A 267,449-nucleotide genomic window follows, 5' to 3' on the forward strand; every position below is an offset into this window, starting at 1 on the left:
TATTTCTAATAAAATAAACATTTCGAGTATTTTCCATTAACAAAAAATCGTAAAGTCGAATCCTTTTAAGATAATCTTCAACCAATAACTCTTGAACCGTGCAGCTGATCCTTCAAATGCCTCCAAACCCTTACGTAAGGAACATTTAGTACAGCAGCTATTGCCCTTGTACTTATTTCAGGGGCTTCTTCAATGATTTCTAAAATGTCTTCATCAGTTGCATCCATTATTGGACGACCACTATTGTCAGCAACTTGCGGTTGGAACGTACCAGTTTCCCGTAAACGACGATTAATGGTCAGAAATAATCGTCTATCAGGTGTATTTCGATTGGGGTATTTTACTGCATAACGCCTTGCGGCTGCTGCACTATTTCCTTGATATTCACCTACGATATTCCCGATAGTTTATTGAAATCATAATTTAATCTGATCCAACTTACCCAAAGTTAAATACATATCTGCCATTTTCTGAAATGTCTAGGCCATTGTAATATCAAAATTTTTAATATTAATCATATTTACACAATAAATGATAGCTTCAAATTATTTACTATTATTGATGGAACTGTTTGTAATTCTTGTATCCGTAGAAACTTATTGCAATTTTATGGCCAACTAGGGAAAACTAGTTTTTCGAAAAAGTGATAAGTGGCAAAAAAGTTTTAAAAATAATGTGTTAAACTAATGATGCCACAAAATTCATTTGATTTGAACGTACTCAAAAGTTGGGGGGGATTTAGGGCTGCAAACATCCCTTAAAATTTTTCTGTGCGCTTAGATTTTGTTGTTTCTGTTGTATGAAAAATGATTTCAGAACAAGAACGTAACGTGTCCATTTTTATAACAAAATGTCAAGTAGTTTATGAGATAATGCAAAAAAACAATTTTTATTTTGTAACTTCAAAGGGGTGTAACTTTTTTGTGTACACGTTTGTTCTAAGGTAAGTTGGATTCAATCAATTTATTTTTGTCCCCGGAATCCGTGATTTAATTTATGACATACCTTTTTGAAACACCCTGTACATAAAGGTAAGTCAAATAGTTTGTTGGCATTATTAGAAATTACCTTAATTTAAAAAATATATATCTGTTGTTTTATTCTAACCTCTATAGCGTTGAGTTGATAAATTTCGGATATATGGTATGCTCCCAAAATCGGATATCCCAAATTAGGAAACTTGGTAGAATAAAATATTTACAATAATTTTTCGTTTCGGAAATGACTGAAAGGGATAGATCTTAATCTTAATACTTAAGTGTAATTAGAATCCCAACCTCTGTTTTATCCCATTTGTCGTTACCTTGTACCCGTGACCTAGTTTAGTTTGTCTTAAAAAATGTCTTGATGGGATCCTAGATGAGAAACGAGTGTCCATGTTAATACTTAACAATTATTTTAGTGCTTAAAATTTCATTCCTAATTAGATAGCCAACGAGTAAACATCGTTTTATCGTTTGTCTGGATAGATAGTTCAGGTATCTACGAGATTTTTCTTATCACTAGTTTTACTAATTAGTGTGGAAATAAAAAGCATAATGTGATATTTACGAACAATTTAGTGTTATATATTTTTTTCTGTGAATCGTAAACTATAGAAATTGAACAATTTGATTATCAAGTACCAATATACCAGGTAACTGTTATTTTTCAATTATTTTCAATCACTTTATCCACAGAGTTCTATTGGAACATCTGTAGCATGAATTAAATCTACGTGTAGTGGTTTTGGTATTACATACCTCACTTTACCTAAACTTACTACATTACCTTACTTTACCTAAACATACATGTTTTTTAGACGTTCATTTTCGTATTCAATTGCTTGCAATATAAACAGTTTGTCCAACAATATTAGAAATTTGTCTAGTGTCAAGTTTAAGAGATTAATTTATGAGCAGTTGTTAGCTGAACAGTAATTTAAAAATTTAAGAATTTATAAAAATAAATAGTTTATAATTTATAAATTTAATATGTAATACTTTTATGTTTCATTGTAAAGTACAATTTCATTATTTAAATATAGTCTTCTTCTTCTTCTCGTGCCACTCCTATCGGAGATTGGAAATCATCATGGCCACTGCGACTTTGTTAGCAGCGCGCCTAAAAAGTTCAATCGAACTACACCCGAACCATTCACGTAGATTACGAAGCCACGATATTTTTCTTCTTCCCACACTTCTTTTGCCCTTAATTTTGCCCTGCATGATATTTCTTAAAAGTTCGTACTTTTCACCTCTCACAATGTGCCCCAAGTATTCCATCTTTCTAGTTTTTATCTCATTTAGAATTTCGCATCTTTTGTCTAAAGTTTGGAGTACTTGCGTGTTAGTGACACGGTCCATCCATGATATTCTGAGAATGCGCCTATAGCACCACATCTCGAAAGCTTCGATGTTTTTTGTGGTCAACTGTTTTAGTGTCCAAGCCTCTACTCCATACAACAGGGTAGAAAAGACATAACACCGCAGCATTCGTATTCGTAACTTTATATTGATATCACGATTGCAAAAGAGTTTGCGCATTCTATTAAAGACTGATCTAGCGATTTCTATTCTACATCTAATCTCTTTTGTTTGATCAGTATCGTCTGTGATCCAAGCACCTAGATATTTATAACAGGACACACGCTCAATCGTTGTATTGTCTATTACAAGATTAGCTCTGATGTTCTTTGATTTCGTGATTACCATAAATTTAGTTTTTTTCAAATTAATTTTCAAGCCGTAACTGTTACAGTATATATTGAGACTTTGAACGAGATGTTGTAGTTCTACTAGCGTTCCCGTTAGGAGAACCGTATCGTCAGCATACCTTATATTGTTGATCGTCTCACCATTTATTATCAGACCAAGATCTTCTTCCTCGAGTGCTTGTTCACAAATAGCTTCACTATACAGATTAAATAAAAGTGGCGACAAGATGCATCCCTGCCGGACTCCTCGACGGATTTGAATTTCTTCTGTTAGCCTACCCTCAACCTTCACATTTGCTGTTTGATTCCAATATAGGTTGCATATAATTCGAATATCTCGGCTGTCTATATTTTTCTTTATTAGAATTTGTCTTAGTGGTTCATGTTGTACTTTGTCAAAGGCCTTTTCGAAATCAATAAAGCAGGTGTAAATTTCTTGGTTCATGTCTAAGCATCTCTGTGAGAGAACGTTCATTGCAAACAGAGCCTCCCTTGTACCCAGCCCTTTTCTGAATCCCATCTGAGTGTTACTAATGTCTGCGTCTAATTTCCTATAGATCCTATTATGGATTATTTTCAGGAACAGTTTTAGAGCATGACTCATCAAAGCTATCGTACGATATTCGCTGCATTCCCTTGTATTTGCCTTTTTTGGCAGTAGTATAAAGGTCGAACGGAGCCATTCCCTAGGTATTATTCCAGTTCTATATATTGTGTTAAATAGATCTAGGAGTATTTTAATAGATTCATCGTCCATAAGTTTGAGCAGTTCTACGGGAATTTCATCAGGACCGGGGGCCTTACCACTTTTCGCTTGTTTGATTGCATAATCTATTTCTTCTCTGATTATATCAGGTCCTGTATCATCTGTATATTCGTTTGAGATTTCTTGTCTATCTTTGTCATCAAAAAGTTGTGATATGTATTCTGTCCATCGATTCATTTTTTGTTGTAAATCTGTTATGAGTATACCATCTGTATCTTTGATCTGTCCTATCTGTGTTGTTCTTCTCCTTCCTGTCATTTCTTTAATCTTTTTGTGTACATTAAAAAAGTCATATTTTCGCTCCAGTTGTTCCAACTCCTGGCATTGCTCACTTAGCCATCTTTCTCTAGCTTCTCTTATTTTCTTTTTTATCAGTTTATCTGTTTCTTTGTATCTTATCGGGTTATTTGTTTTGTGTACCCTTCTTTCACACATCAACTGTAGTATTTCCTCATTCATCCATTCTTTATGTTTCCTTTCTTTCGGTGTTAAGTTTTCTCTCCCTGCCAGCATTACGGCATGTTTAATATTCTCCCATTTTTGGTCAATGTTATCAGTATTTCTATTCAGTTTCTCTATATTTTGTAAATTTTCTTTGATGTTCACTATTGTTTTCTCTTTTATATGTTGTTCACTCAGTCTTCTCACGTCAATTTGTTTCTGTATGTGTTTTTGAATTATCTTTAGTTTTATTCTTAATGTGACTACTACAGGATTGTGATCCGAGCCTATATCTGCTCCTGGGTAGGTTTTAGCTGAGAGTATAGAGTTGCGGAATCTTTGTCTAACAAGGACAAAGTCAATTTGATTTCTGACTACTCTACCTTTGGTGTCACTCGGAGATTTCCATGTGTACAGTCGTCTGTTAGGTAACTTGAAAAGAGTGTTAGCAACTACTAACTCCTCCGCTTGACAAAATTGTATCATACGGTCTCCTCGTTCGTTTCGTTCTCCTAATCCATAGTCACCCACATAGCCGTCCACACATCCATGTCCAATTTTGGCATTAAAATCGCCCATTACTACTGTAGTGTGATGTTTCTTCATTGATTTTAGAATTTGTTCCAGATCGTAGTAGAAACTTTCAATTTCATCATCATCTTTATCAGCCGTAGGAGCATATACTTGTATAATATTTATAATTTGTTTATTTGACTGAAGTTGTAGTGCCATTATTCTATCAGAGAAGGGAGTAAAGCTTGTTACACAGTTACTGATTTTCTTTGATACCAAGACAGCGACACCGTAACGATGAGTTGAACTGATGGTGCCTGAATAATAAAGTGTTCCACTATTATTCGTGCATTTTCCTGATCCTGGCCACTGTACATCACTTATATATAGTCTAGGTAGGTCTAATTTAGGTGGAAGAGCAGTGCCGCTGTTAAACAGTGGTATACAAACTGAATCTCCCCTTACGGATATAATATTTTACTGCAAAGGAAAATTAATTTGTTCCGTGTTATCGAGCTCTAGGTGACTTGGTTTGCTGGAGTATCTCCTAAAAATCTGGACGTCGCGAGGAGTACAGCTTTCTGCATGGCCTTATAAAGATGTTCATTTAGACCCAGCTGTTTTATGTGCGCTAGGAGGTTTTTGGAAATAACACCAGTAGTAGATAGAATAATAGGTACTTTGTATTCTTCATTGTCTCCTGATTTGAATTTCTAGATCTCTATACTTGGCGATCTTTTCGTTGTATTTAACACGCAAATTATTGGTGTTAGGTATCGCCACATCAATAACTGTTGTTTGCCTGGTAAGTTTATTAACTTGTATGAGATCAGGTTTATTATGTGCCACTGGTTGGTCTGTGAGCACAGTGCGGTCCCAGTATAGTTTGTAGTTGTGATTTTAAAGCATTCTGTCAGGGATATATTGATAATAAGGAATATGGTCAGTTTGGAGAAGTCCCAGTTTGTCAGTTAGTTCTTGGTGGATAATTTTTCCTATTGTGTCATGGCGTTCTTTATAATCAGTTCCGACAAACGCCTGGCAACCCCCGATAAGATGTTGGATGGTTTCTTGGGCTTGGCATCCATATCGGCATTTGTCATTTTGGACTTGAGGATCTTTAACAATATATTTCAGGTAATTTTTAGTTGAAATAACCTAATCCTGAATGGCAAGTAGAAAGCCCTCAGTCTCAGAAAATATCTTTCCTGATGTCAACCAATAGTTCGACGCTGTATTGTCAACATATTCTTGGCTGATCTCATTAAGATGTCGCCCATTCAGAAGTTTACTCATCCAGGTGCGCATTTTTTCTTGCTTAGTTAGATGGTTTATGCGCATTTCTTGTTCCCTCAGTTTTGGCGGCGTTGTTTCATCTACTGCGCAAATTGCTCGATGTAAGTTAGATGTCTCAGCCTGCACCTGAAAATAAGTTCTTAAATTAGCAACCTGTTTATACAATTGCTCACCTATGTCCGTTAGTCCTCTTCCCCCTTGATATCGCGGTATTGTTGTTCTCTCTACTGCACTGCGTTTTGCGCCTTTGTGAGAAGTGTTCTTACTTTCCGCTGAAGATTCTCTATATCCGTTTTTGATCACTTTATAATACCAAATGAGTAGCTAAACGCGGAACAGGCGTATATATTTAATGCCTTTAACAAATTTTTACTATTAAGATATGACCGATTTAGTTGTCTTACTCTTCGTACGAACTCAGAAGTTAGTTCGGTTTTCATTAGTTTCTGATCTAGATGGTTTCGACTGGAAGCCATAAATTTAAAATCATCCATATACAACAGATAATTAACCTTCGCCACAACAGTGTTGTTATTTTTGATGCTAAAACCTGAGTCAGTGGAGTTCAGTAGCTGAGATAGTGGGTTCATCGCTACGCAGAACCAAAGTGGACTCGACGAGTCTCCCTAGAAAAGGGCCCGGTGAATAGGGATATCTTCAGTTTCGATATTGATTTCATCAGGTATTTGCAGGTGAATTTTAGTCTTCCACTTTGCCATTATATGTATGCTTTAAAAAGGTCACGAGATTAATATCGACTTTATATATTTTCAATATATCTATAAGCCATTCATGCGGCACTGAATCAAAAGCCTTCTTGTACTTAATGAAAGCAGTAAAAAGGTTTCTTTTTTTGTGTATGCCTGGTTAGAAATAACTGAGTCGATAATAAGTTGTTCTTTGCAGTCCATGGAGCCCTTAGCGCATTCTTTCTGTTGAAGCTCTATGATATTGTTCAGAGCACAGTGTTGGTAGATACGCCGGGCCACACAGGATGTGAACAATAGGTACAAAGTTGGAAGACAACTAATTGGGCGGTACTTGGCTGGATTTTGGGTGTTATTTTGATCCTTCGGTATTAGATAAGTGGTTCCCTGAGTAAGAAATGATGGTATTTGCTGTGAATTAGAAATAATATTATTCAAAAATACTGTTAAAAGCTCATGACCACTACAAACCTTCTTTAGCCAGAAGTTTTGTACTCCGTCTGGTCCAGGAGATTTCCAGTTATAAAGCTCTTTGATAATGTTCGAGACTTCTTCAGTGGTGAAAGGATCATAAGGAATATTCCTGTAGTATTGACAGTTGTCCGTCGTGTCTTCAATCCATCTAGCATTATTGTTATGAGTAGCTGGCGTTGAAAGTTGGTTTCCCCAAAACTCATGAATTTCTTCTTGGCTTGGGTAGGATTTACACTTTCTACAGTGGAATTCAGTTTCCTATAAAAAGCCTTATCTGCATGCTCAAAAAGTATATTGTCGCATTTACGGTTGTTACTAACTTTGTATCTCCTTAGGCAACCTGAATAAACGGAGATTTTTTGTTTTATTGTGTCTAGGCAGTATTGAGCTGTGTTGTTTTCTGGATCATGTTGTGAGTGTCTTGGAGTGTTCAGAATTATTTCTTCAGATCTTTTAATTACTTTTCGACTTCTTACTCCTCGAATGTATTCCGTAATTTGTCCAATATCCCTGCGCAATAATTCAATCTTCCTCAGTAGTCTTTTTTCCCAGGGTGCAATTCTGTCCTTCAGTCCTTCCGATATTAGTTCCCCGTCGTATTATGATCTTAATGCCCATAACATTAGCAATTGTTGTTGCTGCACAGTAAATCAACACATGCAAATATTCTAATATATGTGTTTCCACGATATAATTGGGTAGGACTTCAGTGTTCATAGTATGTAACAGCGCACCTAGTTTCTTAAAAGAGTTTATTTTTGGTAGCGGTGATCTGCTAAGTGGCTTTGTACCAATAAACTCTTGTAGAACAGTCAATTTCATGCGCTGAGTGAGCGCTGGCTGATGTTCCAGCGCAGCACCTTCAGCGAGTGGAGCTCTTGTTTTTGTTTGGCTCACTTGTGATTGTTGTTGTTGTTGGGCTGTAGCTGATTGTATGACAGGGGTCCGCCCCCTTTAACACCCTACCAACGAAGTCCCGCATGCCGTCACGTCCAGCGCCGGCTCCAGACGTGCCCTTGCGATCCCCAGACAGTGACCCTAAACATAAATCTTTAATCTCCATTTTCATGGGTGTGCATTTTATACCTACTGTCAGGTGTCAGTTTTTGTTCCACGGCAGGTAACCCTGCTACCCTTTAATGGATTTTAAAATCCATTAAAACGCAAGATGTAACAATTATAATGGGATACTTTAACGCAAAGGTTGGGGAAGAAAAAGTAGAAGAATGTACAGGAGGATATGGTCTGGGCAACAGAAACGAAAGGGGTGACAGGCTTATCGAATTTTGTCAAAAGAATAATTTTGTTATAGCTAATACATTATTCAAAATGCCCAAGAGAAGAATATATACCTGAAAGTTACCAGCAGATCAAGAAGAGAGAATTATAAGAAACCAAATAGACTATGTATTAGACAAAGATACAGGAACGCTATTATATCCACAAAAACCTATCCAAGTGCCGACATAGGATCAGACCACAACCCAGTAGTGACCAATGTTAGGCTCAAAATGAAAATAATAAAACGAAGAAAAACAAATGCAAAAATCGATACAAGTAAATTAAAGAACCCACACATAAGGCAACGTCTGGCAGATGAAATCAATAAGTGATTAATGAATGTGAAAGAACAAATTCTACAAAATACTGAGACGAATAAAAAATGGTTATTAATAAAGACAGAAATAGATAAAAGTCAAAAAGAAATTCTAATACCAACCAGATATAAAAAGAAGCAATGGATGCCGGAAGAAATTTTATTTGATGGAAGAAAGACGTCAATATAAAAACAAAGATAATCAGATGTACAAAAAAGTGGATAAACAAATAAAATACAAAATTAAAAAAGCGAAAGAACAATGGGTAAAAGAACAATGCGCAGATATAGAAGAATACCAGAAAAGACATGATAGTTTTAACACACATAAAAAAAAATTAAAGAATTAACTCACAACAACAGAACAAAAAAACTGGGAATACTGAAAACTTGTGTTGAATACTAACGACAAATTAAAGAGATGGACAGAATACATCAATGAACTGTTCAAAGACAACAGAACAGAACAGATGGAGATAGAAGTAGAAGAGGATATGGTTTTAAATATATTAAAAGAGGAAATTAAAAATGGTAAAGCAGTAGGTCCAGACCAAATTCCTATAGAGACCTTAAAATGCATAAATGATGAAACCTTAGACATCATAGTAGACTTATTTAACTTAGTATACAAAACAGGACACATACCGAAACAATGGTTACTCTCCACCTTTTGTGCTATCCCTAAAAATACAAACGCTAAATATTGCAGTGAATACAGAACAATATCACTAATAAGTCACATTGTCATATTATTCCTGAAAATAATACATGGTCGTTTAAATAAAAAACTGGAAGAAGGAATAGATGATAGTCAGTATGGGTTCAGAAACGGACTAGGAACCAGAGAAGCGTTATTTGCTTTTAATGTGTTAGCTGCACAAATAGCTTAATGCATTGATATGAATGTTGACGTGCATGTTTGCTACGTTGATTTTGAAAAAGCACTTGACAAAGTAAGACATGAAAAATTAGTCCAAACTCTAAAGACAAAAAACATAGACCATAGGGACTTACGAATTATAACAAACCTCTACTGGAATCAAAGAGCACAAATCGTAATAGATAACGGACCCAGTCCAGAAATTGAAATCAGGAGAAGAGTTAGGCAGGTATGTATTATGTCCCCATTACTATTTAATGTATATAGTGAAGCCATTTTTTAAGAGGCATTACTATCTTAAAGTGAAGGAATAATAATTAACAAAAGATCTATTAACAACATAAGATATGCAGATGACACCGTGATTATGGCAAGCTCTGCCGAACAACTCCAATTACTGCTATACAAAACAAACAGTTTCTGTGAAAAATATGGACTAAAAATGAATATAAAAAAGACCAAATACATGATAATAACAAAGAAAACAATTATACCAAGAAACATACATTTGGGAAATGTACCGATAGAAAGGGTTGATAAATACAAATACCTAGGAACCTGGATTTTAGACAATAATGATCAAACAACCGAAATAAGAGCCAGGATAAAAAAACCAAGAAATGCGTTTGTAAAAATGAAAACACTTCTCTGCAACAAAGACCTTAGATTAGAACTGAGAGTAAGAGCACTGAGATGCTACGTGTTTTCGATACTGCAATATGGACTTGAAAGCTGGACATTAAAGCAAGAACACATAAATAAGTTACAGTCCTTTAAAATGTGGTGTTACAGGAGGATGCTTAGAATAGCATGGACACAGAAGAAAATTAACACGGAAGTATTGCGAGAAATGGGCAAAGAATGCGAAATAATAAACACAATAAAAATAAGAAATTTACAATTTCTAGGACACGTAGTAAGGGTACAGCTATATGAACTGCTGAGGCTGATAAGACAGGGAAATATAAGAGGAGGAAGGAGTATAGAAAGAAGGAGAGTGCCATGGTTGAAGAGTTTAACGGACTGGTTTAAACGCAGTTCTATAGAACTCTTCAGAGCAGTAGATAGAGTAAAGATAGTGATGATGATATCCAACCTCAGATCGGGAGATGGCACTTAAAAAGAAGACTCGTATTTCTTGCCGTAGACTATGAAAAGGCATTTGATAGTATCAAGATGTGTATGAAAACGCAACTATGATAGTACAACTAGATGAAAATACAAATCCCATCTCTATTATGAGAGAAGTGAGATAAGGCGACGTAATATCTCCAAAACTTTTTAATCTAGCCCTAGAAGACGTCTTTAAAACTAAAAATTGGTCAAAAAATGGTCAACAACAATATGTCGGCCTTAAAATGAATATGACCAAAAAACAATTACCAACGCAGACGATCACAGACGTATAAATCTAAATGGCAGCAAGATAGAACAAGTCCAGGAATATATCTACTTAGGCCAAATAGTTGGATACTGCAGAACCGCAAAATACCTTAATACTTGAGGACCAAAGTATTCAACCAATGCATCCTTCCTATTATAACATATGGATGTCAAACCTGGACCCCAACCAAGGCAAATGTGAATAAACTAACCATAACAGAAAGGGCAATAAAAAAAGCTATCTGTCAGATAAAAAGAGGAACGACTGGGTAATATGAGAAGTTAAGGATATCACTACAAAAATTGCCAAATACAAATGGAGCTTCGTAGGTCGCACTGCTAGACAAAAAGACCAACGTTGGAACCCCATAATACAACATTGGAGACAAAGGTAGACGACCAAGAGAAAGACCACAGATAAAATGGGTAGACAGCCAGAACAAATTGGAATTATGTTGCTAAGGATAAAGATCGGTGGAAGGAGTTGGGAGAGGCCTATATCCAAAAATGGACAAGAGAAAGCTAAGAAGAAAATCAATTTTATACTATTATGGCATAAAATAAAAGTATTTACGATATCCACTAGTAGTAGGTACCTACCTTGCCATAAAGTATTTTAATAGGTTAACAATTGAACTAAAATGTTTGAATATGAACAACAATGTGAAAATGGATTACGAGAGAAATGAGATGATATGAATATAGGAGAAAGAAAAATAGTGTTTAAAAAATTAATTTATAAGTTATATACTAGATAATATTAGATATAAAAAGTATTTGGTTATTTTAATAAGTTATATACTATAAAATATATTTATGTGAGGGCATTCTTAAGAAATTGACATATAATAAGTGTAAAAAGTTTTTTTTTTTAATAATTATAATATTGTAAATATATTTAAGTGAGCCATTTGCATAGGCAACCAAATATACTCTAAAAGTGTGGTTTAAGTAATGGTTGCGAATGTAGAAGTGGGGTTATTTATTGGTTTGAGATGTTTAATTTACATATAATGACGGATTTGAAGTAGTGTAATTTATTAATTTAGGTTGTTTAAATTACACATAAGTTTATATTCTGATCTGAAAAGCCTAAATGTCAACAAAATTCTCTATAGAAAAGAAAAGAATTCTATATAACACGAGAGTTAACGCTGTTTGCGAGATAGACTATTCCAGAAAATTCATATATTTAGAAAATAGAACAATTCGAATATGATTTCTTGCCAGATGATTCTGGAACATGGAAAAAGATATAAATACTCGGAGATTTGGATTCAAATTAGTCGGTAAGTCAGTAGGAAGTCAGTATGAGGCCAGTCAGTCAGTAAGGGGGTCAGGACAGTTACTATGAAGTCAGTATAAGGTCAGACAGTTAGTTATAGAAAAGACAGACACAGTTAGTTACAGTTAGTGAAGTCAGTTGTTCAGTAAGTTCAAGATTAGTCAGTCTGAATTAGGAAGAAAGTATAAAGTATGCAATAATCAGTGATTTCGTATTAAAATTTGATAGTATTGGAAAGTATAATAAAGAGAATATTATTGAAGATTAAAAATTATGTTATGTATAAATGGTGATTGGATAATGGAAGAAAGTATTAATTTAAAATTAAAATTATATAATATATTTGGTGATTGGATATTGGTATATTAAAAAGAAGAATAAATATAAATGCTATTAAGAAGAAAAATATTTTAAATTATTGGAAGCTGATAATTGGAAAAAGGAATTTCACAAAAACCGAGGATGAGAACGAAGACATTGAGTGGTGATTAAAATCTATATAGTGGAGAACAGTTCATTTAGGCATTCAGTGACAGAAAGGTACAAAATTTTGTTAATATTATTTAGTTAGTTTCATAACAATTTCAATTTTAAAGATAGTTTGTTTAAAATTTACATTGTCTATATAATTTAATTAGTTTCATAACAATTTCAATTTAAAGATGGTTTATTTTAAATTTACATTGGCTATGTTAAATATATATGTGTGTTTCATAATAGATATAATAAAGATAATTTAAAAAAGTGCTTACAAACTAATTCTTTGAGAACCGCGATAAAAACCCTATACATATATATTATTAAAAACACTCATTGCTCATTTAAACATCATTCACAAATAATACATCACCTCTTGTAATATGTCCCAAGTATTGCAGTTTTCGTTTTTTGATCGTAAGTATGACTTCCTTTTCTTTATTCATTCTTCTCAAGACCTCGACATTTGTGACTCTCTCGGTCCATGATATTCTCAGGATTCTGCGATACATCCACAGTTCAAATGCCTCACATTTTCATTTAGGCATTCAGTGAAAGAAAAGTACAAAATTTTGTTAATATAATTTAGTTAGTGTCATAATTATTTCAATTTTAAAGATAGTTTGTTTAAATTTTACATTGTCTATATAATTTAATTAGTTTCATAAGAATTTCAATTTAAAGATAGTTTATTTTAAATTTTGCATTGGTTATGTTAGATATATATATGTGTGTTTCATAATAGATACAATAAAGATAATTTCAAAAAGGGCTTACAAACTAATTCTTTGAGAAACGCGATAAAAACCCTATTATTAAAAAACACTCATTGCTCATCATTCACAAATAATACATCATCACAATATATATATATATATATATATATATATATATATATATATATATATATATATATATATATATATATATATATATATATATATATATATATATATATATATATATATATATATGAATTAAAAATTTTGTTCTGCGGCTATTTTCTTGTGGCATTTTAATGCAATTTACTATTTTTAAAGCGAAGAAACCAGTTTTACTTTAAAATTAAGTTTATTTCACGTTTCGATTTCCACTTCGGAAATCGTTCTCAAAATATAATATATTAATAAATTAAACAATATAATATGATTTTATCTGACGCATACTGACAATTCAGATGTTTTTTATACATTATAAAGTACATGACTTTAAAATGATATTATAGATAATTATATAGGAGAGTTCATTTAATTGCATGAAAATTTCATCATCATCATTCTGGCTCTACAACCCTGTGTGGGTCCTAGCCTTCTCAAGAATTTCTCTCCAGTCGTCTCTATCTATCTTCTTCTTCCGCTAAGCACGTATTTTCATATTTCTCATGTCTTCATCGATGTTATCAAAGTACCTTGTTCTGGGTCTTCCTCTTATTCTTTGACCAATGGGTCTATAAAGGAACGTTTTTAGCAGGGACATTTTATTCCATCCTCATTACATGCCATATCCACCTCAGACGCCCTATCTTAATATGTTTTACGATATCTGGTTTCTGATATATTCTATAAAGTTCGAAGTTATATCCTCTTCTCCACACTCCATTGTCATTTACTGCTCCATAGATTCGCCTTAGTACTTTTCTTTCGAAACAACTTAACATGAATGTCTTCATTACTTTTTGTAAGAGTTCATACCGGACTGGGCGTATTATTGTTTTGTAGAGTTTTGTTTTTGTATTTCTCCATATAATTGTGGATTTAAGGAGATTGAGCCCAAAATAGCGTCTGTTGGTCTTGCAAATTCTGCGGTTTATCCCTGCGGTAGTATTATTTTCAGTGTAAAGGAGCGCTCCCAGGTATACAAATTCGTTCACTGCTTCGATGACGTCTTTTTTTATAACAAGTGGACGTAGGATTTGTGGTTGTGTGCATATTTCCGTGTACTTCGTTTTGTTGGTGGTTATTATTAAAACCATTTTTGTAGCTGATTCTTTTATTGCTACAGCCTTTTTCATTCTCCCAACAATATTGATATCATGTGCATAGGCAAGGATTTGCACTGATTTATTATATATTGAACCAATGGTTATGATACGTATTACGTATGTCACAAAACGTTATTTGTTTTAAAAGGTTCAGACGGTTCTCCCTGAATTCGTACTCTACATTCAATTTTTTCAAGAGTTAGTTTTGTTAAACTTACTAACTGATTTGGTATTCCTAGCTTCATTGCTTTGAACATTTACCTTCTATTTACATAGTCGTTGGCTGCATTGTAGTCTATAAATATGTGATAAGTATCCATGCCATATTCCAGTATTTTTCCTAAAATTTGTCTCAGGGTTGCAATCTGAAGAATTATCGATTTAACACCTCTGAAACCAGCCTGGTATTTTTCTATTATTTATTCTGCATTTGGTGTCATACGATGACGTCGTATAGTGGAGAATATTTTAGACGCTGCATTTAGAAACTTAATTCCTTTGTGGTTAGAGCATTCAAAGATATCTCTTTTTTTGTGTATCGTGTAAGGTATCCCAATATTGAAATCATTGGTGAGGGATTTCTGTGTCCATATTTCTTTTATGAGCTGCTGTAGTGCCATTATAGCATAGTGAACATCTTTATATAGTTTAGCTGGGGGATTATCTATTCCAGGTGATTTATTTCTGACTAGTTTTTTAAATGCATCTTTAACTTTAAGAATCGTTGGTGGTTTCTCTTCCCTTTCGTCTGTTCCTCTTACTTCATTTCTTTCGTCTTTCAGGTTTTCTTCTTTGTCCTCTATATTAAATCTCTGGTTAAAGTATTTCACCCATCGATTCAATACATCTTTCCTTGTTGTTAATAGATCGCCATTCTGACTTCTACATTAACTTGTGGTTGCCTTGAATTGTTTTCTGTTGATGTTACACATAAAACTTTAACTTAATAATATCCATCATAAAAATCATAGCATGTGATTTGTCTTGAAAAAGACAACAACATGCAATGATGGGAGTAAAATAATCCTGTTAATGATTTCATAGTAAATTATGAGGAAAAATCAGGCAAAAACCTCACAATACTATCCCGACATAGTAAGCATTTGGTCTTACCTTTATTTTATTCTCAATATTAACACCAAACTCTGATTTTATATGTATGTTATTTTAAAACATTAATGATATATATCCAAGATGGTATCAACTTACCAATAGTAGCATTTCTTTTCAATTAATTTCTTCCTGTAATATGGGTAACCAGATCCTAAGGTATAGTAATGATACCTCTCCAATACTATATGGTTCAACCAAAACATTATGTGTTTTTATGGTGTATACACTGTGGCTATAATATAAACAGAGAACGGTTTCCGAAGTCTAAATTCTCTTCTTCTTCGCGTAAATCCTTATTCCTTTCAGCAATGAATTGTGTTTTTAATGCTTATTGCTTATCCAATTTTTCAAGGTTTCGGATCTAAATTCATTACTCGTATTTCTTCAATAATTTTTTTTTCCTCTTTTTTCCAAATTCGTTTATCTTATCTATCCATGTTTTTTGGTATTAATTTGTTCTTTTCTTTGTTCTCTTTACTTTTATTATCCTCTTAATAAAACTGTTTTGATTTTCACCATTAGATGTCTGTAGCAGTCGAACTGTTTCCTATTCATTTTTTCCAGTAAACGTCATTGATTTATCGGTTGTCTAATTTATTTATTTCTGTATGTATACTTTGTTGTTTCCAGCAATTTTTCTAAGATATTTTATTTTCAGAGCTGGTATATTTTTCGTGTTTTTCTGCAATAGCCATGCTTTACTGGGATATGTAATAGATAAGAATACGTTTACCGTAAAAATTCTAAGTTTAACTATTGTATCTATTTCTTTCATTCCCAATTGCTTTATTTTGTCTTTTTGCTATATCTAAGTCTAATGTTTCCAATTATTGAAGCGAAGCTTCTACACTGGCGTTGTATTACTTTTTCTCTATAGTCAAATGCTGAGACGAGCATTACGAAATTAGCGCTACGGCGAGCAGGCGTCACGGGTAGCATCACAAAATAATGGTTCTTCTCATCGATTCACTAGTCTCGATCAATTCGTTTCTACTCATCATATATTTATTCTAACTAGGTTTAAATTAAATACTGCATTAAAAATAACGAACAAAATACAGACATTGAATGAGAAGTAAAAAATTAAAAGAATATCCCTTAATGAAAGATTCGATTCGTAACGATTGTTATAATTTAAAAGTCATAAATGCTATCCAATGAATAACAATATTGAAATATTTGAATATACTATAATTTGTTTAAAACAAAAAAAAAAGAAAAATAAATAATAAAGTCACTTTATACGCTTAGATTTGCGCTAACCTTTATACTATGTTTCTGTATTTTTAAATTTTATAAAAATTATGAAACATTTCAAAAATCAATATAATAAATTATGGTCAGTTTTAATATTTTGTATACCTAACGGCCACCCCCTCGTTAGGCACACAAATGGACTCTTCCACTGTGACTGTATAAATATGAAAAATGTTTTACTAGTAACTCTTTTTATAGCACTTTAATACAATAATCGAACTAATAATTGCAAAAATCCAACATTGTATTTATATAAAATCATATGTATATGAAATATACACTAAAAGAAAGAATTGATTTGGCAGTGTCACCGAAGACTAAAGAATACTAGAACATTTAGGTGGAAAAATTCAATACCGACATTTAATAAGAGGCCTGGGAAAATACCCCTAAACTACTAATAAGATTGAATGGAAAAAACTGCCCTAAGGAAATCTGGGAATTAATCTATAAAAACAGAAGCACAAGAAAAAAATGGCAACTAACCAGAGCGCCACAAGACAGAACAAAAGTAAACCAACTTGCCTCACAGCTAAAGAGATTAGGCAACTTAAGAATAAATCCATTAGCGAAATCCTGATACATTTGACAAATAATTGTAGTATTGAATACTCGACATGGAAAATCACCAAGAATTTAAAGAGACCAATTATGCAATCACCTCCTATAAGAAATAAACAAGGAGGTTGGCTGAAAAACAACGAACAAAAAGCATTTGTATTTGCAAACTATCTCAAAAGTGTTTTCCGAAAGTATAGTAGATATAACAGTAGATATGACAACGTGGTCATTCCTTTAACGACACCAAAAGAGGTTAAAAATTAAATCAACACGAACGATATACCCAAAATGGCCCCCGGCTACGATCTGATAACTAGGCAGGTCCTTAAGGAGCTGCCCTAAAAAGGCCAAGGTTAAACTTACTAATCTAATTAAAGATTCGTTTTGTTTATGTTCCATAACTATGGAAGGTAGCTGAGATCATCATGATTCCAAAACCAAACAAACGACACATGAAATCACGTCGTATCGTCCAATATCGTTCCCAATTATGTCAAAACTATTCGAAAAGCTCTTATAATATATTTAAATATAAATAAATGTTCTATAATATGTTTAAAATAATAATTGTATTTATATAAAATTATTTTAAAACAAGAATTATTATAAAAATTTTAACAAATGAGTCAATGTTAAATATTGACAATCGTTACGAATCGAATGTTTTAGTGACAGATATTCTTTTAATTTTTTACTTCTCATTTATTGTCTATATTTTGTAGGTATTTTTCATGCAGTTTTTAATTTAAACCTGCTTAGAGTAACTATATTATGACTAGAAACGAATTGATCGAGAGTAGTGAATCGATGTCAAGCACTGCTATTCTGTGACGCTACTCGTCACGATGCCACCTTGTGGTGCTAGTTCCGTGACGCTCCACTCAGCATTTTCCTGTAGAGAAAAACAGTAATATAATGCCAGTATAGAAGCTTCCCTTCAATACTATAACTTTAAAAATACAGAAAACATAGTATGAACCTTAGAGCTAGTCAACTATACTACATACTGTATGATCTGTTTTTTTTCTTTGATATGCTTTGGTTTTATTATTTGTAATCATTATTTCGCTTCTTCTTTTCCTTGTTTATTTTTATCTTTACATTTTTGATTCCTTTCGTCCAAATCTCTGCCAGTCTCTCAATTTTTTTTAACTGTCTACTAAAAGACTAAATACATTAGTTTACTTGTATTAGTTTCAATCTATTATATTACCTACGTTTGTTTTTAATTTTTTGTCCATTTTCTGGTGCTCTTTAATATTCTATCGATTATAACCAAAAATATTAGTATACTTAAGCTATCTCCCCAAATCCTTTACCTACTCTTAAGTCTATGCAATTTAGATATAGCTTTTTTGCCTTTTCCTCAAAATTTTGATATTCCCTTTTATGATGTTTTTAATTATGAGTATTATGGTCATTTATAAAAGCAGCTTGTTTTTCTCCTATTTTATTTTGTATTATCTGCCAAAGTCCTTGCTCCACTATCTTTGTACTTGTGTACGCTTTGAATGTCCCCACAGATAAACATATGACTAAGTAATTTTGACATTAACATTGATCACCATTTTAATGTACGTATGTAATCAGGTTACTTTTCCATTCCACTGAAATCGGCCTAGTTTGCAAAATCTCGAGGAATTTGGTAGATAGTTTAAATATAAGTTGGGACCAGGATTATTGGCTGTAACGTGAATGTGCACCATCAGGTATTGAAAAATTTCACAAGGCGTTTAAGATATTTTTATTTTAAAATTTTAGTGGAGTTCCAAACTCATTTTTCTTTTGCATTCTTCTTAACACCTCGACAATTGTTTCTCGGTTTCATTTACTTGATACAATTGTTTGGAAATTAAATAACTTTTTGACACATACGAGTAAGCTAAAAAATTATTACATGTCTTTTATTGTGGAATATAGTTTCGGATCTCTGGTAACCCCGCCCTGTGAAAATTGTCCCACTAATTTAACCTTGTAGTTCTAGACTTAAGAAGACATTAGGAGAAGGACACCCAAATTATTGACATAGAACATAATTGGAAATGTTACAGTACAAAGAATTTCCGGCAATAAAACAAGAGCAGAGATCACGTATTTGGAAAAAGTGATGGGAAAGTGGGAAAGAGAAAGATAAAGAGAGAACAAAATAGTTTACAATCTGGTTCTAGTTGTATTTTTTTTTTCAAATATCACTCATCTTTCTATATTTAAAATTAAAAGTGAAACTGGAACAAACCATGAAGTGGAGATATCCAGGACTGGCTAGTATACCTGTTGTATCTTTACATTCATTCCCACTTCTTTTTCTTTCTTTTTCTTTTTCCTCGATTCATCTTCCACAAATTTCAAACCAAATTTTATCTATATCTACTTCATACAAGGAAACAATTAGGTAATAACATTCTTTTTACCGCCTTCAAAATGATTTATTAATTTCAACTACCTAACTTAAATTTTGCCTTACCCTGGTATACCAAATTTATTTTACATCACAGTCACTCATTGTTTTACATTCCACCACCTTTTTAAAATACCAAAAATTGCTATTGATCTTACTACACACAAAACACAATTCTTCACTAAAAACTGCCTATTCACAAACTTAAGCACAATTACTTTTGCTCCTACTACATCATTCCACTTGACATTGATGGGTACTAACTGATTTTTCATACCATCTTTATATCAGTTAGCCCAAGACTCCAGAACAGATCAAAGGTAATGTAAGTCGAAAAAACTTCACCAGCTACAGGGGGTCATGTAAGATGCCCCCATTTTCAGTTTTTTAATAATCAATAAGTTAAGTCTATTGCATTTACCTTGATAAAACCATGAGGATTATATTTTAATACGGATGTCCTTTGAAAGTTTTTTTTAAGTGGCCATACAATGTTTTTTAACAACTTTTTATGTAAGTAGTAAAAAACCAACGTGTTATTTCTATATATTTAAATTTTAACTTGTGTTTTTTAATATTGGTATTTTTACTCTCTCTTTTAGTTAACTGATGATGGAATGATTTAATTCCGAAAAGATCTTCTTAAAATAAAAATTTAAGCTTGTAATAAGCAATTTTTTTATACCTTAATACACACGAACACCACGTGCTTTCTATATTTAATTTTTGTGTTAATTAATAATATAAGTCCATGTATCTTAGTTTTTAAGAGGTGAGACATCTGCTTACGCGAGGGCTTGGTTTGTATTTTCGTAGATTATCTGTTGTAATTTTAGTAAAGTTTTTCTAAATATTTTCTCTAGTAAGAAATTAAAAAGAACTTTTCAAATTATTTCATCTTTTTTTTAAGGCTATAATAAACCCAAACGTTTTATTACAACCAGTTTAGGTTGCTCGTTACGATAATTTTTAGTTATAATACACAATTTATTTAACAAAATATTCATGATCTAGTATTATATCTATTATCTAAGAAAAGTATTAATATTTTCTGTATTGTTTTATTTACGTACACTTAATATAAACGTCTACAAGAACACAAACATCGTAACGAAAACATCATAACAGTAACAAATCGTAAGAATAAACTAAAGATATATTAGTTGGTATAATGGTCTGACTGTAAACCAAATTGATGAACATAATTACGTTCTTTCTTAAATTATTTATTCCTTTTTCAGTTTTTTAGTGTTTTTGCAGAGACAATATTTTATTAATCTCAAACACTTTAGCAACAACCATAAAATGACAATAATAACACTCGTTAAAAATAAATATATATCGAGAGAAGATGTTATAAAATAAGACATATGTCTAGAGGCTGGATCCAAAATGTGAGTTCCGTTATTCCTGATTGCAAACTCCAACCAAAATACTGCTCGTTCTAGTGGAGTTTGTGGTTGATCTTTTATAATTTGTGATAGTTTCTTCGCATTCTGAAGATATCTAAAATTGTATAATAATATTTATAAATATGTATAAATAAGAATTAAAATTGCTGTCTTATGAGTTTGATAAAATGCATTTTAAATTAATGTAATTTAGACCATCTCTCGCTTGTCGCATTGTACCATATTTTTATATTGTAGATATTCTGGTTATAGAATTTTTTAACCATTTTGCGGTTCCTTTAGAAATCAATTAGACTAATCAAGAAATTTCTAATCGGCACTTTTTTAAAACGTCTTTCAATTGATTGGTGTCAATAAGACCAAAACCACGCCCTTGCATCCTTAGTCACAAAGAATTATCGAGACAATGAATCGAGCTATTGGCAAACATCTTTCCAAATTTATATATGAACATCAAAGAGATTAAGACCAGTACATTCAGTTGATATTGATGAGCTATCGATCGGATTTAAATGAAACAAATGGCTAGGCTCCCTCTTTCAATAAAATTTCAATATAATACTCGATTTACGAATTAAAGCTTCGAAGTAGATGTTCTTGTCTTACTATATAATTCACAATGACGTTAGGTTCTTTTTTTAAATTCAAAGATAATGAGAAAGTTAGTATGAAATTAAAAAGATATTCTTCTTTTTTATTCTCTAGTGCTACAACACACTGTGGGTTTTGGCATGTTCAACAATTGCACTCTCTATATTCTTTACATACTACCAAACTCTCTAATCAACGCTTTCTAGTGCGGCCTTGTTTTCAACTGGCCCCCAAGTTTTAACAAACTTTATTATATCGGTGTACTTAATTTACTCCATCAATAAAAAGAGAATCGAAAACGAGGATCGATGATGTAAACCAAATTTTTTCTCTCAAATCGTCTTGTTTAATTTATCGGTTTGAATGATATAGAATAATATAGAAAAGGAAAGACCTCTGAAACATTAAAACCTGTGTAGTTGCTGATCGATTTTTAATAAATTTATCTTAAAATATGCAGATAGAAGAAGAAATGAAGCAGATTTGGTATGTCTATCCAAGTATCATTGAGAAGATCGTTTTACGGTTCCAGAAGGTACCTTCACAACTCATTATGTCACAGAAGACCTCAGCATAACCGAGAGAATCTCTTCAGTATCTAACATAAAGTTTGGAAGTTTGGACTCGTTGACTAATTAATTTGCATTCAGAAGAGGGCCGCCAATCATTGTTTTACCTGGAGACTAAGAGATCTACTACCGAAAAAGCAAACTACAAAACATATGGCGCACATTTTACATTTTTAGATAAATAATGTGCTAATATAACATAAGTGAATTATCCCGATTAAGGACAGGGAATGTGTTAGAAAACAGATTGAAAGATTGTGTGAAGCATGGATAAGGTAATTTTTCGAGAGATTGATCTACAAATTATCAAGTGTTGCTTTAACCTGAAGCCATCTTGCTCCTTAAGAATAGTGGATTTATACTTTTTTCTCCGAGGATTCCACAGAGCTAGGTGGATGGATTCTGATTAATACGTAATCATCGAGATTGCTGAGTATTTTGCTATATGAGTCAGTTTTAGAGTTACGTTAAGTATTATTGCCACTCTGTATTTGATTTCTTTGGATTAGCCTTCTGTTTTTGAATCAGGGATTCGAAGTAGTTAAATATATCGATCACTTGAAAATTAGCAATATTTCTGATATTATGCGGACTGCGACCTATTCTTGTAATTCAGGTCTTTTTCGTTTAGTACAAGACCATACTTCTTCTTCTCATCGTGTTCAGCTTGTTCATTATTTGGCTCCTTTGCTTAATTTTGTAGGTTAGTTCTGCTTATGCAGTACCATAATACATTTGGAATTTTATTTACGGAACATAGGATTTTAAATACAATTACTAAGATTCCCTGATTTGCAATTAACCACTGTAAATTTCTATATAACGTCGCGATGTTTTATAACTAATTTATTTGTTCCACTGGATTGCCTCTCCTCTGCGGTTTGTAGAAGCGTATGTGGCACGCCGACAGTGTTGCTCCGTCTACCGAATTTTCCCGAAATTCCGGTTTTGTGTAGATAATAAATAATGTTTTACTAACATCAATTTTGTTTGTGTTCATTAGGTATTATTTGAATTATTAAATGTATACTTAAATACATTTGTTATTTCAAACATTGTTTATAATTTCAAATTAAAAAGAGTGTATTATTATTATTTTATTTTTGAAATTCCTTTTTATTTTTATTTTTAGATTTCTACTTTTTTTTCAAGACGTTTTGGCAATAAAACATAACCATTTTTTTTTTGTTAAATAACATTTTTAATTCCATATCTACATTTATAAATACGTACGTTTTCGGCGAATTGGCATGTACTCTAGCTGTGTTCCGTTTTTACACTTACACTGTAATTAGATTATTATAAAACATCGCGACGTTGTATTGAAATTTACACTGGTTAATTGCAAATCGAGGATCTGAGTTATTGTATTAAAAATCCTATGTTCCGTAAATTTTTTTCCAAATCTGTATACATTTATTCATAATACTTTTACCATTCACCATATTATTGTAAAATCATGACACATAGCATTGGGATTGTGTGAATACCTATTTATCCCACTGCTTTAATTCTTTTGGCAGTTATAACATCGTCAATTGGTGATTTATTGGTTTTTAGTAATCACACCATTTTCACATACGCCATTAGAATTTAAGGTTCCATTTAATCTGAATAAAATCTGAATAGTCATTAATGGTTCAATCAGTGTTTGTCAGTTGTAGTCCTTGTAGTAGAGACTTGACATTAGTCCAAAAATAGTAACGATTCTGAAGATATGTGGAAAATGAACAAAGTATTAAGAATAGCAAGGAAAAAGTAGAAAGGACAGTAAAAGAAAAAAAATTGCAATATTTCAGACATACATATAATGTGTTGGGAAAATACGGCACTATGCGGCACATAATTTAAGGCAAAACAGAGAACAGAAAGAAAAAAGAAAAGAAAAATATAGTATGGTTGCAACTAAAAACCACTCTTTAAAGCCGATGCTTCGAAAGTCGCTATGAAGATTGTCAGTATCAGTAATGGAAATGAAACTTTCAGAAGAAGTGGTCTTATTATTAGCGTGACAATTTTTATTTATTCTGAAAATTATTTTAAATAATAGAGTCTTGGATAATTGAAGACATGAGTTGATAAAGGTGCTATGTCTATTTTTTTTCAAAAAATGACTTATTTGTATATTTGGTTACCTAAAGTCGTAATACAACCCCTGAATAACTCAAGATTCTTAAATTGTTAATAATAAGGATTATTTTAATTGATAAAGGTACTATGTCCTATGACTAAGTACCCTTTTTTATTAGATAAAGGTGCTATGTCCATATTTAAGGACATAGCACATTTATCCACTAGATAGTGGGAAAGTTTTATTTACATGGTAGGTGCCATGTGACATTTTAAGGTTATGTTTGTTGTTTATCACATCTTTCAACATGGGTTCGAGAAGTAAAAGAATGTTAGAATTAGTAAAAAACAAGAAAATATGTGTTTCAAATAAAGGTAAGTCCGAATAGAGAATTTTTTTGTAGATAGAAACTGTATTTTGTACTTCTCTAGAGGTCAATACCAATGCGGTGATTATAGAGCAGCCAAGCACTAGTGGACTTTAAAAGAAGGTCAACTCTAAAGCAGGTAGGCATATTAAAAAATTTTTTACTACCTTTATTAATTAATCATCTCTTTTTAATAACAATTTACCCCCTCTGCAATTCAATTTTTTATTTAAAAAAATATAGATATAATATACATTACTTGAGTTATTATTACATACATACCTACCTATGTACATAAATTAAATTTTTAGCCTACATGGATAATTGTACTGATGAAAGTGTTAAATCAGGCAACGAATATTCCCCTTCCAGTGAAGAAGATTCGGAAGAGGATTCTGATAACTCAAATATTTCTTATTCGACGAGTCTCATAAACAAATATCCGGATGTTGATAGAGTCAAACGTAAAATGTTTTCTGATAACCAAGAAATTAAAAAGGTAAAGCTAAAAAAAGTTAATATTAAGAAATAATAATAGAAATTAGAAATAAGTATAAATTTAATAAACAACTAAGATATTTTTGAGGTTCCGAGAAACAGCAGGGAAACCCCGGATAGGATTGACGAAGTGCAGGAGGAAATACCTCGGGAAATACGTATAGAAGACCATAATCAGCAATTCCATGTTACTGCCGATGAAATAAGTAGAAGAGAAATTGTTAAACCAGTTTTAAAAATAACTAAAAAAGAGTCCGGAAAACTGATAATTGGAAACGAAATAAAGCTGCAAGATTAAGACAACAAGGTAAAGAATATATTTCTCAAAAGACTGGTAAAGTGATGGAAGAAAAAACAATTAAAAGAGATTTACTGTGTAAAGAAAAATGTAGACTAAACTGTACTGAGAAGTTTAGTATTGCAAGCAGAGAAGAAATTCTAAGAAAATTTTATAAGCTAGATACAAATTCCAAAAATATTTTAATTTTTAAAAGTATTAAGATGCAGGAAGTTAATCGTCACCGCCCTCGTAAAAATATAAAAACGAAAGCTTACAGCTTTAAATATTTTATTACGTGTGATAAAGAAAATACACTAGTGTGTAAAGATGCTTTCTGCTCTTTATACCGAATTGGACGAAAAAAAGTCTTTAAAGCTCAAAATGACTTAAAATCTGACCAGATAATGCCCTCACCCCATAAGCAAGAGCATCACAAAAATCCAAAAAAAATATCCGATGAAGTAATAAACTGCATTGAAAATCATATCAAGCAGTTTCTTTCAGAAGAATCACATTATTCTAGGACTAAAAACCCACATAAAAAATACCTTTCCCCTTTACTAAATATTAACCGACTTCATCAACTGTATATAGATGATTCTCAAACAAAAAAGCTCGAAACTAAATATTTCGTAAAGGCCTCTTTTTACAGACATATATTTGAAACAAAGTTTAACTTATCTTTTGGTGTACCAAAAAGTGATACTTGCAGTTTATGCGATGCTGGAGAGAACTCTTAAGAGCACTCGAATAATTTTCAACTTGCTTTTGCGCAGCAGAAAGTTGACCGCAAAGCAGTAAAAATTTCCAAATAAAAATGTTACATAACAATGGATCTTCAACAAACGATGCCTTTGCCAAAGCTATCAACGTCAAAATCTTTTACTTAAGACAAATGTGGCTATACAACTTTGGAGTCCACTGTTTAACCAGTTCTGGTCACAAGTCCTATTTTTTTACATGGACTGAGGATATTGCCAATAGGGGGAGTAATGAAATAGCAAGTTGTTTGCTACGATTTTGTCTGCTTCTTAAAGAAGAAAATCCCCAAATTGATCATTTAATAATTTGGTCAGATCAATGTGGGGGACAAAAAAAAACTTCTCCATTATTAACCTTTTTCAATACCTAATATTAAATAAAATATTTAAGATCATTGACCTAAAATTTCCCGAAGTTGGTCATAGTTACCTTGACTCTGACAGAGACTTTGGAAGAATAGAAAAGGTTCTTAGAAAACATCAGAATATTTATATACCAGACCAATATCGGGAAATTATTAGATCTGCGAGTACCAAACAAAGTGTATGCCTTAACATGGAACATTTTTTTATTGCTTTGAAACTCTACCTGCAAAACTTCATTTAAACAAAAGACTCACAGTCTTGACCAAAAAATAAATTTTCGAGATAAAGTGAAGTGGCTAAGAGTAAGTTGTTTTGGAAAATACTTTTACAAAACTAGTTTAGATCGGTTTACTCCATTTATGGAAGTTGACTTACAAAAAAAAGAGAACTTATAGTACAAAGTAATCAAGTTGTTTTACAAAAGTTACCTAAATGCGGTGGTTTGACTTCTGAAAAAATTTCAAATCTACAAGATCAACTTACGTTTATTCCAGCAGAGTATAAATGGTATTATGATATTGTTTTAGAAGAATGTTTGAAAACCCTAAGAAAAAACGTAATTCATGTTAAATTTAAATGGTTCTGTGTCTTTATTTATAAATTTTTAATGTATCTTACTTTGCTTTTGTTAATCTGCAAATAAAATTTACTTTCCAGATTATTTAATAGTTTTTTTTATTATTTTTTTAAAATTTAAATACAACATACGTGACATAACACCTTTCTCTACTCAAGTTTATACCAACATCTGCATAAAATGTTGGTTGATTAAGGTGCTATGTCCATTAAAATTAAAATTACTAAAAAAGTTTAAATTCTAGAAAAACAAAAAATATTATATAAAAAAGTACAAAACGATTCTAATCTAATAAGATATTGGTAAATTTTATAAAATTTATTAAAAAAAATATATAAGTGAAAACGCGTTTCCTTCAATTACTCAATATCTGAAAAAGTGGACATGGCACCTTTATCATCTCATGTCTTCAATTTAGAATAGAAATAAAGTTAATAACATATCGTGAGAAGACAATTGAAATATTTAGATACTTCTTCTTTTTTTAATTTTTACTTACTTAGGATTGTGAAGGATTTCGTTTACTTTATCCAATAAGGTGTTTGCAGTCATTGTCACAAAATCTACTCGAACAGCAATTCCCTTGCTTTCCATTATGTTAATATTTAGATGTTGGTCAGCAAAAAATGGTATTCCTACTACTGGGACGCCATGATACGCTGCTTCTGATGTACTCAAAGCCCCACCGTGACTAATAAATAACTTTAAATTGGGATGCGCTAAAATTAACAATATATATATATATATATATATATATATATATATATATATATATATATATATATATATATATATATATATATATAGATACATATGTCCAAAAGTTTGGAATATTGGAATATTTCATCTTTTTATTGATTTTTATATATAAACTCTTCTGAATAGTTAAACATCATTTTGTTTCAATTCTCAACAATACTAAATAAATCTCAAAACCAGATAGACGATATGCAGAAAAATTATTTATTCTCTTGGAGTGAAAAACTTACAATTTACAACTTACATTTAACGATAAATTAGTATAGAAAAAAATAATTTTTAATAAAACTAATAATTAGTATTTCCTCCATTGGCCTGTATGCATGCATGTAGGCGATTTGATATGCTGCCGATTAACTGGTTGAACTGGGCTTGCTGAATTCTTTCCCATTCTTCACGAGCAGCATCTTTTAGTTCTCGAAGTGTAATAGGGGGATTGTTTCGCTTCTTGATACGCGTTTTGAGAATGTCCCAAGCATGTTTAATAACGTTCATTTCGGGGGAAGTCGAGGGCCACTGTAATGTAGATATTCCTTCTTCTTCCAGAAAATTTTGTTCTGCTGCTATTCGATAAGGAGGTGCGTTGTCATACATAAATACAAATTCATCACCTACTGCCCCTCGGAATAGACGTACGACAGGATTTAAAACTTCCTCGATGTACACAGCACCAGTGACTCTTCTCTCCAGAACCAGCAGTGGCGTCCATGTACCACTCATAATACCACCCCGAACCATAATACTGCCACCTTGAAATGGGACACCCGGTTGAGCTGTTTTTAATCGGACTTGTCGTCCTGGGGCCCTCCAAACCAGTGTTCTTCGCGAATCAGATACCAAGTCAAGTTTTGACTCATCAGAGAACATCACGTTATTCCAGTTAGGACCATTATGCACCATTTCTCTAGCCCATTGCAACCTTACTATTTTGTATTGGTAGGTTAGTTTAGGATCATGTAGCGGTCTTCTACGATACAAATTTACCGCATTTAGTCTGCGTGTTATTGTTTGCCGTGAAATATTCAGTCCTTGAAGCCTAGAAATTTCTCTGGTAATACCACTTGTAGATTCCAGACGATTTTTACGAGCTATCAATGTTATTTGCCGGTCTTGTGCTGCTGTTGTACATCGACTTCTACCACTTCTGGAACGATGCTTGACGTCATTTGTATCTTGGATTTTTTTTTTAATTTTCGATACAGCATTCTGAGGAACATCAACAATATTCGCGATATAACTTTAAATAAAGCCCTGTTGTAATAAAGTAACTACTCTAGATCTGTTAAAATGAGATATCACGTTTCTAGGCATTTTTAAACGGTTCAATTCAAATTTCAACGATGACTGAAAAAATGTGTAAATATGCTAATCAGTTGAATATGACCAAAATCATACAAAAACGATTCAAATTTTTTATCATTTTCATTTAAAAACGTTCTAGAATGAATATCAACAACATTTTTAAAATCACCATAGGCGTAGATATATATATATATATATATATATATATATATATATATATATATATATATATATATATATTAAAGATTTTAAAATTAATTTTTTATCGCTTACTACTGTTAATTACAGACTAAATCCAGAGAAATAGCAAATATGCTACATGACTCCTGATTATTGTTTGGGTTTAAGCCACTGTAACAACAGTATAACGAACCTATTACAGGTAAGTAAAAAAATTACAAGTCAGGGTATAACTAAGAAACTTATTTATTCCCCAATTTAAACATGAACATGGATACCTTTAGGTTCTAAGAATTTATGATTTTTCTATCAACATCAATCTCAATATTACGAGGTAGAACGTAAACAATGACATAATCAGCTGCAAAATGATCTTTTGTAACTTACCGAAGACAATTTTAAAAAAAAAGTACGAAATTAGAAACTAAACTAACTTTCTAAAAAATATATTGCAACGAACCAATTTAATTTCACTTTCAAACAAATTTTTTCACAGTTTCACAAATTATCTGCTATGGAATTTTAAATAAATTGATGGTATTATTCCTTTCGTAACCATATTTAGGTTACATTTTTCTTTTTTTCATCGATGGTAAGTCTTTTAGAGTAAGCTAGAACTACGCTCTTTTTGATACGATTGTTTCTTTTCTTCACCTCCTCCCAAACGTGCAATCAGTACGATGTTTTGATGTAAAATTCATCAAGATGTCAAATGAGCTGCATCTTACTCGTTTTGCGTAATCAGATATACCTATATGCGTAATTATTTTTTTTTGCCAATATTGTAACCGCATATTGATACATGGCCAGCATGTAGTTGTTCTTTTTGCTACACTCAACAGTTGTCACTATAAAAGATTATGTGAATGGTACCGCCAGCTTTATCATTTAAGCAACGTAAATTTATTGAGCACACAGATTGCAATTTCTGTCACCCATCATTTTTCTTTTGTTTCATCCCAGGTGTGGCATTGCACATTTTTGTCACCTTTTAGTTCCGAAATAATATAATGTAATAAAAGTTTAGATATGTAATAATCTCGAAGCTTGTGCTACTCCCAAAAGGCGAAGACAAGTATCGATGTGTTTGCCTTTTGTCGTGTATGGGTAAATTATGCCAGAGGCTTTTAAGAGTCGAGTCGACACAGTCATTGGAGAGTTAGGCGGGCTATAAACCAAGAAGTACGGTTTCAGAAAGAACAGATGCACGGTAGATGCGGAGATGAAAGTCTTCTGGGAATTGCGTGGGGTTAAGGTTGACCAAAAGTGGGCGATACTACAACCGCTTGATGAATTTGGTCTCAGACTGACTGAGAGGAAAATTGCTGTAAAAAAGGAGTGATAGTCAAAAAGACAGTTTGACTGTCGCATGAGTCAATCTTAGGATCCACGCTGTAGAACCTGGAATATGACGGGTTTGTAAGCCAACAATATGGAGAGGTTGTAACCCCTTTCACATTTGCGGATGATCTTGCTACGCTGGTAGTGGCGCGGGATAAGAGTGACTTTATATTCGGTGAGTAGCGTATACCTGGCCAAGCCGAGGAATAGATGAAATTGCATTGACTAGAACTGACTGTGGGTAAGACCGATGCTATAGTTGTCAAGAGACCAAGGAAAAGTGACGGAATAACATTCGACGGTGCAGGAAAGAGTGGTTCCAAAGAAATGCATACGATATTTAGGTGTAACTCTGAGTCAAAACAGAAGGCGAAGGAAGCACGTGAAGGCGGTGATAACGAGCTGTGGTGAGTTCCGCCGCGCTGGAGAGATCATGTCCAACATAGGAAAGCCCAAATCTGAGAGAAATAGATCGATCATCCTCTGTTTTACACAGTTTCTGTCGAGGCGCTACAAGTTAATTCCGATGCACGTACTAGTAAAAAAAAAGAGAAAGAGTATACGAGAGAAGAAATGAAGACATAGCAAAAGAACGTCTAAAAAAAAAGAAGAAAGGGAGAGTAATCTGAGAAAATGGATAGACTGCGGACATCGGCGTGTGTGTTATGGATCTAAACTGTATGAGAAAAAGTATTTTCGATTATTGCTCAAATAATTCCGCCAGACTTAAGGATAATCCGTCCATTCGAAATTTCATTTGTGAATTTTCCGTTTCCGAGTTATAAGAACATCAAAATTTTCATCGCAGCGTTAAGAATATATATCATTTTCTGGGTATCAAAAGTCTAAACTGTATGAGAAAAAGTATTTTCAATTATAACTAAAATAATTTCTTCATACTTGAGGATACTTCCTCCATTCAAAATTTCGTTTGCGGATTTTCCGTTCTTGAGTTTGAAGAACCTGATGAGTTCTATGCGAAATAATTAGTTTGTGTAGCACCACACGGAATAATCACATTTGTTAGCAAAGCTTATCCAGGGTCAACATTTGATCAAAAGATTGTTGATAAGAGTAAGGTGTTGGATCAGATGGTTGCCAAAGATCTAATAATAGCAGCTTTTCATTGGGGATCTTCTTCCTCAGGGGTATCATTGAATATTCCTCTCTTTTTAACCTCATATATACATTTAATACCTCAGTTGGACCGAGTCCTAAGTTTACAAAACCAAAAAATTGCAAAAGCAAGAATTCATGTAGAAAGGGCAATAAGGCAAATAAAATGTTGGACTATCAAAAAAGTAACAAAAATATTATTACTGAGATTTTTTAAATAGATATTTACTAAGCAGGTTTAGAATATTGAGTTTTATTATATCACCTGTAATGAGATTTTAAAACCTAGAGAACTTTCGAAATACACATGAAATACGCATACTTGATAAATAGACTCAGATTTGCACGTAGTAGAAAATACAGCTTACATGGAGTATTTACAATAAACACGTATTATGTTTATCTATAATAAGCTTGAAGATTCCGTAGTCAGCGCTACGCATTTACCTTAAATGTCTCAGACCGAAAGATATAATACAATTTTACAACTTCCTGTCTTCGATGTCGAAAAAAATTGATTATGTAAAATATTAACAATTTTTAACAAATAACAAATCAACGCATGATAGAAATAATAGAATAGGATTTTTATTTGAAATTCAGCAAAATATGTTTAGACAAAGTGAAAAACTCTGATTCGTTTGAAAAAATATTTTCATAAGATTTTTTTTACATAATCACTTTTATGAAATACCCCATGATAAGGTTCAAGAGGTAGCCTATACGAAAAATGACCTAATTTATTTAAACAATTTTTTTAAACAAATTGCATAAATCAATTTTTCGACCCGGACAATTTTTTTCTTGGATCATTCTGATCTGATCTGAAAAAAGGTTTCTTGTAATTTTCCTCTTTGATCGTCTTTGTCATGTGCTTCATCCGTAATAAATTCTCGGCTAAAACTCTCCTTAAATTTTTTCAACATGCTTGCAAGTATTTGCCCATACCTCTGGTGTGATTTCGTTTAGCCTAATTTCTGCTATCTCTTGAACTTCTGCTAATGTTGTTTCTTACCGCCACTTCATTTTTTAAAACTGCCCATATCTTTTTAATCGGGTTAAGTTCCGGATAATAAGGTGGTAAAAGTAAAACCGAGTGGCCCTACTGTACTAATATTAATTGGTCTATAGCATATACATGATTTTTAGGTTTAGCACAGACTACCTATCTTGTGCAGCTCCGGCTTTGTTTCACTTTCCTTGAAAAATATATTCTTTTCTGTCAATCATTTTTTCATGACGTCTTTTTTCGAAGCTATTGTAGGACATTTTTCACGTCACATTGTGGTATGAAGCGTTATCTATTACTAAAACTGAATGGGAAGGTAAATTGGGAAGAAGTTTGTCTTTCAACTATTTCATATAGTTCTGCTAATTCATGTCGTCATGATAATTGCCACTTTTTAGTCCGGATTTGAAAAGGAAAGCAGCTTTTTCAACAAATCCATTTTTACCACCACAATGTAAAATAATCAGTCGTTGACTTTTAGATACAGGAGATTTTAAGCACATGTTTCGTCCATTATCCCAAGTATTTGGAACTGTGTGGGAACGATGTATTTAAGTGTCATTATTATATACAATATTTATATCTGCGAAAAATTGTGAAATACTTTAAAATTACTTATAATATTATTAAAAAATTATCTTACATTCAGATTTGTAATTTTTGAGTTTTCTTAGATATTTGGTTCTTTTGGCCCGTATGTCAGTTTTTTCCTCTAACATTTTTCTACTGTATTTCACTTTTTTCATCTAAATCCTGAGTTCTTCATAATTTTTCTAAAAAAAAGATAGTTTACCAGTTACAGTTCCTGCTTTCTAACCGATTCGTAAACAGCATTCATGGTAGGTCTTTTTTGTGGATATTAGCAAATTTATAGATGTTATTGCTTATAACGTGATCCTCAAGTAGATTAACTGATGACTTGGGACTAGGATTGCAAATGCTTCGTCTGGGTGAACCAAATTTTGAAGTTAATGGTTTGTTTTTACCTTCCTTAATTACCCTCTACACCGTACATTCTGAGGCACCAGTTGCTTGAGCTACTCGCTCTATTAGAGATAAATAAGTTGTGCAACATCCCAATTCTTCTTCCCATTTCATAAATAAATAAACGTTTAAGATAATTTGCCTCCCTTGGCTATGTACCACTTTTCTATTGTTACTTTCCCTATAAAACCACTTGATTTTAGATAATAGATAAGATATTAAATCTGAGTTATGTTTAAGAAAAAAAATTCCCAAAAATATTAAATGAATGAATTGAAAAGAAAAGTACAAAGTATTTAATTTAAAAGCTTTAAACACCTTTAAAGAACTTTTCTTATCAATTCATTTATTTATCATAAGTGTGTACAAAACATATAAGGGAAAATCCTTTTTCTTCGAAAAATTTTCAATTTCCATTTTTTTTTAATTAAAACCAATTAATTGGAATTATTAATTAAATGGTATGGTTATTTATCAATTTTACAGATTTTGATACCCAGATAATGGATATATATTCTTAGCGCTTTGTCGAAAATTTTTATTTTCTTATAACACGAAATCGGAAAATCCGCAAATGAAATTTCGAATGGTGGGATTATCCTCAAGTATGGAGAAATTGTTTTAGCTATAATGGAAAATACTTTTTCTCATACAGTTTAGACCCATAAGGGAAAATCCTTTTCCTTCGGAAAATTTTCAATTTTATTTATTTTTAATTAAAAACAGTTTATTTATAATCCGCAAACGAGTAGGAATTAAGTGATATGTTATTTATTCGTTTTACAGCTTTTCATACCCAGAAAATGGATATATATATATATATATATATATATATATATATATATATATATATATATATATATATATAAGGTTCTTGAACTTCTAAGTGGAGCATAGAGCTTCAGTGAAATAGAGCCCCATCGGGTTCTATTTTGCGCTAAGGCATTCACCCCATTCCAAGACTTTCCTTGGCCTCTTATCTCGTCCATGATGGATCTTCTCCAAGTTTGTACTGGGCGACCTCTTTTTCTTTTCCCTTGGGGATTCCACTCTAGGGCAGTCTTTGCGATACTGGAACTATTTTTTCGGAGTTTGTGACCGATCCAACCCCACTTTCTGAACTTAATTTCATTTTGTACCCCCTTTTGTTCGGTCAGGTGTAGCAGATCTTCGTTTCTGATGGTGTTAGGCCAGAATATACGAACAATTCTTCGTAGACATTTGTTAACAAAGACCTGCAGTTTGTCTGTGAGGGTGTTTGTCACTTTCCAGTTTTCACATCCGTAGAGTAGAACAAATATGACATTTGATCGGAATATTCGGATCTTTGTCCTTGTAGTATACTCGCCAGATCTCCAAACAGGGTTGAGCGTGCTGAAAGCTTGTTGGGCTTTTCGTATCCTCATACGAATATCGTCTTCTGTACCTCCGTTTTCTGTTATGACACTTCCAAGATACGTAAAGTTTTCCACATTTTCAATCTGTATATTGCCGATAGTAAATAGCGTGTTGTTCCTTGCATTTATTCTCATGGATTTGGTTTTACTAATATTGATTTTTAAACCTATTTTATTGGCTTCAGTGGAAAGTGTTTCCAATTGGTAAGCCAGATCTTGGAACCTTTGACCTAATAGGCAGATATCGTCCGCGTATTCTAGATCGCTTAGGCGTGTGGGTAACGTCCATTGTATCCCTCTTGTGTCGGAGTCTAGTTTGGAGAGAACATAGTCTATAGCTATGTTAAAAAGAAACGGAGAAAGCACGCATCCCTGTCTAACTCCAGTAAGTACGTCGAATTCGTCACTGTTGATCCCATTGTGTGTCACGCTGTATTTCGCATCAGTATATAGTGACTTTATAATAGAAATTATTTTTTGCGGGATATTTCTTAGCTCTAAAATTTTCCATACAGCAGCGTGAGACAAGCTATCAAAGGGACGTTCAAAATCAACAAAAACCATGTATAGGGGTGTGTTCCATTCGACCGATCGTTCCATTATTACCCTCACAGTATTAATGTGGTCTATGCAAAAGGATTCTGGTCTAAAGCCTGCTTGATTAGCTGGAAGCTCAACCTTGTTTGTTGTTCTTTTCAGTATGATGGTCGAGAAAATTTTATTTATAGCAGTAAGCAAGGTTATTCCTCTCCAATTTTTGCACAGTGTGAGGTTGCCTTTTTTTGGAAGCTTGATAATGTTACCTTTTTTCCAGCCCGCTGGAATGTGGTTTGTTTCCTACACCTCTCGGATTATGGGGAGCAAAAGTTCAGCAGTTAGATGCGGATCAGCTTTAAGTATTTCAGCAGCAATGTTATCGATTCCCGGTGACTTGTTGTTTCTCAGAGATTTGATAGCTGCTATTATCTTCATTTTGGAAGGGGCCTCGCAAGAAATATGCAAGTCTATATTCTGCGGGTTTTCGACAATTTCGTCTGCTATATCTCTGGGAATACCTAGCATCTCCTGAAAATGCTCTTTCCATCTCTCTACTTGGTCATCTGTTGTAGAAAGTAATTTGCCTGTCTTGGATCTTACAATGTTCGAACAGTTGGACCCTTTTTGTGTTAGTCGTCTAGTAATTTGGTAAAGCTCCCTAGTTGTGTTGTGTTGTGCAGCTGTTTCTGCTTGTTTTGCCAGTTCTTCGGCCCACCTTCTTTTGTCTCTTCTTGCTTTTCTTTTAACTGATTTATTTATTGTTTGATATTCCTGTTGTCGGTGTGCTCTTCTTTCTACAGTTCTTGCTTGCAGGATATCTTTTTTTCGTTGTTTTCTTTCCTCGATAAGATTCCATGTTTCATCTGGTATCCATTCCTTTCTATCTTTCTCCTTTTTACCCAGTTTGTCTTCAGCTATTTCTGTCAAAACATCTGCGAAATCTTCCCAGCTAAAAATATAATGGATATATCTACAGATTTTGATACCCAGATAATGGATATATATTCTTAGCGCTTTGTCGAAAATTTTTATTTTCTTATAACACGAAAACGGAAAATCCGCAAATGAAATTTCGAATGGAGGGATTATCCTCAAGTATGGAGAAATTGTTTTAGCTATAATGGAACATACTTTTTCTCATACAGTTTAGACCCATAAGGGAAAATCCTTTTCCTTCGAAAAATTTTCAATTTTATTTATTTTTAATTAAAAACAGTTTATTTATAATCCGCAAACGACGAGGAATTAAGTGATATGGTTATTTATTCGTTTTACAGCTTTTCATACCCAGAAAATGGATATATACCTATATTATATATTTAGCACTGCGCTGAAAACTCAATTTTTTATTTTCTTATAACTCCGCAATCCGAAAATCCGCAAATAAAATTTCGACTGGAGGGATTATCCTCAAGTTTGTAAGAATTGTTTAGGCTATGGTAGATGTAAAAAATATATTATAAAAAAAATTCATTTCGGTAACTTTATCAACGCTGGAAAATACAAAACATTTTAATACCTAAATGTTAAAAAACAGTATATTATAACATTTGACAATATTCACAATGGAACAAGAAAATCGTAAGATTTATAAAATGTTGTTTATTTAAATGTATTTGTGTGTATTTATAATATTGTGTATTTTTAAATACCTCTGATCTCGTTAAAAATATACTGCAGTATTTTAATACATTTACCTAGTAAATCCCGTTGTGGCAACCACTTTTTGATGATAACATTTTTGGGAATATTTTTTAAATCTGCTTCAAATTTCCATAATACTGTTTCTTTTAACTTTCCTAATGCATCAAGGATTGCCTTGCGTTTATCTTCACTCAATGAAGACGATTTAACGTTTGTTCCAAGTGCAAATAAGATGACACCTTCTTTGGTATTATCCATGATACGTTGAAGATCCTTAAATATTTTTCAGAATAAATAAACAATAAACCAATTTGTTTTTATTATATTAAAAGCACAATAGCATGGAGTGTACGCTTTCAAGACAAGTATTTGGTAACGGAACTTTGATTTCGGGATTTGAAGATGTAGGTCGGTAATTATTTTGTCTACAACTGTGGCAGTTATTATAAAATGCCATCTAAACCAACGTAACTGTTTTCTGTTCACTGATAAAGTTACTTGAAAATCTTAGCCAGTTATAGCTGGCTTGCTATAGGGTAAATGCACCAGTTGTTGGCCGTGAGTGAGTTATTGAGCTTTAATATGTTTTGATTAAAATTAGGAAAATGTTGGTTATTTTGTTAAATCTGACTACTTTTTTAAGTTTGGCATCACGTCTTCTAGAGTAATACACATCTAATAGTTTCAGGGTAATCACCATGTTTTAGTCAGTATTCGACGTTGATTGAGACACTATTCTGTGCTGTTAGTTTGCAAGCGAATTTTTGTTATTTATCTAGAGAAACTTGTGTTAGCCGGTAAGTACTATATACTGAAATTCTCTTTCTACTTAATGTTTTATGTTATTGTGAGAATATAGTGTATGTCCTGTCTGAAATTGCATAACGAATCTAACGATATTTATTCAAATAACGTAAATTTTAAGGTGGCCAACTGCATGCATGAAATTATCAATATATCAATTATTGGCCATCTATGCCAATAACTGAGACAATAGTTTTTTGTAAGAATCTAGTGATTGACATATGTTAATGACTAGTGTTTTATGTGTGGTAATAACTAATTATTATATTTTTTAGCAACTATGCCAAAACGATCTAAAACTGAAAACAATTATAAAAAAAAGTATTCTGAAAACGATGTACAAAAACCGTTGGAGTTAATTCAAAATGGTATGAGTGACCGAAAAGCTTCAAGAATTTTCAGTATTCTTAGAGTCACCATAAGTTACCGTGAAAGCGAAAAATTTCATAACAAGATAACGAATGGACCAGATCCATTTCTTTCGAAGAATGAAGAGGAACAACTTAAACTCTGCATTTTTCATTGTCAAAATAGACTATATCCTGTTCGTGTTGACGACATTAAAGACTCCGTTAAAACATTTTTAGAGAGTAACCCTAGAGTGAATCCATTTGTTGAAAATAGACCAGGTAAAACATGGCGATCTGCATTTTTGAAGCGCAATCCCAACATTTCCCTAAGAACTTAAGAGGGTTCAAACAAACAAAATATCAGCAAGTTCAAACATTAACCAAAGAAATATTACCAAATGGTTTGACAACATAAAATCTTATCTAGATAAAAAAGGAATTTAAGGTGTTCTTCAAAACCCGACAAGGATCTTTAATAGAAAATAAAAAGGTTTTGGCTATGAAGGGTTCCAGAAATGTCTATGAAATTGAACATAACCCAAAGGTTAACTTAACAGTTATGTTCACATTTTCTGCAATAGGAAATATTTTACCCCCGATGAAAATTTATTCCTATCAGAGATTGCCTAATGATATATTAAGTGCTGTGCCGAATTCGAAGGGTATTGGTTTAACAGAAAATGGTTGGATAGATAACAAAAACTTTTACGAATATATTGGAAATATATTTTTTTAACCCTTATTTAGATCAAAATAATATTACAAGTCCGGTGATATTTTTGTTGATGTTGATGTTAAATCCAAATGTTATCTGAAGTGGGTTTAGTGCATGCGGTATATTCCCTTGGAATTCGTCTGCACTTGACAATTCAAAATGTCTTAGGAAAGAATTTGAAACTGAAGGTCTGGATGAGCCAACACTTATTGATCCAAATACAACAATTTCTAATAAACAATGTTGTGAAATAGTGGGCAATGACAAAACTAAACAGCTATGTCGAAATAATTGTAAAACTCAATGTGATGATTACCAAATTTTAAAAAAAATCTTTTCAGCATTTGCAGAAAAGTCGTCGGTAGAAATTTCTTCAAACCACGAACAAGAAAATATTTTAGACAAAGTAGCAAAAGTTTTAGAAACAAGTGAAGTAATTTTCGAGATAAATGATATACCTGTAATAATAGATGATACTGAAATTGTAAACATACCTTAAATCGAGAACGCAACCTTGATAGCACGCGAGAATTTCAACATGCAAGGAATACAAGACAATACAAATCAAGTTGAATCAAGTGTGATGAAAACGGTTAAAGAAGATCTATTCAAAAAATCCGAAACAACTCTAAACATTTCTGAAAATATACCTGTAAATACTACAAATAAATCTATTGCGACTTAGTATGGCCAGATACTCAAGCACAAAAGGCAAGAAGCAAACTCAAAAGCTTCCATTTATTCTAACTTCATCAGATAGAAAAAATATAGAAAAAGAAAAAACGGAAAAAAATAGACAAGGAGCGTAAAAAAGGACAGAAAAAACTCGAAAGAAAAAAAAACAAATTAAGAAAGATAACCAAAGGAAAATAAAAAGCTGGGATAATAAATAAATAAAAAAATTAAATAAGTCTGAAGAGGAAAGTAGAGAACCCATAGAAATGACCTCAACAAAACTAAAAATAGGTGAAAAGTTCACTTTTCGATTGCAAAATATCAAGAAAATTCAAAAAAACATTAAAAGTGTTAACATTTCTACACCAGGAAAGTAGAAGTAAGAATATTGAGGTTTTTGAGCTTCAACTACCTGAATTTGTTCAAGTTTCTACACCAGAATTTCATTCTCACACAAAATCATCAAGCCCTGTAAATAACCAAAATAATATTGATATTTTCAAGCATTAACCTACACCAGCAGAAGCGAATTTAAGATTATCTCCAAAAATATTTCTCGCCCTCACTATATCTCCAAGTTCTGTACTTACTGCAATTGTACCCAAACGAAAATTATTTGATGACAATACAAAACAGTCCTCAACAAAAATTACAATTCTGTCTGATAATTTATTATCAAATGTTAGTTCACACTTCTAAAAATACAAACTGGGTATGATTCTAAGGGGACATAGATCAAGTATGTGTTTGTGAATCTTGTCAGAACAAAAAATAAAAGTTTACATTGACATAATGTTTTTTTTTGTCCACACTCATTACAAAATCCTTACTTACCCAAATAGGTACCTACCTCTCTTAAATTACGAGTTAAGTGGTAAAATATCACTTTAAAAAATGATGGCCAATCACTAATACATATCGCGTCAATAACTGGAATAGTGTGGCCAATATCTGGTTCATTGGCACATTTACAAAAGAACACATGTAAAATACTTTCAGATATGAAAGATTAACATAATAAAATTGTCCAATATGTATAAAAAATAATAAAAGTCGAAACATTTCATATATATATCGACGTGCTCTCCTTAAGAGGCCAATAACTGGTGCTTTTACCCTTTCTCTGCTTGCTATATCAAAATACTATTAAAGCTGCAAAATAGCTCTTAATAATCACAGGTATTTACTCTGAATAGCGAGATGTTTTCTCTATAAAATGTGCAAAGTGGACGTGGTAGCTTAAAAACCTAAAATACTGCTATGTCTAAACAACCTAATCTCCAAGTTATAGTCAATATAATAAGGATTATCAATATGATACATAACGTCCGTCTGCTAAGCGAATACAGTACTCAAGGAAGATACTAAACATTTCTACGAAATTCAGAAGTTCAAATCACACAAAACGTTAAAACGTTACAAGTTCTAAAGTAAACGTACAAGAGAAGAACACTTTAAGATACACACAGCATGATCGAACAAAATGTATAACTGAACAATGCCAACATGCATTAAAACAAAAACCTACGGAGATACAAAGTATCATCTGAAAATGCGACAATATACTTTTTGAGCATTCAGAGACGACGTTTTACAGGGAACTCAATTCCACTGCAGAAAATTAAAACAAATGCTACCAAGCCAAGAGGAAATTCATAAGTTTTTGGGAAATTAACTTTCAACTAGCTACTCTTAACAGCAATGCTGGATATATTGAAGACACGACGAACAACTGTCCACACTACAGTAATATTCCTGACTAACCCTAACGAATATTATAAAAGAGCTTCATAACTGGAAATCTCCTGGACCAGATGGAGTTCAAAACTTCTGGCTAAAGAAGTTTTGGAGTGTTCATGAGTTTTTATTAATAATATTTATTCATGTTATTTCAAATCCGCAGAAAATTCAATTGGAAGGTAAAGTGCAGGAGAAAAGATCAGTTGGAAGACACTGGAACTAGCTGAAAGACCTGAGAGATAATTTGACCGCTCATGAACAGAAATCTTTCATACAGCAGTTTCCAAAGCTACAATTGACATTTGGATCGCTAATCTTCGAAAGGAGACGCGCAATAAGAAAAAGAAAATTCAATCATTCCAGGGAACTACTTATTTAATATCCAAAGATCAAAACAACACTAAAGATCCAGCCAAGTACCGCTCAATTACTTGTCTTCCAACTTTGTACAAATTGGTCACATCTTGTGTCGCTCAGCGTATCTACCAACATTGTGTTCTAATTAATATCATAGAGCCACAACAGAAAAGATATGCTAAGGGTTTAATGAGTTGGAAAGAAAAACTTATAAACCACTGAGCCATTTCTAACCAGGCATATCCAAAAAAGAAACCTTTTTGTTGCCTTTCTTGACTACAAGATGGCCTTTGATTCGGTGCCGCATGAATAGCTTATAAATATTTTAGGAATATATAAAGTCAATGATAATAATAGTCACCTTTTTAAAGCATACACTGACAAAGTGGAATATTAAAATTTACCTTCGAATATCTGGCAAAAACAATATCGAAACTAAAAATATCCCAATTAAACGGGACGTTTTCCAAGGGCACTCATTGAGTCCACTGTCTATTGTCCACTTCAATCTAGCGATGAACTCACTATCTCAGCTACTGAACTCCACTGACTGTTTTAGCATAAAAAATAATTGTACTGTAAAAACTTTTTCAAATGATATCAGTATGCACCAGGGACTAGAAAAGTGCCGTGTTCTAAATACAGTGCGAGGAATGTATGCCTTCTATTTGTTTATCTTATTAGATAATCGATTTCAACTGGCTAAATAACTAATGTCTATGCCATTAAAAAAATAATTATATTTTCAGACTGTTCCTTATTTCATAATTATTTCCCAATTAACTACTGCGGACGAACTAACCGCATTCCTAACATCATTCAATTTGTGGCGGCATGTAAAGACGTTCCAATTGACAAATGACTGTGTGACTGTTTTTTCAGCAAGATCAAAGTACAATTGTGTTTTCGAAGGAGTTTTTAGATATTAGAAATGGTAAAGTCGCTATTGACACCTCGACCGGATTCATTTCATTACCCAGAGAGTTTTATTACTTAACAGACTCTAAAGATGAGCTTATTGAACTTTAATACATTATCTTATATACTAAAACGCTAAGCCCTTTTCTTGTCCACCACTTTACTCAAAAACCATATTAGATAATTAAAATATTTTTTTGGAATATTATTAGTATTACGTATGAGATTGTCAAGATATACTTTTGGTACAAAATTTACTTTAAGTTTTAGACCCCACAATGTATATATGGATTGAAAGGTCTCGTCGGGACGAATCTAAATATGTACTTCCGGTTGCGATCCGACACCGGAACTGACCCGAAACGCACATAAAACGTTAAGATAGAGCAAATCTGACACCGGATTCGTGATCAGCATGCAAAATTAACTGCTAAATGATACAGCCATGTCGACATTTGATGAACTAAAAATTGCATTCCGGTTTTGAGGTCGACTTCCATAATCACTTTTTTTTTACTTGCATTATTATTGATGAATGTTATGTATATTCTTGCTTATATTGTTTGTATTGATCTCTTAATTTTTCTCGCAAAATAAAAATTTCATTTAAAAAACTCGATGTCGATTTGGTCCGCTAGTTTAAATTAAGTCTATACGAAGTTCGGCGGGTCAGCTAGTTTTATAGCACTAGATTTATTAATGTGTCGTTTTTAAAATTAAATTAATTTAGAAGGCATGTAGTTCAAAATTAGGTACCACTAATATATTGTACTAACCATTTTTTTTCTCTATTTGTTAATTTTCAAATTATTTAGGCTCATTTGTTAGTTTTTATAGCATACCTAAATTACTTCGGCCGATTAGCTAGAAAAAATTGGGCCATGGAACTATTGGTAGTAGAAGGAAAGGTAGAAGACCAAGAGGAAGATCTCCAACACAGTGGGCAGACCAAATGAAGACTTTACTGGGAAAATCCCTACATGAAGCCATCCATATGGCACAGGATCGTAGCCAATAATGTAGACAGCAAGCCAATAATATTTAGAGTATCATCATGCCCTGACGAGGGCTGAAGGAATGAGGAGGGAGGAGGGAGGAGTTAGTTTTTAATCAAATAAAATTTTTATATTAAATAATTATCTTATTTTTGTCACATTTTTTTAATTGAAAAAAGCTCATTAGTTTACCATAGAAAACCAACACAAGATTGCTTACCTCTGGCAATGTTTTTGCTGGTTTGATGTGTAAGCCACCTACTGGAATTATGTTTGGAGTTATAGGTTGTGGAAGGTTAAAACCTTGCATTAAATTACAAAAAAGTAGAGAAATGTGATTTTCAAGAGAATCTAAAGAGTCCATTTGTTCTCCAAATATTTCTTTTGCTGCACCTAGAAGAAAACATAAATCAAAAATGTGAAGAATAAGCTAACTGTTGGCTAGATGCCTTAGTCCACTAGCAGACATATTTCCTACTATGTAGTTTACTAAATTATTGTTTTAAATAATGACACGTTTACCAGAGAAATTTTTTTTACGAAATAGTATTAAATTTTTTTTATTGAAATTAACGTGTCTTGATATCTATGGCCAAAAACGTCTTGAGTATTAAATTATACATATAAGATTATTACAAGATAAATACAGTAAGTTACATTAGATCTGTAAAAATATAGTGTTACAAACTTTCTTTTTTTTTTATTTTAAAAAAATTATACACTTACCTTCGACAACGTTGTTAAAATAATATTTTCTTACTAGGTCCTCAGCTCTTATCCAATAGAAAGTTTTTAGTCGCTGAAGAAAAGTAGTCTCTTTATTGTATTCTGCTAAATGATATGGAATATAGGATGGCACTGCATTGTTTCCAAAATTTTCCGACATAAAATGAGGTAACATGAAAGCTGTTACTGCCACTGCAGGGGGATAGTGGAATCTTTGAATTAAGGGCAACGTACAAGGGCCGCAGGTGTTGTCAAATATAATTAAATCAAATCTATATTCCTTTGGATAGTTTAGAATTGTCTTTAGAGCATCTGAGTGCAGGATATAGTTACAACTAATAAGGCTGTAGTCGACAAATCCCATGAAAGTCTCATAAACCGTCATTTTAAAAAATGCTAGAAAATCCATTTCGGAATCTACCTCTTTAACGAGACCTGCAAAAATATTTTGATGTTATCACTTATTTTAAAATGTCATGCTATCCTACAATAATAATTGTTTTATTAACAACTAAATTATTTTTCCAATGAAAATTTTTTTTGATAGAATAAATTAAAAACTAGTTAGTTTGAACTTTAAAATATAGTAAATTGTTTAATCTTTTATTACAGTTGTCAAAGATTCTCAACCTTATTTACGTTTCGAAAGTTGTTTATTTAAGATGAGATGCCTCTGATTTTAAACAAATTTCACTGTTTCTTAACAAATTAGTTGGAGGTTATAGAAATATAATTAAGCAGTACGAGCAAATTTGACTCGAACTACCTCGACAAAGACGAATATAATGTATTGTGTAACGGCTGGACAGAAAGACTTGTAGTGCCATCTAGTAGTCTACATGAAAAACATGTAAGTATAAAGTTTAATGTAATGAAAGATAGTGGTTTGCAGCTTAGTGTTACTCACTCCACATCCCATCTAAGTGTTTACGCTTAAAAAACCAGAATATAAACCTATTTTCTAGTCTACTTATTTTCATTTCATAAAATAGATGTCTCAAATAAATTCAAATTTTAATACAAGACAATAATACTTTTAAGATGTTACTGACACCGATAAAGAGTAAATAATTACGAATTCGCATAAATTGTGCTGACCAAATATTAATTTGCTAAAACGTATGGTGAGTTCGTCTGTTGTTACAACTGGCTCACTGAAAAAGACCACACATTACCCATTCAAATTTACGGAAAGCTATCAAAATGTCGTGAAGCGATATTATTTTAATTTTCTTATTAGTAAACAATGTATTTGATTTACACCTCGTACAATTCGAATATCGTATTACATTTATTAGTCACCTTTTTTAATTCCTTGTCAGAGCGCTTAGTGTCGTGGAATATTGGCATAGATTGGAGAGCGCGCAGTTGCCACACGTACCTAAATGAATATTACCTAGGTCCAGCTGAAATATTTACGTACTAGGTATACAATATGTCCCACTATGTTGGAACCTTTTTGAAAACTTTTTTATTATTAAGTTTACGAAAAAATTATTCTTTATAAAAAGTTCTGCATGTTCTAAAATCTAAAATACAATCATTAGATATATCAAATTTTATTAATAGTATACAAGGTATGTCAAAAAATACGAATTTTGCTCAAAAGTAAAGCACCTTTATATTTCACATTATTAAGTCAAGTTGATCAAAACTAAAAACTACGTTCAAATATACAATTACATGCATTTATATTGAAAAAAAGTTTTTTTACTATTTTTTTATGTTGAATGAACATTCTTATCTCTTGTGATTAGGAAACACATGATAACCGTATCGTTTCTAAATGTTTTATAACAATTTTGCATTTTAAACAAGTAGTTAATGCATGTGCATTTATTTTGTCAATAGGAACATAGGTCCTCTTCTAACTAGCCTTGGATGAGATAGCAAAAATCAAAGCTCATATCAAAAACCCTTTCTTTCAATGTGTGAATGATTTTTGGTCTAAATGGCTTGTATTTATTTAGTTTCAAAATTCTTGCTATTGTATTTTTACCTACAGTTTATTGCATCAACGATTTCCTCTTGCGCAAAATGATAGTTTTGGATTTTCTATCTCAGACAACATTACTTCAAACTGTGTATTCTCATCGGCAACCAGGTTTTTGCATTTTCCTTTAAAAAATTTTTTATACTTTCAGTACTCTTAAATTTATTTACTATTTTCGTAATGGTGGAATGATTTATATTTTTATTGGGATCTCTATTATTAAAAATAATAGCTGCTTCTCTATTATTTCATATTATTATCTCACAATCAAAACAATTTCAATTTTATCTTCTGTACTTAATGTTGCAGGCATTTCTACTAAATTTTATAAATACTTTCCAACAAATTTGTTTAAATACACATGATGTTTTAAAAGTAAATGTCATACATATCTTGCTATAAATGGTTTATCGCTGTATCCTAGATTTCACGTAACTAAATACAACTGATGTTTTGAAAGTACATGTTAAATATATCTTGCTATAAACAAGTTTATCAGTGCATTCTAGATTTCACTTAACTAAATATAACTGATGTTTTGAAAGTAAATATCAAGCATATCTTGCTACACGCACACACACACACACACACAAACACACACAACAATTTTTGTAGAACCCCATCTCCGAGTGACATGTGTGTTCCAATGGAACAGTGCGACCCACATATCAGAAGATCAAACCGGCCACACTCCGTAATGGAGTGGTACTTATCTGACCCCCAGGCTATAACCAACCGCCCCTCCCCATCGCAGGACATAACGAATGAGGAGGCTTTGTACTGAAAGTTACTTTGGATGCCCTGGGTAATAAGACATCCTCTGTTTTTCTTTATGTGGTTAAGCCACCTGATTTTAGTGGTAGTTAGAAAAGCTTTTTTCCCTAAGAATGACTGAAGTTAATTTTTACACGACTTTGGACTTGTGTCTCAAAATGTGTGTTCCGGACAGCGAGTCACCAACCTAAGTCGGTGACTCCCCGACTGGATTGTGTGTGCTCGGTCACTTTAATGCCGAATTGGCAAAATAATTTTTGTTCTCCTCATCGGCTGAGCACCTGAAGGGTTCCGCGAACTTGGTCGTTTTGACCAACTTAAAGGGCCTTTTAGCTGAACAGCTTTTCTGCCTGTGCTGCTGATCAGCATTCATTTTATTTTTTTGTATTGTATTGGCGCTACATGGCTGCTGTAATAGAAGGTTATAGGTACTAAAAATAAAAATAACTAAATAAAAGAAATAAAATATAAGGATAGGGTATATTTGTGGGGCCTTCTGTTACTGCGATTATTCGACTATTGCATGGCTTTCATTTCTTCACTGTTCTTCTGGGTCTTGTGCTTTTTCGTCTATTGTTCTCAGGATTCTCGTTTGGTCTGAGTCCCTAAATACGTACGTTAGTGGAACGTACTTAGGTATATTGAGAGCCTCTCTGGTCATATGGTTCCGGACTATTTGTATTTTGTTTCTGTTATATTTGTAAGTGGGTCTCCATGTTGCCGAGGTGTATATTAGTGTTGGTAAAATTATACAGTTTGCCATCTTAATTTTGTTTTAAATCATAGTTTACTCTTCCAACCTATTAATGATAAGAGTTGACGTCTAATTATTTTAGCTTTCTGGATCGTTTGTTTTACATGTTCTGTGAAGGTCAGCTTTTTGTCCAATGTTACGCCTAGATATTTGGCTTGATTTGACCATTCGATTTGAGTATCGAATATGGATAAAAACCCATTTGGTTCGCCTCTTCTTTTTTGATACATGACGGCCTGTTTTGTCAGGATTGACAACTATTTTCCACTGTATACACCAATCTTGTAGTTCGTTAAGTGCCCTTTGTAGGTATCTTGTTGCTAGATCTGGTTTGGTACTGCTAACAGCTATCGCTGTATATTATAATACAACGTATATGGTGTATATATACGGTGACAAAACCGCTCCCTGTGGTATACCGGTCTCCATGGCTCCAGCTTCGGACAAGGTTGGCCCTATCCGAACTCTGAACCTTTTGTCGGCTAGGTATGGCGAGAGAAGACATGTCATCGCCTCACTAGAACCGTATTGGTTAATTTTATATAGCAGGCATTCATGCCAGACTCTGTATCGCAGTATCTGAAGTTCACATGAGTGTTCGGATCTAAATCCGAACTGTGCTTCAGGTATTATTCCGATTTCTTCTGATTCTTGTTTTAGTCTAGCTAATATTACCTGATCTGTAATTTTGCTTACTGCTGGCAATAAGCTTATCGGCCTATAATTCTGTGGAAATGTAACATTTTCCCCTGGTTTTTCGATCATTATTACGTGAGCTCCTTTCCACCTGTCATGAAAATGTCTTAAACTTAGAATGTGGTTGATTAAATTTGTTATGTATACTATTGCTTTTGCTGACAGATTTTTCCAGCTCTATTTGTAATATGGTCCTGTCCTGGAGCTTTTTTGGGGTTAGTACGCTTGATCAACTGTCTGACTTGTTCAGGGGAGGTATAGGTAATATCTATGTTGCTCCTTCTTCTTTTTATTTCCCTGTATCTTCTTTCCACTTCTTTTGTGAAGTCGAGATATTCATCGGGATGATTATTTTTCCTACGTCCTCTTTCTAGCGTGTTTTTCATAACTTCCGCTTTGTCTTCTTCTGCGTACACAATTCCATTTTCTTCATGTAAGGGTGGAATTGGTTTTTTATCATTTCTTAATATTTTAGATACCTTTCAGAATGCAGATTTATTTGGTTTTAGTTGCTGAATATAGTCGACCCAATTTTTGTTTCGATGTTCTTCTAATTTTTTTTGACATCCCTATTTAGCTCATTAGCAATTCTTTTGTCCTCTTGGTTTTTTGTTCTGTTGGCCCTTCTTCTTTTCCTTTTTTTCTTTTACTAGTTCTTTCAGTTTGTTGCTGATTTCTCTGAATCTTCCCCTAACTGTTGGTGTTTCTTCTTCTGTAGTACTGACCTCTATAGCATTTTGTATCGTTTTTTCTAGGTTTAAAACACATTTTTCTAGTTCTTGTTTTTTGTGTTTATATATTTATTTATTTGTTGTTATTGCACCGATAGTTTCGCTTACTATTCTTTTGGAGTTTGGTCAACTTGTCCGTTTTTTCTTCTAGGTTTCCAAACAGTTTCACCGCTCCCAGGGTCAATACAATTGGGTTGTGATTTGATTCACCCTCGTTCATTGAGTGTATTTTATGTTGTTTACCCACGTTTTGTAGAATTGCTATGTCCAGGAATGTAGGGAGTCTGTCTCCACCATGAAAGTAAAGTATGTAGGTTCTGTGAGTCCTACCACCATAGTGTTTTGTCTGTGTGGTGGAGCCACACAATAGCCCCCCGTTACGGTTTGTGGTTCTGTCGTTCATTGAAGATCGGATCATTCGGTATAATATATGCTGAAACCATCTTCAGCATAGCATTTCCCGTTTTGATCCTTAATAAGGTTGCTCTTATAGTGACCAGACCATCTGGTATAGGAATTACTTGGTGTTCGATTCCTTTTTTCACCAGAATGGCCGTGCTTCCTGAAGTGGCCCTGTAGTCAATTCGGTATACATCATAGCCCGGAATTTTTTTTTTTTGTTTTTTTCGTTATTTGAGGTTCTTGTAAAGCTACGATGTCTAGTTCAAGTCTGTTGGTAAACTCGTCCAGAGAGTTGTTTTGTTTTAGCCCATTTGAATTCCATGATCCTATTCGTAGATTGTCCAACCGGTTAGACAGTTCTGCTACATAATACTGCCCATTGCGCTTACTACATTAGTCATCTTCTCGAATATAAACATGAAGTTCTTTAACTATTCGTTGAAGCTGGCTATAAGGATTGCTGTTTCAGAATTGACCATGGATTTTGGTTCTTTCGGCTGTTGTGTCTTTCTGGTTGCTTGTGCGAAGCTGACAGATTCTGTTACTGGTGCACTTTGTATGCTTCTGCTTCTTGGTTGTGTAGCATAATTTTTCTTTTTGAGTGCCTTTGAACAACCCCTGTAATTTGCTGTATGGGCTTCACCACAGTTTGCACATTTTGGGTCAGTGTTTCTGTCTTTTTGGCATTCTTTGCTTAAGTGATTTTCTCCGCACTTGACATATCTTGAGCCGGAGTATCAGGCCTTTGATACGTGGAAGAAACCCTGACAGTTGTAGCACTGCATTACTTCCTTATTATTTTTGATTTCATCTTCTACATATATCCTCATGTAGCAGAGATCGGTGACTTTTTTCATTTTTTGGTCGTCTTACTTATTAATGGTGACTAGGAAAAGTGGTAGTCGCTTTTTGTCCTCTTTTTCTGATATCAGGTTTGATACCTTGATGGTGTCAATGACTTTGTCGTCAGTTCTTTTTGGATGAATTTTATGTCTGTCGTTTCAGACAGTCCTGTTATCACCACTCGTTTGGTTTTTTCAACATCAATTGTATGGGCAATAGGTAGCCGTCTCTGTCATTTGTTTGGCTGCGAGATTTGGCAAATTTGTTTGTCGAGCCTATTCCTTTCTCTGCTGCTTTTTGGAAAATATCTTGTTTTTTCCTACCGTCTTGAGAATGATCGCCAGTGGTTTGATCGCAGCATTCTTTGGTTGTTTTTCTTCTGAAAACACAGTGTTTTCTTTTTGTGCCGTTGATTTGGGCGCAATTTTCTTCATTTTTTCTTTTACTGTCTCAGTTTTCATTTTTCATTTTCATCCACTACAGTGTTGTGATTATTCTCTTTTTCTTGTTCTTTTCTTAGCATGCCTTTGGATATGCATGCTTCTTGGTTTCTTTTTTGTATTAAAAGTGTCTGCCTTTCAGCATTACTCACTTTGTTTGTTTGTTTTTTCTTTTGTTGGACTGTCCACTCCGTTTCGTTTTCTTTTGATATATTTGCTTGGCCAGTATTAGTACTGAGTCTTTTTTGTTCTAAAATTTTTGCCTGCTTTTTAATCGTTTTTTGGAATGGTTTTGGTTTTTGTGCAAGTTTTTCAGCATGAGTCGATTTATCTATCAGTTTTTCTTTTTCTGTCATTTTTTCCATCGTTTCAAATAACTTTTGTGTTAGTTTTTAAGTTTCTAAGTCCTTGACGGTTACTTTTTCCTCAAGTTTGGCCAGTTGTTTTCTACTTTCCTCCTGGATATTTTTATTTTCCTCCTGCATCTGACGGATTTGATTTTATAGACATTTATTCTCTTCTTTTATTCTCTTCATTTGCGCAACCAATATTTGTATTGGGTTGGCTAATTTGGATTACATCTCAATTCTTCTGTTTTCTTTAGTTATTTTAATAAGATGAGTGTCAAAACTACTATCCAAGTCTCCTCCCTGAGAGAATTGTCTTTTTCGGTTCGTTGATATTTTGTATGTATCGCGATCACTTTAACTATCACTATCGTTATGCGTAATATTGTGTCGCCAATGGTAAGCTTCGGAATTTGAGATTGGTCAAATGGAAACAGTAATTGCAGCCAATCGTAATTCCCAAGTTTGCTGCTCGATTTCGAATTTACCATTGGTCAAATGGCAACGTAATTGCAGCCAATGGTAATATCTGAAATTGAGCATTGGCTATCGTGCAGGTCCAACCAATAAACGGTCAAAAAGACCGTTAATGGCGCTTGGAACTTAACCTAGATTTTTATGAATAAATACAGGTGCACGATGGCCAACAAGCTAGATCTGGTCAGGATATGTCTGCAGATCCAGCCTCCTTGGCAAGTCGAGACCCTCTGGTTGATTAAGTTCCTAGAGACTTAAATAAAAAAACCTCTTTTATTTTTACCTTACTACCTATTCTCTTACAGGAATTTTTGACAAAGTTTCAGAGCGAAACTTTGTCGGTTTGTACTAAACCGCCGCCATTTTTGTTTTATTTTACAGATCTTTTTAAGGTAGTTAAATTTCTGATTTTATTTCAGCATTTAATTCGTCGCTACTGACTTAGACGAATTATTGCTATTATTTTATATTTAATGTTTTTTATTTCTTTCAGGGACTTTAGTTCATGAAAGAAGTTATTTTCTCTTTTAGGTTTGCTAAGTCTCTTGACGAGACTTAGTTGTTTTTTTATATCCTTTTATAACACTTGTAAAATTTACGGACATTAATATTTCTCTATATTTACTATTTGAACTTTAATATTTTCCATATTTATTTTCGTATTTTGGACTCTGAAGAAATTCAGATCCAAAAATAACTTAGACGATTTTTTCTTTCTTTTCAGATATATAAAATAACTTGTAATATTTTCGATACTTTTTTCAGGATAAAAATAACTTGTGATTTTTTTTACTTTTTATAGGTCTCAGCGACTTTGATATTTTTTTTGTTTAAATTGTTTATAACTATTTTGTTTATGTACTTTTACCACATGTTTTGATTGATTCGTCCAAAAGTCACTATACCTGACGTCCCACACCTATTTCAAGGTCCTGTCATTACTCCTTCATACTTGCGACTTTTGGACTTTTGGACTTTTCAAATTAGTCTTAGGTGTTTTAAATAATCAAATTCTATTACAGATTCTTAGATTAAGACTAATTTGCATAATTATCTTACAGATTCTTAATCTAAAGATAATTATTATTTTCTTACAGATTGTTAGTATAGTACTTTGCATATTGTTTTATTTTCTTTTAATAAACTTTATTTGCGTTTTAATAAGGCATTATTCCCTCTATCTAGTGTCCATAGACAGTATCTATGGCCACTGACCGAGAACCCTATCCTCTCAGGTCCCAAACAGCTATGGAAAGAGCGATTGACCAGCCCTCCCTCAATCCCGAGGGTTCAGGTCAGCGACAATTGGTAGTCACTTCTAAGTCTACGTCATGCACATGCACACTATTGTCTACTTTATTAATGTTTAACTCTAAATTTGTGTCTGATAGACCTAAATTTATATTTTGGTTTCAACCATTTAACCAACCGTAAACATTTGGTTCAATAATGTCAGAGTTATGTACAGTATTTTTTGTCTGATGGACGTGAATTTATGTTTATGCCAGCATTTAATTTATCAGTATTCGAATTAAAATTTATATTTGCGTCTGATGGACCTGGATTATTTATGTCAGACTCTGTACAATCTGAATTTGAGTTTAAATCACCATTATCATTAATCTCTGGTAAGTCCTCGTAAATATTATAGTCTACTGTATTGTCAAATTTACTTACATTTTTGGTTATCTGGAGATTCTGCGCTTTTCTGGGCCAACAGGCCCTGTTTGTGTCGTTTTTGGACACTGTACACTATAATTTTATTAATTGTTCGGCACACATAAACAAAATTAAAATTTTATTTTAATTCAAATTTAATATGACGTTTACTGCACTAAAATTCGTTAAAAAAATCGTTTATTAATTCTTTAACAAATTGGCGCCAGCCTTCAGTCAATAAGCTGCTGTTTTTATCACTATTTGCTATTTAAACATTTAAATCTGTAGAAATAATTGTCTAAGTATTTAAATTTTCAAGGTTACATATCTTGCTATAAAGAAATCATATGTTTATCAGTGTATCCTAGATTTCACCGAACTACAGTGCATTGATATTGTAGACAAAAATGTGGATATGTTTTTTTCCACCTATTTTTTCCAGTAATAATGTTATCATCGAGTTAGAATCTATGGAGAAGCTATGAGCATATTAACGTATGTACTAAAAACGGCGTAGGTAGGCGTGGCTAACTGTGATATCAATATGGCGGTGGGATCATGGCCGGACTCAATAATATTAAAACTACTTTAAAAATATGACTAGTTATTCCGAAGATTTAATCATAATCTAAAAAAGTGCAATACATTTTTAATAAACTATGATTTATTTATCCCGCGGTAAACACTAAAAACCCGATATATTATACATAAAGATAAATTAATACAGTCAAATACTCTTAATTTATTCTCTGAAGTACGGGCCATTACTTTGTTTACATATTTGTATACTAACCTGTAGAACGTTATTCCTGAAGATTTTTTATTAACATTGCTTCTGCCACTGCAACTACGTTGAGAACAAGAAACCATTATTATGCACTATCACAATATATTATTACAGTTTCTATAACAGTATTATAAAACTAAAAATATTCGAAAAACAAAAACGTAAATAAACATATACGATCTGTCAAAAGTGGCAAAACAATATGGCCGAAGTGAGGTCGTTTTTAGTCACGTGATGCCCTCTCCATAGATTCTAACTCGATGAATGTTATATTAGTTACATTAGTTATGCATGTTCCTATTTGCAAAATAAATGCCCATGTATTAATTACATGTTTAAATTCCAAAATTATTAGAAAACATTTAGAAACGATGAGGTTATCATGTGTTTCTTAACCACAAGAGAGAAAAATTTTCATTCAAAATAAAAAAATTAGTAAAACATAACAAAACTTATTTTTTCAATGTAAATGCATGTAATTGTATATATGAACGTAGTTTTTAGTTTTGATCAACTTTTCTTAACAACAATTTTCGACATTGTGAAATATAAAGGTATTTTACTTCAAATTCATATTTTGTGATTTAATTTAATATCTGATGATTGTATTTTAGATTTTAGAACATGCAGAACTTTTTATTAAGAATAGTTTTCTTTTTCGTAAAATTAATAATAAAAAAGTTTTTCAGTAATCCAAAAAAAGTAATAAACTGGACACCACAGAGAAGACGACAGGAGGGCTGACCGAGATTAAAAGTGAAAGGAATAGAAGATAAGTATACAGAGTTCATACTGTGGAGATGACTTACATAAGTATAAGATGACAGACAAGTTCAACAAATTAGTTTCTATAATTAGTAACAATGAAACTTGCAAAAATGAGGTTTGATGGTAATTAATATGACCAAAAACGCGCTCCTTATCTCCTTATTTGTAACTCTGTCAGTCCACGGTATCTTAGCATAGCCACATTTAAAATTCTCCCAATCTTCTGCACATATTATCGTTCAAGATCTACGATTTACCAACATATAAAAGCAGAGACAGGAAGCAACGTATCATTATTACTTTTATACCAAAAGAGAGGTTGTATCTTTTGAAGAAGGAAGTTGTACGCGGATCTAGCTTTTCTGATGCGTACTATTATCTCCGGGTTAACGGCGGGTAGTACGAATTAAATTAGAAGAATGCACCACTTGCAACTACTAAGTTGCATATTTTACCACTTTCGCCTATATTTCCGGCGCTGAGTCGCCCCCCACCCGTATTTTCGGGCCGTTTCCAAAGAAAGCTACTTAACTCAAGACAGACTTGTGCCTGATCGTCCGAATGGCATAATAGTGTCCTACCTAAGGGGTTAGGCCAAGGGGTGCGCCATCTCCAACCCACGTGGAGATTCACGGTTAGTTAATGTTTTACATTGTTTGTTCCTGATTTATGGTAAGTACCGTTTACTTGTTAGATGCATTTGATGATAGTTCATATTTTTCGTACTAGATAATCCATGTCTATTATAATTAAACTTTTTTGTTTAGACTTTCACAACATTTTACTTGGTATTAATACGACTATTTCACTATTGTTTTTACCATAATTGAATGTGTAGCTTTGTTCCCCATTATTACCTTTTTATTACGTTATGTATTTCTTTACATCATTAGATAAGATAAGTAACAATCAGCAGTGAGTCATTACGCATATAAAATATTTTGGTGCCTTATGGTAACATAATCCTCTTGTGATCCTCAGACAAGCGGTTTTATTTGATAGAAGATATCTATTCATTGTATTGGTTTATTATCTGTTTTCGGTTATAATAGGTTTGTTTTGGTTGTTTTAACTTTGTCGCTTTGTTTAAGCTACAATTATTATTCCGCTTTATACAATTTTACTTTTGTAATCTTATTCTCGGCCATAGAAATATTGCTTTTTTGTATAGTTTCGTATTAAATAAGATTTTTTGTAGATATTCATGTTTTACTATAATTGAATGTAGGTATGTTTATTTGTCTTTTAATTTTACTTTAAAAATAGAGTTTCATATAGTCCTCTTTCTTAAATTTTTCTATGGTAATATACATACTCAAAGCGAAAGGATGAAACCAGCGAGTTCTAGATTGAACATACAAATTGTACAAATTCCCCACTTTCTGATGATCTAAATTGTTATATAGGGGTCATCGTATGTGCAGAACGCACCAAGTAGTTCTAAAATCTTTTATTTAGTTAAATCTTTTCTTTTAATTATAGTTTAAGCTTAATTTAAATATAAGACAGGTTCAGTCAGTGATTGAAGTGATTCATTCAACGAATTCGATCGTCCTCGCCTGATACGGGAAAGGATCCATAAGTTTTCCTCCGAAGAACAGAATCATAGGGAAACAGCTTCAGAGGTTTTAAGTAATGATAATATATATAAAAATATTCCAAATGTAAATATAAATCGGATTAATGTAAGAGCGTTTTTCTGAAGTTTCAAGTTTCATAAAAAAATAACGAAAAAGAATCAATAAGTATAGTTCACCTGAAAAAGACAATTATCCATGGCAAACAAAATCTCTTTAGATTTAAACTCTATCAATACTAGATTTAACTATAAATATTAACAAACCTACAGAGGTCATTTTGAGGTCATCATTGAAAATAAAAATAATTCACGATTAAATGCGATTAAGGTTGATAATATGTATATTAAAAAATTGGCCGGAACTAGACAATAAAATAGAGAGAATTTTTTTGGCACCAAAATATCGAGTAAAAGAAGTTATATTTTCTATCGTTACGGACATGTTGGTAGACAATGTCACGGTAAATCTAGGTGCTTTAAATGTTACGGTATACTGTCCCAATTATTGTTCAATCTATATGCAGAGCACATTATGAACGTAGCACTGACTGCTATAGAGGAGCAGATACTTATAAGTGGAGAACAACTGAACAACATAAGATACGTTGATGACACTGTCATTTTTGCAGTCAAAAGGAGTCTGAAATATCTGCAGACCTTTGTCTTCCAGGTAGCAGAAGTAAGAGCAGATTTGGACTTGATTTTGACATAAAAAATCAAACACATGATAATAAGCAAAAATCGAATAACACCGGGTCAATTATTAGTTAACCAACGACCGCTATCACAAATCACCAACTTTTGCTATTTAAGTGTAAATTTAAACGAACAGTGTGAAAAATCGACGAAAATTAATATAAAGATCGAAAATTCAAGATAAACTTTCGTCAAAATGAAAAAAAAAACATTCGAGTCACTCTGTAAAATTAAAATAAAAGTTCGTTTAATAAAATGCTACGTAATCTTCGTTCTTCTATGAATAGTTTAGTCATGGACCGTTCCTGATGCATTACTGAAGAGACTTGGAAGTATTTGAAATGTAATGCTAGAGACGTATGTTTAGAATTTCCTGGATAGACAAAGTTACCAACGAAGAAGTTCTACACAGAAGTGAACAGAACAAATGGTGTGCAGGCATTCATATATTGACTACAAGACTTTGAAATAGAGCGAGCTCTCTGCATCTTTCCAATGATCTATTATGTCGAAAGTGAGAAAGTCCTAGAAAGTGAGAAAAGAGAGAAATGATAGAATACGTTCAGTTTAACAAATGGTAGTTCCAAAAAACTGTGCTGCAAGAAATTTCTATCAGCTTGTCTGGAGGACATTTTGGAGTTTAAAGAACACTTGCCAGAGTTCGATACAGATTTTACTCGATCAATTGTCGCCCAGATACGAAAGATTGGTGTAAGTAATGCGATTTATGGTAGAAAAGGCCCTAGAACAAGAAGTAATAATAAAATGGCACAATATACTTCCGGAGAGGCTTTTAAAAACTTGAAGTTGATATTTTCGGTCCACTTTCGATGACCCGAAGAGCAAACTGCTAGAAATGGATTATTTTTAAAAATGACCTGAAATTGCACCCCTTCTTAATTAAGAAGCAACTACAGTAGCAGAATCATTTAAAACATACGTCATATGAATACATAGAGTTCCGCTAGAATTAAATTTTAATCAAGGACTAGGTTTTTAATCAGAATTATGTCAAGAATAGTTAAAAATCTTGAGTTTTAAGAAAATAATACCCAATTAAAATACTTACTTTTTTTATATTTTTTTTTCTGATGTACCACCAATAACAACAAAATATATCATATTCTTAGATGTTGTTCCATTTTTAAATAAAATAGTATCCAAAACAAAAAAAACCTTGTCCAGTATTTAAAATATCGAAAATTTTAAACTGTCGAGATGTATGTGCTAATTTCAAAAGTAGTTGTAGAAACAGATGAAAATGTAGATACAGAAGTATCCATAAAACATGAATAATAGTTATAATATCTACTATCATAATCTGTAACTGGATAATTATATACTCATAGCAGAATTTCGTAACGTCAGAAGTATTTTTATTAAATTTACCTTTGATATCGATCGGATGATAATTTTTGTAAGATTTGTTCTCTACTGGTGATGCAGCCAACATGGTAATATTGTGTCCTTTTTTTAGAAGTCCTTCCGCTAGTTCGTAGTTCCATATTTGATGACTTGGACTCGGAACATTACTAACGTAGAGAATATTTGATCCAAAAACTGAATTTAAACTAAAATATAGTAAAGAGATAAACTGTTTGTACTGCATACTTTAAACTGCACGAGCTAGTAAGTCATGATTTAAAAGTGTTTATATCATTTATATAAAGGATATTATTCAATTGGGAACCAGGGACGTACGTGCAATATGAATATTAATTTATAAAATAAGAAAAGAGCGTGGCACTGGGAGTGCAAAAAGTAGTGAATACTACTTATAGCGTGTTAGGTATTACTATATGTAGGTTAAATAAATGTTTATGTCTGCTTATTACTGAGTTGTTAATATTTTTTATAATAACACTACACGTTTAACTTCTTTAAGAAATCTTTAATTTCTTCTTTAAAAATTTTGTTTGTTACATTTTTATTATTATCTTGTATTTATACTTAATTATTTAATTTTGATTATCATTATATTCTAAAAATATTTTTTTTGAAGCTATTTTCGTGTGGGATCTTAAAGCAATCACTATTTTAATGGAATATATATATATATATATATATATATATATATATATATATATACACTCGCGATCATAAAATCCGGATCATCTTGAAAATTTCAAGTTTCTTAAATATTTTTGCCTCTGGTGCAGTAATAACCTTTTTTTTTTGGCTAATGTATTTTTTATTTGTCATCAATGTTTGTTTTGAACGAAAAAAAAAATGGTTTTTTATTGTTTTTATTCAAAAAAAAAACAGAAAACAAATCAAATTGTTGATAAAACAGACATACGAAAAAAAATGGAAAATACAGAACGTGGCAAAAAATCAGTGAAATTTCAATGACCAATATCGTGTATTGCCTCCCCTTGCTCTAATAACCTCTTGCAGACGACGGGGCATACTCTCAATTGTTCTCCGGATTACATGTTGTGGTATGTTATTCCACTCTCTCACTAACAGATCCTTAAGCTCCTGTGCGTTATTAGGAGGAGGTGTATGGGTTTGAATACGTTTTTTTAAATCGTCCCAGAGATGTTCGATGGGATTCAGATCCGGAGACCTAGCTGGCCAGGGTACCCTCGTAATTCCAACTTCGTCCAAGTATTACATACTGATCTTGGCAACGTGCTGTCGCACGTTTTCCTGCATAAAAACGGCGTGTTCTCCAAGCCCTGCCATGTGGGGCATAACATGTTCTTCCGGAATCTAGGTAATGTACCTTCGTGCAGTTACGGACCCCTTTTCGATGAAGAGTAATTCTATGTGGAAGTCGGAAGATATACCTCCCCAAGCCATTAGCGAGCCTCCACCAAATGGCATTCTTAGAGCAATGCAAGCTTGTGAAAATCGTTCACCGGTTCTACTCCAAACTCTTACACGTCCATCGAATCCAGTTAGGCAGAAACGGGATTCATATGAGAATATCACTTTGCTACAATCGTTAATTCCCCAATGCGCGTATTGTCGTGCAACTCGAGGCACCCGGCGAAGTGGCGGTCCTCTAGCCATTACCCGAGAAGATAGTCAAGAAGAACGAAGTCTTCTTCTGACTGTTGCAACACTAAAATTACGATTTCGTACTTCCTCTAGACGATTTTTATGCATAACCGCAGTTGAGGTCCGGTTTCGTAAAGCCTGAAACACAAGGAAACGGTCATCTAGTGCCTTGGTCGTTCTTCTTCGTCCAGAGCCTGGTTAGCAAACTTGCCTCCTGAAAGTGTTGAAGCACTCGTTGAACCGTAGAAAGGCTTACGCCAACAGTTCTTGCGACTTACCGTTGAGTGTGACCGTCTTCCACAAGTGCAACAATTTGTGCCGTTTCAACAACAGTCAAAGGCATTTTTGTCAAAAAAAAAAAACACTAATAATGGCACTAATAAACACTAATGGTGGCAATAATAAACGTTTGTCCGTTACATTTGAACAGAAAGTCGAAGTACACACGAGACATTTAAAACAAGCGGAGTTACAGGTAGCGTTCACTTTGGGAAGTGTGCACTTTACCGCGAAATCGGCACTATTGGAATTCTTTGTAATAAAGGAAACCGCAACAATTCTCAGAAACATGCATTAGTTTGTATTTGTGTTGTTGTTATTTACGATAAAGCTCGTTAAAAATGAAATATCGGTGATTTTCAAGGTGACCCGGATTTTATGATCACGAGTGTATATATATATATATATATATATATATATATATATATATATATATATATATATATATATATATATATATATATATATATATATCCTGGATAAAATTAACGCACCACTTTAAATAATCTAAATATTTACAATATGAACACAAAATAAACATTGAAAAAATAATAAACACCTACAAATAAGTCGAACATGACTTTATCATGTCATTTGCCTTATCCCATTATCACCTTAATTTGCCTTATTGTTTCTTTAAAAATTTGTTTTTGCCGGAAATGCGTAAATAAGCTAGCATAACTCCAAATTGCAAAAAGGAAAAAAATCAGTAAAGTAACACAATAAAATGTATCTGGGTCAACACTAATACCGTGTAGTACCTCTACTTCCTCTACTTCTTAGGACTGCATTTATGAGTCGAGGCATGTTTGATATCAAATGTTCAACAACAACTTGCGGAATATTCTCCCATTCTTCAATAACGGCACCAATGAGTTGGTTGTGGTTGGCAATAGGGGGTCTACGACTTCGAATCTTTTTTTTTGAGATAGTCCCATAGATGCTCTATAGGATTCATGTCCGGACTGCTAGGTGGCCACTCTAATAATGGAATATCAACATCATTTAGGTAGCCAATAACCTGTCGATAAACACAAGGATAAGTGTTGCATGAATAAAAAATTAGGTCCAAGAAACGGAGCAAAAGGCACTACATGTTCGACAATAATGTTGTCTAAGTAATAATGGGCATTCATAGACCTCGTACGTATGGGGACCAACTCCGTACGAGCTTCAAAACAAATTCCCCCCAAAACATTTTAGAGCCACCACCAAAAGGTACTTTAGGAGAGATATTGCAGCTGGTAAACCTTTCTCCTCGCCTTCGCCAGACACGCTCACGGTCATCTGGAGCTTTTAGTCTCATCGGAGAAAAGAACTCGTTTCCAATCATCGATGGTCTAATTTTGATGCAATCTTGCAAAATTAAATCTCTGAACCCTGTATTCTCTGGTAAGCAAGGGTTTTTTGGCCGGTTTCCTGTTGCTCAATTCTGCTTCATGTAAATGTCTTATAACTGTTCGAGACGATATCGCGACATTTCGAACCTCTGCTAGTTCATTTTTTAGCAAATTGCTGGTGACTCTCCTATCTCTGAGAGCACGTTGTCTCAAAAAACGATCATCACTTTGATTAATGCAACGTTTTTGCCCTTGACCTGGTCTTCGGTGGTACGACCCTGTTTCATTATATCACCTCACCTTGCGACTGATGCTGGAATGATGTCTTCCTAACAAACCTGCAACGTATCTCATTGAATATCCTTCATCTAGGAGAGTCGATGCTCGCACTGCTTCCTCCATTGACAAATTTCTTTGTCGGTTCATTTTTTTATTTGATTTTTATGCAAATGAACTTCCAAACATGCATGTGATAAAAAATATCACAATAAAAAGCTTGTTTCTCACAAGCACTTTGCTTTAATAGGCACTTTTAAGCATCTTTTAAGCAACAAACACTTTTATCGGCAGTTTAACTCACTTTTAGTCTAAAACGAAGTTTAATACAAATTATTATTAAATCAAGACTATTATTAGCTTACGTTTTAACTGTCATTGTCAAACAAGGTCCATAGGCAAATTTTTGCACAGTAAATTATCAATAAATAAAGATTATTGAGAAAAATATGAGGGGTGCATAAAAGCATCAGTCTTAAGATTCACGAAACTATTATTTCAATCTATTTCTTTTATTTTATTCTCCTCAGAACTCAGAGATATTTCGAGATCATCATCTGTATCTTGATATGGAATCTTCGTCTGAAGATTCTTCATCTTTCCTCGGACGAAGACTCTTACTAGATAGATAGCAGATGGCTACAGACAATTTACCAGACTTCTTCATTTCTCTCTCGAGAGCTAATCTTTCGGCGTCTGCTTTCTCTGGTGTACTAGTTAAAATACGACCTCTGCCTCTCTTCCTTCCTCTTTGAGCTTCTTTGCGTTGTTCAGCTTTAGAAAATGGTCGGATTTGCTCAGGTGTAATAAGGATTAATAATATGTATATGTATGTGTAATAATTTTTATTGTCATTAAAAGTTCTTGAGTGCCGTTAGAGTCTTCAGAAGTTGATGGTTTTTCAAAAGATGTAGAAGGATCTTGTGAGAAATTATGTGAACTGGCTGTATGGTCAATTTCAAGATATTCTTGTTAAGGAAGAAGTACCATTAGCTTGTGCAGATGGAGAAGACCGGTCAGTTACTGAAGACATTAGAAATTCTGATTCGGTGAATGGCTCACTGTTAAAAGGGTAGATGCCAGTCTTTCGAAAACCAGCAATAATGTTCTTCTGCGTAACAGTCAAAAGGTAAGCTTGCCCCACAAGATCACCTATGCAGTAGATAGATATGGTTTTGCCTGCGTGATTCAGTAGCCAATCATTACAAACTCTGTTATATTGACTTTTAAATGGGGCAAAACAGACACATCGAGGGGCTGCAATCTGTGACTAGAATGTGGTGGAAACGTTAAAAGTATATCTCCCTTTTCTTTTGCTGTCATTATCACTTCTAAACCTACATGACTCTCGTGGTTGTCTAAAATTAACAATATTGGTTGTTCCTTAGTGCGTAACCTTAGTGTGTTAAGAACTATGTGTTCTAGACACTGTTTAAAAAGATCACTTGACATCCAACCTGTCTTGCTAGTTAGTGCAATGCTCCCTGGAGGTGCACTATTTAAGAAAAACTCCTTATATCTGATTCTGGGAAACACAAGTAGAGGTGGTAAAGGGTTTCCTATTGCATTTACTATAAAAAGACTAGTGATTTGCTACCCCTTTCAGCCGATGTCACTTGTCTTACTTGCTTTTCACCACGCTTAGCCACAACCTTGGGTGGATTATTGACTGTACTTATTCCTGTTTCGTCACAGTTGAATATACGATCTGGGGTGAGATTATAATTTTCATAGATAGTTTTTAAGTTATTTAGGAGCATATCAACATTGGTTTTGCTGAAGCTTGTTGCCCTTCCCAGACTTGTAGTTTCTGGAGACCTTAGTAGAAGTTCTTTGTGGCGTTCCATGAAACCTTTGAACTAGGCATATCCTGTCATTTGGTTAACTTTCCATGAATTGCCTACTTTACATTTCAGGGCACTTGCATATTGCCAAGCTAGAATTCTGACCTGAACTGATGTTAAACCATGTTGCATTCTACTTGCAGCCAGGATGTATTCTACTAGAGCCAATTCTTGCTCTTCGGAGAGTACCATACGACATATCAAATTAGAATAAAAAACAACGCATTCCTTGTTGGGAGCTTCATCATATTTCTTTAAATGGCGTTGAAGAGCCGATTTTAAAATACTATAAGTCTTTGCTACCTGCCTTATGCTCTTCCCTTCTTTAATCTGCTGAATGGCCTCCACAATGCGAGACTCTAATGGAGAGGTCCTCTCATGATTTTTCTTCTTTTACTTATGAAGCATCTTACACTATAACAAAGCAAAAACATACTATTAAAAGAATTTAAATAATATCAAATTAGAAATAATACAGGGGAGGTCTGGAACAATCTCCCAGACCTCCTACGCATGTTATATCCCAGTCCTCCCAGTGGAGCATTTTGCAATAAATCAGTGAACAAACATAACATCAAGGTGCCCCAGCATTTTGTATTATTAATTTACGAACTTAATAAAAGTTTATCATTATATTGGTTTCTATATTGCCTTGAAATATTATAATAATCAGAAAAAATAATTTACAAACAGGAGAGACCGGCCCTGGTAAGGTACGGTTAAGTAGTACTGATAGCGTACTTCTAGTTTTTAATAAAAACAAGTGGTTTTATTAAATAGTTTTTTAAAATTAAAGTGTTTATCTACTAGATACTACTACGTAAGTCATCTATACGTAATTATTATTTTATTATTGTGAAAAGAAAACGTCAAATAATAAATATACACTACCATACAAACATTTTGTGAGGTTAGCTGCTATAAGTAGCTCATGGTAGCATGCGACTGGTTTTTCATTTACCAGAGTCGGAGTAAGGCCTTCGCCACCGCAGCTTAAAATGACTTCACACAATGTAAACACACCTTCCGATCTAACCAGTCCAGTAAATCAACGTTCGAATATCACAAACAGTTATGCTTCAGCCGCTTCACATTCTTTTCCGAGTAAGAACCAAGCAATTGTTTTTAGTTGTATCGATAATGCTAAACTGCAGGATTATCTCATTCCTTTGGGTACAATCATCAACCCAAAAAATATTATTTTTTCATCTAGATTATCTCATAATAGAATCTGCATGTATTTGGCAAACAAAACCGTAGTAGATAACTTCATGACACAACATGGCTCTATAGAAGTACTCGGCGAAGTTGTAACAGCACGAAGACTGTCTCTCCAGCAGAAAGACTAGTCTTGTCTGGAGTCTGCCCGTCAATTCCTTATCAAGTATTAGTTGAAGAATTACAGAATATCGGTTTAAAGCTTATTTTCCCAATAACATTTCTGAAAATTAGCTCGACTCTTCCCGCATATAGTCACATATTGAGCTTTCGAAGGCAAGTTTATATAAGCCCTATAACGTCTCCAATTCCAGATTCTATTCTAATAAATTTCGACCAAACACCTTACCGCATATTTTTGTCACAAGGTACACTCACCTGCTTTATTTGCAAAAATACAGGACACATATCATCCCAATGCAAAACCAGTTCAGTAACGGAATCAACTCATATTGAGTCAAACAATGAAGTACCAAATCAAACAGCTTCAACAAGTATACTACACAAGGTACCAAACACCCAGCAGTCATCAAGTTATCCATTATCATATCCGAGCATATCACCTACACCTACAAATCTCCACGATAAAGAAACTACTAATACTCCTACTCATAGCAACAATTTTAATCAACCTCATTCAGCGGCAACACCGTTTTCACAAACTTCGGAAGCAATATTTTCCAATCTACCAGCTCCTTTTCCATTAGATACAACTGCAGAAAATTCTAATAAAACTGATACATCACCACAATTTTTTGAAACTACCAATTCAACCAATCTTACAAATAAAACTACAAGCTCGACTTCTGTCACTACCAATGAGTTTGCTCCAGTACTTCCAAATTTAATAAAGCCACATCATCTAAGTGAAAACTCTAATAGCAATTGCGAAAACGCAAGTTCTTCCATAAAACGCAGTATTGGTGAGATCGACACGCCTCCTTCGGATTCAGCAATCTCATCAGAAAATCTGTTTGCAAAACCCAAACTCTCCAAATCAAAAAACCGCGCTTATCTAAAGTTCAATCTACACGGGAAACTCTTGAAAATTTCATTGATAATCATACCCCACTATTCGTTTTAAATTTCCACCAATTGTCCTTATTGATTGATAATGTTCAAGGCTCCCCCGACAATATTAGCGTCGTTAAAAAATTTACAACTGATATGGCTGGTTTACTCCATCTTTTACAAAGCAGCTATCAATATGCAAATGAACGATCTACAAAAAGCAAGTTTACAAAACTTCAAAAGAAACTACACAACCACTTAGGGAAAGAGATTTCTGACTTAGATAGTGACTCTTCTGTAGACAATCGTTCAGTATCATCTAACTCCGAATCTGTTAACAACATTCAACTCGATACTTCAATGGAACATTGATGGATTTTTCCATCGTCTCCCTATGCTACAGCTTCTTTTATCTGAATATTCTCCAGATATTATTTGTCTACAGGAGACAAACTTAAAGACCAATCAGTTGTACAATTCAAAAAATTTCACTTGTTTCCGCAAAGACCGTACAGATGCAAGTCGTACAAGCGGTGGTGTAGCAATACTAGTAAACAAATCCATCGAGGCGATACAAATTCCAATAGTCAGTGATTTGGAGGCCGTTGCTATCAGAATCATATCTACCAGTTTAGTATCTATTTGTAATGTTTACCTTCCTTCTGACAAACAAGTCAGTTCTGATAGCCTTTGCAGGTTATTAGAGCAACTGCCACGTCCTCGTATAATTCTAGGCGACTTTAATGCTCACAACATAATATGGGGTTCAGATCATACGTCTGTCAGAGGTTCAAGTATTGCCGATATCTTAGATCAACTTAATATAAATTTTCTTAATGATGGTAGCCCTACAAGATTCAATATTTTAACAGGATATTCCTCATGCATCGATTTAACTCTCTGCGACCCAAATTTAGCTCATTGTCTCAGTTGGGACGCTCAAACCTATACATATGGTAGTGACCATTTTCCAAACCTAATTAGAAACCATAATTATCCCTCATCAGGACCCATATTCATGACCCATACGACAAAGAACAGGAGTGGCTGATGCAGTAGAGAGAGTAGCAACACTAAAATGGAACTGGGCAGGTCACGTGGCTCGAATGACAGACAATAGATGGACAAAGCAGATACTGGAATGGAGACCAAGAGATGATGCCTACCGAAGTAGAGGTCGTCCACCAACACGTTGGACTGACGATCTAAAACGTTGTCATAGGAATTGGATGCAAGAGGCACAAGATCGAAATAGATGGAAAATTATGAGGGAGATCTATGTCCAGCAGTGGATAAGCGAAGATTGAATGATGAAAATTTCCAGTTTGGATATAACAGACGATGTTAACTCGAATGTAGAACAGTTTAATCAACTTATCTTAAGCGCCGCCCACAAATTTATTGGTAAATCTAAAACTGTTAAAGGCCGATGTCCTGTACCATGGTGGAATGACCGTTGTGCTACAGCAATCAGTGAAAGTAAATCAGCCCTAAACCGATACAAAAAACATAAAACATCCGAAAATAAATTAAAATTCAAAATGCTAAAAGCAAGGGCACAGCTAACTGTCAAAACGGCTAAACAATTTTCATGGAACAAATACGTATCGGAAATTAATAGCAATAGTCCCCTGTCTGATGTCTGGAACAAAGTCAGGAAAATTTCTGGTTTGCATACTTCATATAATTTTACGGGGCTAAAAGAAAATAATAATTTCATAACATCGAGCAGCGATATTGCAAACATTTTTGGAAGAATCTATCAAGGCCACTCATCGAATCAACAGTATACCGCCAATTTTCTCAAAGCCAAAGAATTCGCCGAACAAAATCCCATTTATCTGTTTAAAGCACAAAACAATTCATTAAACCATCCCATCACTTTTCAAGAGATAAACTCATCTATTCTTAACTTGAAGGACTCTAGTCCGGGGCCTGATGATATTCCTTCAGCATTTCTGAAACATCTCCCTGTTTCAGCCATAACGTATCTCTTAAACATATTCAACAGAATTTGGCTTCACCACCTATTTGGTCAAATGCAATAGTCATTCCTTTCCTAAAACCTAATAAACCTAAATATGACCCAGAATCATATCGACCCATATCTCTGACATCGACAACCTGCAAATTACTAGAAAATATTGTTAACTCCAGAATCTCATGTGTTTTAGAAAATTCTAATTTCTTAATCTCTGAGCAAAATGGCTTTAGAAAAGATCGGTCATCCACAGACAACATTTTAGATTTGGAAAGTGAAATACGTGAAGCTCTTGCTACAAACCAAAAATGTGTTGCTATATTTTTTTGACTTAGAACGTGCATTTAATAAAGCTTGGAAATACAACATTTTAAGACAACTTCATAAATGGAATATTCAAGGTCACTGCCTTGCTTTCATCCAAAACTTTTTAAATAACAGATCTTTTCAAGTAAAAATAAATAATATCTTTTCAAATATTTATAGTTTGGAAAATGGTACACCCCAAGGATCCATACTCAGTCCAACACTATTTCTGGTAGCAATAAACGACATCATCAAAAACATTCAAGCACCCTTACAGGCTCGTTTATACGCTGATGACCTAGTGGTATCTATTAAAGGTAAAAATATTTCCTCAATGTCATCAATCCTTCAAAACTTTTTAGATACTCTCGAAAATTGGTCCAACTTTACAGGTTTTCAATTTTCAGTAGAAAAATCAATAGGAGTCGTATTCTCTTCAAGTTCCTTGCCACAACCTCCTAACCTAAGAATGTATGAGAAACAGCTGGAGTTTAGAGATCACCACAAATTCTTGGGTTTAATCTTCGATTCAAAGTTAACATGGAAAAATCACATCTCAGAACTAATCCTTTCCTGCAATAAAAGATTAAATGTTTTAAGATCTCTCTGTAATAAAAACTGGGGCTCAGACCAATCCACTCTACTCCTCCTGTATAAATCTTTAATACGTTCTAAGCTAGATTATGGAGCAATTGCCTATTTCACTGCTAATAAATCTCTACTGAAATCATTAAAAATTATTCATAACAAAAGTCTTAGATTAATCTTAGGGGCTTTCCCAACTACATCTGTATCCAGCATTTATGCTCTTTTAGGAGAACCATCGCTACATCACCGCCGCATGTACCTCGCTCTATCACATGCAGCCTCAGTCGCGAGCAATACTTCAAAGCCAATACATCAAAACACTTTTACAAATAAATATTTAAACTTATTCCTAGATATTCGCTATACTAAAAAACCATATTACGAAAGAATTAAATCCATTCTTCAAAACCTAAACATTAATTTTACGGGGATTTTCTCCTCGGATATTAAATACCCCGAGCCTTGGCTGATCGATATACCAACTTGCGATGCATCTCTAGAGTATTTAGATAAATCTAATACACATCATTCTCTAATTCGGTCCAAGTTTGAGGCCCTCATAAATAAGTACCCTGACTACCATAAAATCTACACAGATGCATCTAAATCCGAAGACGGAGTGGGGGCATCAATCGTTTCTTCAGAGAACAATCTTCTTTTCCGTTTACCCCCAGCATGCAGCACATATTCAGCTGAACTCTATGCCATATACCGTGCTGTGAAACTTCTTAACGAGCTTACACTCACAAAAGCCCTGATTATAACAGATTCCCTTAGTTCTTTAAATTCATTAAAACACATTTTTTCCAAACATCCTTTTGAAAAGTTGCTAAAATACCAGCTTTCCCAAGCTCATGAACATGGAAGAAGCGTCCAATTTTTATGGGTTCCCTCACACGTCGGAATAACAGGAAATGAAGAAGCTGACAGGATTGCACGAGAGGCAATTTTAAGTGATTTGTCGGAGCCGATAGACAAGTGTGTTTCCACTGACTTAAAAGCTTATTTTAAAAATAAAGTGTTGTGTTTGTGGCGAAATGAGTGGTCTCAAACTAATTCCAATTTAAATAAAATAAAAAATAATGTGTCTCAGTGGTTTCCATCGTCGCGCAATAGACGAGAACAAATTGCGGTTGCGCGTCTACGTCTAGGACATACCAGATTAACGCACTCCTACCTTTTCACAAAGAAAAATCCACCTATATGTGATCAGTGTAACGTCCGATTAACAGTCGAACACTTTTTAACAATTTGTAGTAAATATGACCAAGAAAGACAGCGCTACAAGATCCCAAACGCTCTACCACAGGCTCTAGGTCAAAACTGTTCCTGTGACAATATAGTGAATTATCTCAGATCCATAAACATTTTGTATAATCTGTAGGTGTTTAACTATGTTATTTATATTTTGTTCCGTCGCTAATAACCTTTTGGTGGATGCGACATCTTTTTCTAATAAAAAAAAAATTTACAAACAAGTTAAATTCTTACCTTTCAAAAATGAAAATCAATAATGTTCTCTCTTTATCACAATACATGTGCTTCTCCAACACTAAACGAATAGGAAATGCTACAGCCAGTAATGCATCGTTTGAGAAAGTACAGAACTGATATATATATATATATATATATATATATATATATATATATATATATATATATATATATATATATATATATACAGTAAAACCTCCCTTAACCGAAACCTTTTTAACCGAAACCTTTTTAACCGAAACGGCTGACAGTTTCAATAATTTTGTCAATAAAAAGTAAATGTTTGTCGCAAAACGTAAACAATTCCGTTAATTTCACTCACCAATTGATGTCTATGTGTGTTGAGAAATCACAAAAACCAAGAGCTCTAAAAGATATTTCCGAAAAGGCATTTTAAGGCATAGAAGCGAAAAAAGTTCATGGATGTCGACCACTTTATTTTTAGAATGGTTTGAAAATGAATTCGTCTCAAGTGTAAAATCCTTTTTAAAATCAAAAAACCTTTCCATCAAAGCATTGTTGCTTGTTGACAATGCGCCCTCACCCTCAAAATCTACAAAATGGTGACAATTGTCAGATTTTTGCCACCGAATGTCACAAGCTTAATCCAGCCATTAGACCAGGGAGTCATAGAGACATTCAAGAGACATTATAGAGAAGCATTCTTAAGACATCTGTTATTACAGGAGACGAATTAATCCAAAAGTGTTCCCGAAATTCTCAAATCTTTAACAATAAAACATTTTTATTGGTGAGCTGAGTCGTGGGTCAAGATCAAATCTTCAACTTTGGAAAAATGCTGGAACAAACTTTATGATAAGATTTTGATTAACGATCCTGAAGAAGAAAATGGTAAGAAAACGACAGAAGAAATTAAACCTTTCATTAAAAATTTGCCGAGACATGACGAAATTAACTAAGAAGGGATACGTGACTGGTTAGCAGCTGATGACTCAGAACGTGAATTCATCGACCAGGACATCATTGATATGGTTCTTTATCAAGTCAACCTGAGCATATCAGATGACGAAGATGACGACCCAAGAGGCAACAGGCAGCACAAGACCGTCGACAAGATTTTCAATGCTTTAGAGGAAAGAATTTTATACAGTAGGCCTAATTAGTTAGGGACACGACTAGATTCTTAATTTTTGTTTTCATTACATAAAGTCTTGTCCTTTTCAGATTGCTTTACGTTTCGTCAAACAATCGAATGAGGCAAACTCATGACGTTCTGCAAATTAACGATGGAGGGAGAGAGAAACATCATTGTCAAACGAAAACGCAAAAAAATAGCAGATTTCTTTAAAAAAGCATGTTAAACTTGTTCATTTTCCTTAATTTTATTACTTTATTTTGGATTTACTTATTAGAAAACATTACGAAATCAACTCAAAACTAAAAAGAGCCAATCACTTATTTTAAAGCCTGGACGACCTCTACGATGTCAACTCTGACAAGACAATATGGCTACTATTATTAGCCCAGGAAAATAAGCTTTTTTTCGTGACACTCGTCCGGCTAGGCAACCGAAATGTTTGCTGCAGTCGATCTTTTGGACTTAATTAATTATTAACCAATTAAGGTCAAAAAACGTTAAATTTTCGTTTTTTTCGTCTATCAGCAAAAAGTAAAGCATTTGAAACGAATTTAAGAGGAGAAGAGACTTATAATACATATAAAAACCTTTAAAATGGCGTTTTCTAAACGTTCCCATCCTTATTTGTTGCTTAAGTCAAAAATTTCGGTTTTTTATAAATGTTAATAATTTTTTTTTAAATAAACTTGTAACCCTAATATTACCCACAATGTTGGGTCTTGTGGTGCTTAAAACAAGATAAAAATTTGAATTAGATCTGTCAAAGAGTTTAAAAGTAATTTAATTTGTTTATCCCAAATTAAATTTTTTTCCAAAGGTATAAGTCAGAAAATTAAATAGGTACATTAAATATACGGATAGATTCTAAAAGAAGAAGATTTATTCTATTAATATTATTAAAAAAAAAAAATGAATAAAAATAATTTTAAATATTGCAAAATAATTTGGCAAAAACATGTCAATTTTTTGCTTTTAAACAATTAGAATATCTTTTTAACAATTGACTGCAAAAAACTGATTTTTTCATATTTTGACAGCCTAATTTACAAATTTAAAAGGAAAAAAGTTGACCTAGGATACTTTGGGGCGAAGTTGGTGTCTTTTTTTTATAAATTGATAGCAGCTTTTTTTATAACAATTAAGAGACCTTATTAGGTTCATCTGAAAGAACCTACTTTAAAGTCTTAACGTGAAAAATTCGAAAAAGATTGCATTTGAACGAAATCGTTCACATAGCTTCAAAATTGTGGTCCTAAAAATTGGTCGGCTTTAAAACTAGTGAGAGCGCAGGAGGGGAAAGAAGCTGTTAACTTTATCTCTGTTTCTTGTTTATAGATTTCTTCGTTTCTTTTTTTAATTTGTATATCCTTTTTGCGTAAATTACGAATATGTATTATTTAAATAACTAGGTTGTTAAATAAACCATCTAATTTGTTAAAAAAATTTTTTTTCAGTTTTTTTGGTTTGAGGTAATTTTTATTGTAATAATAAATATTTATGTTTCTACTATACTGTACTATTATTTTTTTAAAAATAAAAAATCTCAAAGAAAAATTTATGATTTTTCTCAATGAAAAAATCATCTCAATAAAAAAGTTTTTATGGCAACCTATATTATTAATTTATTTAACACTTTTTAAGAAAATATATTTTTTGCTTCATAAAGTTAATTTCTTTTAATAATTTAAATTATTCTAAGACCATATTCTTCTATTTTTTTCGTAAAATACTTACTTTACACTTAAACTTAAAACACATTGTTTATTTTTTACCCATAAGCTAAATCTTATTTTAATCGAAAGAATAAATATTATTATTTAAATGGGAATAAGCCACAATTAAAGGTTAAAGTACGTTTATTGACGTTTCAATTTCCACTTCGGAAATCGTTCTCAAAATACAAACATTAGTAAATTAAACAAATTTTGTTAAAAAAAAAAAATTGTTACACTTATATTGTTGCAAAAAAATTTAATTTGGGATAAACAAATTAAATTACTTTTAAACTCTTGGACCGATCGACTTGAAATTTTAATATTATTTTAACTACCACAAGACCCAACATTGTGTGTAGTATAAAGGTTATAAGTTTATTTTAAAAAAGTTAATAACATTTATAAAAAACCGTAATTTTTGACTTATTTTGAAACTTTCTAAGCAACAAATAAGGATAGGAACGTTTAAAAAATGCCATTTTGAAGGTTTTTATATGTAATATAAGTTTCTTCTCTTCTCAAATTTGTTTTAAATGCTTCACTTTGCTGATAGACGAAAAAAGCGATAATTTACCGTTAAGTCCAAAAAATCGACTACAGGAAGAATATAGATTTTTGTTACAGAGGTCCATACTACTAAAAACAAATGTCGTTTGCCTGGCCGGCTCAGTGTCACAAACAGGGTACTTTTTTTGCTTATTTCAATGGTCTATAATATATTGATATGAATAACACCTTCAACTCTGCTAACGCAAAGAAAAGAGGCAGCAATATTGTTATTTAGGTACCATAAATCGGTATTCTAGAATATAAAATAATAAGTATTTACATATAATGGGTGATAAAATGTTTTTTAACATAAATGTTTTACCTATAATAGACTTAATTTAAACCAGAGTGTTTAATTTACATGTAAAAGTCGATAGAGTAAATGTTACTGAATCTCTTACCTGCAATAGCAAGTTATGCAGTAACTATAATATGTTTCTTGGCTTCAACTATAAGATTATATCTTTCATATCCGCCAAAATCACTTTTTTCACACTACTCTGATACCTAGCTATTGCAAAGTCTTAGAAACGGATATATTTTGCTTGTTTTTCTGGAAAACTTACCGTGAATAGCATCTCAGGGCGCACCAAGAAGAAATGGTTAATGGTACTCATGGTACAATGAACGCAAGGCATGATACATAATGTTCCAAAATCGGTTCGCGTCGCACATGACGTAGTCAAGACCGCTTCTTCACGCAACATTTGAATGTAGTTGTATAGGAAAGACTTTTAATTTTAAGTGGTTTTATATAATTAGGCTAATTTAATTATAGTAATTATAAAGAGCTGATAAAATTATGTTATTACATATAATATTTAATCATAAATAAAATTTTTAAGTTAATTTAAATTTATGGATTTTTGGTACAGTTATTTTGTTAACATAGATATCCTTTATAAAACAAGTTTTAATTATCTTTTATTACACGTAGGTACAGGTTAATCAACTTCAGAATTTGGTATTTCAGATGTTTAAACAGAGACAAAAAAGTGGTAATGAAGGTATACAAAATTTGTACGTATATACTGAACTAAGCACAAAATCAAAATAAATAATGATAAAGTCAAGTTTATTTAGATCGGATGAGCTAGCTGGTCATCGAATATAAGTGTAGTAGTGAGGTCACACAATATTGCACAATATTTTAAATGAAATCTTTTGTAATTTTCACACATACAATTATCTTGGTATTGTTTAATATTGATAACATTGTATATTTTAATAATGATAACATGATTAAACAAAGAAAAATATATTCGGATATATTTATATGAATTCTGGGTGTTGGTTAATCTACAAAATGAAAGATATTATAATGGAATTTTTTCTAGTTGCATAACTATGCACACCACTCAGTTTATCCAAATGTTTTTAAAAGCACCTATCTTTAACACATAACAAACATTCAAAAATAGCGATGGTTCATGAAGAATAAAAATAAATTAATGCAGAGCTGGATGAATTACTGCAGAGCTGTACAAGTAATCCAGAGATTAGAACCCCAAGCAAATAGGACAAGAGGTATTCCCAATAAAAGGTGGATAGCGGATATAGAGGAAGATCTTCAAACCATGAACATCAGGCAATGGTGAATCAAAGTATTTAACATTATATTTAACATTATACCCATCAAATTTTTTAAGCCCTTGCGAAGTGGATATTTGTATAAAGAGACATATTTAAGCATATATCTAAATTATTTTTACAAAATTCACAAGGAAAATAAATTCCTGCAGCTGGCTGTATACCATGTATCACAAAAAGGGGTTTAAATCTTTGTATGTAGGTACATTTAAAGAGCCCTTAGAAGGGCTACATCAAAAAACACAAACCTTTTTATAATAATAATTCCATCATTAGGTTAAAAGCAGGTTAACATGCCTGAACCACCAAAATATTAGGGTAAAAGTAAAAAAGTACAAAAAGTAAGTTTACCAAAAAATGTACATGTTGTTAAAAATGAATGATGTTTCACATACAACATATAACCATGCCTCACGTGAGTACCAGCGTCCGGAGGGTAGACCTCTTCAAACGGACTTCAGCTGGTAACTCCAGTTACCAGCTAGACCAAAAGTTAAAAGAGTGTTTCTGTAACATCCCGGCCAAACTTTCTGACTGCAGCCCTAATAAACTGTGTTGTTTGTATATATATATATATATATATATATATATATATATATATATATATATATATATATATATATATATATATATATATATATATATATATATATATATATATATATATATATATCTTTCTCTTCTTTTTTCCAAATTAGATTTCTTGGTGTTACTTTGTTATTTTCTTAGTTCTCTTTACTTTTCTCTCTGTTTGGGAAAGTATGTACTATTTCTTTTCATATTTTTACTATTAATATTTTTCTTTTAGTGTACTATAATGTGATCTAATTCAATCCTGTATTCTAATGACCCTCTTAAAATATATTGCTTTCAGTTATTTCGTAAAATTGTTAAACTGGCTATCTCATTTATTATGTTTTAAGTACGGAGAATTTGACTTCTTTTGTTATTTTGTGTCGCCAATATACACAAAACATGTTAAGTATCATATTACTGTTACCATTGAATTGGATTATCGCTATTCAGAAGTGCCCTACAATAGGGTTGATTTATGAGATGTAGGTACTTGTCCATAAACCACTTAACGGTTAGAGGGTTCTTTTCTGACCGTCTTAAGTCTCAACTCAAATTACTTCATACCAAGACAGCGAACCAAACAGACCTAGTATGATAGGTTCTCGTCCTATCGAGCGTCGGCGGGCGTCCCGACGTACCAACGAGATTTTCCTGGCTAAGAATACGACTTCAATATTTCAAAGGGTAAGTCTATATTATTTGTACAGACAACAATAATGAGTAAGACCAGTTAATTACTTAATTTATTTACAGTTGTATTTGCTATTTTTCGCTTATTTATTTATAAACAAAATATTGCATTTTTTCTTCATTATTATTTAACTAATATCATTTAACCAGCGACCTCTTAAGTTTTATAATAAACACTCTCTACTTTTATTATCCTCTAGTAAATCTGTGTTGGTTTTCCCTCACTAGATGTCTGTAGCAGGCTAACTGTTTTTTAATAATTTTTTTCATTGGACGTCCTTGATTTATCTGTTGTCTAATTTATTTATTTCTGTATGCCGCATGTGGTCTTTCCAGCAATTCTCCAGCAAAGATATTTCATTTTTATAGCTGGTATTTTTTCGTGTTGTTCTGTAATATCCATGGTTTATTGGGGGTATATAGCTAAGAACACGTTTATTGTAAAAATTTTAAGTTTAATCATTGTATTTATTTCTTCATTTCCGAATACTGTTTTACCTAATGCATAGTATAGGTATGTTAATTACTTTACTTTATCTTTTTGCTATATTTTCCAATTAGTTTTCTTTTATATTGTTTTATTTTGTGATTTACTTTTAATATTGATTAACATTATTTTGCTTCTTATTTTTCTTGTTTATTTCTATCTTCACATTTTTTATCCATTCCGTCCAAATCTCTGCCAGTCTCCCAAATTTTTCTTAACTGTCTACTAAATGGACCAAGCAGGTTAGTGCATCTACTTGTATTAGTTCCAATCTATTATATATATGTTATGTTTTTTTAAATATTTTGTTTATTTTCTAATGCTCTTTAATTTCTGTCCATTATTATTAAAAATAGCCATGTCCTATAAATATTTTAACGGCTCTTTTAAAGTCTATAAAATTTAGAAATAGCTCTTTTGCATTTCCCTAAAATTTTTTTAGATATTCCTTTTTGTAATGTTTTTAATTATGGGTATATTGTCATTTGTTTTTCTTTTCTTTTATAAAACCCGCTTGTTTTTCTCTTATTTTATTTTGTATCATCTGCCTTAGTCGTTGTTCCACTATTTTTGTACTTGTGTACACTTTGAATGTTTCCGCAGATAAACATATGACTAAGTAATTTTGACATTGACATTGGTCTCCCTTTTAATGTATGTATGTAAACCTAGTTTGCAAAGTCTCGAAGACTTTGGCAGATCGGTTAACCATAAGTTGGGGTCAAGATCATTAGCTGTGAAGCGAATGTGTACCACCTGACCTGAGGCAGCACAAAGACTAATAGAAGTCTGAAAAAATTTCTATTGAAGACTTTTATAACACGTTTAAGATATTTTGATTTTAAAATTTTAGTGGTGTTCCAAACTTATTCTCCTTTTATATTCTTCTCAATTCCTCGACACTTGTTACTCGGTTTCGTTTACTTGGTACATTTATTTGGAAATTAAATAACTTTTGACAAATAAGCTTTTAACGAGTGTTTTGTGTAAAACTTAAAGGTCGCTGGTTAAATGAAATTAAAAGAATAATCGAAGAAAAATGCAATATTTGGCTGTAAATAAATTAGCGAGAGTAGCAAATATTAATTTATTATAAAGACTTACCTTTGAAATATGTTGACATAATGAGAAAATTTGAAGCTTTTAAGATGTGACATTTTAGGAGAATTTTGAAGATACCATGGGCCGATCATATTACGAACGAAATGGTGTTGCACGGAATGGGAAGAGACAGAGAACTTTTGGCCACCATTAAAAGGTAAAAGACAGCATATTTGGTGCACATACTTAGAAATGATAAGTACGAGTTTTTGCAGCTAATTATGAAGGGTAAAATCGAAGGAAAAAACGGTCCTGGTAGACGACAAATATCCTGGCTGAAAAACATTCGCGACTGGACCGGGTTAAACACACAGACGCTCTTAAGAAAAGCAGAAGATAAAGACGAATTTGCAATGGTTATAGCCAATCTTCATTAGTGTAGACGGCACTAGAAGAAGAAGAAGAAGTACATTCGTCGCTCCGAATGAGGTGAAATCAGGCAGCGTACTTAAGAATTATGCGGATTAACCAACGAAAAAAGTTCTTGAAGCCGTTTAGTTATAAAAAATACGAACATTTATATTAAGGGTGAAAACCAGAACACAAGACACATTTAACACCTTGATTAGTTACCTTAAGGTGCCCTGTGGCACTGACGAAACTATAGGTAAAGGATATTTGACTCAAAATTTTGAAATAAGACACCCATGATCGATAGAGATAGAGAGAGTAACGGAAGACAATGAATTAAATTGACACGAGATTGTGAGATGTATGAGACTCTCGGTAAATGGCTTCTATTTTCATCTGCCCTGGCTACGAATAATAATTAATCTAGAGCTAGTCTAGGGCTTAAATTGGCTTTGTTTATTTTGTTGGATATTGTAAGAAACGAAAAAGAGAACAATACAAACCTAAATTAACAAATCAACACGAAGAGAATATCTATATATAAAGAAGCGAATGCGCAATTTTTTTTTAAACAAAATCAATTGCAAACAAGTGAGAATATCGATAACGAAAGGTAAGTAAAGATAGATATAAAATAAATGTAGTTAAATTAACACGCAAGACGTACAGGATGAGTTGGAAAGTAAGAAAAAATAGAACAAAAATAATTCAAAAAAAATCAGTTAGCACAAAATGTAAGTAAACATGTAATACAATAAATGATAAATGTAATATATATGTATAATCAATATGTATAAAAGTACCTACTGATATTATGAATTAAAAAAGTAGAAATACACTTAAAAATTGTTGTTTACATATGAACCAATTTAATTATGTTAAGTTAAATTAAAAATATTGCAAAAGCCAAAGGACCGATCAAAGATAAATTGAAAAGAAACAAAACTTTTAAAAACAAATTAATGAAACAAAATAAAATTAATTGAATCAAAATTATAATAATTTATTATGCGGCTCAAAGGACCAAATGTTTTATGTAAAACTTAGAGGTCGCTGGTTAAATGGAATTAAAATAATATTCTTAAAAAATGCAATATTTTAACTGTAAATAAATTAGCGAAAATATCAAATATTAATTGTAAATAAATTACGAAATTTAGCTGGCTTTACTTATTACCGTTATCTGTACAAGGAAAAAAACTTACCTATGAAATATTGGTGTATTAATCGTAGCCAGTGGAGTAGAGTTGTATTTGTCCGTCGCGACGCCATCCGAGGCACAAAAAAAGGGACGTGCCGATAAACTCAAGATGATTAAATCCGTAAAATAGTTTCGAAACACAATTCAGATTTCTGCCTTAATCTGAGCCTTCTTAAAATTGCAAGGCATAGCAGACGTTGATAAAGATGTTAATAGAGACATGGGGAATCTAAAATTTGCATTCCACGACATGTCTCCTCAACTAAGCAGAAATCTTTAGCGAATTGGTTTCTTGTACTCATACAGAGTAGATTCGAATAAAATGGCTTCGAAACGGACGCAATTTATTGTTGCTTCTTAAAGACAGGAAAGATTTATTTTTCACGTTGAGAACGCCTATGAATAGCTGTTCTGATGAGCTTTATTAAAGCGAAATACGTATAAACAGATACATAGACGCTTTGCACGTGAAATCAAATCTTGACTGTCTTCTTCATTTTATTCGGATCTACTCTGTATGAGTACAAGAAACCAATTCGCTAAAGATTTCTGCTTAGTTGAGGAGACATGTCGTGGAATGCAAATTTTAGATTCCCCATGTATCTATTAACATCTTTACCAACGTCTGCTATGCCTTGCAATTTTTAGAAGGCTCAGATTAAGGCAGAAATCTGAATTGTGTTTCGAAACTATTTTACGGATTTAATATCAGATGTCGCTATTGCGTCCGTTTCGAAGCCATTTTATTGTTGCTTCTTAAAGACAGGAAAGATTTATTTTTCACGTTGAGAACGCCTATGAATATCTGTTCTGATGAGCTTTATTAAAGCGAAATACGTATAAACAGATACATAGATGCTTTGTACGTGAAATCAAATCTTGACTGTCTTTTTCATTTTATTCAAGATGATTACTTTATGCTGTCTTGATGAGAAGTGTGTATTTCTTGGTATAAAATAGTCAGAAACTCTCTGGCTATATTTCTAGGTGGTCCGTAGGGTAAGAGAGTCAAGTGCACACCCATAAATCACTCTATTGTATTGTGATTTTGAATGGCAATAATTTTAACTAAATGGTCACAGAAATATGATATTTTACAGCAGTTTCTGTGTTTGCGAAGTAATTTCCAAAATAACAAAGAGAAATCAGATTCTTTGCACTTAAAAACAGACACATGTGCTAGCTAGTTTGACAATGAGATTTTACTGAATAGCAGAAAATAATATCTTTTAAATCAAATAAGTAGTTTGAATATACCATTAAATAATATCATATTATAGTACAGAAAAAGAAAAATATTAAATGTAAAATATGAAAATAAAGACTAAATACGTTCCCAAACAACGAGTAAGTTTAAAAAATAATTATATAATTTTTATTTTAGAACATTGTTACGGATCGCCAGTAACCCCTCCTAGTGAAAATTATCCCACTAATTCAACCTTGTGGTTCTAGGGTTAAGCAGATATTAGAAATAGTACATCCAAATCATACAACAATGGGAAATATTATAGTATAAGGAATTTCCGAAAATAAAACAAACCAGAGATATCGTTTTTGTAACATCTGATAAGAAAGAGAAAGAAAAAGGAAGAACAAAATGCTTCACAATCTCGTGTTTCCCTTTCAAAGTATCTCTCGTCTTTCAATATTGTAATTTTCTCTTTATTAATAATCAGTCCACGTATTTTAGCTTTTCAGAACTAAGACATCTGCTTATGCGAGGGGTTGCTTTGTGTTTTCTTAGATTGTCAGTTAATTGTAATTTTAGGAATTTTTTTCTAAATATTGTCTCCAGTAAGAAATTAAAAAGAACTTTGAAATAATACCATCGTTCTGTTGAGGTTATAGAACCTAAACGTTTTCTTACAACCACTTTAGGTTGCTCGTTACAATAATTTTTAATTACAAATTATTTAACAAAATATTCGTGAACTAGTAGTATATCTATTATCTAAAAAAAATATCAATATTATCTTTATTTTTTTTATTTACATATACATATTATCATGCATAAGAACACAAAAATCGAAAACTTCATAACAGTAACAACTTGTAAGAATAAATTAAATATATACTTATTAGTATAAATGCTCAGACTGTAAACCCAACTGTGAACTTAATTTGGCTTACGTTCTTTCTTAGATTCTTTATTCATCTTTTAGTTTTTTAGTGTTTTTACAAAGACAGTATTTTATCAAACTCAAACACTTTAGCATCAAGCATAAAATAACAATAATAACACTCGCTAAAAATAAATAGATATCTAGAGAGGATGTTATAAAATAAGACATATGTCTAGAGGCTGGATCCAAAATGTGAGTTCCATTATTCCTGATTGCAAACTCCACCCAAAACACTGCCCGTTCTAGTGGAGTTTGTGGTTGATCTTTTATAATTTGTGATAGTTTCTTCGCATTCTGAAGATATCTAAAATAGTATAATAATATTTATAAATGTGTTTAATGAATTAAAAAATTGATGTCTTATAAATTAGATAAAATGCATTTCAAATTAATACAATTTGGGGCATGAGATTACGAAGACGTTACAAAAGATTCAAGAACGGTTATATTGGGTAAACTGCAAAGAACATGAAAAAGATGCCAAAATTGTAAATTCTGTGCAGCAAGCCATATTTCAGTTAGAAAAAATAGAGCACTTTTGAAACAATATAATGTTGGCAGTCCAATGAAAAGAGTAGCCATTGATATTGCAAAGCCGTTCTAAAACGGATTCTGGAAATAAGTGTAACCTAGTGGTAAAGAATTAATTTTATAAAACGGACTGAGGTATATGCAATCTCAAATCAGGAGGCTTGTACGATATTCTGATATTGTTGATATTATGGTTATAATTTTTTTTAACCATTTTGTCGTTCCTTTAGAAATCAACTAGACCAAGGCAGACATTTTTAATCGACCCTTTTAAAAAACTTCTTTCAATTAATTGATGTCAATAAGATCAGAACGACGTCTCTGCATCCTTAGTCAGAAGGAATTATCGAGAGAATGAATCGAGCAAACATCTTTCCAAAGTTGTATATGAAAATCTAAGAGATTGGGACCAGTGCATTCATTTGTTCCTGATGACCTATCGATAGTATTTAAATGAAACCAATGTCTAGACCTACGCTTTCAATAAAATATCAATATAATTATCGATTCACGAATGAAACCTTCAAAGTAGATGATCTGGTCTGGCTATATAATCCACAACGACGTTGGGGTCGTTTCCCTAAACTTCATATAATAAAAAAGTTGATATGAAATTAAAAAGAAGATTTTATTTTCCTTCCTCTAGTGCTACAACCCCCTGTGGGTTTTCGGCCTGTTCAATAATTGCACTCCATTCCGTCTGTTATTGGCGAGTGTTCTCCAATTATAAACTTTCATAAACCTTAGCATATTCTCGACACTTCCTAATCAACGCTTTCTAGTACGGTCTCGTGGCCTATTTTCAACTGGCCTTATTTCAGTGATATTTTTTGTATTTCTTTCATTGCTCAAGTGACCAAGCCAATCAATTCTATGAGATTTAACAAATTTTATTATATCGGTGTACTTAATTCACTCGATCAATGAAAAGAGAATCGAAAAAGAGGATTAATGATGTAATTTACCTAATTAAAAAACTGCCAACAGGCAAACCAAATTTGTCCACATAAATAGTCTTGTTTCATTTATCGGTTCAAATGATATAGAATTATATAGAAAAGGCAAGAACTCTGCAGCATCAAAACCCGTATAATTGCTGATCGATTTTTAATAAATTTATCTTAAATTATGTAGACAGAAGAAAAAATATGCAGTTTCGGTATGACCATCTAAGTATCAATAAAAAGATCGTTTAACGGTTCTGTAAGATGTCTTCACAACTCATTATGTCACTCAAGGCCTCAACATAACCAAAGGAATTTCTTCAGTATCTAACAAAAAGTCCTTTCGTTTGGACGTGTTGGTAAAGAGCTGCATTTAGAAGAGGTCCGCTGATCAATGCTTCACCTGGTGACTAAAAGAACATATCGCGCACATTTGCAGCTTTGAGACAAATTGTGTGTCCATATAACGTAAGTAAATTAGTTTTAGTAAAGCTAGGCAATGGTTTAGAAAACCTAGATTGGAAGATTGGAAGAACTTATCAATTGTTGCTTTAATCCGAAGATATCCTGTCCTTTAAGAATAATTCATTTAAAATTCTTTGTCCGACGATTGTACAGAGCTTTTGGTTTCACCTTCGAGAAAATGTGCACTGAAATTGTAATCAGGACGGTCAGAGTTAAGAAGGGGCAGTATGACGAAATATGCTGACTATGTGGATGAATTCTGACTAATCCGTAAACATCGAGATTGTTGAGTAGTTTTCTATCTGAGTCAGTTTTATAGTTAAGGTATGTCTTATTGCCACTCTGTGATTGATTTCTTCGGCTCAGCCTCCTGTTATTAAATGAGAGATGATCTATTGACCACTTAAAAATAAGCAATATTTCTGTTATACGAACTGCGGCCTATTTTTAAATTAGGGTTTTTTTGTTTAGTACAAAACCATATGCCTGTTCATTGTGTCCAGCTTATTCATGGTTTGGACCAATTCCTTTGCTTAATAGGAGGTTAGGATATCGTCCGTATTTCTAAGGTTAGTGATTCTTAGTGCACCTATTATAATAAAATAGAATAATAATTATTATTACATGTTTTATCCATCCATCCAATACGTTTTTTATAGTATATTCTCCATATGTTTTTTATAATAAATTAAATTGAATGAGTAGTAAAATCCAGCCTTGTCTTATACCACTTATACCAGATTCTGGTTTAGATGGTTTTGGAAGAACGTTGTTCAAGTTTTTAACAACGGTTCAAAACTGTTTTTAAAAACAGTTTCCAAACAGTCCAAAAAGTTTTTAAGTAAAAGAATTAGATGTTTTTAAATCAACGTATTTTCCTAGATTTTAACATTAAATGTCAAAAATGTTAGTTTTAATTTTCTGCATTATTTATCGGACATTTAAAATTTACCTATTCGTTTCTTTTTCAGGTTGATCTCGGTTTGGTCATCAGATATCAAGGCCAGCAAGAAAGGTTTTAATTGGTCGCATACAATATGAAATCAACTAATATCCAGATCATCTAGAGATTCCAGAATAAAGTGTTCAGGAACATAAATGATGCTCCTTGGTACATCAGAATTGTCGACCTCCACAAGGACGCTGAGAATGAAGATGTAGATAATGTTATGAAGAAGATGGCAGGCAGTCACGAACAACGGCTCCATAGTCATGTAAACATCGAGGCCATCCAGCTACTCGATAATACTGGGTTAAAAAGAATACGCAAACGAAGAAAATCATTTGAGTTAGTGTAAAGTGTGATTTAGTGTAAAAGCAGAGCATAGGGCTGTGTTGTGTGTTAGCATAGTCGTTAGATAAAATAAGAGAACACCGTAGGATTATGCTCTTAGAATTTATGTATGATATAGTAATTGAAGTCAAAGAATAGATAATTGGTCACCAAATTTCAGTGGTATTAACACAGTTCAGGTGTTTATTAATAATAAAAAATTACCATTTACCATATTACAAAATCATGACACCTAACATATAGATTTAATGAGTTTTAAGTAATAAAGCCTTAGATATTTTAGGATAGAAACAAAGTTAATAATATATTGTAAAAAAATTTAACGTCAGTCATTCAATTTAAATATTTACGTACTTCTTATTTTAAACTTTTTTAATTTTTACTTACTTAGGATTATGAAGGATTTCGTTAAATTTATCCAATAAGCTGTTTGCAGTCATTGTCACAAAATCTACTCGAACAGCAATTCCCTTGCTTTCCATTACGTTAATATTTAGGTATTGGTCAGCAAGAAATGGTATTCCTACTACTGGGACGCCATGATACGCTGCTTCTGCTGTACTTAAAGCCCCACCGTGACTAACAAATAACTTTAAATTGGGGTGTGCTAAAACAAACATATATATGTATATACATATACATATACATATACATATACATATACATATACATATACATATACATATACATATACATATACATATACATATACATATACATATACATATACATATACATATACATATACATATACATATACATATACATATACATATACATATACATATACATATACATATACATATACATATACATATACATATACATATACATATACATATACATATACATATACATATAATATACATATACATATACATATACATATACATATACATATACATATACATATACATATACATATACATATACATATACATATACATATACATATACATATACATATACATATACATATACATATACATATACATATACATATACATTTACATATACATATACATATACATATACATATACATATACATATACATATACATATACATATACATATACATATACATATACATATACATATACATATACATATACATATACATATACATATACATATACATATACATATACATATACATATACATATACATATACATATACATATACATATACATATACATATACATATACATATACATATACATATACATATACATATACATATACATATACATATACATATACATATACATATACACTTGAGTGCAAAAAAATCGACTCAAAATTATTTTGCGAAAGTACATCTCCTGTTTCAATCTAAAAGGTGTTAATTTAATAATATTTATTGTACAATTATTATCTTCATTATTGAGTTTGAAAAAAATTTTGGTTTTTGGTAAATCGGGTGACGTATTAGAAATAAATAATGCAACACGTAGAGAGGAGGTCAGAATTTGACTCATTGAAATCGACACGCACCGACTTAACGCGTTCGGTTAACATCGTAGGCATCAATTTCCATAGCGATGCACTAAAACATAAGTCAATTAAGTTCGCAACTGCATAACGAATGGATACCACATCTGTCAAAGTAGCTCAAGCAGTAGCATTATTCAGAGAAGACCTGAGCCAAAGGGCCGTGGTAAATCGATTAAATTTAAGCCAATCTGCTGTGTTCCGAGTATATCGTCGGTACCAAGATACTGTTGATTATGTCCGCCGACAAGGAGGAGGTCGTAAACGAACAACAACGGAGATAGATGATCGATTTCTTGTATCTAAATCTCTGAGAAATCGACATTTGATTGGTGCTAATCTCAAAGAAGAGCTTAGAGAGGTTCGAGGTGTGGTTACCAGCGTTTGGACAGTCAGAAGGAGACTGAAAGCAGCCAACCTGACACCAAAAAGGGCAGCTATGAGTTCCAAGCTAACTGCAGCCCAGAAGTAAAGGCGACTAGAATTTGCTCGCGAACATCTAGATTGGGACGACTATCAATGGAGTCAGGTATTATTCTCCGACGAAAGCAGGATCTGCCTACATGGCAACGAAAAGAGGCGTCGAGTCTATAGAAGGCCAGGAGAACGATTTGCTCAATGTTGTATACGAGAAATTGTATCATATGGAGGCCGTTCTTGTATATTTTGGGCAGGCATTTCCATGGATGGGAAAACTGAGTTGGTTTTCGTGCCTAGGGAGGTCGTGGTGAAGGTTTAACGGCGGATCGTTACATCAGAGATATTTTGGAGGAAATGTGGTTCCATACGTGGGATTTATTGGTGATGCCTTTATTTCATTGCATGATAATGCACAATGTCATACCGCACGAGTCACCACCACCTATCTGACTGAGATCGGTAAATTGGAAGCAATGCCTCAAGAATTTATTAGAAAAGTCATCCGATCCATGGGAAATCGACTGGAAAGTGTAATTATTAATAGGGGTGGTAATATCAGATATTAAAAAATAAAAAAATTCATTTCGTAATTGATGATTTCTCTGTTCATTACGTCTTTCTTGGGATAGTTCCACTGATGAATATTTGAGAAACTCTGTTCGTATAGCATATTGTTTTTATAATGCGTCTTCCAAATAATGAAGTAGCGGTTTTTGTAAGTTCAATAATAAAGTTACTGTTTGCACATTACATCTTGTTATTTTCATACTTCTTACATTAAAATAGAAGGTGTAATCTAAAATATCGCTTTTGAGTCGATTGTTTTGCACTCAAGTGTATAAATATATATATATATATATATATATATATATATATATATATATATATACATATATATATATATATATATATATATATATATGATATATATATATACATATATATATATATATATATATATAATATATATATATACATATATATATATATATATATCTTTTACATATATATATATATATATATATATATATATATATATATATATATATATTGTTATGATATGTAAAATCAAGAAAATATTGGTTTGGTTAAAATATTTCAAAGTTCAAAAACATTAAAATAATTCAGATAAGTAGGATAATATCCAACAAACATTTCGGAGAAGGAAAGTTATTAAATCTTTGAATTACCTGTACCAAACAAAATGTAAGCTTTGCATCAATCATTTCTTTGTTATACTTCAGTTGACCCGCATAAGTTTAAGTGAAACAAAAGACAAATTGAAACGGGTTTTTACAAATACATTAGTGTAGTGATTAAAGACAATAGAGGATTATAGAAAGAGGTTTTTGTTAGTTTTTAAGATTTATAGAAAAATAGTATTTGTAAATAAGTTTTAGGAAATTTATAATTATAGGTAAAAATTTGTTTGTTATCGAAATGAAGAAATGGGGGAATTGTGACGAGTTGTGATTGGCGGAGATTGAAAAAGGTGGGATAAGTGTGTGGGAGAAAGTTTAGCGAGATTGAGGAGAGAAAAAAGATATAGTTAGTTGGTTTCCAAGTCTTCAAGAAAAGAACAGTGTTTGTTCTCCGTCGGTTCCCGAAATGTAGCAAGCAGTAGTGTTGAATGTTAGTGAGTTTTTGTGGAGTTAGTGTATCTGACAGAAGCGGAAACAACAAAATATTGTAAGTCATATTTCTCTACTTATATTCCAAGAGTCACTGTTCAGGCCAACGAGAGATTCAGTTTATCGTAAAGAGAAGATATTCCAAGAGTCAATTTTTCACTCGGGCCAACGAGAGATTCAGTTTATCGAGAGGAGAAAGGCTATCATAATTTGAATGATTTGTGCTTTTGAAGGAGATCATTAAAGACGATATACTTGCAACAATCTGTTGTACGATTGCTGATTACATAGGGAGCGGTTGAGAGGAGATAATATAGTCTACAAGGAACAAGGATTTGGACCACTCATCATCAGAGAGAGATATTTTGTTTCTGCAGTTTTTTTCTTTTATTGATAACACAATTTTTACACGTAATTTAGAAAGGATATAAATATTTTGATTAGGAGAGTTAGAATAGTTTGGATTTTGAGTTTTCAATTAATATTGTTTGTACCATTAATTTTGATTGTTCACGTACGGAGAACAAAATTTTGAGAATCCTTATATGAGATTTGTTTATTGAAAACTTTTGAGTGTGAATTATTTCATTATTTTTATTTCAATATATAGTGTTAGATCATATGTGTTTTTTATTATTCCGGTATTCTCTGGACCTTACCTTTCACATGTAATAGCATAGATATTGAAGCACGAATTTAACCCTGAGATAAAAGAATTAAAAATTGTGATAGAGTCATAATCATATCATTTAAATAATTTTAATTAATCAAAAATTAATTAGCTAATTATAGCTTGGCGCACCAAGACTTTAAATATCACAATAACTGGCTTCCAAAACGTGGGGCTTGAAAATATCGCAGCTTTACATTTGAAGGAAGGGAAAGAGATCTGGAATAAGTACAGGTGATCCAGAGATAAAAACATATAACATTGAGGGAATTTGAATTTGAAAGTATTTTGACAATTTTTCCAGGGAATATAAATTTGATTTATTGTTTGATCGTAGTTAGTGGATATTTACTGCTATTGAATTATTTGATTTTATTTTCTTTACCAATCGTACATTTGATATTTATTTTGAATTATTTGAATTTTACTGATTGCATATTTGATATTTGTCGTGAAAATTTAATACATTTGGGGAGAAATACTGTCGTGTTCTGAAACATATAGAGTGTTGTAAAATTTCACATTTGGCGGGGACAAAAACAATAACAAAAAGTAACAACATGTCTGTCACAAGGAGACAAAGTAAAATGCAGGAAAGGAAGGAGGACAACAGAGAAGATGAAACAATTTTGGAAGAAGTATCGGATAATGAAGGAAATGTGACAATAGTTGAGGAGAGAAAAGAACTATCAGGAATAGATAAAATATTACAACTAATGCAACTCCAGTCACAAACAATGGCAGAAACAAAACAAACAATAGAACAAAAATTAGAAGAAAATGATAGAAAAATGGAAAAGCGTTTTGACAAATATGAAAATGAGGTAAAAGTCTGTTTAGAAAAAGTCAGAGAAGAAACAGAGAGGAAACTAGAGATGCAGAGAGAAGAAATAGAAACTAAAATGAAAGATATTAAGACTGTACAGAAAAAAGAATTAGAACAGTTAGAAGAAAAATTTGAAATGGCGCTACAAGAAGACAGGAAGGAAATAGAAAGAAGATTAAAGCAAAATGAAAAACAAATGGCAGAAATTGAACTAAGAGGGGTAGAGAGAAAAGAAGTTATCATCCATGGAACAAGCGAGTCGAAAATACAATTTGGCGGGGATATTCGGAAAACACACCCAGTACCGTTTGTTAAAAATTTGAAAACCAAATTACAACATATTAGATATTTTGACGATTGCAAAGAAACAATTAGAAACCATTTGAAAGAAGGAGCAGCGTTATGGTACGAAAGCAAGGAAGATGAGTTTGAAAATTGGACAGATTTTGAAAATAAATTTCTCAACTATTTCTGGGGGAAAAATAAACAGAGAGAAATCAACCAAGAGCTACAGAATGGAAAATATCACGAAAAAATGGGAATATCTGAAGAAAGATATGCTTTGCAGATATATAACAATTCAAAATATCTAGAATACAAATATTCTACCGAACAGCTGGTAGAAATGATCAGCAGACATTTTGAGGAAACGTTGGAAGATCACGTGATTTTGAGAAACTATCAAGATATTGATAGTTTGTGCCAATTCCTTCAATTAAAAGAAGCGAAAAGAAAAGAAATGAGAAATAGAAGACAACATGACCAATATAATGGAGCGGAAAGAAGATATTCATCAAATTATGACCAGAGAAACCGACATACCAGATCAACAAACGAATATAGGCCGAGAAATTACAATAATTACAATAGACAACAAAATTACGATAACAGGAATGACACACAACAGAGAACATATGAAAATCACAACAGGAATAGAGATGCACAAAATCCTCCGAATAGGAATACTAACGAACAAAGGGACGATAGAAATAACCAGAGCTTCCAACAACAAAATAGAAGGGAGATGAATCATGTAGCAACAGGAAACGACAGACAAATTTCTAATTCTAATCTAATATTTTTAGATGCATTTATAAAACATAAAGCGATTAAAATTGTGATTGATTCTGGATCGGAGATATCGCTAATCAATAAAAAAACTAGTAAAAGAATTAAATTTGGACAGATTTGTGTATAAGATTCCTAGGGTTGATTTAGTGGGTGCAAACAATAAAAATTTGACGACAGTAAACGAAGGCTTGGGAGTACAGATAAGAGTGGGAAACAAATTCCATATTATGAAATGTGTGGTGATTGAAGATTTAAATCATGATATGATAGCGGGAATTGATGAATTGAGGAAAAAAGATATCACCATCAATTTTTCGGAAAATAAACTGGAAATCAGAGCAGAACCAGACAACACAGGAGAAGAAAAGCAAACAGATAGGAAAACAAATTCTGGAAGGATCAATGCACAGGAAAAACGCGAAGAAATCGATATGACTGTAGAGGATAAACCGAAAGTACAAGAACAAGATCTAACAGAAAAGAAAAAGAGAAGGAAGAAAAAGAAGAAGAGTTCGAAAAGAAAGCAGGAAAATAAGATGGAGACCAGAGAAAAACAGGAAATAGAAGGTACAGAAGAATTGTTGGCAACCGACGATAAAACAGAATGGAAGCAGGAAGAAAAAAAAGGTATCATCAGAGAAGTGAAAGGAATAGAAACATGGTGCTCGGAATACCAAAGGGAATTAGAGGATAAAAAGAAAACAGAAGAAAAAATGGCACTGATGGACGAGAATCCAGAATTTTGTGAAGAAGTATTATGGACAGTGAACACATGTGAACAAAAGGTGGATGAAAGAAAAATAAATTGTGAAAAAAACATGGAGAAGGAAATAGAGAAGATTTTAGGAAACCATGGAGATTTTGTTAATAAAGTAAATCAAGTGGTTAAAAATTATGAACTTTCTTTTAAGGGAAAATACTTGGAAAAATTTAAAACGAAAATATATCCAATCCCGTATAAAGACAGGAAATATACGGGGTATTTGAACATTCACGACATTTGTCAGTATCATAAGTAGATTTTAATAACATAGTGAAATAATTTGATCCTAGAAAACTTTTGTCATTTTAAAATTTAACAAAGAGTTTTCGGCAGATCAAATGGCGGGGATTTGTTATGATATGTAAAATCAAGAAAATATTGGTTTGGTTAAAATATTTCAAAGTTCAAAAACATTAAAATAATTCAGATAAGTAGGATAATATCCAACAAACATTTCGGAGAAGAAAAGTTATTAAATCTTTGAATTACCTGTACCAAACAAAATGTAAGCTTTGCATCAATCATTTCTTTGTTATACTTCAGTTGACCCGCATAAGTTTAAGTGAAACAAAAGACAAATTGAAACGGGTTTTTACAAATACATTAGTGTAGTGATTAAAGACAATAGAGGATTATAGAAAGAGGTTTTTGTTAGTTTTTAAGATTTATAGAAAAATAGTATTTGTAAATAAGTTTTAGGAAATTTATAATTATAGGTAAAAATTTGTTTGTTATCGAAATGAAGAAATGGGGGAATTGTGACGAGTTGTGATTGGCGGAGATTGAAAAAGGTGGGATAAGTGTGTGGGAGAAAGTTTAGCGAGATTGAGGAGAGAAAAAAGATATAGTTAGTTGGTTTCCAAGTCTTCAAGAAAAGAACAGTGTTTGTTCTCCGTCGGTTCCCGAAATGTAGCAAGCAGTAGTGTTGAATGTTAGTGAGTTTTTGTGGAGTTAGTGTATCTGACAGAAGCGGAAACAACAAAATATTGTAAGTCATATTTCTCTACTTATATTCCAAGAGTCACTGTTCAGGCCAACGAGAGATTCAGTTTATCGTAAAGAGAAGATATTCCAAGAGTCAATTTTTCACTCGGGCCAACGAGAGATTCAGTTTATCGAGAGGAGAAAGGCTATCATAATTTGAATGATTTGTGCTTTTGAAGGAGATCATTAAAGACGATATACTTGCAACAATCTGTTGTACGATTGCTGATTACATAGGGAGCGGTTGAGAGGAGATAATATAGTCTACAAGAAACAAGGATTTGGACCACTCATCATCAGAGAGAGATATTTTGTTTCTGCAGTTTTTTTCTTTTATTGATAACACAATTTTTACACGTAATTTAGAAAGGATATAAATATTTTGATTAGGAGAGTTAGAATAGTTTGGATTTTGAGTTTTCAATTAATATTGTTTGTACCATTAATTTTGATTGTTCACGTACGGAGAACAAAATTTTGAGAATCCTTATATGAGATTTGTTTATTGAAAACTTTTGAGTGTGAATTATTTCATTATTTTTGTTTCAATATATAGTGTTAGATCATATGTGTTTTTTATTATTCCGGTATTCTCTGGACCTTACCTTTCACATGTAATAGCATAGATATTGAAGCACGAATTTAACCCTGAGATAAAAGAATTAAAAATTGTGATAGAGTCATAATCATATCATTTAAATAATTTTAATTAATCAAAAATTAATTAGCTAATTATAGCTTGGCGCACCAAGACTTTAAATATCACAATAATATATATATATATATATATATATATATATATATATATATATATATATATATATATATATATATATATATATATATTATACTGAGGTGCAACAAATTCGATCCACGCCTATTTTATAAAGAAGAAGACGCATTTTTGTAGATGCCACTTAGATATTGGGCATAGAATTAAGGAGGAACAGTAAATGTAAATAAGTAACAAAATTTATGCAAAAAAATTTTTTATTTATAAAAACATATGGCTTTATTCGAAAATTGAAAAAATGAAAAGTAGCTTTGTTGATAAAAAAAAAGTTGATAATAAAATAATGTTACCGTCATTTTTTATGAATACTTGGTATTTTCTCCTCGGACCCTTACAACAGACTGCATAAGTCTTGGCACTGTGGTAACTATTGAACATATTGAACATGAAGTTGGTCAACTTCATGCCATATTGTCTGAAGCCCCCACTAAGCTCAGGTAAGTTGTTTGGGCAGGGTAGCGGAACCTTATTTCGTCTTTCCAGTCTGTCCCATAGCTGTTAGATTGGACTGAGGTCGGGGTTAAACGCTGACCAGTTCATACGGACAATGCTGACTTCTTGTAGGTATTTATTGACAATTCTAGCACGGTGAGGATGCGCGTTATCGTCCATAAAAATAAAATTAGGCAAAAGGTACCACATGCTCATCTAAAATAGTTATTATATACCTTGTTCCTATTATAGAACCCCTAACCACAAGAACTAAATCAGTACGGGCATCGGAACTAATACCAGCCTAAACCATAACTCGTCCTCTTTTATAGGTTATTCTGTCGACAATAATAAATTGGGCAAATCGTTCTCCATGCCTAGTTTAGATTCTTTTGCAACCATCTGGCGACCTCATGTAAAAACTGGACTCATCTGAGAACGAAACATTACTCCATTCTGCCTAATTCCATAATTCGTGTTCAATTGCAAAAGCAAGTCAAGCTCACTTCATAAAGTTGTCGACAAACTATCCACCTACTTACATTCATATTTCTGCTAGCGTTTAGGCGAGTTGCCAGCCCAATGAACGTAAGATGTCTCTTTCTTCAACAAAAAGAAACCAAGAATCGGTTATCGCGTATAAATGTCTTGATCATCTAGTGTTGTTGCCATTTTGATTAAACCACTGAATAACTCTTTAAAAACACAACGAGTTACACCTAGCACCTGGGCGGCATATTATTGGTTATAGTATTTTCATATAAAAATGCGTGCATGTCACAATTTATATGAAGTGACGTCACTTATATTTAAAATTTCCAGAACGTCAACGTTAGAGTTCAAATTTTCCTAACACAGCTAATAATACGAAACCCATAAGGAGCTGCTCGATCTTTCATAGGCGTCAACATGGTATAATAATCAGAAAAATGTAATCATCATTATATTGGTAATTTTAGAATTATATTGATTAAATAACCTTAATATAACCTAATAACCTAATAAATTAATTTTAATTAAATATATTAGACAATTGTATGCAACTGATATGGGAATACTTAAAAATTTTTGACAGTTCAGCGTGTGGTAAAATTGTTTAATGCGTTGCCGCTTTTTAGTAAGTTTGTTTATGTTTTGATTTCTTACACAATTTGATCATAATATATTATATATTAATAAATCCTATTTTTAAATACATATTAAATTTAAATTAATAGCGTTAAAAACTAATTATTTTTGTGTATTGTGATTGTGCTATGCCAAAACAACTAAATAATCTGTAAAAAGCTGATAAGCTTTCATATAACATAGATTATTTTGAACAAGAAATAATTGCAAGACGTTTTTATTATTAATGCTCTAAAAATGGTAAGTTTAAAATTTAGAATATATAATTTTGTATTAAAATGTTTTCTTATGTATTTTAGTGTGCAGTAATGTTAAAACTAAGTGTATTTACTGTTAATATAATACATAATTTGACAAATAGTTGACATTTAAAAATTCCTCACTTACTAACTATTCTGATGTTTTGGCAACACTGTGGGGTTCTGACGTCGTAAATCTTGAATGACGTGCACGCATTTTTATACGAAAAATACTATATAGCCATCTTGGCTTTTGAAGCGTTTTAATCCCCATATTGTTCTGGTTGTTAAAATCAGTACGATAACCTAATGATTTCTTGTCGATCTAGACCGACCTAGAATATATCTAGAATAAGTCTAGTATACAGAAAAGTTTACATTAAAAGTTCTTTAGATGTGTTCTAGGTCGGTTACATCTACTAGAATTCGTCTAACGTAATTAAAATCTTTTGTTTTTTTTTAGTCTTTAGTTTATACACCGTCCTTTCGCCCTCCCTGGTATCAAAATTTATCGTATAGGTTTTTAAAGGCTTCTTCTTTAGCTTACGGTACCCTTTCCACTTAAATTGGATTTCATTTTATCTTTATTAATGTTAGTCATATTTCCTTAAGTTCTATTTGAACTTGGTTTCATGATCCTATCAATTTTTTATCTGATCCAACTAATTTTATTTAAATAACCAAAATTAACATATAGTTTTAGATTGTTTTGTTGATTCAATCAATTGTCATCTACAGTCAGTCATTAAATTTTTAAAATAATAAACTTTTTGGATATAATCCAAATAAATATAAAAGTATGATCTAGTGCACTTCTGACCTAACATCATGTTTTTTTACTTATATATATATATATATATATATATATATATATATATATATATATATATATATGTATATATATATATATATATATATGTATATATATATATATATATATATATATATATATATATATATATATATATATTGTTATGATGTGTTTTTTGATTGAATGATGAGCAATGAGTATTTTTAATAATATAATATATAGGGTTTTTATCGCGGTTCTCAAAGAATTAGCTTGTAAGTACTTTTTTAAATTATCTTTATTATAACTATTATGAAACACACATATATATCTAACCTAGTCAATGTAAATTTAAAATAAACTATCTTTAAATTGATATTCTTATAAAACTAATTAAATTCTATAGACAATCTAAAATTTAAACAAAACTATCTTCAAAATCGAAATTGTTATGACACTAACTAAATTATATTAACAAAATTTTGTACCTTTCTTTCACTGAATGCCTAAATGAACTATTTTCCACTAAGTATATAGATTCTAATCACCACTGAATGTCTTCGTACTTCAGTTATCCTTGTTTTTTTGTGAAATTACTTTTTTCAATTATCAGCTTCTACCAATTTAAGATATATTTTTCTTCACCAGCATCTATACACCACCAACCAAACCAGCAAACAGCATTTATATTTATTCTTCTTTTCAATATACCAATATCCAATTATTATAAGTTGATTTATACTAATCTCCAACCATAATATAATTTAATTTCTTCCAATATACCTTTTTTTTATTTTCAATAATTATTTGTGTATAATTATAAATGTGCATTAAATTATATGCATAATTTTTAATCTTCATTTAACTCACTATATTAAACTATTGGACTATTTGTACTTGATTCACTGACTCTAACTAACTTTCATAATAAACTGCTTGACTTCTGACTAAAAAACTTAAAAACTGCCATCTTGAATCCAAATCACGGGTATTTATATGTTTTTGGATTTCTAGAACCATCTCGTAAGATATCATGTTCTATTCAGTTCTATTTAATACATGTCTGAATTTTCTGGAACAAACCATTTCGCAAACATGGCCATCTCCGGAGATCCAGAGAATTCCATTCTTTTCTATTAATAATTTTGTTTACATTTAGGCTTTTCAGATCAGAATATATAATTAAATTAGTAACTAACACTCTAATTTAATAAAATACACATTTCAAACAATATATTATATAACCCCACTTTTATTCGTAATTATGATTCTTAATTTGACACTTGGAGTATGTATAGTTGGTTGCCTAGGCACATGGCTCACTTAAATCTATTTACAACATTAAAATTACTAAATACAACTTTTTACAATTATTATATGCTAATTTATTAAAAATGCCCTCACATAAATATATTTTTATTAAATTCTCTAGTATATAACTTATTTAAAACAACCAAATATCTAATATTATGTAGTATATAACTTATAAATTATTTTCTATAAACCCTAATTGTCACAATACCCCAAAAATAATATTTAAAATAAATAATTTACTTATTATTTTTTTAAATATTAATTTTCTCATACCTTATTAAATTTAATAAATCAAAATTTTTTTTATTTAAAATGTGTTAAATACATCCCTGTTCGCTGTCTATGTCAAATCACAACAGAGAACAACGGATCACAGTTCGGCTATTCTATGGTCAAACTGTCATGTCAAATAAAGTTTGTGTGTTGTTTTATTATGTTTACATTTTACAATGGATGTTAAGATACAAATCTAGGAATTATTTCCATTCAACAGGCTTTCATCCATATAAATTGGTAAGTTTTATACTTTATTATATTAGAAAGACATTTATAAAATCAATTTTGTATCTAACCCCAAATTATGATTTTTAGGGTACAAAATAATTTCCATATATACAAAATTCAACAAGTATGATGTCAAATTGATTCAAAATAATGAAATCTACCATCTACCATTTAACAAATCAAGTCTATTGAATAAAATGGATATATCAGTAAGTTATTAGTGTTATTATATTTGTGTTAAAGGTATAGAGATCATTATTCAATCTCTTCATGATATTGAAAAATGTCGTTGATATGAAATATGCCTCTTAGTCTGTTCTCTGCATCTATTAACACATAACTATTTAGTCCATTCTGATTTTCAATTGTATATGGACCTTCAAACATTGGTTGTAATTTCTTACAACGGTTTTCTTTAACATTACTTTTTCTAAGTGAACGAATTAACACTAGGTCTCCTTTTTGAAATGTGATTGGTTTTTTTATATTTCGATTTTGTCTTCTGATATATTTTTCAGCTTTCCTCCTAATTCGGTTATTCACTTTCTGCATTACTTATTCTAACATATCCTGATTATATTCACTAATCCACTTTCTGTTTCCTATATGGCCAAACATTAAATATTCTGGTACTTCCTCTGTATTCAAATTATGTGTATTATTTAAAAAATACTCTACTTGTGGTATATGTTGCTGCCAAGTTTCGTGTTGATTTTGACACAGTATCCTTAAATATTTTATAACTTCTTTAATATATCTTTCTGCAGGATTTGCCTGAGGATGTCTGATACTTGTAAAATGAATGTTGATTCCCTTTTTCTCACAAAATGTCCGAAATTTTTGGTTGTTAAAATATGTAGCATTATCTATTATGCAATTTCTAAATGGTCCTATTTCTTCGAAAAATTGATTAATATATAATTTTAATGTTTTAACATTTGTTCTAGAGCAGGGATATAGTTTAATAAATTTTGTATATAAATCAACTATCACTAGTATATGCTTTTTTCCTGTTGGACTGAGAACTAAATTTGAAATAAAATCCATGGAAACTGTATTTAGTTTTTCATATACAACATTAGATTTATATGTGTTCTGGTTTTTGAAATTCTTTTCTTTGTTTAGTTGACATATTGGGCATTGGTTAGTAATTTCCTTTGCTATACTTATGTCATTCTTTGCAAAATAATTGTTCCTAAATAGCATCCATAGCTTTCTTGAACCAATATGCATATAATTGTTATGTAAATTTTTCAATATTTTCTTTGCTAAAGTTCTAGTTATTACATATACTTCTATGCCATTTATTATTTTATAATATACCCCATCTTTCCTAAGGACTTTTTGTTTTTCACTCAAATTGATCTGATCTCTTATAATTTCTTCTTTAGAATATAATCCAGTACTTTCTACTAATTGATTTAATCCAATTTTTATTGTTCGCTGCCCTTTTTGTGATGTATTTTCTAACCTTGATAAAGCATCTGCCACTATATTGGATTTTCCAGAAATGTATTTGATTTCAAAGCAGTATTCACTAAGTATTAGACTCCACCGATGTATTCTACTGTTTCCATATTTGTTATTTAATATAGACGTTAAAGCTTGGTGATCTGTTTCTATTGTAAATTCATTACCCAACAAATAAAATCTTAATTTTGTGACACAGTGTATTATACTTGCTAGTTCTAATTCTGAAACTGAGTAACCCTTTTCATGTGGCTTTGTAATTCTTGAAATGAATTGTATTGGGTATTCGACCCCATCATGTATTTGTAATAATACCCCTGATAATCTCTCTATTGATGCATCTGTTCTTAATATGAATGGCTGTGTGTAGTCAGGATAGTATATTTTCAAATTTGACAGAAAAATGTTTTTAATTTCTTGGAATGCTAGTTCTCTTCTCTGATCCCATCTCCATTTTACACCTTTTCTCAGTAGTTCAAGTAATGGAATTTCTTTTATACTTAGATCTGGTATCATCCTTTTATAATAATTAATTATTCCAATAAATCCTCTTAAAGTTCTTTAATTGTGTGGTGTTTTATATTCCTGAATGACTTGTGTCCGTTCTGGATCCATTTCGATTCCCTTAGTGTTAAGTTTATAACCTAGATATATGACTTCTTTTTGAAAAAATGTACATTTTTCTTGATTTATTTTTAGTCCCACTTTGTCTAATCTATTTATTATAATTTTTAGGCGTTTCTCATGATCTTCAGCCGTTTTAGAAAAAATTAAGATATCATCAATGTAGTGAATTACAAAATGTTCATATTGATCCAAAATATCATGAAGACATCTACATAGAGCACTGCAAGATGATTGAAGTCCAAATGGTACTACTTTGAATTGATATACTACTCCATCTATCTGAAATCCTGTATACTGTCTACTTTTTCTTTCTAGAGGTATTAACCAGAAACTATGCTGTAAATCAATTTTAGTGAAAAATGACATTCCTGTAATTCTTCCTAATATTCCATCTATACTCATTGGTGCTTCAAATTGCTTTTCAGTAATCTTGTTAATATTCCTTGCATCCAAACATAACCTGATTTCACCTGATCTTTTTCGTACTACTACTATGGGGTTAATAAAACGTGTGTCTGCCTTCTCAATGATCCCATCTTCTAACATATTATTAATTGTTTTGTTTACTTCTTCTCTGTATTTATATGGTATTGGGTATGATTTTGTTTTAAAATCTTTTTCTTCTTTAACTTTTATACTATGGATATAATTTTGTGCAATTCTATTTTCTTTATTGACAAGTCCCTTGTGTTGCTGCAATATGGAAATGACTATTGATTTATATTCTTCAGGGCAATTTAAAACTTTCATCATATCTTCTTCTTTACAAATAACATTATTCTTCATTATGTACTCATTATTCCTTGCTTCCAATTTTACGCACTCCGCCTCGTAGGCATCCGTCTGCTTAAAATTTCCATTCCTTAAATATTCACTACAATAATTATTCTTTACATTCTTTTGGGACATTTCCCTATCATCAAAATACATTTCTTCTTCATAAACATCATTATTTTCTTTTAATAATATCCTATCAACTCTTATTCCTTCTTCCACCTCATCTTTCTGCATAAATTTAATTATTTGCCCTTCCAAAGTTACCATTTTTTCTTCAAAATCTATCTTTACTTTCTTCTTTTCCAATTCATCATTTCCCATTAATATATCAACACATAAATCCTTGACAATAAATCCTTGCATATTAATTTCTTTATTAAGAATATTAATTTTAAAGTTGGCTAGTTTATCAATTTCACCCAACTTCTTATTATTTGCACCAATAATTTTAATTTTTGGAATCTTTATTATATCTGATAGTTTTAATGTATTAAAAATAAAATTCTCCGAGACTAAAGTACTTTCTGAACCAGTATCTATCATAATCTTAATCATTTTATTTTTGGCCAAAGCATTTATATAAATTAAATTAATAGATTCAATAATTTTATCTTCATCTAGAGAAATAAATTCAGAAGGTTTTTCATAATAGCAATGGCCTAACTTGTAATTCAGAAAGTTTACTGCACAAAATTTTGATTATTAGAATTGTCAGATTGTATCTGACCACTTGGATCTGATGTCCTATGTCTTTCCCTACTATGACTTCTACTCACATTTTCCTGACTTGTACTACTTCGTTCCCTGTCTTCGCAGCTTCTATTCCTTCGAACACAATTTACCTGTCTGTTATAGTTAGGTCGCTCTGTATTTTTTCTATTGTTAAAATCTTGTCTATTATTATTAGTACTGTTATTAAAATGTTGTCTATTATAACTAGTATTGTTATTACAATTTTGTCTAATTTGATTACTGTTATTATTATTAAAATTTTGTAAATTATCACCATACCTAGTGTTATTGTTATATGATTGTCTATATTGTTGAAAGTTATTATTGTTTTTTTTGTTGTTATTATTACTTGTCATATTGCCTCTTTGTATTCTTTGAATAAAATTAATAAAACTATCTATTGTTTGAATATTTTGTACAGTTACGGTTTGCACAACATCAGCATCAAAATGTCTAGATACATTTAAGACTGTTTCATCCTCTCTAAGTGGTGGTTCTAAATATTTTGCAACTGTTATCAATTTCAATGCATAATCTACCATATTTGATTTTAAATTTTGATTATACTTTCCAAAATATAGAATTTCTCTAAACTTGGCTTGCTCTAGTTCACCCCAATAATAATTTAAAAATTTATTTTCAAATGTTTGAAAATTATCTAAATCATTCTCAATACTAGCAAACCAAGTTGCTGCATTGTCATTTAATGTCATTCTAATATAATCTTTAATATCATTAATATTATTCACAAATCTTAATTTATGTTTTAAACTATTTATGTATACTCTAGGATGCAAATTTTTTATATTACCAGAGAATTTAATCCCAGTCTCATTTGTTAAATTTAAGTAAGGTCTCCCTATGTCTCTCATTTGTGAAATATCATCTATTCTCTGTTCCACATTTCTTATTTGATTACTATTTATTTGGATATTTTGTTGTATATCGTCTAATTTTTCTTCTGTGTTTCTCCTGTCTTCGTTAATTTTTACTTCTAAGTTACATTTCTGTAACTCTATTTTCTGTTCTATATCTATCTTATTATCTTGAATAATCCTCTTTACTTCTGTCCTCTCATTTTCTATCCTTTTCTTGTAGTCCTTCCGTATAATTTTTATTTCATTTGCTACTTTTTTCTCTGCAGCTTCAAGTTTTTTATCCATTTGTTTTTCCATTTGTTTTACAATTTTATTATTATTATCTTCTATTTTCTTTTCTAATTTTCTATAATTCTCTTCCAATTTTTGTTCCATTTTTTTCATGTCTTCTTTGACTTCTTTTGAATTCTCTTCCAATTTTTTTATGTCTTCTTTGATTTCTTTTGAATTCTCTTCTATTGTCTTGTTCATCTGCATCATTAATGACATCAAAGCTGCCATATTGACATTTTCCTCTCTTTCTGGATTCATTTCTGCAGTATCTTGTGGAACTTGAACTAAACTCTCCTCTTGTATAGGTTGTGTTTCTACTTCCACATCTTCTTCATTCTTTTTTTTTCTTGTACCTTTCTTTCCTTGAGACATTTTGAGACTTTACTTGTTCAAATATAATTAAAAATAAATTCTATAATTTTGCCTTTCTACTGATAATTAATTTAATTATATGAGAGCACTTATCTTCCCAAACTAATTCTTTTAAATAGAGAGCCCCACGTTGGGCGCCAAAATTGTTATGATGTGTTTTTTGATTGAATGATGAGCAATGAGTATTTTTAATAATATAATATATAGGGTTTTTATCGCGGTTCTCAAAGAATTAGCTTGTAAGTACTTTTTTAAATTATCTTTATTATAACTATTATGAAACACACATATATATCTAACCTAGTCAATGTAAATTTAAAATAAACTATCTTTAAATTGATATTCTTATAAAACTAATTAAATTCTATAGACAATCTAAAATTTAAACAAAACTATCTTCAAAATTGAAATTGTTATGACACTAACTAAATTATATTAACAAAATTTTGTACCTTTCTTTCACTGAATGCCTAAATGAACTATTTTCCACTAAGTATATAGATTCTAATCACCACTGAATGTCTTCGTACTTCAGTTATCCTTGTTTTTTTGTGAAATTACTTTTTTCAATTATCAGCTTCTACCAATTTAAGATATATTTTTCTTCACCAGCATCTATACACCACCAACCAAACCAGCAAACAGCATTTATATTTATTCTTCTTTTCAATATACCAATATCCAATTATTATAAGTTGATTTATACTAATCTCCAACCATAATATAATTTAATTTCTTCCAATATACCTTTTTTTTATTTTCAATAATTATTTGTGTATAATTATAAATGTGCATTAAATTATATGCATAATTTTTAATCTTCATTTAACTCACTATATTAAACTATTGGACTATTTGTACTTGATTCACTGACTCTAACTAACTTTCATAATAAACTGCTTGACTTCTGACTAAAAAACTTAAAAACTGCCATCTTGAATCCAAATCACGGGTATTTATATGTTTTTGGATTTCTAGAACCATCTCGTAAGATATCATGTTCTATTCAGTTCTATTTAATACATGTCTGAATTTTCTGGAACAAACCATTTCGCAAACATGGCCATCTCCGGAGATCCAGAGAATTCCATTCTTTTCTATTAATAATTTTGTTTACATTTAGGCTTTTCAGATCAGAATATATAATTAAATTAGTAACTAACACTCTAATTTAATAAAATACACATTTCAAACAATATATTATATAACCCCACTTTTATTCGTAATTATGATTCTTAATTTGACACTTGGAGTATGTATAGTTGGTTGCCTAGGCACATGGCTCACTTAAATCTATTTACAACATTAAAATTACTAAATACAACTTTTTACAATTATTATATGCTAATTTATTAAAAATGCCCTCACATAAATATATTTTTATTAAATTCTCTAGTATATAACTTATTTAAAACAACCAAATATCTAATATTATGTAGTATATAACTTATAAATTATTTTCTATAAACCCTAATTGTCACAATATATATATATATATATATATATATATATATATATATATATATATATATATATATATATATATATATATAGGTATATACATAGTCCGTCTAGAAAGTATCCGGAAAAAAGAAAGCAGAATTATAAGTTTACGGTATTTATTTCTATCACTTAAAATATAAAATTTCAACAAATATCTAATTCATCTTATTTATTTATACAACCTCCATTTAAATCTAAATACTTAACTAAACGTCCAGGTACCACCGAAACTAGATAAAGGTCATAATTTTCGGTAATGGTGTTCCAGGTCTGTAAAACTGACCGAATCAAACCTTCTTTATCTCGTGGCGATGCTCATTCCACTTCAACTTTATCAGTCCCCATATGTTTTCAATGGGGCTAAGAGCTGGAGATGCTGCTGGCAACGGAATTGATGCCAATTGGTGTTTTCGCATCCAAGCTTGAATATAAGCAGCAGTATGGCATTATCTTGCTGAAAACGCCACCTCTCTGGATACGAAACATAAGCCGTTACAAAAAAAACCATTTAGGATGTCACAATATTTCGTACTATCAACAGTACCATTAACTATACCGAGAGGTGTAACACTACGCTAAGATATTGCTTCCCAAACCATTATTTTAGTGGGAAATTTGGAAACTTGAACGGTAAGATTTTCTCTTGATAGGACTTTTAGATGATTTGCACCAAGCTGGAAACAACTTTCATCAGATATAAAGACATTATTAAAATTATCTTCTCGAAAACGTTGACAAAAATCTATTCTTCGTTGCCTTTGTCAAGGTGTCATTGTAGTAATTTTTTTTTTTGGTTTCTATGCCATTTTTTATTCTTTTTATGGTTTCATACACTGCACTTTTTCCGAGTTCAGTAAATTGCACTAATTTTTTAACGTTTTTGACACCCTTTCTATACAAATATTCCACCACTTTTCTGTTTTATACTTGCGACATTATTTCACAAATCTTAAATCTGTTAACAAACAACAATATTTGACAGATGGTGTTGTCATGCAATTTTGTCCATAACCTACTATCGGCACAGCCTACTTGATGCATTACTTTTGTCTTAAAATGTTACAAAAAGAAAATCTATTAAAATTAGGAAAAATAACTTGCTTTAATAAAATAAAGATACAGGATAATAAAGATACAGGATTTATTTTTCGCTATAACTTTTATGTTTCTAAACAGTTTTGTCTATAAAAACTTACAACTGGGTGCTGAGTATGAGAAATTATAATTTGATGCACACTTTAATGTAGGTGATAGAGGGCACCACATATGCCACATATGTGGCATAAATTTGCGCTTAACTTTTTTGCCCTTTAACTTAGCGCTATTTATGTCAAAAAAATTTAAGAAACATTATTTTAACAAAAAAAGGTATACGTGTTAATAACCTTAGAACTTATCAGTTTTCGAGATAATCGAATTTTATAAATCAGCTGCATAATAATTCTTAGTTTTGATATTTGTGCGGAGAAGCACTGAATGCCTGTGGATAAGAATAATAATTATTAGTTTATTCTTATAAAATAGCTCAAAGATGGTAACGTAACACCACAAAATGCTTTTTTATGCATTTTGCTAAAGAAGAAGATAAAAGGTTCGCTTCGCTTCTTTAGGTGCCGTGTCCGTAATCAGACGTTGGTCGTCATCATCTTTACAATTACCTGAAACCTTTTTATATCGCTTCTATAAGTTTCTATACTTTCTAGGGATCGCAAATTAACATCGATGTTTAGAAAACATCGATGGTACAATTTGAAACATCGATGTTTTAACATCGAATTTCTACTTAGCGCCAAAAGAAGGCAACATTGTCTGAATACGAGTATAAAAACAAGCTCAGCCATTAAAGGGTAAGGAAAGAAGTGTTGTGTGTTGTCGACTGTCGACAATATTTATGTCAACTTCGACCTTGAGCTTTGAGCTTGGCTTGAGTTTCGTAGTATTGTTATTGTATTGTGTATTGTTCATTTCTTTGTTTTCGGTTTTCGGCTGTTATATTCTTATATTGTTGATTATTATTACTTGTCGTTGAAAGATGCCACCAAAAAGTGAATTATGGAGATATTTTGACAAACTTAAAGATGGTAAAGCTTCTTCTAGGATTTGCAAGAAAATTCTGAAAACATGTGGCAATACATCTAATCTACGTTGTTATAAAAATAGTGTCCACAAAATGGTCTTGGGTAAGAAATATTAATGTGATAGTATTTTATCTTAAAATGTTTAATATACATGTTTTTTTAGAAGATGAAACAAGAAACATTAAAACAGCTAGTTCATTTGAAGAAGTGGAACCCAGTTTTAAAAAACGAAAAATTGAAGATGGTGATAAAGTTGAAGTTAAAATTACTGACTCTGAAATTACACAGATTCCTAGATGTTCAAGTTCAGATAATTCTTATCAAACAAAACAATTAACGATTGATACAAGTATGAAACGAATAGTACCTTACGGGAAAGTTGGTAGTAAACATAGCCAAATAACTAACACTATTTACTATATGATAGCTAAAGATTGTCAACCATTTAATATAGTGGAAAATAAAGGTTTTAAAAAACTAATGAAGTTAACTTCGCCCCTATACAAAATGCCAACTGCAAATACATTTAAAAAACAAACTGAATAAAAATATAACTTTGAAAAGAGAAAATTAGAACTTTTAAAAGCATATTGTATAACATCAGATATTTCGACAGAAAACATTATTTAGGATTTACAATTCAATATGTTGATATGGAAGATCATTAATTAAAATCTATAATGTTAGGGGTGTATGAATTAAATGAAAGGCATACTGCTGAGTATATAGCAGAAAAACTGGAAAATTTATGCATAGAATGGAACTTAAAGAAAGATTATATAACAACCATAGCAACAGATGGAGGACCAAATATGGTCAAAGCTAGTGAAATCTTTGTAACAAAAAAAAAACACTTAGTTTGTTTTGCTCATACACTAAATTTAGTAGTTAAACGGTCAATTCGAAACACACAAGATTTGAAAGAACTTATTAATAAAGTAAAACAAATAGTTACGTGGTTCAAACATAGTGTGAGAGCTAGCGATGAGTTACGTACTTTAACAAGTTACAAATTAATTCAAGAGGTATGTACATATTTTATTCCAAAGTGTAGGATATAAGTTTCATAACATTTATTTTCATATTAGCACACGTTGGAACTCATATTACATGTTGGAAAGATTTCTGAATTTAAGAGGTTCAATAAGTAATATAATAAATAAAAATATTAGTGCACCATTAATGCTAACAGCGCTTGAATGTGACTATATTGAATATGCAAATTTCTTAAATATAACCACAATATTCCATTAGTGAAAATCTAAAAAAAATATATTAGCTGAATGCCAAAAACGGTTTTCAAATGCTGCACATAATACCACTATGGCAGTATCTACATTACTTGATCCTAGGTTCAAGAAGCTACATTTTCAAGATGCTCAAGTACTGGCAAAAGCGATTATTGCTTTAAAAGAAGAATATAAATCAATATCAAATATAGTGAATCTCGATGATGAAACTGATGAATCATCAGATTCAGATTACAGATACATCAGGTAAATAATTAAATTAGATTTTCTATTATAACACTAATATTTATTCATAAACCAAGAATATGCTTAAATGAAATGTTTGTTACAGAATTCAATTCATGGCAAGATCACCATAAATTGTTAAAAGAAAACTGGATTAAATCCAAACAGAAAAAAAGTGATGCTGATGGTAAATTACCAGAAATCTCCATGTATTTTCAAACTCCACCAACAGGTCGGATTGGAGACAATCCTTTACATATATGGAAAGAATTGGCAAGTTCTCATCCAAACATGGCCCAGTTAATTACCAAGTATTTTTGTAATGTTGGGACATCTGTCCCTTCAGAACGTTTATTTTCTAAACCTGGAATAATAATTAACCAACAGAGGAATCGGTTAAAACCCAAAACTTTAAATCAACTGTTGTTTCTACAATGTGTTGAGGACAAATATTGGGGGTTGGACTAGCTTTTGAAGTATAATTTATTGTATTATTAAGTTTTGGTAACATTTAGTTAACCATTTTAGGTTTAAATAAATTTGACTGATCTTGATTATATTTACTAATATAATTAGCTGTTTCTTTTTTACACCAGGATTCAATTTTTAACTGTGGAGTGTCCAGGCAAAAGCGAAAAAATTGATTTTCTCACTGACCTTGACAACATGCAAACTATCCTTTACATGTTGCATTTTTTCAAGGCTAGTGAATTTTAAAAAGCTTTCCAAACATTTCTAATTTAAGTGTATTTGTTCCGTATGAAGTTAAAAATATTGTTTTTTTTTTGTTTGAAGAATAAATAAGGACTTTAGGTTATAAACATTCATTTTGTGGGATTGGTATTATTTGTTGTTTGTGAATATGTGAGGATGGTTCAGAAACCTGGACTTCAACAAAAAGCAATGAAAACATGTTAGGATGTTTCGAAAGAAAAATACTAAGGCGCATCTATGGAGCGGTAAATGAAAATGGTGTCTGGAGAAGACGATACAACTTCGAACTCTATAGGATATACCAGGAACCAGATATCGTAAAACAGATAAAGATAGGACGTCTGAGGTGGGTAGGCCATGTAATGCGGATGGAGCAAACCGACCCAGCTAGAAAAACGCTCCTTGATAGACCTATTGGTCAAAGAAGAAGAGGAAGACCCAGAACAAGATTCCTAGATAACATCGATGAAGACATGAGAAATATGGAAATACGTGCTTGGCGGAGGAAGGCGATAAATAGGGACGACTGGAGAAAAATTCTTGGAGAGGCTAGGACCCACACAGGGTTGTAAAGCCAAAATAATGATGATGAATATGTGAGGTAAGAATATCAAAGTATTAAGATATTTACTATTAATGTTGAATCCTGAAAAAGACTAAAGATATTTGTTTTCTCGTACTTTAAGTTGTAATATAACATTATGTGGAAACCTTTAAATAGTACAAATCGCACAAAATGAATGTTCATAACGAAAAGTTCTTATTTATGTTTCAAACAAACAATATTTCCAACTTCTTATAAGACACACACAAATTAGAAATATTTGTAAAGGTTTTTAAAATTCCCTCCCATTGTGACGTCAGAGCATAGGTAGTCCATTGGCTTTAAAATGTATTAAATTAGTGAATAAAACATCGATGTTTTTTTGACGATGTATCGTTTACATCGATGGCATGTTTCGATGTTAACATCGATGGCAAACATCGACGTTCATATTTTTTTGCAATCCCTAATACTTTCGTTGTATTTCGTTGTTTTTTCCTACAGTAAAATACTGAGAAGAGTTTCATGGAAGACGCGCCACGAGTAGCTTCACGAAATAACGGTCTTCACATCGATTTACTACTCTAATTCGTTTATAGTCATCATCTATTTTTTAACGTTAGTTTTTAATTAATTCCTTTCAAACTATAATCAAATTTTATTTTTAAACATCTTATTTATTTTGTATACTATTTAAATTTATCATCAAATTATTGATCAAATATCAAATTTATATTTTATTAGTAATTTAATATTTAGTCTGATTTTGACGGGTCTGTCAGAAGTAAACAACGTATGCTTTGTTGATACGTTAGGAAGTAACGCTCCTAGCAAACATAATTATTTTAATATAACATAGTTTGTTTAAAATTACTTTATTATATTTTAAAAATATTATTTAAATTTTAAAATATCGAAAACATAGTATGAAGCTTCGCGCTAGTCTACAGCAGTGGTTCCCAACCTTTTTCCCATGATCGCCCCATTAGACAGGTTTCACCAGTTATGAATACTACAATCGCCCCCCCCCCCCCACCCAATTAAATTGAAACAAATAATGAATCTATACAAAATATAAGTATCCATATTTATTTATTTTTACATTTCGTAAAATGATAAATGGTTATATGTGTGTAAAAAAATTGTTAATGGCTTCCTTGGGCGTGGTGTCCCTCACATAATTTCTTTATTTCTGGCTCAATGTTGGTTAATAACAACCTTAAATCCCGTCTTTCTATTATGTCGAGCCTATTTCTTTGTCTGTTTTTTAATATACACACAGAACTAAAACCTTTCTCCACTAGATATGTTGTGGGGAATGCCAATAATAATAATTTGATTGCATTCCACAAGATTGGATACACTTCTTTTATCCGCGGTCAAAATTTTTCGTACCCACACTCCCGAAACAAACTTTCAAATCAATCAAGTTTTCTTGAAGAGAAGAACATACCGTTGAAACTTCCACGCTGAAAGGATTGATAAACCAAGTTGGCACTTTCAGACTAGTCAAATCTTGGAATCGGGACTGCAGATCTTCTTTCAGTGTTTGAAGGTGTAGGCAGTATGTTTGAAGATCCTCCATCACAAGAAGATTTCAATTTGGGGAATTTGGCGCATATTTTCTTCTCTCTCTTATCTGCATATTTTCTTCAAAAATAGATAGTTTGTCAATGAATGCTCCGACTACTCCCTTCGCTTTGGCCATATTTATGTTCTTCCCTTGTAGTTGCAGGTTCATTTAATTTAATTTTTGAAAAATATCTGATAAGTAAGCGATGTCATTTTGCTTCTCTTGTAGTTCTGTACTCAGTGTGGGGTCAGTAGTATTAAGAAATTCAATAACAGTATCCATGAGACTGAAGAACCGCCTTAAGTAATTGCCTTTAGAAAGCCAGCGGACTTCCATATGTAGTACCAATGTATTAAATATCTCATCATTTTCTTCACAAAGTGTACGAAATATTCGATTATTCTTTGGTTTTGCTTTAATTTTATTTACCGCATCTATGACAAGTCGGAGAGAATCGTGCAACCTCCCACTCAAATTCTTGGCAGCCAAATGCTCTCTGTGAATGACGCAGTGAACACACAAAATTCCAGGTACTGCTTGTTTCAGATGTGCAATAAATCCCCAATGACGTCCTGTCATTGCTGCTGCACCGTCAGTAGCACATGCGATCATATTTAATAATGGAATCTCTTTTTCCTTAAAAAATCTCTTAATGACCTCAAATATGGAAGATCCTTTTGTATCAGTAATCAGACTTCTAACAAATAGCATTTCCTCGACCATTTCTCCATTGTCGTCAATGAATCGGACATACGACAGCAGCAAAGCTGTGCTGTCACTCAGGGTACTCTCGTCAAGTTAAACAGTAAACTCTCTGCTTTTCAATTTGTTGCAGAGAACATCTTCGACATTCGCTCCCATTTCATCAATCCTTCTGAAGACAGTATTATTGCTGAGAGGAACTGCATCTGTTACTTGGCTGGCCCGACTGGGTCCCAACATAGCCTCAACTATCTCTTTGACAGCTGGGAGGATGAGTTCTTCTCCAATTGTGTGCGGCTTTCCACTTTTTGCTATGAAGAATGATACCTTGTAGGAAGCCCTTGTTGTTTTTCTTGGTAGCTTTTGCAATCAATGACCCAACAGTAACTCGCCTTTCATACTTTGCCTTGAGCTCCTGTAAACCAAAGAAATACACATTCACTTTAATTATTATAAGTAATGGTAATAAAGTATAAAAAAGGTTTTCGTTCAGTCTGACTTTTGGTAATAGAAAGTAAAAATAATTATAATATGTTGATACCTAGGTACAGTTACGATCACTAAATAGTTTACACTTTAATTTTTTCATTGTAATACTTTTGACGTAAAAGGTGCGATTAAACGGGGTAAAAATTTAAAAAATAGGCTCCTAGATACGTAAGTTTGTAAACTATTCAATTATTGTAACTGTACATGGAAAAATTACATCCTACAAACAAAAGACTTTTACTCACCGCAAAATATTGAACAAGTCTGTCTGACTTCTCTGGATGAATCCTCTTCAAGTGATCCATAAGACGAGGCGGCTTCATGGATTCGTTTGACAAAAATTTTGCACAAATGAGACACAATGGTAGATTCTTATTTCCTGGCAATTCAATGAATCCACATTTCAAATACTCCGTTGAGTACTGCTGGCACTTTTTTTTAGGTGCTGACATTTTGAGAGCAAAACAAAAGAGTAATTAATTACACCTTATTGAGAAGGCAAAGAATAAAAACACTATCTCACAATTCTCAATAAATAATTATATTGCCACTCGTCGACGTCTCTGTCCGAATTCTAACATTGTGACTAATAATGATTCTAATATTGTGACGCCTCGTGTTCAATAAGATCTGTGACTAGACGAGATGTTTGTGTTATTATTAGCTGCATTGATATACATATATTTACTTTTTATTACCCTATGGATATCCGATCGAAAGTATTGTATTTCTTTTCTTTTCTTATTTTTCTCAATTACCAATTTCTCGTTTTCCGGATGCTAAACGCCCCCTTTATCGCCCCCTTTTCTCTGTCGCTCCCCATATCGCCCCCTTCGGTCTATCGCCCCCTGAATATCTCAAATCGCCCCCCGGGGGGCGATCGCCCCCAGGTTGGGAATCACTGGTCTACAGTACCAGCTGCTGTACCTACTACCTTTTTTTGAAGCCAGTTTTAATGTCATCATTAGACAACCCCAATGCATTACGGGAAATTTTAACATATTAGTTTAATTTCACAAATGCTTTTGATAACTAAAAATAAGTCTTGTTTTGATTAATCTAATATGAATTTTTAAAATATTAAAAAATATATTTTTTTAAGGATATTTAAAAAGATACCCAAACAGGCTGCAACTTAATCACCAACATTAAACAACTTAAACATCTATTTCGGTACTTAGGCGAAAGTGGTTCATTTCGTGTTCGTCCTAAACGTGACAACTTCAGCGTTGAGAATCGAAGGCGTCTTAGTAAAGGCGAAACTTTAATAAGAAATAAATACTGCAGATCTTTTATGGAACGTATTAAAAAATGCAGTGAAGAAAATGGTGGGCATATCAAAGACTGACTTTGACAAAAAGTTTAATGTTATTTAGTTTAACCTTTTTTAAATTTGGTTTTTAAATAAAATGTTTTGATCATGACTTTAATTTAATATGGAACATAATTAATTATCCTATTATTTTTTCAAATCCTATTATTAATTATCCTACTGATATATTTATTTTTTTAATATTTCGGTAACTATTAAAGGTATTTCATACCAAAATTCAGAAGTATTGATGTTTTTGTGTATTTTTCCTTCGTTTCCTGGACTAATTGCGTTAAGTCATAATTTGTAACATGCAATTATCTCGAAAACTGTTGAGTTTTAAAACAGCGGTTAAAATAGCAAACTTAAAGAGCAAAAAATTTAGCGCACATGTATGCAAGATATATGGCATATGTGGCGCCCTTTATCAGCTACATCAAAGTGTGCATCAAATTAAAATGTCTCATACTCAAAAGCAACTAGATATAAATTTTTATACATAAATGTTCACAAACATGAAAGATATAGTAGTTATGGACATAGAGTTATCAGCTCAGGCTGATGGCTCTATGGTCGGAACACACGCTCTTTTTTCTTTTTTTTTGGAACTCAAGTCCCGACGTAAAGTAGAGTAAAATCAATAGAGTCAGTAAAGTAAATAGGGAGAAAAGCCTAGATGTGGCTACCCCTACAGTTAGGTGGCATAACCACATTCACTAAAAACCTAGGATGTCCTATTACCCAGGGCATCTTAAGTAAATTTCAGATCATAAGCCTCCTCACGTAAGTCACACGATGAGGAGGGGTGGTGAAAAAACCTGGGGGTCAGATAGGTACCACTTCGACTAGCGAAGTGTGACCGGTTTGATCTTCGGACATGTGGATCCCATTCTTACATTGGTATACACATGTTCCTCGGGGCAGGGTTGATCACTGCGTGTGTGTGTGTGTGTGTCTCAACCTATATGCAATTTAGAAAATGAATTAAGAAAACTTATTTCTAATAATTTAGAAGAAACAGGTAATAACACAGAAACGGATAATTTAGCGACGAGTGACAATGAAAGCATTCAATCGTATTATTAATTTCCAAATGCACAGTCAACTTACTCAATCTTCCTTAAATATTTTACAATGGAATTGTAGATCGTTAGTAAGTAATAGGGATAATCTCATAAATTATATTAATAATTCTCATGTAGATATTATTATTTTATCCGAAACTTGGTTGAAAAACCAAATGGACTTTAAATTAAAAGGGTATAATTTTGTTAAAAAATGCCGTGAAAGTGGCTATGGCGGTGTAGGCATTTTCATACTAAAGGGCATTGATTATCAAATAATTAACATTAACTATACTTTTAATACCGGAATAGAAGTGTGTGCAGTCTTACTTAACAAAATTAATATATCTTTTGTGTCTATATATAAACCATCTGACATCAGAGTAGAAAAGACCGATTGGATACATTTATTTGAACAATTCGATTATAATAAAACATTTTTTTGTGGTGATTTTAATAATAATAATAATAATGTTTATTAATTTTTCATATACATTGTATAAAAAGAACAATAATTTAAGTATGTTATTTACACATCAAAAAATAAACATCTGGTACTACCCGTTAAAACCAAAATGGTCGAGCACGGGCGTCGTGTGTGCATTGTGTATTTGATACATTAACAATCCAATAATTACATATAAATAATTAAATAAATCTAATTATACAATAATTCTGTATTTCAGTTATTTCAGTTTGTATAACGCATTTTTATGATTTTGATGATGAAAATTATATTTATTTTGATTTTATAACTTTCAGTAATCAAAAACTATTACTAAACACTTTAGTTACTATTACTATGACTGAATTATTATTTGCTTAATCCATTAAATTTTGTATATAGCTGCGATCCAAATTAAGAATATATTTTTTAAATATTGATTTTATCATTATTAGTGAGTTGAGAGTAATTAGGTATATTTTATATTTATCAGGTAAGGCATTAAATATTCTTGGAGCTTGATAAAGGAGGTATCTTTGACCTAATCTTTTTTTGCTAATTCCAGTTTTTACATGTTTATTTGTTTTATTGCGGGTTTCATACGGGTGGCATAGTTTATGAAGTATATGTTTTCTATTATATATGTAAACTAACATGGAATACATATATAGTTGTCTTGTGTCCATTACTTTGGCTTCAATAAATAGAAGATGACTTGAGTAAGTACGTTGTTTATATAATATTATTTTTAGTATTCTCTTTTGTAAAATATTAACTTTTTTTTAAGTATGTTTTTAAAACACCACCCCAGCCAAGTATTCCGTATCTAATTCTAGACTCAACAAGAGAGTGATATAATATTTTTAAATATTTTACGTCAATTATTGATTTTATACAGGGTGGTCCTTAAGTAATTGTACAAACGAAAACCGTAAATTCTACACTTTAAAATATTACGATTTAAGCCAAATTGCTTTAATAAAATGTTGATATTAAGAAAGATACAGGGTGTTAAAGTGCAAATTTAAAATTCTATTTTTCGCTATAACTTTCATGTTTGTAAAGATTTATGCATAAAAATTTACAACTGTATACTTTTAATTATGAGAAATTATAATTTGATACACACTTTGATGTAGCTGATAGAGGGCGCCACATATGCTACATATGTGGCATAAATTTGCACTTAACTTTTTTGCTGTTTGAGTTACCTGTATTTTTGATAAAAAATCTTAAAGATACATTATTTTAACAAAGAAAAAGTATACTTCTTAATAACTTCAAAACTTAACAGTTTTCGTGATAATCGCATTTTACAAATCAGCTGCATAATTCTGATTTAAGGCAATTACTCCAGGCAACGAAGGAAAAATAGACAAAAACATTAATAAATCTAAATTTTGGTATAAAATACCTTTAACTAAAGTTAATAGTTAACGAAATATTAAATAAAATAAATATATCAGCAGGATAATTAATAATAGGATCTGAAAAAAACAGAATAACAGGATTTTACATCAAACATTTTACGTTTTATGTTAAATTAAAGTCATAATCAAAACATTTTGTTTACAAACCAAATTAAGAAATAGTTAAACTAAATAACATAACTTTTTGTCAAAGTAAGTGTTCGATATGTCCACCATTTTCTTTAATTCATTTGTCAATATATTACATAAAAGATCGTCTCATGTTAAATAGCATCATTGGTTCTAAAAAACTGCTGCAGTATTTATTTTTTCCCATAGTTGGTTGAGAATGTTTATGGGATTCTTATAGATACGTTGTTTTAATACGTCCCATACACCAAAATCAAGCGGATTAAATTCTGGGCTACGTGGTGGCTATAATCTATAATGGATGAATATATTCTTTTGGATACATATCCAAACCTTATGGTATATTATGGAACTACATCTTATTTGTGTCAGAGGTTAAATAATGTGTTAAACTGTGATGTATTTGATTCATGGGTTACTTATATAAACACGGAATAACCTATCGATGTCATTACTTATTTATATGATTACGTTACAGCTTACGAGTAACCATAATTACATCTCGAAAAAATGGTCTGTTATGATTAACTAACGAACTAATATTATGCCGAACTAAATTACCTGTGTGTTTACTATATTTATAACAATATCGGTTATTAGGCCAACGATGATGTTTTTGTAAAAATGCTGAGTCTTTAAGGTTAGATTGGTAGAAAAAGTATTATGAAACAAGACACATATGTGTTATTAAATCCCTGGCTTTAGTTTCTAATTGTCCTAATAAAAATGGTTAAATAATTTACGTAATGAATGATAAGTATTCTTTTGGAATTTTTTATAAATTAAATAATTATATCAATATCTCACTTCATTGCAAAGGAATATGAGTGCCACGATCATTCCAACGGTCAGAACAGTTATATTTAAGTATGTTGTCACTGCCTCTCTAGAATGTGGTGGTGTCACCATCTTACATAAACCACATATTTTGTGTTTTAAGCATTTTACAATAGGGAAAAAGTAACACAACTCCAGTAGGTATAGAAACTTAAGAAGCGATAGAAAAGGCACATTGTAAACTTGATGACGGCCAACGTCTGAATAGGAACACGGCACCTAAAGAAGAAGATGAAGAATATTTTCTTCAATAAGACATTTAGCAGTCATAACAAAAATTTTGTAATGTTACATTATCATCTTTGAGTTGTTATAATAAGAATAAACTGTGAATTATGCTTATCTACAGGTATTCAGAGCTTCACCGCACAAATATTACAACTAAGAATTATTGTGCAGCTGACTTATAAAATGCGAATATCTCGAAAACGGTTAAATTTTGAGGTTATTAACAAGTATACCTTTTCCTTGTAAAAATAATGTATCTTTAATATTTTTTAACACAAATAGAGCTAACTTTAAGAGCAAAAAAGTTAAGTGCAAATCTATGTCACACATGTGGCATATGTGGCGCCCTCTATCAGGTACATTAAAGTTTGTATGAAGTTATAATTTATCCTACTTTAAAGCATCCAATTATAAATTTTTGTTCAAAAATATTTACAAACGTAAAAGTTATAGCGAAAAATAAAATTTTAAATTTCCACTTTAACACCCTGTATCTTTCTTAATATCAACATTTTATTAAAGCAAGTTGGCTTAAATCGTAATATTTTAAAGTGTAGAATTTACGGTTTTCGTTTGTACAATTACTTAAGGACCACCCTGTATATTTGAATTTTGGAACTAAAGCTCTCAAGCATTTTGCTAGTTCATTCATATGCTTATCCCATCTTAGATGTGAGTCTATAGTTAGTAGAATAACAAATGTTTTTTCAAAGTTAATTGTCAATCCTTTATGATTGAACCATTGAACTATCTTAAACATATCAACTTCAATTTTATTTTTTAAATCTTTCCAAGTGTCTGCACTATACATAATAGCAGTGTCATCGGCGAAACTGATTATTTTTCCTTCGGTGTTTACGTTATATAAGTCATTTACATGTACGTTAAATAATAGTGGACCTAAAACTGTTCCTTGGGGTACACCACATTGTAGAATAAGCTGATCACTGTAAGTGTTATTTACCTTCACAATTTGTTGTCTTTTGTATAAATAACTTTGAATTAACTTATGTGAAATTCCGCGTACTCCGCACGCTTCCAATGCTTCTAGCAATTGCGGATGGCTGACCGTATCAAATGCTTTCGCTAAGTCTAAAAATACACAGGCAGTAGGTTAATTTTTGTCAACTCTATCATATATGTTATTAACAAGTTCTGTAATTGCATCACTTGTAGAAATACTTTCACGAAACCCAAATTGTGAAGATGATATAATGTTATGTTTGTTGAAAAAAGTAGTTAGTCAGGTTTTAAGTGACTTTTCAAATATTTTTGCTAATGTTGTGATTAGTGAAATAGGTCTATAGTTAGATAAACTACGCTTATCACCCTTTTTAAAGATAGGAGTTATAATAGTTTGTTTAAACTTATCCGGACACTCCCCTGTTTCAAATATTAGATTTATTAATTCAACTAATGGTTTTTTGATTTGTCCATTTATATTTATTATTGTTTGAGAGGTGATTTTGTCAATTCCCGGAGACTTCTTATTCTTTAAGTTGTTTATAATGCTTTCTATTTCACTTTCAGAGACCGGTGTCAAATATATTGAATGGCTTGAATATTTATATGTAGGAGTATATGATTGAGGTGGTATTATTTTTTTAGCATATGTTTCTCCAATTTCTGTAAAGTAACGAACAAAAGTATTTGAGATAGTTGTATTGTCTTTAATACTAGTTTCATTTTCTGTAATTATTTCTGGAATATTTCTTTCTTCTTTTGTAGTTTTCAAATGTTTTATTATATTCCATAAATTTTTAGATACATTTTTGTTTTTCAAAATCTGATTTCTGAAATAATCTCTTTTGTCGCTTTTTAATAATTTATTGAGCTGATTTCTGTAATTAAGATAGTTAATTTTTTTATCTATATTATCTAGATCTTTGACGTATTTGTGATAGAGTAAGTTTTTAGTATTTATAGATTTCACCAATCCAGCTGTTATCCAAGATTGACGCTTTAATTCGCGTTTTTTGCGTTTTCTAATATAGCTGTTCTTCTTTATAAGTTCACTAAGAATTTTACACAATAAGTTACATTTGGCGTTCACATTTTTCAAATCATTATATTCTTTCCAGTGATAGTTTTTTAGGTCATTATTTAATTTTTTGTAGTTTATAACTTGATATTCTTTAGTTACATTATTTAAATTTTGCTTTAGATCGAGCGGCATGCATATAACGGTTGCTTTATGATCGGTTATACAAGTTTCTACAACGGCTGCTCTAGATTCGTGATTACACTGTTTTATTACTTTAACAAATATATGATCCAGACAGGTTTTGGAATTACCTTGTATTCTAGTGTATTTGTTGATCATAGATTCAAAATTGTAGTCGTAAATCAAATTAAGATATGCAAAGACGTTCTCATCAGAGTTGTCTTTAATATTAATATTAATATCTCCAAGTACTATATGGTAGTCGATCTGTTCAGTTTTTGCTTGTTCTAGATATTGTTCTAAATGCTGAAGAAACTCTTCTACATTAGTAGAAGGCCCACCATTACATGTGGGGTCCGATCCCGGATGACCGTAATGGTAGAATATTAGTCGAAAGCATGGATTTTTTCGAATTAGTTCATCTAAATGACGGAACACCCACTAGAATCGCCGCGAGTGGTAATCATTCTGACGTTGATTTGACTATCAACTCAGCCTCATTAACAAATCGTATAAACTGGTCAGTATATCCCGACACATTGGAATCCGATCATTTTCGTATTAAAATAGAGCTTAAAATTTATCCTACTTCTTTCCTAATTAATCCATCAACAAAATGAAACGATTGCCGCGCTGACTGGAAGCTATTTCAGATAGATTTAGAAAAACAATTATCCACATTTTTATCATCTAATAACCTTTCTAACGATGAGAAGACAGTACTCTTTCAGACTATCTCTCTAGCTGCTTCCAAATCTATGCCCATAAAAAAACCTTTTACTCCTTCAATCCCAAGGCCTTATTGGTGGGATGAGGAATGTACATTCATAATAAAAAAACGATCAGAAGCATTGAAAGCGTATCTAACCCAAAGTAACCATAATAATTACATAAACTATAAAAATATAGCAGCCCAAACCAGACGATTATTTAAAACAAAGAAAAAAAGTAGTTGGATAAATTTTTTAAATAGTCTAAACAAAAGCACACCTCTCTCAAAAATATGGTCAACCCTCAGATCAATTTCCAATAACTATCAGTACAACAAAAAACCTCAACTTTCTGAAAATCTCATTAAACACATGTTAGACCAACTTGCACCTTCATCTGCCTCTGGTAATGTTGGTAGGATTAAAGAATTTTTTCGTTTTAATACTAGTATAGAATCCATGTCAAAACCTTTTACTCCTTCAGAACTTGATTTCGCACTAAAAAAAAGCAGAAATACAGCCCACGGTTTGGACGGTTTTACTTATAAGATATTGGACAAATTGCCGTCAAATGCCAAAGATGTTGTCTTACAAATCTTTAATAGTTGGTGGTTAAAACAAGAATATTGCCATACCTTAAAAAATATTATCATATGCCCTTTACTCAAATTTAACTTAAACCCAGAACTTCCATCATCTTATAGACCCATTTCTTTATTATCATGTGTGACAAAATCCTTTGAAAGGCTTATAAAATTTAGATTAGAACATTTTATTGAAAGTAGTTCAGTTTTTCCCTACTCACAGTATGGATTTCGTAGAGGTCGAGGTACCATTGATGCTCTCATACATTTAGTTACGGATATTCAACTCTGTTTTTCAAAAAACGAATTTATGCTATGTTTGTTTCTAGATTTAAAGGGTGCATATGACGTGGTTGATTTGGATATATTATATTCAAAAATGGTGGGGTGTGGTATTGATAAAAGATTATCTGTAAATATAATAAATTTGTATGTGAATAGAAAAATATACTTACGGGACCATAGAAATATTACACCGTATTACACGGTCCAAGAATATTATATAACGGTCTCCCACAAGGCTCTATTCTAAGTCCTTTATTATTTAATGTTTATACTGCAGATCTGCATGGTTTGATGGATGAAAAATGCAAAATAATTCAATATGCAGACGATATATGTTTATATACCAGCCATAAATCCTATGAAGTTTGTATGTTGAATCTAAAACTTAGCTTTAGTAACATAGATAAGTGGGTAAAACAAATGGGTTTTAGTATATCATAAGAAAAATCTTCGATTGTATGTTTCACTAGACGTAGACAAAAAGTCACAGGCAAATGCCAGATAGGTGATTATAATTTCCCCTTAGCAGAAGAGTATAAGTATCTAGGCATGATCCTATATAAAAAAACTCTTGTGGTCCAGCCATATAAAGTACGTAAAACAAAAGTGCGAGCGTGGAATTAACCTTCTGCGTTTCGTTTCTAAAAAAAGATGGGGTGCAGATCAAAATATCTCTTTAATGTTTTATAGATCCTACATACGATCCATTCTGGATTACGGTTGTGTTCTTTACGGTTCAACATGCAAAACAAATCTATTAACTCTTGACATAATACAATTTAAATCAATAAAAATTTGTCTAGGAGCTATGATGTCTTCACCAAACCAAGCAGTTCTAGCAGAAGTCCAGGAACCACCTTTACACATACGTAGGCAAATGTTAGCCAACAGACGTCTAATAACATACAGATCGTTTAATACAACTATGGTTTACAAAATAGGTTTACTTTTGACAGAAAATTTAACAAATTCTTATTGAAGAATAAAAAATTCTCCTCCTCTTGCAGAATCTTTTATCGATACGAATTCATTTCAATCTTATATTACAGCTACCAAAATTTCCTTTTTATATACAAGACTTTGAAGTTCTGTTAGACAAACCAACCATTATAATGCCCTCTTGTTCAGACTTGCCAATTTTAACTAATATGATATTCAAATTCATACTAAGCAAATTAGGGGAAGATTTAACAATAATTTATACAGATGGTTCAAAAACTGTTGAAAGTACTGGTTTTGCTTTGTTTGTTTCAAACAGCAATTATGTTGAGAAATATCGAATTCCTGAATGTTGTTCTATTTTTACAGCCGAGGCTGCTGCTATACAGAAAGCACTAACTTGGTGTGTCACTAATTATTGTGAGAACATCGTAATAGTATCGGATTCTCAGGCAGTATTACAAGCTATTCGTAGCCATCCATTGGATAGTTTTCAAAACTCCGTTATACTTGATATCAAAAAATTATTACATGATCTAAAATTCACAAAAAAAAAACAGTTGCTTAACTCTGGGTTAAAGGACATAATGGAGTAATTGGAAACGAATTAGTGGATGGTATGGCAAAAAATACATCTGAGATATCCGAAATTACAAATTTTTACTACTTTAAAGATCTTTTTTCTATTATCAGGAGTATTGGCAGGGAAAGATGGACGTCAAAATATAAAGAGGTTCAGAAGACTTCAAGAAACCATTACTTTTCTATTCATCCATGTTTACCAAAAAATATTCCCCATTTTAATTTTAACTATAATAAAGTACATTCTTCGTTAATAACCCGGTTAAAACTTAACCATGGCCTCTTTCCAGAGCATCTGCATAGGATTGGAATCTATGAAACCCCTTTCTTGTGATGGTAAATCTGTCGGAGATTTGAACCACTTATTTTTCGGTTGTCCTAATCATAGGGAACAGACTCGAAGCCTATATCTAGATTTAATTGATCTCAATATTAGCCTACCAGTTAACATCAGTAATCTGTTATCTTATTCTGACAAATCTATATATAATATTCTAATCAAGTTTATAAACGATTCCAAAATAAAAATTTAAACATCCTTATAACAATTTTCTGTGGCAAAAAGATTTTTTTTCTAATGCCATCTCTCTCCCTCTCTCTCACACACACACACACACACACAACACCCCGTATCTTTTTTAATATCAACATTTTATTAAAGCAAGTTGGCATAAATCGTAATATTTTAGTGTAGAATCTACTGTTTTATTTCTGTACAATTACTTAAGGACCACCCTGTATATATATATATATATATATATATATATATATATATATATATATATATTCGGTTTTTTATAACGTCTTACGACGTTGTCCGACTCCCAAACGCCACTGTATTCTGTCTAGAGTTAGGTTTTCGTCCAGATTTCGAGCGCTAATCGCTTTCCTAACTCCCAGGTTCCAGCTCTGTGGTGGTCTTCCTCGTTTTCTCTTCTCTGGGGGTTGCCACATCATCGTTTTTTTAGGCAATCTTTCGTCCCCCATTCGGCTCACATGCCCATACCATATGAGCTGTTTTCTCTCAATATCCTCAATTATAGTGCCCTCTATACCCATTTGTTGTTTTATCACTTCATTCCGTATTCTGTCGGCTCTTGATATTCTCATCGATCTTTTGATGGCATCCATTTCCGTGGCTTCGACCTTTTTCTTATATTTTTCGGTTATTCTCCATGTCTCAGCTCCATAAAGTAGGCTAGTTTTAACCATTATCTCATAGATGTTCCATTTTCTTTTCTTTGATATTTCTTTACTCCATAGAATTCCGTTCAAACATGCTATAGCTCTTTGTGCTTGTACAATTCGATGTTCTATTTCTCGTTCGTCTTTTCCACTACGGTCGAAGATGACGCCCAGGTATTTATATTCGTTGCATGGATTTATTTTTTGATTGTCATCGATATCGAGTTGTTCTGCTTCAGCTCCAATTGAGAGGTATTTTGTCTTTTCTAAATTGATATTTAATATATATATCAATATATATATATATATATATATATATATATATATATATATATATATATACATATATATATATATATATATATATATATATATATATATATATATATATATATATATATATATATATATATATATATTGAGCTTTAGAAAAGACAAAGATTTTTTTTTAATATAGACCACATACCCGATATTTCCAACATATTTATATATATATATATATATATATATATATATATATATACACTTCTCCAAGAAATTAACGCACCACTTTGAAATATTAAAATATTTTATTAGCGTTAATAAAAATTTCCATTGTAATGTTATATTTTGCAAGCCCCTTGTATATGCTATTCGTACACTCTATATTTATTGACTGTGTTTTATCGCTATATTTTTTTTGCAACAAAGCAAAAAAAGCAAAAAATGTACTAATTCTATAAATATATGTACTAATTTCCAAGTGTTCACGAATTTTATTCGGCTACTGTTTAATTGTTGATTATTCTTAATTGTGTTTATTATGGAGCGTCAATTACGTTATTTTACCCGAGATGAATATGGCCCAAGCAGTGATACTGTCGGAAGAAGGTTGGAGTTACCAAAGAATTGATCGTCGGTTTAATGTGTTCCACACATCCGTCTTAAGGGTGTTAGAAAGATTCCTCGAAACAGGTCATACTCGCAGACCAGGGCAAGGACGAAACCAGGTAACTACCCCTATTCAAGGTCGATTTTTAAGAAGTTAGTACTGAAACTGTTCGCCAGCGACTTAGGGAATACAACTTAACACCTAGGATTGCCGCCCGAGGTCTTCTATTAACTACAGAGCATCGAAGGGGGAGACTAGATTTTGCCAGAGAACACGTTAATTGGTTAGAGGCTGACTGGGAACGAGTGCTACATATTTACTGATGAATCCCGATGTTGTTTGTACAATAACGACAGACGTGTTCGTGTGTTGCGGCGACCCGACGAACGATATGCTCAGTGTAACTTCTCACACACCACATTTTTTGGTGGAGGATCCGTTATAGTGTGGGGTGGTATTTCTTTGACTGCACGTTCGGACCTAGTGGTCATACACAATGGAACTGTTACAGCTGAAAGGTACATATTGGAGATCCTGGAGCAACATGTAGTACCAATCGCCCCTTATATCGGTGAATATTTCTTAGTAATGCAAGATAATGCCAGACCTCACGCTGCACAGATCGTCAGAAATTATCTAGAAGAGGTAGAAATTACCACTATGGAATGGCCAGCACATAGTCCGGACTTAAATTCGATTGAAAATCTCTGGGACATCGTTGGTAAGCGATTAAGAGCGACACTGATCCAACCAAACAACTTACAGGAAGTGGGAGAGAGGGTGATCCAGATTTGGAGAGAACTAGACCAAAATGAAATATTGCAATTATTTAAAGTATGGGCCAACGATGTGAGGCTGTTATACGTAGTAGAGGTGGAAACACTCGTTATTAAGAATTTTTTCATATTTTAGTTTAGTTTTCTTATACTTATATTTTTAGAATTTTCCGTTTTATTTTTTTATTCTCCTCCACTTCAACATTTTCTGATGATTAGACAAATATATATAATATTACTAATAAAATATGGAATAAGTCTGGTGAAGTTTTATTTTTTATTCTTTGGCTGTTTACAAATAAAATTGATTTATTGAAGTGGTGCGTTGATTTCTTGGAGAAGTGTAATATATATATATATATATATATATATATATATATATATATATATATATATATATATATATATATATATATATAATATGAATCGTTTGATTTGATGTATCATAGGCCAGTATTAGACTAGATGTTTATTCTGTAATTAGTCAAAGGCCCTTTTCAGGCCAGTAAAGCGAATTTACCTTATATTTTATGCTTTATATAAAAAGCAAATAAGTCTATTATTATCCATAGAGTCAAGTGGTATATCTTATGTCGCTATATGTTCAATAATAACGAAGACGAAGTATAGTGCCCTTTTGGTAGTCTCTTGTCGCTTTCTCTGTCGCTATACATTCACTTATAATGAAGATACTGTGTAGTGCCCTTTTAGTAGTTGCGTTGTTTGTTTGTTTTTGCCATGTTAGGATTCGATTAGTTGTTAATTTTGTGTACAGCCAGAGGCCTTTTGTAATTAAATAGATTAAAATTTATTTTATAGTAAATCTATTTTTATCTATTTTGCCCTATGATATCTCTTATGTTGCTATACGTTCATTAATAATGAAGATACTATGTAGTGCCCTTTAGTTTGTTTTTTGTATCTGAATATATTCGTTATATCTTCTTCTTTCAGTTGCTATTAGCAATTCTGCAATGTGTGTTTTTCTGTCTTAACATATTCGCTACCACTTTTGCTTCCAATAATATATCACACGTCACGATCCGACGAACTATTATACCCCTACCACAAACGCTCAAAAAAATTTTTAATTCTACATAATTCTGTTTAACTTGATTTAATTTTATTTCATTCATTTACCTTTATTTAATTTTATTTATTCTTAGTTAGTTTTTATTTTATTTTATTTTGGTAAAGCGTTGATGTTTGTTAAACGTCATTTTATAGATAGCGCCGTTAGATTACTGGACAAACGGTGTGCCCTGTCGTCATAGCCTTTTATATAGATAGATTTTACGCAATAGAATATAATACAAAGAACAACATTTTATTACCTAAATATTAGGTTAAGTGTTAGAAAACAGTTGGCAATATTCACAACGGACCAAGAAAATCTTCCGTTTCATCAAAAAAAAAAAAAAGATTATTGTGCAGTTTTAATTACCTAGGGTCTCGTTAAAAACAAATGTTACAGTATCTTAATACACTCACCTAGTAAATCCCGTTGTGGTAACCACTTTTTGATGATGACATTTTTGGGAATATTCTTTAAACCTGTTTCAAATTTCCATAACACTGTTTCTTTTAACTTTCCTAATGCGTCAAGGATTGTCTTTCGTTTATCTTCACTCAATAAAGACGATTTAACATTTGTTCCAAGTGAAAATAGAATAACACCTTCTTTGGTATTATCCATGATACGTTGAAGATCCTACAACGTTTTTCAGGATGAATAAACAATGGGTCAATTTGTTTTTGTTATGAATACATTATAAGCAGAATAACAACTATTATAAATAAATTTATTCATCATGGAGTGTACATTTCAATACGGTTATCTTAATAACGAATCATTGTTCTCGGGGTTTATAGGTGATGGTCGGAAATTATTTTTCCTACAATTGTGGCAGTTAATATAATAGGCGATGTACAACCAACGTAAATTTTTTTCGCTATCTGATAAAGTTTTTTAAAAATCTAAGCAAGTTTGATTGTCATTGGTGTGCATCGGGATCTGCAGCTATATTGAACAACAAATTAGGAAAAATATACAAAAGACCGAAATTATGTTAATAAGACTGTATGGAATTCCCAATATCTAACGATGCTGCTCATACAATCCATTGGTCACCACAAAACTTCGTCAAAAATTTTACAAGCTTTATGGAGAAATTAAATGATATTGCTTAGACCGAAGCTGTGGGTAAAATGACCAAATAAATATCTTAAATTTAACAAACTCTCTAAACTAGAAATAGAAAGCTGTATATATTGCATTTTTAGATATTTTAGTGTAATGGCAACCCATTGGAAAACTTGGGTACAGAGTATACCGAAAGTCAACTTACAGAAACCGTTCCTTGAAGAACAATTAGATTACCACCCCAAAGGAGAAGATTCTGTTACCTTAATATGTGAACCTCAATATTTAGTAGAGGAAGTAAAACATATAGAAATATGTTGAGACAAAACTGATATGTTTTAAATGATATTAAAAGATTTATACATTCAAAAAGAGTAAACCACAATACCGATCAAAAACGATAAGTAAAAACTTAAGATTGCTTACCACACATAAAAAATGTGACAAATCGGATAGTAAATCATGATGTCAAGTCTATGTACAAACTGCTTGAGGTGTAAAGCTAGTTCGCGTCCGTAGTAGAACAGTATACATGCACCCTGGTTATTGCTAAATGAACTAGCGCAATAGGCAGCTAGACAATCTAGAATATCTAGATCTCCTGGCAAGAACACATCACGAATATAAGATATGCCTCCAACCAACAATTTAAATGGACCTTCTCAGGACCAAGTGACAAAAGGACTCGGACCAAGCATCAAAATATGCCATTTAAATATAGAAGGTATTAGTAGAAGTAAATAATGTGAGTACCTTCAAAAGGTACTCATTGAAAATAATATCGACGCGGCCGCAATTCAGGAAACCCATGTAGAAGACGAAGAACAAATTCTCGATAGAGGAAAAATTATGGAGTGGCAACCTATGTTCGAAACAAAATAAAAAATGCACACATATGTTCTACATCAGACATAAATAACGTTCATACGGTTACCATACAAATTGGCGAAATTACTGTCAGCAATATTTATAAAGCCCCGACAGGCCTCTGGCCTGCGCATGTTATTCTCGCCCATCCAACCAGTTTATGTTGAAGATTTCAACAGTCATCATGAACTCTGGAAGTATAGGCACAATGATTAAAACGGCGAGGTTCTGATAAACTGGAGCGAAGAGGCTGACACTTATTTAGTCTTTGACGCTAAAGATCGGGGTACTTCTAAATGAAAAAAATCAACCACTGGCAGCTTCACGTACAGTACTCCCAGATTTTCCACATAGCCAACATATACCAGTGGTAATAGATGTTGGCATCAAAATACCAATAATATCATATTTTCCTTGGCTTAGGTGGAACTTTCAAAAAGCAGACTAGCCGACTTTTACTGAAAGATTGGACAAATGTCTGGGATGGATACCCTCAACACGTGCAAACTACATGAGATTTGTTGGCGCAATTATCTCTACAGCGAAGAAAACTATACCCAGAGGAATCGTAAAGATGGGATGAAAAATGTGAGAAATTGTATCAAGAATACAACGAAAGTCAAGACCGAGAAATTGCGGACAAACTACTGCACAGTTTGGATACAGCCAAACGACAAAAATGGATGGAAACTGTGGGAAAATTAGACTTTAGTAAATCAAGCAGAAAAGCATGGTCTTTACTTAGAAAACTTGGCAGTGGCAGACTCTTAAATAGAGACAAAGTACCAATAGCTCCCAACACAGTAGCCTCCCACGTTGTAGCAACCTCAAGAGCTAGTGACCACACCACCAAACTAAAACAAGAACTAAAAATACCAAAGTCTGCATGCCCGCTTACATCTGAATAAATTGGCGAGTTTACTCCAGAAGAAATTATTTTAGCAATATTCGAACTTAAGTCTGGAAAGGCACCCGGCTCCGATAAAATCCATCCAGAATTTTTACTCCACTATGGCAAATATGCTAGCTGGGTAATGTCTGGCTGATTTTTATACAGATATGTTAAAATCAGGAGATATTCCCCATTCACTAAAAAGGGACACCATTATAGCCATATTAAAACCAGGAAAGGCAAATGATCAGCCTCAAAACAACCAACCGATTGCACTGCTGACCTGTACAGATCAGATCATATCCCTAACAACACATATTGAAGCAGGTTTTCAAAGAATATAGAGAAGATAGAGAAATATGAAACAGAATAGAAGTAAAATGTTTAATTACAAAAAAGTTTGAAAAAGAGCCCTGTAGTGGTACGGGCATGCACGAGCACAGATGGCCGAAAATAATATTGAACTATGACAGGGCAGGAACAAGATGACAAGGAAGACCTGCTGCAAGATGGAAAACATACATAAAAAATGCTATGATAAATAGAGACCTCAGAGAAGGTGACTGGTAAAATCGAGTGCTATAGAGGACGAAAACGGCGAACTCATAATGAGAAAAGCCGAAGAAGAAGAAAAAGAGAAAAATAGAAGACATATTTGAACACTTTTTTGGATCCTTTTAGCTTTAATGTAGTTCGTAGACAACTCACCACGCACAGCCACTAATTCTTAACAGGGCGCATTGCCCAACAACGGAACAATTGTCCGTAGTTTTCAACACTCATTCTTTGCCTTAAGCCTAACAGACTCAATCAGACATTGTTTTCCTATTATTAGTAAGAAGTGCTACTAAACTGCACATTTCAGTAGCTTCTGACCCTAAGGTGTTTTACCCAACACCTTACAATATTTGGCCTACTTATAGAATATTTATTATCATCTTTACAATGTGAAACTCAGCGTGACAATTTATGTTATAGAAAAATTTGTTATGTACCAGCGTCTAAATTTAAAATAAGTTACCGTTTATTGTATTTAGACGAGAATAAAATGTGTTAAGTAATTGGGAAATAAATAATCTCCTGCATAAATATTGTTAAACATTAGTTTGAAACTACAACTCAATCCAAATAAAAATAACATTAATATATGATTATTCATATTTTTAGTAGAACACGCCGATAAATATGTTAAGCATGTAAACAACAAATAATTTCGTTTTTGGGAAAGTATGAGTTTACAAAATTTTGGGTTTACAGAGTTAAAAGCGTGTATTATCTTTCAAGAGCTGTATGAAAAAGGAAGTACAATGAACTCTTAAATCTCATGAAATTCCACACATTCCGTATTATCTGTTTACTATCTATCGACAAATTCTTGCTTGAAGAACTTATAATTATATAGTTACAGATACAGATAGCGATTAGAATAGACTGATCGGCTTAAATCAGCTATATATGATAAAAAAAAACAGTTATAATGTTTAGTAAATTTATAATTACGTTCAACAAAAATTCTTTGGCCTTTTAATTATTATCATTAAAAACATTAAATTGTAGATTACTATTATATTCGGTCCGTTCGTTCTTTATATAGCTTGCTGAGAATATTAGTGACATAACTCAAAAATTGTAGTTTGTAGTAAACGGCGTTTAAAGTTTTACTGAAATACAATATTTGATTTCTCGGTAGCTGACTAACTTATTGAAGTATTTTCGATTTCATTCATCAAGGTAAGCTGTCAGTTCACAGAATTCAATTGTTAGCTGCTGAAATTGCATCGAGTTAGAATCTATATATTTTTTTGTAAGTTATGTACGTCATTAATGCATTAAAACATGAGTAAGTTTTACAATTTTGTGAGGTACTAGTGACGTATTAATTTAGTAATTTGGATGTATTTTATTAAAACCATGCTAAAATAACTTTGGTTACACAAAAATTATTCAAGTTATGTCGAACATTATAAATAAATCCAAGACATTTCATTTGATTTTTATTTAAAAACTGTGAGGTAACATCAAAACTTATAACCAAAAATATCCGATTAATTCGAAATGAAAGAAAATTTTAGGACGGAATATTATTCTGTGTTCTTATAATTGAAGGCATTGAAGAACGGACCATGAATAGGTGGTATAGATTTATTCTGGACGAGGCTTTGCAGGTCATCATACTTTTTCCTACTAATTTTAACAGTATCCAAATATGCTGGGGATAGATCATAATTTTGTAGATGAGTTATTCCGCTCCTTGTTTTATTATTTCTAATTATAACTTCTTTAAATTCTGTGCTGGTATAAGAAGTTTTATAAAAATAACGGTCCGGGTAATTTTTGTCTACTTTGGTCATAACTATATCATTAAAATTAAACTTTTCCCCCTTAATATTTATATTAAATACCTGATTAGTACAATCGGAATACCTGATTAGTACAATCGGATGTCATTTGTTTTAACTCAACAAACTTATTATGAGCCATTTCATTGACTTTAAACGTAGTTCCTGTTTTCCGGGCAGTACTTATTATTGCTGCGTATTGAGCTGGTAGGAAGATGGGACCAGATTTTAAAGCTCTTTTAATGGATTTTTCAATTATGAAATGGGTACTGTCATCTTTGTTTTGACCGTGTCCCACTTCAAAAAATTTATGGCTGATACTTTTTATTTTGAAATTAGTAACCGCATACAAAAAAGTGGGTACAACAAATTTATTTTTGCCTTGACCTCCACAGTTATCGAAAAAGAAGACTACTTCCAAGTTTTCACAGTCAGCTCGATTGACCGTTTTTCTTAAATAATCAAGCAGGCAAGAACCTATTTCAATAGATCCACGATTCCCCTATCCTTCATGCCAAATACAGCACTCAGGACCCAGTCCTTTATGTTGAAGGCTACAAATTGTGAAATAGTAGCAATTTAAACGAGACTTATAATAAAAAGCTGAAACGTCATTTTTAGGAAGAGGTAGAGCTGCTTGTAAATCAAAACAAGCTACGTGAAATAAGTTACAAATATTGCTTTTGTCTGCATTTTTTTTTGCTTAGGTTCTTTTCTTGTATATGAGACTTATAATCATTTTTAAGGACATTTTTACCCTCTATATCAGAATTCTCATAAGTTGTACATGTAAGGCACTGGTCCTGCTTTGAAGTATGAAATGACATGTTATATTCATAATTGAAGATGTACCTATACATAGACAACTTTCCATGATCCTTTCCGTTATCATTACACCACTGAACATAATCACGGTACAGATTAGTCAGTGTCTTGCCTCCATCGATATATTTTTTCTGAGTATTCGCTCGTGTGTAATGACTCTCTACTGCAGGTATTGACAACAGGTGTTCGTGCATACCATTTTTTTTTTCTTCGGGTACCTTATTTTTACTTATTTTACCCCTCTTCTCACTTTCCAAAAATCCATCTTCTTGTTTTTAAAGTTTGGATTTAATGAATATTTCACTGATTCCTAACGTTGAGATAAAATATTTTTGACAAACTTAACGAGGTTCGTCTTGTGTTGTATAGTAGTAAGCTTTATTTAGTCCTCGTGACCTCGTGTTACTAAATGCTGCTTTGATGTATTTCTTTTGAATAGGACGCATGCAGTTCGTTACATAATCTTTGACTGTGTAAATCTGCCAATCCCCAAACTTGTCAAACAACGAGTTCCTCTCTTTTTCACTAAATTTTGTGGTACACTTACGTATACATCTTGTATTACAGGGAGAAAGAACGTTTCTTGCAGTAATTAATTTACCTTTTGACAGTGTTGTATATTCCTTACCAGTGTTTCTCAGTCTCTTGCAGGTATTCCTTTTCCAACGTGCAGGATTTCTAGCTCTCTTTCTTGACTTAGTTTTAGGACTTACTTCCAAACATTTGTTGATTTCATACTAGCAGACTGTCTAATCGGAATTTCATCGTTATCATCTGCCGACGCCGACTCATCATTACTAGGAGTGTAATTGCGATCATTGTCACTGTCATCAATTGGCGACGAATAGGTAGAAGATGTTGACGAACAGGTAGACGATACTGATGAAACAGATGATGTATTTTTAGTGTTTATCGTGTTCGCAATATGTCCATGTGCATTAAATTAAACAAATACTTTAATTGGTTGAGTATAAGAAGGGCATTTTTAGTTCTTAATTTAGTTATAATTAAGTATTGGATTTACCTAAAGTTTCATCAGAAATATTCTCTTTATCAGATGTTTGCAGTGAGTGAGGTCCCTGACTGAAGCGAAGTGTATTGCTGTCGTCAATTATCCAATTAGTTGGTCCTTGTTCATTACCTTGTACGCGTTGCAACTTGAAGAAATATTTAGTAAAATACCGTGAAAGTATAATGTTAGACGTAGGTATGTAGAAAAGTTTTAGTGATTCAAACTGTTACTTGCACTAATGTAAGTTTTAAAATCACAAATAATAAACAGATACTCAGTTTATCCCAGTAGCCAAAAGCATCTTCCCTCCTCTTGTACTCATTTTTGGCATCAATTAGCACAAAGTTAATGTTTCTAAACAATTGACACAAATAAATTAATACTTTAAGTCAACGGTATACTAGTAATAAGTGATTAGTTTATCACGCACTACTGACGTAAAGCGAGAATCTGTATTTCATAGGTTAAAAAATATTGCCCCAAGTTAGTACACTACTGAGGTAAGTCAAGATTCGTCACTAGTATCTAAGTTTATGATACGTATTCACGTCGATGTCGAGCGCAAACTGACTTGCGCGACTAATGCCCATATTTATAGACGGTACTCAAGTATCGGTCGATGCTTGAGGTCGACCTTGAGTCGTTTTTGTATTTTATAAACGGATCACAAGCACGAAATCGAGCTTGAGTACACAAAAATGACAGCTCGTGCTCAAGCATCGGATCGACCTGCCTTGAGCACGGGATCCTAACCTAACTTGTTTGTTTATATTTATATTTTTTTTTCCAATTCACTTCCAAAACAATATATTTTTTTTGTTTTTTGAGATTATGGATATTGTTGAGAGTTTTGAGATTCTGCATATGACAGAAAAAGATGGAAATTGGGGGCAGAGAAGCGGCGAGAGCCGTTAAATAATATATTAGTTAAGTAATAAATCCGTTATTATATATATATATATATATATATATATATATATATATATATATAGAGCTTTGAGGTTTATTGGGATTTGTAGCGGTGAAATAAGTGTACTCTTTTAACTAAGTTTTACGCTTTCGAAAATGTTTATTTTTATCATCAGGAAAAACTGAAATAAAGTGCTACTGTTAGTAAAGCATCCTCGAAACCTATTAAGAATGTAAAAGGTTATAAAAACTTACGTTAATGAGATTTGTCTTTCGTGGATGTTCTACTCACATGTGACAATATCACGCACCACTCATTGATTGAGTCAATAATTAAATAATCTATAAATTTCATGGTGTAAAAGACCAAACTTGACAATTATATTTACTTTTAACACATAAGATAAAGTGTTAGGTTAAGAGTAGCTGTCATTCCTGGACATGGCAAATGACAGAACTTCTTCTTGTTTTCTTTGTCTTATGTAGTACTACTATATCAAAATTTAACAAAGATTGTATTTAGGTTGAAAGAACAATTTTTATTTATATTAAGATGAGAAAATACTAATTGAAGAAATTTGGAAACTTTACAATGACTCAGATGTTGAAACATCATTGACATGTGAATGTGTATCCAAATATAATAGGTAGGAGTAAATGGAGCTTAACTGATTAATGTCACTCCTTTTGTTCATTGCATTTGAATTCTGAGCAATGAATGCCATTTCTAAGAAGATTCTTTTTTTGTAATTGGTTTCAGTAGCTAAAACTTTGACTGATTCATAATTCATTATGTGATGTTCTTTATTTACATGTTCTGCAAGGGCAGATCTTTCCGGATATAGTCTGCTGTCGCTTCGATGACTGATTAAGCGACTACCTAGGCTACGCGTGGTTTGTCCCACATATACCAAATTACAATTGTTGCAAGGAATCTGGTACACAAAGTTGGAACAATCTTTGATGTCACTTTTATCTTTGACTTTGGAATATATTGATCTCGCAGTTAATGAAGTTTTAAAGGCTATTTTTAAATTAGTGAAATCTTTAAAAAGTCTTGTCAGTCTGGGTGTTATGCCTTTTATGTATTTTAATGAAGTATATGAGCAATTGGCATTTTGTTCTCCACTTGTGACAATAATTTGCACCTCATCACTATGGCGTGCTATGTTCGGGGTCAAACTAAATAAGATCTTGGTGACTAGGTGTTGTGGGTATGAATTGTCGATGAAAAGGTTAGACAGGATTTTCAGGTTCTTCTGATGGAAAGAAGGATCACTAATTGCTATGATTCTAGCTTTCATTTGCTTAAGCAAATTGATTTTAATTGAATGTCTATGATATGACCAATAGTTAAGGAAGCGTCCAGAACCATGACGTTTTCTATGTCAGTCGATAATCAGGGAGTTGTTCTGGGTTCTGATGAACCGGGTATCAAGAAAGAGGACTGAGCATAGATCATATTCAACTAAAGTTATATACTAGAGAATATTATAGAATATATTTATATGAGAGCATTCTTAAGAAATTAACATAATAATAAGTTTAAAAAGTGTTTTAATTTGCAATGTATTTGGTTATTTTTATAATTATAATATTGTAAATATATTTGAGTGCACCATCTTTGTAGGCAACCAAATATACACTGGAGTGGGTTTGGTTGTAGGAACTTTAATAAAGAATTATGGATTAAAAAATAGTGTTATTTATAAATTTAAGATGTAATTTATATATAAGTTTATATTCTGATCTGAAAAGCCTAAATTTCCATAAAATTCTCGATAGAATTTTAGTTAGAATAGTAGTTTTCCAGATAGAATAGTAAGGAATTATCTAGAACTCTAGAATAAGATGTCAATAGAAAGAATTTAACCTTTGTTCGCAGTAGAATCTTCACGAACATTGTAATGTCTATGAAATAGAAGGATTCGAATATATTTTCTTTCAAGAATATTCGTGAACATTAAAATGATATAAATACGATGTGATTTGGATTCAAAGGGGTCAGTAAGTTCAGTATAATAGTCAGTATGTTCAATATAGTCAGTTAGTATAGTTCAGTCGTTCACTTATCAGTGATCCAGTATATTAGATGAAGATTAAGAAATAGAATTAAGAGAGTATTAATTGAAGATTAAAAATTATATTATGTATATGGAGATTGGAAGAGAGTATTAGTTGAAGATTAAAATTATATAATGTATATAGTGAGTGGAGATTGGAAGAGAGTATTAGATTATTAGAAAGAAGAATAAACAAAAAGCAAATAAAAAAAGAAGAAAGAAGAATATTTACCGATTTATAAATGCTAGTAAGAAGAAAAATATTTTAAAATGGTAGAAGCTGATAATTAAAACATTGTGGTGTACTTGGCAATGCAAGTTTACAAAAAGAAGGATAACCGAGGCTGACAACGAAGACATTGAGTGGTGATTAAAATCTTTGTTTTGGAAAACAGTTTCATTTAGGCATTCAGTGACAGAAAGGTACCAAATTTTGTTAATATAATTTAATTAGTGTCATAAGAATTTCAATTTAAAGATAGTTTGTTTTAAATTTACATTGTCTATATAATTTAATTAGTGTCATACGAATTTCAATTTAAAAATAGATTGTTTAAAATTTACATTGTTTATATTAGATATATATGTGTGTTTCATAATAATTATAATAAAGATAATTTCAAAAGGTGCTTACGAACTAATTCTTTGAGAACCGCGATAAAAACCCTATATTTATGTCATTTAAAAACACTCATTTCTGATAAAACTATACACAAACAAAACATCGTAACAATATATTTATATAGTGAAACCTCGATTATCCGTCAGGGCATCGGACCAAGGGTATGACGGATAATCGAAAAGACGGTTAACAGAACATTAAAAAAAAATTCATAGTATAACTCTCAAATTTTATTTGTAGGGATTTATGGTAGTACAGTCGAATCAATTTGATTTAAAATATTCCGAAATCTTTGTTTGTTTTATTGTTACTTCTAACCTTATCTAACTCTACCGAGACTTCTCCTTGCCGAGAATACCACTTGATGAATTGTTGATGAATAGAATCATCAACATCGCCACCATCAAAGTCTCTGTCAGCTTCTGAATCAGTTTCGTACGCCTCTGTTGCCATTTCAACGATTTCATCATCTGTCAGCAATCGATAGCCGTTTGCGTCCTCATCACAAATTAACCATTCGTTTATGTCATCTTTAGGCAACGAAAACAAAACAGTTGATTCAGCCATCACTTCATTTATTACCACATCACGCTCGGCTATCACGTGGGCATTTTCATCTTGAGTTGATTCAGGCCATAATTTATTCCACGCTCTTTCCGAAACATCAGCCCAAGCATCCACAGCATTGTCGACTGCGTATTTTAAATTGTATGCTTTCCAGTATTCTGGCAAAGAATATTCCTCTTCCATAACTTTGGAAGAATAAATTTGTTTCTGTATCTTCTTTTGAATGTTTTAATAACCGATTAATCCATTGGGTGTATCAATGATGTTGTATTCGCAGGCAGAAAAGAGCACGTGATATTTTCATCGCCACTTCGCAGCATACCGGCCTTAGAATGGGCAGGTGCATTGTCCAAAATGAGAAGCGCCTTTGATGGCTAATGTTTTGCTTGCAAGTATTGTCGAACGTCCGGTATAAAAACTTAAAAACAAGACGTTAGAAAAATAGATAAACAAATTTTGGTTTCAGTACATACCTTATTGAACCAGTCAGCCAATATATCTTGGCACATCTATGCATTATGTTGTGCGTAGTAGTTAATGAAAAGCGCGTTCATATTTATGCCCTTGAAACAACGTGCTTTTTTTGCTGTACCAATCAATAATATAGGAAGGCGATGGTCGCCACTTGCATTTGAACATATCATTGCTGTGATTCGTTGCTTTTGCGTTTTAAATCCTGGTTTATATTTTTCATACAGTGCAGCGAGTGTTTTCGTTGGCAATGCTTTTTAGTTTAAACCAGTTTTATCCGCATTGAACACTTGATCGCGTGTCAAACCATATTCATCGACCATATCTTAAAACTTTTTTTTTTATTCGTCAGCGACTTCAATACTTGCAGTGCTCAATTTTTCACCTTCGATTTTCAGTTCCCGTATACCGTGGCAATTTTTGACCTTTTCCAACCAACCACTGCTTCCTTTGAATGAAGGATCGCCATTCAATTTCATGTTGAAAAACAACTCTTTTTCGGCAACAATAGGTCCAGACAAAGGAACGCCTTCGCTTCTTTTTTGAACGAATCACAAATAAAGAGTGGCGTGTCGTGCCGTGTCGAGTGATTCATTTGTGGCTTTTTTTCATTGTCTAACTATGTTTTATCTAGCCATCCAACGATTCCATTTGCGAAGCATACTTTTCAATATATTCAGCATTTTTTTTTAATCATTGATTGCTGTTCTCGGAACATCATACTTTTTGCTCAATGCGACTAAGTGACACAATCAATGTTTGCATGCGTTTTTATTTTCGTCTTGCGATTCTCAAAATGAAACTCTAAAAGCACGGTATCATTTATCATTACCTATTTAAATTGAAATTTATTCCAGAGCCCTGAATAAGAACAATAATTGTTTACATAAAAAAATGCAGTGGTGGCATAACTTCACGTGTATATTTCATCGAATTTCGTTTGGCTTATCGCAATGCTCAAACAAAATGAATTTAAAGTTTTACTTATGTTGTCAATATAACTTATGTATGGACCCTGGCGGTTAACAGAGGTGACGGTTAATAGAGAGACGGATAATCGAGGTTCCACTGTATATATATATATATATATATATATATATATATATATATATATATATATATATATACATATATGTTGTTCAACATCCAGGATTAAGTTAGCTTAATATTTGATCAAAGTTGATTAAGAGTTAGAATGGAAAGAGGATAAATTCCAGAATTATTAATAGGTGAATTATTATGAATAGTGAATATGCGCGCAGTGTAGGCACTATCTACTTACTCCAGTATTAAAGCAAGATATTTATTGATACTGGCCTAAACCAAAAAATAGGTTATTTGATAGATATATCTTTTTAGGTAAGGATCAACAAAATAGATATAATAGCGCACATGTAAGAAATGTTGCCAAAAGGCTATTTAGAAGCTGGAAAATATGATTTCCCTGTCTGCAATGAGGCCTACAAATCAAATTAAATACATAGCTTGCAATAATAAGTGCTACAGCAGTACTCTGCAATATATGTTTACAGGAAAATAATGATAGTGATGATGATTTTCTAGAAAGTACTGATGTGCCAGTAAATAGAAATGTTAATGATGTGGGACAAGGTTTAAATTTTAGGAGACATTGTATTCAACAATTTTAGGCATGAGAATGTGAATATATTATTGAATAGTATATGTTAAATGTAATTCTTTTTTATTTTATTTGTCAAAATGTATTTTTTATATTTTAATTTAAAATAAATGAGGGTTATACTAAACTCAGACAACTTAAGCAAGTATATCTTTATTGAGTTCAAGTTGTCTCCCTACTTTTAAATAAGTGTTTATTCCTTTCATAAAACCTTTCCTTATCAAATAGAAAATTAATTACACATTTAAAATATTAATATTCTTTATTTAAAAATATATTTATAAACATTCACGATAAGTAAATTTAAAAGTAACAATTTATAAAACTAAAAAATGGAATAATATCAGGCTTGTTAAATATAAAATAATATAATAATCGCTTTACAGCCACCATAGTATTCATTAAACACAAAATCACCAAAAAAATATCTACAGCTAGTATTTACATTTAGAATTTTTAACAGTTTTTAATATAATACATACATTAAGTACAAAATAAAAATAGTTATATAAAAATGATTGTTTTAAAAATCCCTAACTATAGATTACTATTAACCTTTGGAATAATTCAAATCTTCTTTTTGCGAATGTTTTTTATTTGCACTTATAATAGCCACTTCTCCATTAGTAGTAGTGTTTGTTATTATTGTTACATATTGCCATAAGTACATTTAAGATTACTTACCATTTGAAGCAGATTAACATATTCTATAGGAACAACAGGTGTCATATTACAAGTATTACTTGAAATTATTATTAAATGTACAGGTAAGATTTCTCAAAATTATCATACATAACAACTCTTTATTTTGAACTGAAAAAGCAATGGAGAGAGTCAGATACTTTTATGTTACAGTAATTAAACTTACATGTCTTCCTAACTGGTGGGCCGCCTTTTGTCCTACAATTATACTAAGTATGAATATATAGTAAATTTACCTCTTCCAAATACTTCTGTGCTGTCCCACGGACAGTCGATCCTTACATACATGTCGGGAACAGCAACTTTCACAAACTCCAGCACTACATCAGGCTTTAGTTTTTTCAAAGAGCCATCACATGTAGCCAGCATGCTGTTGTTTCTCTGTATTTTCTGCAGAGAAAATGCAGAGAAAATGATAGGATAAAAACTTTGCTTTAAATAAATAAAAGTATTATACCTCTCCACAAGGAAACTAAATTCCTGTAGCTCGCTGTATACCATGTAGACATTTTGTCTCAGGACCAGCAACTTCATGTAGAGTCGTACATTGCCATGTTATCAAATTAACTGGTAACTTTAACATCTTAATACATAAGATCGAATAATGTAAACCTAATTTTAACCTACAACTTTTAACGGGTTTTTACCCAGATATTTAGTGGCTTTAAACATGTATACCTAGACGCTGATGATGGAATATGGATTCCGAAAACGTTCTGTCTCTATGACGTAGCCCGATTGGTTTTTTTTTTATTTATATACCTTTTATAAAGGATTTTAATAAATATTTTTATTTTACCTGTTTCAATTTGCTTTACAATTTTCGTAGCTGTTCTGTCCTTAGTCCTCAATATATCTACCTCAGGATGGCAGTTATATAATATGCTGTATGGTCCTCCCAACCCTTCTTTTATCATTAAGGAAGCACCGTCTGTCCTTTTATTCTCTACAGTATTATTTCCTTTTACCAGCTGGATTAAAAACACCTTTCTTTTTGTAGAATACAAATACACTGCATATTTAGTACAATTTCCGCTCATCTAAAAATCCACATAATTGAAATTTATTCCCTCGAATGCATATTTTTTATAATATATTACATACCTTAAAATAATTTATTAAAAATTATTTTTTTTTCTTCTTATTCTTTTCTTTTTATTCTTCAATAAAGCTATATTTGGCACTAAAAATATTTAAATAAAGTTTAGTGACAATGATAATAATTGACAGAATCTTCTTTTTATTGGATGTCATCAATAAAATTTACTTAAAATCCCTAATTTTCGTGCTTGAGATCAATCTTGAACGTGAATACTCGAAGTATCGTTTATAGAATACAACAAATACTTGAGCATGACTTTGACGTAAGTTCGACTTGGCGGAGCACGTGCTCAAGCACGAGCTTGAGTACCGACTATAAATATGGACATAATACATGCAGAGGCAGAGCTAAACGTCACAGAATATTGCTGACATATAGCCCCATCTAGTGGTTTATAGTACAATTATACTTCCGTCAGGAATACATGGTAATACCACAGACCACTCGATTTGTGGGTAATACATAATATCAAGATAAATATTAGGAAAATATCTGATAGGTAAAGTCAGAATTGGCAATTTTTGAGTTACGTCACTAATGTTCTCAGCAAGCGATATACAGGGTGATTCATTAAAATTGTCCAATCATAAACATGCCTCATATAAATATGGCTAGTTTCCGAGATAACGGGTGTCAAGTTTAAATATTGATTTTAATTTTCGCAACACTTTTGTATTTCCGCAATTTCTATTTATAAATTGACAATTTTATGTTTTTTGGCATGAGGATTCCTAATTTAGACTCTAATTTAGCATTGTTAATACAGAGCGCTAGTTACACTTGGTTGTGTTTAGTAAATTAAAGCAATTTTTTTCGGGTGATTTATGGGTAAAATATTATTTTAATTTTAAAATTTTAATTTTACAATATAAAAGTTTTATTTTCTAACTGTCTATTAAAAAACAAAAATAAAAAGCTGTAAAGTAAATATTTAAAATGTCCACTATTTACTTCAATACACTTGATCTATACTATTATATGATCCGGTTTTGCACAGATTTCAATTAAACTTTAAATTCGCGAAGTAAGCCGTAATTAAAATTTTCTTTTCCAAGTAGGCTTATGAAAAATAAAAGTAAGTGTTAAATTAGTATCAAATTGTTTAATAATCAAATAATTAAAAAGAAAATAGTTATTCATCAAATAATGCCTAGACCGATTTTTTGAACAATGAGATGAGCGACGTGATTTATGTTTTTGCTCAATTAAATTACAGTGGAACTACTACTGCTCGAAGATATTCACAATATAATCCAAATCGAAGGCAACTCAACTACAAACTGTTTAGAAATCTTTACAACCGTCTTGATGAGTAGGGGACGCCCTAAAAGTGAACACGGAGCTACAAAAACTATTATTGTCGATGAAAAAGATGACATTTTTCGTCTGTTTTTAGAATTTTGAAGAGGAAAAAACTGCATCCATATCCTTACACTTCTGTTCAGAATTTACTACATCAAAATTTACCTGCGCGTTTACAATTTGCTTAACTTTTACAAGATAAACAAAATATTAACAAAGATTTTCTGGATACAATTTTTTTACTGATAAGGCAACATTACCAGACGAGGAATATTTAATTTGAAAAATAATCATTTGTGGGATTCTGATAATCCCCATGCTAGGAAATAAACCGATTTTCAGCACGACTTTAATGTTAACAGTTGGTTTTGGTGTAATAAGTCGAGTATAAATAAATGTATGCGTGTATATAAGTTACTAATGTACAGAATACAAAAAAACACCGCTAACTTACATTGTTATGCTTCCAATAATTGGATTTCTTAATTTTTTTCCAAAAAAAATAATTGTTTTTTATTTTTTACATTAGAAAGTTATGTAAAAAAGCATTTTGTAGATTTTTACAAGGGCTACAAGGCTCTTAACATTGAATCCTTTTAAATTTCTCAGTTTCAAAAAGAGGTAACTTTGAATGGATCGGTAAAAGTACTTTTTGCATATTAGTACAAGTTTTAATTGTCAATAGCTCACTTAATGTTTGCTATACAAAAAATTTTTGCAAACTTAATTCTTAAGAATTAAAAAACTACAGTTTAATATATAAACATTTTTTTCGTATATCTAATGCCAATCTTTCTATTTTGAAGAAAGGAGCATTTTTTACCAAACTACAAAAATTCGTTATTTGCTTTTGACTCCTTTTTTTTTAATTTTTTAAAACTATTTTAGGTACATGAAACTTCTAGAATGTATTAATAATACATAAATAAAGAAGACTGAGTAAGGCCAACGACTAAATTTAATTGGGGTGGTAATTAGGGGGATGTTTCCGCTCACTTTTTGGCTGAAAAAAAAAATAGGAACTGACTTTTTTTCATTACAACTCACTCAATTTTTATACTAGAGACTTGTTTTTTAAAGATAGGTCTTTTAAATATTTTAAATCAGATTTTATATGTTATCCACGAAAAAATCATAGTTTTCCCGTAATTTAATTTTACAATTACAAAATTTAGCATTCGACGAATTAAAAGCTAAACTAAAGCTAAATGATAATAGGAAGAGCTAGACTATAATAAAATATAGCTTGGTTAATATTAGCCTCAAATAAAATTACCACAACGATTTTGTTAATTTTTTCAAGGGTACATTTTTATTAATTATAGTTTGTTGATAAAACAAGTAATTAACAAGTAAACAAGTAGTGGCAACTACCTTATAATAAAAGCGCCTTTTGGCATCAAATAGATGTTGATCTTTGAACTATCCATTCTCAAATTTTTAAGTAGATCGACCTTTTCCGAATAAATTGCGAGGTGAAAACTTTCGTTTTCTGGACTATTTAGAGGTAAGAGAAAATCACTTTATGTTATATACTTACACACAAAAGAGAACACTAAGGCATGAAAATGAGTTTAAATAATACGAAAATTTGTTCCAAATAAACAAAAAGTCTCAACACTCTCAAAACTTAAAATTCTCAGTGACCAGTGTAGGTAAATCACATTCCTCCACCATATTACTGTCTTTGTTCGATCTATTTTATTTAATAGAGATAAGCAGCTTATTTTTATGATTTATGTTATGTGAGTAGGGAAATGAAGTAATTTAAAACCTAATTTGTGAATAGTGTTATAAAGATATAGCACCAGATATACTAATGTTTCGTTTTTAAAATTGGGCGTATTTAGCAGACATAAGGTACCTTTACACTTACATTCGTTCTCGGGCCATTTAAACGGCCTATTCCATTCGCGCGAAAAAGCCTGTCAGTGTAAACACTCTCGCGATCCACGTTCTCGTCATGTGATCATGTCCACTCTAAATGTTTGGTCTAATCATGGCGGATTCACGGTACCGGTCAAAAGACGTCATAAGTAAATTCTTGGAAATGTTCAAGTCATTTCCTTGTTGATGGAAAGTCCAATCTAAAGAATATTGCAATAAAAATCTAAAAGCATCAGCATACAAAGAGAGAATTAAAGTTTGCAAAAAAAGTTTATCCAGAGGCCAACAAAGATTTGTGGTCAAAAAGATCCAAAGTTTTAGTGGATCCTTCAGAAGAGAGATGAAATAATGCAACGAATCTAAATGAAGTGGTGCAAGTCAGAAGTAAGTTCACAATCCAACTCTTTGGAATGGCTTGTTACTGTTTACAAAAGACCAGAAAACACCAACATCAAGTATTAGTAACATGAAATCGGATTCAGATCAAGACGAACATGAAATTGGATGTGTCGAGGAAGAAAACAATAACAGTGAGACTTCATAGGTAAAATATATTTGATTTTTTATTTTTTGTTATTTATATAAGCTAAAATTTTGCTTTCTTTATCATCTTATTCTACTACTGAACTTTCCATTCGAGTTTTTCAAAGTAATTTACGTAGTTTTTCCGATTCATTTTTGACGATTCTGTAGAACCTCTATTCGCAGTAGACTTTAAGTTACACAATTTATTGTTGTCTGTTGTCCATTCCCTCAAACGAATATCATCTGATTTGGCGTCTTTAAAATCAAATGACGTGACAGCAACATAAGAAGTACTATCTTTCTTCAAAAAATAAGTACTCGTAGTGCGTAAATAGCCAACACAACGTAACATATTTTCTTTGGGTCCAAAATATGTAGAGCTAAATGCCAATATCTGAAGCATGCAGCTAACAGACATATAGCAGACAGTGTATATCCTTACACACCTTAAAATCCTTCGGCTTTAATGGCAGTTTTAGTGGCAGTTAATCTTTCTTCCCCTCTTATGCTTTGTCACATTCTAGTGTCCTGTTCTACAATGAAAGAAGTTACTATGTCTAACTAATGTTACTAAATGAAAGTTAAAGAACTCATCCTCAAGTAACTTTAAAAATCATCAAGGAAGTTTAGCTATTTCCTTTAAAAGAGGCATATGCCCAAATCGATTGCGATTTTCCATCCATTTTTTAACCCTTAATCTTCCGGATACAGTTATATATGCGCTGAGGTACACAAAGCAAATAAGTAATTGTTGTTTCTTTTTATTCATGTGGGGAATCTCACTAAAACTGCTAATATTCCTACCACGCTAACGACACTCAGCACACGAAGGATACGCTGAGAGTTTTATATTTACACTTGCGTTCTGATCCCTTACATTAAAAACGACGTGCTATCCTTTGGGGCTGTAGCGTCTCACTGTTAGCGACACATGCTTGGAACGGCGCAATATTTCCGCTGCCTAATTACGCGCGATTGGAATGGCCCATTCAATCGCCCACGAAAGAATGTAAGTGTAAAGGTACTTATATAGTCCAAAATTGCCATTACTATTATACTACCCAACTTTGTTCTCCATTTGTTTATTTGCAAATAAGTTAGGCTCATTTGTTAATTTTTTATCAAATAAACTTTTTGCATTAAAAAATTATCTTGTTTTTGTCAAACATTATATTCAATTGAAAAGATAGAGTAGTTCACCAGAGAATACTAACAAGATTGCTTACCTCTGGCAGTGTTTTTGCTGGTTTGATGTGTAAGCCACCTACTGGAATTATGTTTGGAGTTAGAGGTTGCGGATTGCTAAAACCTTGCATTAAGTTACACAAAAGTAGGGAAATATGATTCTCAAGAGAATCGAAAGAGTCCATTTGTTCTCCAAATATTTCTTTTGCCATACCTGAAATAAAAAATCAATCAAAAATGAGAAAAATAAGCTAGCTGTCGGCTAGATCTCTCAGTGGACTATCAGACCTATTTTCAAATGGGTATTTTACTAAATTGGTATTTTAAACGACACATTTACCTGAGGGGTATTTAAAAAAAACGGTATAAAATTCACAAGATCTGTAGATCTAAATTAGATTGGAATATAACCCCTTTGAACTCTAATCTCAGGTCCCGATAAACTCTGATTTTTTACAAACTTTCTAGTAGGCTATTAAATATGTAGTTTAGAAAAGAACTATAATGTAAAAGAGGTTTTATTATTTCATATGGTTAATGGACCCCCACATATGAAAAACGGGAAGTGCTATTATTTAAAGGGGTGCGTTTTACAAAAACGGGGTGAATAAGTCTCTATACACTAGAGTGCATTTGGATAAATTTTATATCCTACATATATATCTATGGAAAAGTTGTTCAAAATTAAATTTTCTGTTGAAATGTCACCTATTAGTTAAAAATATCTTTTTTGAAAAAAATTTAAAACCGCCGGTCGTTTCAAGCGTTGTTTCTAAGAGAACGGTTCATTCTACAGAAAAAGTGCTAATATACATTTTTGTTCACCGCTATCTTAGCTACATTTTTAAAAAGTTTTCTTTTCTAGGCTTTTTTGTTTAAAACATGTTTTTCTACGGCGTAGATTCTTAGTAAGTCGATGTTTTCCTCTCCCCCCTATTAGAGACGGTTTTAGGGGGTAACCCGGAGGTAAGACTGGTAAACTTTTTTGTATCTTTTTTGAGGTTTTAAGATTGACAGTGTCAGCAAAATTTAGTTTGGTCGTATGATTTTTAGAGGTTCAGTGGCATTTTCGTTACATACGACTGCGACTGGTGTATTCTTTCATTGTCAGGGTGCCCCAAATTGGTATGTTTTGCAGAGTATGCCAAAAACTAGATGAGATAGAAAAAAGTAGTTAAGATGTCATGACTTATTTTTTCATTAAAGTAACGATTACCTAATCAAATCATCAATCGCTCCCCACATTAGCGAGATACAGGGATATTGAAATTAAGAAAACTTTATCAAAACTTTTGATAAATATATTATGGACGTGTTCAGTGGCGTACGAGAAATTTTTTTAGGGGTTCTCACTAAGGAAATATAATACCAACTCATGTTTTTTTATATGGGACACCCTATATATTTTGAAGACTATCACTGAAAGTTTGATATGAGGCGTTCTCAAAGAAATATGATTTTGATGGTGGATTTTAAACAAATTATTCACTTACCTTCGACAACGTTGTTAAAATAATATTTTCTTACTAGGTCCTCAGCTCTTATCCAATAAAAAGTTTTTAGTCGCTGAAGAAAATTAATCTCTTTGCCGTATTCTGCAAAATAATATGGAATATAGGATGGCTCAGCATTGTTTCCAAAACTTTCCGAAATAAACTGAGGTAGTAGTAAAGCTGTTACTGCTACTGCTGGAGGATAGTGAAATCTTTGAATTAAGGGCAAAGTACATTGGCCACAGGTATTGTCAAATATAATCAAATCAAATCTATAATCCTTTGGATAATTTAGAATTGTCTTCAGAGCATCTGAGTGCAGTAGATAGTTACAACTAATAAGGCTGTAGTCGATAAATACCATGACATGCTGAAAAATTGTCATTTCAAAAAATGATAGGAAATCTATTTCGGAGTCCAACACATCAACGAGACCTGCAAAATGTAGTTTGATTTTATTACTTAATTTAAAATTTTAACTTATCCTTCATACCAACTAAATAATTTTCCAACGAGAATTTTCTTTGATAGAATAAATTGAAAACTATGTAGTTAGTTTGAATTTTGGAACATACTAAATTGTTCAATCTTTTATTACAGTTGTCAAAGATTCACCACATTATTTAAGTTTCGAAAGTTACATAACGTATTGGAGTACATTATATCGAAGAAGAAGGAGGGTGAAAGGCGGGTTTTGGCGCCTTAAAACTGGAACACACAGCGAACCCTTAACAACCCGCACTGAAGCAGCGTGGTAAGGTACGACTCACAACCATTAACATGAAAGACAGACTCAAATAATTGCCCTCATTCTCCGTAGACCCAAATGACCCTGAACTGGGTAGTTTTCGGGATGAAGCCAGGCGGGCATATCTGAGGAAAATCTGCGGAGCGTGAACTGCTACCCAAATAAAACAACAACGCTTTATATGGCAACATGTAATTGCCGCTCGCTATCAAATTATTTGAGACTGGTAAAACTGGAAAAAGAAACTGAAAATATAAAATTTGACGTCATAGGAATCAGCGAAATAAGACGAAAAGATGAAAAGGTATTGGAATTAGCGCCGCGAAACACATTCTACTACCGAGCAACATCAACGAGCCGAACAGGTGGTATTGGATTCCTAATCAACAAGAAATGAAGACGAAGAGTAGTAGAAATAGTATCTCGAATAGAGAAGCTAGCTTAATCTTACAACTATTAAGGAGATACAACGATTACTCACACTAACGAAGAAATAGAGGAACTCTACATTAACATAAATGAACCATTAAATAACAATAAAAGTCATTTTAAGCATTTAATTGGTGACTTTAATCCCAAAATGGGAACGAGACAAGACAAGCAACAAGTCATGGGAAAGCATAAGTCGGCGAAAGAAACGAAAGGGGAGAAAGACTGGTTCAGTTTGCATACTACCAAAACATGCATATTGCGTATATGCAAACATGCATATTTACGTATATTAACTAAATTTCAAACAGACAGTGACCATAGACAAATCAGAGCAAAAATTATACTAGATCTAAAACTAAAAAGAATAAAACTAATCACAAAACCAACAGTAACTGGTACAAATATCAACAATCTAAAAGAACACTCATATCACTACCAAATGAAAATTGATGAAAGATTACATGACCAAATCGACAGCTCTCAATTAACGGAAATTATCTTTAATAGTGTTAAAGAAATCAGAGGCCCACACCAACAAAATAAACATACTAAAACTGTCTAATAAAACTAAAATAATGCTAAAACAAAGAAGGGAAATGAAAGTAAGTTGCAACATACAGAGAATATACACTACAAAAAACTTTGTAAAACAATCAGGAAAAGTATTAACAAAGACATAAGAAAATACAATGAACTACTAGTAGAAAATGCAATAGAAAACAGGAAAAACTATAAGAAAGCAAGATGAACATTAATCATTGGGAAGAAGTAAATCGTTGCTCTAACAAACGAAAACACTTAATGTAGCAATTAGTAACCAAAAAGATGTACCAGAAGTCCTTCCAGAAAAAGTATAATCGACAATTAGAAAAATGAAAAGCGGTAAAGCAGCTGAAATAGATGGCATAACAGTGGAACTGCTTAAATACTTTGGCAAAAAGCTGTAAAATCTTAGCAGACATATTTACGAACTGTCAAAGATCAAGATGCATCCCAGACCACTAAAAGAGTATATCAATAACTACAGACCTATAAGTCTACTACCAATCATATACAAGATATTCACAAAGATCATCAACAACAGATTAACAAATGCATTAGATGCTACATAGCCTAGAAAGCAAGCTGATTTCAAAAATAGATTTATTACCCTGGATCATATCTAAACGATTAGAGAACTAATGAGTAGAGCTGAAGAATAAGAAATACCGCTAGCAATAAACTTCATAGTTTTCGAGAGGGCTTGCGATTCTATATACTCCAAGGCAGAAATAGAAGCTTTGACTAACCAAGGCATTAACAAACTGTGTATAGAAACTTTAGCAAGTATATACAGACAAGCAAAAGCTAAGGTAAAAATTTATGAAAATACAGAATTTCCCACTAGAAGAGGCGTCTGACAAGAAGACGTAATATCAGCAAAGCTCTTCACTGCAAATTTTGAAATAATAACCAGCAGAATGAACTGGCAGAACAAAGGAAACAATGAAACTGACTTGGGCATCCTTTGGTAAAAATTTAATTATATTGAAATCAAAAGCATTTAATCAGTGTATACTACCAATCTTGAAATATGGCTGCGAAACATGAATACTAAAGAAAAAGCGAAACTTAAAGTCACTTAAAGTACTATTGAGCGATGCATGCTAAGTATAACAAAAAGAGATTGAAAAAAAAAATAAAATGGATCAGACAGAAAACCGAGGTGATTGAGTAATCCACAGAATTAAAACTTGAAAATAGCAGTCGGCGGGACATCTAGCGAGAAGAACTGACTAAGAGAAGAGAAGGCATCCTGTGTTAGATCCTCAAGAACTCATCGGCAATAAACAAAAGAACCGACATCGACAATTTGAGCCAGGTTTACCACACTCTCATCTTACGAAATAAATAATACCAATTATTCTTCAGTTAAAATGTGGCCTATTTTCCATTCAAAATAATAAGACAATCATCCCATACTTCCAAGTTTCATTAAAACATAAATTAAAAATAATATATAAAATATTTCCGCCATACAAATCCACCCGTCCAACTAATCATGTAATGACCCCTGTAGAAGTTCATAATTGTCTCAAACCTTGGAATTTGGTGACATATGGCCCTTAAAAAATTTTCGGTATCGCGTCACGTTGTTTGCATAGATTGCAATAAATTAGTGCTTTGTTTGTCTTCAGTGGAGAACCATCTCTAAATGAAGCCAAATGTCCGTTTAAACATTTTTAAATCTTCGTATCTACGAATATGGACAGTATTTTCTGCAGACTTTGTGTGTTTTTTGTTTTTTTTTTGTTAAGTTAATTTTAAGTAATGAGTAAAGTTTACAGTACATATATAATAACATCGATAATATACTACATATTGAGTTGTAAGTTATGAACTATTAACATCTGTATTTCTTATAAACTCTATGTCATCTATTATATTTTAGAGAACTGATGAAGCTTTGGAAATATAAAGCGAAACGTCTTCGATAAACTTATGAAGTAGTTGACTTCTTTTTTTATTTGCCAACCTGAATAACAGATTAAACCTCTGAATTCACTAGTTGAATACTTTAGAAATATATATATATATATATATATATATATATATATATTTATATATATATATATATATATATATATATATATTTATATATATATATATATAGTTATATATATATAAGGAAATATTTTAATTAACATATGACACAAACCCTTGCCAAATGCTTTAAGTACCATAACTAAAGAGTGCATATATAGGTATAGTATAGAGGGTCAAAAGGCAGATTTAGGTAATCGATATTCAGCGTTCGAAAGATGATGTGTTTTGTGAATAATCTTTAAGATGAATCTTAGACATAAGAGTTTTTTAAGAAGAAATTATTTCAAATTCGTTTTCATTTTAGGAACAAGTAATTATATATATATATATATATATATATATATATATATATATATATATATATATATATATACGTATATATATATATATATACGTATATATATATATATATACGTATATATGGCAGCTTTGAAATCAACAGTGGACTCAAACAGGGTGATGCGCTATCTCCACTACTTTTTAACCTTGTATTAGAGAAAGCCATGAGGTCGGTCGAAATAAAAACAGAATTGCTATCGGTTCAAGGTCCCAAGCTATTACTCGCATATGCAGATGACATAGATCTCGTTGGAGACTCCATCCTATCTACCAAAGACATCTTCAACACGGTGGAAGGAGCAACAAGTGAAGTAGGGCTTAAGATTAATAAGGAGAAGACAAAATAAATGTGTATAAATAGAACGACACGAAGAGAGAGAATAGGACAAAATGTGAGGGTCAACACCTTCAATTTCGAAAGAGTACAACGTTTTATGTATCTGGGGGCCGTGATTACAGAAGACAACGATGTTACTGAAGAAATAAAAGACAGAATCCAATCTGCAAACCGCTGTATATTCGCACGGGATAAGCTCATAAAATCAAAAAAATCTTACAAGAAGATCAAAGATAAAAATCTATAAATCCATCGTCAGACCTGTAATAACATACGGATGCGAAACGTGGACCATGACCAAAGCAAACGAAGAAAAGCTCAGACGCTTTGAACCAAAATAATTTTCGGACCTCACCATGACATCACCACAAACCAGTATAAGATCAGAACCAATATCGAATTAAAATCACTCTACAATGACGCCGATATTGTCCAAGAAATTAAATCACAGCGACTAAGATGGGCAGGCCACGTGCACAGATTATATAACGAGAGACTTGTAAAACTGGTAGGGGAGGAGATTTCCACAGGCAAAAGACCACTCGGACATCTCAGAATGCGATGGAGAGATAACATCCAAGCAGACCTCCGGAAAATGAACATTCCATTTGACCCTAGGTTGATGGAAGACCGAACAAATTGGAAAAAAGTTGTACTACAGTCAGCCAAGACCCACCCAGGGTTGTAGCGCTACGTGATGATAATAATGATGTATATATATATATATATATATATATATATATATATATATATATATATATATATATATATATATATATATATATATATATATATATAATATATATATATATATATATAAATATATATATATATATATATATAAATATATATATATATATATATATATATATAAATATATATATATATATATATATATATATATATATATATATATATATTAATGATAAAGTTACTAATGTCCGTTCTCTTATTAAGAGCGTTAGGGTGTTTAAGTATTGAACACATTTCTCGTTAAAAGACAGTTTTTGGAAATGTGTTTAATACTTAAACACCCTAACGCTCTTGATAAGAGAACGGACATTAGTAACTTGAGCCAAATTTATCATGCATTAGTATTGCAGAATTAGGCTAAATATGTTGTTTACTTTAAAATTGTCCCTCAAGGTGTATGTTCTATCATATTTTTATATTAAATAATTTCAAATAAAAATAAAATAAAATATTTTCTTACTTTATTTAACTTAGATTCATTCAACTTACATTTTATTGATTATTTTGTCAATGTTACATTTACATATGTGAAATAATTGTTTCTGATCAAATAGTTTAATAAAATTTTATAATTAAAATTGATTCATAGAATCTTTATTAGTCTCAGTTCCAAATGTTATGAACCTTGGACTGCTGGAAGTTGAATCAATCTTCACCTGTTGGCTGGCTTAGCAACAACGTATACTATTTAAATACGCCTTGCTGTTTTGTCATATTTTGACCTCAAGGCCACTGTTCTTTCTCGTTGGTTGGCGTGGTTTCTACTTGTTGCTCTCATTTCACCGGCAGTAACTAAGAAGCGAGTGGTAACTTCATTATATTTTTAAATTTCACTATAATTCAATCTAATCAATTTAATAATGTTACCTAAAGTTAAAATTAAATTTAACTAATAATATACTGTTGAAAGTGCATCTTATGATCTTTTTAGTTCTCTGCAAATTAATGTTTTTTTACTTAAGTTTTTTACATATTTTTTATATACATGTACAATTACCACATAGTCTTTTGCTGTGCTAAGTTTGAGTTAATTTGTAAACTGTATTTAGTTCCAATAATTGTTTATAAAACATAATCTTACAATGTCCATTATCGTAAGCTTCTTTACATATTTAATATCATTGACTGCTACATATCTTTTTAAGGTATAATAACTTTCATTTATAATAACTTATAGTTATAAATTTCATTTATAATAACTTTTCTATAAATGTTTGGTTTTTCGTATTGTTCTTTTTAGATGAACTGATGATTCTTTTGTGATTAGAAAGCGAAACGTCTTCAATAAATATATGAAGTAGCCACCTTCTTTGTCTTTTTTTTTCTCTACTTTGACCGAAAAACCCACCACTCTTCGAGTGTTCCTTAATTTATATATATATATATATATATATATATATATATATATATATATATATATATATATATATATATATATATATACACTTCTCAACAATTGAAGTGGATATTATGAAAATGTGCATTTTATTTTCTTTTTATAAGGTCTAATGGAAAAATGGAATGATATAAATAAAGATTTATTTTTACTTCGTATTTTCATACAGATGAACCGAAAGAAAGAAATTCTCTAAGAAGAAAAAATAGAAAATAAACAAAAATTGTAAAATTAACAACCTAAAATTTCTATTCCTGCTCAATGTCTAATATCCCGAAAAAAAAATTAATATTGTGTGGATCCACCTCTGTGTCGCCTTAGTGCTCTAACTCTATTTGGAAGACCTCTTATTAAATTATTGATGAACTGCTGCGGTACACGTTCCCAAATCGCGCGTAATGTATTGGTCAACTGATCTAAGGTTTGGGGCGGTTGAAGGAGCATGTTTTGTTTCCTAGACATTTCGGCCCAAACATGTTCAATGCAATTCATATCACGTGAACACGGTGGCCACTTCATTCTTGTAAAGCCATGAGCTTCTATACACTCGTTGACAATTCTCGCACGGTGAGGGCGAGCATTATCATCAATCAGACCAAATTGTTCGCCTATTGCACCAAAAAATGGAACAACTATTGGTACTATGACTCTGTCTCGATATCGTGTAGTAGTCATTGTCTCATTAATTAAGACGACTAAGTTCGTGCGACCTTCAAAACATATGCCTCCCCACACGCAAACGGATCCACCTCCAAAAAGAGTGGTTGGGACTCTTAGATTTTCATTGTTACGCTGTCCTTTTTCCCTCCACACCAATGTTTGGCCATCATTCGTATACAAACAAAATCTGGACTCGTCAGTAAAGAGACAATTCCTCCAATTTTCGAAATTCCACTGATAGCGTTTCATCGCCCAGCGATATCTGCATGCACGCTGCTCCCTAGTTAGTCGTGGATGGGTAGCGCGCCGTCTAGCCCTTAAATTGGATGCATGTAACCGTCTTCTGACAGTTTGACTGAAAATCGCTAGTCCAGTAGCATGCCTGAAGATACTGTTAATTCTGGAAGCCGTGAATGTTGGGTTTCTTCTTGCCGTCAGAACTACAAAACGGTCTTGCCGACGAGTTGTAGATTGTTCTCTTCCTCCTCCATGCCTGTATGTTGCAGATACAGTTGCTACATACCGATTCCATGCACGACTTATCACACTTTGCGACACATTTAGCCTCATAGCAAACTCTTGTTGAGTTATGCCTTGTTGGATCCAACGAACTAATTGCTCGAGCTGCACTAGTTCTAAACGTCTTTGCGGCATAATATTTTTGTGATAAATAGATTTCTTGACTTATTGACAACTGGTAAAGCCAATACAAGCACTTTTTTACGAATGATATATTCATGTTTGGAACAACATGTCTCTCTTTGTACGAGATGAAAGCCGATAAGAATAGGGAGAAAAAAACCACATGCAAAAAATATTGGCAATAAAGATAGCATATAGAGTATAGTACAGGCAATTATTTTAAAAATAGTTTTATATGTTAATTTTAGGAATTTTAAAATTATCCACTTCAATTGTTGAGTAGTGTATATATACAGGGTGGTCCTTAAGTAATTGTACAAAAAGAAACGGTAGATTCTACACTTTAAAATATTACGATTTAAGCCAACTTGCTTTAATAAAATATTGATATTAAGAAAGATACAGGGTGTTAAAGTGCAAAATAAAAGTTTTATTTTTCGCTATAACTTTCTTGTTTGTAAACATTTAGGTATAAAAATTTACAACTGGGTACTTTTAAATATGAGAAATTTTAATTTGATGCACACTTTGATGTAACTGATAGAGGGCGCCACTTCTGCTACATATGTGGTATAAATTTGCCCTTAACTTTTTTGCTCTTTAAGTTACCTATATTTGGGATAAAAAATATTAAAGATACATTATTTTAACAAAAAAAAGGTATACTAGTTAATAACTTCAAATCTCAACAGTTTTCGAGATAATCGGATTTTAAAAATCAGCTGCATAATTCTGATCTAAGGCAATTACTCCAGGCAACGAAGAAAAAATAGACAAAAACATTAATACTTCTGAATTTTATTACAAAATACCTTTAACTAAAGTTATTAGTTAACGAAATATTAAATAAAATAAATATATCAGCAGGATAATTAATAATAGGATTTGACAAAATAACAGAATAATAGGATTTTACATCAATCATTTTACTTTTTATGTTAAATTAAAGTCATAATCAAAACATTTTGTTTACAAACCAAATTAAGAAATAGTTAAACTAAATAACATAACTTTTTGTCAAAGTAAGTGTTTGATATGTCCACCATTTTCTTTAATTCATTTGTCAATATATTCTATAAAAGATTGTTTCATCTTAAATAGTATCATTGGTTCTAAAGAAACTGCTGCAGTATTTATTTCTTCCCATAGTTGGTTGCGAATGTTTATGAGATTCTTATAGACACGTTGTTTTAATGCGCCCCATACACCAAAATCAAGCGGATTAAATTCGGGGCTACGTGGTGGCTATAATGTATAATGGATGAATATATCCATGACATTACTTATTTATATGATTACGTTACAGCTTACGAGTAACTATAAATACATCTCGAACAAATGGAATATTATTGTTTACTAACGAACTAATATCATGCTGAACTAAATTGCCTGTGTGTTTACTATATTTATAACAATATCGGTTATTAGGACAACGATGATGTTTTTGTAAAATTGCTGAGTCTTTCAGGTTAGATTTGTAGCAAAAGTATTATGAAACAGGACACATATGTGTTATTCAATACCTGTGCTCTAGTTTCTATTTGTCCTAAAAAAATGGGTAAACAATTTACGTAATGTACAATAAGTATTCTTATTCAATATCTCACCACATTGCCAAGAAATATGACTACCACGACCAATCCAACGTTCAGAAAAGTTGTATTTAAGTTTGTTCTAACTGCCTTCTCTCTAGAATGTGGTTGTGTACCATCTTGCATAAACCACATGTTTTGGGTTTTTAGCATTTTACAATAGAGAAAATAGCCATTATAGAAACTTAAGAAGTGATAGCAAAGGGAAATTGTAAACATGATAACGGCCAACGTTTGAATACGGATACGGCACCTAAAGAAGAAGATGAAATTTTTTTTCTTCAATAAGACATTTAGCACATACAACAAAGCATGTTGTGATGTTACATTATCATCTTTAAGTTGTTTTAATAAGAATAAACTATGAATTATGCTTATCTGCAAGTATTCAGTGCTTTACCGCACAAATATCAAACTAAGAATTATTGTGCAGCTGACTCATAAAATACGTTTATCTCGAAAACGGTTGAATTTTCAGGTTACTAACAAGTATACCTTTTCTTTGTAAAAATAACGTGTCTTTAATATTTTTTAACAAAAATAGAGCTAGCTTAAAGAGCAAAAAAGTTAAACGCAAATTTATGCCACATATGTAGCATATGTGGCGCCCTCTATTAGAGTCATTAAAGTAAGTATAAAATTATAATTTATCCTACTCAAAAGCATCCAACTGTAAATTTTTGTCCAAAAATATGTACAAACGTAAAAGTTATTGCGAAAAATAAAATTTTTAATTTCCACTTTAACACCCTGTATCTTTCTTAATATCAACATTTTATTAAAGCAAGTTGGCTTAAATCGTAATATTTTAAAGTGCAGAATCTACGGTTTCTGTTTGTACAATTACTTAAGGACTACCCTGTATACAGGGTGGTCCTTAAGTAATTGTACAAACGAAAACCGTAAATTCTACACTTTAAAATATTATGATTTAAGCCAACTTGCTTTAATAAAATGTTGATATTAAGAAAGATACAGGGTGTTAAAGTGGAAATTTAAAATTCTATTTTTTGCTATAACTTTTACGTTTGTAAATATTTTTGGACAAAAATTTATAATTGAATGCTTTAAGGCAGGATAAATTATAACTTTATACAAACTTTAATGTAGCTGATAGAGGGCGCCACATATGCCACATGTGTGACATAGATTTGCGCTTAACTTTTTTGCTCTTTAAGTTAGCTCTATTTGTGTTAAAAAATATTAAAGATACTTTATTTTTACAATGAAAAGGTATACTTGTTAGTAACCTCAAAATTTAACCGTTTTCGAGATATTCGCATTTTATAAGTCAGCTGCATAATAATTCTTAGTTGTAATATTTGTGCGGTAAAGCACTGAATACCTGTAGATAAACATAATTCACAGTTTATTCTTATTACAACAACTCAAAGATGATAATATAAAATTACAAAATTTTTGTTATGGCTGCTAAATGTCTTATTAAAGAAAATATTCTTCATCTTCGTCTTTAGATGCCCTGTCCGTATTCAGACGTTGGCCGTCATCGTGTTTACAATTTCCCTTTTCTATCGCTTCTTAAGTTTCCATACCTACTGGCGTTGTATTACTTTTTCCCTATTGTAAAATGCTGAAAACCCAAAATATGTGGTTTATGCAAGATGGTACACCACCATATTCTAAAGAGAAGGCAGTAATAACATACTTAAATATAACTGTTCTGAACGTTGGATTGATCGTGGCAGTCATATTTCTTGGCAATGTGGTGAGATATTGATATAATTATTTAATTTATAAAAAATCCCAAAAGAATACTTATTATTCACTAGGTAAATTGTTTACCCATTTTTATTAGGACAATTAAAAACTAAAGCTCAGGTATTGAATAGCACGTGTATGTCTTATTTCATAATACTTTTTCTACCAATATAACCTTAAAGACTCAGCATTTTTACAAAAACATCATCGTTGGCCTAATAACCGATATTTTTATAAATATAGTAAACACACAGGTAATTTAGTTTAGCATAATATTAGTTCGTTAGTTAATCATAATAGACCATTTGTTCTAGATGTAATTATAGTTACTCGTAAGCTGTAACGTGATCATATAAATAAGTAATGTCATCGATAGGTCATTTCGTGTTTATATTAGATAACCAATGAATCAAATACGCCATAATTTAATACATTATTTAACCTCTGCGACAAATAAGATTTAGTTCCATAATATACCACAAGGTTTGGAAATGTATCCAAAAGAATATATTCATCTATTATACAGTATAGCCACCACGTAGCCCAGAATTTAATCCGCTTGATTTTGGTGTATGGGGCGTATTAAAACAACGTGTCTGTAAGAATCCCATAAACATTCGCCACCAACTATGAGAAGAAATAAATACTGCAGCAAATGGTGGACATATCGAACACTTACTTTGACAAAAAGTTATGTTATTTAGTTTAACTATTTCCTAATTTGCTTTGTAAACAAAATGTTTTGATTATAACTTTAATTTAACATAAAACGTAAAATGTTTGATGTACAATCCTATTATTCTGTTTTTGTCAAATCCTATTATTAATTATCCTGTTGATCTATTTATTTTATTTAATATTTCGTTAACTATTAACTTTAGTTAAAGGTATTTTATACTAAAATTTAGATTTATTAATGTTTTTGTCTATTTCTCCTTCGTTGCCTGGAGTAATTGCCTTAAACCAGAATTATGCAACTGATTTGTAAATTGCGATTATCACGAAAACTGTTAAGTTTTGAAGTTATTAAGAAGTATACCTTTTTTTTGTTAAAATAATGTATCTTTAATATTTTTTGTCACAAATACAGGTAACTTAAAGAGCAAAAAAGTTAAGTGGAAATTTATGCCACACATGTGGCATATGTGGCGCCCTCTATCAGCTACATCAAAGTGTGCATCAAATTATAATTTCTCATATTTAAAAGTATCCAGTTGTAAATTTTTATGCATAAATCTTTACAAACATGAAAGTTATAGCGAAAAATAGAATTTTAAATTTGCTCAACACCCTGTATCTCTCTTAATATCAACATTTGATTAAAGCAATTTGGCTTAAATCGTAATATTTTAAAGTGAAGAATTTACGGTTTTCGTTTGTACAATTACTTAAGGACCACCCTGTATATATATATATATATATATATATATATATATATATATATATATATATATATATATATATATATATATATATATATATATATAATATGTATGCCATCTAGTCTGTTGTAAATTTTATGTAAGACTAGAGCTGTTCCTACACCTAAGAGAACTAGTCGAAGATGTTACATATTCCTTACAATATCCTATAAAAATATAATATTGAAGAAAGAAAGAAAGAAATTGGAAGAAGAATAAAAAATGCTCTGAAGTAAATTGGATTGTATAAATATGTTTTATTTCTGTTATAACAGTAACATATTAAATTTTCTTTTCATGTAAATTTTATATTATTGAAATATCCATATGAACTCCAATAATTAAAATTTTTTAATGAGACCAACAGAATATTTAACCGTTTTAGAGTTGTTTTTTAACAAAATCATATTAATTTTTTAACATTTATCATACAATTATTATATTATTTATATACACCTACAACATAATTACAATTTATAAACAAGTTAAATTAACATTAGCGGGTGTCCTTATCCAAAAAAATTGATAACTATATTATTTATGACAAAATATCAATTTTATTTTTAAAATAATCTGTAATAACTTCAAGTTAAAAATGATTGACAAATTAATCAGCAAAATAAAAAATATTTGAAACTAAATATATTATAGCTGCAATGAAAGTCATTTGTGAACACATACAAAGTAGATATTTTAGCACTACAGCAAATGCGGTGGGCGGTGGGTGGGAACTGGCACTCTTAACAAAAGAACAATTTCATATAGTATAGCTGCAATGAAAGTCCACACAAAGATGGGATGGAATTTATTGTAACCTAAAGAACACAAGGCCTTATTATTGGTGTAGGCTGTAAAGCTTACAGTCAAAGAATGTGGTATTTGCGCTTAAAAGAAAAATTCTTCAAATACAGTTTTATTAATGCACATGCCCCAACTGATCACAAACCAGACAAAATAATAGAACAGTTTTTCGAAGACCTAAAGTAAGACTAAAAAGTTGTCCCATAAATGACACTAATATTGTGTTAGGTGACATGAATGCAAGAATAGGACGAGGGCGAGTTTTCATGCCCACTATAGAAAGGCATAGCCTACACAACATCAGTAGTGATGGATTACGACTGATAAACTTAGCAGCAACTAGCCCTATTTTGAGCACAAAAATATGCACAAGGTAACCTGGACATCTGATTTAAGAACGATTCAGATTGATCACATCTTAATAGATTCAAGGCATAGAACAGACGTAATAAACTGCAGAAGTTATAGAGACGCAAACATAGAATCAGATAATTGCCTAGAGATCTTAACATTGAGGACTAGAATTTCAAACATTACTAAAGAAAATAAAATGGATAGAAAAAAAAAGAATGTGCAAAATTGAGAGATACGACAATTACAGAACGGTACTCGGAAACATCATTAACAGGTAAGGTATCAAAATTTAAATGAAGACAGAGATACACTCCTACTGGACCAGAATAAAGAAAAATATTGAATGAGCAGCAAAAGATTAAATAGGAATACAAAATTGTACCGTAAAAATCATTGGTTTGATGATGAATGCAAGACTGTAACAAAAGAAAAAAATGAAGCCTAAACAAAGATGTTTACCCAATGAACTAAAATAACTGCTAAGATTTACCAGACAAAGAGAGGAGGAGAAAAGAGTATATACAAAAGAAGAAAAAAAACCACTAAAATAAGAAACTTTAATATCAACAGAGAGAAGAAATTCAGAGCATTATATAAAAAAGTTAACATCAACACAAAAAAAATCAAGGCAACCACAAGCCACTGCAGAAGTCAGAACAAGGAAAAATGTATTGAATAGATGAGTGGAATACTTTTACCAGGCTCTTGTTATAAAGGAAGAAGAAAAAAACCTGGAAGACGAAAGAGATGAGGTAAGCAGAACAGACGAGATTGAAGAGGAACCACCAACGATTCTTGAAGTTAAAAATGCAGTTGAAAAACTATCCAGAAACAAATCACCCATAACAGTGATTAGAATATTGGAATACTTTGAGCGATACACAAAAAAAAGATGTCTTTGAATGCTCTACATGCAGCATACAAAATATTTTTCACAGTACTATGCCACCGTATGGTACCATATGTAGAACGAATAGTTATAAAATACCAGGCAGGTTTCAGTGGTGGTACTTCGACAATTCATCAAATTGCAACTCTAAGACAAATTTTAGAAAAAACACTGGAATATGGCTATATAGAAATTACAAAGCAGCCTACGACACTGTATAATGAAGAGAAATATTTAAACCAATAAAAGTGCTAGTAATAACAAATCAGTTGGTAAGTTTAACAAAACTAACTCCTAAAAAAGTTGAATATAGATTACGAATCCAGGGGGAACTGTCTGAGCCTTTTAAAACAAATAACTGGCTATCCGAGGGAGGCCCTCTCTCATGCATACTATTTAATCTGGCTCTGAAAAAAGTAACACATATGTCACAAATCAAAACCACCGGTTTAGTATATAATAAATCAGTGCAAATCCTTGCCTATGCTGATAATATCAATATTGTTGGGAGAACGGAAAATACTGTACGAGAAGCATATGTAGCACTTAAAAAATCAGCTACAAAAATACGTTTAATAATGAACACCAACAAAACGAAGTATATGAAAATAAGCACTCAACCACAAATTCTACGCCTACTTGGTATAGAAAACGACGTCACCTAAGTAGTGAAGGAATTTACCTAGGAGCGCCCTTAAACACTAAAAATAATACTACCGTAGAGATAAACCGCAAAATTTTCACGCCAAACAAATGTTATTTTGGGCTCAATCTCCTTCTTAAATCCTTAATTATATCGAGAAATACAAAAGTAAAATTCTACAAAACACTAATACGCCCAGTCTATGGTTTAGAGACCTGGACTACAAGAAAAAGTAATGAACACATGTTAGATTATTTCCAAAGAAAAATACTAAAGTGAATACATGGAGCAGTGAATAACAATGGAGTATGGAGAAGACGATATAACTTCGAACTTTATAGAATATACCAGAAACCAGATATTGTAAAACATATAAATATAGGATGTCTGAGGTGGATGGGGTATGTAATACAGATAAAACAAAATTATTTAGCTCCTTGATAGATCCATTGGTCAGGGAAGAAGAGAAAGGCACAGAACAAGGTTCCTTGATAAATTTGCATTTCGCATATTTGTTAAGTCTGGTCATCACATTCCAAGGAAAGTACGTACCAGATAGTATACAACTTCACTATAGCAAGAGATTTAAAACCACCAGAGCGCCAGGTAGACCCAGTAAAAGATGGATAGATACCAGCAATCAAGATCACTAATATGACTACAGCCTTAAAATCGGCCAAGAACAGAGCTAACGTCTAATAACACGAAAAAGACTATGATTATTTGAGATATTAATGGTATTTTCCAGGAAATCCAGATTCATTATCAATGTGAAGGTTGGATGTACACCTCATGAAATATTTTCGGATTGTTATCCTACCAATAATGACAGTTCTGACATTTAACTTGACCATTTAGGTAAAAATATCACTTATCATAAAAACAAATATTAAAAACATAATTAGTATTGAAAATAATTCGTTCGGTGATGACCTCAAAAAATGCTAAACTTTCAATTCAATCGATTCAATCTCTTAAACTTTTCTCATATTTGCAGCAGCTTAATCACTATTATTATTTCGCAAGAAAATAGAAACAATCATAACTTTTTGTTTAGTTACGCCATTTTATAATAAATTATAAACTTTACAGATACAAATGAAACACTAAATTACTTTATTTTATTACTGCCACATTAGGATTTTAAAATAAATATTAAATTACTATTTTTATTGGCAATAAGCCACAATTTAAGTTTAAGGAACATGACATAGATGTTTAGAATATTTTCGTCGACTTTAAAGAAGCATATGACTTAATAAACGGAAATTGCACTAGTTAGACATGTGTAGTTTCGATCCGAGATTAAACTAAAATTTTGGGTCATTTCGCTTGAAATTTACGTACAGCAAATAGTGAAAATTGTAGTTAAGAAGGATTTTTATGAGAGTAAGTAAAAAAAATCGATCGTCGTTTATGAATATATTAGTAAATTAGTAATTTAGTGTTTTCAATCACCGTATGGATAAAGGTCAAAAACTCTGAGAAGTTGATACGGGCGGTGACTCTTTGTGATAAGAGCAATAAAAAATTGTCAACAAAAACAACACGTCTCTTATTCTTAGATATTTTATTTAATACAATTTGAAGGTACAAAATGCACAAATGCGGACCGTATAAAAAATAAGTGCAGTTAGATCGGAATATGACAATAGTGGTGGAGACAACTGGAAAAAAAAATAGAGGAGAAAGTCAAGATAAAGTTATTTTTGAAAATAACAAATTAACGTCACCGAGTAAGAATAGCCCCCAAAAGTAGGATACGCTTAAAATGATGCTTGAACTTTTGGCGAAGAATGACAATATGATGGTCAAAATGAGAAAGCTGAGTAAAGAACAAAGATAGACTATTAATTTATTCTAAAAATCGAAGAGTTTAAATACTGGCACCTTATACCCTAGCACCGGGACTGTTCTTCTTCTTTGAGTACCGTGCCTAAATTGTGCTTGGGTAGCTTTCGGGAATATTTGCCTATATTAGTCTTAATCTTGTTATCAATGACGGCTAGGATCTAGCATATTCTATCACGAAAATTTAATAGGAGGTTACCGCCTGTAAGCAACGAATATTCTAAATTATTACAACACTAATTGTGAAGTACTAAAACAGTAAATTAAGCAAATAACTATGTGTTTATTATAAATAAAGTATCGCAAAACCACCTGTTTTCAGTCTAAATATGATATTTCAAATTGTAACTAAAATCTAAATAAAAGTAAAAGGTTATTTTGATTGTTTTTGCTTTTCAAAAAAGTATTTTCTAGAAGAAAACACTTTTAGTATTTTAGTATCCAGTAAGGATGTAGAAGAGATCTTTGAAGATCCTCGTCAATTTAAAGTGTTTGTTTACTATTCCAAGAACCAGCCCTAGGAAAACCGCCTGCAGATAGTTCAACCGAGGAAATAAGAAATTAAAAGTTTTCAAGATTGAAGGAATGCACACCAGCATCATCTTTATCTTGCAAGCGAATTTTATTTAAAGCACTAATTTAAAATTTTGGAGATCAAAGAGATGAAAATTCGCATTTTTACTAAAAACTATGGAACTTTTAAGCAGTTTTAATAACTACATAGAACTACATATTGTAAATGCTGAGATAAAAAATTTCCATCAACAAGCTCTCACAATATTTCTAGCAGGCATACAAGAACCAATGGGTTCCGTTATTAAAGCAGTGAGATCAATAAGTTTAGCAACAGAAATTCAATATATTATATGCAAGAAAAAAACATAGAGCAGCAGAAAATCCAGTTCCTATTTCAGAAAAGCCACTTAACTTTTACAATAATTTACAATACAGGTCAATACTATAAATTTTTTCAACTTAACCTGAAAAAGAAGTATGCATATCTATTTAAAGCGGAAGAAGAAAATTTTTGCAGAAATTTGCAAAATTATTAGAAAAACATTTAAAATTATCCATACGACCTAATAAAATGTAATCTTTTATTGGAAGATGTTAACTCCGAAGAAAAATAAAAGAAACTTTTGAAGAACTATCATGAAGGACAAAATAACCATAGAGGAATAGCTGAAACTGAAAGCCAAATTAGAAACGATATTACTGGCCAATATGAAGAAAGATATAGAAGATATCATAAACTTCTGCGATATATGCCAAGAAAATAAATATGACATACTTCTTCACAAGCTAAAATAAAAGAACAAATGCTGTACGCTAAAATTGGGTAGAATAATTCCATACATTTAGCAACGAAGTTAAGACCTATTGACATATTAAATGGACATATCGACGTAAAACATCTATTTAATGTTGACATACAGAAAATAATACTAAATAAATATGTACAAAATCATAAAGATAACTAAAGAGTTATAGAAGGAAGTTAACCAGCATATATACAAGAAAATAAAATATAAAGTAATCTAAAACAGAAACAAATCGAGACAAGTCCCTATTACGTAAAAACCAAGCACAAAAATTTATACACGGAAGACACTCACCAGAAACAAATTACTTCCGAGATATTCCGCAAAATTTATTAAAGGAAATAACAAAGTAACTGTTAACATATCAAAAGCTACAGTTCATAAGAAGAATATAAAATATTAATTTAAGTCACAAACTAATTCTGAATCTTCCCTGCATGATTACTCTGACCATGGTAGAGGAAGTGGGGATCAAGGGTCTGAAGGACAATCCAGGAATAATTCCCTTCAACCTGGGACAAGTAAAGATTCACAAGAGCACACATAATTTTATACACTTCTTCAGACTACTGCCAATAAAGGAAGAACTAGATAGAAGTGAAACCCAGTACAACGCAGTTACTACAGCAATTTAAAGTGGAATCAGTAATTCGTACTTCAGCAGTTCACAAAACTTTGACCAAGCTCTAAGATGCCATTTAAAATCAGCTCAAGAAAAATTCTCAACAATTCACCCAAATAGTAGAACAAGAATACGGCTAATAAGTGAATTAGGAGGTATTATCAAAGCTACTTCCATCAATTTAGACATCTTTGTAGGAAAGGTACGGAGACGAATACTAGGCCCAATAAATGAGAATAGCAGGTGACAAATCAGATACAATTATAAAATATGTGATATATATGAAGAACCACCTTTATCTCAGTATGTTCGCCTAAAGCGTCTTCATTGGGCAGGCCATGTATTTAGAATGGAAGAAAACATACTTCCAAAAAAACTGACAAAAGTGCAAGAATGCAGAGAAAGAGACCTATTGGATGAGATGGGAGGATGATGTGGATGAAGATGCAAGAAATCTTTCAATTAAGTGCTTTAGTACCTATTGGGAGGATGAGATGGGAGGATGATGCGGATGAAGACGTAAGATATATTTCATTTAAGTACTTCAGCATCGAAGATTTGAGTGATGGCATTGGTGCTTGTGGTAAAGCACTACCTAAGAAAATGAATATACCTAAATTCCTCCTAATACAACTTGGATCAGATCTTACTCAAAAAAACGATGTATGTAAAAGTGCATTTACAAAAACAAACTGAACGAATACTCTACAGAAGGAATAAGGTAGTAGATAAAATTAATGCAAAAGAATACATAAATGATTTATGTCAATCTGGATGGTATTTAAAAAAAAGTGAATGTTGGTTTGTAGCAAGATTTAGTATATAAAAGTGGACGCTATTTAATAAATTCCAAGCGTTCTCTTAACTATATAACTAAAATGGGTAATAAATATGTTATTATTATAACCACGTAACCAATGTTTTAAAACTATTTATAATTCAAAAAGATTTATGACTCAGGCCAAGAGCAGACCAACGTAGTAGAGGAAAACCACCTATACGTTGGGATGACGATATTAGGCGTATCACCAAAAATTGGCAACAAAGGGCACACAATCGCAAAGAATGGACGAGTTTAAGTGAGGCATATGTCCAGCAGTGGACGTGATAAATGAAGGCTGGATGATGATGATGATGATGATGATGATTCAAACGGGAATTTAGAAGAAATTCTTGAATGTTGTTTCATGTTTAAATAAAATAGTAACCAAAACCAAACATCACCACGAACTATTTGCTAATTATTCCAAAAGTATTTGTAGAAACAGATGAGGATATAAATATAAAAGTATCTAGAAAACATCAACAGTAATTATAACTTATCTAATACTATATTTGTAAAGTCATAAGGATTTTTATTAAATTTACCCGTGATATCGATCGGATGATAATTTTTGTATGATTTGTTCTCCACTGGTGATGCGGCCAACATTGTTATATTGTGTCCTTTCTTTAAAAGGCCTTCCGCTAGTTCGTAATTCCATATTTGATGACTTGGACTCGGAATATTACTAACGTAGAGAATATTTGATCCAAAAACTGAATTGAAACTAAAATATAGTACAGAAACGAACTGTTTGAACTGCATAGTTTAAACCGCAAGAGCTGATAAGTAAGTGATGATATTTTGACGAAGGCTATATTTATTCAGTTGGGGAGCCAGGGACGTACCTACGTGAAATACTTGTTAATAATTAATAAAATAAAAAATCTAGAGACGTAGACTCATTTAAAATCGTAGAAATAGGATAAAATAGGATGGCAACAAAATATAGAATTATGAAATTCATATAATTGAATAGACTCACAAAATAGTACATCAAGTATATAAGGATAATTATATATATATATATATATATATATATATATATATATATATATATATATATATATATATATATATATATATATATATATATATATATATAATTCAGCTGTTATTTTAGAGGATCTGATATATATATATATATATATATATATATATATATATATATATATATATATATATATATATATATATATATATATATATATATATATATTCAGCTTAGGAAAAGCACCTAATTTCGGACACTGCCCTATCTGCCGTGTACATACATTTAGTCGTGGGCAGTATCTTGAAACGATCAAGTAGACTTTTCTAAACCATCGTATTTTATTTGTGTTTATAACGTTATTTTTCATCTTATCTTGTTTCAATTATACATAAAGGTAAGTCAAATGGTTTGTTAGCATTATTAGAAATTACCTTAATTTAAAAAAATATATATCTATTGTTTTATTCTAACCTCTATAGCGTTGAATTGCTAAATTTCAGATATATGGTATGCTCCCAAAATCAGATATCCCAAATTGGGAAACTTGGTAGAATAAAATTTTTACAATAATTTTTCGTTTCAGAAATGACTGAAAAGGGTAAATCTTAATGTTAATACTTAAGTGTAATTAGAATCCCAACCTCCGTTTTATCCCATTTGTCGTTACCTTCTACCCGTGACCTAGTCCAGTTTGTCTTAAAAAATTTTCTTGATGGGATCCTAGATGAGAAACGAGTGTCCATGTTAATACTTTAACAATTATTTTAATGCTTAAAATTTCATTCCTAATTAGATAGCGAACGAGTAAACATCGTTTTAACGCTTGTCTGGATAGATATTTCCGTTATCTACGTGATTTTTCTTATTACTAGTTTTACTAATTAGTGTCGAAATAAAAAGTACAATGTGATATTTACGAACAATTTTTTTTTAACTGTGAATCGTAAATTATAGAAATTGAACAATTTGATTATCCAGTGGCGTACCAATATACCAGGTAACTGTTATTTTTCAATCACTTTATCCACAAAGTCCTATTGGAACATCTGTCGCATTAATTAAATCTACGTGTAGTGGTTTTGGTATTACATACCTCACTTTACCTAAACTGACTACATTACCTCACTTTACCTAAACACACAACATGTTTTTTTAGACGTTCATTTTTGTATTCAGTTGCTTGCAATATAAACAGTTTGTCCTACAATATTATAAATGTGTCTAGTGTCAAGTTCAAGAGATTAATTTATGAGCAGTTGTTAGCTGAACAGTAATTTAAAAATTTAAGAATTTATAAAAATAAATAGTTTATAATTTATAAATTTAATATGTAATATTTTTACGTTTCATTGTAAAATACAATTTCATTATTTAAATATAGTCTATCTACGATATCTTCAGGGGGTTAGGTGAAAGAGCAGTTGTATGCCGCTGTTACACAGTGGTATACAAACTGAATCTCGCCCTACTGATATAATACTTTATTGTAAAGGAAAATTAATTTGTTTGTTAATAAAGACATTTATTATTATTATCCAGATTTAGCCATATGGCTCACACTCCCTCTAAGGGGAAAATTCACTCATCCCAGATACCTACGGTATCAAAAGGATTGAGCTCTGGTGGAACTCTTTCCATGTTATCGAGCTCTAGGTGACTTGGTTTACTGGAGTATTTCCCAAAAATTTTCGTACACATCTGGACATTGAGAGTAGTACAGCTTTATGCATGGTCTTGTAGAGATGTTCATTTAGACCTAGCTTTTTTGTTTTCTAGGAGGTTCTTTGGAATGACTCCAGTAGTAGAAAGAATAATGGGTATTGTCTGGGTACTTTCCATTCTCTACTGTCTTCGTATTTAAATTTCCAGATCCCTGTACTTGGCGATTTTTTCGTTCTGTTTAACACGAAGGTTATTGTTGTTGGGTATCGCCACATCAATTAATATTGTTTGTCTCTTTAGTTTATTACCTAGTATAAAATCTGGTCTATTATGTGCCACTGTTTGGTCTGTGAGCACAGTGCGGTCCCAGTATAGCTTGTAGTTGTCATTCTCAAGTATACTCTCAGGAACGTACTGATAACATGGAAGATGGTTTGTTTGAAGAAGTCCCAGTTTGATAGCTATCTCTTGATGAATGATCTATCCTACTGAGTCGTGCCGTTCCTTATATTATATTATATTATATTATATATATATATATATATATATATATATATATATATATATATATATATATATATATATATATATATATATATATATACCCGGTATTTAGGCGTTCCACGCCCTTCCGGTAGGGATCTATGGAGGAGTATCACCTAGCCGCAAGCCCTTATCTCTTGCCGTACTGCTCCACCATAGGCCGATCAGATACCAGCATATTCTAGACTAAGCCGCAGATTCATTTTAGAATTTTAAACTACTGCGTTATCCTTTTTGTTTGCTATTCACCGAGCCTGGGATTTGAACTGACATCTCTCGCATTGAAGCGAAGGAGAAGCCAGCCGCCCAGCCCGCTTGGCTATCCGATCGACATTATATTATATTATATTCCTTATATTATATTATTTATTATCCAGATTTAGCCATACGGCTCACACTCCCTCTAAGGGGAAAATTCACTCATCCCAGATACCTTCTTCTTCATGTGCCTTGTCCGTTCCGAACGTTGGCAATCAACATGGCTATTCTGACTTTGTTTACGGCAGATCTGAATAGTTCAGCAGATGACAATCCGAACCATTGCCGCAAGTTTTGGAGCCACGAGTGTCTTCTCCTCCCTGGACCCATTTTGCTGTCTATTTTCCCTTGAACGATCCAGATACCTACGGTATCAAAAGGATTGAGCTCTGGTGGGACTTTTTCCGTATTATCGAGTCCTAGGTGACTCGGTATGCTGGAGTATCTCCCAAAAATTTTCGTGCACATCTAGACGTTGAGAGTAGTACAGCTTTCTGCATGGTCTTGTAGAGATGTTCATTTAGACCTAGCTTTTTGTTTTCTAGGAGGTTCTTTGGAATGACTCCAGTAGTAGAGAGAATAATGGGTATTTTCTGGGTACTTTCAATTCTCCACTGTCTTCGTATTTGAATTTCCAGATCCCTGTACTTGGCGATTTTTTCGTTCTGTTTAACACTGTTTAACGTTGTGTTTATTTATTATCCAGATTTAGCCATACGGCTCACACTCCCTATAAGGGGAACATTCGCTCATCCCAGATACCTACGGTATCAAAAGGATTGAGCTCTGGTGGGACTCTTTCCATGTTATCGAGTCCTAGGTGACTTGGTACGTCGGTGTATCTCCCAAAAATTTTCGCACGCATCTGGACGTCGAAAGTAGCACAGCTTTCTGCATGATCTTATATAGATGTTCATTTAGACCCAGCTTTTTTATGTTTTCTAGGAGGTTCTTTGGGATGACTCCAGTGGTAGAAAGAATAATAGGTATCGTTTGGGTACTTTCCATTCTCCATTATCTTCTTATTTTTATTTCCAGATCTCTGTACTTGGCGATCTTTTCGTTATACTTAACACGCAGATTATTGTTGTTAGGTATCGCCACATCGATTAGTGTTGTTTGTCTTGTTAGTTTATTAACTAGCAGGAGATCTGGTCTATTATGTGCTACAGTTTGGTCTGTGCGCACAGTGCGATCCCAGTATAGTTTGTAGTTGTCATTCTCAAGCATACTCTCAGGAACGTATTGATAATATGGGAGATGGTTTGTTTGTAGAAGTCCCAGTTTAAAAGCTATCTCTTGATGGAGGATCTTCCTTACTGAGTTATGCAGTTCCTTATATTCAGTTGCAGCAAATGCCTGGCAGCCCCCGGTAAGATGTTGGATAGTTTCTTGGGCTTGACATCCATATCGGCATTTGTCGTTTTGGACCTGAGGGTCTTTGACAATATATTTCAGATAATTTTTGGTTGGTATAACCTGATCCTGAATGGAGAGTAATGAACCTTCTGTTTCACGGAACATCTTTCCTGATGTCAGCCAATAGTTCGACGCTATATTGTCGACATAGTCTTGACTGACTTCATTCGGATGTCGCCCGTGCAGAGGTTTACCCATCCAGATGCGCATTTTTGTTGTTCTTAGTAAGATGGTTTATGCGCATTTCTTGTTCCCTCAGTTTGATCGGTGTTGTGTCATCTACTGCAAAAATCGCGCGATGAAGAGTAGATGTCTCCGCCTGCACCTGAAAATAAGTTCGTAAATTAGTACTCTGTTTTTCTAATTGCTCGCTTATATCAAGTCCACGTCCTCCTAAGTACCGCGGTAATGTCGTTCTTTCTACTGCACTTCGAGGATGGTGTTTTTGTGCCTTTGTGAGGTGTGTTCGTACTTTTCGCTGAAGGGTTTCTATATCCGTTTTAGTCCACTTAATAATTCCAAATGAGTAGCTAAGCGCGGAAAATGTGTAGGTGTTTAATGCCTTAAACAAATTTTTACTATTGAGATGTGAGCGGAGTAGCCATTACTAGCCATTAGTTTCAAATCATCCATATACAACAGATGATTAAGCTTCGCCACTACAGTATTGTTGTTTTTAATGCTAAAACCTGAGTCAGTGGAGTTCAATAGCTGGGATAATGGGTTCATCGCTAGACAGAACTACAATGGACTCAGAGATTCTACTTGAAATAGGCCGCGGTTAATTGCGATATTTTCCGTTTCGATATTGCTTTCACCAGGTATTTGGAGGTGAATTTTAGTCTTCTAATCTGTCATTATATGTCTTAAAAAGGCCACTATATTATCATCGACTTTATATATTCTTAATATATCTACCAGCCATTCATGCGGCACTAAATCAAAGGCTTTCTTATAGTCAATAAAGGTAGTGAAGAGTTTTTTTGGTGTATGCCTGGTTAGAAATGACTGAGTCGATAATAAGTTGTTCCTTGCAACCCATGGAACCCTTAGCCCATCCTTTCTGTTGAGGTTCTATGATATTGTTTAGTACGCAGTGTTGGTAGATGATATTGTACTAATAGCTGATAGGATAGATGGGGCCAAAGAACTTTTAAATCAGCTCTACCTTTCCTCGCTAGAAGGGAAATTGAAAATAAATATATCTAAAACCCAGATGATGACAAATCTTGTAGTCAGCGAAGATATATGCGTAGGAATAAGATCCATAGACCAGGTAATGGCCTATAAATACCTAGGTCATGAGATTCGCATAGGAAAAGATAACCAAACCGTTGAGCTTCTCCGTCGTATAAGACTGACTTGGACAGCCTTCGGCAAGCTGAACCGTATTTTCAAATCGTCTGATATACCAATATGCCTTAAAAGAAAAACGTTTAATCAGTGTGTTTTGCCAGTGTTAACTTACGGTGCGGAAACGTTGACCATGGCAAGGAGAACAGTTCAAAAGATCCGTGTGTGTCAAAGGGCGATGGAGCGTGCTATGTTGGGCGTTTCACTACGAGACAAGATCCCAAATCGCCAGCTACGACAAAGAACAGGAGTGGCTGATGCAGTAGAGAGAGTAGCAACACTAAAATGAGAATGGAGACCAAGAGATGATGCCTACCGAAGCAGAGGTCGTCCACCAACACGTTGGACTGACGATCTAAAACGTTGTCATAGGAATTGGATGCAAGAGGCACAAGATCGAAATAGATGGAAAATTATGAGGGAGATCTATGTACAGCAGTGGATAAGCGAAGATTGAATGATGATGATGATGATGATGATGATGTTGGTAGATACGCTGGGCTACACAGGATGTGACCAATTTGTACAGAGTTGGAAGACACGTAATTGGCCGGTACTTGGCTGGATCTTGGGTATTATTTTGATCCTTCGGTATTAAATAAGGTGTTCCCTGAGTTAGGAATGATGGTATTTCCTGCGGATTAGAAATAATACGATTAATTAGTGTTGACAAGCGCTCATGAGCACTCCAGAACTTCTTAAGCCAGAAGTTTTGAACTCCGTCTGGTCCAGGAGATTTCCAGTTCTGAAGCACTTTGATGATATTTGAGACTTTTTCTGTGGTGAAAGGTTCATAGACAGTTGTACGGTAGTGTTGACAGCTGTGTGCCGTATCTTCTATCCTTCCAGCATTGGTGTTAAGAGCAGCTGGTGTGGAAAGTAAATTTCCCCAAAACTCCTGAATTTCTTCTTGGCTTGGGTATGCTTTATTGGCACTTTCGACAGTGGAATTGAGTTTCCGATAGAACGCCTTGCTCAAATACGCCATATAGAATATTTGTGACTACTGATAAGTTAGAATGTTTTTTATGTAAACAAGCTGGTCATACTGCTGACGCATGTACAATGCTAAAATCACTGTAACTTAAACTGAACATTCCCCATCCTCTTATCTCTACCCACCTATATATCTCCACCAGAAAGCACTCTTAATCAAACCAACTTACAAAATGTATCCTTCTCCGAAATTTCAACTACTTAAAAAACTGACATTACGCAGTCCTAATCCCCCCCAATACAAAGGCAAAAAAGAGCCATATCCACCGACAACAATAAAAGCACTCCTTTTAACTTTCTCCGGTCGCTATACCGAATCCCACTAATAACCAAATGCCTCCTCCCTTGTTCGTAAAAACTAATATTCCATGTAAACCCCTCTAAAACAATAATAACAGACGAATATAAACTCACACTTAGTTCACTAAACGCAGTTCAAGGTATTTACAAAAATAATCCATCGGAAATAACTCTTACCGAAACTCACTTTATAGCTTTCCTAGAAATTAGATATGGTATCACAGATTCACTTAAAGAAGCTCTAAAGAATCTAAAAAGAGGCAGTTACTGTGACCTGTGTTTCCATTAATCTTAGAAAAACATTTGGTTCCCTATTATTTGGAAATAAATAAGTAGTATTATGGTTTGCCAACATCGGACATCTGACGGTTAGCTTATCTCCCATCCATTTTCAAACGAAAATTCGACAGCGGGTAAAAAATGGCTTAAGAGATTCATTAAACGTAAAGCCTCAGGGCCTTTCAAAGCAAGAATAAAGGGCTTCACGGAAGAAAACGTGATACGTTTCTTTACTTTCCTTGAACCCGCTCTGGAGAAAATTAAATTTAATCTAGCGAGACTCTGGAACGTTGATTAAACGGAAATATCAATAGTGCAGACGAAAGCTGAGTTGTTAGATTGTGCTACTCCCGACTCCATAGCAGCATGTCATCCATCAGTCTGGATTCAACAACATATATTCACACAGTGGATTAAACATTTTTGTGGATCAGTGATTCTACAGTATTCACTGCCTTCCCTCGCTCAATCGTATCCATCTCTCTCTGTTGTTCCATTCTCCATCGTTTAGGCCTCTCTTACTCATGGCGTCGTCTACTTCGTTCCTCCAGGATTTTCGGGGTCGTCCTCTTTTCCTTATTCCTATGGGGCTACATTCGGTTATTCTCTTTATCCATCTGCTGTCGCTAGTTCTTCTTACATGTCCATACCACTTTAGTCTTTTTTGTTCTATATATGTTAGTATGTCTGTTTCTATTGATGTTCTTTGCTTTATTTCGTCATTACTTCTCCTATCCGTTCTTGTTACTCTGCAGCATCCTTGCAGGCATTCCATCTCTGTTGCTACTATCTTACTGCTGTTTTTCTTGTTTATGATCCAATTTTTAGCCCCATATGTCATAATACTTCGCACTAATATTTTATAAATCTGCGTTTTTGTCTTCATATTTAGGTGTCTATCCCACCATACTGAGTTAAGTTGTCGGATTGCTGTTCTTGTTTGTCCTAATCTTTGTGTGATTTTTTCCTCTGTTGTTTTCTTTTTCGTGATTATAAACCCCAGGTATTTGAATTTATCCTTTCCTTTGATTGTTACGTTGTCATCAATCTGTGGATCTTCTACGTCTTCTTCACTTGTAGATAGGTACTCTGTTCTCGCGAGGTTAATATCTAAGCCAGCCTTGGTATATTCTTCTTGTAGTTTCTTCATCATGTAGCTGAGGTCGTCTTGGTCTTGTGCAATCACTACTTGGTCGTCTGCAAAGCTTAACGTATATAGGTATTCGTTCCGTACCGGTACTCCCATCCCATTTTCCATGTAGTCAAGGCTTTCTCTAAGTATATTTTGAAAAGGGTTGGAGATGTGGAATAACCCTGCAGGAGCCCTTTTGTTGTGGTGAAGTCTCCTATGATTCTTGTTCCCATTTTAATGGACACTTTATTTTCTTTATACAGAGCTTTTTTAGCTTTTATGAGTTCCATCTGTATTTCTAATTTGTACATTGATTCCCATAGTTCTGACCTTGGCACAGAGTCATACGCCTTTCTCAGGTCCACAAATGCCAAGTGTATATCTCTATTTTTTGCTTTTTTCTTTTCCAACAGTTGTTCCAGTGTGTATATGTGGTATATGCATGATCTTCCTGCCGTGAAGCCTGCCTGATCCTCACCGATTTTGCCTTTTATCGCTTGCTCTATCTTTTCTCGCAGTATCTTCCCATATAATCTTCCTATTGATGATATTACGCCTCGTGAAATATAATCTCAAAATTATCAAGTTTTCAGTGGGCCATCCATTTTATAAATTAAATAAAAATAAGACATTGTCGTTGTATAAGAAAAGTGCGTGCCGGAATCGTATTGAATATTTTTAATATTTCGACACCCATTCTCCCTCCTATGTGTAGGAAGTGTCACCACAAAAAGAATTATCTGGCCAGAAGAAGACAGAACATCTACATTAAGAAGATAATAATGAACAGAGTGAGTTTCTAATATTTATTCTTAAAAGTGTAAGAACCTTTGCCGGGTAACATAAAACATTCTTGTGTATATTCCTACTCTTGTCCTATACTTTATACGCATATCTAACATTTCTACAAATTGTATCAGCGTCGCCTACGGAATTAATTCTCCGAGAGCTAATTAATTTTTTTTCACTGATTTAATTATGCGGTATTACAGGAACTATGAGGAGGAAGGCAGACAATCGTCAAATGATGAGACTAGCTGTTTTAGTCAGTTCAAGATTTTATATATGGCTGTAGTGTTTATCCAAAACAAGCACTACATGATCATCTTCGGTTGGTTTAGCATGCGAAATAAAATGTTTAATCCATTGTGTGAATATATGTTGTTGAATCCACCGTGATGGATGACATGCTGCTATGAATCATCTGCTGCTATGAGGGAGTAGCACCATCTAACAACTCAGCTTTTATGTTTTTCCCGGGGAACACGTACAAAGGTGGGACAAATCCACCAATTGCGCTCATACAAAACACAACAGCGACTAGTGAACCTCTCTCAGCAGCAGTTAAGGCGCAATCTTGCTTCTTACTTTGCAGGGAAATAATGCGAAGGTGTTTCGTCTGCACTATTGTTATTCCCGTTTGATCAACATTGTAGAGTCTTTAGATTAAATTTGATTTTCTCCAGAGCGGGTTCAAGCAAACTAAAGAAACGTGAAGTCCTTTATTCTTGCTTTGGAAGGCCCCGAGGGTTAACGTTTAAGGAATCCCTTAGGCCATTTTTAACCAGCTGTCACATTTTAGTTTAAAAATGGATGGAAAATACCATTCTGCAATGCAAGTTAATAAGTTAACCGTCTGATGTCCGATCTTGGCAAACCATAATACCGCCTATCCATCTCCAAACAATAAGAAACCAAATGTTTTTCTAAGCTTAATGGAAACACAGATCATAGGAACTGCCTTTTTTTAACTTCTTTGAGTGAGTCAAATGTAATACCATATGTGTGATACCATATGTAATTTTTAGGAAAGCTATAAACTGAGTTTTGGTAGGAGTTAGTTCCGATAGATTATTTTTATAAATACCTTGAACTTCGTTTAGTGAACTAAGTGTAAGTTTATGTTTTTCTGTTATTATTGTTTTAGGTTTTTTTTTTGGCGTTTCCAGGGAGTATTAGTTTTTACAAAAGGCAGGCATTTGGTTATTAGTTGGATCCGGTGTAGCGAGCGGAGAAAGTTAAAAGGAGTGTTTGTATTGTTGTCGGTGGATATGGCTCTTTTTTGCCTTTGTATGGGGGAGATGATAACTGCGTAATGTCAGTTTTTTAACTGGTTGGAATTTCTGAGGATACATTTTGTAAATTGGTTTGATTAAGAGTGCTTTCTGGTGGAGATATATCGGTTGGTAGACGTAAGGGGATAGCGGATGGGAAAGTTTATTATTACGATTATTTGAAATTAGAAATGCAAAGGTGATATTTTTGGAGGTAACAATGTCACCTATAACTTTTATATACTCAAAAAGAAAAACATTTTTATGAGGAAGCAAAGGAGGTGCAGGTTTAGTTAAAGTTGCAGCGACATAAGACTTAGTGTTCCTTGTTATGTTTGTTTGTTAAGTTATTTGAGTGTTATTTGAGATCATTTTTGTGAGTGGTCCTGGATAACAAAACCACTACACGTAGATTTAAATAATGTAACGAACGTCCCAGTAGAACTCTGTGAATAAAGTGATTAAAAAATTACAGTTACCTGGTATACTGACGCCACTGGATAATCAAATTATCCAATTTCTATAATTTACGGTTCACAGTTTAAAAAAAAATATAACACTAAATTGTTCGTAAATATCACATTCTGCTTTTTACTTACACACTAATTAGTAAAACTAGTAATAAGAAAAATCTCGTAGATAACAGAAATATCTATCCAGGCAAACGAGAAAACGACGTTTACTCGTTCGCTATCTAATTAGGAATGCAATTTTAAACATTAAAAAAATTATTAAGGATAAACATGGACACTAGTTTTTTCCCCTAGGAGCCTATCAAGGCATTGTTTTTAAGACAAACTAGACTAGATCACGGGTAGAAGGTAACGATCAATGGGATAAAACAGAGGTTGGGATTCTAATTACACCTAAATATTAGGAGTGCTTTTCCAGATAAATTTCATTAAACATTCATTTACAACTCTTATATTTAGAGATAGTAGATAGCAGATATTGTATAGAGAAAAAATTTTGATGTTTATTAAATTTTTTATTAGATTCTCCGTTTGTTTTAGGTATTTTTTTACATTCGAAGAAAATGTGGTTTAAATCTTCTTCCGTTTGACACTCTAGACATAAGTTTAAATTTACGATTTTTAGTTTTGCCAGACGAATAGGATAACAGGCGTATCAAAATTTTCTATGGATATTATATACCTTTGTGATACAGAATAGTTTATAAACGAATAATCACTTGGGATTGAAGGCTGTATAGATGCATGTTGCGAGAAAGAATGTATACTGTTTATATTCCATGATAATATTTTTAATTATTGTTAATACATCTTATCTACAGATTTGGTGACCAGTTTGTTAGGGAATATTTTCACGATATTTTAATATTCTATAACGGATAATGGATAAAAAAACCAAATTTTCTTAAACAGTGTATTTGTCCAAATATTGTACCCCATCATAGGGTAGATTTGTACAGCTGGGGGACACATTTGGACAATTAAAATAAGCATTTGTTAAAGCCTTATTAAATTATTATATACGCAAAATACTTATGAACGATATTTATTGTTTATAATATAAACATGTTTTACAGAAATTATTATTTAATATTATACGGAAAAAATGGGGTATTAAACTTTATGTAAGACGCTTGCCGAGATTTTCCCATGGTTTCAAAAGGTATGGGTAAGTTTTGCCACAATATCGGCTCGAGATATAGTGCTAATATCATTGTAAGTAGGATAATAAAAGGCACTTAGTAATTCTTCTACATGGCCGACAAAGTGACAAACCGTTTTCTTTGTTGCAAATTTTAGCAACACGAAGTCACCTGCAAGAACCTCCTCATCATCTAAAAGGTGCAGATATATGTCAGAATCGAAATTACAATCAAGCATCGTAGTACCTATGTCATATTTTGAGGAACTAGAGTAAGATGATTGTTTCTTTGGTTTTTTTAGTCTTTTTGTGAAGGTTTTAATCTTTCACTGCCGTTAATTTTCCTTTTTTACAACTTTGCTTTGTTTGTAATTCCTTTCCTTCTCTTTAACTTTTACTCTATTCTTTTCTGGCGTACTGATATACATGCATGACTTTCCCATTTATCTACCACGCCTGTACTGCTTTGGTTGCAATGTTGGAAATGGTTGGTAAGTCCATATTAAATTCCAGAATGTCAGCTGCCTTTAGAGGCATTTTAAAATCCTCAGAAGATATTATTAGTGCACGGTTATTTTTCACTTGTAAACTTGTGGAAGGTGCACAGGTGAGAAATCCAGCAAAATCAAAATCGTCAAAATTAAGGCTGTTTACTGGCCAGATTTCAGATTTTTCGAAAGATTTTGTTATATTATTGGGAATAAATGATAGCATATATAGCTGAGCTCTCAAACTTGCAATGTCGTATATTGTTGTTGCTTTGCCAGGGTTTGATAAAATCAAGTTATTAAAGGCTGACATGCACCTACCTTTGAAAGGACCGTAAATTCCGATGTCCAGCGGCTGCATCCTATGTGTGCAGTGAGGTGAGAAGGAAAACATTAGTATAAATTATGATCTTTCATTCTTACTCGCGGATATACATATAATGGTGGAATAATTATACCGGTGGCGGTTATAATTCCACAGACAGTGACGAGTGTTTCTTTTTCTGACGAAGCATATAGACCCATTTGCTTCTTGTCGGTTTCTGATATACCTTTGGGTGCTTGCATAACTGTAAGAATACCAGTTTCGTCAGTATTAACGATTTGGTCAGGAGAAAACTTATATTTGACCATAACCTCGGAATAGTTTTGAAAAAAAGTTTCAACGTTGGCTTTATTAAAATCGGACGTGCGAGCAACTAACATTTTCCGGTTTTCTATCGATAGTTTTGAGTGGAGTTTCATGAATAAACGTATCCATTCGATTACTGACATCGGATTTTCATCCCAGGTACCTGGATATTTCTTGTTCAGTTTCTTCGCATATTGATATGCTAATATCTTAGAATGTTTGTAAGTAAGTCCAAAATTCATTGATGAAGATTTATGTAGGTAGGCTTCTAGCTCTACTTCTTCACCAGCAGTGAAAACTTGTCGAGATGTATATTTTGAAATGGAGTGTGATTTGGTACTGATGGAGTTTTAATCACTTTCATTTCCTGAATCTAACCTATTGGTTGACCTCTTTTTCTTGATTTGGAAATGAATCGTGGATTTCTTTATATTGAACATTGCTGCTGCATTCCAAATTTCTCGCCCATGGACGATTACTTCATTTACGGCGTTAGCTAAGTCTTCTGGTGAAATATTGGTTTTGCGTTTATAATTACGTACCATTCTGTATAAAACAATATATATAAGTTAGCATGGGCATAGCTGAGCAGTTCTTGAATATATGGTGCTCATTTACATTAATGCTCCATTCCAACAATTAGTTTTGGTTTGAATCTATTAAATATATAACAATATTCAGAAAATACATTTTCTTGTAGTGGGGAACAGTTGGACTAGTCTAAATCTGCCCCACCTGACTTTCCTAAATGTGCCTCACAGTCGTTATATTTCTACATCAGTTGTTAAGAAGTCTAACTGATCGTAAAGAAACATTATTTTTAAGGTTATGGTTAGCAACACACTACACTCTCCAAGTCACAGACAAAAAACTTGGCTATTTATGATAGAAAAATATTTACACTCTTATGAACACAATGCGTGAATAATTACATTAGTCCTTCAGTAACTTTTTAGAATGTTTTCGCAAATTAAGATGACGTTCTACTTGAATTTATACAGTAACGCGATAAAGACACACTTAAATCTGTGCTTCCTTGGACGCTACTAACTTCACAACGCTTTTTAAGCGGTAACATTGAATTGTCTAAATGTGCCCCACGTCTAGTCATAAGCTAAGTCGCTATTTTTCAATAGCACTGCTATTTGCGATTACTATTTTTAAATCGCTGCTATTTTTACTCGCTATTACAATCGCAGTTTTGTTGCGATCCCGTATATAACATAACGGTTAATAGCAGGTAGCGATAGATATTATATTAGCAGCAAAGCTGAACATTATTGGGATAGAAAAAATGATCGTAGTCTTATTGTAGGCATTTTATTTATGAACGCACATGTTATTATAGTTACGAAATTAGCAGTGACGGCGAAGAATTATTATTATGATAAAAATAATGTTAATGATAATAATAATTATTTATTTCTGAAACAACAAAAAATAATTAAATAAAAATAAAATAATCCACATTATGTTTGGGTAATATTGCGAGTCGTTAGTCGTTATCATTGTTAATTTTTTAATTTGAAAGTTGCATGGACAAATTAGTTTTAATTTATCTAATTTTAGCCTATAAGGTACATTAGGTTTTACCTCAATTATATCACTTAATTTTACTGTTTTAAGGTATAATACTAAAAAATATCCAACCAGCATTTTGAATTTTGAGAAAAATGTGCTTTCTCTTTGCCATTATTCTGTGCAATAAACAAAGTAAGGGTATTACTCAATATCATCACAATATTGGTAATTTATATTTAGAAATAAAGTAGAACCTCGATTAACCGAGGTAATTGGGACCGAGAGTACCTCGGATACGGTAAAACTCGGATAACACGGAACGTAACCTAAATATAGTACAATATAAAGACGATTGTTAGGTTAACATAAAAATTGGGACAAACACACATTGTTTTGGTATAAAACGTATTTAATAATACATAACCTTAAACCAGTTGAATCTCAAATACACTACATGTGAATCAATTATCATTTTTAACAAAGAAGTCTTTGATTGTTTTTTGAGTAAGGTTATTACTTCTTTTGCTGGCTGCCTTGTTAGGCCAGCGCCGCAGTCATAATAAATCATTAGTTGTAGCATCATCTTCCTGCTCAATATAGGCCAGTGCTGCCTCGTTAGAGCGTAAGCCATCTATATGAGAGATCCGATCATTGGGCTCATCACATTCCACACTGTAAAAAATATTCGACAGATTAATTTTACAGTACAATGGTTATTAATTTGAGAGACAATAAAATAAAAAAACTTACATTATTTTCTGGCGTATTCAGGACTTTAACAATTAAGTCGTCAGTCAGGATTTGCTCCTCATCTCCGTTGATCCATTCTGAGATGTCGGCTGCGTTAATGGGCTCAGCCATTGGGAGTTGATTGCCAAGCACCACAAGCTCTTCGATTTCAGAACTCGGTTGCTTTTTTACAGCAGCTGCCCGTTCATCAATACCAAAAAGTTTGCGCCATGACTTTCTGATCGTGTCATCTCTATAGTTATCCTTGGCCTCTGAGCACCAGTAAACAACATCTTTAAGTGTGATGAGTTTTAGAGCATTAGTGACACTTAGACCTTCCTCTAATTTCTCCAAAATCATTTTTAGCAGTATCTTTTTGTAATTTCGTTTAAAAGTTTCAAGTACACCTTGATCAAGCGGCTGGATAAGAGAAGTAATATTAAATGGTAAAAATATGGCTCTAATACCATTGCTCACTATTTCGTCATCATCTGGATGAGATCGAGCGTTGTCAAGAACAAGAATAGCCTTGGGAAAAATATTTTTTTTCTTCAGGAAAGATTCAACAATCGGAACAAAATCATCAAAAAACCAATTTTTGAAAATATGTGAGTCCATCCATGCGTTTTTCTGATTCCTATATATGCTGGGGAAGGTGTCCACATTAGTGTTTTTGAAAGCAAGTGGCTTTTTAGGCTTACCAATTAGGACTGGTTTTAATTTCAAACTTCCTGCAGAATTAGCACATGCTAACACTGTAACTCGATCTTTACATTTCTTATAACTAGGAGCTGATGTTTCCTGTCGACTAGCTAAGGTTTTCGTCACAGTTAAAGACTTGATCCGATGTAAGGTTCTCATTCAAAATCAATTTAGAATTTTTTTATTGAAAACTATGCACATTTGCTGAAAGTTTTTCCCCAGATATATTAAGTTGTCTAATTCCATATCGGCTCTTCCATCGCATTAACCACCCAGAACTAGCAGTAAAGGGTTCATCACCATCGCCAAACCTTTTTTTAAAAGCTAGCGGTTTTGCCTGTAAAATAGGTCCGCTCATTGGACTGCCCTTACTTCTCACTTCCGAAAACCATATGAATAATGCATCAAAAGTTTTTTCATATTCACAGTTCTTTAAAGTTTTTCGCTCTGGATTGTAATCACTATTCAAGCTCTTAGCGCGTTATTTTTCTAACTTTGCACTTTTCATCCTCCAGTAACCTTCGGTAACCTCACCAACACTCAAATCAGTAGCTACACTTTTAATTGATTCGCCCTTGTAAAGACGACGAATCGCGTTTAGTTTTATTTCTAAGGACACAACGACACGCTTTCACTTAGCACTAGTTACAGTACAATGACCGCTACCATCCGGTGAATTCTACCACGTGGATTCAACACAGGGCTACCGCTTGAACATTCTGGACTGAATTGCGACGTATTGGACAGCAAGATCAGCAATTATGAAATTATAAAAAAGTAAAATTGTAAAAATCAATATTTTCAGTCTGATTTTTATTTATTGTATTGTTACTAAAATCTTTGTAAGTCGAAAATAAAAGTGTGAGTTCAGTTTTTAAAAAAGTGTTTTTCCCAAGAACATTCATAATTGGCGCAGACTCAGTATGAAGTGGAAGAGTCTTTATAGATCCTCTTCACTTTTAAGTGTTTGTCCACTGTTCCAAGAACCAGCCCCGGGGAAACCGTCTGCAGAGTTCAACCGAGGGAATTAGAAGTTAGAAGCCTTCAGGAGCAAAGGAATGCACATCGGCATCGTCTTTATCCTGTAAGCGATTTTTATCATTACTTAGAATTAGGAAGATTAAATTTTTAAAGAAGTTTTTATTAAATCAGTTTGAGTCCTTAGATTGAATCAGAGCTAGATTAGAAGATAAATTAAACAAAGATTTGAATAGATTAACAGAAAGATTAAAATAATTTAAAAATATCTCCTCTAAGTCCTTACATTGACTTTAGAGTCAGATTCAGAAACTTGTTTAAAGACAAAATTTAATAGCTTAATAAATACTATATATTAATAAACATAGAGATTAATAGATAGAAAAAAGTAGTTTAAGATTGATATATTTATATATTGACTATTGAAAATTTACTATACTGATTTGACTATTGACTATATATATTGAATTTTTTTAAAATATGGCAGTTTCACAATTTGACGTTAAAAATTTTTGCATTCTTCCAAATTTTGACGCAAATAAAAAAAAATACATGAATTTATTAAAGTTTCTACAATACTTCTAAATCATTATTATGACAGACTTAATGCAGCTAGTATACAAAACAAATTCTTGCTTCATGGTATTATTAGTAAATTAACAGGTACAGCCAAAGAAATTATATCTGTATAGGGATGCAAAAGTTGGGATGAAATAAAACACGCATTAATTCAAAATTTTGGAGACCAGAGAGACGAAAATTCGCTTACAAGGGACCTAGTAAATTTAAGACAAGGCTTAACAGAATCTATTATGCAGTTTTATAAAGGTCATGGGACTTTTAAGCTGTATTAATAATTACCTAGAATTAAGTACCATAAATGCCGATATTAAAAGGAGCAAACAAGAATTTTTCCGTCAACAAGCTCTTACAACATTCTTAGCAGGCCTACGAGAACCAATGGTCTCTGTTATCAGAACAATGAGACCAGGAAGTTTAGCCACGGTAATACAATACGTACAGGTAGAAAATAATGTTCGATACCTTCAAAAAAATCAAATAAGTCAACCTTCAACATCAGGAAGAAGCGAAAATTATCAAGAACGCCGCCTTCAGAGACAGCAGATACGTGTACCTATCCAGAAATCATTAAATCAACAGCCAAATTTTGCACCTCCGCGATGGCAGCAACCAATGAGACAATTCTATCCGCATAATCAGTTTCAGCAACCACATCGGCAACAAAACTTCGATCAATTTAGACAAAATTCAAACACTTCAGCACTCAGGACCCAGAACCAGTCAAATGTATGGGCACCCAAACCCGGACAGTCAAAACAGCCTAGACCAACACCTATGAGCGGAATAACAGAAACCACAACCAGAGACCGTCAAAATTTTACACCAAATTACCGAACATAGCCAAAATTCACCGTAGAAGAACTTTACAATATGTAATGCCACGAATATGAGCAAGAAGGGAATGACAACTACAAATACTACGAACCTGAATACTACAATTTTCTACAAGATACATACGAAAATCAACCAATCGAATACGAAGAAAACGTAAATTTTCGAGAGGACCCACCAGAAGAAATCGAAACGTAATTGAACTTCATTCATTTCCCGACAAGAAGGAGCTACCCTACATCGAAATTTCTAGGCCTTCTTTACGACTTTTAATCGATACGGGATCCACAAAGTCATTTCTTAATCCAGAAATAGCTTCTTCATATTTTCCAAGTTACATATATAACATGAACCCTTTGTCGTCACAATTTTTCAAAATTATTCCCAAAAATATTGTGCCGAAATTCCTTCATTTTCAGAATTTAATTCTGACAGCAAAATGAAATTTTATCTCTTTAAGTTCCGCAAAACTTTTGATGGTCTTATTGGCCTCGACAATCTAAAACTCTTCGAAGCCCAATTACACTTTCCCAAATCGCTTCTAGTTACAAAAGATTCTACAATCCTCATTAAATATTACGAAACAAATAAAACACAATTTTATTCCATTCATTTGGAAGCAAATTCTATTAGCCAAGACAAAATTCCTGTCAAAGAAGAAAAAGGAACCATCATTATTCCAACCCAAAAAGTGTAAGGCGTCATAGTACGAGAAGCCCTTACTAACACCGTGAACCACCTCACCTGGACCGAAATTGCCAACTTCACGTCAGACCCCATTCATCTTTCTCTTATGGAACTACTCGAAAGCAAGAAAATAGATTTCAATTCATTCAAGATTTCCATATATATTCCATGGAAACAACCTCCGGACCAGACTACAGACAAGATATCGACGACTTAATTAAAAAAGAACACCTTAACGAAGAAGAAAAGGAACAAGTTCGCCACCTATGCCGAAAATTCTCCGATATATTTCACCAACCACACACTCCTCTCAGCTTTACTAACGAAGTTAAACACCATATCAGAACCAAGGATGAAGAGCCTGTATATACGAAATCATACCGGTATCCCTATGTGCACAAGGAAGAAGCAAATAAACAAATCTCTTCAATGTTAGAGCAAGGGATCATTCGACCAAGTCAATCGCCACGGTCCTCGCCCATTTGGGTCGTGGCAAAGAAACCATATTCATCCGGTAAAATAAAGTGGAGGATAGTGGTAGATTATAGAAAGGTCAATGAGAAGGCAATTGACGACCGTTAAAGAATTTCTCACATTAGCGATATTTTGGACAAATTGGGAAGATGTCAATATTTTACGACCCTCGACTTAGCGAGCGGATTTTAGCAAATCGAGATGGCTGAAGAAGACATTCCCAAAACAGCTGTTAAAAGATTGACTGCGTTACCGGTCCCCTGGGACCGGTGTTCGTTATTATTATATGTTATAAAACACACCCGTATGGAATTAAATTATATAAGTTATCTTCAGTGGATGGTTATACTAACAATATAGTCGTTTATAGTGGTAAAAATACGACTACCAATGTAAATACTGCTCACAGTGAGCAGATAATGTATGATCTTCTTGAACATATTGAATTCGAAAATGGCTACTATCGCTACTTGTATGCTGATAATTATTACTCGAGTTTACCTTTAGCCAAATCATTATTCAAAAAACAAATAATTTATTGGGGAACCCTGAGGTCCAACAGAAGAAGTATTCCCAAAACGGTACCTAAAACAATGAAAAAGGGAGAAATTTGGGGTACACAGAACAATTCCTTACGTATTATAAAATGGATGGACAAACGGCCAGTTCTGATGTTAAGTACTGATCCAACGCATACAACTACTTTAGAACCAACAGGAAAGCGAAACTGGCAACGTGAGTTTGTATTGAAACCAAAGGCAATTATTGATTACAATCAAGCAAAAAAAGGAGTAGACTTTAGTCCACTGAACTGTTCCGTGCTGCAATAAACAAAGTAAAGATAGCCGTGATGATCGCCAACATCCGGAACGGATAGGCACTTTAAGAAGACTTTAGTGATCAGATGAGTTCTTATCATTCCGTTTTAAGAAAAAGTTTAAAATCGTACCGTACTAGCCTTTGAATTTTGGCTTGGAACATTTATTGTAGAATTTAGAAGAAGATTGGCGCAGGAGTTACTTACTACAGCTGCACACGAAAACACCACTACTCAAAAAAGAGTTCCACATACTTTTGTTAAACCGTCAGGACCTGGAAAGAAAAGGAGAAGACAATGCCAACGATGCTATCATAAATTAAGAGAAACACATTCAAGCAAACGGGCAAGTAATATGGTGACAAAAGTAACAAGTTACTGCAATGAATGTCCTGGACAACCAGGAATGTGTTTATCTTGCTTTAATAGCATTCATAAAAATAATCTATTTTTCTGAAACTTGATTGTTTTTTTTAATAACTACGAAAAAATCTTTTATATTCCTGAAACTTTATGTTTTTTTTGTTTAATAACTAAGAACATAAATAATATTTAGTTTACATATTTTTTTTTGTTTTCAAATATCATTTACGCTAATAAAATATTAAGAAGTTTTGATCTTTTAATCTAAATCTGTAAAAAATAGTAAGCTGTCTTGATACTTTAAAATATTCTTAACAGGAAACCTGATCAAAAAACGAATGACAATGGTAAGTTTTAAAATGTTTTTACTGTTAATAACTGATCTTAAAACTCGTATAATTTATATTATAAAACTGTAAAAATGTAAAAACTAATTACGTCACTACCGGTCCCCGACGGTCGGTAACACACCATGTTCGCGTCAAGTTACCGGTCCCGGGGGATCGGTAACGCACTGTTCTTTGGTTGACATATTTTGGGAGCGCAGTCAACCTGTTAATATGGAAAATAGACACTATGAACATTTAACAATACGACAAATGCGAATTCTTAAAAAAGCAAGTTAATTTTCTGGGACACGTAGTCACACAAGAAGGCATAAAACCGAATCCAGCGAAAATTGAAGCAATAGAAAAATATCCAATACCGAAAACGGCAAAATAAATAAGAGGATTTCTTGGACTACTGAGATATTACAGGAAGTTTATTTGAGACTTCGCAAAAATCACAAAACCTCTAACAAGATGCTTGAAAAAAGATGCAAAGTCGAACATACACCCGAATTCGTAGAATGCTTTGAAACGTGCAGAAAATTAATAATGAATGAGCCGTTATTGCAATATCCAGATTTTTCCAAACCGTTTAACCTCACAACAGATGCCAGCAACTTCGCTATCGAGCAATAATTTCCCAAGGACCAGTTGGCAGTGATAAACCAATTACCTTTGCTTTCAGGACACTAAATGAAACCGAAACCAAGTACTCCACAATAGAAAAGGAAATGTTAGCAATGATGTGGGCAACTAAGTATTTCCGACCTTACCTATTTGGAAGAAAATTTAAAATATTTCAGACCATCGTCTCTTGTAATATCTAATTTCCCTAAAGGAACCCAACTACAAACTAGTACGTTGGAGATTAAAATTAAAGTTAGAAGACTTTGACTACGAAATAATTTACAAAAAAAGGCAAAGCTAATACAAATGCGGAAGCACTGTCTCGAATCGAAATACACACAAAGAAAACTAAGGACATCGATTTACAAATTAAGGAAGTCTTTGATGATTTAGTAGACAAGGAAGACGATGGATGGTCAACGACTAATAATCCAGATGCAGATCGAATAATCGACGAGATTGTAGAAGAAACAGCAACAGAATTAATTCCAGAAAACATTCCAGAAGACACTGTTGAAAACGAAGATCAAAACATCCCAGAAGACATTGTTGAAAACTAAGATCAAATCATGGATGAATACGGAAATGAAACAATACATACAGCAGTAGAAAACCCAATTCTTGGTATACCTATTTCGGAAAAACCACTTAACTTCTACAATAACCAAATTATAGTCAAAATCGTCAACTAAAATCCATAACATCCAGCAATTGTACAAACCTTTTTGAATAAAAGGCGTTATCCTATCCAGCTATCGAAAGATCAGTTAAAAGCTGATACTATAAAAATTTTTAAGGAACACCTCAATCCGAAAAAGAAGTATGCAATTTTATTTAAAGCAGACGAAGAAATTTTTGCAGAAATTTGCGAAATTATCAGGAAAACCTACAGGAAGATGTTAACCTACAAAAACAACAAAAAAAAATTATAAAAAAATATCATAAAGAAAAAACGAACCATAAAGAAATAGCTGAAACAGAAAGTTAAATAAGAAAACGATATTACTGGTCTAATATGAAGGACATAGAAAATATCATAAACTTTTGCAATCTATGTCAAGAAAATAAATACGACAGACTTCCTTCCAAACCAAAATTTATGGTTACACCAACTGCCACTAAACCACTGGAAATAGTTCACATTGATTTATTCCAGGCTAATGGACAGAAGTTTCTAACCATAATAGACGCATTTTCAAAGTATGGACAAGCCTACCCAATAAAAGGAGGAAATAAAATCAATGTACTCAACGCCATATTGATTTTTATAACACATCATGGACTCCCAACAATGATAGTAGCCGATAATGGTACAGAATTTCAAAATGGAGTAATAGAAGAATTTGTAGACTCTCATAAAATCTCAATCCACTATACGACACAAGAGAATCCGCAATCCAACGGGATGATTGAGAGATTTCATTCTACATTAATCGAACATCTTCGAATCCTAAGGAACACCAAAGCAAAGCTCACGATAAAAGAACACATGCTACACGCTATTATTGGGTACAATAATTCCATACATTTAGCAACAAAGTTAAGACCCATTGACAAATTAAACGGACATATCGACGCAAAAGATCCGTTTGACATTGACATAAAGAAAGTAATACTGAGCAATTATATCCAAAATCGTAGAGAGATAACAAAGGAATTATACAAGGAAGTAAACTAACATATTATAAAAGAGAATAAAAATAAAGTCATCGAAAATAGAAACAAATCGAGACAAGACCTTATTACGTATAAATCAAGCACAAAAATCTATACACGAAAAACGGGTACCAGAAATAAATTAGTTCCGCGCTATTCCGCAAAACAAATAAAAAGGAATAACAAAGTGACTGTAAGTTCGCAAGAAAAACATAAAACATCAACCTAAAACAAAAACTAATTCTGAACCTTCCCCTCAGGATCACCCTGAGGATGGGAGAGGAAGTGAAGATCAAAGACCTGAAGGACAACCTAAGAATAGTTCCCCTCAACCTTGGACAAGCAAAGATTTATACTAGTACACACGATTTTATACACTTTTTCAAACTACTGCCAATAAAGGAAGAATTGGACAGAATTGAACTTCAGTACGATGCAGTGACCATAGCAATTCAAAATGGCCTTAGCCATCCGTATGTTAGCAGTTTACAAAATTTCGACCAGGCTCTTAGATACCAATTAAAATCAGCTCAAGAAAAATTCTCAACAATTTACCCCTATAACAGAACAGGAAGAGGGCTAATTAATAAACTAGGAAGCATTATCAAAGCAATTTCTGAAAATCTAGATGAAGATGACGCAGAAAAATACAACAATGCGATAGAAACCTTACAGACGAATCAGGAAAATCTTATAAATCATCTTAATCGTCACATTAGTTTGAACAAGAAGATTATAAAAGAGTTTAACGAAACTATCACATCACTAACACACAACCAAGAAATAATATCAGATTATCATTTATTTCCTATGCCTACCGCAAATTCTACTAAAATCATTCCTCCTGAGCCATATCTTCTCATAAACGAAAAATCCTTTCAATATTTGGAAGAACCATGTGCCCGAATCGACACAAGATATCTTTGCGAAGAGGAAACAATACTAGAAGCAACGAAAACTGACGACTGTATCAACCAAATCCTGCAGTTGAGCACCCAAGAAGCTTTTTGCCAATACACCCCCGTCCAAAATCGAGATGTCATCATACAAAGATTATTATCAGATTCCCACTATATAGGAATATTTCCCGAATCAACCAAAATTACAACTCGATGTTCTACAACAAAAATTTTGTGCCTAAAAGGAACTTATCTCATAAATCTTCCGCCCAGATGTGAATTCAAAACCCCAATCCAGAGTTACATAAATTCAAGGTCAACCATCCCAGAGGAACCGCTAATGCTTCCCAAAATTAGTACCATAGATATTCAAACAACGATTAAATTCAAACCATTAAGGATAGATCACATCCCCTTAGACAAACTGCATGAACTCTCTAAGGAAGAGGAACATCTAGAGACAATTAACCCGAAATTATGGAACCATAGCCATAACCATTTCTGGATGACTCCTTTATATATTTTTATTACAATTATGTACCTCTATGCATGTTACAGGTATAAAACAAATAACAAAAAACCCAACTCTAGCGACAAAACTCCAGAAGAGGTTAACTCAATAGTTCTGTTCGTCCCTCATAAAACTTCTTCAGGAGATGGAGTATTTACAGTACAATGACCGCTACCATCCAGTGAAATCTACCACGTGGATTCAACACGGGGCTACCGCTTGAACATTCTGGACTGAATTGCGACGTATCGGACAGCAACATCAGCAATTATAAAATTATAAAAACACCATATAAAAATCAATATTTTCAGTCTGATTTTTATTTATTGTATTGTTATTAAAATCTTTGTTGGTCGAAAATAAAGGTTTTAATTGCGAGTTCAGTTTTTAAAAAAGTGTTTTTCCCAAGATCATTAATAATTCACTCATTGCACTTATTACACACACGCTATTAACAGTAGTAAAACAGATCACTGATCTACAAACACGCACTTGAAAGAGTAAACAAAGCACTAACACTGCTACTTACAGTCAAACAAGATGGCGTCTTGTGGGAGACCGACTCACGGACGGTTCCGAATAGTACAGTTGGCTAAACACGAACTCCCACGTATGTATCCACTCCAGTGCACGTGTTGCTGTTGCGTTAAGTTAAGGCGCTTAACATCGCTTGTTTATTTGGACGTGATACTTTCTCATTAAAATTTATAAATTTATAAAATTCATATTAGGATGGCCTCGGTTAACCCGGAATCTGGGTTAACCGGAAATCGGTTAACCGAGGTTCTAAAAAAATAGCATTTTTGTTTTCTTATCACTGAGTCTAGTTCTTCTTTCATTTAGTACCTGCACAGCTTTTGAAAGCAGCTTTTCACAAGGCACTGAGAAAGCCAGAGCACATAATTTTTCTTGTGCTATTATTGATAAAGTGGGATAGTGCATAGTGGTATTTTTGTTCGCGCCACCAGTTTAAGGGATTTTCATTTCTTGGTAAAATTTCATCCTACAAAAAATCTTTGTACCTCGATAATGGCACGAGATTTGCTGGTTCCCCTAGGTTGAGCTACTGTCACAAACTTGTCGAAAAATCTCCAGATTGAGAGTTCATCACTATCAGTGGAAATAGTGAATTTTGTTTCAGGGCATAAATCTGTTTCTGAAATATTTTTTTACGAAGTCTTTCTGCATATATTTCTGAAACTGCTGCTATAATACATTGTTTGGCATTCTCACCTGAATTTATTTCAGAAAATCCAAACGTTTTAAATCTTGGATATAAAAATGTTGAAATAATTAAAGCTTTATTTTTCTCCACATTTCCTAGCCGCTCAGATAAGCCAGCCAGAAAAGTTCTTAGAACTTCGTTAATCGGTTGGGAAAAATCTTTTTTTATTAAATTTCTGTAAACGTTTATCAAACCATTAGACATGGGAATTACTAATGTATGTGCCATGCAATCAAAATGATTTCAGTTTAATTTAGAAATTATTGCATTTTTAATATTATTGACATTATCAGAAACTGCAAGCAATATTTTGTTTTTTATACCCCAAGCCTCTACAATTCGCTGAAGCTCTTTCGACAAATTCTCTGAAGCGTGAGCTACAACAATAGCACTATATTCTAACAGAACAGAGTAAAACTTAAAATTACTATTGTTACGATAAATATTGACTCATAAAACTGTAAACATATTATTTCTAATTCTATTCTATTCTAGTAAGTTCGCCGCTCAGCTGAAAAACCTGTCTTCCTTCCAATCTTTTCGATGTGGGTCGCCGTCCGAATTCGAAGGGATTCTCGATTAACGATATTTTATATTTAAAGAGGGAATTTTGTTGAAAACAGTTAGTTCTAGTTGTAGTTCTCAATGTCGAGTTTAAATTGTAAGCCGGAAATAAATTTAAATAAATATTGTGAAATAAATTAGTAAATATTGTAATAAAGACTTTAATAAACTTGTAAGTGTTATAAATGTAGACCCTTTTATAATAAATAAAGACAATAAATTTGATTGAATAAAAATATTACGATGGTGTCCAGAAGTGAATATATAAAATAAATTGTGAAAATGGCTACGATTTATGAGCTCACAGTTACGAATTTAAGAAGACATCTCGAGAATAGAGAATTAGCTTCTACCGGAAAAAAGGCTGATTTAGTCCAACGACTAAAGAACGCCTTGGAGGAAGAGGGTTTAGACCCGGAAACTTATATATTCGAAGATAAACATGATTCTGTCAACTCGTCGATTTCGAAATTAGAGAACAAAGTTTCTGGTGACATCGCATTATTAGAGAACAAAGTTTCTGGCGATATTTCGAAAGTTTCCGGCGACATCGCTTCTTTAGAAAACAAAGTCTCTAACGAGATTTCTTCTCTGGACCAGGTTGCTGCCGATATGTTGGCCTTCGAAGAAAAGATGTGGAATATATTTAGTAAACATCGTTAAGGCTAGTTTACTATCTGCAAACGCAACGAGCGGTGCAGAATTCTTTCCGAAATCGAGGTCTAGTTTACCATTAAAATGAGCTAAGGCTGATATATTGATCACCCTACCATTATCAGATTTTTTTAACAACGGTCATAGTAAATGTGTCAATAAAAATGGTCCTAAGTAATTAGTTAAAAAGGTTTCACCCCCATTTCCCCCAAATTTTCCAATTTCTTTTGAATTATCTCGTATGATTCCATCGTTATTTATAAGAATATCAATCTTGGCGTATTCATCGTTAATCTGGTCGACGAAACTGCGAATACTCGAAAATTCTGATACATCTAGCAATTTTACTTGTATTTTTGCGTCGCTATTGATCCATTTGATTCTTTCCAAAGCTCTTAAACCTTTTTCGCCATTTCTGACGGCCAGGATAACGCTTGTCCCTCTTTTAACCAATTCCTTGGCTGTTTCAAATCCAACTCCCACAGAACTGCCAGTTATAATGACAGTAGTTTTTCCATCAATTCTTACTGGACTTTCAGAGTATGTACCAGCGACATAGAATCTTATTGCACTGATAATACTAATTGTTGCGTAGCGCAACCTAAAATTATGATCCAAATGACGAACACCCTTTTTTAAAAAATACTACTTTTAGTTTTAAGTCGAGTTGTACCCGAGAATGCACGATAGATGTTGCATATACTCTTTGCACATAATTGCGAGATTATCACGTATTCTCTTCTCAATTTTATTAGAAAAAAACATCAGTCATTGTGTCACTGTCACATTTGATTAATAAAAAATTAATTCGCTCATTTTTCAACACACAATGTTCAATTAACGCAAAATAAAGTTTCTCAAGTAGTAAGATGTTTTTTAAAGTGTAATACGGGAAGTGTGATCGCCAAATGTAAGGTAACACATTTTAATTAATTAATAGATATAATTAGAACCAGATCGAAGGAACTGCCCCAACAGGCAGTGAGCAACACGTCAGGAGGAGAAGATAAAATCCCCCGGTGTTCTACACTAATAATTAAAGAGATAATGTAAGGCCACCAACTATTTGTAAACGTCTCGAAGTCGCTCATTAAACTGTCCATAATTTGATTTAATTTTATAAAATGTCCAAACAAGCCTTAAATTTTATTCACTACATCAGTCACAGAAAGGAAATATGTAGTAAGCCCTTCTATATTTTAAATATAATTTGATTGAAAATAAGCGGAAGTTCTATTTGAATAAAATGAAATCATTCTTTGAAGGCTTCTATCATAAACGTCAATAAGATTAGTTGACTAATCTTATTGACGTTTAATATATTAGGACCATTTTTATTGACACATTTACTATTACCGTTGTTAAAAAAATCTGATAATGGTAGGGTGATCAATATATCAGCCTTAGCTCATTTTATTGGTAAACTAGACCTCGATTTCGGAAATAATTCTGCAACGCTCGTTGCGTTTGCAGATAGTAAACTAGCCTTAACGATGTTTACTAAATATATGGCACAGCTTCACAATGGTACAAAAATTTTACATTCAATTCCTTATCACCTGGTTTAGTACGGAACACAGGACACATCAAATTATTCTAATTTAGGAACTTCTTTTTTAACGAAATTTGCCGTTTGGCCTTGGCTGTGGTTATTTTTGAAAACGTCCTACCAGGGTAGCCAAACTGTCATTTATCTCGCTGTGGAACCCAAATTGCACAGAGTATCAGGTTGCTACATTAGCGACTGTGAGATTAAAGAGCCCGCAGATATCGTCAACGACTTAACAGCTTGCAAATCTCTTTACGAAGCTTCGTGCAAAGTTGTCGAATGTAAAACTGAAGATTGCACATTTACAAAAAGATGTGGAAATTGATGAAAAGGAAGATGGAGGAAACAGAAGCAGCAGAGAGGGGAAACAATCCAATTACAGTAGAGACAAAAGAAAAAGAGACGAAATGTAAGTTGGAAACACGACCGAAATTTGAAGGAAGTGGAGGTTCTGTTCATGTTAAAGTCCCAACTTTCGACGGAAAATCGTCATGGAACAACTACATGAAACAGTTCGAATCAGCTGCAAGAACGAATGGATGATCTGAAAAAGAAAAGGCTGTAAACCTGACTATCGCTCTTCAAGGAGATGCCTTGGATGTACTTCAGACCATAGCCGTAGAGGAGACGGATGATTTAGAACAACTTAAGAAGAGGTTAAATATGCGACATGGCCACGAACATTTGAAGCATGTATATCAGTGGCAGCTTAAAAATCGAAGACCGAAGACACATGAACCTCTTCAAGAATATGAGGTAGATATTGTCAAATTAGTACGATATGCTTATCCAACAGCTCCCGAAGACATGATGGAAAAATTGGTCGTTCAAACATTAATTGATGGTCTTCGTGATCATGAAATGCAGAGAACACTGCGATTAGCTCGTCACAAGACGCTGGTTGATGTCTTATCCGCCGCCCTCGAATACGAGTCAGCTACGCAGGCCTCTGGTGGGTACAGTAAAGATAGGACTGTAAAAGAGGAAGGAGATGAAGATAAACTTGACCAGCTCGTTAATATGATGAAAAGTATTACATGCAAGAAAACAAAGACCATAAAATCCAAGGAACTCACCATCAGGAAAACTAGAACGAGTCAGCCTTAGGGGGGCAGCTTCGACCCGGAATTTTTCCAAAGACCCTCTCATACTAATATCTTCTTTGAAATGTCGTGAAGATAGTGTATATGTAGATGGAGAAATAAATGGTAAAAGGCATACGTTGTTGGTGGATACCGGAGCGACCAAAACCATTATACGCCCGACAGTTCTAAACAGTCGTAAGAAACTGTTACTAACGAGGTTGAGACTTCGGACCGCTACAGGTGAAAATGCCAACATTCATGGAGAAATCCAGGTACAATTGGGAATTGGAGCAGAAAAGTTCGTCCATACTGTTATAGTTGCTGACATCGAAGAGGATGTTATATTAGGAATGGACGTAATGAATATGCATGGATTCTAATTGGATTTTAAGAATAAGGTAATCAAAGTTGGCAACGAGGAGGTATTTCTTCATCCACATGATGACAACACTGTGCAAGCAGCCATTAAAGAAGACACAGTAGTGCCTGCGAGACGTGAAACGATCATAGTAGCGCGGCTAGAGGGAATTGTGGACGAAGGGACACCTGTTATAATGGAGCCTTGGAACCATGACGATGAGGTTGGCCGTGAAATTCCTGTGAGACATATCAATATCAATGACTACCCAGTGACCATTAAGAAAGAGACAAAAGTAGGAACTTGTGTACCTGTGACATCCATAATCCGTCAGGCGACAACATCTGATAATTCCGACGACAAATTCGACCAAATGGTTGCAGTTGCTGGACAGTCTCTAAATCAGATTGAAAAAAGGAAATTAAGGGAATTTCTTTGGCAGTATCGTGATATTTTCGTACCGAAAGGAGGAAAGACGGGAAGAAAACCGTTGTTAAGCATAAAATTGAAACTGGTAATGCTAAGCCAATTCGTCAAACTGCTCGACGATTACCACAGGCGAAAAGAGAGGAAGCTGAAACGATCCCCGAGGAAGACGGGGTGATAGAACCTTCTACGAGCCCATGGGTCTCTCCGGTGGTCCTGGTGAAGAAGAAAGACGGAACGACGAGGTTCTGTGTGGACTACCGTTTGCTGAACAACGTTACCAAGAAAGATAGTTATCCTCTGCCTCGGATCGACGACACATTGGACACATTGGCTGGAAGTAAATTGTTTTCTACTTTGGATTTAAAGTCTGGATACTGGCAGGTAGAAATGGACCCAGTAGATAAAGAGAAGACAGCCTTCACCACAGGATCTGGATTGTGGCAATTCAACGTTATGCCATTTGGACTTTGTAATGCTCCTGTGACATTTAAGAGGCTTATGGAAAATGTGTTGATAGGGTTATCTTGGAAAACATGCCTGGTTTATCTAGATGACATAATCGTCTCGGGGGAGACATTTGAAGATCATCTGAAGAATTTAGAAGACGTTTTTAATCGAGGTAAAGCTGCCCAATTGATGTTAAATCCCAAGAAGTGCCAGCTATTTCAAGCTAAAATTATCTGAGTCATATAGTCAGTAAAGAAGGAGTGGCCGTAGATGAGGGAAAAATCGATTCCATTAAGGAATGGCCAGTACCAACAGACAAACATCAAGTGAGAAGTTTTCTTGGATATTTATTCTTTCAGAGGAAGCAAGAGATTATCGCTAGGATACAGACTATCAAAATGCCTTTGAGACCTTGAAAAAGCATTTAATCACAGCACCAATTTTAGGATATCCACTGCCAGAAGGAGAGTTCATCTTAGATACAGATGCAAGTAATGTGGGAATAGGAGGAGTGCTATATCAGATTCAAGAAGGATAGGAAAGAGTCCTTGGATATTTTAGTAAAGTTCTTTCAAAACCTGAGCGGAATTATTGCGTCACGAGAAGAGAACTTCTAGCAGTAGTGACATCAGTAGAGCACTTCTATCAATACCTCTATGGAAGAAGTTTTTAATCCGAACCCACCATGCTGCCCTTAAGTGGTTGATGCAGTTTAAGAATCCAGAGTTAGGCACAGAAACGCTGATTCTCTTTCCAGAAGGCCATGCCCAGCAGAGTGTTCCCACTGCAACAAAACGGAATCCAAGGAAGCAGCAGTGCTAAGAACAACGATGGTCAACGACGATTGGACGCCTACTAAGATACGGGAAGGACAAGAGAGAGATCCAGTTATACAAAAAATTCGAAAATGGAAAGAGGAAAACCGTCGACCACCTCGGCAAGAAATATCAAACCTATGCTCAGTAGTTAAGACATATTGGGTCCAGTGGGACTCATTTATCATAGAAGATAGCTTGCTCAAACGAGTACTGGAAAATGATGACGGTTCAGAGAAGGGAAGACAGTTGGTGATCCCAAAGAGCAGAATAGCCGAAGTACTTCGTCAGTTACACGACAGTCCATGACGAGGGCATTTCGGTGTAAAGAAAACCATTCAGCGAATTTGGGAACGGTTTTATTGGATGAACAGTTCCGACGACGTTAAGGACTGATGTAAGAAATGTACTATTTGTGCTACAAGTAACGGGAATCACCGAAAAAGGAGAGCTCCTATGAGACAATATAATGTTGGAAGGCCGTTTGAAAGAATAGCTTTGGACATCGCTGGGTCATTTCCAGAAAGTGAAAATGGAGGCACGTACATGTTGGTAGTAATGGATTACTTCACTAAGTGGGTCGAGATGTACGCACTTCCAGACCAGAAGGCCGCCACCGTTGCAGATAAGTTGATCCAAGAATATATCAGCCGATTTGGAGTGCCCTTGGAGATCCATAGTGACCAAGAAAGGAACTTCAAAAGCGATCTATTCCAAGGAATGTGTGATAGACTATGCACGAAGAAAACAAAAACTACAGCGTATCATCCGCAATCGGATGGTATGGTAGAACGGATGAATAGGACAGTTGGCAAGTATTTGACAAAGATGGTGTCCGATCATCAGCGAGACTGGGACCAATATCTTCCGTTCTTCACAATGGCCTACATATCTGCTGTTAACGAAACAACAGGCCAGACACCAGCCACGGTCCTATTCGGACGCGAGATGCGACTACCTTGTGATCTAGAGTTTGGGTGTCGACCTGGAGAAGATGTAGCAGGTGAAGATTATGTGATCGAATTACGAGGAACAGTGGACAATGTACACGAGTTGGTCCGTTCCCATCTTCAAATCGCTAGCGACCGAATGAAGAAACGGTACGATACGCAAGCCGAAACGGGGTGCTTTAAGAAGAACGATAAAGTCTGGAACGATAATCCCAAAAAAGCGAAAAGGTTGTTCTCCCAAGTTGCAGCAGTTTTGGGAAGGTCCATACCATATTATGGAGAAGATCAACGACGTCATCTACCGAATAAGCAAGATTCCGAGGGAAAAGCCGATGATAGTACACTATAACCGGCTGACGTCTTTCGAAGGTGACCACGACGTAGATGTAGAAGTGGAAGTAAACCAAGTCCAACATGTGTCTGACCTCACGTTTGAGGAATTCATGGAGGCCTATCGAGGTACCGGTAAAGCAAGACATGGTGTTACCACTGAAGAAAAGCAAGATCTACTCGCGCTTCCCGATGACTACTCGATAGTCCTTACCATCCCGGCCAGTATCAAAGGCGCACCAGGGTTAACATCCGTCTTTCGAAGGAAGTTGGGTCGAGTTGCAGAACTTCAATGCCAAGTTCCAGCTCCCGGGAAAGTCTTGAAACTCTAAGATGCATTACGTTACCTTTTCTACCTGGTAACAAAAGACACTGTCCGTGCCCAACCTACTTAACGAGATGTATGGGAAGCCTTACTTTAATTGAAAGAGCACGTACTAGAGTCCGACGTGCAAAAGTTAGCCATGCCAAAGTTAGAGGGCCGCCAATTAGATTGGACGGTTATCCGAAGTATGGTGGAGGAGATCTTTAAAGACACCGAAGTCCAGGTGTTAGTCTGTTGCAATCCGCATGGTTACTTGTGCGAAGAGAAAACCGTCCCTTGTCATTTTTATACAACTGGAAGTTGAAAAAGATGGTCCCGTTGCCGATACCAGCATACCGTTCCAATTTCAGTCCAGTCCCGACAAGGTTCCAGGAGGAACCATCTTTTAAGAGGGGGGCAATGTTAGGATAAATCTTATGACTCATAAAACTGTAAACATATTATTTCTAACCCTATGGAGAAAGTGTTCCTTTTGTGTGGAGCAATATTTTCGCTCATACGGAATCGGCCGACGTAATAGTGCAAGTCTGCACGTGTGTGATCAATTTACACAACGGTTTAATAAACGTTCTCCAAGTAATGCTGTAATTTTGAAGGTTGTTGAAAAGTTTAGAAATACAGATAATGTATTGTGGCAACGAAAAGGAAACTAAGGACGTCCCAGGACAGTTAACAACAACGATAACCATGAACGTGTTTTTGAGCGAATCTTGGATAATTCGAAAGCCAGCCAAATAAGAACAGCGTTGCATCTTGGCTTAAAACGAACTTCCTTGCAAAGAATCCTGAAGGAGCTGGATGCATTTTCGTATGTGGTTCAGATACATAAACAATTACATCCCAGGGATTATCACAGAAGAGTGGAATATTGTGCCAGAATTCTTGCATTACAGTATGAAAATCCTGAATTTTTGAAAAATGTATAGTTTTCAGACGAAGCAAATTTTCATTTGTCAGGCCATGTAAATCGTCTCACAAATCAATTTCTTTGATTCTGTAATAAATAATGCTTCACTTATGGTATCGTATGGTACATTTATTTAAAACAAACTAGATACTCATGATTTGGTTTATTAGTTATCAAGTACAATACTAGATAGTACTCAGTTGACGTTGACAATATTAACCTCGACCATTCTCTTGATTCTTCATTCTTAACAATAATGATAATGCTATTTGTTAATTGATACACGTTATTTAATAAGTTTTCGACTACATTGCAAATTTCACTAGGTCAGAATGTGTCCTCGTTACAACGATATTTTCAATGTCGTAAACAAACAATATATTTTCGCAAATGTGTGTCACGTTATTAAAAAAGATTACTTGGATCTGATGATGCTTAATTAAATCCCGTTATATCCCTATCCCTCAGAAGAAAAAATTTCTGAGTGCTGTTTCGCTTTCAATCAAATACATGAACTGTTTTTACTCTTCCCTTCCGAAAGAAGAAAATTTTTCGTGTCATCATCAACTGATTACTGTACATATATACATTATTTACATTCACTATTTACCTATATATATTTATACAAATTTTGGTACATATTTTCTTATATTTAGTAAAAAAAAAAATTTATTTTTTAAATTTAGTAACCTAACCTAACATCAGCATATTGTAAGGTTACCCTGATTGTTCCCTTGTAATATGCTATTTATTATCTTTCATTATGCCTTATGTTATTTATTAGCTTAATATTTTACCTACGTATTTTTTTTACCTTATTGTTAATGTTATTATGTGCACATAATATTTACAATAATATTTACATATTAAATCAAAATTACAATAATTAAATTTTATATTAATTATTGGTACCAAGTAATAGTTTTGTTTTCACTTTTCGTATACACGATTAATCACTTTGACATCTCACAATAAAGTTTTGCCGTTTTATCCATTTATTCATTTATCCCTATTTCTTTTGTTTAACTACTATACAGTCTAACATTTTCTTTTGTTATACATATTTTAAATATATATTGTACGAACTTAAAAGTATATTTACACATTATATTCATTTAAATATATTTTTATATTATTTGCATTCAAAAGTACATTTATATATTACGAGTATATTCATTGACTCTTTTTACAGCAATGCCAAGTACTGCTTCCTTAATAATTATTCTAGCCATAAACTCTGTGCTTTGGTCTGCTATTATTTTTCTGGGTACTCCATACCTCAAGATAAATTTTCTACCAATGATTTGGCTACTGTTTGGGCTTATTTTATTCTGTATTCCATGTAATAAATAATCTTCTGCACTCACATTTGTAAGCCAAAATCTCGACATGTCTCCTAATGCTATTCCTGAAGCATAAATCCTTAAAATAAATTTGTTTTTCTTCGATAAATCGGGGAATTCCATATCCGGGGCTTATTAGATATATCTTGGGCTTATTAAATGCTTCTTGACATTCAGTAGTCCATTAAGCTTTACTTTCTTCCTAGATAATCTATTACGTGGTGCGGCTATTTCCGCAAAATTGCGTTTTTTGCATTCTGAGGTGTAGGATACTGTTTATTCGAAAACTTATGTCCTAAGAGTTCCTCTTCTAGAAAACATGAACATATATCTGTTCATCGATTTTTCTTCTCTGTCAAAAAAAATTCCATACTTGTTAGTTCTTCTTGCATCGTAAATAAAATTTTAAATATACGGATGATAATAAAATATTTACCCTGGTCAGTTATATTGTACTCATTTCATATTTTATGGGCATGCTTACTACGTACATTCCAACTCTATCATTAACCTAATATCATTATGTAATGTTTATATTAGGTACGAATACTGTGTTTGCTGTTGTGATAAAATATTATAGGTACGGTTTTTTTTTTGTTTGGTTTCTCGTCTCTTTTGCTTTGTGCATATGGGTCTTTTCCCAAATAAAAAACATCTGCATATTTGGCACTGTTTTCTATAGGCCTATTTCTTCAAATATTGATGGTTTTTACTGTGCTTAATAGTCATTCGACTCTTTTTTACTCTTTGCTTTGTTTCTTTCATATAAAATATATAAAATTTTTCCTGGTTTTGTATCTTCGGAATAAAACTTCTAATTTATATTTCTCGATTATTTACATTTATAATTCCTATAGCTAACATACCCTTAATCGGTTTATCTATTGATCCTTCTGTAAATTCCTTCGCAACTTCTTGTTTCTATATTACTGTAACTGTTTCTTCTGTTTTTCAGTTTGATCTCGAAATTAATTTAGTCAAATATGTAATAATACTGACATATACTTTTCAAAATAATCTGTTCATCATTTTTCGCCTTTGTGCGTACTTAATTTACTTAACATATTTTCTTCTCTTGCATATAAATACAATAATCGTAGGGAATCGTCTTTCATTGTGACAAACTTCTTTTTCAATATTTTTCCATTTACTTCATTAAAAAAAATCATAATTCCAAATTCGTTTCTCCATTTTATTCCATTATGTAATTACTATATTGTCGTGCTGGAGCCGCAGGACTCTTAGCGGGTTGGGATTCAAGTACCACCCTAGCTTATCCTCTTAGCAGCCTCCTGCTCGACGTAAGTTTCAACCATTAAGGTCGAACCATATGCAGTTTGCCTACATTTCTGTCAAAAAATCTACTTCTGGCACTGTATTCGTATTCGCATGCGGTGGGAAATATGCTCTCGCTGTGCCTCTATTTCTGTGGTATCTCACCTGTGTCCATTGATTATTCTTTCTTTTTCGTTGTGATTGCCTCTGTTTCTATAAAATCTATTACGATATATCCTCGTATTATGTCTTTCATATTCACTTATATTTTCATAATTTTTGTTCCTATATTCTTTTCTTCCTTCGAATTTATTTTTATAATATCCATATATTGCATTCTTACCTTCTTTTCTCATATCAAAATCGTATTTGTTCCTGTAATTTAACACTATTCCTTGTGTGCTATCTTCTGTCTCGTCGATCATTAAAAATTTGGACATTACCTCTTGTGGGGTTGTAAAGTTGTCTGCCTCTAATATTAGCTTGGCTTTGTCTGTGCTGGCATTACGTTTCATTGTAGCCACTACTGCATTTGTTATGTATTTCTGAGCCAAATCTTCTGGCATTCCCTCTGCTATGTATGCCACTTTTAGTTGTTCGGCTAGTTCGTCAACCTCAGATGCATAGACCTCTGCATCCTTATGTCCTTGTCTTTTCTTCGCCAATTTAGCTATTATTGTCTTCGGATTGTCGCCTCTCAGTTGTCTCTTTAGTGTCTCCACTATTTTTGGGATTGTATCCTCTGTAGTTATAAGGTTTCTGGCCTTATTGGTTAATCTTGTCTTTATTAATGTTATAGCTGTTTCCTCGTGTCCTATCGCTATTTTCTCAAGGAGTTCTAATGCATCTAAAAATAAATGCAGTTTACCTGCGCTTCCATCAAACTCGCTGGGTAACATCGTGCTTGCGATATTTAAAAATTTGTTGATTGTAAGAGCGATACTTATTTCTTGCTCTGTGTCGCTATGTTCTTCCTTCTTCTTAGGTTGTTGTTTCTTTGTCACATGTAAAGAAACTGGTTTAAAATCTTCTACATGTTTAGTATATCCTTCATCCGAAATTTCCATAATGTTATTATCGTTTAAAACTTTTCTATGTCCAGTGACTCCTTGTATTTGTAATGACTCGGCCGTTTCAATGAAGGTATTTAAATCTTCTTGTCTAATTTGTACTTCTCCATGGTATATAAATTGTACTAAGTCTCTTAGTGCTCCGTAAGTCACGTTTGTCAAAATTACCATAGGATGTTGACAGTGCTTTGCCTTAAAAATTTCCTTAAAATATGGGCTACAAACTGAAAGAACCATTTTATGTGCTGTTATGCATTTTCCTTGCGCTGCAAGCGTTACATCTACAAAATCTTGACTCTCCCACAATGAATTTATTCCTAAACTCATATTTTCGCAGAAATTGTTCCAACATAATGAAAATTTTTTTGATGCCATGGTCAATTGTCTTTAAAAGTTCTTTTAAATTATTTTCCTTCCTTATAAATGTAACGATAATTCTAAATATCCTAATTTATTGTAGTTAAATAGTAAAATAAAAAGTCATATCCGATTTCTTCGTCTATGTTAATTGAAGAATTTGTCATTTAAGAAAATTCATGTCGTAATTTAATATTTTCCGACTTATGTCACAGTGTATTTTCATGGTCAAATATAAATATTTTTAAAACTATACCTTAAGCAAATAAAATTATATGGCACATTTGTCCCATTAAAAAATAGAATTTGATATATAAACAGTTATTAGCGATAATTTAAAAATGAATTATATTCTGTACTTTTAAAAGCAATAAAAATTGTGTACTCAACATTCTGAACTTGAATTAGTTAAATTCTTATATTCAAATACTGAGTAATAATTTCTATCTGTTAGACTGTATAATTTATATAAGGGATAAAAAATAAAATTACTTACATAATATATTTCACATATGGGTTTTGTTAGTTCACTTTTGTCCATTTATCCATTTTTCTATTTATTGTCCATTGTCATGAGCTGGGATGCTGTCGCGGGGCTCCTGGCGGGTTTGGTCCGGAATTTGGCGGGAATTGTCTTAACTGCTGATGCATTTTCTATTTCGAAACTGGTACAATGGGTTCCATATAACATCTAGTATGTAAATTTCCATTTAAATTTCCAGTATGTAGCTGCCATTTTTCATTTGTTTCTTCGGATCAGAAGACTCCTAATTGAAAAGGTAGGATTGCCATGTAATAATAATGCTTCACTTATGGTATCGTATGGTACATTTATTTAAAACACACTAGATACTCATAATTTGGTTTATTAGTTATCAAGTACAATACTAGATAGTACTCAGTTGACGTTGACAATATTAACCTCGACCATTCTCTTGATTCTTCATTCTTAACAATAATGATAATGCTAATAATCCCGTGATTTCTAGCTGTTTAACACACGTGAGTTTGTTATTATAATACGTTTGTTATTTGTTAACTGATACACGTTATTTAATAAGTTTTCTTCTACATTGCAAATTTCACTAGGTCAGAGTGTATCCTCGTTACAACGATATTTTCAATGTCGTACACAAACAATATATTTTCGCAAATATGTGTCACGTTATTAGAAAAGATTACTTGGATCTGATGCTTGATTAAATCCCGTTACAATTCGCCAGACCAGATGGAGTTCAAGAAGTTCCTTTACATAGCGCAAAAGTGAGTGTGCAGTTTCGGGACACGGAATCATTGGTCCATACTTTATCGAAGAAAATGGTAGGCAAGTCACAGTTAATCAACAGAGGTACATACAAATTTTAACATGATTTATCCCTGATCTACGTCAATTTTGCCGTGCACGTAATTTATCATTTAGAGACCAATTTTTCCAGCAGGATGGGGCAACTTGCCATACTGCTGTCGCAGTTCGTCAATTTTTTCAGACACATTTTCTAAACAAATTCATTTCACCATTTACTGACTTCTCCTATCCTGCACATTCTCCAGACTTAACATACATTTGGAGCATGGCTAAAACTGCCGTTTTTAAATGGGCACCACAAACCATCAATGAGTTAAAAGATGCCGTTAGATCCTTCTTCGCCGACTTGAGATAACCTTTATTCCGTAGCATTACGAAAAATCTGGAATATCGGTATGAAGTATGTCTTGAGAGAGGAGCTTTTGGAGAGCTCATTTAGAACAAGTTATAAAGTGTCAATAATATGTATTTTTTAAAACAATAAAATAATTACAAGTTCAGTACTGTTTATTTTGGGCTATACTGTATTTTATTAAACCAAAAGATATTCTAAACGATAAATAATATTACAAATAGTTATTTTTAAGAAAAAAGTTACATGCACAATTCACACACAAATTGTTTACGTTCAGGATTTACATCTGCACATTTATTGTGACACCAATTCTTACATACTTGACAACGAATCCATGATTCTTTGGATCGTGAATGCAAAAATAGTTCGTTATAGTAAATTCAAGCTGTATCGTCCGAGTCGTCTTCTTCAAAAGAAGATTCACAATCGTCTTCAGAACTGCTTGTAGTTGAAACACGAACTTGCCTTTTCACTTTTCTTGCGCCTTGTTTTCTTTTTTTTACTTTTTTTTACTTTTTTTTCTGCAATTTTTTGTTTTATATTACTAATTTCTGGCGTTGAATTTAAATATCCTGTTTTACTCCGTTTTCTTTCCCTTTCCTGAGTTACTTCAGATACTCCAGCTAAAACAGGAGGACAAATATCTTCGACCGAGATGTTTAGGACTGACGATGATGTTGATTTCTGATCAGTGATTTTTGATAAACCTTCCAGAACATCCTGGTAGTGGGTTTTGTTCATAATTATCTATCTGTTGTTATAGACGACAAAATCCCCTAGAAGATTGCCAATCCTCGAAGACATCTAGACTAAACGGTTCTATTCCTGTCTTTTTAAATATATTTATTGCATTTGATGGAAGATCACTTTTGAAATATGCTCTATTAAAGATATTGGCTACTTTAAATTGGGTAGCCAATATCTTTAATAGAGGTGGGCTAGAGGTAATATAAATTGGGTTGGCTGAATGACGAAAGTCTATGCCACAAAAAAAAATGGGTAACTGTTTTACCTGGATTCTGTCGCAGCCGTAATTGAATTTCTTGGCCGTAGTAATTTTAAAGTGGTCTAAAAAGTCCTACGTCCAAGGGTTGAACGTGATGAGAGCAGTGAGCAGGAAAACAAAACATAATAATACCGTTGTCTTTTGCAAACTGGAGAGCTTCAAAACTTTTATTACTACCATGACCATCGAGTAACAACAAATCTTGGTTGGTTTTAGAAGCCTTTGAATACGAAGAGGAAGAGAAAAACGGGGAAGACGAAGGAGATGAGGTAATCAGAACAGACGAGATTGAAGAGGAACCACCAACGATTCTTGAAATTAAAGATGCAGTTGAAAACCTATCCAGAAACAAATCACCCATAACAGTGATTAGAATATTGGAATACTTTGCACCATACACAAAAAAAGATAACTTTGAATGCTTTACATGCAGCATACAAAATATTTTTCATAACTCTATGGCACCATATGTAGAACAGCACCGTATGGCATCATATGTAGAACGAATAGTTGTAAAATACCAGGCAGGTTTCAGTGGTAGTAATTCGACAATTCATCAGATTACAACCCTAAGACAAATTGTAGAAAAAACACTGGAATATGGCTACATAGAAATTACAAAGCAGCCTACGACGCTGTGTAATGAAGAGAAATATTTAAACCAATAAAAGTGCTAGGAATACCAAATCAGTTAGTAAGTTTAACAAAACTAACTCTTAAAATTAAAAAAGTTCAATGTAGAGTACGAATTCAGGGGGAACTGTCTGAGCCTTTTAAAACAAATAACTGGCTATCCGAGGGAGGCCCTCTCTCATGTATACTATTTAATCTGGCTCTGAAAAAAGTAACACGTATGTCACAAATCAAAACCACCGGTTTAGTATATAATAAATCAGTGCAAATCCTTGCCTATGCTGATAATATCAATATTGTTGGGAAAACGGAAAATACTGTACGAGAAGCGTATGTAGCACTTAAAAAATCAGCTACAAAAATAGGTTTAATAATGAACACCAACAAAACGAAGTATATGAAAATAAGCACGCAACCACAAATTCTACGCCCACTTGTTATAGAAAACGACGTCACCTATGTAGTGAATGAATTTACCTAGCAGCGCTCTTAATCACTAAAAATAATACTACCGTAGAGATAAACCGCAGAATTTTCACGGCAAAAAAAATGTTATTTTGGGCTCAATCTCCTTAATTATATCGAGAAATACAAAAGTATAATTCTACAAAACACTAATACGCCCAGTCTATGGTTTAGAGACCTGGACTACAAGAAAAAATAATAAGCACATGTTAGGTTATTTCCAAAGAAAATTACTAAGGTGAATACATGGAGCAGTGAATAACAATGGAGTATGGAGAAGACGATATAACTTCGAACTTTATAGAATATACCAGGAACCAGATATCGTAAAACATATAAATATAGGATGTCTGAGGTGGATGGGGTATGTAATGCGGATGAAATAAAATTATTTAGCTCCTTGATAGATCCATTGGTCAGGAAAGAAGAGGAAGGCACAGAACAAGATTCCTTGATAAATTTGCATTTCGCATATTTGTTAAGTCTGGTCATCACATTCCAAGGAAAGAACGTACCAGATAGTATACAACTTCACTATAGCAAGAGATTTAAAACCACCAGAGCGCAAGGTAGACCCATTAAAAGATGGATAGATACCAGCAATCAAGATCACTAATGTGACTACAGCCTTAAAATCGTGCAAGAACAGAGCTAACGTCTAATAACAGGAAAAAGACTACGGTTAGTTGAGATATTAATGGTATTTTCCAGGAAATCCAGATTCATTATTAATGTGAAGGTTGGATGTGCACCTCATGAAATATTTTCTGATTGTTATCCTACCAATAATGACAGTTCTGACATTTAACTTGACCATTTAGGTAAAAATAGCACTTATCATAAAAACAAATATTAAAAACATAATTAGTATTGAAAATAATTCGTTCGGTGATGACCTCACAAAATGCTAAACGCCGCCCCGATCAGAATCATTCTCACGTAGTTTGTGACTACCTATCTGACAATGTTCTTGAATTCAACCAATGTTCCATTGCAATTATCGATTACCATTTTTTTGTTTATCACAGATTCAATCTCTTAAACTTTTCTCATATTTGCAGCAGCTTAAACACTATTATTATTTCGCAAGAAAATAGAAACAATCATAACTTTTTGTTTAGTTACACCATTTTATAATAAATTATAAACTTTACAGATACAAATGAAACACTAAATTACTTTATTTTATTACTGCCATATCAGGATTTTAAAATAAATATTAAATTACTATTTTTATTGGGAATAAGCCACAACTTAAGTTTAAGGAACAAGACATAGATGTCTATAATATTTTCGTCGACTTTAAAGAAGCATATGACTCAATAAACAGAAATTGCACTAGTTAGACATGTGTAGTTTCGCTCCGAGATTTGTAATTTACTTCTAATTTACGTACAGCAAATAGTGAAGTTACGAATGGCGTTTACTTGAAAACACTATAAAACTTTGAAAAATACTACTGACTGCGACAGTTACGAAAGTCAATGCCGAAAACGGATTTTTAAAAAATTTATTTTCATAACAAAATTTATTTATTGAGAACGTACAGGTATGGTAACAACTACAAAACAAAAAGCTCTTAATCTAATTAAACACTGGTATATATAGTCTTTCTATATGTCGTCACACATTGGATAATCCAGGGACGTAACTCCTTCGCCCTTAGAAAGAAGCATATCCTTGGGGTGTGCTTCTTTACACAATAAATCCTTGGGTTTCTTCTTTTCTTCTTTCTTCTTGTTTTCTTTCTTCTTGTTTTCTTTGACGCACAGTTTTACAATATTTAGTTAAATAATATAAAATTAAAATGAAAATTATTATATATATACAGATTGTCCAAAAACTTGTTTGCTTAAAATAAATTGAATTATTATTGTTTAAATTATACTTTTCTAAAATATCTTTAGTCTTTCTAAGGTTAATTGTATTAAGATTTATTGGTGAAAAATTTGAACTTTCATTTTGAAAAATATTAATAGAAGGAATAACTTTTGGAAGATTTATATGAGCAAAGTGATTTTTACTAATTTTTTCTGTTTGGAAGGCTTCATTCTTGATTTTCACGGTACATTCAAGAACTGATTCTAAAACGTAGCTTCCATGTATTGGTAAATTTTCTTTTGAGTTTGGCACTCGATAATTGCTAATTCTTCTTCTGGAACTGTAACTATCCATTTTCCGTCGCTGATTCTTGTAGATTCTATCTTCTTTATCTTTACTTCGAAATATTCACATGCCAATGCCTTTTTCTTGAAATTTATTAATTGGACTGCACAAGGCGCTTCTTCGGTTATCGTAAGTTTATTACTTCCTTTACATATGTATTCTTCTGAGTCTATTTCTGTGCATATATCTTTCATGTAGATATAGCTAAATTCATTAAGTGCAAGGAATGGTTTGTAAGGTAAATGAATAAGATAATTTGAGTTATTCATAGGAATAGGAATAGGAAATAGTTGGTAATAATCATATATTTCCGATTCAACTAATGGAATCTCTAATACAAATATAATTGTAGAATTTACTGAATAGCTCTTAATATTTATTATTTTCTCATACTGAATTATTTTTCCTAGTGTAGAATCAAAAGGCATTAATTTTGACTTTGTCTGATATTTTGCTTTCTTTATTTCATTTAAAAGTTCAATTGGATTTACTATAGAATTGTGCAAGGTATTTATTTTGGCAAATGAGATTGCAGTTTCTACTTTTTCAAAAATATCATAAATTGTTTGATAAAGTAAAGTAATTTGATTTATTACTATAAATGACTGAATGTGTGTATACACACTTTTTTCAAATAAAGCTAATTTATTCTCTATAGCTTCAATTTTTGATATCAAAATCAATTGATTATGTGAAATATTATTTATAGCATTATTATAAGTATTTATAGAATCTTGCAATAAAGATATTTGTCTTAGCGAATTTACTTTTAAGTTACTTTGATTATCTTTTAATTGTTTTATTTCGTTTTCTATTCGTTGTGCGTCTTCTTGGTCCATATTTCCTGTAATACATTTTATTATTGTTCCTAGAGGATTTAGAAGTCCTCTTTTTATTCTTTTTTCTTCCTTATACAAAGGTGGATTAATTTGATATATTTGTTCTTCTATTTTACTTTGTAACGTAATTAAAGGGATAAATGAGTTTTCTAATTCTGGATAATAACTTGTTTGATTTCTGAAACTTGTGTGTAGTCTTTGAGCTTCATTTTTCAATAAATAAAATTCTTGTATGACAGAAGTTGAATTGTAAATTTGTATAAATAATGACAGTTCTAACATTTAACTTGACCATTTAGGTAAAAATAGCACTTATCATAAAAACAAATATTAAAAACATAATTATTATTGAAAATAATTCGTTCGGTGATGACCTCACAAAATGCTAAACGCCGCGCCGATCAGAATCATTCTCACGTAGTTTGTGACTACCTATCTGACAATGTTCTTGAATTCAACCAATGTTCCATTGCAATTATCGATTACCATTTTTTTGTTTATCACAGATTCAATCTCTTAAACTTTTCTCATATTTTCAGCAGCTTAAACACTATTATTATTTCGCAAGAAAATAGAAACAATCATAACTTTTTGTTTAGTTACACCATTTTATAATAAATTATAAACTTTACAGATACAAATGAAACACTAAATTACTTTATTTTATTACTGCCATATCAGGATTTTAAAATAAATATTAAATTACTATTTTTATTGGGAATAAGCCACAACTTAAGTTTAAGGAACAAGACATAGATGTCTATAATATTTTCGTCGACTTTAAAGAAGCATATGACTCAATAAACGGAAATTGCACTAGTTAGACATGTGTAGTTTCGCTCCGAGATTTGTAATTTACTTCTAATTTACGTAAAGCAAATAGTGAAGTTACGAATGGCGTTTACTTGAAAACACTATAAAACTTTGAAAAATACTACTGACTGCGACAGTTACGAAAGTCAATGCCGAAAACGGATTTTTAAAAAATTTATTTTCGTAACAAAATTTATTTATTGAGAACGTACAGGTATGGTAACAACTACAAAACAAAAAGCTCTTAATCTAATTAAACACTGGTATATATAGTCTTTCTATATGTCGTCACACATTGGATAATCCAGAGACGTAACTCTCCGCCCTTAGAAAGAAGCATATCCTTGGGTTTCTTCTTTTCTTCTTTCTTCTTGTTTTCTTTCTTCTTGTTTTCTTTGACGCACAGTTTTACAATATTTAGTTAAATAATATAAAATTAAAATGAAAATTAGTATATATATACAGATTGTCCAAAAACTTGTTTGCTTAAAATAAATTGAATTATTATTGTTTAAATTATATTTTTGTGTTTCTAACTTTTCTAAAATATCTTTAGTCTTTCTAAGGTTAATTGTATTAAGATTTATTGGTGAAAAATTTGAACTTTCGTTTTGAAAAATATTATTAGAAGGAATAACTTTTGGAATATTTATATGAGCAAAGTGATTTTTACCAATTTTTTCTGTTTGGAAGGCTTCATTCTTGATTTTCACGGTACATTCAGGAACTGATTCTAAAACGTAGCTTCCATGTATTGGTAAATTTTCTTTTGAGTTTGGGCACTCGATAATTGCTAATTCTTCTTCTGGAACTGTAACTATCCATTTTCCGTCGCTGATTCTTGTAGGTTCTATCTTCTTTATCTTTACTTCGAAATATTCACATGACAATGCCTTTTTCTTGAAATTTATTAATTGGACTGCACAAGGGGCTTCTTCGGTTATCGTTAGTTTATTACTTCCTTTACATATGTATTCTTCTGAGTATATTTCTGTGCATATATCTTCCATGTAGATATAGCTAAATTCATTAAGTGCAAGGAATGGTTTGTAAGGTAAATGAATAAGATAATTTGAGTTATTCATAGGAATAGGAATAGGAAATAGTTGGTAATAATCATATATTTCCGATTCAACTAATGGAATCTCTAATACAAATATAATTATAGAATTTACTGAATAGCTCTTAATATTTATTATTTTCTCATACTGAATTATTTTTCCTAGTGTAGAATCAAAAGGCATTAATTTTGACTTTGTCTGAGATTTTGCTTTCTTTATTTCATTTAAAAGTTCAATTGGATTTACTATAGAATTGTGCAAGGTATTTATTTTGGCAAATGAGATTGCAGTTTCTACTTTTTCAACAATATCATAAATTGTTTGATAAAGTAAAGTAATTGGATTTATTACTATAAATGACTGAATGTGTGTATACATACTTTTTTCAAATAAAGCTAATTTATTCTTTATAGCTTCAATTTTTGATATCAAAATCAATTGATTATGTGAAATATTATTTATAGCATTATTATAAGTATTTATAGAATCTTGCAATAAAGATATTTGTCTTAGCGAATTTACTTTTAAGTTACTTTGATTATCTTTTAATTGTTTTATTTCGTTTTCTATTCGTTGTGCGTCTTCTTGGTCCATATTTCCTGTAATACATTTTATTATTGTTCCTAGAGGATTTAGAAGTCTTTTTTTTATTGTTTTTTTTTCCTTATACAAAGGTGGATTAATTTGATATATTTGTTCTTCTATTTTACTTTGTAACGTAATTAAAGGGATAAATGAGTTTTCTAATTCTGGATAATAACTTGTTTGATTTCAGAAACTTGTGTGTAGTCTTTGAGCTTCATTTTTCAATAAATAAAATTCTTGTATGACAGAAGTTAAATTGTAAATTTGTATAAATGTCCAGTGTGTAGAAATTATTTTGGAGGTACCTAATCTAAAAGGTAGGAGTCCTGGATATGTAGTTACAACTTCAAACTTGACTAAGTTGTCTCTTGCGTTGATATAGTTGACTGCTCCGAAGATTCCGACGATAAATCTGAAATATTAGGCATTATTTTAGTTTCGTTTAAGTGGACTATTATTTTCTTTTTATTCTTGGGATTTTCAATTTCTATTTTCCCATTTTCTAATATTTGTGTAAGTATATAAGGTCCAGTATATTTTCTACTTAATTTTCCTCCGCGAGTTTCTGTTTTTCTATAAACTTGTGATCCTAAACGAGGATCTTTTGAGTTTCTATCTTTATTTCTTTTTCCAATTATATTCTCTTTAAGTTTTTGATTTTCTTTTTGTATACTTGTATATAGAGCTTGAGTATTATTTTGATGTGCATTAACATATTGAGTATAAGTTTGTGCTGGAATAAGTCTCATGGGGTCTTTACTGTCTGTATGTCCCGATACTAATTCGAAAGGTGTATGGCCAGTTGCTGAGTGTATAGTACTATTATAGGCAACAAGAGCATAAAGCATAATGGAAATATTATCTGCATCTTTATCTTTTTCTTTTAGTAATCTTAAGTGCTCAGTTAAGGTAGAATGGAATCTTTCTACCGGGGAATTAGATTCGTGATGATATGGAGTAGTAAAATGTATTTTTATTTGATGCGTTTTTAGTAATTCGTCTACAACGTCATTTTTGAATTCTCCGCCACTATCTGCAACAATTTGTTTCGGTATTCCGAAAAATGAAAAGAAATGTACTAATTGTTGACACGCTGATATCGCTGTGCCAAAATATGGTAACGCTTGGCCATATTTTGAAAATGTATCTATAATTGTTAAAAATCTTTGATTGCCAACTTTATAAGTATCTATATGTATTATCTCAAAAGGCTTGGAGGGTGTGTGGGTTAATATTAAAGGTTCTTTATGTGGATTTTTATTATATTTTGATCTTTGGCATATTTCACATTCGTTTATATATTTTTCTATATCCTTCTTCATTGATTTCCAGTAGTAATTTATTTTTAAAGCTCTAAGAGTCTCTGAAATTTCTCGATGATTTGTTTTGCCGTCGTGCTTATATTTTATTAGTTGATTTCTTTCTTCTGGCAATACATTGTTAACTAATTTGGTACATTCAATCAATTTTAATTTTGTAAAATATTTACGCCATACATTCTGAAATATTGGTCGTAATTATTGAGATAAGAAATAAATGTATAAAGTATTTTTGCACGCATTTTCTTTTAGGAATTGTGTCACACTTTCTTCGTCAGCTGAAATAGTAGCTCTTATTATTTTATGTCCTTCAAAATTCTCGCATTCGCGTTTTAAATAATTTGCAAAAGGCGCTCTCTTAACGATAAGTTGATAGGCTTTATTGTTTATTATTTCATCCAACAATGAGAATCTATTTTCATTTGAAGATTCAGCACTATGGGCTGTATCTGTGTCTGAGTTATCCATTTCAACGTTTTCATTGTTCTTATTTCCTGTTGATATAATTTTATTTACTTGTGGGTTTTCTGCAACATCATTGTTATCGAGAATTTGCAAAGTTTCATTTATTACATTTTCATCAACTATGTCTGGGTTAAATTCAGCTAAAAATTGGTCGATATCAAAATCTATGTCACCGGGATTATTTATATTTGATTCTGTTTCAATTGCATTAATATTTATTCGACTTAAAGAATCGGCAATATTCGTTTTACCGGGTTTATATTTTATAGTATAGTTAAATTCTTCTAATTTTAATCTCCATCGTAATAATTTGGAGTTGGGTTCCTTTAAATTAAATATCCATATTAGGGGTCTATGGTCGCATAAAATTTTAAAAGATCTGCCGTATAAATAAGGTCTGAATGTTTTACAAGCCCATACAATTGCTAAAAGTTTTTTTTCTATCGTAGAATATTTTTGCTCTGTTTGATTAAGAGTTCTTGAGGCATACGCTACGGGTAAATCATTTGGGACTTTTCCTTGTGACAAAATTGCACCTAAGGCTATATTTGAAGCGTCTATAGTTAATATAAATGGTTTTGAAACATCTGGATATTTTAAAATTGGAGCATTAATTAAAAGTTCTTTAAGATGATTAAAAGATTTTTTAAATTCTGGAGTGTGTATAACTTTTGCATGTTTCTTTAGACACATAGTTAAAGGTTTAGCTATTTTGGCGAAATTTTGGATAAATCTTCTGTAATATCCTGCTAATCCTAAAAATGACTTTATTTCTTTTTGTGTAGTAGGAATAGGAAAGTTTTTGACTGCATTTATTTTTTCTGGATTTGGTCGTACTCCGTCTTTTGTTATAACATGACCTAAATATGCCACTTCTGTTCGTAAAAATTCTGATTTATCTAGCTGTATTTTTAAATTAGATTTTCTTAGTCTTTCAAAAATTGCTTTCAGTCTTTTAACATGTTCTTGCAATGATGAGGAAAAAACAATTATATCATCTAAATATATATAGCATATTTCATTCTGATATCCTCTTAATACATTATTCATAACTTTTTGAAAAGTAGCTGGGGCATTTTTCAATCCAAACGGCATACGTAAAAATTCATAATGTCCTGTCTCTGTGGAAAATGCTGTTTTCGGTACATCGGCTGGTTCCATTGCTATCTGGTGGAAACCATTTGCTAAATCTAAAGTAGTAAAATATTGAGCTCTTCCTAGACCATCTAGAATATTATCTATTAATGGCAAGGGAAATTTATTTTCTATTGTGTTTTCATTCAGTTTGCGGTAATCTATAACTATTCTATATTTCTTTTGGTTACTTGCATCCATTTTCTTCTCTATTACCCAGATGGGTGAATTAAAAGGCGAGTTTGAATCTTGTATTATTCCATTTTTTAACATATCATTTATTTGTCTACTAACTTCTTTTTTATAAACTTCCGGATATCTGTAATTCCTTGTGTAAACCGGAGTATCATTAACTAAATCTATTTTATGCTTTATTTCATTCGTAAAACTAAGGGGCGTTCCGTCTATATAAAAAATATCTCTATATTCATAACATAATTTACTTATAGCTTCGTATTCTTCTTTGTTACAATGATTAAGTCTAAGTTTCTTGAGATTTTCTTTTTGTAGACAATCTATTTCTTCTTCTTCTATGTCCATCTCCTCAATATGATATGACTGAATATTATTTAAATTTTCTTCTTGAATATATTCTACATTAAAAGGTTCCGTAAATTTAATTTCCGCTGGAGTTTCTCCTAGGTTACTTATCATAGTAAAAGCGTTGTGGTCATTTATCTCAATTAAACATGAAGGAATTTGTGCATTTCCGATTTTTGTATAATTTAGTATCGCTGTACCAGATCTTCTGTTAACTGGGACTTTAACTTTTTGAGCTGTTCTTGGTGGTATTATTATTTTACTAGGTTTAAAATATTTTTGTTTAGTTGGATCTTGTGATGTTAAAAATATTGGAAGAGAAATGGTTGGGGTCTTTAGTTTTGACTCTTTAAAATCAATAATAGCATTGATTTGTGATAAAAAGTTGCATCCTAGCAAACCGTCAAAATTAGGAGAGAAATCGAAAAGATAAAATTTATGACTATTTGGATTTTTAAAACTAGGGAATATTGGAATGGTCATAGTTTCATTATGAATTGAAGTAGCGTGTGCAGTATGCACAGCAAATTGCTCAGGAATTATATATTTCGAGAAAAGTTCTCTTGCGAGGTCAGGTCTAAAAAAACTTTGTTCTGATTCTGTATCTATTAAAAATGTAGCATTAATTTCTGGAATTATTATCTTAGGTAATTTATCATATTGTTTAATAGCATTAAAATTTATGTGGCTGTACTTGTTGAGGCTTGGACTGGAAAATTTTCATCATTATATATTCTTCTTTCGTTTTCATTGCACCTTCTTAAATTATTATTATTATATGTTCTATCATTATCATTATATCTTTCTTCTCTTACATTATTACTCGTTATTTTATGATTAAATAAATGATTTGGAGAACGTCTATCATTTCTAAAATTACTTCGTAAACTAAAGTTATTGGAACTTGTATCCATTGGCTCAGGTCGCATTGAATTTCTGCTTTGATTTTGGGTAGGAATAGATGGCTGATTTCTAGGTATATTTGGAAATTGTCTTTGAAATTGGTTACCATTATTATTATTATTAAAACCATTGTTCGAAAAACTTGGACGATTTTGAAAATTATTATTTGGATTTCTGAAAAAATTATTATTTCTGAATTGACTAGAACTTTGGGAAGAATGTCGATTTTGAAAATTATTATAATTCGAAAAATTCTGATTTCGAGAAAAATTATTTCTATTTGGAAATGAAGAGTGTTGTGAATTATTATTTGAATTTCTATTGGAATTATTATAGGATCGAGAATTACTAAAATTTGAGGGTCTCGTATTATTATTTCGATTTTTAAAAGTAATAAAATTTTCCTCTTCTTTAGCGAAAGCCATTGCTTGTTCTATTGAATCAGGATTCTTTAATCTGACTACTAACTGCATGTGATAATTAAGGCCATTTATAAAAGTTTTAAGACAAAGATCTTCATATTGTTGAATTTTTAATATTTTTACATTTAATTGGTCATTAGACATATTTATTTTTGAACAAAGAATGCTTCTAGCATCCTGGATTCTTAAACCAAAATTTTGTGCATTTTCGTTTCTTTCTGGTTTCATTGAAATTATATCTTGTATTAAACAATCAATTGATCTCTGATCAGAAAATGTTACTATAAGAGAATCTTTAATTTTTGCCCAAGAATCAAGTTCTGTTCTTGATGCAATAAGGTCTGCTGCTCTGTCAGTTAGCTTACTTAAAACAGTATCGAAAAGACAAACATTTATAGGATTATTTGCATCTCTATTGCTATGATTATTTAAAAAATTTTTACATGATTTAATAAATCTATTTAATTGTTTCGGATTGCCATCAAAAGTAGGAATGTTATCTGCTTGATATTTAATTAATTGAAAATTAGGTTGAGCCATCTCGTTAAATGTTAAATTTACTAAATTATCTAAAATGTCCTCCACAGTGAAGCAAAAAATATATAATATATAGGTAAAAATATGGATTTTGGTAAAATAGGAAACACTTACATGAATATTTTCATTTTCTATAGACTACAGACTATTTTTGTTCTTCCGTCTGCACCAATAGGATTCTGGACGATGCTGGTTCCTTCTCCCTGGTCTTGGCTTCTCCAATGGGTTGTGGACCATGTTTGTTCCCAGCCCTGGACGTTTGGCTGTTACCGTACCCGAAATGTAGATTTTTTTCGTTAATCTTTAAAAAGAAAAATTGCACACGAAATTCTGCAAGGTTAACACGAACACTGTACAATTTCGAAAAATCTGGCGTTTACTTGAAAACACTATAAAACTTTGAAAAATACTACTGACTGCGACAGTTACGAAAGTCAATGCCGAAAACGGATTTTTAAAAAATTTATTTTCGTAACAAAATTTATTTATTGAGAACGTTCAGGTATGGTAACAACTACAAAACAAAAAGGTCCTAATCTAATTAAACACTGGTATATATAGTCTTTCTATATGTCGTCACACATTGGATAATCCAGGGACGTAACTGTGAAAAGTGTAGTTAAGAAGGATTTTTATGAGAGTAAGTAAACAAAATCGATTATTGTTTATGGATATATTAGTAAATTAGTAATTTAGTGTTTTTAATCACCGTATGGATAAAGGTCAAAAACTCTGAGAAGTTGATACGGGCGGTGACTCTTTGCGCTGGACGGGTGATACGAGCAATAAAAAATTGTCAACAAAAATAACATGTGTCTTATTCAGGTTTCCATAGTACTTTATAAAATTTATAAATATTTTTAGATATTTTATTTAATACAATTTGAAGGTTCAAAATGCACAAATGCGGAGCGTATAAAAAATAAGTGAAGTTAGATTGGAATATGACAATAGTGGTGGAGACAACTGGAAAAAGAGAAATAGAGGAGGAAGTCAAGATAAAGTTATTTGTGAAAAGAACAAATTAACGTCACCGAGTAAGAATAGCCCCCAAAATTAGGATACGCTTAAAATGATGCTTGAACTTTTGGCGAAGAATGACAATATGATGGACAAAATGAGAAAGCTGAGTTATAAAACAAAGCTAGATTATTTAATTAAATTTTAAAAACCGAAGAGTTTTGAATGCTGGCACCTTATACCCTAGCACCGGGACTGTTCTTCTTAGCATATTATATCACGAAAATTCAATAGGAGGTTACCGCCTGTAAGCAACAAACATTCTGGAATATTACAATACTAATTGTGAAGTACTAAAACAGTAACTTAAGCAACTAAATTATAAATAAAGCCTCGCAAAACTACCTTTTTTCAGTCTAAATATGATATTTCAAATTGTAACTAAAATCTAAATAAAAGTAAAAGGCTATTTTGATTGTTTTTGCTATTCAAAAAACTATTTCCTAAAAGAAAATACTTTTACTATTTTAGTATCCAGTAAGGAAGTAGAAGAGATCTTTGAAGATACTCGTCAATTTAAAGTGTTTGTTTACTATTCCAAGAACCTAATTTAAAATTTTGAAGATCAGAGAGATGAAAATTAGCTTACAAGGGATATAGTAAATTTGAAATTAAGGCTCAACGGAATCTATCATGCATTTTTAGTAAAAATTATTGGGCTTTAAGCTGTTTTAATAACGACATAGAACTACGTACTGTAAATGCTGAGATAAAAAAATTTCCATCAACAAGCTCTCACAGTATTGCTAGCAGGCATACAAGAACCACTGGGTTCCGTTATTAAAGCAGTGAGACAAGGAAGTACAACACAACATCGGAAATAAGACAAGACATACAACAGCAGAAAATCCAGTTCCTATTTCAGATAAGCCACTTAACTTTTACAATAACCAAATTATTATCAAAACCGTCAATTACAGTCCACGACCTTCAGCAATTGCCCAAACGTTTGCCAATAAAAAGCGTTATCTATTCAGCTATCGAAAGTCCAGCTACACGCCGATACTATAAACTTTTTTAACTCAACCCGAGAAAGAAGTATACAATTCTATTTGAAGTTGAAGAAGAACATTTTTGCAGAAATTTGCGAAATTATTAGAAAAACATTTAAAAATATCCATACGACCTAATAAAATGTAATCTTTTATTGAAAGATGTTAACTCCGAAGAAAAATAAAAGAAACTTATAAAGAACTATCATGAAGGACAAAATAGCCATAGAGGAATAGCTGAAACTGAAAGCCAAATTGGAAAACGATATTACTGGCCAATATGAAGAAAGATATAGAAGATATCATAAACTTCTGCGATATATGCCAACAAAATAAATATGACAGCCTTCCTCATAAGCTAAAGTAAAAGAACAAATGCTGTACGCTATAAATCGGTACAATAATTCCATACATTTAGCAACGAAGTTAAGACCTATTGACATATTAAATGGACATATCGACGTAAAACATCCATTTAATGTTGACATATAGAAAATAATACTAAATAAATATGTACAAAATCATAGAGAGATAACTTAAGAATTACAGAAGGAAGTTAACCAGCATATTTACAAGAATAATATAAAATATAAAGTAATCTAAAACAGAAACAAATCGAGACAAGTCCCTATTACGTAAAACCAAGCACAAAAATGTATACACGGAAGACACTCACTAGAAACAAATTACTTCAGCGATATTCCGCAAAACTTATTAAAGGAAATTACGAAGTAACTGTTAACATATCAAAAGCTACAGTTCATAAGAAAAATATAAAATATTAATTCAAGTCACAAACTAATACTGAATAAAATTTTTTTTATTAAAAATTCTTTATATAAGGAATATAATTTAACTTTATAATTTATATAATTCTGAATCTTCCCTACATAATTACTCTGACTATGGGAGAGGAAGTTGGGATCAAGCTGGATCAAGATCTTCAACCTGGGACAACCACACTAGCACACATAATTTTATACACTTCTTCAGACTACTACCAATAAAGGAGGAACTAGACAGAATTAAAGCCCAGTGCAACGCAGTTACTATAGCAATTTAAAATGGAATCAGCCATTCGTACTTCAGCAGTTCACAAAACTTTGACCAAGCTCTAAGATGCCATTTAAAATCAGCTCAAGAAAATTTCTCTATTTACCCAAATAGTAGAACAAGAATACGGCTAATAAGTGAATTAGGAAGTATTATCAAAGCTACTTCGGTCAATTTAGACATCTTTGTAGGAAAGGTACAGAGACGAATACTAGGCTCAATAAATGAGATTAACAGTTGGCAAATCAGATACAATTATAAAATATGTGATATATATATGAAGAACCACCTTTATCTCAGTATGTTCGCCTAAAGCGTCTTCATTGGGCAGGACATGTATTTAGAATAGAAGAAAACATACTTCTAAAAAAACTGACAAGAGTGCAATAATGCAGAGAAAGAGATCTATTGGATAAGATGGGAGATTATGTGGATGAAGATGCAAGAAATCTTTCAATTAAGTGCTTTAGTACATATTGGGAGGATGAGATGGAAGGATGATGCGGATGAAGACGTAAGATATCTTTCATTTAAGAACTTCAGCATCGAACATTTGAGTGATGGCATTGGTGTTTGTGGTAAAGCACTACCTTAGAAAATTAATTTACTTAAATTCCTTCTAATACAACTTGGATCAGATCTTAAACTCAAAAAAACAATGTATGTAAAAGTGCATTTACAAAAACAAACTGAACAAATACTTTACAGAAGGAATAAGGTAGTCGAAAAAATTAATGTAAAAGAATACCTAAAAGAATTATGTCAATCTGGATGGTATTTAAAAAAAAGTGAATGTTGGTTTGTAGCAAGATTTAGTATATAAAAGTGGACGCTATTTAATAAATTCCAAGCGTTCTCTTAACTATATAACTAAAATGGGTAATAAATATGTTATTATTATAACCACATAACCAATGTTTTAAAACTATTTATGATTCAAAAAGATTTGTGATTCAGGCCAAGAGTAGACCAACGTAGTAGAGGAAGACCACCTACACGTTGGGCTAACGATATCAGGCGTATCACCAAAAATTGGCAACATGGGCACACAAACGCCAAGAATGGACGAGTTTAATTGAGGCATATGTCCAGCAGTGGACGTGATCAATGAAGGCTGGATGATAATGATGATTATTCAAACGGGAATTGAGAAGAAATTCTTGAATGTTGTTTCATGTTTAAATAAAATAGTAACCAAAACCAAAAACCACCACGAACTATTTGCTAATTATTCCAAAAGTAATTGTAGAAACAGATGAGGATGTAAATATAAAAGTATCTAGAAAACATCAACAGTAATTATAACATATTATGTAATATTATATTTGTAACGTCATAAGGATTTTTATTAAATTTACCCGTGATATCGATCGGATGATAATTTTTGTATGATTTGTTCTCCACTGGTGATGCAGCCAACATGGTTATATTGTGTCCTTTCTTTAAAAGGCCTTCCGCTAGTCCGTAATTCCATATTTGATGACTTGGACTCGGAACATTACTAACGAAGAGAATATTTGATCCAAAAACTGAATTTAAACTAAAATATAGTACAAAAACGAACTGTTTGAACTGCATACTTTAAACTGCAAGAGCTGATAAGTAAGTGATGATATTTTTACGAAGGCTATATTTATTTAGTTGGGGAGCCAGGGACGTACCTACGTGAAATACTTGTTAATTATTAATAAAATAAAAAAATCTAGAGACGTAGATTCATTTAAAATCGTAGAAATAGGATAAAATAGGATGGCAACAAAATATAGAATTATGAAATTCACATCATTGAATAGACTCACAAAATAGTACATCAAGTATATAAGGATAATTATATATATATTTATATATATATATATATATATATATATATATATATATATATATATATAAAAGAAAAGCACCTAATTTCGGACAGTTGTCAAATTTCGGATACTGCCCTATCTGCCGTGTACATACATTTAGTCGTGGGCAGTATCTTGAAACGATCAAGTAGACTTTTCTAAACCATCGTATTTTATTTGTGTTTATAACGTTATTTTTCATCTTATCTTGTTTCAATTATACATAAAGGTAAGTCAAATGGTTTGTTGGCATTATTAGAAATTACCTTAATTTAAAAAATATAGGCATATCTATTGTTTTATTCTAACCTCTATAGCGTTGAGTTGCTAAATTTCGGATATAATGGTATGCTCCCAAAATCCGATATCCGAAATTAGGAAACTTGGTAGAATAAAATATTTCCAATAATTTTTCATTTCAGAAATGACTGAAAGGGGTAAATCCTAATATTAATACTTAAGTGTAATTAGAATCCCAACCTCTGTTTTATCCCATTTGTCGTTACCTTCTACCCGTGACCTAGTCTAGTTTGTCTTAAAAAAATGTCTTGATGGAATCCTAGATGAGAAACGAGTGTCCATGTTAATACTTAACAATTATTTTAATGCTTAAAATTTCATTCCTAATTAGATAGCGAAAGAGTAAACATCGTTTGATCGTTTATCTGGATAGATATTTCTGTTATCTACGTGATTTTTCTTATTACTAGTTTTACTAATTAGTGTCGAAATAAAAAGCACAATGTGATATTTACGAACAATTTAGTGTTACAATTTTTCTAGTGTCGAGTTCAAGAGATTAATTTATGGGCAGTTGTTAGCTGAACAGTAATTTAAAAAGTTAAAAATTTATAAAAATAAATAGTTTATAATTTATAAATTTAATATGTAATACTTCTAGGTTTCATTGTAAAATACAATTTCATTATTTAAATATAGTCTATCTATCCTATCTTCGGGGGGTTAGGTGGAAGAGCAGTTGTATGCCGCTGTTACACAGTGGTATACAAACTGAATCTTGCCCTACTGATATAATATTTTATTGTTTACCCTTATCACGACATTAATAGCAAGGAAAATTAATTTGTTTGTTAATAAAGACATTTATATTCCCAGATTTAGCCCTACGGCTCACACTCCCTCTAAGGGGAAAATTCACTCATCCCAGATACCTAAGGTATCAAAAGGATTGTGCTCTGGTGGGCCTCTTTTTATGTTATCGAGTCCTAGGTGACTTGGTACGTCGGTGTATCTCCCAAAAATTTTCGCACGCATCTGGTTGTCGAAAGTAGCACAGCTTTCTGCATGATCTTATATAAATGTTCATTTAGACCCAGCTTTTTTGTGTTTTTTTCTTTTGTGGTTCTTCGGGATGACTCCAGTGGTTAAATTAATAATAGATATCGTCTGGGTAATTTCCATTCTCCATTGTCTCCTTATTTGTATTTCCAGATCTCTGTACTTGGCGATCTTTTCGTTATACTTAACACGCAGATTATTGTAGTTAGGTATCGCCACATCGATTAGTGTTGTTTGTCTTGTTAGTTTATTAACTAGCATAAAGACATTTATTATTATTATTATTATTAAGGACCGCTCACGAAAATGACCTCAAATAACTTCACAAACAAGCATGACAAGGAACACCAAGTCTTGGTATCACTACAACTTTACCTAAACCTCCCCTTTTTCGTTTCCTAATAAAAATCAAGGTATTATTTTACATGCTATTTCAAATGTTGTTCTTTTTAGTATATAAAAGTATATAAAAGTATTTAAAAGCTATAGGTGATATTGTTATCCCCAAAAACATCAACTTTACATGTCGAATTTCAAATAATAGTATTTGTATTTATTTAACTTCCGTTACAGCAGTCGACGAACTTCTCAGTGCCCACCTAAGTATCACCATCAACTCAGCAGTTGTTCCTATTCGAAGACTTATTACCCCTGCTAAACGTATTCTCATATCGAATGTATCTCCCACAATACCGCATCTCATAATCGAAAAAGCCCTAAAAGATGTCGGATAACAAATAGCCTCTCCCGTTTCATTCGTGAAATGTGGTTTACTTACTGATGATTATGCACTATGTGTATAAGCTTCCGAAAAGTCTCATACGTTATTCCTGAAAATGAAAACTTTTTAAGTCAAACCTCTTTCTTAATAACTTACGATAACATCCCATGTAGAATATTTGTGTCTACTAATAAGTTAGAATGTTTTCTTAGAAGCTTATGTACACAAGCTGGTAATACTGCTGACGCTTGCACAATACTAAAATCTTCTTCTTAGGCTGCCTGTCCGTTCCGAACGATGGCGATCATCTTGGCTGTGATGACTTTGTTGGTTGCTATACGAAATAGCTGTGTTGAGGTCTTTCTATACCATGCTCTCAGGTTAGCAAGGCAGGATATTCTTCTTCGTCCCTGGGCCCTTTTTCCTTCAATTTTACCTGGCAAAATGCATTGAAGTAGATCGTATCTGTCATGATTTCTCATTATATGCCCCAAGTACTGCAGCTTACGGCTCTTCAGGATGTTGACCAAATCCGCAGTTGTGTTCATCTTCCGCAGTACTGCTTCATTGGTGACTTTGTCTGTCCATGGTATCTTCAGGATCCTTTCGCATGACCATAGCTCAAAAGCCTGAAGTTTTGATAGAGTTTCCGCCCTCAATGTCCACGTTTCTACTCCGTACAGAAGCACTGAGTACACATAACATTTAAGAAGCCTTATTTTTGTGTCTAGGGTGAGGTCATGGCTCTTGAACACAGAACTCATAGTCAAGAATGCACATTTAATCTCTTGGGTATTGTCCCACGACTCATTAATTATAGCTCCCAAGTAGTTGTATTGTGAGACACGTTCAATTCTCATTTAGTTCACATACAGATTTGCTCCAGTTATGTTTTCCTTGCTGATGATCATTAACTTGGTTTTGCTGGTGTTTATATCCAGTCCATATTTTCTACTTGTTTCCGTTATTTTGTTCATCTTGTTCATCTGAAAACACTATTGTATCATCTGCATACCGCAAGTTATTGAGCTTGACTCCATTTATTGAGATGCCTTCATCAATATCTTTTAGAGCCTCTTCAAAAATGTGCTCCGAGTACAGATTGAATATCAGTGGTGAAATTATGCACCCCTGTCTCACTCCCCTTAAGATTTTGACCTCATCTGTATATTCTCCGTCTATACGGAGTACTGCTGATTGATTCCAATACAGGTTAGATATTATTTTTAAATCTTTTCCGTCAATTCCTGTCCTCTTCAGCACTTCCATCATTTGTTCATGTCTGACTCTATCGAAAGCCTTCTTGTTGTCAATCAGGCATTCAAAAACAATACAGCTGACATCTCTACATTTCTGAAACAATATCTGCACGCTAAATAAAGCTTCCCTCGTACCAACGGCGTTCACAAATCCAAACTGATTGGGCGCAGTTTGTTCCTCGCATTTCCGGTAAATTCTTTTGTGGATGACTTTTAAAAACAGCTTCATCAGATGGCTCATTAGGCTTATGGTCCTGTAATATTCAGAAACTTTTGCTCCTGTTTTTTTGGGTAATGGTACAAACTCCGATTTGAGCCACTCTACTAGTATTTTTCCTGCCTTGTATATTTCATTAAATATTTCAGTTATTATTTTTATTTGTTCTTCATCTAATAGCTTCAACAATTCTGCAGGAATTTCATCAAGTTCCGGTGCCTTTCCATCTTTCATTTGTCTGACGGCTACCGTTATTTCTTCTGGTAGGATTTGGGGACCTGAATTTTATTCAATGATGGACTCTTGTATTGTTCTAAGGTCATGGAAAAGCTTCTCCAGGTATTCTTCCCATACTTTCTTTTTATCTTCTTTGGTTATGGCAAGATTGCCTTCATCATCTGTTATTTTTCCGCTGTTGCGTTTTCGGAACTTTCCAGCTATTTCCTTCACCTTTCGATGAACATTGAAGTTATCATATGGACTCTGATACTCCTCTATTTCTTGGCATTGTTCTGTTTTTTGTTTCTCTTTGGATTCTCTTATTTTTCTTCTAACTAAACTAAACTGTAAATACTAAAATCACTGTTACTTAAACTGAACATTCCCAATCCGCTATCCTCTTATCTCTACCCACTTATACATCCCCACCAGAAAGCACTCTTAATCAAACCAATTTACAAAATGTATTCATCTCCGAAATTCTAACTAGTTAAAAAACTGACATTACGAAGTCATCATCCTCCCCTCAATACAAAGGCAAAAAAGGGCCATATCCACCGACAAAAATACAAGCACTCCTTTTAACTTTCTCCGGTCACTACACCGGATCCAACTAATAACCAAATGCCTAAGCCTTTCAAAGCAAGAATAAAGGGCTTCACGGAAGAAAACATAACACGTTTCTTTAGTTTTCTTGAACCCCCTCTGGAGAAAATTAAATTTAAATACCGCATAATTAAATTAGTAAGAAATAATAAATTAGCTGTCGAAAACGTATATGGTAACGGCAATAATCTACCGGCAAGAATAGAAAAGAATTGTTGCGCCATAATTTCTTTCGCTGGGGTGAAAGGATAGCTTACATGACCGAAGGCCCTTTTTGTCCGCGTCTTGTCCAATTGCGACCTTTATAAAGTTAACATATCTTCTATCTATTACTAGACTCAACCCTTTGCGTTGACCTCGTGAAATCTAATCTCAAAATTATCGTGTTTCCAGTGGGCCATCTATTTTCCAAATTAAATAAAAATAAGACATTGTCGTTGTATAAGAAAAGTGCGTGCCGGAATCGCATTGAATATTTTTAATATTTCGACACCCATTCGCCCTCTTATGTTTGGGAAGTGTCACCACAAAAAGAATTATCTGGCCAGATAGAAGACAGAACATTTACATTAAGAAGATAATGAACAGAGTGAGTTTCTAATATTTACTCTTAAAAGTGTAAGAACCTTCGCCGGGTAACATAAAACATTATTGTGTATATTCCTACTCTTGTCCTATACTTTATACGCATATCTAACATTTCTACAAATTGTACCAGAGTCGCCTACGGAATTACGTCTCTGCGAGAGCTAATTACTTTTTTTTCACTGATTTAATTATGCGGTATTACTACAGGAGGAAGGCAGACAATCGTCAAATGATGAGACCAGCTGTTTCAGTCAGTTCAAGATTTTATATATGGCTGTAGTGTTCATCCAAAACAAGCACTACATGATCATCTTCGGTTGGTTTCACATGCGAAATAAAACGTTTAATCCACTGTGTGAATATATTATGTTGTTGAATCGACCCTGATGGATGACATGCTGCTATTAATCCGGGAGTAGCACCATCCAACAACTCAGTTTTATGTTTTTTCCGGTGAACACGTACAAAGGTGGGACAAATCCACAAAATTGCACTTATACAAAACACAACAGCGACTAGTGAACCTCTCTCAGCATCAGTCACGGTGCAAACTTGCTTCTTACTTTGCAGGGAAATAATTCAAAGGTGTTTCGTCTGCACTATTGTTATTTCCGTTTGATCAATGTTGTAGTGTATCTTTAGAATAAATTTGATTTTCTCCAGAGCTGGTTCAAGCAAGCTAAAGATACGTTAAGTCCTTTATTCTTGCTTTGGAAGGCCCTGAGGATTGACGTTTAAGGAATCCCGTAAGCCATTTTTAACCCACTGTCGCATTTTAGTTTGAAAATGGATGGAAAATACCATTCTGCAATGCAAGTTGATAAGCCAACCGTCTGATATCCGATCTTGGCAAACCATAATACCGCCTATCCATCTCCAAACAATAAGAAACTAAATGTTTTTCTAAACTTAATGGAAACACAGATCACAGGAACTGCCTTTTTTTTAATTCTTTGAGTGAATCTGTGATACCATATGTAATTTTTAGGAAAGCTATAAACTGTTATTATTGTTTTAGATTTTTTCTTTTGTCGTTTACAGGGAATATTAGTTTTTACAAACGAGGACGGAGGTATTTGGTTATTAGTTGGATCCGGTGTAGCGACCAAAGAAAGTTAAAGGGAGAGCTTTAATTACTGTTGGTGGATATGGCTCTTTTTTGTCCTTGTATGGGGGGGATGATGACTGCGTAATGTCAGTTTTTTAACTGGTTGGAATTTCGGAGGATAGATTTTGTAAATTGGTTTGATTAAGAGTGCTTTCTGGTGGAGATATATCTGTGAGTAGACGTAAGGGGACAGGGGATGGGAAAGTTTATTATTACGATTTTTTGAAATTAGAAACGCAAAGGTGATATTTTTAAAAGTAACAATGTCACCTATAACTTTTATATACTTAAAAAGAAAATCATTTTTATGAGGAAGCAAAGGAGATGGAGGTTTAGTTAAAGTTGCAGCGACATAAGACTTAGTGTTCCTTGTTATGTTTGTTTGTTAAGTTATTTGAGTACTATTAGAGGTCAATTTTGTGAGCGGTCCTGGATACCAATACCACTACACGTAGATTTAAATAATGCAACAACCGTCCCAGTAGCACTCTGTGAATAAAGTGATTGAAAAATATCAGTTACCTGGTATATTGGTACGCCACTGGATAATCAAATTATTCAATATCTATATTTTACGATTCACAGTTTAAAAAAAACTATAACACTAAATTGTTCGTAAATATCACATTCTGTTATTTACACAGTAATTAGTAAAACTAGTAATCATCTCGTAGATAACAGAAATATCTATCCAGATAAACGAGAAAACGACGTTTACTCGTTCGCTATCTAATTAGGAATGAAATTTTAAGCATTAAAAAAATTATTAAGGATAAACATGGACACTCGTTTCCCTCCTAGGAGCCCATCAAGACATTGTTTTTAAGACAAACTAGACTAGATCACGGGTAGAAGGTAACAACCAATGGGATAAAACAGAGGTTGGAATTCTAATTACACTTAAATATTAGGATTGCTTTTCCAGATATATTTCATTAAACATTCATTAACAACTCTTATAATTTAGAGATAGTAGATAGCACATATTGTATAGAGGAAAAATTTTGATGTTTATTAAATTTTTTATTAGATTTTCCGTTTGTTTTAGGTATTTTTTACATTCGAAGAAAATGTGGTTTAAATCTTCTTCCGTTTGACACTCTAGACATAAGTTTAAATTTACGATTTTTAGTTTTGCCAGATGAATAGGATAACAGGCGTATCAAAATTTTCTATGGATATTATATACCTTTGTGATACAGAATAGTTTATAAACGAATAATCACTTGGGATTGAAGGCTGTATAGATTTATGTTCCATGTATATATTCCATGATTGTTTCCATGATAATATTTTTAATTATTGTTAATACATCTTATCTACAGATTTGGTGACCAGTTTGTCTTCCAGCATCAATTGATTTTTTAGCTAATAAGTCAACATGTTCGGTGTATTTAAGACCTATGTGTACTTTAACCCACAAAAAATTAACAATTCTTCGATTTTTATAAATGTCACATCATCATCATCATCATCAATCAGCCCTGAGTTGTCCATTGTTGAACATAGGCCTTCTCTAGACTTTTCCATCTGCTTCTGTTCTGCGCCTCTGCTATCCAATTGGTCATGATTCTTTTGAGGTCGTCGGTCCATCGCGTTGGGGGTCTTCCTCGGCTTCGCTTGTCAGCCCGTGGTCTCCACTCAAACAATTTTTTTGTCCAACTGTCGTCTTTTATTCTTGCAACATGTCCTGTCCATCTCCATTTTTGCCTTGTAATATGTTCGATAATGTCTTCCACTCCGGTTCGTCTACGAACTTCCTCGTTTCTTATTCTATTTCTTAAGCTTATTCCAAGCATTGATCTCTCCATCTTTCGTTGTTTCCTTCTTAATTTTTCGGGTGATGTTTTTGTGAGAGTTAAGGTTTCTGCTCCGTATGTGAGGACTGGTAGAACGCACTGGTTAAAAGCTTTTCTTTTTAAATGGATCGGTATATTTGGTTTAAATACGTCTCTCATTTTTCCGAATGCAGCTCAACCCAGACTTATGAGTAGCTCGCATGTTTGGTTATCTCGCGTTAACCTTATTTCGTGACCTAAATACACATATTTTTCCACAAGTTCTATGGGCGACTTTTCGATTTCTATTAGCTCATTGGGGACGAGATTGGTCATCATTTTTGTTTTTCCATAGTTTATTTTTAAATCGACTTTCTGGGTTACTTGCTGTAGTTATTGTAGCATAACTCTGGCTTCTCCTAAGTTGTCTGTTATGAGAACAATATCATCGGCATATCTGAGATGATTGAATATCTTTCCATCGATGCTAATACCCTTTGATTCCCATTATAGCCGTTTAAATGCGTACTCCATAACTGTTATATATAGTTTTGGCGACAAGGTATCTCCCTGCCGCACCCCTCTGCCAATTTTTATCTTCTCAGTCATGCAATGGAGGTTAACGGTTGTTGTCGCACTTTCGTATATATTTCGAATAATATTTGCATACCTGTGATCTATTCTGCATTCTGATAGTGCTTTTAAGATAGCAACTGTTTTGACTGTGTCAAATGCTTTGTGGAAGTCGACAAAGATAAGAGCAAGGGGTCTGTTATATTCGATAGACTTTTCAACTAGAGTTTTAAAGCATTGCAAATGCATTTGCAATGCCTTAAATGTCACATAGAAGTTTTTTAATTTGAAGGACGTACCTATATGTTTGAGTTATTACTAGAAAAATTTAACGTTTTAATGGCTAACATAGCAGATAATAAGTCAGATACTATCGTAATAGAGGTATTATGAGTTTTTCAAAGTATCTTAATGCTTCATATATTTTATATTACTACAGCTTCAGCACTAAAGATGACATACAGACGAGTTTCGTTTATGTATGAATTATCAGAAATTTTTTCGCCCATTTTTTAAGTCTTTTAAAACAACTGTATAACTTTAAATGTATATGTTTATTTACAAAGAGCTAATTAAAATCACGGGTAGGCCGAAAACCGAAAACCGCAATACTTTGTTTTTGCTACTAGATGTAACTTATGAACTCTAATAATCAGTTGTGAAAAATATAACGAGGGAAGGGTGGGGTAGATTTGGACATTATTTTTCTGTAGGGAATATTTTCAAGATATTTTAATATTTTATAACGGATAATGGATAAAAAAACCAAATTTTCTTAAACAGTGTATTTGTCCAATTATTGTACCCCATCATAGGGTAGATTTGTACAGCCGGGGGACATATTTGGATAATTAAAATAAGCGTTTGTTAAAGCCTTATTAAATTATTTAATATGCAAAGTACTTATGAACGATATTTATTGTTTATAATATGAACATGTTGTACAGAAATTATTATTTAATATTATACGGAAAAGATGAGGTATAAAACTTTATATAAGACGCTTGCCGAGATTTTCCCATGGTTTCTAAAGGTATGGGTAAGTTTTGCCATAATATCGGCTCGAGATATAGTTCTAATATCATTGTGACTAGGATAATAAAAGGCACTGTTTACTTTGTATCGTAAAAATTTAATTGTTAGTTCCTTATCCACTAATTCTTCTACAAAGACGACAAAGTGACAAACCGTTTTCTTTGTTTCAAATTTTAGCAACACGAAGTCACCTGCAAGAACCTTCTCATCATCTAAAAGGTCCTATATTTCCTCTTGATTACTGTGCAGATATATGTCAGAATTTAAATTACAATCAAACATCGTAGCACTTATGTCAGATTTTGAGCAACTAGAGTAAGATGATTTTTTCTTTGGTTTTTTTTTAGCTTTTTTTTAAGGTTCTAATTTTTCACTGCGGTTAATTTTCCTTTTTTACAACTTTGCTTTGTTTGTTATTCCTTTCCTTCTCTTCAACTTCTATTCTATTCTTTTATGGTGTACTAGTATAACATGCATGACTCTCAGAAGATATTAAGATATTATTGGAGCACGGTTAGTTTCCACTTGTATACTTGTGGAAGGTCCACTGGTGAGAAATCCAGCAAAATCAAAATCGTCAAAATTAAGGCTCTTTATTGGCGAGATTCCAGATTTTTCGAAAGATTTTGTTATATTAATGGAAATAAATGAACCTTTGCCAGGGTTCGATAAAATCAAGTCATTAAAGGCTGTCTTGCAGCTGACTTGCACCTAGCTTTGAAAGGGCCTTAAACTCCGATGTCCAGCGGCTGCATCCTATGTGTGCAGTGAATTGAGAAAGAAAGCATTACTATTCCATGCTCTCTGCAATAATTGATTGCATCAAGAGAAATATGAGTCACGTGGTTATCAACAAGTAAGAGAAGAGGATTTTCACGATTAATATGCATATGTTCCAATATTTAATAAATACAGCTGATGACATCCAGCCTGATTTTATTGCATATCCAACTGCACCGGACACACTTCCATATAAATTATGATCTTTCATTCTTACTCGCGGATATACATATAATGGTGGAATAATTATACCGGTGGCGGTTATGATTCCACAGAAAGTGACGAGTGTTTCTTTTTCTGACGAAGCATATAGACCCATTTGCTTCTTGTCGGTTTCTGATATACCTTTGGGTGCTTGCATAACTGTAAGAATACCAGTTTCGTCAGTATTAACGATTTGGTCAGGAGAAAACTTATATTTGACCATAACCTCGGAATAGTTTTGAAAAAAAGTTTCAACGTTGGCTTTAATAAAACCGGACGTGCGAGCAATGCTAACATTTTCCGGTTTTCTATCGATAGTTTTGGGTGGCGTTTCATGAATAAACGTATCCATTCGATTACTGACATCGGATTTTCATCCCAGGTACCTGGATATTTCTTATTCAGTTTCTTCGCATATTGATATGCTAACATCTTAGAATGTTTGTAAGTAAGTCCAAAATTCATTGATGAAGATTTATGTAGGTAGGCTTCTAGCTCTACTTCTTCACCAGCAGTGAAAACTTGTCCAGATGTATATTTTGAAATGGAGTGTGATTTGGTACTGACGAAGTTCTAATCACTTTCATTTCCTGAATCTACCCAATTGGTTGACCTCTTTTTCTTGACTTGGAAATGAAGCGTGGATTTGTTTATATTGAACATTGCTGCTGCATTCCGAATTTCTCGCCCACGGACGATTACTTCATTTACGGCGTTAGCTAGGTCTTCTGGTGAAATATTGGTTCTATCTGTTTTGCGTTTATAATTACGTACAATTCTGTATAAAACAAAAATTATAAGTTAGCATGGGCATAGCTGAGCAGTTTTTTGAATCTATGGTGCTCATTTACATTAATGCTCCATTCCAAGAATTAGTTTTGGTTTGAATCTATTAAATATATAACAATATTCAGCAAATACATTTTCTTGTAGTGGGAACAATTGGACTAGTCCAAATCTGCCCCACCTGACTTGCCTAAATATGCCTCACAGTCGTTATATTTCTACATCAGTTGTTAAGAAGTCTAACTGATCATAAAGAAACATTATTTTTAAGGTTATGGTTAGCAACATACTACACTCTCCGAGTCACAGACAAAAAACTTGGCTATTTATGATAGAAAAATATTTACACTCTTATGAACATAATGCGTGAATACTCACATTGGTCATTCAGTAACTTTTCAGAAAGTTTCCGCAAATTAAGATGACGTTTTACTTGAATTTATACAGTGACGCGATAACGACACACTTAAATCTGTGCGTCCTTGGACGCTACTAACTTCACAACGCTTTTTAAGTGGTAAAATTGAATTGTCTAAATGTGCCCCACGTCTAGTCATGAGCTAAGTTGCTATTTTTCAATAGCACTGCTCTTTGCGATTGCTATTTTTAAATCGCTACTATTTTTACTCGCTATTGCGATCGCAGTTTTGTTGCGATCCCATATATAACATAACGGTTAATAACAGGTAGCGATAGATATTATATTAGCAGCGAAGCTGAAAATTATTGGGATAGAAAAAATGATCGTATTTTTTTATAGTCTTATTGTAGGCATCTTATTTATGAACGCACATGTTATAGTTACGAAATTAGCAGTGACGGCGAAGAATTATTATTATGATAAAAATAATGTGAATGATAATAATAATTATTTATTTCTGAAACAACAAAAAATAATTAAATAAAAATAAAATAATCCACATTATGTTTGGGTAATATTGCGAGTCGTTAGTCGTTATCATTTTTAATTTTTTAATTTGAAAGTTGCATGGGCAAATTAGTTTTAATTTATCTAATTTTAGCCTATCAGGTATATCAGGTTTTACCTCAATTATATCACTTAATTTACTGTTGTAAGGTATAATACTAAAAGATATTCAACCAGCATTTTGAATTTTGAGAAAAATTTGCTTCCTCTGTACCATTATTCTGTACAATAAACAAAGTAAGGGTATTATTCAATATCATCACAATATTGATAATTTATATTTAGAAATACAGTAGAACCTAGATTAACCGAGGTAATTGGGACCGAGAGTACCTCGGGTACGGTAAAACTCGGGTAACACGGAACGTATAATAAATCATTAGTTGTAGCATCATCTTCCTGCTCAATATAGGCCAGTGCTGCCTCAATAGAGCGTAAGCCATCTGTGTGAGAGATCCGATCATTGGGCTCATCACATTCCTCACTGTAAAAATAATTTAGCTTTTAGTGCTTTCAACAGTTTATCATGTGTATAAAATAAGTTTTGGTTTGTGAATTTAAAGTTTATTGAAGTGTAAAATGTGTACAATAACTCTGTAAAAATATTTGACAGATTAATTTTACAGTACAATGGTTATTAATTTGGGAGACAATAAAATAAAAAAACACATTATTTTCTGGCGTATTCAGGATTTCAACAATTAAGTCGTCGCGCGTCGGTCAGGCTTGCACCTCATCTCCGTTGATCTATTCTGAGATGTCGGCTGCGTTAATGGGCTCAGCCATTGGGAGTTGATTGCCAAGAACCACAAGCTCTTTGATTTCAGAACTCGGTTGCTTTTTTAGAGCAGCTGCCCGTTCATTAATACCATAAAGTTTGTGCCATGTGTGCCTGTGTTTGTCTCTTAAGTTATTCTTGGTCTCTGAGCACCAGTAAACAACATCTTTTAGTGTGATAAGTTTTAGAGCATTAGTGACACTTAGACCTTCCTCTAATTTTTCCAGTATCATTTTTAGCAGTATCTTTTTGTAATTTCGTTTAAAAGTTTCAAGTACACCTTGATCAAGCGGCTGGATAAGAGAAGTAACATTAGGTGGTAAAAATATGGCTCTAATACCATTGCTCACTAGTTCATCATCATCTGGATGAGATCGAGCGTTGTCAAGAACAAGACTAGCCTTGGAAGGAAGATTTTTTTTCTTCAGGAAAGCTTCAACAATCGGAACAAAATCATCAAAAAACCAATTTTTGAAAATATGTGAGTCCATCCATGCGTTTTTTTTTTATTCCTATATATGCTGTAGAAGGTGTCCACATTGGTGTTTTTGAAATCACGTGGCTTTTTAGGCTGACCAATTAGGACTGGTTTTCTGGATTAGATTAGAACTGGATTAGAACTGTAACTCGATCTTTACATTTCTTATAACCAGGAGCTGATGTTTCCTGCCGACGAGCTAAGGTTTTACTCAGCAACATCCTGAAATTCAGGCCTGTTTCGTCACAGTTAAAGACTTGATTCGACGTAAGACACTCATTCAAAATCAATTTAGAAATTTTTTATTAAAAAATAGGGACATCAGTTACATTTGCTGAAAGTTTTTCCCCAGATATATTAAGTTGTCGAATTCCATATCGGTTCTTCCATCACATTAACCACCCAGAACTAGCGGTAAAGGGTTCATCACCATCGCCAAACCTTTTTTGAAAAGCTAGCGGTTTTGCCTGTAAAATAGGTCCGCTCATTGGACTGCCCTTACTTCTGATTTCCGAAAACCATATGAATAATGCCTCAAAGGTTTTTTCATATTCACACTTCTTTAAAGTTTTTCGCTCGGGATTGCAATCACTATTCAAGCTCTTAGCGCCTTATTTTTCTAACTCTGCCCTTTTCCTCCTCCAGTAACCTTCGGTAACCTCACCAACACCCAAATCAGTAGCTACACTTTTAATTAATTCGCCCTTGTCAAGACGACGAATCGAGTTTAGTTTTATGTCTAAGGACACAACGACACGCTTTCGCTTAGCTCTAGTTACAGTACATTGACCGCTACCATCCAGTGAATTCTACCATGTGGATTCAACACAAGGCTACTGCTTGAACATTCTGGACTGAATTGCGACGTATCGGACAGCAAGATCAGCAATTATAAAATTATAAAAACGCCATGTAAAAATAAATATTTTTAGTCTGATTTTTATTTATTGTATTGTTACTAAAATCTTTGTAAGTCGAAAATAAAAGTGTGAGTTCAGTTTTTAAAAAAGTGTTTTTCCCAAGAACATTCATAATTGGCGCAGTCAGTACGAAGTGGAAGAGTCTTTATCGATCCTCGTCACTTTTAAGTGTTTGTCCACTGTTCCAAGAACCAGCCCCAAGGAAACCGTCTGCAGAGTCCACCCGAGGGAATTAGAAGTTAGAAGCCTTCAAGAGCAAAGGAATACACATCGGCATCGTCTTTATCCTGTAAGCGATTTTTATCATTACTTAGAATTAAGAAGATTAAATTTTAAAAGAAATTTTTATTAAATCAGATTCCTCTGTTTCCTTAGATTGAATCAGGAGTCAGATTCAGAAACTTGTTTAAAGACAAAATTGAATAGCTTAATAAATACTATATATTAATAAACGTAGAGATTAATAGATAAAAAATAAGTAGATTAAGATTAATATATTTATATTGACTATGTATATTGAAACTTTTTAAAATATGGCAGTTTCACAATTTGACGTTAAAAATTTTTGCACTCTTCCAAATTTTGACGGAAATCCAAATGAATCTATTAAAGTTTCTACAATACTTCTAAACCATTATTATGTCAGACTTAATGCAGCTAGTATACAAAACAAATTTTTGCTTCATAGTATTATCAGTAAATTAACAGGTAGAGCCAAAGAAGTTATATCTGTATATGGATGCGAAAGTTGGGATGAAATAAAACACGCAATAATTCAAAATTTTGGAGACCAGAGAGACGAAAATTCGCTTACAAGGACCTAGTAAATTTAAGACAAGGATCAACAGAATCTATTATGCATTTTTATGAAAAGGTCATGGGATTTTTAAGCTGTATTAATAATTACCTAGAATTACTTACCATAAATGCCGATATTAAAAGGAGCAAACAAAAATTTTTCCGTCAACAAGCTCTTACAACATTCTTAGCAGGCCTACGAGAACCAATGGGCTCTATTATCAGAGCAATGAGACCAGGAAGTTTAGCCACAGCAATACAATACGTACAGGAAGAAAATAATGTTCGGTACCTTCAAAAAAATCAAATAAGTCAACCTTTAACATCGAGAAGAAGCGAAAATGATCAAGAACGCCAACCTCAGAGACAGCAGATGCCTCTGAGCTGAGCAAAAATGGCAAAGCTAATACAAATGAGGAAGCACTGTCTTGAATTGAAATACACACAAAGGAAACTAAGGACATCGATTTACAAATTAAGGAAGTCTTTGATGATTTAGTAGACATGGAAGACGATGGATGGTCAACGGATGGATGGATTTAATTCCAGAAAACATCCCAGAAGACACTGTTGAAAACGAAGATCAATACATCCCAGAAGACACTGTTGAAAACGGAGATCAAAACATGGATGAAGACGGAAATGAAACAATACATACAGCAGTAGAAAACCCAATTCTTGGTATCCCTATTTCGGAAAAACCACTTAACTTCTACAATAACCAAATTATAGTCAAAATCGTCAACTAAAATCCACAACATCCAGCAATTGTACAAACCTTTTCGAATAAAAGACGTTATCATATCCAGCTATCGAAAGATCAGTTAAAAGCTAATACTGTAAAAAATTTTAAGGAACACCTCAAACCAAAAAAGAAGTATGCAATTTTATTTGAAGCAGAACAAGAAATTTTTGCAGAAATTTGCGAAATTATCAGAAAAATGTTTAAACACAACATATGACTTGGTAAAATGTAATATTTTATTGGAAGATGTGAACTATCATGAAGGAAAAACGAACCATAGAGGAATAGCTGAAACAAAATGTCAAATAAGAAAACGATATTACTGGTCTAATATGAAGAAGGACATAGAAAATATCATAAAATTTTGCGATATATGTCAAGAAAATAAATACGACAGACTTCCTCCCAAAACAAAATTTATGGTTACACCAACTCCCACTAAACCACTGGAAATAGTTCACATTGATTTATTCCAGGCTGATGGACAAAAGTTGCTAACCATAATAGACGCATTTCCGAAGTATGGAGAAGCCTACCCAATAAATGGAGGAAATGAAATCAATGTACTCAACGCCCTATTGATTTTTATAACACATGGACTCCCAACAATGATAGTAGCCGATAATGGTACAGAATTTCAAAATGGAGTAATAGAAGAATTTGTAGACTCTTATAAAATATCAATACACTATACGACACAAGAGAATCCACAATCCAACTGGATGATTGAAAGATTTCATTCTACATTAATCGAACATCTTCGAATCCTAAGGAACACCAAAGCAAAGCTCTCAATCAAAGAACAAATGTTATACGCTATAATTGGGTACAATAATTCCTTACATTTAGCAACGAAGTTAAGACCCATTGACATATTAAACGGACATATCAACTCAATCCCTTTGACATTGACATACAGAAAGTAATACTAAACAATTATATCCAAAATCATAGAGAGACAACAAAGGAATTATACGAGGAAGTAAACTAGCGTATAAAAGAGAATAAAAATAAAGTCATTGAAAACAGAAACAAATCGAGACAAGACCCTATTGCGTATAAACCAAGCACAAAAATTTATACACGAAAAACAGGTACCAGAAATAAATTACTTCCGCGATATTCCGCAAAACAAATAAAATGGAATAACGAAATGACTGTAAACACATCAAAGCTATAGTTCGTAAGAAAAACATAAAACATCAACCTAAAACAAAAACTAATTATGAACCTTCCCCTAAGGATCACTCTGACGATGGAAGAGGAAGTGAAGATCAAGGACCTGATGGACAACCTAAGAATAATTCCCCTTAACCTGGGACAAGCAAAGATTCATACTAGTACACACGATTTTATACACTTTTTCAAACTACTGCCAATAAAGGAAGAATTGGACAGAATTGAACTTCAGTACGATGCAGTGACCATAGCAATTCAAAATGGACTTAGCCATCTGTATGTTAGCAGTTTACAAAATTTCGACCAAGCTCTTAGATACCAATTAAAATTAGCTAGGGCTAATTAATAAACTAGGAAGCATTATCAGAGCAATTTCTAAAAATCTAGATCAAGATGACGCAAAAAAATACAACAATGCTATAGAAACCTTACAGACGAATCAGGAAAATCTTATAAATCATCTTAATCGTCACATTAGTTTGAACAAGAAGATTATAAAAGAGTTCAACGAAACTATCACATTACTAACACACAACCAAGAAATAATATCAGATTATCATTTATATCCTATACCTACCGCAAATTCTACTAAAATCATTCCTCCTGAGCCATATCTTCTCATAAACGAAAAAACCATACTAATAGCTTCTTTGAAATGTCGTGAAGATAGTGTATATGTAGATGGAGAAATAAATGGTAAAAGGCATACGTTGTTGGTGGATACCGGAGCGACCAGAACCATTATACGCCCGACAGTTATAAACAGTCGTAAGAAACTGTTACTTACGAGGTTGCGACTTCGGACCGCTACAGGTGAAAATGCCAACATTCATGAAGAAATCCAGGTACAATTGGGAATTGGAGCAGAAAAGTTCGTCCATACTGTTATAGTTGCTGACATCGAAGAGGATGTTATATTAGGAATGGACGTAATGAATATGCATGGATTCTAATTGGATTTTAAGAATAAGTTAATCAAAGTTGACAACGAGGAGGTATTTCTTCATCCACATGATGACAACACTGTGCAAGCAGCCATTAAAGAAGATACAGTCGTGCCTGCGAGAAGTGAAACGATCATAGTTGCGCGGATACAGGGAATTGTGGACGAAGGGACACATTTTGTAATGGAGCCTTGGAACCATGACGACGAGGTTGGCCGTGAAATTCCTGTGAGACATATCAATGTCAATGACTACCCAGTGACCATTAAGAAAGAGACAAAAGTAAGAACTTGTGTACCTGTGACATCCATAATCCGTCAGGCGACAACGTCTGATAATTCCAACGACAAATTCGACCAAATGGTTGCAGTTGCTGGACAGTCTCTAAATCAGATGGGGAAAATGAAATTAAGGGAATTTCTTCGGCAGTATCGTGATATTTGCGTACCGAAAGGAGGAAAGACGGGAAGAACAACCGTTGTTAAGCATAATATTGAAACTGGTAATGCTAAGCCAATTCGTCAAACAGCTCGACGATTACCACAGGCGAAAAGAGAGGAAGCTGAAACGATTGTTCAGGAAATCAAGAAAGACGGGGTGATAAAACCTTCTACGAGCCCATGGGTCTCTCCGGTGGTCCTGGTGAAGAAGAAAGACGGAACAACGAGGTTCTGTGTGGACTACCGTTTGCTGAACAACGTTATCAAGAAAGATAGTCATCCTCTGCCTCGGATCGACGACACATTGGACACATTGGCTGGAAGTAAATTGTTTTCTACTTTGGATTTGAAGTCTGGATACTGGCAAGTAGAAATGGACCCAGTAGATAAAGAGAAGACAGCCTTCACCACAGGATCTGGATTGTGTCAATTCAACGTTATGTCATTTTGACTCTGTAATGCTCCTGCGACATTTAGGAGGCTTATGGAAAATGTGTTGATAGGGTTATCTCGGAAAACATGCCTGGTTTATCTAGATGATATAATCGTCTTGGGGGAGATATTTGAAGATCATCTGAAGAATTTAGAAAACATTTTTAATCGAGTTAAAGCTGCTCAATTGATGTTAAATCCCAAGAAGTGCCAGCTATTTCAAGCTAAAATTATCTGAGTCATATAGTCAGTAAAGAAGGAGTGGCCGTAGATAAGGGAAAAATCGATTCCATTAAGGAATGGCCAGTACCAACAGACAAACATCAAGTGAGAAGTTTTCTTGGATATTTACTTACTACCGGAGGTTTATTAAGAAGTTTGCAGATATCGCTAAGCCATTAATGCGACTCACAGAGGAAGCAAGAGATTATCGCTAGGATACAGACTATCAAAATGCCTTTGAGACCTTGAAAAAGCATTTAATCACAGCATCAATTTTAGGATATCCACTGCCAGAAGGAGAGTTCATCTTAGATACAGATGCAAGTAATGTGGGAATAGGAGGAGTGCTATGTCAGATTCAAGAAGAATAGGAAAGAGTCCTTGGATATTTTAGTAAAGTTCTTTCAAAACCTGAGCGGAATTAGTTGATGCAGTTTAAGAATCCAGAGTTAGCCACAGAAACGCTGATTCTCTTTCCAGAAGGCCATGCCTAGCAGAGTGTTTCCACTGCAACAAAACGGAATCCAAGGAAGCAGCAGTGCTAAGAACAACGATGGTCAACGACGATTGGACGCCTACTAAGATAAGGGAAGGACAAGAGAGAGATCCAGTTATACAAAAAATTCGAAAATGGAAAGAGGAAAACCGTCAACCACCTCGGCAAGAAATATCAAACCTATGCTCAGTAGTTAAGACATATTGGGCCCAGTGGGACTCATTTATCATAAAAGATAGCTTGCTCAAACGGGTACTGGAAAATGATGACGGTTCAGAGAAGAGAAGACAGTTGGTGATCCCAAAGAGCACAATAGCCGAAGTACTTCGTCAGTTACACGACAGTATATCAGGAGGCCATTTCGGTGTAAAGAAAACCATTCAGCGAATTTGGCAACGGTTTTATTGGATGAACAGTTCCGACGACGTAAAGGACTGATGTAAGAAATGTACTATTTGTGCTACAAGTAACGGGAATGACCGAAAAGGGAGAGCTCATATCAGACAATATAATGTTGGAAGCCCGTTTGAAAGAATAGCTTTGGACATCGGACACAAAGGAATTATACGAGGAAGTAAACTAGCGTATAAAAGAGAATAAAAATAAAGTCATTGAAAACAGAAACAAATCGAGACAAGACCCTATTGCGTATAAACCAAGCACAAAAATTTATACACGAAAAACAGGTACCAGAAATAAATTACTTCCGCGATATTCCGCAAAACAAATAAAATGGAATAACGAAGTGACTGTAAACACATCAAAAGGAACAGTTCGCGAGAAAAACATAAAACATCAACCTAAAACAAAAACTAATTCTGAACCTTCCCCACAGGATCACCCTGACGATAAGAGAGGAAATGAAGATCAAGGACCTGAAGGACAACACAGGAATAATTCCCCTCAACCTGGGACAAGCAAAGATTCATACTAGTACACAGGATTTTATACACTTTTTCAAACTTCTGCCAATAAAGGAAGAATTGGACAGAATTGAAACCGAGTATGATGCAGTGACCAGAGCAATTCAAAATGGACTTAGCCATCCGTATTTTAACAGTTTACAAAATTTCGACCAAGCTCTTAGATACCAATTAAAATCAGCTCAAGAGAAATTCTCAACAATTTACCCCTATATCAGAACAAAAAGAGGGCTAATTAATGGACTAGGAAGCATTATCAAAGCAATTTCTGAAAATCTAGATCAAGATGACGCAGAAAAATAAACAATGCTATAGAAACCTTACAGGCGAATCAGGAAAATCTTATAAATCATCTTAATCGTCACATTAGCTTGAACAAGGAGATTATAAAAGAGTTCAACGAAACTATCACATTAGTAACGCACAACCAAGAAATAATATAAGATTATCATTTATTTCCTATACCTACCGCAAATTCTACTACAATCATTCCTCCTGAGCCATATCTTCTCATAAACGAAAAATTCTTTCAATATTTGGAAAAATCATGTGCCCGAATCGACACAAGATATCTTTGCTAAGAGAAAACAATACTAGAAGCAACGAAAACTGACGACTGTATCAAACAAATCCTGCAGTTGAGTACCCAAGAAGCTTCTTGCCAATACACCCCCGTCCAAACTCGAGATGTGATCATACAAAGATTATCAGATTCCTACTATATAGGAATATTCCCCGAATCAACCAAAATTACAACTCGATGTTGGCCTAAAAGGAACTTATCTCATCAATTTTCCGCCCAGATGTGAATTCAAAACCCCAATCCAGAGTTACATAAATTCAAGGTCAACCATCCCAGAGGAACCGCTAATGATTCCCAAAATTAGGACCATAGATGTTCAAACAGCGATTAAATTCAATCCATTAAGAATAGATAACATCCTCTTAGACAAGCTGCATGAACTCTCTAAGGAAGAGGAACATCTAGAGACAATTAACCCGAAATTATGGAACCATAGCTATAACCATTTCTGGATGACTCCTTTATATATTTTTATTGCAATAATCTTCCTCTATACATGTTACAGGTATAAAACAAATAACAAAAAACCCAACTCTAGCGATGAAACTCCAGAAGAGGGTAACTCAACAGTTCTGTTCGTCCCTCATAAAACTTCTTCAGGGGATGGAGTAGTTACAGTACAATGACCGCTACCATCCAGTGAATTCTACCACGTGGATTCAACACGGGGCTACCGCTTGAACATTCTGGAGTAAATTGCGACGTATCGGACAGCAAGATCAGAAATTATAAAATTATAAAAACACCATGTAAAAATCAATATTTTCAGTCTGATTTTTATTTATTGTATTGTTACTCAAATCTTTGTAAGTCGAAAATAAAATTTTGAATTGTGACTTCAGTTTTTAAAAAAGTGTTTTTCCCAAGATCATTAATAATTCACTCATTGCACTTTTTACACACACGCTATTAACAGTAGTAAAACAGATCACTGATCTACAAACACGCACTTGAAGAGTAAACAAAGCACTGCCACTGCTTCTTTCAGTAAAACAAGATGGCGTCTTGTGGGAGACCGACTCACGGACGGTTCCGAATAGTACAGTTGGCTAAACACGAACTCCCACGTATCCACTCCAGTGCACGTATTGCGGTTGCGTTAAATTAAGGCGCTTAACATCGCTTGTTTATTTGGACGTGATACTTTCTCATTAAACTTTATAAATTTATAAAATTCATATTAGGATGCCCTCGTTTAACCCGGAATCTCGGTTAACCGGAAATCGGTTAACCGAGGTTTTAAAAAAAAAAGCATTTTTGTTTTCTTATCACTGAGTGATAAGTACCTGCCCAGCTTTTGAAAACAGCCTTTCACAAGGTACTGAGGAAGCCAGAGCACATAATTTTTCTTGTGCTATTATTGATAAAGTGGAATAGTGCATAGTGGTGTTTGTGTTCGCGCCACCAGTCACAGACTTGTCGAAAAAGCTCCAGATTGAGAGTTCATCACCATCAGTGGAAATAGTGGATTTTGTTTCAGGACATAAATCTGTTTCTGAAATATTTTTTTTGCGAAGTTCTTCTGCATATTTTTCTGAAACTGCTGCTATAATACACTGTTTGGCATTCTCACATGAATTTATTTCAGAAAATCAAAACGTTTTAAATCTTGGATATAAAAATGTTGAAATAATTAAAGCTTTATTTTTCTCCACATTTCCTAGCCCCTCAGATAAGCCAGTCAAAAAAGTTCTTAGAACTTCGTTAATCGGTTGGGAAAAATCTTTTTTTATTAAATTTCTGTAAACGTTTATCAAACCATTAGACATGGGAATTACTAATGATGCAATGTAGTAGAATTCTTCACTAATAATTTTTGTAGAATTTTCGAATGGTTTTAGAATACTACATAAATGTTTAATATTTTGCGAATCAGCTACATTCATAATAAGAAGTTCCTTATCAATGAGCGCGACTGAACTTTTTATTGCTTCCTCGAGCTCTAGAAGTCTCTCCAACATGTAAAAAGTAGAGTTCCAACGAGTTGGAACATCATTAAGCAATTATAAAGGGATTTTTCCCAGGTTACGCTGATAAGATAATAACCTTTACAATTTCCTCAATTAATTTATTTTTCAAACCGTCTTTGCCAATTAAATTTAGTGTATGTGCCATGCAATCAAAAGATTCCAGTTTAATTTAGAAATTATTGCATTTTTAATATTATTGACATTATCAGAAACTGCAAGCAATATTTTGTTTTCTTGTTTTCTATACCACAAGCCTCTACAATTCGCTGAAGCTCTAAAATTACTATTGTTACGATAAATATTATGACGATTATTATTATATTATTATATTAGGTGAAATATGCGATATGGCCACGAACATTTGGAACATGTATATCAGTCGCATCTTAAAAATCGAAGACAGAAGAAAGATGAGGCTCTTCAAAAATATGAGGTAGATATTGCCAGATTAGTACGATATGCTTATCCAACAGCTCCCGAAGACATGATGGAAAAATTGGCCGTTCAAACATTTAGTGATGGTCTTCGTGATCATGAAATGCAGAGAACATTGCGATTAGCTCGTCATAAGACGCTGGTTGATGTCTTATCCGCCGCCCTCGAATACGAGTCAGCTACGCAGGCCTCTGGCGGGTACAGTAAAGTTAGGACTGTAAAAGAGGAACGAGATGAATATAAACTTGACCAGCTCGTTAATATGATGAAAAGTATTACATGCAAGAAAACGAAGACCATAAAATCAAGAAAGTCACCATCAGGAAAACTAGAACGAGTCAGCCTTAGGGGAACAGCTTCGACCCGGAGTTTTTCCAAGGACCCTCTCATACTAATAGCTTCCTTGAAATGACGTCAAGATAGTGTATATGTAGATGGAGAAATAATTGGTAAAAGGCATACCTTGTTGGTGGATACCGGAGCGACCAGAATCATTATACGCCCGACAGTTATAAACAACCGTAAGAAACTGTTACCAACGAGGTTACGACTTCGAACCGCTACAGGTGAAATTGCCAACATTCATGGAGAAATCCAGCTACAACTGGGAATTGGAGCAGAAAAGTTCGTCCACACTGTTATAGTTGCTGACATCGAAGAAGATGTTATATTAGGAATGGACGTAATGAATATGCATGGATTCTAATTGGATTTTAAGAATAAGGTAATCAAAGTTGGCAACGGGGAGATATTTCTTCATCTACATGATGACAACACTGTGCAAGCAGCCATTAAAGAAGATACCTTCGAGAAGTGAAACGATCATAGTAGCGAGGCTACAGGGAATTGTGGACGAAGGGACACCTGTTATGATGGAGCCTTGTAACCATGATGACGAGGTTGGTCGTGGAATCATAATTGGAAAGGAATTGGTGACTTCGGCTAAAAAAATTCCTGTGAGACTTATCAATGTCAATGACTACCCAGTGACCATCAAAAAAGAGACAAAAGTAGGAACTTGTGTACCTGTGACATCCATAATCCGTCAGACGACAACATCTGATAATTCCAACGACAAATTCGACCAAAGGGTTGCAGTTGCTGGACAGTCTCCAAATCAGATTGAAAAAAGGAAATTAAGGGAATTTCTTCGGCAGTATCGCGATATTTTCGTACCGAAAGGAGGAAAGACGGGAAGAACAACCATTGTTAAGCATAAAATTGAAACTGGTAATGCTAAGCCAATTCGTCAAACAGCTCTACGATTACCACAGGCGAAAAGAGAGGAAGCTGAAACGATTGTTCAGGAAATGAGGAAAGACGGGGTGATAAAACCTTCTACGAGCCCATGGATCTCTCCGGTGGTACTGGTTAAGAAGAAATACGGAACGACGAGGTTCTGTGTGGATTACCGTTTGCTGAACAACGTTACCAAGAATGATAGTCATCCTCTGCCTCGGATCGACGACACATTGGACACATTGGCTGGAAGTAAGCTGGATACTGGCAGGTAGAAATGGACCCAGTAGATAAAGAGAAGACAGCCTTCACCACAGGATCTGGATTTTGGCAATTCAACGTTATGCCATTTGGACTCTGTAATGCTCCTGCGACATTTGAGAGGCTTATGGAAAATGTGTTAAGGGGGTTATCTTGGAAAACATGCCTGGTTTATCTAGATGGCATAATCGTCCTGGGGGAGACATTTGAAGACCATCTGAAGAATTTAGAAAACGTTTTTAATCGACTTAAAGCTGCCCAATTGATGTCGAACCTCAAGAAGTGCCAGCTATTTTAAGGTAAAGTCAATTATCTGGGTCATATAGTCAGTAAAAAAGGAGTGGCCGTGGATAAGGAAAAAATCGATTCCAGTAAGGAATGGCCAGAACCAACTGACAAACATCAAGTGAGAAGTTTTCTTGGACTATGTACTTACTACCGGAGGTTTATTAAGAAGTTTGCAGATATCGCTAAGCCATTAACGCGACTTACAGAGGAAGCAAGAGATTATTGATGGGATACAGACTATCCAAATGACTTTGAGACCTTGAAAAAGCATTTAATCACAGCACCAATTTTAGGATATCCACTGCCAGAAGGAGAGTTCATCTTAGATACAGATGCAAGTAATGTGGGAATAGGAGGAGTGCTATGTCAAATTCAAGAAGGATAGGAAAGAGTCATTGGATATTTTAGTAAAGTTCTTTCAAAACCTGAGCGGAATTATTGCGTCACAAGAAGAGAACTTCTAGCAGTAGTGAAATCAGTAGAGCACTTCTATCAATACCTCTAAGGAAGGAAGTTTTTAATCCAAACCGACTATGCCGCCCTTAAGTGGTTGATGCAGTTTAAGAATCCAGAGTTAGCCACAGAAACGCTGATTCTCTTTCCAGAAGGCCATGCCCATCAGAGTGTTCCCACTGTAACAAAACGGAATCCAAGGAAGCAGCAGTGCTAAGAACAACGATGGTCAACGACGATTGAACGCCTACTAAGATAAGGGAAGGACAAAAGAGAGATCCAGTTATACAAAAAATTCGAAAATGGAAAGAGGAAAATGGAGGAAATATCAAACCTATGCTTAGTAGTTAAGACATATTGGGCCCAGTGGGACTCATTTATCATAGAAGATAGCTTGCTCAAACGGGTACTGGAAAATGATGACGGTTCAGAGAAGAGAAGACAGTTGGTGATCCCAAAGAGCAGAATAGCCGAAGTACTGCGTCAGTTACACGACAGTCCATCAGGAGGGCATTTCGGTGTAAAGAAAATCATTCAGCGAATTCGGGAACGGTTTTTATAACGCTGGGCCATTTCCAGAAAGTAAAAATGGAGGCACGTACATGTTGGTAGTAATGGAAAGTGGGTCGAGATGTACGCACTTCCAGACCAGAAGGCCGCCACCGTTGCAGATAAGTTGATCCAAGAATATATTCTAAGCGATCTATTCCAAGGAATGTGTGATAGACTATGCACGAAGAAAACAAAAACTACATCGTATCATCCGCAATCGGATGATATGGTAGAACGGATGAATAGGACAGTTGGCAAGTATTTGACAAAGATGATGTCCGATCATCAGCGAGACTGGGACCAATATCTTCCGTTCTTCACAATGGCCTACATATCTGCTGTTAACGAATTAACAGGCCAGACACCAGCCACGGTCCTATTTGGACGCGACATGCGACTACCTTGTGATCTAGAGTTTGGGTGTCGACCTGGAGAAGATGTAGCAGGTGAAGACTATGTGATCGAATTACGAAGAAGAGTGGAAAATGTACACGAGTTGGTCCGTTCGCATCTTCAGATCACTAGCGACCGAATGAAGAAATGGTACGATACGCAAGCCGAAACGAGGTGCTTTAAGAAGAACGACAAAGTCTGGATCGATAATCCCAAAAAGCGAAAAGGTTGTGTTGCAGCAGTTTTGGGAAGGTCCATACCATATTATGGAGAAGATCAACGACGTTATCTACCGAATAAGCAGGTGGAAGTAAACCAAGTCCAAGATGTGTCTGACCTCACGTTTGAGGAATTCATGGAGGCCTATGGAGGTACCCGTAAAGCAAGACATGGTGTTACCACTGAAGAAAAGCAAGATCTACTCGCGCTTCCCGATGACTACTCGCTGGTCCTTACGATCCCGGCCAGTATCAAAGACGCACGAGGGTTAACATCCGTCTTTCGAAGGAAGTTCGGTCAAGTTGCAGAACTTCAATGCCAAATTCCAGCTCCAGGGAAAGTCTTGAAACTCCAAGATGCATCACGTTACCTTTTCTACCTGGTAACAAAAGACACTGCCCGTGACCAACCTACCTACCGAGATGTGTGGAAAGCCTTACTTCAATTGAGAGAGCACGTACTAGAGTCCGACGTGCAAAAGTTAGCCATGTCAAAGTTAGAGTGCCGCCAATTAGATTGGAGGGTTATCCGAAGTATGGTACTGGAAGTTGTAAAAGAGGGTCCAGTTGCCGATACCAGCATACCGCTCCAGTTCCAGTCCCGACAAGGTTCCAGGAGGAACCATCTTTTAAGAGGGTGGCAATGTTACGATAAATATTATGACTCATAAAACTGTAAACATATTATTTCTAATTATATTCTATTCTAGTAAGTTTGCCGTTCAGCTGAAAAACCTGTCTGCCTTCCATCCATTTCGATGTGGGTCGCCGTCCGAATTCGAAGGGATTGTCGATTAACGGTATTTTATATTGAAAGAGAGAATTTTGTTGAAAAGAGTTAGTTATAGTTGTAGTTTTGAATATCGAGTTTAAACTGTAAGCCGGAAATAAGTATAAATAAATATTGTGAAATAAATTAGTGGATATTGTAATAAAGACTTTACTTAACTTGTAAGTGTTATAAATGTAGAATCTTTTATAATAAATAAAGACAATAAATTAGATTGAATAAAAATATTACACTATCTAAAAAATGAACAGTTACACCAATATAGCTAATGGTATCAACAGATGTCCAACAGTCAGAAGTAATACAAAACTGTTGACCAATTAATACTATCTCCTTCATTCTGGCGCAACATGTTTCGTATACAAATGGAATCATTGTTTTAGATATAGAATGTCTACTTGGAAGTTAATAAGATGGATTTAAACTGGAGACAAAAAGTTTGAAGCCAGAATCTTCAACAATACTAAATGGTTGAAAATCTAAAATAAATAATAAAAGTAATTTGTTGTCTATGCCCTGTTTTGATTTTACATTCATTTTTGATTTAACAAAAGTGGTGATCTTTTTCTGTTGACCAATACTAACTGATATTGGTTGTTGGAATGATGTGGACGGTTCCTGTGAAGTTGGTCCTTGACTAGTCGATGGCTGTTCCAAAAAAAAAATTGATTATTACCTATCTGAATATCTTTGTCTCCAATTACCATTCCTCCTATCTTAGTTGTTTGTTCACATACGGTTGTGCCCTGATTAAACCAAAATGAGAGGTGCTGAAAAATGTGTAGACAAAACAAATACAGTTGCATGAAGCCGACTATCCAGATTATTTTTCTATTTTTCATTTCAGTATAATTAAAACATATCTATTAATAGTTTATGTCGATTTTTAAAAATTAAGATCTAAATATACATCCTTTTTTTGCACTTGAAGGAAGTGCGATTCCAGGATGTTTATTTCGCATATGCGATTTTAAATTCGTGACAGAAGTTTTATACGATAATTTTGACTTGCAACTATTACATTTTGCATAAACATCATCAACGGGTTCAAAAAAGTTCCACATTTCACTCATTTTCCTTTTTAAAGACATTTTTTTTATATAAACAAATACTAACTCTTATATTATAACTTACTCTTAATAATAATATGTTTATGTAACAATGAATGCTTCATTCACTCGATACAGTTTAGAAATAGGTCATCAGAAAACAGAAAAATGACTATTCAGATCTACGTAATAGCATAATAATTTATCGGTATTATTACTCTAGTGATTATCTTATTTCAAAGTATACCATCAGTATTAAAATAGAAAACTTTAAACTAGCCGTAAATAAATATTATTTTTCTAGTCACCACTAGATAACGTTACCAGTACCTCATTATTTAGCTTATACATATTACAGGTATAATATTTTTCACCTAAGAAGACCACTTTGCAATTAAATGCTGGTAATTTTATTACTAGCGGACCAGATAAGCGGCGATATATTTTACACTACCTTTATGAATAACATTTTACTACTCTGTTGTTTCAATCAGCTCTGCTCAACAAGTTATCGTTTATTGGTTTTAATAGTTTATTGCAATACTACGAGTACGGAATATTTATTCAAACAGTGAATTTATTACATGTTAATTTTTTTTTAATTTCTTCTGACGTATCGTATAATGTAGGTTTACCCAATAATCAAAGTTATGCCTTTACAAAAACATATTATTTGAAAAATAAGGAGTAAATACCATGTGTCATAATAATTGTAATCTCCTTTATACACACTTTAAAAATTTGTTTAGTAATGTATTTCTTAAATCGAATCATTGAAAAATGATTCATGCTGTTTAAAAATATCTTTCTGTTAACGACACTGTCATCGACAAAGTAGATCAAATTCAAACGGCATCATATTTCTCCTTTGTTTATCGTTAAAAATTAATTAATGGTCGTGGGTTGTATTTGTGTTATTTAATAATTTAACAAAATACATAATCAGCAAAAATCTTATTTAAAACATGCGAACGCTTTTTGCAATCACAATAAATGCAGTGTTTATGCTTGTTTAGCATTGGCTATTAAATAATTTGTGTTCGATTGTTTCGTCTGTTGTACAACCCTCGTCCTTTTTAGGGTGTAGTAGTTGTATATAAGTGGGTACCTATTTTTATAGTAGTGTAGTAAAGCGGTACTTTAAAGCAAAATGAGTAATTTGGAAGAAAATAAAATATAGTCGAAACGTAGAGTATTATCTACAGAAGAACGGAGTTTAGTTCTAAAAGTCGAAAGTTATTTGGAAAAAAATAATATGGGTCCATTGGCATCTGTTATGGCAGTTCAGAAACGCACATGCGATGCTTGCGATATCTCAGAGAGGACATTCCAAAGAATTAATAACATGAGTGAGGATGAAATAAATAAAGTAAGCAAGAGAAATCGTCGACATCCAAAAACTTTAGATTTGCACCCGTCAATTAAACTTGCAATTAAAAATATTATGTATAATATGTATAAAGCCAAAGAACATGTAACAGTTAGTGCTGTGTTACAACAAATAAAAGACAAGAAACTGTGTGATATTAGTTTAACAAGTTAGTGGAGATTGCTGAAACATTTAGGTTTTCAATATAAAAAGACAAATAATAGACAAGTATTGTGTGAACTTTCTAATGTTGTTTCAAAACGGTGGCATTTTTTAAGAAAATACATGAACAATAAAACGTCTGATAGTCCGAGATAAGTTGTATTTTTAGATGAAACTGGGATTTTCGCTAAAGGAAATATGTTAAAATCAACCTAACAAGATGGCACCACGAAATGTTCTAGTCTTTCCGGTAATGGTAAATACTACATTATACTTCATGCTGGAAATGATGAGGGTTTTATTCCTGACGCTAGTTTAATTTTTTTGTCCACAAAGAATACAGGTGATTACCATGGAAATATGGATGCAAATATTTTTGAAGTTAAAAAAATTGAAGCGACCATCCATAATAGTTTTGGATAATGCATCCTACCATTCAAGAGTAGAAGAGAGATTTCCTTGAAGCAGCTGGACAAAATAAGACATAAAGTTGTGGTTGACAGAAAAAAAAATTTATCACAGTGACATATTTATAAAAGTCGCAAAGGTGTAAAGAGCACAAAATTCAAAAAATTTGTTACTGACCAAATGGCTCTTAAATATGGCCATGAAGTTCTTCGACTAACGGCCTAACATTGTCATTATAATGCAATTGAGTTAGTTTGTGGTATAGCCAAAAAATTTTATGATAAACATGCATCCAAAATAACAGATGACGCTAGCGTTCTTAGTTTATGGAAGGAATCGCTAGAACAAATAAAGGCAGAACAAAGGCAAAATAATTGTATTAGACATACGGAAGACATAATCGTTCATTATTTTCAAATCGAGCGAGTTATAGATGAGGTCCGACCTCTAATTATTCGGATAGACAATTCAGATAGTGAAGACTCTGATAGTGAAATATCAGACAGTGAATAGGACAAACTGTTTGCTAAAAAGAAGTAACAAAAAAGTGTTTCAGGAATTCAATTCGGACTTTGTGGTGTGTTTTAGTTAAACGATAAAGTACCTTCTGGTTTAATTTCTGGACTGCATACTCTCAATAGCTTTGGTATTAATTACTGAACTACGCGTGTTTAAACATTTTATTTTACTGAAAACTCGGAAGTGATTTAGTGCCAATTTGTTTCAAGGTTATATTTAATACAGTGTCTGCAGAAAGTAAAGTCTTAGATGTATTTTATTTAAATTTGGACATACCAGCAACTTGGCAAGTATTTTCCAATTTTACTGCATACAAAACCATTCGTATAATTTTCACTCTACGCAAAATAGAGACTTATAGAGATCTTGATGAACATTTGATGTCGACAAATAATTTCGAGTATTCGAAATATTCCGTCCCACTTCTCTTAACACGCCCTGTAAATACATATTATATTCATTTTATTTGCCTTTGACATAGTAAAATCCAATATTATTACTGAACATAAAATACAGGAAATTAAATATTTTTACTTTTCAAGCGATCGGAATTAAATATTAACGCCCCACTGTTTGAGGCCCACTGATCATGTTTTTAATTACATATCGGCCGCCATAGGGTAAAAGGATTATATATATCTTGTACATCGCACCAAATATTATGGAAGAAATATCTCACTAACGCCTTCATCATTCCTATTGCTATTCGATTCGCATATTCTTATAAATAGCTGTATTTAGAATCGTGGCTATTTTTATTTTTCCATAACAGTCGCTATAACAGCGATTGTCAAATAGCAGCTGTAAAATCGCCGGTTGCGATATATTACTCATCACTACGAAGCCTGCCCCACCCTACCCTACCACTACTATTCTATAAAGAATGAAAATAAAAGAAAGAACTAATTAAGTTAAAGTTAATGAAAGAACAAGTAAGTCTTTCGATAATATTACATAATTTTATTTAAACAAATTAAAAAGATAACATTCTACAACTCCTCGTGGAAGAAAAGATCGAAGGTAAAAGGTGACCTAGAAGGGTAAGAAATTCCGGACGTGAAGATATACGATATTAAATCAATAGAGTTGTTTATATCAATTGTAGACAAGATAAAATGAGCTGTTATACTAATCAATATGCTAACGGATAAAAACCCTAAGAAGAAATTAATAAATAAACAGAAAACAACAAACACAATATTCTACTACACAAAATGTATGGTAATTAAATTTTCAAAAATTTAATAACTTCTAGAAATAAAATTGAAATAAAAGCAGAAAATAAATGATTAGATCAGTTACTGAGGGTTTTTACCTCCGAATTCTTTATAACTGAATCGATTCATTTGAAATTTTGTGTGTTGGTAAATAATTACTCAAGGAACAAAAGTTATATAGTGCCGATGTGCGCTTCCACCCTGGTGGTGTTTGCCACCCCGTTTCGAGGGTGGAAATTTTTTCACTCAAAATAACTACGCTATTCGATAGAAGGACAAATTTCAAACAAAAAATGTGGTAAACATTTTTTTCGCTAGATCAATACTTTTTAAGTTATTCGCTGTTGAAAAGTGTCATTTTTCGTTAAAAAAAAAACATGTTTTTCAAAGGTTTTTTAAGAATAACTCTGAAACAAAGAGTTTTATCAAAAAAGTATAACAACTAAAATTAAAGCTCATAAAAAAACAAAAAGATTGGATTTTTAATAAATATTTTCAGTTCAATATTAACTGAGTTATGGCTGTTCAAAGAAGGTTTGTTTTTGTTTTTGTCTTTCAATACGAGTATTTAACGTTAAATAACAGAAAACGGGTACATTTTTCGACAAAAACTCATATAATATTTTTAAAAGAGCTTAAAAAGACCTTTAAAATGGGTGGTGGAAAAAGTCCTTTGCACCAACTGTACGTGAGATACGATCAAAAAAACGATGGGTTTCTCAAATTTTTGTAAAAAAAAACGCAATAAAACTAACGTCATGTTCACTAGGATAGAAATAAATTGTTTTCCTTATTCACTTTGTTTTAGTGTTTTTTGTATGATCCAAAAGTTTAGCTATTTTAGAATACCCAGTTTTTGAAAAAAGTGTGATTACATTTTAATGATTTAATTTTTTTGAAAAAAAAAATGAAAAAAGTGTGATTTAATTTTTTTTGTAGCTTAAAAAATAACGGAGATATAGTTGGTTGAAGTTTGCTTTATAGCGCATGAACCACTGGTCTCTGACCCTTTGACCCTTCACCCTTTAAACATGAAGGACTTTAGAATGTTTTAAAATTCCTATACTCATAGCCTGTAAAATCGTTTTTTTATGCATGTTGTAGCATCAAAATTAACCGAGTTATTGTAAAAAAACCAATAGTACTTTTTAGAATAAATTTTGGAGCATGGAAAAATTTTATAATTTGGAGCATTGGAGCATTTCGATGGAACTAATAGACATTTAATATATACATATGCATCTATGTATCTCTCTCTATATATATATATATATATATATATATATATATATATATATAAAACAAGTTTTGGAAACAAGTAGGGATCTTTCTATTTGGAACATCTGCTATAACTTTACAAACGGTTGTAGTTGCTGAAGATGTTGATATATTAGTAATTCTAACTGCCCGAGCAGCAATCAACCACGAAATTTTTTTCCTAAAATTAGGAAAACAAAATACCACTTCGCAGGTATATTCATCATAAAGTTTTCAATCAGAATATCCAAATTGTGCAAAACTCATACTTTTTGCTCATTGTTTTACTGGATGTGATATAACATCAGCATTTTACAACAAAAGCAAGAAAAAATTCATCGATCTTTTGGAAAAGCGATCTGATTAAAGGGAAAAAGCTGATGTTTTCTATAGCAGCTCTGCAGAGCTCGATGATATTTTAGAAGTTGGGAGGTACAGCACAATTTTATTATATGGACTTGCCAAAGATACCCAGATAAGTAAAATGAGTAAGGTCGAAAATTTTTCAGCCTTGCTTCAACAAATGAGGTACGAATCTTTTATTAAAGCCACCACTAAAAATAGTGCTGTTAAATTATCATCTCTTGTTCCGACTGTAAGTGCTCTGGATAAACATCCCAAAAGGGTTTATTTACAAATCCAGATATGGTTGGGAAATAACAGCTTAAATATTTTGAATTGGGGTTGGTCTAAAACTGGAGATTCTTTGGAACCAATTAAAATGCAAAGTTTACCAGCTTCAGAAGAACTGCTGAAAATGATTTTTTGCAATTGTACAAAAGGTTGCGGATCAGCGTGTGGCTGTCGGAGGCTGGGATTATTGTGCAATGCAACATGCGGAACATGCTGTGGTGACAATTGCCAAAATTGTCCTCCAGTAAACGAAGACCAATTGGACGGTGAAAATTATGATTCCGATGATGAATAGATATTCATTTATTTTATACCTCGTTTTATATAAATATTATTTATTTTTAGTTTTTTGGAAAATAAAAAAATTGTAATATATTATAAACTAAATTTTTTCTATTTATGTCCATGTCTAAGTTAAGGATTTAAGGATTTTATTTTCATCAAAAAGGGTGCTTGTAAGGGTTGAAAAAAGTAGGCTCATTTTATACGTAAAAAATTAATTTTTGTCTACAAACAATGCACTCTAAAAATGTTTCAAATCGTTAAAAATATTTTTTAATTCATTTTTGACAAAGGAGGTGGTTGTGAGGGTTGAAATGATGAAATTATAATAAAATGTTATTTTATAAGCAAGAAATTAATTTTTGTTTAATAAAATGCACTCAAGAAATGTTTTAGACCGATAAAAATATATTAAATTAATTTTTTTAAAAAGGGGTTGGTTGTGAGGGTTGAAATGTTGAAATTATAATAAAAAGTTATTTTATATGCAAAAAATTAATTTTCGTTAAATAATATGCACTCAAGAAATGTTTCAAACCGATAAAAATATTTTTTAATTAATTTTTTATTCATTTTTGTCATAAGGGTGGTTGTAAGCGTTGAAAATTTCCAATAAATAAAATATTATTTTATTTATTTTATATATTTACCTTATGCAAATAAACAAGATTTAAGTGCATAAAATATTTAAATCCGTGTTTTTCCCAGTTTTTTCAAATAGGGGTAGTTTTCACCCATTAAAAACAAAAAGCGCACCTAGAGCGTATATAACTTTTGAAGTGGAGGGTAAGATAAGCTTAATTCGAAATTTTTAAAGAAATCGATGCAGTTATAAAAAATTTGAAGGTATTACCATATTTTAAGCCTCAGTAGCTGGACTAGATTTCAATTCTACATTATTCATATATATAATGTAAAAAGGTTAAACGTATAAAGTTACCAAAAGTTGTCTAATTAGTTCTATAAATTAATTGTTACTTCTCACTTTTAAAAGTGTTCAAAACTATTTAATAATATCAATTATGTCCTCTATATAAACTGTGTTCTATTTTATCAGTTTTCAAATATTATTTCATTTTCAATGCCAAAGGAAGTATCAAAAGTAAGTAACACAATAATTTAAATTATTTATCCAACGATATTACGGGTAAACACATTTTTTTCATATTGCTGCCTCTACTTTTTTAGTTTTTTTATATGTTCTCGGTCTATTGTACCATAATAATATTTGAATTGCGTGTTGTCCTTTTATATTTATCTTGTTGGTACATACACTTTAAGAAGAATTTTTTTTCTTTTACTCCCAGTAGATCTTTCCACTACTTGTTATATTAAGTACTGATGCCCTTTTCATATTTATATCACATACTATGTGTTATAAAAATTTACAAGCAGTTTTTGATAGATATTTTGTCTTCACATATTCGAAATATTACACTTTTACTCTTTCGAATCCGGACTCTTCTGTAATACCAGTTAAGATTATCGACACAAGTATGAGTCATTCCAAGTCTTCTAGTCAAGGACATGCATTATAACGACTTCCATGCAATTTTATTAGTAAGGTGCTTTAAGGTAGTGACCTTTTGTCTCATATTAAAAATAATAAAAAAAATTAAAGCCCTTTCCAACTTATTGAGAGCGCTATTTACGTTGCAGAAGTTATAATGATATTTTGTTGTCTGTTACTTTTACATTCGTGTTTCTGTTTCCTGTCCTTACCCATTTCTTCTACAGTTTTTCCTCTTTATTATTTTATAACCTGTTCTATAATCATGCTTTTTAGCAGATCCACTTATCCACTTTATTCTATTCCACCTTGCTGCCTTACTGGAGTTTGAACTGGGCTGATTGTTACTAAGGAATCAAGATTATAGTAAACGCGTATTTCCATCCATCCATCCAATGGCACTACAGCCCAAATCGGGCCTTGGCCTCCTTCAACAGGCTGCTCCAATCATTTCGATTTACCGCTGTTCTTTTCCATGAACGCGTTCCCAGGCAGTTCCTGGCATCGCTCATCGACTTCGTCTTTCCATCCCTTTTTAGGTGTTCCAACAGGTCTTTTTCCCAGCATTCTTGCATTTAGTAGTTTTCTGGGAATTCTATTCTCATGAATGCCGACCACGTGCCCTGCCCACCGTAATCTCTGCAGTTTAGTGTATTGTGCTAGAGTTAAATTAAACGCGTATATATCACACCCAAACCTTTATGACTGCCAAAAGGAGTCTGCTTTTCTTCTCTTTTAGTATCTTGATTATTCTTTCAATATATGTTTTTAATTTTCTAGTTTTTGTTCATTATACTATTTATGATATTTCTCATATTTCTTTGTGTATATATATATATATATATATATATATATATATATATATATATATATATATATATATATATATATAATCATTTACTTTTTTATGCTTATTATCAGTCAATCACATTTTACCATGTTTCTATCTTGGTTCACACCAATATTAATCCCCTACACAGATATTTTTCGTCCAATACTTCCCATAATAAAAAGCAGCTATTTTGGCCAGGAGGCCCTAGGCTTATATTTTTTTTACTATTTTTTCTACACATCTCTGTTTTTTCGTGTTTTTCTCCCAATCCTGCATTCTTATTTTCCTTATATCGGTTTTAACCTCTTCTAACCACTTCTTTTTTGATGTTACTCGTCTGCGCTTTCCTTCCGCTCCTCTTAATACTATTTTTGCACCTCTGTTTGTGGACATCCTGTAAACTTGCCCCATCCAATGTAATCTTTGTGCTTTTACTTTTTGTATTTTGCTTCGTTGGTTGCTGGATTACTTTCTTATTTGGTCTTCTTCTCCATGCGTCGTCATTGCCCTTTGTCCCTTCATATATCTTGTGTAGTATCTTTCTTTCTAATCATTCCAATATATGTATATTTTTCTGACTTAACACCCAAATTTCGCTGCCATTTATAACCGAAAGTTGTACAATCGTTTTGTAAATCCTGATTTTCATATTCCTGGATATTAACTTAGATTTGCTTTTAACCTAATTGTTAAATTCCTTTCTTACCGTGGCCTAGTATTGTATGTCCTTAAAAAATGCCTTGATGGGACCCTAGGCGAGAAGAGAGTGACCTGTTTATCTGTTTATTGTTTTGTATATTTATTTTAATATAAACTCAGACAACCATTTTTACCATGTTGAGTCTGGCTGAATGACTAAATATCTATGCCAAAAAAAAAAGATTTGATAATTTTGTTTAATGCACCTACAGCTTTACTTTCTTTAGAATTATTTTTCCTATTTCAGTATCTTCTTCGGCTCTTCTCGGTAATCTTCTTCTTATTTTTATTCTTCTTCTTTTTATGTAGACATGACTCTGTTTTTCAATGTGCCTCCAGTAAGTTCCATCGTTTTCATGGTCTCCCCACGATCGTCTTCCTATTGGGCAGGGCCGCCGCTAAGGTATTGGCCGCCCGTGTGCAACTTAATATTTGCCGCCCCCTTCCAACACTTTAGACATACATACTCTTATTTAAAGAAATGTGCAGAAGATGCATAATATAACAATGATAATTTGTAAATAGATAAATACTTAGTTTTAGACTAATCTCCATGATCCAACGTCCATATATTATCCTAATTTAAACGTCCTTTATCCTAATTTAATAACCATGATCCAACGTCCAGAATATGTATATCCTAATATCCTAATTTAAACGTCGATTTAATTAAAATAAACGGCGAATAGAAACATAAACACATAAAAAAATTAAAAACGCACTTTTCGGGCTTTCGTCTCGGATAACTTTTTGACAATATCTTTAATGTCCAATGTCGCACACACTTCATGTTCTATAGATAACATTGCTAAAGCAAAAAGTCTATCTTGCTTCATTGAGGATCGCAAATAGTTTTTAATAATCTTAAGTTTTGAAAACGACCGCTCACCCGTAGCTACGGTAACAGGTAGAGTTAGGAATATACGTACTATTATAGTTAAATTGGAAAATGTTGAAACAAGATTATTTTCGTAAATATATTCAAGAATATCACTAGGACTTTTTTCTGTGGAAAAAAATGGTTGAATAGCCGAATTTCTTCATATAAATCGGTTGCACTAATGTCAGTCTCTTAGCTGTTTATGTCTGTAAGGGCTTGATTAACTTTCTCACAATTGGTTTTAAGTTCATCATCATTTTTAACTTTGGTTATGCCCAGAATGATAGAATAGAAATAGAAAAGCCCAAGAAGTATTCAAATATCTGAACTGGTGTTGAAGTTGAAACACATCTTACTAGAATTGTTATTTGTTCTACGTGCGTTATATCTGGGGTACAATCTAATATGATAGAAAAATATTTAGATTCTCGAATTTGTCTTAGGATAACGTCCTGAACAGAGTTTGCCAATAAAACAATCAATTCATTTTGATGTTGCCATCCTAAATAATGTGGTATATTTGTACCCTTGGATTCCATACGACGAAGATGCTCTGATAATACGGCGTCAAACTTAGAAATCATTTCAACTAACTACAAATAATTTCCATTATCTGGTTCAAATAACTTATTGGATGATCCTCTAAAAGCTAAACATTGTTTAGATAAAAATTTTACAATTGAAAATAATCTTTCAACAACAGCGCCCCAATGTTTTTTCTCCATTTCATATAATTTTTGATGAGCAGAGTCAACTGTTAATCTTTTTTTAATGCTGTAGATAGTTCAAACAGTTTTTGAGAATATTTTATATGAGCTGCACCGGATTCATGTCTTTTTAAAATAATTAAATGTTGCCAGTCATTTACCCCATTAATTCCACTAAGTAATTATCGGCTGCTTTCATCACAACAAAACAGTTTACAAGGTGCACAAAAAACACTATTTAGTGATAATGAGTAAAGTAACCACGGGCGATGTATTTGGTCTTGATTAAGTATTGTGCGATACTAATAAGTTTCTGAAAATTTCCTTTTATTTGTATCTCTGGAGAAATTAATTTTTGTAATTTGCTGAGAAAAATTTTCAACAACAAATTGAACTTTACTCGGATTCATATTTGCAGGCCATTTTCCGGGATCATCTGAAACCAAGTATATGCTGGAGCTTCCTACACTGCAATCCAGATTAACTGGAACATTAATTGTTCTGTCTTGGTGGGTGGTTTCAGGTTCAGGCGTTTCAGTTTTTTTTTTTCTCCTCAGTTTTTGCC

The 267,449-nt window shown here is 32.7% G+C and overlaps 3 protein-coding genes, 1 long non-coding RNA gene and 2 pseudogenes across 5 annotated transcripts; 3 read left to right on the forward strand and 3 right to left on the reverse strand.

Moving 5' to 3' along the window:
• Positions 1-11,313: 11,313 nt before the first annotated feature.
• Positions 11,314-44,174, forward strand: LOC140431292 (uncharacterized). Its single transcript, XR_011949652.1, has 3 exons — positions 11,314-11,344; positions 29,666-29,759; positions 43,973-44,174. It is a non-coding gene; the product is annotated as an uncharacterized lncRNA (long non-coding RNA).
• Positions 20,872-59,463, reverse strand: LOC140431288 (UDP-glucosyltransferase 2-like). Its single transcript, XM_072519223.1, has 6 exons — positions 59,201-59,463; positions 44,866-45,300; positions 44,360-44,532; positions 37,639-37,858; positions 27,816-28,035; positions 20,872-21,330 (listed from the first exon to the last, which is right to left on the reverse strand). The coding sequence occupies exons 1-6, from the start codon at positions 59,418-59,420 to the stop codon at positions 21,051-21,053; spliced, it is 1,548 nt and encodes a 515-aa protein (XP_072375324.1). The 5' UTR covers positions 59,421-59,463; the 3' UTR covers positions 20,872-21,050.
• Positions 59,464-68,095: 8,632 nt separating this feature from the next.
• LOC140434819 (uncharacterized) lies at positions 68,096-76,115 on the forward strand. The gene is made up of 3 exons (XM_072523366.1): positions 68,096-68,772; positions 69,253-70,378; positions 75,975-76,115. The coding sequence occupies exons 1-3, from the start codon at positions 68,096-68,098 to the stop codon at positions 76,113-76,115; spliced, it is 1,944 nt and encodes a 647-aa protein (XP_072379467.1).
• Positions 76,116-82,491: 6,376 nt separating this feature from the next.
• On the reverse strand, positions 82,492-227,483 carry LOC140431298 (UDP-glucosyltransferase 2-like). Of its 2 annotated transcripts, none has more exons than XM_072519238.1 (6): positions 227,240-227,483; positions 149,226-149,660; positions 147,774-147,946; positions 128,172-128,391; positions 86,261-86,480; positions 82,492-82,943 (listed from the first exon to the last, which is right to left on the reverse strand). In XM_072519238.1, exons 1-6 carry the CDS (start codon positions 227,457-227,459, stop codon positions 82,664-82,666), a joined length of 1,548 nt encoding a protein of 515 aa, XP_072375339.1. In that variant the 5' UTR covers positions 227,460-227,483; the 3' UTR covers positions 82,492-82,663. The 2 variants fall into 2 exon arrangements, with proteins under 2 accessions (XP_072375339.1, XP_072375334.1); XM_072519233.1 differs by lacking the exon at positions 227,240-227,483 and adding an exon at positions 169,701-169,934.
• LOC140442440 (retinol dehydrogenase 12-like) lies at positions 195,036-198,301 on the reverse strand (annotated as a pseudogene).
• Positions 198,152-198,901, forward strand: LOC140442442 (retinol dehydrogenase 13-like; annotated as a pseudogene).
• Positions 227,484-267,449: the final 39,966 nt, after the last annotated feature.

Source organism: Diabrotica undecimpunctata, chromosome 1, assembly GCF_040954645.1.
Source record: "Diabrotica undecimpunctata isolate CICGRU chromosome 1, icDiaUnde3, whole genome shotgun sequence".
Taxonomy (NCBI): domain Eukaryota; kingdom Metazoa; phylum Arthropoda; class Insecta; order Coleoptera; family Chrysomelidae; genus Diabrotica; species Diabrotica undecimpunctata.

What these genes read in the sequence shown, in the direction of transcription:
- LOC140434819 (XM_072523366.1), top strand. Translation starts at nt 68,096, where the DNA reads ATGAAAATTTCCAGTTTGGATATAACAGACGATGTTAACTCGAATGTA. An exon ending in CTCCCTGTTTCAGCCATAAC is followed by an intron (nt 68,773 to 69,252) that starts GTATCTCTTAAA and finishes AAATATTTATAG; the next exon opens with TTTGGAAAATGGTACACCCC. An exon ending in TCTATGCCATATACCGTGCT is followed by an intron (nt 70,379 to 75,974) that starts GTGAAACTTCTT and finishes AAATTAATGCAG; the next exon opens with AGCTGGATGAATTACTGCAG.
- LOC140431298 (XM_072519238.1), bottom strand. Translation starts at nt 227,459, where the DNA reads ATGCAGTTCAAACAGTTCGTTTTTGTACTATATTTTAGTTTAAATTCA. An exon ending in TCATCCGATCGATATCACGG is followed by an intron (nt 149,661 to 227,239) that starts GTAAATTTAATA and finishes TACATTTTGCAG; the next exon opens with GTCTCGTTGATGTGTTGGAC. An exon ending in TTTTAACAACGTTGTCGAAG is followed by an intron (nt 147,947 to 149,225) that starts GTAAGTGAATAA and finishes TTTTTATTTCAG; the next exon opens with GTATGGCAAAAGAAATATTT.
- LOC140431288 (XM_072519223.1), bottom strand. Translation starts at nt 59,420, where the DNA reads ATGCAGTACAAACAGTTTATCTCTTTACTATATTTTAGTTTAAATTCA. An exon ending in GCCACAACGGGATTTACTAG is followed by an intron (nt 28,036 to 37,638) that starts GTAAATGTATTA and finishes TGTTAATTTTAG; the next exon opens with CGCATCCCAATTTAAAGTTA. An exon ending in GAAATCCTTCACAATCCTAA is followed by an intron (nt 21,331 to 27,815) that starts GTAAGTAAAAAT and finishes ATACAATTTTAG; the next exon opens with ATATCTTCAGAATGCGAAGA.